The sequence below is a fragment of the Mustela nivalis genome (genome assembly GCF_964662115.1).
Source record: "Mustela nivalis genome assembly, chromosome: 2".
In the NCBI taxonomy this organism is placed as follows: Eukaryota; Metazoa; Chordata; class Mammalia; order Carnivora; family Mustelidae; genus Mustela; species Mustela nivalis.
The window spans coordinates 30,299,081-30,587,438 of NC_139021.1; the positions used below are offsets into that span (position 1 = coordinate 30,299,081).

The window sequence follows — 288,358 nt, forward strand, 5'->3', positions numbered from 1 at the left end:
GCTGTGTAACTTGGACCAGGAGCTGAGTGGAAATGTTTCTAAGTAGAGATCCAATTTTAGCTATTAACTACATTTGTAGTTCACAAAGGTTAAGAAGCCAACAACCCCCTAAGTTATGACACTTGAAATTCCAAATTCTAGCCAGTCAATATTTATGGAGCACCCACTGTGTGGAAAATCCTGTCAAGGCACTATGGAGAGCTGAAAGCAAAGTGAACGTTTTGTGACCAGGAATGAACAATTCAGTTGGGACACCACCATGTCAAACCCTCCTTATCATTCTAGTCACTCTGGTTTGAAGTTGAAGGGAACATTACCAAGTAAACTCATTCAAAAATTCATATTTTTCTACGATACTGAGGTCTTATCCATGATCCTGTCGCACCCTGAATGCTAACTGCAACTTCCTGGATAACCAGACACAGCTCGCTCATCATTTCCATCCCTGGTTGTTGGCGTTGGCAAGTTTCCCACGCTCTATTTGCATGAAGGCCCTTCATTCCCCTCCACGAAATATTAAGTGGGACTCAGAGCGCGGTTCCCGAAGACCAGACTGAAACTCTCAAACAAGGAAGGAGCGAGGAAAGCTGTTCCCGCATTTTGGGGAGGGGTCCCTCAAAAATCAAAGGAGTAACCAATGATAAGCAAAAGGATCACCCCAACCAGAGGTTAATAAGCAGCTCTGAGCAGCAGACAGGACAGACAAGCATGCCACAAGGGATGGAACATTCCATCTGAAAAGACAAGAGTGTCACAGAACAAAAGCACTAATTAAATGTAGATCCACAGGGTGCCTGGGTGGCTCAGTGGGTTAAACTTCTGCCTTTGGTTGAGGTCATGATCTCAGGGTCCTGGGATTCAGTCTCCCATCAAGCTCTCTGCTCAGCAGGAGTCTGCTTCCCCCCTCCCCTTGCCTGCCTCTCTGCGTACTTGTGCTCACTCTCTCTCTCTGTCAAATAAATACATAAATATACCTCTTAAATAAATAAATAAATAAATGTAGATCCAAAACCTGGACGCCTCACTGCACTAGTGTTGCAAGAAGGCCTTGAACAAGGTATTTCTCTGGAAAGGTGTACGGCAGCCCGCTCGTGGGAGTTTTGACCTGTGGCCTAGGGGGAGGACATAATGATAGTAACATTTTAGTGGAGTTGGTGCAAACAGCGAGCCACCCTGAATCATTTTAGGGAATCGGAACAAAAACAAGGCCCAACAGGAACAAAGCCCAGTGCAGACAGGTAAGAGATGAGGCTAGCAGAGCTCAGCAGTAAGACAGAAAATAGCTTCAGGAAATTGTCGTGGACAATAAAAAATGTGTTATTTGGGACGATGCTTCCTCTGGGCAGAGGACAGTCTCGCATCAAAAACCCTGGAGAGGAAGTCCTAATTTAGAAAGCAGTTATTCGGTTGGTAAAAGGCAAACTTTCTCTTTCTCTTAGGCCTTAACTCTAAAACTCTAACTCTGAGTAACTCTAAAACTCAGAGACAGAGACGTTGAGCCTTCCTGCACGTGTGGAAAGGTTGTTAGAAGCCTCAGCCTGCAACATTTCTTTGTTTGTTTGCTTATTAATGGATCCAGTGGGTAAGTGTTCCATAGCTGGTACAAACTGAGGCTGAGAACAAGACTGATAAGTTCTCTGCATCACTGAGTTTGTATTTGTTCTAAGGGAGACTTAATTTTTTAACATGTAAATCTCAAATAACTCAAGGATAACTAAAGATGCTATTAAGAAAGCGAAGCCGGGCTGGACAGAAGGAATGGGCAAGGAGGAGGGGCCATTTTAGGAAAAGCAGTCAGATAATAGTGAGAAGACGGCTTTAATGTTTCAGCAGTGAATTGGGCCAAAGCTCTGAGGACAGAGTGTTCTCGAGGAGGAAACCACAAATAAAAAGCCCCAGAGGCCAGCCTGTGCTTGGTGTGCTAGGGAAAGAGGGGGAGGTCAGCGTGGAGAGAATCAAGTGCTGGGAGAGGTGAAGGAGGCTGCAGAAGTGGCAGCAGCCCTGCCCTGGAGATGTGGATGGCGTTTTTAGGGACGGAGGTTTAGTTCCAGGTGCTGTGGGAAGCGGGGGAAGATTTTGAAATGTGAGCAATGTGATCTAATTTAATTCTTTAAAATTATCTCAATTTTTAATTTTTTTTTCTATTTTTATTTTTTTGCTTTGTGGTGAGCACTAGAGCTGGATCTGCGATGCTCTACTCCACTTTCCTCTCACTGATACCACCACGGCACAGACTGTATGCCCAATATTATCCTCAGTATTATTCCAGAATGTCTACCAGTCAGAGGTTTACATTCTTTCCAGGATATTACACTAAAGAGCATTTTAGAAAGGTAATGAACAAAAACAGTCCTTAAAGATGCATTCCATGGAGAGAAAAATTTCAAGGCATAAAATGTTCCTAAAAGTAGTAAAGTTCTTCCGTTGGTACAGAATCTAGCAACGATGGACTACACTTCCTTCTTAAAAAAAAAAAAAAAAAAAGAAATAAAAGAAAAACAATTGGTGCCAAAAATTCCTAAATGGTGATTAGAATAAAAATAATCCATTGGAATGGAATTCTGGCAAAAGACAGACGCTTCCTAACTCAGGAACTGCTCCCTTGATGTTCCCTCACGGACTGCTGCCTTCTTTTTGTGACACATTCTCCTATTGCACATCTCCTAGTACAGCCAGGGACATCTGTCAGTTGCCACTGGACAAGCATCGTGATTTAAAAACAAACAACTCCTATTGTACCTGCTTTTCTGTTCATACGGTTCAGTCGCTTGGCTATGTCTCTATATTGTCAAAACTTCTAGTTAATTCTCACTACCAACTGATCCTTTTTTATCCTTCCATATCTATACTGAGAACTATATTTAGGATAAATAGATGAGCTTTCAGAAGACCAATTTTCACATGCAAAGAAAGAGCTGAACCTTCCCACTTAAAGCTTTGTGACTTTGAGCAAATTACTTAATATGCCTGCATGTCAGTTTCTTCATAAGGCTATTAGAAGGGTTAAGGTGAAATAAATAAATGAATATATATGTGTGTGTGTATATATATATATATATATATATATATATATATATATATATAGCACATTCCAGCACTATATACATGGTAGATATAATAAATGATAGGTCTGTTGTAATAAGTTGTCAAGATAACAGTTACCAGTGTAGCCTACTATTTTGATGAAAAGAACACAGTGAACCTGTGTTCAAACAAAGAACACCAGTGAACAACTTCTGGTCACAGAACCATCTTAAGAAATTCAGAGAACCATATAAGAGGACTTATAAGAAAGGTCAAGAAGTTATTTGAACATGTGAATATTTTTAACTGAAATATACATAAATTCACCACGTACTAGCTCGAGTTCCACACGTGTATTTTAAAAGTTAAACAAAGAATGTAAAGAATACAATAATATGATTAAACATTTATGAGCAAGAACAATCTTTCAGGATGATTTCTCTCTGGTGATCTGTTTTACTTACATTCCTCTGTGGGCACACTTAAGTAAAACCCTACGAAATTCAGGAGATTATTTTTCCAAGGATTGGCATCTAGATTATTTTAAAATGACATTTCTTATTCTTAAAAAGAGATCACTTATTTTTTCCAAAGGAGTAAAACAGTTTCTTGGCCTTCACCTCTGAACTCTCACCTTCCCAAAAGACATCTCCAGCAATCTGCAAAGCCCACCATATGGAATGATTTAATTTGACAAAGGACAAAAATACCAATTAACTTTATTTTAATTGACTCAACTGTGTGATGTCTGGAAAAGTTGATGACTCAAAAGAAACTATGACAAGAATGTTTTCAGATCAGAAGGAAATTGCGAAACTTTTGGCTGGGCACCAAATAGGCAAACTTTGGCAACATCCTGTCATAAACACCAGGACAAAATTGCGAGGTATGCAACAATTTATTCAGGACAATTTTTAAAGGGTTTCCATTGGATAAAATGGCCTTTACTTTTTCCATTTAATCTTGAGTGCCTGTCTGTGTTTAGTATTCTTCACAATGAACTACTAATTAGAACCAGACCTAGTACAAGCATCTCTGAAATTCTCCTCAGTGACTGCTGACCTGTGACACCCTTATGATTTCCACTGTGAGCCACTATTATGTACCCACTTGCCTTGAAAAAAAATAATAATGTTTTAGATGGATTGGGATTGAATTGCAAACTTGACTTCTGCCTTAGTGTGTGGAGTTTCAAGACCAGTGGGCATCATACTCCCTTAATGTGTGAAAGGTGAGCATACTCGAAGCTTTGTGTTAAAATAGTTCTGAACTTGGATTCTTGCACTCATCTGGAGCTCCATTTGAGTAACAGATTTTTTCACATGTTAACTGGGTGCCCTGGAGCCTGTTAGTTAACCTTTTCAAGACTCAGTTTCTGATCTGCAAAATGGAGTTAACGATATTAGTTCCTCTCATTGAGGGTTACAAGAAGGATAAAATGAAATAAATCATGTAAAGTGTTTAACCATAGTGGACCCAATTATATTAAGTTTTACAACATTGTCCGTTTAGAAGGGGAAAAATGATGTTTTCGTTTAAACATATGGGTCAGATATCCAACCAGATCAATAACTCTCATTACTTTGTAACATAGTTTTGCTTAAAAAAACAAATGAACAAAAAATGAAACAAACAAACAAAAAACAATCCCTTCTGGCAAACACTGGTTAGTTTCAGTCTGTGACGTGTATGAGAATTTCTTTTCAGCACTGAAATCAGTCAAAATGGCTGCACCAATTTTGTCTATAAACATTACCTGAGGTAAACTTGACTCTGAAATCACAAATCTTGTTTGTTTCTGAAGCCTAATTCAACAGCAGTCAGGAAACATAGACCTACCAAGTATAAGAAAAATAATAACATTAATTTTTATTTAGGCCCCTCATTTCTAGCTATTAAGATTAATTCCCTAAAAAATGATAAATCAATTATAAACGGTTCTCATGTCTAAAGAAATTAATATATATTTTAAAAAGCACAAAAGAAATAAAGCCAGACTTCTAAAAAGAGGCAAACTCTCTGGACTTCCTGGTGACAGGTGACCTAAAATATTATGCTGACTGTTCTCTAAATGTCAACCAGGAGACTCCACAGGACAATATCGTCACACCAAACTTTCCAAAACAATTGAATCCAATGAGGCAAGCGAAATGATTAATCTGCATAGAGTGTGGAGGGGGAGTAAAAGTGATGCCAAAGCTAACAAGTTATAATAACACAAAGACATGTAGTTCCAAATTGATATCCTGCATAGCATCTAGGAATGAATAGAATCAAAATAATGACTGCAAAACTGCAAAAAAGCTGTCCCCTTCTGCTCTAAGAAATTTAATAGAAAAACTTAGGAGGTGTGAAGTTTCTGGATGGTTTTACAGGGACCTTCAGGAGTATCCCACAGGCTTGGAGACCTTTGGAAACGACACTACAGAGATGAAAATGTACAGTAACTAAAGCACTTTTCACTTTCTCAACACTTCCTCAGAGAAATATACTCAAATGCGGTATCATTCAAGGGGAAATCAAATTTAATTGCTACGAAAAACTTACTTCCTAGCAAGCAGTTTCACTTCTGTCTTCAGACTTGGTGTGTAGATTTTATCTTTAGTGTAGATTTTATTTTTAACCTAGGCTCTTGATGATACCTTGAGGAAATATGACATAGCAGGAAAGACTCAAACCATAGACTTTATGTGGCTTGTAGCAACAGTTTTTCTTAATTCAAGTTGGTCTCTTCTACTAACTTATATCTTGATGTCAGTAAGGCAAAAAGTAAGTCAAGGATGCTTTTGTACTGTGACATAATAAAAGAAGATGCTTAAAATATTTGGGAAATGATCAAGATATGGATTTTATAATGCAGTAATCCCAAGCAATTTTGATAAACAAGAAAGATAATGGTATTTTCTGATACACAAGGAATGGATGTGTCAATATTTTTACATTTTTAGTTTGTCTAAAAGGAGTAAATACACTTGGCAGAATGCTCGATATGTTATATACCCACAAATATATATAAATATATATTTATAGTTATGGAAAGAAGCAAGAAAAGAAGGTAGGTAGGAAGGAAGGAAGGAAGGAAAAGAGAAAGAGGAAGAAAGAAAGAAAGAAAGAAAGAAAGAAAGAAAGAAAGAAAGAAAGGAAAACATGCACACACACACACTTAATTTGTGTTAACAGTTGCATAACAAACTATTACATTAGGTAGTATCTATTCACTAATTTCCTATAGATCGAAATTCACATTATTTGCATGTAATGCTGTAATAAACATTCTTACACCCAAACCTTTATGCACTTATATGAACTTTTAAAAGGGGAGTTATCAGATCAAAGGGTTCAAATATTTGTAAACTACTAGAAAACCCCTAGGTACATCCATATTCAAACTCAAGTTAAAAAAAAAAAAAACTATCTCAGTGAAGTAAGTTCAGACCTGAATAAAATCCTCAGGATATAGCAGAACACAAATACAAAGTAGAGGCAATGAGACATAGATAATGTAATGAAATAGTCTGATGTGTCGTATTGGAGAATCAGAAATGGGAAACTCAGATAATACAGGAGAGGCAAATTTTGAAGGGAAAGTGGCTGAGGTTACAGAACTAATGATAGATATAAATATGTAAGGTTTGGAAAGTCCACAAATCTACAACCAGGGCTATCATAATAAAAGTAGAGAACACACACACACACACACACACACAAATGTAAAGCAAGTAGGGAAAAAAGACAAATAATAAAGAAGGAAGTAAAATTAGACAGCAAACATCCAAAGAGCAACATCTAAGGGAATGCTGTGAACTGAAACACAGCATAAGTTAAAAAAGCACAGGGTTTTGAGTTGAGGGTAAACTCAGTTTCAGCCAACATTAAGAAGCAACTTCCAAAATAAACTAACATGAACTTAGACCTTATCTGTAGAAATCTAGCAACTATATTACAATAAGGGGAAAGGGTTTAGAATTGCTATACTATTTACTTGGTAAAATTACCTTAGGATTATGGGGGTTAGTACCATCTTTGTTTCTAGTAAAAAACCTCACAAATTCTGTTATTCTAGGAGCAGAAAAAGAAATTAGGGATATTTAACAGAAGTAATAGGTGGAGATCATGATAGCTATTTTCAGTTAGGTCTCAATGAGAGCTAAGACAAATTAGATATGTCTTCTATGGGATAGTTTTGAATGATTGTCACCCAGAACAGGAATTGAATATGTTTGTACCTAGAACTACATGTATATTGTCAATATTTTGAAGAAAAATAACCTGATTATTAGAACTAAACAAAAATGGAATGAACTCTTTCAAAAGATAGTGAATTTCTATCATTAATGGTATTCCCAAAAAAACCCAGAAGGCGTTCGGCAAGTAGGCTATACAGAGAAGTATATGGGGAAAAAAGAAAAAGATAAAGCTTTAAGCAATGTGTTAGTTGGCCTGGAAGGAGTTGAGCCTCCACCGAGGGTATCTCTCTAAAAGAAAAAATAGAAATGAGTGGAAACTAGCTTTCACAATATCCCTTTTAACCCAGCAAAGACCTCAGCATAGCTTTACCATCAAATCAACGCAATCAAAATGGAATAGTTAAACATTGCTGCTTTTTTCCTAAATTTAAAAGAAAAAAAAAAAAAAGTTCCTCCTATGTATATGGACTTTTAGTTAAAAAAAAAAAAAAAATCTTGGGTACATTTACTCACTTGCCTGAGGCACATCAAAGAAAAAAAATAGAGCTCTAGGGACCAATGACAATATTGGGAGTGCCAATTTCCATATTTTCACCCTGATACTTTGTGAACTACTGTATATTATTTCTTTTGATGAAGTTAAATCATTCAGTGACATGGAGGAAAGGGCAATGGGACCTGCTGAGTTGAAATTCTACACAGCAGAGAGGCAGTAAACTCAGGAGAGATGTCACCTGGATTCAAGTGCTCACTCTGCTATTTGCGAGTTCACTCGCTGTGTGACTTTAAGTAAGTGACTTCATGTCCCTGAGCCTCAGTTTTCCCAACTATGAAATGAGGATCATAGTAACTACCTTGCAGGGTTACTGGGAAGCTTAAATAAGAGGGAAAAATTCTAGCTCCATCCTGGTGGAGAGTTAGTATTTGATATGTGTTAGTTCTCCCATCTTCCACTAATTGAATCTTGATTTATTTGTTTGTTTTTAAGAAATGAACAAGACCATTTCACAAGACTAAGCTGTACCAAGGAAAGAATCAAATCTTGGCTGTGTACCATTATATACCCAAGGCATGGCACAAAGTAGGCACTTAAAAATAAGTCGGTATTATAATGTATAATATTTTAATTATATCATTCATTTGAAAAAAAAAGTTAAGATCAAAATTTCCCAATCACCTTATGACTTGCTTTAGTATGCTAAAGCAATGACGCTGTCTCAAAATTTAGGAAATAGTAACTTCTTTTTGTACTTTTAAATGCTATGTCCAATAGGAGCATTTTCCAATTTAAGAGGCCACTTACTCTATAGAACAATTTCTTGGAACAGGCCAAAACCCCCAAAGCCTTAACATCTAACCAACAAAGGCTGCCTTTTAAGTGTGTATTTGTAGATGTCATTTTTAAAAAAATCAACTTCCCACTTCAGCATAAGAGTCGAGGACCACATTTCCAATAAAATCCATCTGGTTTGCATTGCATTTCAGAATTCAAAACCAGGTGTCTTTCATGTGTGTTTAATTTTAGAGGGAGAGAGTACCATAAGACATGGAACGATTTGAAGTTGTTTAATAACACAGATAAAGGATATGCTGATACTGTATTGCCAAAATACAATTACTTCTTGTTGTTGTTCTTATTGTTGTTGGTATGGACTGAATTTAAATTTTCTTTTAAATTATAAACTTGGACTCTAAGACAGTAAGCATCATTTTAGGTACACGTTGAACTTATGTACATTCATAGATGTTCGTAGACTATATGCGCTTAATGAGAATTTCAGAAACTAGACCCTTCCCCCCAAAAGAGAGAGCAAAGAGGAGGGAGGGAAAATGGGAAAGGAGAAAAAAATCCTTCTCTAACATCTTTGTCAAACAATTACTCACCCTTGGGGAACATGGTTCAGTTGTTTTTTTTTTTTTTTTTTTGATAGTGTAAAGTTTAAACAAAATAATAATTATTACACTAGTTAAAGAAATCAAGCTGTCTTGGGGGAAAACTTTTTGATAAATGAAAACCATTTCATCTCCTTGTGTACAGAATGCTATAAAGTGATTTCCCCTGGGAGAATGAGTCCACTTTTAATGAAAATAAAGCTCATGCTATGCTTCCATACACAGTGTTTTCAGACTTGCCCCCAGTCATCAGAAAATCAGTAATCATATACAACTCTCCAGTGTTAACATGATTTATGACATTTTATTTGCTAAAGCAAGTAAATGCCACCAAAGATGTGACTGTCGAAGAGAGATTCCTTATTTTGAAAAATCACTGACACTCAAAAACTTAATTTTTCTTGAAAATGTTAGTCGATAATGATTTTTCTTGAACATCCTTAAACAGAAGTTGACATGGACATAATGGTACAGGCATCTATGTGGAAATAGGATAATCCACATTAAGACTATTTAAACTAATTAATAATTACCCTAAAAGTATCATTTACTTCAAGGCAACTAGCTCTGAATCAGTATTTCCTCAACATTATATGTTCTGCCTTTAGGATGAGATTTGAACAACCCAGTCCTTAGTTGATATACACAAACTCTCTATGTTCTTAGTTGAAAAGTAACACTTCTCAGACTGCAAAGATACAAATGCTAAGTTTACCAGGTATAATGATTCAGATCATGTAGCTAAAAAAAAAATCTATTTATCATCTTGTTTTATATTATGCAAATCAGATATACAAAAACACCAGAAAATATTTTGGTTTAAGACTTTTGTGGGGGAGGGGCGCCTGGTGGCTCAGTGGGTTAAAGCTTCTGCCTTCTGCTCTGGTCATGATCCCAGTGCCCTGGGATCGAGCCCCACATCGGGCTCTCTGCTTAGCAGGGAAGCCTGTTTCCTCCTCTCTCTCCGCATGCCTCTCTGCCTATTTGTGATCTCTGTCTGTCAAATAAATAAATAAAATCTTAAAAAAAAACAAAGACATTTGTGGGGGAAATTGCTCAAGCACCTTCTTATATTGAGTGACTCATGGTTTTAAGGGTTGGGGAGGGGCGGCTGTGAGAGCTCTACTACAGACCCACCTCTTGGGTGCATTGGGCAGGTTATACCCACCATTAAGAGTGGTGCAGCACCATGTTTCTTTTTCTTTTTTTATTTTATTTATTTATTTATTTATTTTAAGATTTTATTTATTTGACAGAGAGAGATCACAAGTAGACAGAGAGGCAGTCAGAGAGAGAGAGGAGGAAGCAGGCTCCCCGCTCAGCAGAGAGCCGGATGCGGGCCTCGATCCCAGGACCCTGGGATCATGACCTGAGCCAAAGGCAGCGGCTTAACCCACTGAGCCACCCAGGTGCCCAGCACCATGTTTCTATGCATTAGTAATATATCCGACAGCCTTTCAGGGAGCCGAGCTCTGTGTTCAGTTCATTCACGCAGTGCAAGCTCCACGACTTAGTAGGTATGTGACACTGAGAAATAACGTCACCTCTTTGAACTTCAACAGTATTAAATAAGACAATGTACGACATACACAGAGCTCATTTTCTGGTCCATAGTAGTCATTCAGTATACTAGGTGGTAGTATAATATAATAATAGTAATAATAATTGCTATTATTTTTATTAAGCCCCAACCCAAGAGGAAAATTATTACTTAATGGGCCCCTATCAGAGTACACAGGGTCAATTATAAGGATTGTCAACCAACAAACTTAGACATTTGCAGTCATGTTCAAATTATAGAATAAAGAAACATTCTTACAAGCTAAGTAAGATTAAGGATCACATTTTCTTTTAAGAAAGGCAGAAATAAATTGGACTTTTCTAACTATCCCAGTTTAAAGACTAAAAGCCTTATTGAATACAATAAATAATGGCTTTCATTAATGTGATTTATTTAAATGTAAAGAAACTGGAGAGATGCACAGCCTGAACTTATTATAAATCCCAAACTTCTGAACTGTAGAAAGAATGGTATAAGCACATAGTCCATACCCCAAAAGCAGAAATCAATGTTTTAAGTGTTGAAGCAATTTTACTAACACATGGAAAGGATTTTTTTTTCCAGACACATTGCAAAGATTTGAAAATAGAGATTAATAACAGAAATATAACACAACCCTAAGGTGAACTTGGTAGGTAAACAAGGACTGAAAAGGTCAGAGAGTTCTTCCCTTATGACCTGATTCTTCACTTACCTTAGTCCCCGAGGGATCTGTGGATCTTGTAGTAGTTGACTTGTAGCAACTGAGGTGGTCATCAAGTTTTTCACTGGCTAAACACTTACTGAGTATCTACTATATAGTCAGACACTATGCCAGACTGCAGAGACACAAAGAGGACTAAGATGCTGCTGCTGTAGCTGCCTTAGAACCTGGTAACATCCAGTGGCTCTAGAAACAGGCAGATGAAGAGTTACTGTCCAGCACAGCAACAAGAGTTATCAAAGAGCTATCACAATGCATGGTGCCCTGTCCATCTGTAGGAAGGGGCAGTCCAGTCTACCCTACAGAGAAATAACTTTATATTCAAGATGTAACACTTGAACCAGTGGCTTTGGAATAGCTCTCTGGGGCAATCTGGTCACAAGTGGCAGGCTTGAAATTGTCTTTGCATAGCACTTATATAAGATTGATAAAATGACAGTTGTTCACAAGAGAAAAAAATATGGAGGAGACATAACAGATATGGGGGATGTGAGGGCAAAGTCACTCCAAATCTCCCTCCCATCTTAGTGATACCACTAATTTCAACAAAGTACTTAAGGATGAACAGAGGTTTGCAAGATTGAAATAACAAGCAAGTCCAGCACTGGCAGAAAAGCAAGAGGAAAAAAATAAAAAAGACTTGGAGTAATTACAGTTGTTTAATTTGGCGAGGACTGTGCCTCATTCTGGCAGTAAATTAGAATCTCTTGATGGTATTTTTAAAATAGAATAAAATAGAATTTTTATTTATTTTTAAAATATGATATAATAAAATAGAATCTCTTGATTGGTATTTTTAAAAAATACCAATGTCTAGATTTCACCTGAACCCAATGCTTGGGTCTTGGCATTGGTCCCTGTTAAAAGCTTAGAAGGTGATTCTGAAGTACAGCCAGACTCTAGAACTAGTGCTCTAACAATGCATATGGGGGAGGGGAAGTGGGGTGCAGAAGTAGCAAAAAGTAATGCTAGAGATGGGCACCCCCCTTTCAGATTTTGAAAATTAGATCTCATAAGCAAAGCAGAGAGCTCTTCATTCGTTTTTAAAGGGAAAGTGGTATGGTAGGATGGACATTATGTCATTTGGGAAGAAGTACAAAGATCGAATTGAGTGGGAACCAAGTAGGAGGCAAGGAGACCAGAGTTTAGTGATTCCAGTTAAGGGATGATACATGAAGTATCAGTGTGGGTGCAGAGAAGTGGCAGTGTGGGTGCAGAGAAGTGGCAGTGTGGGTGCAGAGAAGGGATGGGCTTGAGCGATTTAGAGGGTTTGAGAGATTAGAACTCATGTGCCTGAGAATGTGAGAGAAAGAAAAGTCAAGAAAAAACAAAACTAATTTCAGGTTTGAGCAATCTGATAGATGGTTTTTCCAAGCACCAAATCATCACATACAGAAGAGACTGGGAGGGACTGGTGGAGGTAACGAGACGATTGAGGCATTAGACAATTTGAGTTCAAGGCGTTTGGGAATAGCCCTGGGAAATGCTGGCACTTACCAAGCATGTGTAGATGTTTGGTGGTACTCCGATGAGAAGCCTGGGATGGAGTCTTGGAGGTAGGGAGATTTGGATAGCAATGTTGAAGTCTCAGCTGAGGATGACCTCCCCTGGAGTGAGTAAGCCATGAGGAGAGATGGCAGAGGGCAAAGCTGTGGAGAAATGTGGTTTTAAACATCTGCTTCAATGAAGGAACAGCTCAGAGCCATATAATACATCATTTGAGCAAGGAATCATACACAGTATCACAGTAAATAAAACATTACTGGTTGAAGAATGTATATTGCAACTAGGCAAATTAAAATGCAATTTTTTTTAATCACCTGTGTACTTAACTACCTTCTTCTCTCCTTTTAAATCTGAACAGCATTTTTTTTTCCTAATAGCACAACCTTTTTAAGAATTGTTAGGTTTAATAAAACAATTTTATACAGCATCTTAGAAGTAGGAATCAAGAATCTAAAGAAATAACATTGTTTTACTAATTTAAATCATTGCTGGTAATCAATCTTAAGGAATAATTATAAAAACACACAACTTTTAATAAAGGATATTTAATTCACAGTAACACTCGTTGTATTCAAGATATTATTTATAACAGTGAAAACCATCAGAAACAAAAGTACTTGTTATTTGCACGTTAATGAACTAGTTAATTAGTGATGCACAAAATGGCATATTTTTATATTATAATAATTGGAAGAACGGGTTCTGAAATAAGTTTTTACTGCCTGTTGTTGCCTATGTGACTGGGAAATTACTAACTTCCCTAATCTTTCCTTACATTAGCTATAAGAAAAGGATAGTAATAACTATTGCAGAGGCTTGCTCTGAGCATTAACTGGGGGAAAATTAAAAGGAAAACTGCTCACATCTATTGAGTGCTTACAATAATCCAGGCATTCTTCCAAGTATTAATATTTTACATATATCTTAATATTAATCTTCATAAAATCCTCATTTTAAAGATGAAGAATCTGATGTACAGAGGGTTGAGCAAGGTCACACAACTGAAGAATGTAGGAGTGTGGATGCTTACCAGACAGACTCCAAAAGCCTGGCCCATAACTGCCGGGTGTCTGACATCTGGGAGGACTCAATAAACACAGATGATTATTGCCATTATTATTCATTTAAAAGATCATAAAGAAATAACGAGAATAAAGAATGTTTGTCTTTGGGTGGTGAGCCTATAGATACTAATTTTATTCTTATTCTTCTATTTTTCTGGGTTATTTTTAATTTTCAATTTTTAACTCTCAACCTTATATTACAAGAGAATAAAAAAAAACTTAAAATAAGTTAAACACAACAAGAATCTGAGTTCTACTTCTTCTTCTACCACTGTTGAAAGTAATTTTATTGATTTGTTCACTTCAGCGTTTCTTCAGTATTCTTGAACATAAAAAAGGATGATATTTAACTCTGACTTTCACTATTCTTAACAATGGAATTCTTTAAGAAAATACATTTTATTTTTTATCTTATTTATTTTTTAAAAATATTTTATTTATGTATTTGAGAGAGAGAGAGAGAGAGAGAGCATGAGCAAGGGGTGGGACAGAGTGAGAGGGAAAAGCAGACTTCTCATTGAACAGAGAACCCAATGCAGGGTTTGATCCCAGGACCCTGAGATCATGACCTCAGTTGAAGGCAGATTGCTTAACTGACTGAGCCACCCAGGCGCCTCAAGAAAATACATTTTAGAAGCCTACTAAACAAACCAACACATAAATTGTCTGATTGTAGAAGGGAGATGTAGGAGATTTAAAGAGGAGGTAAACAGAGTGGGGAGGCCTGGACTATCATACCCCTACAAAACACACACACACACACACACACTCTCAAGGGAGGTTTAATTATACTGCAGCAAAAGCAATCTCAAATTCTCAGTTGGTTTTACCAACAAGGGTCTAAGATACGTAAGTAGGGGTGATGAGATGAGGAAAAAATGGAAGTGGCGGATTAAGCTCCATGGAGTCACTCAGGGATCCAAGTTAAAGGAGACTCTTCCATCTCATGCTGTGCCTCCAAAAGTTCATGGACTTCTTGGTTGTGAGGACAAGGTAAGAAAGAGACTAGATAATAGCCTTTATCCTCCTTTACCAGGCTGTGAGATGTCATTTCTCCTCATATTTCCATGGCTGGTACTGGTCACATTGCTCAGCCAATTGTGAGAGGTCTGTGATGTATAGTCTTGCTGGTGCCTGGCAGAGGAGGAGAAGCAGTTACTGAAGAGACCCAGCACTTTCCTCCACACACATCAAGGAGGCCCAGAAAGATCTTCAGAGCACAGTCTTACCCCATCACTCAAGAGATGTTCAATCTCGTTCCTCCTACTCAAGTAGTCTGAAAGTCTTTGAGGTCCATGAAAACTTTCAATAGCTGCCCCTCTTACAACCCTGATATGAGATGTGAGCATGATTCTAGGTTACATTGCCTCATCAACCCTTGCTGTCCTTACATTCTTAGGTATAAACAGATGTCCATTTTCATTTCTCATGTGAGCACAACCAATAATGTGGTTCTGCACTTCGTTTTTCAGTCAGTGTCACCTTCCAAATGAAAGAGGGATTTGATAAGAACAAGGAAGTCTATGTTCAAATAAATATCAGAAATATAGAAACAATTAGGTATATTAATTGCAGAATTACTTGTGTTTAATATGCATTTACAGTTATAATTTTCCATGAGGTGGTTATACTACACAGCATTTCCCAGTATCCAAACTCTTTTCTCATCAATTCTTATTGAAAAGTCTCAAATCTCATACTTCCTAGAATACACTCAAGAAAATGTCACATATTATAAAATATGTTATCTTCAGCACAACCAATATTATGATGCTCATAGATGTGCTGTGAACCATATTTTGGCTTATCCTATTGTTTCTTATTCTATTGTTTCAACAGCCATAGGAGTGAGATATAGGTAAGCAGATCCCCAAATCCCAAATTACACATGATAGTGGGTATGAGGTTGATTAGCAGTGTTGCCCCCGACCTAATTGTAATGATGTTACATAAAAATCTTTGCATGGTGCTATGCAATAGGGGAGCTAGTTTTCAACACTAACCTTGATAAGTGAAAAACCCTCCCATCTAAGGGAGGAGAGTGAACCATCCTCTGTGTCAACAGAACACATCCATCAAAGAGAAGACAAAAAGAACTGAGGATTCAGGCCCCAGAGAGCTACATGGCATTAAATGCCATGCAAATAAATGCCATGCCTGGGATAAGCCAACATTTTGTAAAACCTTTTCAAGACAGGATTCTGAATAAACAAATTGATCAAGATTGGGTGGTTTTTTGTAAGTATATAAAGGAGGCCTGAAAATAAAGGGCCTCAAAAAGAGAAGTTACAATGTCAGCCTAAATGGTGATATTTTGTAAGCTGAGAATGTCATGTGTCACAAAAAAAAAAAAAAAAAGAAAAGAAAAAGAAAAAAAAATGGGTTTAGCAGAATTCAATAGATTAGCACACTTTTGACCAGAGTTTATACCCCTAAACACATTGACCATGAGCTTCTGATGACTTACTTATGAGAGAAAGGTAACAGTTTTATTAGAACCATCTCTGAAACAAAACAGGAATTATGAACAGAGTCCAGGAGTGGCCCCCTCCTGACTAGATATCTTTTCCTACACTGGTCGCCAGAGGCATGCCCACCCACTTGACACACTAGGCAAAAATGCTCTTTGTTACTTGATACACCTTAGCCCTAAGTCCTTCTTCTTCACAAGCAAAGAAAGGCACACTTGCAGAGATAACTTAAAAGGTTTGAACTTGTTACAGAAGCTGAGCTTTCTGGAAAGATAATTCTTAATGTCAGAAGGTCACAGTACATCAGGGTTATGATTGACTCTAGTTTATAGTCCATTGTACATGTTACCAAGAATCTAGAGTGAGCACTGCCGGGGCTCTCCAAAAGGTTAAGCATCTGAAGGCTTTCTACCACTGTGGCTTATTCATGAAAACACGTGGTCGACTCCAGTACATTTTTGACCTGACTATTCGTTCATGAATTAGAAAATGGACTTAAATAATTTCCTTTCAAAGTATGTGCTTTATAATTTTCATGTCACATGATTACACTTTTAGGAGTATAAATTCTATTTTAAATATTTTGGAAACTACAGTTTTTATTATTCCTTGCTATTCCATACATTTGATCTCAATGCCTATGTTTTTCTTCAAATCCCTTCTAATATATTTATGTTTTGAATGAAATGAAATATAACTACATGCAGATATAGAGACTGAGAGATTTGACCTCAAACAGGAACATGATTCTCTTTTCACAAATGCAGGGATAGCCAAATATATATTGGCTCCCTCTGGGCAGGAACTATATTTGTCTTGCTTGCCAGAACAGACCCTACAGTAAGTACTCAATAAATATTTGCAAATTATTTAAGCAATTGCCTAGGAAAACATAGAGCTGGAAAAAATTCTTTTTCATTAAATTTCTGTAAAACTCTACCATCAAAGATAAATTATGATTAAGAGCTTGGAATGAGTCAAACTACTTTGATTGAAATTCCAACTCTACCGTTAAATATCTCTGACTTCAAGCCTTAAGTTTACACCTTTCTATGCTTTGGTTTTTCTTGCCTTTAAAATGCAGAAAACAGTAACCCTAACTCCTAGAGTTCTCAGGAAAATTAGAGTTATAACGAGGATCAGTACTGAGGGGTTCAAGTATTCACTACGTAAGCATGAGGTCCATGTTCACTACTATCACTACCACTATGATAACTGTGACTTCCAATGCCACAGTTTCTTTGCTTATGAAGCAACGTGTCTGGATAATGGGTAGCTTTCAAACACTTTCAGTATGCCTATTATGGTTCCATTAGAGAAGCAAACCTCTCTACGTGATGTGGAATAAGGGTCTTATTTTCAGTATTATACCATATACCAAGATCTGAGCTGTGAGGCAGTCTATGGAAGGCTGTTGCGTCCATGACTGGCAGTGGGCCTGAAATGGCTGTAGGTCAGCGGAATCAGCAACTGGGAAGAATCTTAAACATGAAGCAAGGAGGGCAACAGAAACCCATGAGGTCAAGCTGTAATTCACCTATGCATTTTGGCACCTCCAACTGTGATGATGCAGATGACCTATAGAAGAAACTACCCCACCTTACCACAGCAGAGTTGCATCATGGTTGGTCCAGGACATGGGAAATCTGAAGGAGTTGTGGGACTAGTTGTTGTCTTGTGTAAATAAGGTAATCTCATAGATTACCTTATTGTGTTGGCCCCTTCACTGAACCTTAGAGTATGATGATACTTCTCCATTTGCCTGCCAAGTTTACAGCCAACTTCTCTTGTGGCTAGTCCTAATTTGGAACTAGACAAAGGAGAACTACTAGAAAACATAGTTCTAGTTAGGCTATGTTGACACAGCACAAAGACACTGCCTTTAGCAGCTGACAGCTATCTTTAGTTGAGCTCTTTTTCTCTGGAAAATGAAGAACAGTGTGTAAAATATGTTGAATACATCCTATCATATCATGAAGCTAAGATGTCAGTTATGCGTGAGACTGCTAAGTAACATAAAATTGACTTTCTAGTCACAACAATACAAATTATTAAAATCAACCCTAGGGATGCCTGGGTGGCTCAGTTGGTTAAGTCACTTCCTTCAGCTCAGGTCATGATCCCAGAGTCCTGCAATTGAGTTCCACATCAGGCTCCTTGCTCAGCCGGGAGCCTACTTCTCTCTCTGCCTCTGCCTGCCACTCTGTCTGCTTGTGCTCTCATTCTTTCTCTAATAAATAAATAAATTTTAAAAATCTTTTTTAAATAAATAAAGCTGCAGCTTAAAAAATAAAATAAAATCAACTCTAGATTCAATCATTTTTTAATTTTCAATTTTAATCTGACAGACCACTCTGAATAACCATGTAGACAACAAATGTCCTAATAGTGACTATGTCAAAGTTTCAGTCCAATGGTGGGGAGTAGGAAGGAGAATATGAATGCTTCCTAAATCTGATCAACTTGTGATTACAGGATTTAAATACATTCAATCTGTGAGATTTATATTTGCACAATATGTTGTCTTCACTTTTTTTAAATCATGATCTTGATGGTAAAGATAGGTTGTTTTCCTAATAATTGTTAGACTTAAAAAGAATATTTAAAATATGAAATGATAATTCCCATGAATCAAAATGTATGGAATGAAAACATTTTCATAGGGCACACACTCAGGATGCAGTATGTGTGTGTGCCTGTGTGTGTGTGTGTGTGTGTGTGTGTGTGTGTGTCTTTGTATAGATTTTAGGAGTCATCTAGGATTTAGATACGATCTCTAGGGCCAGCAAACTTTTTCTGTAAAGAACCAGATAATGAATACCTTCAGCAATGTGGGCAATATGATCTCTGTCCCAAGTACTCAGTTCTACTACTGTAGTGTAAGAGAAGCCATATACCATACATAAGTGAATGGGGATAACTACATTCCAATAAAACTTTACTTTTAAACACCAAACTATGAATTTTAGGTAATTTTCACATGTTACGAAATATTATTCTTTAAAATTTTTTTCAACCATTTAAAAATACAAATGTCATTCATAGATCCCAGGATGTACAAAAAGATCAACAGGCTGGATCTGGCTCATAAGTCATTTTTTTTTTACCAACCCCTGACCTATCTCAATGGAAATCATTAACCAATTAAGAAAACTAAAACATTTTATCTAAAAACTGCAAATATTTAACTAAATTTTCTCATGTAAAAATAGATTTAAGAAACTTGAAATTTTTTAAATATCCAACTAACTTTCTATCATTAAAATACAATGATTGAAAACTCAAATCCACTTGGATAATCAAAATTGCAATATTTAATTTCCATGGTTGTACCAAAATAGTATATATGCTTCATACACATGTTACTGGGCTGAAAAATCTATTATTTTATTAAATAAGAAAAATAAACTTTTGTATTTGAGTTTGTTTTTAAATCAATGAAGGCCTTTCACAGAGTTAAGATTACTTCTTGGCTGCATAGGAGCCTGTCAAGAATAATTAAATAATCTCTTGTCACATCATCACAGTTAGTTGTTGAGTATCTTGCTTTTTCTATCTTATGGAAAAAATGAAAACCTAAGCATTCTGCCAATATGTTTTTTTCCCTAGTGCTCCAAAAGTTTACAAAGCCATCAGTTGCCATAGAAGCAAAAGCATATAAGTTGTAATGCATAAAATATGTCCAAACATGGTATGGATTATCAGATCAATCTAGTGTGCAAGAAAGGCCTTCACAACCCTGCCAGTTGATTATGGGTTTTGTGTCCCATGAGGGATAAGCTTGGTATTCCATGAGGAAATATCATATTACGGTGTTGATTCCATTGTGTTTATCTTCAGCAAGTGTTCTGGGCAATGTTATCAGAGACAACAATGTTTTAAAAAGGGTTTCAATCTCTTAACAAGAATCAGACTACAAATAAATCAAGATTTAAATTTCCTCTAAAATGAATCTGGAATACAATTTAATATATATTTCCAAAGAGGAATAAAATTCTCTATTAAATTCATGTTAAAAATCCTTTGTCTATTTAAAAAAAAAAATCCTTTGTCTATAGCCATGTATTCTAAAATAATGTGTTTTATGCAAATTGAATAATAATAATATACAATGTGAAGAAAACATTTCATCAGAATAATTCAGTAATTAGTGTAGAAGACTATAATCCAAAATATTAATAATTAATAATTAGTGTAGAAGACTATAATCCAAAATATCACATTATTTTATTTCTCTAAAACTCAAGTATGCCTAACTGGCTTTTATTTATTTATTTTCCAGAACTCATCTATTTTGGTCCTTTAGTATTTTTTTATTGAAATCTTTTTATATTTATGAAAGTAAATTGGTTACTAAAAATATTTACTATTATGCACCACTGGTTTTCACTGGAAGCAAGCCACATAAGTATTGGTCTGCATCAAATTATAGAGAAAGAAACAAAAGGGCCATAGGTTTTAAAGTAATGCATCAGGAAGTCAAAATATTTAGAGGGATTTAAAGTTAAGACAATGTGAATAAAGATATACTGATAAAATATGGTATTTCAACCTATTCATTAAAAGTGAAAAGTGAAGAAATGGCCAATAAAATACAGTTTTTAATTCTTTATTTATTCTTTATTGTTTTCTAATTCTTTATTGTTTATCCAATAAGGGCTTCTTATAAAGATGAATATATGATAAGTAAAAGTTTAAATATTGGGACACCTGGGTGGCTCAGTGGGTTAAAGCCTCTGTCTTCGGCTCAGGTCAGGATCCCAGGGTCCTGGGATCGAGCCCCGCATTGGGCTCTCTGCTCTGAGAAGAGCCTGCTTTCTCCTCTCTCTCTCTCTGCCTGCCTCTCTCCCTGCTTGTGATCTCTGTCAAATGCATAAATAAAATCTTAAAAAAAAAAAGTTTAAATATTTGCACTATAAAATGTGATATGTATTCATAGGAAATTCTACAGAAACAAGAAGAAAAGGAGTATGAAAATTCTTTTCAAAAAGATACCATACACCAGAGATGAGAAGTCACATAATTGCAAGTACAGTCTCAAAACAAATTTTGTTCATCACCCTTATACCTAAATATATCTATGACATCTCACCATTAATCTATAATTACCTATCTATTGTAATCTTTCTTTCCATAGGGGTTATGAGATGATTACTTCTTTCTCCTCCATAGAAAACTTGGTCAGCCACAAGAACATTTTCATTCTAACACTTTTAGAGGTCCTCTAAAAGTATCATTGTATCATTGGTCCTCTCTGAACTTCAGGCTCTTAATCTGTAAAATGAAGATAAGAACATCTATGTCAGTATGCTTAGGAAGAATGAAGTGAGACTACATACATGAAAATATTTTTCAAATTGGAAAGTACACAGGATACATCATCTATTATTTTTATGATTTCCTATAAATATACTATTTCAAGTTTCCTTCACTACTCACCCACTCCTTGTCACCACTACGATGGCATGATTAAAATAAGTGAATGATGGGGAAATTCAAACTCCCTTAATGTACTGATTGCATCATCAACAATGTTTGGCATATGTTTTTATCCATTTTGGTAAAACCAACCAAGGGATCTGGGAACTTATCTAGAGTGCAGTAGTGATAAAAAGTCAGGGCAGGTAAGAAGAATCCTCTTGAGGGGCACCTGAGTGGTTCAGTCAGTTGGGCAGTGGACTCGATTTCAGCTCAGGTTATGATCTTGGGATGGTGGGATCAGCTGTGCTGGGCTCTGTCCTCAGTGGGGAGTCTGCTTGAGATTCTCTACTTTCCCTCTACTCCTCCTCACCCCCATGCTTGCTTGCTCTCTCTAAAATAAATAAATAAATCTCTCTCTCTCTCTCTTTTTTTTTTTTAAACCCTCTTGAGTACCTAATGCACCGGGCACTTTGCTAGAAATGTTTACGTACTTTTTTCAATCTTTAAGGCAATACATATATAATAATATGCCCATTTTGAAATGGGCACAGGGAGGCTGAAGGTTCAGGGTTCGTGGTAGAAGGTACTGTGTAATGATATTGGTTCTGCCTCTGAGCATGCTGGAGAAAGATATATTTTTCAACCTCTTAGTCAAAACCTACAAAAAAAACAAGTCCTTCTGTTGATAACTTCCTGTTTAAGTGGAGGAATCAGACACAATGCCAAGTGGGATGATGAACAAAATCTGTTGAGGGTCTGTTAAATGGGACTTTTCTCACAGTAAAAGGCTGTGAAAGAATGGCTACACAGGTGACTCAGTGACTAAAACAAAGGTGACAAACCATTTTAAATAATATACACCGGCACGCAGAAGTTAATTCCTTCTCAAATCCTTCTCTTCAGGCCATTCTTGACCGACCTTCGCCTTGCTCATACACACAGAAAAAGTTCCCCTTTTTGCTCCACATCCTGCAGTCACTTATCTCTAATCTACAGTGGAATGAGTTATTTTTCCAAACAACATAGTCACTGTAATAAAATGGCCATGTGGTTAGGTTAGCACAGAGCATTTTTGTGCAGAATAGACCTACTTTGTTCCTATCTATTATATAACCAACATTCATTACTGAAGCCTTAAGTTTACATTTTAGATATCTAAGCAAAAAATGTCAGAAAGGGGTCTCTTTATCTTTCTGTCCTTATTGTCCAACTGCCCGTATTCCTTTCTAATTGAAAAATGAGCAGGCTCCGTGGTAGAAGGCGCTTTCTTTTCCTGATTCCTTTCATTACAGAAAGAGTTTGGTTCTTAAAGAGCACAGGCTTGAACTCAGATCTGCAATGGCTACTCAGTATCTTGGTATGATCTTAGGTAGGAATCTTAAACGTAAAAGCCCTAATTTCCTCATGGGCGTGTTGGTGACAACCTCAGCTGACTTGGCTGCTGGGAAAAGTGAATGGGATGCCTATGTGAGAAAGTGCTCTTTAAACAGTGAAGTCCCGACTTTTGTCATTCTTTTGGCCATGATTTGTTCTCCTTCAGCCATTTGTTCATGGAACAGGAACTATTTCCAGAAGGCCCTCGTATGTGGCAGCTATTGTGCTATCTGCAGTGAATGATAGCATCTATTTATACTTGTCCACAATTAGAAAAATATAAAGTGATTGGAGTCTTTAAATTCTAACACATTTTTTAGGAGGAGGCAACTGTGAGCTGGAAAATGAACAAAGAATTTAAAAATGGGTATTTATATTGACATGATAAAGAATGTGCATATATGTTATGGTATGAAAGGAGATGAAAGTTTCAACAGAGCAAACAGCATGAGATATGCTTCAGAAACATGGGACTCATCCTGCTATGGTTACGGGGACACCCTGTGGGTTTTAATTATAAAGGGCCTTGAAAATCAAGCTAAGGAATATAGCTTTCATTGTGATAGAAATTAGAGAATTTTTGACAATTTTGGATGAAATAATGATATGATCAGAAATAGGACTTCCAAAATGATGGTATGAAGGAGCTCAGGAACTATTTCCCCAGTGAAGTAACCATTTCAATTATAAATAATAATTTAAAAGCAACCACTTGTCTCTGGAAATTTTAAATGGGGAAATACTTATTCAAGAAAATCTACTAGCTCTTAAGAACAGTAAGAGTTTATAGTATCTTTTTTTTTTTAAATTTTTTATTTTTTATAAACATATATTTTTATCCCCAGGGGTACAGGTCTGTGAATCACCAGGTTTACACACTTCACAGCACTCACCAAAGCACATACCCTCCCCAATGTCCATAATCCCACCCCCTTCTCCCAACCCCCCTCCCCCCAGAAACCCTCAGTTTGTTTTGTGAGATTAAGAGTCACTTATGCTTTGTAGTTTATAGTATCTTAACCACGACCCAGTCCCACCCCTTTCTCTGATCAGTGCAACAGGAGACCTAGGCAGGTGAGGCCAAAAAGTTGGGTGAATCTATGCAGCAATTTATGCCTGAAGGCATCCTCAAAAAACAACAGAGCAATCAGTTAGAAATTAGAGGAAGCTAACATTTGGAGGTTCTGTTGGGGACCCTCAAAACTGCCCTCAGTTCCACAATTCACCAGGGCAACGCGACAAACACAGCATAGAGTTGTGATTTATAGTTCAGTACGAGGTGACGAAGTAAAGTCAACAAAAACAAAAGGTGAATGAGAAGAGGTGCAGAGGAAAGCAGGTGCAAGTTTCCAAGAGTCCTTTCCCAGTGGAGTCACGCAGGATCCATAATTTCTCTAGCTGGATGCTGTGATGACACATGTGGAAAGATCTTTAGCAGGGAAGCTCATCAGAGACTCAGGTTTCTACTGGAGACTGGTCACCCAGGCACTCTGCCTAGAATGGATGAACATTTCAGAATCCCAAAAGGAAAGCAGGAGTTCAGCATAAAGCCCATTCTTTGTGCAAACAGTTTAGCCACAGTGAACCATTCTTATCAGTCCTCGTAATGTGGAAACCTTCCCTTAAATCCAAGTTCCTAGAGATGAATTACATCACAATCAAGCTGTTAAAAAGAGTAATGATGTAATCAGAGCCAAACTTCAGAAAGGTTAGTGCAAACTTCACATAGGGGAACTAGAGTGGAGAAACACTGAACACAGAAGAAAGAGTGAGGGGGTTTCTGCATTTGTCCAATGGAGAAGTATCAAAGAGCTGAAGGCCGGTGGAAGAGAATCCTCCCTTGGTGAGCAGTGACTGTGCATGCATCATGCTTGGCGTGGCCCAAACCTTTATTCACCATCTTCTTTCCCATCATTCCTCTTCACATGTCCTATACCACAGCCAAACTCAATACAGTCTAAGTAAGGTGGTAGTAGTAGAAATGGTAAAGAAGATCATGATGAAAATGTGCAGTTACAGTTTTACTTTTACCATTTCTTATACAAAGACTATACTTCATTATTCAGCAAGTTAAAAAAAAAATCACCGAGTATGAGACAGGATAGGCTAAATTATGCCACAGCAGTAGTATTCAAGCTTTATCTTGCATAAGAATATCCTGGAGAGGTTTTAGTATACAGACTGCTGTCTCCCCGCTCTAAGATTTGGACAGAATATTCTGGAGTGGGACTTGAGAATTTGTATTTCTAGTAAGTTCCTTGATGAATCTAATGTTCTTGGTCCAGGGACCACACTCTGAAAGTAACTGTGCTATGTGCCAAATCCTATGACTTCTCACATCAAAAGATGATTTGTCACACATGCTACCTGTCCATCACAGGCCACCTAAGGGAGGGTCTTTGCTCCACATTGTCACTCAAGGACACAGGCTGGGCACCATACTTCTGCCCCATCTACAACCCACCATATCTTGGGTTGCCAAAGCAGAAGAGAGCCATAAAATTCCAATGCCACTCTTTTATGTTTGGCCTATAAGTGACATCCATCAGGTCTGCTCAGGCTCTACTAGCTACAGCTAGTCATATGACCCTTCAAGTCTTTAGTTTGCAAGAATAAAAAAGGAAACTGGATATTAGTGAGATAGCACTTCACACCTACTAGGATGGCTATTATTAAACAAACAAAACCCAGAAAATAACCAGTGTTGCTGAAGATATAGAGAAACTGGAACCTGTGTGTGTCACTGATAAGGATGTAAATTGAGCATCAGATATTGAAAACAGTTAGCAGTTCCTCAAAAAATTAAACGGAACCACCCTATGACTCAGCTATTCTAAAAGAATTAAAAACAGGGACTCCAGCAGAAACATGAACATCAGTGTTTACTGACAATAGTGAAAAAGTGCCCAGAACATTCTAAATGGCATCAACAGAAGAATGGATAGACAAAAACATGGTATAACCATACAATGGAATATTAGTTCAGTCATGGAATGAATAAAGTTCTCCTACCTTGTGGATGAACTTTGAAAATATGCTGACTGCAATAAACCAGGCACAAAAGGACACAAAAGGATTCCACCTCCATGAACTATCTAGAAGGGTCAATTTCACTGAGACAGAAAGTATATTGGAAGTTACAGGGATTCCTGGGTGGCTCAGTCAATTAAATGTCTGCCTTTGGCTCAGGTCATGATCCTAGGATCCTGGGGTTGAGTTCTGAATTGGGCTCCCTTCAGCAAGGAGCCTGCTTCTCCTTCTGCCTCTGCTCCCCATGCTTGTGCTCTCTCCCTCTCTGACAAATAAAATCTTAAAAGAAGAAGAAGAAGAAGAAGAAGAAGTAGTAGTTGTTGTTGTTACAGAAGGGGAAATGGGGAATTACTGCAGAACAGGTATAGAGTATCTGTTTGGCATAATGAAAAATTTTAGAGATAAAGTGATGGTTATACACATTAGAAAGGTAATTAGCGCCACTGAATTGTGCACTTGAAAATGGCAAATGTTCTGTTAGATATATTTTTATATATGAAAATCAAAAAGAAATACCGATGTTACAGTGTTTATATATTATAGCAAAAATATCAGCAATCTCATTTTCACATGAATATCAAAACTGGTATAATACATAACAGAACATGGATCATACCCTCAAATAATAGAATCTTTTTAATCTTATTGTTAATCCATTATCATTAATAAAACTATTTATCCCATTTTATGATTAATGATAATATAATGATATCATTGAATTATCATATATCTGTAGCTTAAGTTTCTTTGAGAAATCCCAGATGGAGGTAAGTGATCAGTCAGCACAGTAAAATGGCCCTGAGCACAGGTTTTGCAGCTGGGGTTGGCTGGATTCAAATCCCAACTTTGCCATTCATTACCTGAATGACCTTGGGTAAGTCACTTAGCTCCCTGTGTCTCACTTTCCTCAGTTTGAAACAGAGCTAATCAGAGTACCTATCTCTCATATTGTTTTGAAAACTAAATAAGTTAATACTTATGAAGTACCTAAAACAGTGTCTGTTTCATGCTAAATGGTATGTCTATTGATAAATAAAATAAAATTGCCCAGCACAATGGTTGGTTGATTTAATCTTTAATAGTCTCCTAGTTCCCAAAGTAATGCTGATGTAGTAACTACAGCGGTAATGTCCTATTCCTTTACCTGAAACAAATTTTACGGAGGTTATTACACTTGAAAAGTCTTTGCATGGCAGTGATATGATGTCATCACATTGGTGAGCAGAATAAAAATGACTGAATTATGCTAAACATCTCTGTATATGAGAAGGATCCAAAGAAAATACAGTTCGTTCTAGCACTTCTCACCTGGGTAGATGGAAAATGTAGGCCTCCCTGAAGGATGATAGGGAGGCAGACAGAAAGTAGGAATCTCTTGACATTGCGATTCCAGGCGTCCGCCAAAGCAAGGGCTGAGAGCGATTTCCAAGTCCAATTAGCCAAAAAGCTAGGATGGGTGGGGTATCCAGGAACAGGCATAGACTCAAGAGCTAAAAAAAAAAGAGAGAGAGAGAGAGAGAGAAAAGAAAGAGAGAGAAGTGAACCTAAGAATAATGTCAGCTGTTAACAGGAAGAGGTCTGGGTCAACTGCTTGTGATTTTACTGTTGTTTAGAACTGGCTTTTAGGACAAGCTACAGCTATGGAACCAAGAGGCAGATGCGGTCATTTGTTCATTCAACAAGCATTTCCACATGTATTGCAGCCCGCTCTGAACACCACACTCTATGCGGAATAAACTGTGGAGCCTTCGGCTACGCTGATTTATTGTTAACAGGAAAAGAACCTTTGAGACACAGGAGGGACTCCAGGGAACTCTAACATTATTGCTGTTGTTTTTAAAAGGAAGTGAAAAAGGATACTAAATACTTCTTGCATGATGTCCCAGCAAGGAAATTCTTACACCTAGCTTGAAAAAGAAAAAAAAAAAAAAGAGAGAGAGAGAGAGAGAGAAAAAGAAAGGGAGGAAGATTAAATCAACAGTGGGAATAAAGCTCTTTTGACCTGGTGACTTTTCGGAGCAGAAAGTCGCTTCCCTTGATGGTAGTTGAGATGCCTTGTTTGTACTCACTTGATCCCTGGGCTCTTTTACCCTGCCCCCCCCAGCTCCCATTCGCCTGAACATAGTTAAAAGGCAAAGCCGTAAATCAGGAAGTCTCCAAACACAGCAGGGTTCAGCTGGCGAGGAGGGCAGGGTTAGGGCTGAAGACTGGAGTCGTCTCATTTCGTTTTCAAAGCTGAACCTCTCATGGCGGATGATCGTTAATGACAGACAGCGCCGTGTCAAAGGGTTGTGTCGGGCTCCAGACCTCTCCATGCTTTACATTCCTATGTTTAATCAAAGGTTAACCAAATCATTGCTGGTAGCGAACTGCAACTTCGAGATGCTGTGGGTGGTCTGTCTCTGCCACTGAGGCAGACGCTGCTGATAAGAAAAAGAACCCGCTGAGAGTCCCTACATATGCATTCCTGGGTGTTTACCATTTTGCAAAAAGGGGAGCAGGGGACTGGCTCATGGGCTCTTGGGGCTGGAGAGGCTCTGCCATTTTAACTGGGAACGATTTTGATTATTTGAATAGATGATTATTGATTTATGAAATCAGTTTTTTAATTTGTTTAGTCAAACAAACAGAAATGTGTCCAACATATTTTTTATTAGTTTTTAATTTCTCCCTTCCTGCATAGGCCATACTTCAGCTGTTTCTCCAAGTTACTGATGACTTTAAGGAGCTTCCAGACTAGGTCTCTGCTAGGCCTCCAAAGACCGAGAGAGGAGACCTTTTGAGTTCTCAGCTGACAGCCCGGAGGATACCCTGGGCTGGCTTACTCTACAGAGTGCTGGTCCCAAAGGAATTTAGTGGCGAGAGTAAAGGAAGATTAAAATTTTCCTAAATACATAGCTGGGGGCTTTCTCATGTTTTTAGGCGGGGAGTCCATCGGCAGTCTTTCTCAAACTAGAGAGTGCATGCCAGTCCCTGGGCTGCTGGTTGGAAATGCAGATTTCTAATGTTAACTGTCCTGGGGATAATTTAATCTGCTCCTTTATTTTACAGATGCAGAAATAATCAGGGCAGGGCAGCAGAGGACTGAGCCTTGTGCCCAAGAACACCAGTTGGTCAGCAGAACTCGGAGAGGTAGATCAGCATCCTGACTCTCCTACATGGGTAAGGATTCAATGCTAAATGCAAGATTTGTCCTTAACCTAGACAGACACATAAACAGAGCCTTCAGTTCTTTGTGATGATTAGCAGGGTTAGCCAGGGCTTTGGGACTGTAGGAGAGAGTAACCCCTGGCCCCAGCCAGAGGAGGTTGAGGGTGAACTTGAGAAGTAGGGGGTTACCCCACCGAGGGACGTGATCTCCAGCATCTGTGAAAGAGTTTGGTGTGGTTAGGAGGCTGGAAATGGTGCAGGTGTCTGCAATACACTTGCACTTGGGCTGGGGGGTGGGTTGCAGGCCAGGATGGAACGTGGCTGGAGAAGTAGGTTAGGAATAGACCTTAAAGGCCCTGGGTGATACGCGTCTTGCAGAGAAGTGATGCTCTACTTTGCCATGCATAAGAATCACCTGGCTGGCTCTTTAAAACACAGGTGGCTGGGCCCCACTCACTGAATTTCTGATTAAGCGGGCCTGGGGTGGGGACAAGAAATGTACATTTCTAACAAGTTCCCAGGTGATGCCCTGCTGGGGCTCAGGGAGTCGCTCTCAGTAAACCACCTCAGCTGATCGTAGCCAGAAGCAGTTTTTAAAAAATAAAAGTATGTAACAGCATTTAAATCATGGAAAGAAAATCCGAGGTGGGGTGGAGAAATTAGGGTGTGTGGGCTTCAGGGAAAGAAGAATCCACATGGTCCATTTTTTGCCATTTACCCTGTGCAGCATTCTGTGCTAAGAACTAAATTTCTAACTCTCATGCAACACAGACCCTACAGTTGCCAAGTCTTAAGCACAGGCTTTGCTTTGAGTGTTGTAAGCACAGCCAACAGCCTTCGGAGGATAGGAGGAGGCACAGGTTGGTGGTCAGCGCTCGGGGCAGCTGTTAGCTGCTCGTGCAGGAGAACATTTCCACTGTAGTGACTGGAGTTTGGACACAGCGGGCTCGTCATCAGCTGCGGTGTGGGAAGGGGCGCCTGCCGGCTTTCATCTCTTCCAGGCTGCATGGGACCTGTAAATCAGGAACCTGAGCAGCCTCAATCTGACCTCATCCTCCCAGTACAAAGGCAAGTCACCTACATGTAGCTTAAAATCTGCATCCCTCATTCCAGCTCTCCAAGTTCTCCTTCATCTGGAAAACGTTAGTTCCCACAACTTTCAAACATACTTTGTTTATGTTTGAGAGCCTGGTTACCCTACCAAACCACAAATAGTCCATATTTGATCCCATCTTTGTGCCATTTTTCATGCCAATAATGCCTTTCTCCTTTTCCTGTCTGGTCAAACCCTACCCATCGTTCAAATCCCGGCTCAGATTCCTCTTCCTTGTACCCTCCCTGTATTTCTGTAGCCTGTGGATCCTGCCCATTGTGCAGCTCTGTAACCGCAACTGACTTGTAACTCACAGTTTAGTCCTCAACTATGTATATTTCTGACCCCCGCTCAGTGTTTCTTTATCTCAGCCAGACTACCAATCCCTCAGAGTAATCTGTGCTACCAGGAAAGCAGCAAGGTGCTCTGCACAGAGTGGAGGAATTCGATTCCCAAGTACTGATCCATGATACCAAACCATAATGTCAGCGAAAACAAGTACATCTAAAACCTGAATCAAACACACATTTTAAGTGGCACAGTAAGGCATTGTAAGCAAAATACCAAAAAAACACAAAAACAAAAACAAAAAACAGGTGAAGTCCCCTAAATGTATGTATGTCGTGGTCATTCCATTTGCCCATCCTCATTGTGTTTGCTTCATGACAATATGACAATATCACCATTATATTTGCTTGTCTCCATTTTTGCAAGCATTTTTCTTCTTTTTGCTTTTAGATTTTTTTTTTTTTTTTTTTTTACTTTGCTAGTTTTAAGCTTCTGAATTACAAACCCTCTAACTATAGAGAGAGGCAGGATTAGTACAGATAGAGAATCTTGAAACTCCAGACGCCAGTTAGGTACCCTCTACACTCCCACCTCAGCCTTCCTCTGTCTGTGTCTGGGACCCGCTCCAACTTGGCTCTGCGCCTGGGTTACGTGGCGCCCAGGCCTCCCTCTTGCTGGCAGACCCCTGTACTCTCCCAGCCACAACAGCCTCCTTTGCAGATCATTCCCAGATCTACCTGTCTAAGCCAACCTTACTACTCCTCCTGTCCAGACCTGCACTTTAAGCTTTCAGATGTTTTGCCCACATGTTTCACAGCCTGAAAACCTATCATCATATGGATAAACATAATGTTTGCTGTTTCCCCCAGGGCCACATTTCCTATCTCACTTGTCTTCATTTGTCGTCTGACCATCACACATCTGCAGTTTTCATAGGCAGCCATGGTGGGGGTCATTGTAAGTACTTCTGTTGGTTCATTTTTGTCTTCCATACTTGGTGGATAGTATTTACAACATAATCCACCTTTGTCATAAAAGGTGATATCCATGCCTTGCTAACCACATGGAGGAATTTTGGCAATACTGGCTTCCCTTCTCCTTTGTCGGTTTCATTTGGATTGGCTTTTCTGTCCACATGCAATGTGGCTGACAAAGATTCTAACATGATTAATTCACACATATGCTCACACCATTTCTCTATAGGATTTTATAAACTCTTACAAGATGAGTGGCTTCAACGTTGGCCACATGCGTATCCTTATCTGCATTCTTTGTCTTCTTCCTTTTGATTCCCGGAATCAAGATAAACATTGCCTTACTTCAGCCCCTTCATTCTCTTTATAAGCTCTGTACTTTCTTTTATGACATCCTGAGGTCTGGTACGATCTTTTTCTTGAGTTAGAAACTATTTTTAAGACCTTTACCCCCTTAAAGATCAATAATTCACTAAAGCACGCTACTTGCAACACCAATCCTAAAAGGATAGGGAGATGTATTGGTTATTTCTAACTTTCTGCTAATAATCAACGTAGATTAACCATCCATACATGTAACTGAAACTTTCTTTGGATTATGTGGGAAAACAAACAAACAAATCACAGGCCAAACACTCTATATAATCTTGGAAGGAATTCCTTGAGATAATGGGAGAATGGATAGTTGCAAAATTAGATTTCTCTTCCATTTCTTTTTGTGTTCTAGCCTCTATCATGGTCTTTGATGCGTAATAGGTACTAAATAAATATTTATAAAAGGAATGAATCCACATGAAAGTAATGCATAAAAGGTAGTAGTAGCCCATGGAAGTATGCCTAGTAGTCTCAAAGTATTCAGTGTTCTTAATTCAGAATGCTATAGTTATAATTTCTATGTTCTGAAAACAACACCAAAGATGCAGCCAAAATACATCATGTAAACTACATTTAGAAAATCTTGTTAGTTTATGTTTCATCTTAGAAGAATGGAATTTCTAATTTATTTCCCAGAGTTTTGTCAAAAGGGTGGTATTGATTACAATGTTTTATTTATACTTTGGAGTCTCTCTAAGGTTTAAACTCAGCTTGAAAGCAGGGTCATGAATCTGTTCTTGTGTAAGTATAACACAAAGTTGCTATAATCAGATAACTTTAGTATTCAAATTAAAATTAAAAATAACATTGAAGTCATTTTAGGTAGACAGTTTGCAACAGCTCCCTTGAGTCCCCTTAAATAATTTTACATTCTGAGACATCTGAAACTTTGATTGATGCCTTGATAAATGCTTTCTTCTGTTTTAGATAACGAAGAAACAATTGACTAAAACTAAAGCCAAGTTTTGCCTTTAAAATATCCTCCAGTGAATGTCAAACTTTATCAAAGCCTAATTCACACTGCAATGCATATCATGAACACTGTAGTGATCATAAATCCCTGCTCTAAGTCCAGATCTTATAATGACAACTCTCCTTTCCAACACTTATATTGTTGGTGAGATGTCTCTGAAGACTGACTGACGGGATTACAAGGTCATCCTTGGTTCCAGTGAAATCCATAAACTTGTGAATAAGAAGCCCTCATTTTTCCAGGGTCTTAAGTGTCTTGATAAGGAATATGTTAATAACCTGCTCTGTAGGTTTCCTGTCTTAGATGTCTGGATTCGATCACAACTCGGGTAATAATTTTGCCTCCTAATTATTTAAAGTGAATCATTTGGAAACATGGATAGTTGGAATGACTTTGGAAACAATATTTGAAGTTACTTAGAACTCAAGCTAATTCATTAATTGCCGTCTGTTTTAATTAATGTCAATTCCAGGAAAATGAACCAAAATTAGTATATTTTCAGAACTTCCTTGATTATTCATATTCTTACTAATAGTTGATTGTGTATCTCCAATTGCTCTTCCATAAGGGAGCTGAGACTGATACCATCAAGTGTAAACCACATTGCCTTAATGATGGACACGAAAGCTTTCTTGGCATCAGGCCTCTGATTAAGAAACTAGAGTTTTTGACTACCTGTCAGAAACTCTAGCAGGTTCCAGAGCACTTGAATGATGTCCTGCTTCTCAGCCTTAGATGTGTGCCATACAGACTTGATCCTTCTTGCTTCTGTTCCCTTGCCTTCAATGGCTTTCCTTTCACTTTCTTCAAAGTCAAAAAACCTTTCCTGACAGTTTCAGCTCCCAAATCCCATTCCCTTTATTTGTAATTTCCCGACCCATTTAGCTATTTGTACTACACTTTCTTTCATGTATCATTCTCAAAAAGGCAAAAACAATGGGTAATTCACCCAGAGCCAACTGAAATACTCCACAGACAGGAGATGCTTCACACATTGTTGATGAGTGACATCGATACTGGTAGGAAAACCTGTTAATGGAGTTGTCTTATCCCCTCACAGACTCTCTGTTAGCCCCCCAACCTATGGTTGTTATGGAAAACAAACAGTAATGTGAATTATTATTGTTAATCCTTACACTCCTTTCTGATCATCATTCAAAATAAGAAGTATCTGGAATGATATTGCATAAATGTAGGCACTTGGAGAAAAAAGAAGAAATCCAAGAAAATGGCTTGTCCTTAGACTCATGATTCACGATGGTCTTATTAATTAACAACCATAATTTATTATGTTGTTCTGATAGAAAAAGATTTTTTAGACACATAGTTGGAAAAAAGTTATTTTACTTATACAGTTGCAAACACAAAGGGTCAAGAAATTGTGCCAACTTGGATCTATGTGTTGATTTTTCTAGCTGAATTATTCCTGATATAATCTAAATACAGAAGTCGAGTCACCCTTCTAGAAGCCTGAGATTGTTTCTTAGACCTAGTAGCAAAGCAGGAACAGGCTGTTGAATTAGGCAGAGTTGAAACCAAAGGCTTCCTGCACCACACCTGTTAATCACTGAAATGAAAGGCCAATGCAGAGATGTAACACAACACTGTTGGTCGTCAAAAAACTGCTTGAATTACCACAGCTTCATTTATGACTCTCTTGGGAGCATCACTGCTGTGAAATCTATAGAATTAGAAACTGCCCCCAAATTCTGCTCGGTGAAGAATGCAAACATTTCACTCAAATGGCACTTGTTTGTCAAACGGGCAAGGGCAGGGAAATTGATGAGGGTACTAATTATTCTTGAAAGAGCCAGAAAGGAGTGGAGAACATTTAAAGACTTCATAAAAAGAAGTGAGGAGCGAGGGAGTGAATTTCCCCAAACTTTAAAAGGCTTAATCCGCAGACAGCAGGGCTGGTGATGAGGGCAGAGTTTTCTCAATTAGAAACAGGTCTCCTCATCTGATGCAATCCTGACATTTCCCTTGTGGATTACAACAGTTGGAGTTAAATTTTTGAAAATTGTGAAATTTTCTCTTTTCTTTCAAAGTCTGAATATTTATACATAATAGGGGGCAAAGACCATAACCACTTTGTTGAATCTTTGGTTCTTCCTTGTTTTATAAAAATTAATGCTTCTCTCCCAACCCCTAAATACCAAAAAGGAACACCAAGTTTGTTCAAGTGGTGACGCCTTTAGGGAAGGAACGTTTCGGCTACTCACTATTTAAGCTAGCTAAGCAAATAAGCAACCCTGGGCCTAAGTGAAATGACTCCGGACTTAGACAAGGCCAAGTAGAATTTGTTTTTTTTAAGTAACACGTATGTGCCTCTATCAAAGTTACAAGTCAAAAATTTCAAGAAGAGTTAGAATTAATTCTTTGACTTAATGGACTCAAACAAACTGGCAATGAATTTTAAGTTGATTTCAAGGGAAAATAAAATATCTATATTATCTTCTGCATCTCTTTTCCAGATAATAGATGAAGAAAGTACTAGAAAGCAAGGAGCTAAAAAAGAGAGATACCTTGAGAGAGCAGACACACATTGCCATAGGAGGAGACCTTGAGTTTACCCTGTCCAGGTGAAATTTGCATTTTTAAAGGGACATGGTTAAAGATCAAGAAGCTTCCAAACCTAAAGAAATGAAGTCCTTGTTGTTAGGAAATCAAGTGGTGTAACTGGTGTTTGGGATGGAAAATGTGTTTAAGATGGAAAATATTCAAATGTGTGCCAGAACAGGGTGAGCCATTCGATATCCATAAAATTGTAACAGTGAGATAGCAAAAATTTTTCAATGAAAGTTTGCCATTTGCAGAGAACACTGTTGCAGGCTCTGAGAACTTGTGCTTGCCCTCAAACTGGTTATAATTCAGTTGTGTTGTAAGAAACACACATGGCAATCTAATGAGAAAATGTTTAGTTTAAGACATAGCATAGGAAGAGATGTCATGTGAAAGTATGAAGATAGGAAAACCAATTCTCCATGCTGAGATGGGGTAGAATATTTGTGGGAATTAAACATGCACAGTTGCCGGATTTGCCTAATTACAGAAACATTCTTACTTGTGGAACTATGCTTTTCTGCTTCTGAATTGACCGTAAAGTCTTTCATTATTGATTTACTGGGGAGTAGAGCAATATTGAGAAATCCTCTTCTCCCATTTTTTACCTACTATGTCACCTCTTGACTATCACGACCCTCTCACAAAGGGTGTTGATGTGAGATTGTGCACAGTGACCATAATTTCTTTATTTTATCCATTATACAATATTTAAACTATCTGAGGAACTAGGAGCTGGGCATATCCAGGTAAAAGGTAAATTTGGGTTATTAAAAGAAATTACCTTGAAGAGTTATGGTTGAATGACCCCGTTTGAACTAAGGAATTATCTTGGAAACATACTCAACTAGCAAAGAAAAGACATGTTCTTCCCAGAGGCTTGCCAAAGCTTGTTCAGGGCCAGTACATTTGATCTCAGTGATCTCCCACAAGTGGGATTGTGGCTTCATAAAATGGAAACTTATTATCCCTAGTTTCTGAAAATAAATATAAGTTTGGGGCACCCATCCGGACATGTAGGTGCAACTTGGGGTCTTGTCGACCCTGTGTCCAAGGATGCCCTGATCAGTTTCAGAGATTCAACCAAAGGCAGGAAACACTTTCCCAGGCAGGATGGATTATTCAAAGTACTCGTAAATGTTTTATAGCTATTCAGTTTCACAACGCTTTGGATTACGGGAAATTATATCTAAACTAGGACAGAAAATCTATAATAGATGCAATCCAGATCAATTCCCAGATAATGAAGTGTTTTTGTTTTGTTTTGTTTTGTTTGTTTCTGAGAGATCTGCTAGATTGGCCAAGTGTAGGTCCATGGAACAGTGGGGGTGCACATACTATCTTCAGATTATCAACATTCTTTTCTTTTATACAAAAGGACTTCCCTCTGTTGACTTGCATATTTGAGAGCTAATGACATGTATTGCGCTCCTTTTTTTCTAGCCAGGTTTAAAGCAGTAATTGATAGGTTGTTGTCTGGCTATTTCCTTGCATGTCAGGAAAGAAATGTTAAGCAACTAATTGTTCAGAAATTTTCTGCCCAGTTTTGTGTGCCCAGGGGACCTCAGATGTAAGAAAGTCTCAGACTTGAGATTGAAGAGTGGGTAGGCGATCACTGTTCTTGGAAGCCTTCCTGTGAGAGTTATTGTTATATGTTGTCTCTCTTCTGCTATTTAAATCCTCCCCTCTCGTGTTTTCCTTCCCCTGCTTTGAAGTTTCGGCAATAATCAAGTCTCAAGACTACTCTGCCTCTCAGGGGTCCCCAGAGATATTGGAGAAACTGTAGATTAGACTGCCCACAAACCACCTTGCCCATCTGCTGAATTAGCCCATTCTTTTTAAAACTGCCGTGTTCTCAAGTTCTTTTTTTTTTTTTTTTTTATAGAAGGTCAATTCCTTTGGCTGGGAGATTTTTCTCACCAGAATTTTAGAGAGTCGAAAAGAATTTTCTCATACAAACCACTTCTGAAGAGCCCACGTCCTTCGCAGCTTGTACATGATTACAATGCAGTCTCCTCTCAGTAGACGGTATCTGCTCCAAACCCACACAAACAAGTTGAGTTCCACTCAGCAGTAAGAACACACACTCCGTGCTTCCTCTTTTCTGAAAATAGCTTAGCACCTTCAAAGTAATGATAGCCTCAAAGGATTCTGATGAGCCGAGGAATGAGAGCATGGGGCTGGTCTCCATCAAACCATAGACTTGCTAAGTATAGCTTTATTGGATCGCTCAAAAGGCTTGTACAATTTCTTTCCCAAATGAGATCAGAATAGACCGATGTATAATTTCTGAGTAATCTGCCATCCTTCTCCCTTTTTATCATAATGGGGTTATGTTAATCATCATCTTTGTCTTCAGGGATCTCATTTTGAGCTCAACAAAGTTGTGAAAATATCGACCGACTTCTCCAGTTTCTACTGTAACATCCTCTATCAGTCTTGGATGTATAATGTTTGGCTTAGTGCCTTGTCAATTACAGCATCTAACACTTGCAGAGTTCCAGCCAAAGCTGTTAGTGCAGTCTTACTCTCCATTTGATACCCAGAGCAACTTAATCACCACTTTAGGCAAATCTCATTCCTCCTTGTCCACCATAATTTTGGGTGGGGGAAGCATAAGTGTTCTGATATTTTCCTACTTTCTTGGGCTTCTTTTCATTTCAAAATGATGCTCTTTTTTATTCTTCTGAAAATGTTTGCTCTCACTATTTACTTGTTGTACGTAGAAGAAAGCTGATAAAGTCTAATGAAAACTATTGCATCTTTCATTAAAGCACAAGTTAGCTGAAGGTATAAAAATATTTATTGTCCTTGAAACTGCAGGTTTGAGGAAATGCAAATTAAAATAACAATAGTGTATAATTTGGGCTTATCCACTTGGCAAAATAAAAAAGGAAGATAGATTATTGACAAAAATATAATTGGTATGCCCTTTCTAAGAAAAAGCAGAAAATATGTACCAAAAGTTTTTAAATGCACATTTATTTTGAGTACCTTCACTTTAAAAAATTTTTATCCTGTGATGATTATTAAAATTATGGGAAAGAGACTAATGAACAAGGAGGGTTTGCTGAACCATTACTTGTAATCAGATTGCCCATGATAGGAGATAAACTTGTTATATTCATGATATAAAATATCATGTGGGTATTAAAAAATCATGCTTTAATGTAATAATTTTATACCTTGAAGTAAAAATTGTGTATACTGCAAAACTTTACATATGGAATGAGGCTTCATTTATTTAATCATATACTAAAATTAAAAAAATTTATGCCTTTAAGGGGAAGTTATTTTGTTTTTCAAGGGTCAAGTTTTAAAATTTTATATATTTCTCTGTTATGATAGATGAATTATAACATATAATTTCTCTATTTAAAACTATACACAGAAAAATTATACAGGCATTTGCAAACACTGATTTTAAATGTAAAGAGACAGTCGTTTGTAGGTTTTGACTTTAAAAATCAAGTCTATCATTTTAGACTTCAAAAGCAAAGCTAACTGACGTATGCCTATAATGTATTATCATAATGTGCGTTTTTGAAAGCTGATAATTGATATTGCTCTAAAAATAAAAAACTAAAGTAATTATTCAAAGAGAGCTATTCTCTAATGTTCAGTCATTAGGTATAAAATATTCCTATTCAAAAATACTGTGCTTAAGAGTTTGCAATGTCTTTCTACAACTAGTTAATGTCTTTCTACAACTAGTTAACAAAATTATCAGCCAGGTCTCTGGGTGTTAAGAAGATGGCCAAAATAGAAAAGTAAATTTGCTTTTTATTTAGCTATTTAAAGTAAAATTAATGCTATTGCTTTGTTTAAAACCTATGGAAGAAAGCATGTTGCCAGACTTTTTCCAACTAAAAAAGCATAGTAACATATAAACAGTGGACCTTCACTAAGGATCTATTAATTTCAACAGTTACTAAGTGAGCTTCTACTACATTCCTAACTCTCTTAGTCATTACATAGATAAGAAGAGATATAAGAATTGTTGCATTCTAGAGTCAAGGATTGAAGTCTTAAAGAATAAACAGCAGCGCAAATGAGAACATTAGCAATAAACATCCTTTTTCCTTGATGGAAAAATCATGGAAATCAAAGGCATGGCAAATCAGAAAAATGGTCAAAGGGGTATTAGAAAAATGTTACTGGAAAGTTTGGGTATTATTAGTTAGATTTGAGTAAATTGGAAAATGCAAACTTGATAACCACATGGCCCTGTGTGTGTGTGTATGTCTGTGTCTGTCTGTGTCTGTGTGTCTGTTTATTTTTAAAAGGCGCTCCTTATAGGGACTTGAAATTTACACAATTGCCAGAGACAGTTGCATAGTCTACTTGATGCTATTGTTTCTTGTTTCTGTGTCTCATGCTGGAACCTGAAACCCAGAAGACAAGTAGTTAAGAAGGGAGAATAGATATAAGGGAAAGCAAGGACAAATCAGAGCCTCTAAGGTTGGGCTGAACCCCACACAGAGGAAACTGTGGGCTGAGTTGCTCTGCCTCACCAGCTGAGCCAGTATGCACTAATGAGTTGCACTGCAACAGTGTCTTGGGCTCTCCTCTGACCTAAAAAGATAGTTACTTTAAGTGTAGCCCCTGCCTGGTCCTCATTCAGCTTCTCTACTCTTGGGACAAAGGTGTTGGCTTCTTGACGAAGGGTACTAGTCTTTCCTTCAAGACCCTCCCATCATGAAAGGTGGAGTCTTGAAAGACTGGAAAGAATTTGAATGAAATGTTAAGCAATTTCAGTTCTGGACTCTGCTTTTTGCCGGATTAAATGACCATAGGTTAGTCACTTCTCTGGTCTTCAATTTTCTCATCAATAAGGTAAAAGAACTTGGGTCACTTGTAAACAAGCCTAGAAAATTAACGCTTGTAAGAGGGAAAGGGATATGCAAGAATTACCCTGGGAGAGGCTGCTCACAACTTTGATACACAGTGTGTGCAAGTGCTGAATGGGGGATCTGAAAATAAAACCACAGACAGGCCAGTGGAAGGCGACCACGTGAAGCGAGGAGAGACAGAAAGATGGGATGTAGTGGTGATAACAGGATGAAGAGTTGGGAAACTGAATCTCTTTTCTTGGCTTCATCATGGACTCCTTGAGCTAAACTCAGTCGTTCAGCTTATGAGGGTCTCCATTTTCTGCAACGTGAAGGCACGAGGCAGCAGTACTCATGACTCACAATGGAACCCCCTCAGGAGTGCTAAAGAATATTCAAGGGTACATCCCATCACCAGAGATCCTGATTTAATTGATCTGAGATGTGCCTGGATATCAGGATTTTTTAAAGCTCCCCAGATTCTTAAGTTCATCTAAGCTTGTGAATTCTTAATTAGAATTTGCTTTGGAAAATGGCAGTATGACTTAAGGGTTGTGGGAAGTCTTCCCCCCACCACACACATGTGTGTCTGTCAGACTGCATGTCCGTTCACCCTTAGAGATTCATTCCTTTGTAACTGAAGTCTTTTCATTACTTAACAGAATTCGTAAACTTCTGTTAAATGTGACACCTTCAACTTACAATAAGTCTATCTTATTTAGAATCATAGAAACTAATTTGGAAAAAAAAAGTCTTAGAGGTCACTGTTCAAATTGGCAGGTACTGTGATTTTTATAGGTAAGAAACTGAAACTCAGGGAGGTCTTAAGCTTTTCTATAGCATTTATTTTAGTGTGGGAGGAGTCTTAATTAATGTCCTCCTCCTTAGCTAATATTTTTTTTTTTAAATAAGAGGTTTCAGACTGTAATTATGTGACCATGCATTTTTTTTTTAAAGCCACATGTGCTTTTATCTCAATCTATCTTAGAGTTTAAAATCCTTTTTGGTTGGAGATTCCCACAAATGACGTTTGAGCCATTAATGTGTCTCATTTATTTAAATAAGCATTTCCTGCTCTGATGTATCATCACCCTGTGATTGCTCCCTATGATCTACCTTTCACTCTTTCTACCTTTCATCTTAATCCCCGATAGATCTGCTCTGCTGGCCAAAGAGTATATATCATTGCCAAATTGCAAAGCCAAAAGATCTCCCCCTTAAGTCAGAAGACATAAACAGCTGTCATGTAACATCCATGTCTGTTCTCAAAGACATGTTGGACATTTGGCCTATCTGGGAAATATTTGGGGTTCTGCAGGGGTGAATGGATCCAACTCTATAAATTTGTAGCACATTAAATTAATTAATCCCTAAAGATAAAGTTCTAGTCTGCTTCAGCCTTGGCAATTCTAATTGGAGAACACCCTTTCTCTCACCTCTAATTGGCATGGTCCTGTCCAAATCTGAAACTGTCTGAATAAAACCCAACGTATCCCAGCACCACATGCTGGTTAAATGATGTTTGCAAAGGGATGACCTCATCAGGAGTTGCAATGGAAGGAATTCTAAGGGGCTCACACAAGCAGGAGGTTATGACCGATATATTTATTACTTTGGGACCTAACTTACAATTGGAATTACACAAATCTTACCAAAATTTTGTTGCCAGTTTGCTTCTCCATTAGGTAAAAACAATAATTTTTCTGTACAAAAATAAACAATTAAATAATTTTTTTAAAAAAATCTTCATTAGCCTGATGTTTTCTTCCTTTAAAATCTAACCTAGAGCCTAAGGGTTGTGCAGTGTTGGAGTACTGTTTCTATTAAGACATTTCATTTACAGAAGGGACACTGCTACAATGAATTGAGCTGAGAAACTGCTCATGATGTGTTATACATTCAAGTTTGAGAGAGAAGCAATCCCTTAAGATTCTTCATAAATATGACCAAGATTTTTCCATTGACTGGCCTCAAGAAATCACGTTTTATAAAGAATTGAATGAGCAATAAAAATGTTTAATGATATTATCCAGGAAGAACTAAAAAATGCATTACTTTCACTTGGAAAAGTTGTTAATGGGACCTAAGGTGCTACATTTTAAGGCTTAATATTTGAAGAACCTTAACTTTTCCTTGGGTCCTTTAGGATTTATTCATGAATTCATGACTTCTTGAATTTCAATTCTCCCTTCTTCACTTTGAATCGAGTGATGTGCAAAAAGCATTTTAAGAAAATTTGAAGCATCACACATAGTTTTAAATCACAATAATCAACAGAAAATGGTGTAATAAGCATTCCTGTCTTTATTCCGCCATATCCTACCTTTATGAAAGGTGACAAAGTTACCTTTTTACAAAGCTCTCACAGTCTCATTGGTAGAATTTGTTGTGTGAGAATTAATGTATATAAACCACCTTGACCATTGCCTGACAAAATAGCAGCTCCTTAAGAAAAAGGGCCCTTTTAAAGCAAAACACGTTTATCCATGGGAGACCTGTTACTTAATAAAATATCACATCCCTTAAGGATTCTATCAAGTTTTATCTTCCCCAGAATAGTATTTCCCCAAACATGGCAAAAACCTAGATCTCACTACTTCCTTCTCATTCTTAAGGTCTCTTCATAATTTGCTACCTGATTATATTCAATTTATCATTATAAAAATCTTTTTCTCAGTTTAATATTCTCATAGAATTATGGTATTAAACATTAGAAGAACCTTATGAAATAGTGTCTATCTACAGAGAAGATATTGTGTGTCTGTGCATTTGCGTACATTTTGTCATAGGGTTATATTTATTTAATACACTTTATGTGTTTGTTTAAATGTAACAGCTTTATTGGTATGTGATTCACATACCATACTGTCCATCCATTTAAAGGGTACAGTCCAATAGTTTTTAGTATCTCCAGAGTTGCACAACCATCACCACAATAAAATTTAGAACACCTTCATACCCCAAAGTAAACCCCATAAACATTAACAGTGACTCCTCATTTTGCTAACCATTAACCTACTTCCTGTCTCAGTAGATTTGCCTTTTGTGGACATTTCACATAAATGGAATCATATATTAACATACAGGCATGCATGCATACACACACACACACACACACACACACACACATTTTGTTCTATCATTTATTAGATGATGGACTTGGGATTGTTTCAACTTTGTGACGATTGTGAATAATGCTGCTCAGGAAAGTCACATAGAAGTTTCTGTGAGGACACAGGTTTGCATTTCTCTGAGGAGGAATTCTCTCTAAGAGTGGAATTGCTGAGTAACATGGTAACTCTGTGTTTGATCTTTTGAGGAACTGGACTATTTTCCATCATTTTCCATCCCTAATGGCAATGAATGAATGTTCTAATTTCTTCACATCCTCATCATCATTAATTATTACCTGACTTTTTAATTAAATCCATCCTAGTAGGTATGAAGTGGTATCTCATGGTTTTTCCTGTACCCTGCATTTCCCCAATGGCTAATGATGTTGAACATCTTTTGATGTGCTTATTGACTATTTGCACATTTTCTTAGGAGGAATGTCTATCCAATTCCTTTGACTATTTTTGATTGGATTATTTGTCTTATTTAGTTGTAAGAGTTATTCAGATATTCTAAATATGAGTCCATGCAATACATTTTTTTAGCACTGTGTCAGTTGTCTTTTGACATACTTGATGTACTCTCTAAGAAACAAAAGGTTTTAATCTTGATGAAGGCCAATTTGTCCATTTTTTCTTTTATTGCCTATGCTTCTGGTGGCCAAGAGAGCTTTGCCTACCCCAAGTCAAAATGATTTACTTATTTCATAATAGTATCTTCACTATTCCTTTAGTGTTTCTCAGTGGTTACATTAGGACTTACCATATATACCTAAACTATTAGAATCCACTTCATTTTTATACTAACTTCATTCAAATGAGATACAGAATATTTTACCTTGGGCAGCTCTTTTCCTTCTCCTACATTTTGTGCTATTATTACCAACCATTAATATATGGTGCAAGTAAACAACACATTTTTATACTTGTTCTTTTATGTTATTTTATGACTGCTCAAGAAGCTAAGAAGAGAAAGTAGAGCTAATATATTTGTATAATTTGTTAAAGTCTCTTGTTTCCCATTTCTTGATCTCTTCATTTGCTTCTATGGATTCATTTATCTGGTGTCATTTCTTTATTCTAACACATCTTTGTTCCTATCCATCTTCCTGCTATAATTGTAAATATGCTGTAAGCCAATAACAATTACATACATGTTTATGTGATTGCTTTTTAGCTCAATTAAAAGAAGAAAGTGGAGGAAATATGTAATTGTTACTGTCTTTTATAATTATCTACATAATTACCTTTACTAGAGTTCTGTTTTTTCATGTGGGTTGAATTACTTACTGTCTGGAGTCACTGCTTTTAGTTGAGGAACTTCCATTAGTATTTCTTGTAAGGCAGTTCTGCCAGCAGTAATTTTTCTAGGTTTTGTTTGTCTTGGAATGTCTTTATATTCGCTCTCACTTTTTAAAAATAGTTTTCCAGGTAGAAGATTCCTGTAACTTTTATTTTTCCAGAAATTTTTATCATCCTACTGCTTCCCACCTGTACTGTCTGTAATAAGAATTCTTTTCTTGATATTTTTCTGTCATATATGATGGGTTGTTTTCCTCTTAACTTTTTATATTCTCTCTTCATCCTTGGCTTTCATTATTTTCTCTATAATATGTCTAAGTGTGGATCTCTCTCTGTTTATCTTATTGGGAATTCTTTGAGCTTTTTAGGCATAGAGGCTTGTGTTTTTCATCAGATTTTAGATAGTTTCCTTTGGTTATTTTCTCTAACTTTTCTGTTTCCTTTCACTGTGGCACTCTTGCCTGTGAGTGAGCTTAGTGGTTCTCCTGAGGGTGTATTCATTTTTCTTCATTTTTTTCTCTGTTCTTCAGATTGCATAATCTCTATCAATATATCCTCAAGTTTGTTGATTCTTTTTTCTGCCAGTTCGAATCTCCTATTGAGTCCCCTATGTGAATTTTTAATTTCAGCTATCATACTCTGAATTTCCACTGGAAATTCCATTGGAATTCCCATTCCATTATTTTTAGAATGTCTGTCTCTTTATTGATATTTTTTATTTGATGAGACATTGACATATTTTTTCTTTGGCCATGATTTCCTTTAGTTCTTGAGAATGTTTATAATAGCTGCTTTGAAATTTTTGTCTGTTAAGTCTGACATCTGAGCCTTCTTATAGGCAGTTTCTTTTGCTTCGTTTTCCAGTTTCTTTGCATTTCTCAAATTTTTTTGTCAAAAATTGGACATTTTTAAAATTATATTTCACAGCTCTGGTTACAGCACCTTTCACCCGCCTGCTGCCAGGCTTACTGCTATAGTATTCTGCTCATTTATTTGTTTAGCGGCCCAGTTGAAAGAAATCTGTATCCCTCTCAGTATGAAATCTCTGCTCCTGGCTTCTCGGAGGTACAACCTTGATCATAATCCCTACTAGGGACTATGATCTAGGGACTATGATCTACTCATACTACTGAGTCTTAGCAAGATCTTTGACTGCCTTTTCCCTGACTCAGGTTAAGCTACTTGTGTCTTCTGGTAACACAGCCAGCTGTTGGCTTCCATACACTGCTCTATGATTGCCCTATTGTTTTGAACAATTCTCTGGGTCATAAACTGCTCTGCAGTCTGGTCTGGATACATTCAGATGTCTTTGAAGCAGTACATTTTGAGGCCAGGCTTTGAGGCTTGTTCTGGAACCCAGGAGAGCTCTTCTTAGTTGTCTTTTTCTTCGGCTTCTCTCTGAACTAGGTGGCTGAGGATTTAGTCTGTTGATGTCATGGACTTACCAACCCACTCTTGGATCTTATCACCAAAATCTCCATAGTTTACAAGTGGGCCATTAGGCTGAACTTCCGTGCTGTTTATTCTATAGAAAACTATTTCTTTAGGGAGAGCTTTGGGAGATCTTTATTATTATGATCTAGCTCTTGCCTCCTTGAGCAGAATCTCTGAGCTTCTACCCCAGAGCTGGAGTTACAGTCTGCTTTATGAGGAGGTCATTCAACAGGAACAGTAGCATTTTGTCTTCTCAACTTTTTAGCCCATCAGCTCTCCCAGAGTGGAACCTCTGCCCCACAGCTAAGCTTAAGTGAGGTAAATTGGGGCCCCCATACTTGGCCTTCAATACCTGGAACCTCTTGAGACAGGAGTGTGTAGAGGAAGCCCCCTCCCCCCATCCTCTTAGCCATACTCACCAGAATACAGCCTCTGCAGCACCAAGCTGATGGGGAGGAGATGTGCTATGGTCCTAGCCCCACTTGAGATACCAACACCATCAAGAGAGACATGAGGGATAAGGAGAGAGGAAGCAAGGAAAGTGTGTTCTTGGCTACACTGACCCACACTAAACCTTCTATAACATTGAGCTATGGCAGAGGAGGGAAGGAGCAAGTCATGCTCAAGCCCCACAGACTCTTCCTGTATTACTGAGATCAAATAGATTTTCCTGAATATTTTTCTCATTAGCTTGATGCCCCCAGGAATATTTGCAGAAATTTTAAATGGTTCTCTTTCTATCATTTCCATCAGTCATGGTTGTTCAGTGGGGAGCAGATCTGAGGAACTCACACTGTCATTTTAGAAATTAATCTTCTTCTATTCAATAAATGTTCATCTACATAGAGGGAAAATAACCTTCATCCCAACACAAATAACTCTTGCTAACATTTTTTTTTAAAGATTTTATTTATTTGACAGACAGAGATCACAAGTAGACAGAGAAACAAGCAAAGAGACAGAGAGAGAGAGAGGAGGAAGCAGGCTCCCTGCCAAGCAGAGAGCCTGATATGGGGCTCCATCCCAGGACCCTGAGATGATGACCCGAGCCGAAGGCAGAGACTTAACCCACTGAGCCACCCAGGCGCCCCACTAACATTTTGATATATTTCCCTCCAGGACATTTTTCTAGACTTAGTTTCCTACATTTGCTCTTCCTTCCTTCCCTCCTTCCTTTTCTTTTCATTTAAATATCACAAATCACCCTCTCTGTGCAGTTGGATATATTCTATTAACTTAACATTCTAATATAATAATACTATACATTATTTCCTATTCTTTATAAACAACAATGTTAATAGGCATGTGCTATTCCATCAATTTGATCTGTCAAATAAACTTAATAGTCATTTCCCTGCAGCTGGAGATACATTAGTGATATTGTACCACTGTCATTTATTGAGCACATGGGCACTAAGTGGTTGATATACACCATCTCAGTACTCATGAATGAGGTAGAGCTCCTTATCATGTTTTACAGATAAGGAAACTGAGGCTTACTCAGAAAGCAGTAACTCCTAAAGCCAAGGAGCTAGTAGGGATAGAGCCTGGGTGACCACAGATCTGTGAGTTTCAGGGACTATGGTTGTGCATATTTTTTTTTTTTGCTTTTATTACTATTTCTTTTCTTAGGTACGTTCCTAGAAATAAAATTAGCAGGCCAAAGGCAATTACTACATAAGTTTTCTTGACAAGAATTGACAAATTGGTTTCTAGAATATCATTTTTTATTCACCACTTTTCTCTGCTGCAATTGATGGAGCCAAAATAACTCCTTCATTTTTCACCAGAAGAAAATAGCATCGCACAATCATTTATGTCTGTTACTCCCAATGTTGACAACATTTCCATTCTCTCAATAGACATCAGTTATTATACATTTTGTGCATGTCGAAACTCTTGAGACTTTCTTAATATTTTTAGTAACCCTTTACATTATATAGTACAGTAGCCATCAGTATTTGCTACAAGTAATTTTATTCAATGTGTTCTTCACTGTTTTATTTTAGCTGAATACATTTTTAATTATCAGATAATTTATATGTAGTCAGTTTTACTAGCAGAGCATCTATTTGGTTTTTGATATGGCAAAAAAGAGGGACAAAAAACTTACTCAAGTGATCACAATACAGAAAATTAATGTCAGCCTCTTCTGGTTCACAGGGCACTTCCTGGGGAGTGACCCCCCTCACACTGGCTAGAGGAGCATTGGCCCCTCTGCAGGCATATCTCTCCTTAGGGGCCTGGCATCGTCCATTCATAAGTATCTCATCAATTCACTTTTTTTTCTGGTTAGCACGGTCTTAAGTAGTTGTACTTAAGATTCCAATTCCAGTGGGCTGGGATCTCCACACTTTTTTTTTTTTTTTCTAAGCAAAGCACTTTAAGAACTATCATATCACATATTACAGATTCAATTTTCCATCATCCGAGGCACATCTTTCAATTCACTTGTTGGGTTAGCTGGCAGAAACTAAACAAGTAATGTAAGCAAAAACACACTTCTTAATTCTAATTCTCTCATTTACCTATTTGAAGGAGAGCACCTCAGTTCATCTTGAGTAAGTTTATGTGATAAATTTCTTGAATATGCCTTAGTAGGAGGGCACCTGCATCTGCCCTCTAGAGCACATACTTCACTATTAATTTAAGATCTTAGTTCTTGAGTCTTTCTTCAACAACATCCTCACCTATTCAGGTCTTATACTTTCTTATAGTTTAAAATTCTTTCCTTCTAGAGGGAAGCTATATTTAGTTACTTTTTAGTGGTGATCTGTCTATACAGCTTAGCCTAAAATATTTTAATGGCTGTATGCTTCTAGATGAGATGCGTAGATGAGTAATTACTGTTGATTCTCCCTTCCCCCCAAATCCAAACCAACAGGCAATGAACCCACAGCACATATCCTGCAAGTTACCTACTTATTTACCTACTTACCTACCTATTTCCTTAAAATATCTGGCTAGTAATGGTTTTTGTTGAAAATATTGATCAAAATAACTCACAGTTCAGTTCATTTGGGAGAGAAATCAACTTTTACAAGAAAATAATTTTTCTCTTGGGGTATGAAATAATATATAATCATATTAATTTAGTCTAGAAATAAGTTGAAATTATGTTACCCCACATTCTCCTTAAATACACATCATGGGCTACAATAACTTGCAGTTTTCTTCTGCCATGAAAGAAAAACGTTCTAGCTGAAAACTTTAGAATCATATAACCTATATTTTATTGGTGGGGGTGGGGGTGTATTAAATATGGAAATTCCAAACTGGCGTTTTCTCTAGAATGTGAGAGGGTTCACTTTTCAGATGTGACCTTATCCTGAACTTCTCTGAAATAGCACAATCAAATGAATGTCTTTAACCCTATCATTTTACTGAAATTTGAATCTATCTATCTATCTATCTATCTGTTATTTATATACCTATAGATATCCAGTATTATCAGCAAAATGATAGTCCAAAGCTTCATTTATTTAAAACCTCTACATGAAAACATAAGTGATTATTGGTACTGACTGAAAATGTTCTACCTTTTATTATCAGCTGCTGTGTGGGACTTCCCTTCATAAGCCAAATCATTGAAAGATTAAGAAATAAAAAAAAAACTATAATAACTAATTGTAAAACCCTCAGGGTATACTATTAGCCTATATCTACTTAAAGGATGGAGAAGGAACTCAGTTACCAATTTAGTTTCAGGTAATTGCTGTGGCCACAGTTACTAGGAAAATTTTTCAAAAGCAAACTCACAGAAGGACAATGTTTTTATTTTCTGTGAATTCCACCAAATAGGAATTTGAGAAAGGTCCCACCCAGTAACACCACAACACACCATGCTATGCCAGTGGCTGTGCCTAACCACAACCATTCTCAGTGGCTCAGAGACAAAAACAATAAATATCCCTCTGGGACAGAATATGAGCCAGCAGGTCCTAACCTCATGGAGAATATTTGGCGATACCAGCCTTTAAAAGGTTCAGTGTTTTTATGAAAGTGGTTTTATAAGCTTTAATATATAGACTCATACATTTTACTAGTGATATTTTTAAATGAATATTCCACCAATTCAGTTTATGAATCCAGTTTTTGACAAGACTGAGAAAAAATGAAAACCTTCCAAAATGGAAACATGTCCATCTTTTGTTGTGAATACACCTATGCCTGAAAGCATTCTGTAGAGAATACCATTTACCACGCACACTTGGCCCAAACATCTGTGCTCTATTGTGTTTTCCGGAGCAAATCAACCCATTCAGGGACTATAAAACAAGAATTCATATAAAAATGTATGTAAGGAAGACACATTTCTCTTTTTAAAAGCTCATTCATCCATGATGAAGCTATTAAAAGAAGGCTCAAGTTAACAACAAAGAACAAGGGATAATTGTGTGAATATCTGTGGTGGGGAGGCCCAGACAAATGGTGGTAGGATTAGAATGATGGAGACCCAGCGACCAGGCAGCCCACAAGATGTCCTCTGGGGCTTATTTGAGTAGAAATGAAGAGAAAGGGGATCTACACAATGTGCCAATGACTCATGGTAAACACCTGGCAGACATTTCAGTTAGTGAGGAAAGCATGGTGCCAGGATATGCTAGTGTTACAGGAGAGTCTAGGCAGAGTATGGGGAAGGTGGTGGAAAGGAATGAAAAGCAAGCAACCCACAAAAGTTTCGGAAGAAAAGCAGGCAGAGTGTGGGATGTACAGCTCTAACACATCCCAGGGGAGTAGGGTCAGAAATAAATGTCTGATACCCAAAAGTTCATTGGTGCTAGAGACACTGGCATAATGGGGGGGGCTCAGCAAATGAGGAATAAAGCACGGTGACCCTGCTTCTGAAGTCAAAGATTTCTAAAAAGTGGGGAGGGCTTGCTTCCCCCTCGGCAGTCTGTATCAGAACCTGCTTGGAGTAAGGGCAAGCCATTTTCAAATTACACAATTTGTTCTTCCCCATTCAGCTGCCACTCTGTTTTAACAGACCACCACACAGGTGTACTGGGGAGAATAAAAAGGGCAGAATGCTAAAAACCACTGAAATACAGGCTTGGTCATTAAAAAAAAAAAAATAGCAAGGAGTTCACTATAGCTCCTGAGCATGGTATCAGAAATACAGTTTGCATTAACGTCAGCCTGGAGGCTGAGCTGTGAACACCAGGCAGCTGATACAACAGGAAGCTGGCTCATGCACCTTGGCATCAGGTTGGCCAGGGTTCAATTCCAAATCTGCTGCATATCACAGGCATATTCTTAAGATCACTGGCCCTCGTTTTTCTACTACCAGTTTTGATTCACACAACCATGTGTTTAGAGAAAAGTATACATCTGGTGATCCAACTTGGAATTCCAGAAGCACATTTTCTATAGCACTGTGATTCTTCAGTGGTTTATAATATCTTTTCCACCATTTTTCCATTATGTGTCCCTACCCAACTGACTAGAAATGCCCTCCCCTCCCCAATTTAATTCTCTGGAGATGAGTCTCAGACAGGAACCCAAAGAAATTGATGAAGAACAAATTGGTAGTTGGATGGGAGAGCAATGATCATGAATATGGGCCCCCCGAGTCATGGGAAAGAAGTGCTGACATAGACCTGGGGCCCTCTATGTAGCGTCAAAAGGCACATGCACAATGGCTGGAGGTGGACCCTCTCTTTGTGTTCTCCCCAGGTTCCTAGACACCACCTGCCATCAATGGTGAGGGTCTTTATCCCTCTCCTCCTTGGTTCTCTGAAGAATGAACTATTGTTTCAAATATTTAAAATAACAAATAACACAAGTTTATAAGTACAAATCAAGACAATTTGTAAGTGAGAAAAGAAGAATATGCAGTGAGAAAGTATAATGAAATCTGACTTTAGTATGGGTGTTAGGTTTGAGAAGTGGGGAAGTAGAATAAGTAGAAGTTAAATGAGTCAAGAACAGGACAGGAGTTTCTAGGCAGAGGGAACAGCAAGACTTCTATTTTTAGCATCACTGTGATAAGAGCTCTAAGAAGTAGTAGTGTCAGTATCTGTCTCTTATTCAGAAGCCAGATGAGCTTTAGAACTCACTGACCCAGGAGTGATTTGGTGGTTACAACATAATAATAATAATAATAATAATAATAATAATAATAATAATAAAAAAAGATCAACACTTAAATTCTTAAGGAATGAGGCTAAATCGGCAATATAAAATGAAAAATTAAAGTACTTTAAATAGTAATTATATAGATATAGTCATTTCAATTGGGATCTAACATGGGTCCATCACTTTTCCCAGGCCTCAACACAGGGGAAGAGAAGAAGAAAAAGGTAAGAAGCCTCTGTAACATTTGATGTTGTCTTCCCCCAAGTTCACCAACCTGTCACTGATGTTTAAGGACTTGGGCTCTCTCACAATCCTCCAGAACAGTGCTGGAAGTCCTGTGCAGAGTATCTCACATATGCTCCCTGGGCTGGGATTTGGCCTTTTCCGGTTTCTTTGCCATTTTCTTCTTCTGGCTAATGAAGCCTAGAGCAGCAGTTCTCTTCATATTCACCTTCAGTCCTCCTGGGATTGGCCGCAGGTTAATGGGCACATAAGGAAGACTTCGGCAGCCTGTTATCTGTTTCAGGACAATTAATATCGTGTTCATAACAGTCATGCCCTTAAGATCACTGGCTCTCATTTTTCTATTACCACTTTCAAAAAAAAGAGCTCTATCGAATGTACCTAAAGGTGGCTTCTATCATTATCGAAACTTCTGGCACTATTTCCCATCAATACAAGTAGTTATTAAAAGCTTCTGACATCACTGTTTCATGGAGATTATATTGGAAAATAAACTAGGTTTTACTCCTTTATAGAGAGCTCTTCACACGAGGATTAACTCATCAGCCCTTTGGGACTATAGTGGGGAATGGGTAAAATGAGTCCAAATGATAAGTATGACCATCACACACATTATCAATATGCTTTTCCTTTCACCTTTCTGGGTACAAGAACTCCACCCTCATTTACCCAAAATGTCCATTAACCTCAGCAGACGTTTGGATACTATAAGGAGTAAAAATAAGATGCTTCCTGCCCTTTGAGATAAAAAAACCTGTTGCTATGAGAGTAGAATGTTCAGGTTCCATAGAGCCTCTGTTCCCCTTTCAGGTTATAAAAAGTTTACTCAGGATATTCACTATGGTGTGGAGGGCATGCTCTATCTGGATTAAATGAATGTAAAGAGAAGATAAGACTTGGGGCAAATGGAAGAAAGTCCATCCCTTTACAGGCCTAGGAAATCTGTGGGAAGGAGAAGAGGAGAGAAAAATGGATGTTTGTCAGATAGGTATTTTCTGATTGTCTTCTCTGTGGTAAAAAGATGAGAACTTTCCAGAGAGGTGAAGGAAACACTGAAAGCAAAGAAGAGCTCTTCTCTGTCCACGTTAAAACTCCTAGAAAGATGTCATCTCTGAAAGATGTCACTCCTAGAAAGATGTAAACACCTCCCAGTCACCAAGATGGGCAGTGGCCATAGCAACTTGGCAATGCTAAATGGTCACGTGAAGGAAGTCCCCAAAGGTTAACTTCCTGGTGTCACCCTGGGTTTCAGAGCAACTGAGAATCTGGCTTGGGAGCTTGTCGTACTGGTTTGACCACATGACTTCTTACCAGGGGTTATTGAACAAACTGCAGGGCTCGAGGTCAGCTGAGTTAGACCCTCCAAGGTCTATACAGAAGCAGAAGCTAGCATGAGCCTCGTTTGTCAGAGAGCGTTTTCAGCCTGGTCACACTGAAAAAGACCAGCTCATGAATCTTACTTCAGCTGCAAATGACAAGAGGACAGTGTATAGAGCTAGAAGACAGACATTGTCCTTGAGGTCAAAATGATGTAACACTGAGCCTGAGGCCCTGGCCCATCCCTACTTAAGGTGATGTGTTTGGCACCTCTTTCTCCCTATTTTCAGACACAAACTTAGGGAAAGAGCATTTGTATGACTATTTTATGACACTTAATGGACTGTGTAAATTTGACTAATATTGATACCAGATGGTTCATTTATTCTTATGATTGTTTGACTTTTTTTTTTTTTTAAGATGGAGAACGGTGTAAGGGCCTTAATGTTAAGTTGTATGTTTCATTCATTTTTGTGTCTCTCCTAGTAACTGACCGATGATGTTACATGTAAAGGAAGGTCAAAAAAATGCCCTTTAAGCAAATAATTCGTGAAGAGTTATTTTTACATTTCAGTGGTTCACAAAATTCTAGAGAGCAGCTCATGGCATCTTAAAGTTTATCTCCTTATTTCCATGCTTCCCTAATGCAGTGCTCTAGGAGTAAATCACCTTGAGTCAGAAGAAGCCCCATCTATACGGCTTCTTCCAAACTTGAAGAATTTTCCTGTTTCCCAGTCATTTTTGAGTTGGAAGGAGAGAATCACATCTAGTTTGTGAAACCCTAGCTAGAAGGGATTTTTAGTCAACACACGAAGGTTCACAGAGGTTGTTCCTTCCAAGAATAATCTCCCAGGGCCCCATTCAACAATAAATATTGCCCAACTTCCCCACGCAGAAGTCAGCGTAAGGCTGCAAACACTAAGGAAATTGCCTCTGCATCCAGCCAGCTGATTTGGCAGACCAAGGGCCAATGCACAAAGAAGGTCTGTCTCTGTTTGTTTTCCTCATACTTTTCCTCCTTTCTGAGCAGTAAGCCATGGAGAGTTATGGCAACGCCTGGGAAGAATGTGTTAGAGACTCCCTCTTCCCGCAGACCCCGCTAATTACAAAGAACCAAAGTTTTTGCTCAAATTGACTGGGTAGTTATTATTCTGACCACTGGACATACTGCAAACAGGGACTTCTATAAACCTCACCCTAAAAAAGTCTTGGGAGGAAGGCTTCAGTTTTCAGTCACTTTGTTTCTTTTTCAGGCTCTTTCTCCTAGGAAAATGAAAATAAAGACAATACCATTTTATGACTCATTGGCCTTGTTACCCAGTAGAATCCACAGGGACATTTTTCTAGTGTCGTAGAAAGAGCACCAAAATAACAAGGAGTTTGTTATCTTAAAAGGACAAAAGACAAGGATTTAAGAGATGTAGCTTATAATTCTAGTATGAAAAAAGCCACTGGATCTCTCCATGACATGGGCCAAGTCCCTTTACTTGTATGGTCTGAATTTCCATTGTCAAAAAAATGAGCCCTTATACTTGTGTTTGAAATTCAGTCATACAGAATTCTTTTAAAATTATTAACTAGAGGGGCACCTGGGTGGCTCAGTCAGTTAAGTGTCTGCCTTTGACTAGGGTCATGATCTTAGGGTCCTGGGATCTGACCCCTTGTCTTTCTCCCTGCTCAGTGGAGAATATGCTGCTTCCTCTCCCTCTGCACCCAACCCCCTTGCTCTCTCAAGCATACTCTCTCTGTCTCTCTCTCAGATAAGTAAATAAAATCCTTAAATGAACTATTGACTGTATATAAATCTTGACACTTTGGTCTGAGTTATATTTTTTTTTCAAAAATATTTTTAGGTGATCGCTTCTTGGCCTTTTAGCTAAGATTACCAGTTTAATATCTGATATTGTCCTCTATCTGAGGACAATATATTAAATGGATTTTTGGAGTAGGGAGTTGAAATAGGAGCTTACTCCGTCCACTCCATGCATCGACCTGGTATTGCAGTACTTCCAGGAATGGTGCACGCTCCCCACTAAAGTAGTAAATAAAATATTTGGTTAGTAAGAAAAAAAAAGAATATTTTTAGGTGATTTTATAAATCCTTCTCTTAAGTTGATTAGTTTGTATTATTCTTAAATAAAAATTTTGCATCACTAGCTCTCTGTATACCTTAAGATAAAATTCATACAGGAAATATAGAATAATATTTGATCCTGCCCCATTACCATGCATTGTATTATCAAAGCCAAGAGAACAAAGATTTATGCATAGAGTTGTTCATTGGTGATTTTCTCTTTGGAGTTCTGAGTAGCTGTCTCTTCTGGGCCATTGCATCTATGCTAACAGAAGCAAGATGTACTTGGTTGGTGGTATTCAACTGAAATAAAGTATTTACTGGAGTTAGTCTTGGTCCATTTACTACTTTCTGAATTTTCAAAAAAGCTAATAGTTTTATTAATCAAAAGGCTGTCATGCTGCATAATCTTCATCTGGGCCATGAAAAATCTATTCAAATAAGCTAGGAAGTCTTCATAGAGAAGCAAAGTTTTTTTTTTGTTTGTTTTGTTTTTTTGTTTATTTTATTTTATTTTATTTTATTTTTAAATAAAGAAATAACATCAGGGGCATCTGGGTGGCTCAGTTGGTTAAGTATCCAACTCTTGGTTTTGGCTCATATCATGATCTCAGGGTTGTGAGATGGAGCTTTGCTGCATGGGGCTCCGTGCTCAGCATGGGTTCTTCTGGAGATTCTCTCCCTCTCCCTCTGCCCCTCTCTCTATACCTCCCTCTCTCCCTGAAAGAAAGAAAGAAAGAAAGAAAGAAAGAAAGAAAGAAAGAAAGAAAAGAATGAACATCAGTGAGATATTGAAATACCAGTTCAAAAATAGTGACTTTGTATTAAGAAATATCATGAAAAAGGGGTTTGTATATACATTCAGAAGTATATATACAAAGTGATTAAACAAAATTATTCCCACTATTTATACTGAGTAGGAAAAATGTATTTCAACTTATTTGAAAATTATGTAGATATTAGGAGGACATGTTTTTAGATATTTTAACAAAAGTATGCTATTTATGGTTTTTGAAATATTAACTTCTACCCTATTAAATATTAGCTTCCATTTTGAAATGTAACTATATACTCTAAACACACTGTCTTGCTATCAATAACCACTTGATTTTATTAAGTTTTCAAGAACATCTAGGTTAGCAACATCCTATATATATGCTTGGTTCAAGTAAGTGCAAATGTCTAACAGAAATCAATAAAGAACATGACATATGGAACCGTGGCTTTTCCAGTTACAGGTGATTATGTTCAGAAAAGAATGCAATAATTCCTTTAATGTTAACCCTACTTAAATTTCCATTTTCCACCTTTGTCTCTTGCCAGAAGCACAATAATTATTCCAAACCCGGGCTATGTAATAAATGTCTGGGAATGGTTTACTTGCTTGCACTGTTTCTCATACTAAGACACAAACATGTGGTGTTCTACCATCTGGGTCCTTTATATGTGACTTTTCTTACTTCTCCACTAGAGTTAGTCACATGCTCTGAAATACAATAATGCAAATAATAGGATATTAGTTCACCTTTGGCTCAACCTATTATTCAAAGATCCTAAGGAAGTCAATCATACTGTTCATTTGAAGCAGGGTTGAAAAAAATTCTGTGTTGGAAAACAATGCAGAAAGTGCATTTGTGTTTTATGTTTCTAAAACAGTTATCAAAGTATTAGGAGTTTATAGCTTGATAGTAATCCTCCAACAGAAAACAAATAGAAAGGGAGATTTAGGAATCAAATGATCACATTTTAACCTGTAACCTGGGAGGGTGATGAAAGCATATTAAGAATTTTTAAGAAGTCAAATACTAGCAGATGTGGAATATTGTACAAGACACAAACTCAATAGGCATTCACATAGAAAAGAACCATGAGGATAAAAAGCTAAAAGGAGTTTGCTGAGGTTGTTTTAGTCTGTATTCAAGTAGGGTGGGCTCAGCCAAATTTGCCTAGAAATTTGCATTGGTCTGTGCAACCCAAATGCCTAATAAATAGGTCTAGAATATAGAGATAAGTGGTCAGCTGAGTGGGTGAAAGTATGGCCTGGGAAATACAGAGAGGAGACATTCCAGGTGCTGGAACATACAATGCTATATATATTACATCACACAATGTACTCTTGGAAATACGAACACTGGTTCTTCTGGGTACTTCTTTGTGGACTGTGGTCCTGAGAACGGACTTTCTTGAGTGTCTTCCCTGACCCTCATCCCAGGTTCAGACTCAACACATCTTTACTTTTAATATACCAAGCACATGATTTCCTTGAAATTCTTACCTGGCTTTAGCAGGCAATCACCAGTGTTCTCACAAGGTCCTTGCAAAGAGTCTAACATTGTTCTTCAAGAGTTTGCTATGCTTACAGAACTCTTATATGATCTGGCCCCCGCCTTCCTTACCAAGTTCAACTGGGGACACACTGTGTTACCCTCCAGCTATGCTGGATTTCAGTCAGTCTCTAAAATACCACAAGCTCTTTTCTGTCCCTTTCCTTTCCCTCTGCCTGAAATATTTCTCCCAAGTTCTTTGCATGTTCAAGTTGGTCTCATTCTTGAGACCTCAGCTCAAATACAGCTCTTTAGAGAAGGCTCTCCTGAATTCTAGATAGAGTGGTTACATCAGGTGGAAAGGCATCTGTCTCCTTTAGTATCTATAACAGCAACCCATTGTTCTCTTGCTTATGGCTCTGTTCACCTGTGTACTGTTGGTTTTCCTCACTGGAATCTAAACAGTCAGGGAGAAGTTCTTTCTTGTTCATTATTGCCTCTATTACACTAGTAGTGTCTAATATAGCCTCTGAAACATGGCAAGCCTGAGCATAATGTTATTAAGTAAGCGAATGAAGAGAAGAATGAAAAGATTTTATGGTGAGATGAAAAAGAGGAGCGAAATACATGTGAACAGTGAAGGAGAGAAGAGAGAATTAGGTGATTATTTCCCGTGGGTCATTTTTAAATGCTTCATTTTCCCCCAGAACCTAAGCAGACAACATGAATTGGTATTAGCATATCCTAGGATCCTTTAGAGATATTAACCATAGAATTTGACCTTAGGAAGCAAAGGAAAATCAGAGGAGAGTGTCCAAAACACCCCAAAAATAAAAGTCTGCAGATATTCCGTAAGAACTAACCGAGCCTCTTGACTCACTCAGATGGACTGGTTACCTTAGCCAAATTGGGAAACTCAGCTAGAAGATTAAAGCTTAAACATCTTAGGCATGTTTACTCAAATTATTAATGAAAATGGAGGACAAAAATTGGAACATAATTTGTTAAAATCAAGAGAAAGACAGTAAAAAGAATTCTTATTGTATCCATACTATTAAAGCTTTGGGAATGGGATAAGAGATGTACATATGAGAGGGTGGGTAAGAGTCAGAGCCAGAATACAGCCAAGATAACCTTGTGGTCACATCCCCTCAATTATATAACACCTGCCATCCCCTCTTGGTTGGTGCAACGTACCAGTGAGAACAACTGTTTCCACGGCTACTGAGGAGGGAGCAGCTTTTCCTGATGTCCAGTAAATGGAACTTGGACTGTAAAACAACAGCAACAAAGAGAGAGCAGACAACTTAAGCATTTCCCCATAAGCCCAGGGAACTCATCTGTCCCTGCCAAGGGCTCTCAGTCAGTCTCTGTTGAGCAGCAGGCTGAAACCCGCTGAGCAGACAGCTGCTGCTGGCCTGGGGCCCACTGTGGACCTGAAGAGAATAAGCCCCACTCCATTCAGGGCTTAAAATAAAGCTGACTCACCACTTTGGAGATACACAGTGTGTCAGCCTGGGGAGGGCTGAGGCCAATGTTTGAGATCATCTTGGGTCAGACAGTACTGGGGACCTTCAGAAGATACCAAACCACAAACTCTGTTACTTCGGGCTACCAGTTTGAATTATTGTTCTGTTCTTGATGCAAAAAATGGATAGGTGAATTTTTTAAAATTATTTTTGCTTCCCACCCACCCCCCCAATTTCAGAAAAGTAAGGATGACTCTCCATACCTAAAACTATTTCTAAAAATGCCACTTTCTGAAGAGATCATAGAGCTCTCCTAGACAGTGTATTTGTGGTCCTACATATCTAGGGCAGGCAGGACTCAAGGAGGATTATGAAAAACCCCTCCCTTTCTGTTCTCTTATGCCCCAAGGTGGTGGCAGAACTTTAAGAAATAAATTTAACACATATTTTCACAAATTAAATTTATCAACCAGACAAAAGATGAGACCATAGGTTTTTGTTTTGTTTTGTTTTAGATTTTTTTTTTAATTTGACAGAGAGAGAGAGTGAGATCACAAGCAGGCAGAGAGGCAGGCAGAAGGAGAGGGGGAAGCAGGCTCCCCACTGAGCAGAGAGCCCAATGCAGCTTTCGATCCCAGGCCCCATGAGACCATGACCCGAGTGAAAGGCAGAGGCTTAACCCACTGAGCTACCCAGGTGCAACATGGCTTTTTAAAAACCCAAATAATGTAATTACAAAGTTTTCTGGGATGTAGCTCCCAGAGATTTCTCTTCCATTTTGATAAAGGATTCTCCACATATAATAATTCACCATATACAAAGACTCTGTGTCATCAGAAACAATTTATGAAGTAGTAGGAGGTTTTATATGGCAGTATATTCAACACTTCTCAAATACATAAACAGCTGGGCTTTTATTCATATGCAAGTAATTTAAGTTTTCTATTAGCCATTTCATGAAGTTTAGAGGAAATTGGGCACCATATAAATGACATGGAAACACTGGAAGACACTGAAACACCAAATGAATACATCTAAGAAACTGGATAACATTTTAATGATGTGTATTTTGTTATAGACTGGTTCTTTGAAAATTGGCAAACTACTTCTGTTTTTAACAGAGGGATCCAGATGGACCAGAATGTTCCAAGTTCTTTCTATTTTTTTATCATTTCATTTATTAAATATTTGTTGACATCAACTACTTGCCAGGCACCATGCTGAGAACTAGATGTATAAGAATTTAAAAAAAAAACATGATGCATGCCTTTGTGCAACTGGTTACCAGAGGAAGTAGACTCATTTGCTTGTTTAATTATGTAGTTTGCCCATGAAAAGTGCCCCGCAAAAGAAATAGGTGGCATTAAAAGAACATGTAACAGGATATCTTGACATTCTGGAACATCAGTTGAGGGTTCTCTGATGAAGTTGCATTAATCTAAGATCAAAAGGGTGAATGATGATTAGATAAATAAGGAGAGGAAGAACATCCCAGGCAAAGGAACAGCATTGCAAAGGACTTGGGTTGTAATGAAGCTTAGCAAATTTAGTAACCAAAAAAGTGCCAAAATGTCCAGAACATGAAAAGCCAGAGGAGAGTGATGGTAGATGATGGTAAGCAGACTCTTGCTGATTTTTGTTTTTTTTTTATGTCAAAACTTAGGGATTTTATCTTAAAAGTCATCCAGAAGATTTGGAAGTACTGGGTACACTAGAATGCTATCATTAGTTAGAAGTGTATTTCCTAAAACTTTTTCTTTTTCTTTTTTTTTTTTTTTTGTTGTTGCTATTTAAAAGAAACAAATTGACAATGGAAACAAGGGTGTATGTAGAGAGATGCACTTAGCAGCTATTGCAAAAGTCCAGAAGAGATCATTGCAGCACTGAACTTGAGTAGTAATGCCAGTGGAAATGAAAAGAAGTAGGTGACCCTGCATGAGAAGGAAGAGTATTTGATTTATGTGGCCACAGTGGGTTTCAATAAATCTTTGTTGACTAAATGACTGATTAGTTTTGTATTTAGGAAGAGGAAAGAATCAAGGATATATTAGTCTAATTGAGAACTCTTTAAACATAATGTTGTTCTCTATTCAAAGTGTTGTCCACAGGTCTAGCAACATCAGCATCGCCTGAGAACTAATGGGAAATGCAGAATCCGTAGCCCACTAGAGACCTGTTAAGAATGGGGCTGTGAATGAGATCCCCAGGTGATTTGTATATAGATTAAAGTTTGGGAAGTGCTCCAAAGTCAGGTGGCACTGGAGCTAAGAGACCCACAAATTTAAGAGAGCAGATTAGAATCAAAGCCAAAAGAAGGAAATGCTGGGGGTGACCTGGGTGCCCAGTCAGTTAAACATCTGTCTTCAGCTCAGGTCATGTTTCCGGGGTTCTGGGATCAAGTCCCACGTTGGGCTCTCTGCTCTGCAGTGAGTTGGCTTCTCCTCTACCCCTCCTCCCACTCCTCCTCTTCTCTCTCTCCTCTCTCTTGGTCTCTCAAATAAATAAATAAAATCTTAAAAAAAAAGAGAGAGAGAAATGCTGGGACATATTTAAATGGATTTAATTGATCAAGAATAAGAAACTATTCAGGATGCATAGGGTATATAACATAATTAGGTAAGACTTCTTATGGAACCTCATCGCCAAAATAAGCAAATTAAATTGTTGAATTCCAAAAAGTGATAAGACAATGCTAGTGATGACTAGCATCAAGATGACTCTTTCTCTAATCATAACAATAATAATAATAACCATGACAATAATAATACATATGAGAGTAACAATGAATTGTATTACTTGATAGTTATTCAGTGCTTGCTTTTATATACTTTTTCTGTTGGAAAAACCCTTAAAAGTATGAAAGGAAATGACATTGTATTTTATGGTGTGTGCAAGAAAATGTTGAAATTCTTCTTTACTCCCATGTATTTTGGCAGAGACTAATATGAAAAAAAAAAAAAACAACAAAAAAAACACCTGAGATCAATACTGAAGCTATACATAATAACTTCATAAAATCTGTATGCTCTGTGTATAAGAAAAATCATGTAGGGTCATTTCTATAGAGTAAGCACAAAAATATTGGAACGTAGAAAAGATGTGTATTGAGCATTGTTATATCATTTTGAATCTTGATAGGAAGAAAATGCCAGAAATAGTTCTGAGCTATGCTCTAACTCAAAGTACCATGCAACCAAGGTTCCTAGACTGCTTGCCATTATGCACTAGATCAGTTCCATATACCCAGAATGTATTGGGGGCAGGGGAGGGAAGCCACAATATTTCATGTATCCTTAATAGATTGCCAAAAATAGATATGGTTCAATTGTGCTCAATGGCTCCTGAGGTTACAGAACATCATTCTTTCTGAAGTTCCAGTTGGCAGTTGCTTTCCCTTACTCTCATCTGCTCCCTTGTGTTTATTTTATATTCATGCACATGACGGCAGTTACCGAATCAGCCTGTGCAATCTCGCAATTATTGTTTTCAGAAAAATGCACATGACAGTTATTAGATCAACAACTGAATAACTCAGAGAAGTCACTTAATATTAGTATCATATGTGCAGAACTTGAAGAGGGCTCAGAAAGGGGCAGCAAGAATGTTGTAAAGTCTAAAAACTTGACCATCAGGAAAATAAAAATGAAAAAGGTGACTTGTTTGACCTTGAAAACAAGAGACTGGGGAAGAAATTAGAAGGCTAAGAATATAGAAAAGCAGCATTGAGAGGAAGAGGTTCTAGGAGTTGGTCAGCAAGGCAACAGAGGGACACATCATTTAACGATCAAAACAGAAGCTGAGGATAATAGATGAGAGAACCCTAGTAGTGTAGTGTTTGCTAATTACCAGGCTTTGGGCTTCAGTGGTCCCGAATTTAAGTCCTGGCTCTGCCAAGTTAGAATAAAACTGACCAAAGGGGCACCTGGGTGGTTCAGTCAGTTAAGTGTGTCTGCCTTTGGCTCAGGTTGTGATTCTGGGGTCCTGAGACTGAGCCCCGCATCGGGCTCCCTGCTCAGCAAGAAGTCTGCTTCTCCCTCTCCCTCTGCTGCTCCCCCTGCTCATGCTCTCTCTCTCTCTTTGTGTCACTATCTCTCAAATAAATAAATAAATAAATAAATAAACAAACCAATAAGCTCCCCCGCAAAACCAAACCAAAACAAAAAAATCTGACCCAAAAACTGGATGGAAGAAAATGGTCTACTGCTGTTTTTGTATTATTTTGCAAAGGCTAGAGCATGAAAGGTGGGAATTAGGTTATCTGAATGTTCTTATGGTAGAAGACTGACCCAGCCTTATCCTCAGTCTTGTATTGATTCTGTCAATCACTTGGTAAATGTATTTCTCCTGACTTAGTGCCCTTTCCTGTTTTTCGGAGCACCAGCTCTGAAGTCACACCGCCTGCGTTTGAGTCCCATGTTGGAATATTTACCAGTTCTTCATTCTCTTGAGGGCTCAGGTCTCCTACTTGAAAACCAGAAACAATAAGAATACCTGTCTTGTATATGTTTTGAAGGATTAAACAAAACTTTTCACACTAAGGAAACTCCCAGTCAGTGTGTGCTCTTCGCATTGTTATTCTTGGCCTGTGTAGAGCACTCCCTCAGGTCTATGAAGAAGTGAGAGATGAATCAGATAATGAACCAAGAGAGCTTTTAGAATCTAGTAGGGGAAATGAGACAGGGACTCAGACGGTTCTAATAAAGAGGAAATCGCCTCCAGAAAGACACAGATAGTAACATGAGCACTTAAAGAAGAGAACTGATTTTGAGGTGGGGAAGAGAGCGTGGGGGCACCACTTAGGGAGAAGGTGGTGTCTGAGCTGGGTTTAGAACCACAGAAAGAGTTTGACCATCTGGAGGTGAGGCGGCATGAGTGGTAAGAGGAGAACGGAATAATACATTCCTGGCTCCAAGAATAGGGCAGGTGTTCATTTAGTAAGGTTTTCAGATTCGGATGCTGACTTGAAGATTTGTTTCAACACGTTTTTCAGCTTAAGATATTCCAACTGTTAAATTTTCAGCAGATAGTCAGCCTCCCACACGCCAGGCCCCCAAAGCAGTGACACATCCTTTCCTAAGAAGCAACAACCATTTCAATGAAATACCATGGACTAGCGTCAGTACACTCTCATGAGTTTTCATTATTAGTCCATTGTTGAATTTACTTCCCAATTTTAGCGTTTAATCATCTACATTGTGCAAGAACAGTAGTTTATTCATGATGGTTAATAGGGAAGAAAACCTCAAATATTCAAAACAACCTATTTCGATTCTAACCAAGTACAAAACTCAAACTGTATCTTTTTGGAACTAATGTTTTATTTCATACTTTGATTAAAATTAAAACATAGAAAATCATGAACATCAACAAATAAAAGATTCTAGAAAAGAAAAATTCATTTTCTGAGACACGTAGAATTCACTAAGATTAAAATACTAGAGGGAAACATTCTTGGGAAAATATGTGTTTGATTTTCTTTCAGGTAGTTAGTTTGGAAACTTTTGTATAGCTGTAAGGACTGACTTCCAGACAGTTGGTTTTTTTCTCACCTCCTGCTTAGACATATAGTTTTTAAAGAATATACATTTATATAAATTACATGTTACATGTATGCATTCCAACAAAACCCCTAATTGTGTAGCATAGGGATTTAAATTCTTAACTCTACCAAGAGAGCTTTATGTTCTGAAATATATGTTCTGTGATTATTAGCCAGTCAGAATGATTAGGTACAAGAAAGGGTGGATGGCATCACTTCACAGCATGACACAGTCATTCAGAATGGCTGAGAGGAAAACAGAAGCAGCTACAGATTAAATTAGCGCACGCTGGGCACCACTCCTACCCTCAACTGGGGTGCCCAGATGAATCAAATATGCTTCCCTGACTCACATGGAATTGGCAAACAATTGAACCCAAGTTCTCAGTGAAACTGTTAACTTTGGCCATGAGCAGTGGCATTTCCCCCTTCTTTGGAATGAAGTTTCCTCTGAATTATAGTAACAGAAATTATTCAAAATTAAACCTAATGCATGATCAGATTTCCTATGATAAAAATAAAATTTATACTTGCATCAGAACTTACATGTGGGGTGTCTGGGTGGCTCAGTGGGTTAAAGCCTCTGCCTTTGGCTCAGGTCATGGTCCCCGGGTCCTGGGATCGAGCCCCACATCGGTCTCTCTGCTCCGCAGGGAGCCTGCTTCCTCCTCTCTCTCTGCCTGCCTCTCTGCCTGCTTGTGATCTCTGTCTGTCAAATAAAAAAATAAAATCTTTAAAAAAATAAAAAAAGAACGTACATGAACTGAATCTAATGCAGAATCCCCTGATTGGTTTATATTTCTATTAATATGTAATACCCACTCTCTTTTTTACGACTGAGACACGATTTTATTTTTATTTTTTTACTAAGGGATGATGGTCAAAGAATTTCTTAAGTAGGATAATGTGCAGATTTATGAGGAATATAATCTCTTGGGAAACGCATTTTGTTGTAAACATTAAAAAAATACTTCTATGAGACTGGCCTGTGGACTGTGGGAAATGGAGGGCCTCCTCTTATCTGTACGCCATGTGAACTGAGAGTGAGCAACTGTGCTATACAGACACATTTATTCACACACTGAAAGTGATGGCTGCATCTGAACTCACGTGTTCTAAAGAAAACCACATTGAGAATCATCAGATTGCAGCAGCACACTGAGGTTTATCTATCTTGGGTGAGGATTAAACTCTTCACTGGGGATTTCATTTTATAAAAATATCAATGAATTCTAATTTCTAGGTCATGAGAAATGCCAAGTACTGAGAAAGGAATGCTCTGCCTGTATATGCCAGACAGAAGACACAACAGTCTTTTTTTTCTTTTTTCATCATAACAGGAAGCCAGTATGTACAGTCGAGAGAATGTGAACTTTAGAGTCAGAAATGGTTGGGTTTGAATCCCAGCTCTGCTACTTACAAAAATCTTGATCTTGAGTAAGTTATTTATTTCTCTGAGTTCCAGTTTCTGAAACATCTGAGAGAAATAATAATGCCTGTCTTGAAAGCTAACTGGGGATACTAGATAAGATCATCTTTGTATCCAAAGTGGTTCTCAGCTTCACAAAACTATAGGCCCTTTGGAATCTCATTAGTCATAACAATACAGATTTCAGTGTTTCTTGCCCAGTCCTTCATAATGGAGGACTTACAGGTTATCCAAGTCTCACTCGCTTTTTGATATCCCTAGAAAGAGCTCCCCCAAAATATTTAACCCTCCAGTGCTTTCCCTCATCAGAATCCTCTGAGCCTGAAGCCTTTCTGGTGTCAGTGCTGCACTCCACCAGAAGGTCAATAAACGTGCTAAGTCTTGGCTTCCACTGTGGCCCAAGTGGAACATTCCAAAAGTAACTGAGCCACTGACTTTCCATGAATCCTCACCACACTGAAGCTAAGATGAGATCCACTCAAAAGGGAGGAGAGAGTTTCTCTTCTTCTGGGCCACACCGTGTCATGTGACTCCAAAAGCTGCCTATACCACCCTGGTTTTCAGAGTCCCTTACAAAACCAGCTTCTTCACCTTTTGGGTGTGGCTTTGCTCTCCATAAGACTCAAAGTAATGCATACAGCCCAGCTGTGTGACCTTTCTGTATCTGTTTCCTGCTGTATTAATACCTACTTATAGAGTTGTTGCCTTCACCCAATGCATTAATATATGCAAAGCACACATTGTAATCACTATGTAAGTGTCAACAGTTATTGGAACTTTTATTATTCTTAGAATTGTTCTAGAGTGTAGATCCTGGGAACAAGAGGAAATTGCTGGAAGATGTTAAATGTTGGCTCAAACTATTTAATTTTATTTAGTTGAAATATGAAAAGGAGATGGGATTTGTGCTGCACCCCATGCTGGTGTGGTTATCACCAATCAGAAGATACAGTTTCAAGAAAATAATCAAAGTATTTGGGGAACATAGAGGAAAACGTATTTTGTTCTGGGCATGCTTACGGGAGAAGGGAGAAGATTCATGTTGGAGTTAGTGTTTCCAAGAGACATGGAAAAATTAGTGTGGCCTTGAAAGAAGAGAAGATGAAATGGTAAAGGAGACTGATGGCAAATTCTGACTATAGAAACAGGCACGAAAACAGCCACACTTGAGAATGGTGAGGGTGCACAGGGCTATGAAAGAGGGACAATAGTGAGAGCTCCAGCTTGAAAATGAAGCTGAAATTTTAGATGATATGGAACAGCATGCTCATGGAGTTTAGGTTTGTTTTTAAGGGAATGAAGAAACACCAAAAAAGCTTTTGTAAATAGAGCCCTTGAGCATTTTAATATATCTAAACAATGCTCACATTCAGACATGTTTGAAAAGCCTAAATTTGCTTTTGATGTTCTAAACTTATGTGCTGTACCCCATCTAATGCATCACCTTTTGATGGTAGTTCTTGCTGTATAATTTATGTCAGCATCTTAGCACAGAAATAGAAACAAAATTGTAGTTTTCTTGCCTTTTACTCATTACTATACAGATAGAAATAGTTCCCAAAAAGTGCTGACCTTAGTGATAACACACAAAGATCTCATGAACTTAATAAGCTTGAGATAAAGATGGGAATCATTAGGCTAAACACAAGGACTCATTGAACCTAAACTCATTGACTACATTAATAATTAGGAAGGAAAAGAACAAAGTAAAAGGACATGCATGACATGTTAGTTATAAGTTTTTAACAACCCCATCTAAAATATGAACTGCAATTAGCAATTTGGGAACAATATTTCGCTTCCCGGGAAGAGCTTTTCCTTATAATCCAAAATTCCATTGGTGGTTTGCATGTATTTGACTTTGGTAAAATTTCAGGAATATCATCCCATAAGAAATGAGACAAACTATCTGAAGCCAATGTTTTAGAACGTTAACTTGAATAGCTATGTGCTGAGGGCAGAAACAATTCGGGTAAGGCCAAAGTCTTTGTTATAACCCAATTTAAAGATGATGGGGACCTAAGGCACAGGGAGAGAAAATGAAAGATTTCATAGCAGCTGCTGAAGGAGATAAGAAAGAAGGAGAACCTCCTGCAGTATCTTTCTATTGCCCTGTACTGTCAAAGTTTAACTCATGCCAGCTGTCAAAGGCAAATCTCATTTTCACAGGGCAGGCAATAAAGTGTAACTTGGAGCTGAGAAGAATTAAATAAATAATAGGCACAATTAGTAATGAACATCTAGCAAGAATATACAGTAACAGTTGTAATTTATTTTAAAACATTCCCTTTAAAATCAAGAACAGGACAAAGATTCTAACTATTGCCACTTCTATGCAACCTTCAGCTGGAGGACCTAACCAGCACAATAGACAGAAAATGATACAAAGCTTACTGTAATCAAAGAAAATTCTAATATTTCTATGAGAAACATAAAAGAGAATATAGTAAATAATTAGAAAATTAGAGCTAATTTATTAGAGCTAAAATTAGAGCTAACTGAGGCTACCAGATCAAGGGCTCATATTTTTTAATTACCTTTATATGTTGTTCTTTTAAATCATTTTCAAAGGCAATTGGGACTTTAGGTATTTGTCTGTGGCACATTTCAGATTCATGCTACTAAGGTTGGAGGAAATACTCTTGAGTATTCCTCACAGACACAGAAGTTCATTAAACCTCCATTAGTACACAAGGACACACACACGAACACACACATATTTACAGTGCCCATAAACATACAAATAAACACAAAAAGGAAATAACTTGGAAAACAGATTACATTGCCCAGAGGACCATGGTCCTATTTTTATTGCATCTGGATATCTGATGCAGTGATCATCGTTATGGCTGATTCAATGTGCAACTTCAACATCCAATGAATATTCACTGAGCATTTGTCTTTTAACATGCCCCGAAAATAATTGTAAAAATAGAGTCTAAGTCCTTGCTCTCTTCAACTCTCTTCAAATTGTAGAAGCGCTGTGAAGAAAGTTTAAAGCTAAATGATATAGTAAGAGTGTTTTGGTGAACTTATTGCAAAAATCCTTCTTCTAACAAAACAACTCAATACATATTGGAGTGCAATCATCCATCTCATGAGTTTGCATTGTGGTTACAAAACTAAATTTGATAAAGCCTCCTTTGCCCAAATACACAGTCCAGTTCATCACTTTCAGGATTACAATGCCTAATGGGCTCTTAAGAAAGCATACTTGGATTGGAAGTCTTGGCCCACCGCTTATAAGCTGTTTATGAGACCCATTAAATGGCGTGATAATAACAATGACAATACATATCTCAAAACATAACAATATATAACCTCATAAGGTGGTCATCACGATTAAATGAAACCACATTTAAAGTGCTGAGTGAAGTTCCTAGAAGATTGTCTTCAATAATTACTGAAGATTACAATCATAACTATTCTTTTTTTAATTTTTTTAAAGCCATATAACTTGAAACACAAGAAACCAAACAACTTGAATCCCGTCAAGAAACATGCAGATCCAATGACATATCTATCTAGTAGTTATTGAGTTGACTGAATGAATTTGTTGGTCTATATCCAATTAAGATTTAAAGGGATCTTCTGTTAAAGAAATCATTAAAGTTAGGGAAACAGAGTTCTACATGTTCCTCACCATTGGGTGTAGGCTGCCCAGATTTATGGAAATGCATTTGTGCGCAAGTTTACATGGAACTGCAGTTTCGATCTACACAAAACTATACATTTTCAAAGTGTGCTTTGCATAGGAAGAGGAATGAAATAAATAGTCTAAAAAGTTCTTTATTAATGGAAGGCTTTGGATGCGGATTGTTTTTCTGTTTTTAATCTTTACAAACAGGCTCTAATAGTATTCTCTTATAGTATCTTAGTGATATCTCTAGCCCTAGATAATATTCTATATAAAATATAGAATCATAGAATTGTGGCAGTGGGCCAAGTCATATTTCCTGCCCAGGAGTTTTGCTCATTCCTAACCCCACCTTGATTTCCATTCTAGGAGTTTTCCTTTCCCCATTGTGTATAGTCTTGGTGGGAAAATAGGTTCTGCTTTCTATAACCGAGTTATGGGGATCAGTGAACTTTTTTCCATGCCCCTATGCATGCAGTAGGTAGAATGTGATCTAAGCCAGGCCAATGAGAAGCTCTCTCCTGTACCTGAATAAAGGTTGCAAGGATATGAGATAGGGCCAGAGGTTATTCTTTATCACTAAAGAATAAGGGTGACCAAGCTGGCTAAATTCCTAGGGGTGACCAAGCTGCCTAAATTCCTGCTTGTATGCCATTCCATCTGTTAAGCCCCAGATGTGATCCAAGTAAACCCTTTTGCTTAAAATAGCCACAGTACATTTTTGTTGATTACAGTCAAAAACTAAATTTTATATTGTTTATTGGAAGAGCTCCTGGAAACTCTGTCTTAGGAAGAGTTATAAACAAGGTAAGTGGTCACCTGGAAAACAGAGTTCAGAAACACCAACCCTGTTCATTTATATCCATCACTCTGCCAGGAAGATTGACAATGGAATTGGAGCACACAGTGTTTTATCAATAGAGAGACATTCAGACATCTGCCTGTATGGATTAGGGTCACTGCCTTGGGAAAGGGATGTCACACTCAACAGCAAAAGTCAATTCTCAAAAAACAAAACAAAATTTTTAAAAATGCTAAGTAAAAGGTACAGGATATGATAAAGGATTTTTGCATTCCAGAAGCCTGGCTTTTTTGTAATGAAATTCAAATTGGTGTATGTATATAACCAACAGAGTTCAGAAGAATGCGTATAAGCCGATTTAGGGTTTAAAGCAACCCTAAAGTTGCTTTAAAAAGTCAGAGCTGAGGCAGAAAAAGAAGAGCCTGCAAAAGAGCAGTGGAACACAGGTTGGATACTTCTCTGAAGGAGCATCTCATGCCATCTTTTCCATATTGTCTCAATTCCAAAAGGGATTTAGTAGGATCACAAGGGAGATTATATGTTCTCAGGCTCTGAGGGGAGCCTAAGGAGGCAGGAAACCTGTGATCCTCACACCAGGGGTGGTCAGCACTACAGACAGCACTACAGTGTCTAGGCAGAAGGTCTGGTTGTGCCTCCCCAAGTTTTTGTGTATTGAAGAGAAACAGAAAGTCTTTCTGGTCCTCAAGAAGGGTGCAGAAGTATCCCAGAGAAGATCAGCTTCTCTTAGGAGCCAAAAGATGTAGTCTGCATTGACCCATGCCTGCAACGATAGATGGAAACTTACCTTCTCCACAGATGCTCGTGGAGATAGATGCCAAAACATAAAGAAGTATGGAGGTGAAATACATCCAGTTGGTGTCAGTCAAATATCTGATAGAGGTCTTCTATGTGTTTACCTGCCAGAATCTGTGTTTACCTGCCTTCTGTGTTTGCCTGCCCAGAATCCATCACACTTTGGCTCTGCTTTAGAAGCACATAATTGTCCTATGGAAAAGCCCTCATCTCCATCCTCTCTCTATTGCTCCTGCGAGACTGACCCTACCCTCTGACCCTAGAGGTGGGCAAGTTACCCAGCCACAGCAGATCAGAGTCAAAGTAATTGGTTCCAACATGAGTTCCTGACACTCCAGAACAATGAGTTATTTTGAGGTATTATCACTAGTTATTGAAAACTGTGTTGGTATGGAGAAACACAAACCTTCCTGAAGTCATTATTGAAGGTCTGGATGATTCAGTTCTGCATGGATCAGATTTATCTCTTAGATATGTTTTGATTATAGGCAACATTTTTTCTATTGTTTAAGTGAAATTTCTTCACTTGTAACCAAAAGAATCATAAGAGAAATAAATTCTCTTTAAAATTAAAAATAAAACCAAAACTCCTTAGCATGACCTTCTAGGTCACATATCATTAGCTCCTTTTCTGGCGCTCCAACTTCTGACTGTGTTCTCACCCTTCTTCTCTGTCAAAACTCTGCACACACTAGGTTATTCTCCCTCATCCTTCTGGCTCTCTTCTCTGTGCTCCACATCACTCCCTCCTTCTTATCCCTCCCCTTAGTTTCTACCTCAAATATTAGAGAAAGTTTCTCCAATCAAACCTGTTCCCCATCTTTCCATCTCAAATCTACTCCTTTTATCACCCAGTTTATTTTGTGTGTGTGTGTGTGTGTGTGTGTGTGTGTGTGTGAAAATTATCAGTATCTAAAATAATCTTATCTATATAGTTGCTTACATTTTTATTGTCTCCCTTCTCCATCTAGAATGTAAATTCCATGAAGGCAGGCACCTTATCAATCTTGAGCACCCCACAGTGCCTGACCTTTGGTAAGCATGCAATAAATATTTCTGGCAGAAATTGATGAATTTCATTTTTATATTCAGCAATTACATATATGTAATTGCTGTGGGGTCTCGGGAACTGGAAGGGGAACTTCACTTATTTTAGCACCACAGCACCACTAGTTTTCATACCAACTAGTTTTCAATAACTAGTGCTACTACAATACCAGGCACTGCCCTAAGGATTTTCTACTTATTTTTTTCCCATTTTTATAACAATCCTATAAGGTTGGAATTAGTATTTCCTCCATTTGACCAACCAAGAAGTTAAGATCCATGATGGTTAAACCATATGCCTAAGTGGGAGAGCTAAGTAAGGTTCACACACAGCAGCTGGTTCTTGATTCATTTCTCTCATCCTCTGTGCTATGCTTCCTGAATGGCTTATTGAATGATTTGATAAACTGATTGGTTACTAAGAAACTAATTGTCTCTAGGTAGGCTGAGAATGCCCAGGCATGAATTTAAAAAAAAAAAAAAAAAAAAGTATGACCATGGAATCCATGACTAAGCCCAGATAGTAGCCCTGAGAGGTCTAGCCTCACTCCCTTAACTGCTTCAGCACCACGCATGTTTGAGAGAGTTGTTGATTTGCTGTGGTGGGTTATGAGTATTTATAAAATTTTTTATATCTATTTAATATTGTTATATAACTTGGGTCAGTTGAAAATATACCGATTAGTTCATTCATAGAGAAATATTGCAAAGGCTTTCAATGAGAAAAGACCTCAAAGGCATATTTTTACCATTCCTTATGAAGCAGCATGACATTTTATAAAGTTTGATCAACTATTTTATAGTTATTGCTATTGATTTTTGTATTATACTTTAAATCCTACTCCTTAACAATTTTACAGTCTTTATGATTGGACAGTACTGATCATCTGGAAATATGATTAATCTTAAAAAAAAGGATGTTTCTCATTTAATCTTTAAAGCCAGATTTATGTTAACCAACATTAAAATCTGTGAGTATGTTCATTTCTTTCCATTGAGAACATTAGTCTTCCCTTGTTACAGACAACTTTTCTTTTTTTTTTTTTTTTTGTCCTTCTTTGGGTAAAGCTTAATCCAGCTGAAATGAGTTGCAGATGTTGTACAAATTCATATTTTTATACTGATAGGAAGCAGTCAGACATTTCAACTATTCCGTTTTGTTTAAAAGAAGTTAACAGTTCAGTTCACTCTTTAGAAGACACAGATGAAGGAATTGTACAGGAATGTGTTTGTGGCCAACTGAATGTTTGTGATTAAAAGTACTTATGAAGGCAACATTGCTGGACTTGAAAAAAGTTATAAGGTCCTACAGCCTGGGAGAAATTCATTGAAGGAGAATCCACTAATGCTTGAAGTGGTAGTTTTTGACCTCTGGCACTGGTAAATACTAGCCAGTGATGCACAGGCTTCACTTCTAAATGACTAACTCTTACATAATTTCCTTTCCTTAACAATTCCATGAAGTCTCCAATTTTTAGAATTACAGAATCTGACATAACAAGATAAACTTTGATACTGGGCTTCCCTAAACACTGACCACTTTCTCCTCATATCTCCATTCCTGACTCAGAACCATATTGCTTTCCTTTTCTGGGAAATTAGAAAATTTTAGGAAAGTTAGTATTTGGTACATTTTCTCTATCTCAGATTTCCCAGTAGCAACTCGTATCTCACTTAATCTTGTGAAAGACTGGTTAAAGGCAAGAACCTGCAGTTAAACTGATTGAAGTTGAAATCCAGCTGTTTGAAAACATTCTTGCCACTTAATAGCTGTCCAACTCAGGGTGAATTAGAAAAATCTTATAAACTTCAGTTTATTCATCTTGACAAAAGGGATATTATTGCCTACTCCAAAAGGGACATTAAAGAAAATAATCTATGTTTAATACCTATTATCTAATAATTCATCAACAAAAATACCCCAATAGTCACAGAAAGTATTAAAAGCTTTAACTTACAGTCAAACATATATTTGACTCCAGCTCCCTTCAGCTGGTAAAAGTCAGAACTCATTCAAATTAATTTAAGGAAAAAAACAGTTCATTAATAGTAAGTCAAAGAAACACTGGAGTGTCTCATAGAATCCCAGGACAAGAATGCTGTGGGGTCTCGGGAACTGGAAGGGGAACTTCACAGCCAGCAGGACTCTCCTGGTCTCTCATCTTCACCTTTCTAAACCTCCACTTGATCCTTCTCTCTTCCTCTCTAGTGGATTCCCTTATCTTGGTCCTGTGGTGGAAGTTATGCCCATTAACATCTCCCAAATGTTACAGGGTTAGCCATTCAAGAGGGGAAAATTGCTTTCTCTTTACATGCCATATCCAAATCTCTGAGGAAAAACTGTGCTCGTCCACTTTGACCAATGAGTCCACAGCTGGTCCAGTAACTGAGGGCAGTTTCCTCCTTGCTACAATCTATTGATGAGAGAGGTTAGTGGTAGGAAGAAGCAATTCTAGTTTCTCCAACTCTGTCCACCTCTCTTCTCACATTGAGATATGTGTATTTGGGAGAGAGAGCTCCCGTCTCCCTGAATCATTTGTTGGCGATCCTGGTTGCGATTGTTGTTGATGCCATTTGATTCCCAGGCATAGAACCCTTCTGCTTCACTTATTTTAGCACCACAGCAACTGCCACTGACACAGCTTGTAGGTTCTCAAAATTGTTCATCTGATCTGTGTGCCTTTATCTATCTTCACCCTAATGGATTATAGAATCAGCACTTAGAAGTGAATTTAGAACACAGAAGTCACACACACACACACACACACACACACACACACACACACACATTAAAAATGAAACAAAACAAAACAAAACAAAAAACTGAAGCCCAGATAAGTGAAGACCTGAGCTAATATCACATAACAAATTAATAAATCAGGACCAGGTCTCTAGACTTAAAGACTTACCTTCTTCCCAAACTAAGCTGGATATTCTTATTCACCATCACTATTCATGATTCAGTTCTTTCTCCACAAGATACAGTTGTGTCTGGGTCTGGGCACTCTTCAATAAGAGTAGCTGCCTTTTCCGACCTTAGTTAGACCTTGCTGATGGCATCTGATTTCAGAAAAAGTAGCTGCTGCACATGACTGTGATTTTCACTTGCTTTCAGCTTAAGGACAGCACTGCTACCTGAAAGATATTTTAATTATTTATTTTATTATTTTAATTTTATTATTTTAATCATTTATCTTGTTATTCATTTTCCTTCATAAGTTCCTTATTAGTAGTACATATATTAAGAAGCTAAGTATCCCATTAAGTATACTTTTGAAAGACATTACAGGAGAACATGGCAAAAATGGAGAGGAAGAAATGAACAATGTAGATGTAGAAGAGGAAAAAAAAAATCAGCACTTAGAAATGATAATAATTATGTTTGGGTTTTTGTGTTTTTTTGGTGATAAGATAGCTCTATTTAGTGCATTTGGAGACTGGATGGGAGGTGGCAGTCATGAAAGTAAAGTTTACTATTCTACCTTTGCTGAGTTTCCTTTGATTTGGCACTAACATAGCTCCAGCTTGAGGACTCTGGGATCTGGATCATAGGAAGCTAAGTCCATTTCCATGTGTAGAGAAGGTAGGTTTACTGAAAGGAGGAGCTATCAATTACATTGTGACTGATTCAGATTAGAACCCAGGCCCAGGCTGGGATGAGAGGAGCTCACAGAAATTCTGAAGAGTACTGAATAGAGCATACCATGTAAAATCTTAAAATGCAGGGGAGATAAACTGGACAAAGATATATCTTTTCTGTCTTACCTATATATGAGCTAAATGTAATGTTCTAGCCCATGACCTGTGTTTTAGGCTACCCATATTGTTACATAAATTAAGAGAAAAAAATTGGAATTCTTGAATTCTACTTTAATGCGAATGTAGCCATTATATAAATCAGCTAGAAAGCTGATATAATCTGATATAATCCTCTCCTAGTTTGTTTGTTTTAATAAGATAATGTGGCAGTTGTGGGGCACCAGGGTGGCTCAGTGGGTTAAGTCTCTGCCTTCGGTTCAGGTCATGATCACAGGGTACCAGGATCAAGACCCACATCGGGCTCTCTGCTCAGCAGGAAGCCTGCTTCCCCCTCTCTCTCTGCCTGCTGTTCTTCCTACTTGTGATCTCCCTCTCTCTCTGTCAAATAAAATCTTAAAATAAAATCTTAAAAAAAAAAAAAAGATAATATGGCACTTGTAACAACATAGATGGATCCCGAGGGCATTGTGGTAAGGGAAAAGTCAGAGAAAGACAGAGTGAGATCACTTTTTTTTTTCCCACTGCAAATTGTTTATTAAAACACAAAGCAAGAGACAGTGAAAAACATCCTGATTTTTTTACTTTTTGGTGGGAGTGGGGTGGGGCATGTAAAGGGTAGGGACAGATGGAGAAAGCCCAGAAGGAAAGACAGCTCTATCGCCCCCTACTGCTTTCCTGGGCCAACCAGGCTCAAAGTCCTTGAGTCACATGGGGCCTCAAACATCCAGGCAGGCCCCCATGTTGCATCACCAAACAAGATGGGATTGGGAGGGAGACAAACCATAAGTGACTCTTAATCTCACAAAACAAAGTTAGGGTTGCTGGGGGGAGGGGGTTTGGGAGAAGGGGGTGGGATTATGGACATTGGGGTGGGTATGTGCTTTGGTGAGTGCTGTGAAGTGTGTAAACCTGGTGATTCACAGACCTGTACCCCTGGGGATAAAAATATATGTTTATAAAAAATAAAAAATTAATAATTAAAAAAAAATTAAAAATAGGAAAAAAAAAAAAACCATTCAGGCAGGCTTGTGAGATGGGGGCGCATAGCACCAGGAGAAGCCAAACTTCATTCTCACCTCTATTTTGAGCTTCAGTGCTTTATTTCAGTATGAAGGAAAACAACAACAAATTGAAGTGTGTGTTTTCTGTCCTTTCAAAGGAGTGAGCTCACTTTTATGTGGAATCTAGAAGCAAAGATACCACATGATGACCATAATTAACAATAACTCTATCATATACTTAAAATTTGCCAAGAAAATAGATCTTACATGTTCACACCACTGAAGAAAGGAAGAAAATTTTAAGTATATGAGATATTTGATATGCTAATTAGTTTGAGTATAGTGTTAATTTCATAATGCACACATGTATCAAAACAGCAATTTGCATATCTTAAACATATACAATGCCCATTTGTCAAGTATACCCCAATAAAACTAAAAAATATAAGCCATGTTTCTAAACAACTAGCTTCATGGTTATTAATCTAATTGGAAAATTCTTTCAAAATTTAGCATTAATGGGAGTTTAATAATATCTGATGATTTATAACATATGGCATTGACAAAGCTTTACTATGCTGGTATCTGTTTTAAAACATTTTTATGGGCACCTGGGTGGCTCAGTCAGTTAAGCCTCTGACTTTGGCTGAGGTGGTGATCTCAGTCAGGGTTCTGGGTAGAGTCCCACATCAACTTTCCCCCCCTCAACGGGGAGTCTGCTTATCCCTCTGCCCTTCCCCTGCTGATGCTTGTCCTCTCTCTCAAATAAATAAAAATCTTCTTTAAAATTTTAAAAACAAAACAAAAACATTTTTACACTAATTTTATCTTAAACACATACAAATGTTAGTATTCTTTTATATATAGAATCCTAGACTCCATCATTTGAATTTTTAATTTTTTTTAAAGAATTATTTATTTTAGAGAGTGGGGAGGGGCAGAGGAAGAGGAAGAAACACAAACAGACCCCTCCAGCCCCGCCCCGCCCGAAGCATGGAGTCTGGAACTTTTAAAATTTTAAATGATCTCTACTCCCAACATGGGGCTTGAACTCCCTGAGATCAAGAATGGCATGCTTTACCAATTAACCCAGCCAGCTCCCCAAGAATCTATCATTTGAAACAAATAATAAGCATGGCATAATACTTAATTTTTTCAAAACTCATTCAGAAAATAGACCATTATTTATATCTGTGGCTTGAATTAATATTAATCCTTTATTTTTTTTAAAGATTTTATTTATTTATTTGATAGAGAGAGAGAGATCACAAGCAGGCAGGCATGGGGAGGGGGGAAGCAGGCTCCCTGCTGAGCAGAGAGCCCGATGCGGGGCTGGAACCCAGGACCCTGGGATCATGACCTGAGCTGACGGCAGAGGCTTAACCCTCTGAGCCACCCAGGCGCTGCTAATATATATTAATTCTTAAAAGCACTGCATTATATTACCAGGACATTATGCATGGGATTTTGTATAGGTAAAGGAGTAACTGTAGCAGTTACATTAATAAAATAATTCTTATAGAATTTGCAAAGATACTTTATTTACTTCATGGAACCATGTGACAATCAGTTGTTTATCAATCCCTTTACTTACAAAGTCTAAAGATACTTTAGATTCCTAAATCTAAAATTTTTGCATAAAATTTTGGATAAACTCTTGTAAATTTGGACTTTTACAAAAGTACATGAACCAAAAAAGAAATGTCATAGGATAAATGATGAATATATTATATACAATTTTAATACTCAATAGCTTCTAAGTATGAAAGTACATTTATGTAATATTTATGCTTAAAACCCACTGGCTTTAAACTGCTTATTTAGGTGCCTAATTCAAAAGAACTAATTTTTAAAACCATACTTACTTTTCTCTTCACTTCTAAAGGCAAATCTAGTTCTGTTCTTTCTCCAGGATGAGAGGGGAATTTAGAGGGACACAAATATCCAGAAAAAGATCAGAAAATACAATTTGTCCTTGGTTGTCTAACAATCTGGAAATCCTTAAGAATTTGCAATGGGATCATTCTTGGGATTTGAGGGAAACAGGACCTATTATTGAAGTGAGAACAATTGGATTCCATTTGCCAAACACTTTTCCTTTTTTTTTTTTTTTTTTTTTTACTTTCTATTAGGATTCTCTACCTTGCACTTCCAACACCCCCTTTTAAAAATACCCCCGAAAGTCTCATTTTATCCACAAAGTCCTCTCTGACACTCTCTGCCCTGTTACAGCCCCAACTATTTTTAGACAGCAGTCATAAAATGAGGAACAAAGTATAAATGACCAGAAGTGTTAACCACCATCTGTAAGACTAAAAATATGTTGCTAGTTGATGTTGTAAGGGTCATAGCTTTTCCCTGACCTGTAGTTTTTATGCAGGCTCCACAGTTTATCTCAGTCTATTTTGATCACTTAGGCCATATTATCTTCTCAGAGAAGAGCATTTTTTCCCTTTTATACTCCTAAAATTTATTTTACATGCTCAGAAGTTGGACTGCCTCTTATAAATTCCAATAGTTATTACTATCTTAAAAGTTCTCTAGAGAACATTTTGATTAGAGAATCTAACCATAAAATCAACCTTTATAATCTCAAGATTTATATTTTTGTAAAGGTTTGTATATTATACATACACACATATATACAGAATGTGTATGTGTGTGTGTGTGTGTATATATACACACATATGCAAGAAGGTGCTTATAGTAAAGGTATAGTATTTAGAAGCACACAGGGGAAGGTGTCTGGGTGGCTCAGTGGGTTAAAGCCTCTGCCTTCAGCTCAGGTTGTGATCTCAGGGTCCTGGGATCGAGGCTTACATCAGGCTTTCTGCTGAGTGGGGAATCTACTTTCCCCCCTCTCTCTGCCTGCCTCTCGGCCTACGTGTGATCTCTGTCTGTCAAATAAATAAATAAAATCTTAGAAAAAAAAAAAGCACACAATGGAATGGCCTCAGACAATAATTTAAATGAAATATATAACATTATATAGTGATTCACTTTTCTAGGTAGAATAATTTTCATGTAAATAAATTTCATGTAAATCACCCTCCCCAAAAAAAGAAAAAGAAAGAAAATCACAAAGGTGAATTGTCAGTAGTGTAATAGCAGAAGTATCCTATTTCATTATTCCATAATTTTTCTACTTTCTATAAGCACCCAGAACCAAAAAACAGCACATTGTTTTCACAGTCTTTTAGAAACTTGATTGTATTGCCTTTTTATATTTTTAACAAGAAACATAATATGATTACTTCAAACACAAATTTATCCACATAAATTAAAACAGTAACTTAAAAAAAAGCCTGGGGGCACCTGGGTGGCTCAGTGGGTTAAGCCGCTGCCTTCGGCTCAGGTCATGATCTCAGGGTCCTGGGATCGAGTCCCGCGTCGGGCTCTCTGCTCAGCAGGGAGCCTGCTTCCCTCTCTCTCTCTCTGTCTGCCTCTCCGTCTACTTGTGATTTCTCTCTGTCAAATAAATAAACAAAATCTTAAAAAAAAAAAAAAAAAAAAAAAGCCTGTACTGGAGTTTTGCTCTTTACCTCCCCAACATCACTCCCTCCAGTAGTATACATCCTAGAGTTACATCTGGAATCTGAACAGTCAAGGCTGCAGATTACCTAGGCCTAAACTGTTCAACATATCCTATTACTACGGTTCCTTTTGTGACTGGTTCCCAGCTGGGTACCTCAGGGAGATGTAGCAAGAACCAGTGGATATCCAGAGAATGTCGTGAAAAGGGCTCCTTTTCCACTGGTTCACAATCTGGATGCATTTAAGGAGATGATTCAGCCATTTTGCCACCACAGTGGAAAATCCTACAGCTTCTGAGGTCATTTTTATGGGGCCTCAGAATGAAACCAAAAAGAGGGACAGGAAGGACTGATAGATGAAAAGGAACTGAGTCCTATTAACATTTGAGCCCCAAATCCATCCAGGTTGGTGGCTGGATGTTTCTGATACTGATGTTTCTGATACTAAATGTTTCTGATACTGATAAATATATCTGAACTGGTAAAGTCTCTTCTATTGTTTTGTGACACTTACAATCTGAGCACACAATCCTTGATTAAGAGTGGGATTTGTTCACAAAACAAACTGAGGGTTGCTGGGGGGAGGGGGTTTGGGAGAAGGGGGTGGGATTGTGGACATTGGGGAAGGTATGTGCTTTGGTGAGTGCTGTGAAGTGTGTAAACCTGGTGATTCACAGACCTGTACCCCTGGGGATAAAAATATATGTTTATAAAAAATAAAAGTTAAAAAAAAAAAAAGAGTGGGATTTGTATAAGTATTATCAGTGTGTTTTCCAAAGATACTGCTCCCAGGAAATATCTCATCAAAATGTTTCTATGGTCAAATACTGTTGGGGAAAGGTGAATGTAGTACTATATTTTTCTTCAGGAAAATACTATTTTAAAGCAGTACCTTCATCAAAATCCTTTTTACTTAAAATCATCTTTTCTATGGCCTCCAAGATTCCGTATGAATTTACCTTTTGTTATTTCTTTTGCTTTGTCTTTGACCTCTTGCTTACTCTACCCTAACCACATTGGCCATTTCTTCCTCTCAGGCAGCAAACTTTCTTTTGTCTCAAGCCTTTGGATTTGCTTGCTGTTCACTCTGCTTGAAATGCCCCTTCTTTATCTGAATAATTTTTACTTGCTTTAGCTTCAGCTTGAATCTCACTTCTTATTGGAGGTCTTTCTTAATCTGTCTTCCAATTAAATTTGTACTCATTCACTCTTATGACCTCTTATTCTTTCTCTTTGTAGCACAACATAATTTATTGCAATCTATATACTTATGTCTTTATTTGCTTAATCTCTCTCTTCCCATTACTCTAAAAAGTCTATGAGGACAGAAACTATGCCAGATTTGTTGACATCTCTTTAAGCAAAACATGGTGATATTCCTGGCACAAAGTAGGGACTGGATAAAATATTGCCTGAATGCTATCTAGAGCCATGGAACATTTTAGCATATTACAGCATTTCAATAAAGAATCATGTTTAGATATGTTTAATCCAGAATTTCCCCAAGTTATCTAAAAACTGAAATTTTTGTGAGTAATTAACATGCATGAATATTCCTAGATACTATTATTCCATAGCTCACATATCAAGAAACACTGTTTTACATGGTTTAGGTCATTTTCCAGTTAAAGACTCAAGTCTAAAAGCCTACTATTATGGACATTGGATGGACTTAAACTTCAGAAGTTCAAATAAGACATGACAAAGATGATATTTGAGGATAGTAACCCCAATAATTTTAGAGAGTATTAAATAGCATGCATATGTTAATTTTCCAATGCTGTTTTCAGAGGGTGGGTTTTAAAATATCCATCTTAAAGATCATCAGCCTGTAAATTTGTATATTAGATGATAAAGAAATAACATTAAGCCTTTGCACAGCAAAGGAAACCATCAACAAAACAGAAAGGCAACCTACTGATAGAAGATATTTGCAAATAATATATCCAATAAGGAGTTAATACCCAACATATATAAAGAACTTATACAAGTCAACACCAAAACAAAAACAAAAAAAAACAAAAAATCTGATTAAAAAGGGCACAGAGGACCTAAAAAGACATTTTTCCAAAGGCCGAAAGATGGTCAAGAGACACATGAAAAGATGCTCAATATCACTAACCATTAGAGAAATGAAAATCAAAGCTACAATGAAGTATCACCTCCCCTGTCACAATGGTTAAAATCAAGAAGACAAGAAACAGAAAGTGTTGGCAAGGATGTGGAGAAAAAGGAAATTTCATACACTATTGGTGAACATAAATTGTACAGCCACTGTGGAAAAGAGCATGAAGTTTCCTCAAAAAATTAAAAATAGAAATACCATATGATCCAGTAGTTCTACTATTGAGAATTTACCCAGGGAAAACAAAAACACTAATTTGAAAAGACATATGCACTCCTATGTTTACTGCAGCATTAAATAATAGCCAAGACATGGAAGCAACCTAAGTATCCATCAACAGCTGAACTGATAAAGAAATTGTGGGGTATATACACAATGGAATATTACATAGCCATAAAAAGAGATGAGACCAGGTCATTTGAGACAACATGGATGGACCTGAAGGCTATTATGCTAAGTGAAATAAGCAAGATTGAGAAAGACAAATACCGTATGATTCCACTCACAAATAAAATCTAAAAAATTAATAAAGAGAAGCAAAATTTCTTTTCCCAGAAAGCAGGGAGGTGGAGTGTAGGAGATATCAGCCTCCAGTTATGGGATAAGTAAGTTATGGCAATAAAAAGCAGACCATAAGGAATACAGTCAATGATATTGTAATAATGATGTAACAGGACAGATGACCTCTATTCTTGTGGTGAACATAGCATGATATTTAGAATTGTCAAATAACTAAGCTGTACAACTGAAACTAATATAATATTGTGTGTCAACTATACCTAAAAAACCAAAACATCTTGTCTACAAGTATACCCCCCAAAAAGAAAGAAATATGAGTTAAGTATAAAAATGACTTAATCATTGTGTATTGAAGGATATTGGTTTAGCTTTTATTTTTTAGGCACCCATTAAATTAGATAATTATAGTTAAGTATATTGTTATGAGGACTAGATACTACCCCAGGGCATGTTCTAAAGTTTATATTAAAAAAAAAGCTAAAATCCCAATAAAAAGTGGTTATTTTAACCATGTTCCCATTTACATTTGAAATGTGTATTTTACCAATACAGAAAATTACATATAAATGTCTTTTTTGAACATCTCCGAAGAACATTTAAAGCTGGCTCTTGCATTGCTTTTCTTTTAGAACTTAGAGCCTAGTTTTCTTGCTGAGTTCTGCCAGAAACAGATGAGACAAGTCTAGGAATATCTTAAATGGATGCACACATCAACAATCAAATCCTGAAGCCCAGGTTTCTAACCCCAGAGCACAATACAGTGAAGAAAGCACTGAAAGTCTCCATTAAGCTGAGCAGGTGTAGAGTGAACTATTATTTGCTCAACCAGCACAAATACAGATTTCTTTCAAAAGTATGAGCTCCTCACTAACACACATGCATGACTTGCTCAAGGAAGGGTTAGGAAAATGTCATCAGCTGAACCTGACACTCCTTTTCTGCTCATCTAGATCTGGTTTCCCGACTTCATTCTAAGCCAATAGATTTTGAACCAAAATTTATCAAGAAAGATTACAGTTTTCCATTGGTGGTTTACCCAACACCATCAGTGATGGTGTTTTTGATGTGTTCAAATTCATTTTCAACAGCCATAGAATATAAGAGGCTTTTGCTCCTTCTAACCCCCACACTGGAACATAAAATATACACATCACCATTCTGGAACTTGCACTTGGGAAGCCTGTACTACAAGAGAGAGACCCTTCTCACTGCTGCTGAGAGCAAAACAGGAGACAGAGGGCTTGTTCAATGAATTAATGCATAGGTGTCCTTGCCAGAGACAAAACTTGACTATGCCAAAATCTGGTTAGCCTGTAAAGATATGACATTTATATCTCAAAACTTCAGAGAAAATATAAAATGGTGGAAGAAGAAAATATTAATTTAAAAAAGGCAAGAAAAAAATAAGAGTAGAAGATAGCAGATAGAATATATGATGATAGAAGTTAATCCAAATATATCACATATGACATTCATCAGTGAAACGATTTCTTCTTGAAAATCAAAGATTGTTAGACTGAATAATAAAATCTGATTTTGTATTATTTACAGAAAACAAAAGATTAAAATATATATGCTGTGTTAATGTAAATCAAAACAAGGCTACTTTAGCTATATTAATAACACAGAAAATCAATTTCAAAACAAAACAATATTACTGATAAGGAAAGTCATCACATAATGGTAAATATTTAATTTTAAGGGTGACATAACAGATCTAAATTAATGCACTTACAAAACTTTACAAATATAAAGAGATCTAGAAAGAGAAAGTATTGGCATATCTACATAAGAAATTGACAAATCACTGTAAATATTGGACATTTAAATAATTCTCAATATTGGTATAATAGCATATACAAGTCGTTGCTAAGGCTGTAACAGATTTGAACATACTTAATAGGGCTTATTTAATAGACATATGCAGAATACTGGATCCAACCATTGCAAATACATATTCTTTGCCAACATAAATAAAGTATATATATTTTAGCAAGAATGATATATAATTACTACATTTTAGGTATCTATATAATTTACAACCCCATATAGCATTTCAAAACAAGTTTCAATGATCTTTAAATACAGACATAGTTATCCAAATCCAGCTTTAGAAATCATAAAAAAGAAAATAAACTTTTAAAATATTAATACTTATGTGTCAAAGAAGAAATAATATATAAAAATTTAAAGTGCTTCAAACTGGTCATTATTTTATAATAATAAATTAGAGGTGGCATAGTTAGAGATGAAGCAAAGACATGAAAGATATTATAAAAACTTTTAGTCAAAATATTGAAAATTTAGCTGAAATAAATAAATTCCTACATTTAAAAAATACCAAAATTGGGGGCTCCTGGGTGGTTCAGTGGGTTAAAGCCTCTGCCTTCGGCTCAGGCCATGATCCCAGGGTCCTGGGATCGAGCCCCGCATCGGGCTCTCTGCTCAGCAGGGAGCCTGCTTCCTCTCTCTCTGACTCCCTCTCTGCCTGCTTGTAATCTCTGTCAAATAAATAAATAAAAATTTTAAAAAAATACCAAAATTGTCATAAAATATAAAATATTAAAAAAGAAACATGAGTAGCCCTACAACAATTTAATAACTTTGATCCATGATTCAAATTTTTCTTCCAAATACCATTTCATAGCCTTGATATTTTGGTTCACATTACAACCAAACAAAACCAAGAAAAGATATCTTTTTATTAACAAAGAAAGATCATATGGACTACACAATAATATAAAACAAATTAAATGTATAAGGATTTGAAAGGAATAAATGATAGTATTTTCTTTCAGATTCTCAAAACCCAGAATTCTAAGTGGATAAATTATTATTAGAATTAATTGGAGATTTTAGCAGATGGATAAATAATTATTACAGGAGTCCACTGTAGTTCTTTACACCAGAAAGAAAATTTTAGACAAGAATTGTTTTAAAAAAGAAAATAAATAGGGGCGCCTGGGTGGCTCAGTGGGTTAAGCGTCTGCCTTCGGCTCAGGTCATGGTCCCAGGGTCCTGGGGTCGAGCCCCACATCGGGCCCTCTGCTCAGCAGGGAGCCTGCTTCTCTGTGAGCTCCATCTGTCAAATAAATAAATAAAATCTTAAAAAAAAAATACTTGCAATAACAACTAAAAATATAAAGCACATAGGAATAAATCTAGTAAATGATCTCAAAGACTGTTTTGGAGACATTTGTCAAACTTTTAAAAATGTTTTTTAGGAAGGCCTACATAAATGGAAAGACATAACATGGTTATGTATAAGACACAAGAGCTTATAGAATTTAATTTCAATTCTATTTAATCTATAAATTTGTGTGAATCAAATTAAAATTCAATAGGAGTTTTGTTTGATGAATATTACATTTATATGAAAAGGGCCAAGAAGACCAAAAACATTCCTGAGGAATTAGCTAGAGGGAAATGACTTATTAAATGCCAAAAAATTTTTAAAGCTATAGTGAATGAGACAACGTGATAGTAGAACATTGAACACATTTTCTTTTTTTTTCCCAAGTTTTTTATTTATTTAATTTATTTGATAGAGATTACAAGTAGGCAGAGAGGTAGGCAGAGAGAGGGGGAAGCAGGCTCCCTGCTGAGCAGATAGCTTGATGAGGGACTCAATCCCAGGATGCTGGGATCATGACCTGGGCTGAAGGCAGAGGCTTTAACCCACTGAGCCACCCAGGCGCCCCTGAACACATTTTCTAATGAAATCAAATAGAGGGCTCGAAAATGACACAAAATCCCTGGAAACGAATACAGGACAGAGATACATTGCAGACAAATGGGAAAAGGAAAGACTATTCATCGATACATTGTACTTAATCAAATATCTATATGGGAAAAATAGATATGGATCTTTACCTCCCAATGTACAAACAATTCCAAACATATTAAATCAGGATTGAAATCTGAAAGACAAAACTTTAAAACTTTTGGAAAATTTCTGTAAGAACAATTTTATAAGCTGCATTTAGTTAAAAATTTCTTAAACAAGACTCTATACAAGCTATAAATACTTCCACCAGTATATAAGGAAAAGACAGAAAGGAAACAAGGAAAGTCGTGGACAGATATTTCACTAGAAACATAGATGAGCAATAGAAATGTGAAAAAGTACTCAAATTTGCTAATAGTAAAATAACATTTCACACTAACATTGCTTGCAAAAACAATAAATGTTGGACCAAATATTGATGAGATTATAAAGCAAAAAGAATTTTCCTTCACTATTAATATGACTATTAATAAAGTCAATTATTTCATTTCTGGTCTGCACTGACCTAAAGAAAAAAAGTAAGATAAATTTGCAAAAGTAATTAAATGAGGCATAAATATTTTCCACACTGTATTATATGAATAGTACAGGTTTTCTAAGTCATTAGGTCCTTCATCATTTAAAAAAACCACATAAGACAACCAGTATTTGAAAAAAAATAAAAGTTTATGTAGATCACTTTGAATTCTGCTGTTGTACAAAGCTAAAATTTGCAATGCATTACATTGTTTCTTAAGCATAATCTGCGGTTTGGGGTGTTTTTTTTGTTGTTGTTCATGATCTGAAACTTTAACACATTCTCCAAGAAGTTAACCTTCATCCAGGAAGTTTCTTAGCTTCAGAAGAGTAAAGCCTTCCTATTTCTTCAACAATGACTACAAAATGGGTCTAGTGTTTCCTCAAGGGAATGGTCCTAATTGACTCTGAGATACTTAAAAAGAACTACGTGATTCTGTGGAATAATGGGCAAGTCATGTATTATTATATTTGGATGTTTTTTTCCCTCTAATGAACTCTTCAGATTTTTTTTTTTTTTTTGGTTGGTATCATTCCAAAAATTATAAATTCGGAAGAAATGTGTGTTCTCTCCCAAAGGGCAGTTGAACTTTGGTCAGAATGTTTAAGAAAACATCCGGTGGGATGTTTGCTGATGGAGCTATGTCAACTCATCTTAAGATTCCCCTTCTAGAACTGTACAACAGTTACAAGTCCAAATGCCATGAATATTTTTGTATCACTGACATTTCACTGCTCATGGCACAGAGCAGTTCTGACCAGCCACTGCTGGAGGCCTGGACATGTTGTTTTTTTGGGAGGAAACTGAAAGTTAAAGGACAACGTAAAATTGTCCTTTGGTTAGGCACAGGAATTAAAATTGAGAGACATTTTCAGCAAATGAGATGTGTGTGTGTGTGTACGCACATGTATGTGTGTGCTAGCACACACACACTTAATACTCTTCCATTGACAAGCGTTTAAACACTGAACAGTTAATAAATAAAAATGTCTAAAAAGATCTTTAAAGACAAGAGCTGAGCCATAGAATGTCATGAATATCACGGTATTTGCCAAATGAGATGAAGTTGCTATTTGGCTCAGAGTTTCTGTCCAAGACTCTTCCTTGTGCCTCGTCCCCCTGCGGGGTTACAGCAATAGGCATTTTTCCGATAGAGGGATTCAGAGACAGGAACAAAGGTCATGAATGTGTGACTCTACAAAGAGAGGAATTCAAAAGAAGAGTACTTGGATCATTCTACTGTGCTTTTGATCTCTTAATCAAATTATATGTAGAAAGTTACATGGCTCAGGCATTCTGAAAACAGCCTTGATCTATTTTTCATTTAATTCCTTCCAGCAAGTACTACTGAGAGCCCATGATGAGCAAGTCAACTGGAGACCAAGCACATTCTTAGACTATCACCAGATTCAAATCTAAATCTGGAAGATTAAGTACAAATCAGAAAAATTGAGATTATTCACTTATTTGTGAATAGTTATTGATAACCTACCATAGGCTTAGCATGGGACCACACACTGGAGGATACAGTCACACGTGGTACTTACAGTCTGACAGGATGAGTGATGATTACAACCTCACATGGCATCACATGAAACATCATTAGTAACTATGAGGATCATGCAAGACAACCATGGTTAAGAGTATGTAGCAGATAGATTTTGATCCAGACCGGACATCGGGGAAGACTCTCAAAGGAAGTGATAGTTGAGCTTATGCTACTTAATGATGAGTAAATGTTAACTTGACAAAGCATTGAAGATGGAGGGCTGAATGAACATAGTTCTGGGCATTTTTATATTTTTCACAATTCAAAAGCAGGGCAGCCTTTCTATTTCAGGAGAGTTTTAAAATACTCACCAGAGTCATTCGTCCTTATGAACTAAATTGAATGTGCTTTGGGCTGAGGAAGTCAGATGGCAGAATCACTCAGCAGTGACTCTCTTTCTGGTCTGACCATACTCCTGGGCAGGGCCAGCTGCCACCTACATGGAGTAATTGATGAAAATGTGTAAGACCCAGGTGCCCTCAAATATCCTGACGTGTTGTTGTCTTCCCTGAGCACATGCCTGAAGGCCAGAATTCCTACTACTAATTTTATTCCTTTGGGTTACCAACCTCAATAACTGAAGTCATGGAGCACTGGCCCTCTAAATCAGACTTTGCCATGATTTTTCAAGACCTTGCATGATGTGGCTCCTTGTCTGTCTCCACTCACCTCCCGCTTCATCTCTTGTTTCTCTCGCGCATGCTCAATGCAGTCCAGTCAGACCCAGCCTCTTAGTTGTCTAATTACCATTCCCGCCCACCTCAGGGTCTTTACCACTCTCCCTCCCCCTGGCATGATCTTCGTTCCTTTTTTTTTTTTTTTTTTTTTTCCAGTTAACTATTCTTTTTCATTTAGATGCCAATAAATATCTCAATTATACTTTCCTCAGGAGAGCTTTCTCTAACCTTGTAGGCCAAACTACTTTCCCACGATACACTGTGTGAACATCTTGTACTTCTGCTTCTTAACTTTATCACAGTTGAAATTAATAAACAAATAGTCATTTGTTGTCTACCTGCCTTGCTAGTACGGTAAGCGTCCTAGAAACTTGTGTGTTCTTTTTGTCTCTTTACAATAACTAGCACATAATAGCCACACAGTATCTACTACAGAAGGGAAAGAGAGAGGGACCTCCTAAGCAGAACTTTGTCCAAGTTAACAGATAGGTAGAGATGAAAAAATACACATGTAGTCCAGGAGGTTTGTCTACCCACCATCCTTCCTTTAAATAACCAGCCCTCACCCTTCCAAGTGACTTACATGGGAGTGGTTCCACCCCAGGGCTTGTGGCCCACGCTTCACCATACCCTTGGTCGCCATGATTCATTCAGGCATGTGCATGTGGCGCAAACTGGGTCAATTAATGTTCTTCCCAAGATTTCTTCTCCCAGAGCTTTGGAGGAGATGTTTTTGTTTCTTCTTAAATCACCAGATGAAAGGAAAATACAAATGAGGTGATTTGTAGCTATTTTCATTTGCCACACGAAGTAGTCAGCAGCAGGAAAAATCAGGGAAAAACCCGTAACATAGCAAATTGAGACATAGAGACAGAGAACATGTGGAAACAGACTGTCGGAGCAAGAGTGACAGACTTTAATGACGTCGTGTGGGGCTCTGACCCAGCCACACTGAAGGCTTGGCTCTCTGCTCAGAGAGTTTTCCGTTACACAAATTAATCCATTTGCTTCCAATTTAATTGAAGTTGGATTTTTGTTCCTTGGAGAAAAAACACACCTGACAAATACAGGAGTGGGGGACGTGTTTGAACAACTCTAACCCTTCTCACTGAAGAAATTGTTTTATTCTTGTAATATCCTTAGTGCTTGAGCCGTGCTCAACCTCTGACAGGAACCCAGTGAGTACTTTTTGGTTCACTAATGAGATAATGTAGGACCGAACAGTAACTGCTAATATTTTCATAAGCACAGACAGAGGAAAGACGGTGAGAGAATATCACTTCAACATGAGATACAGAGCTGTGGAGTGGCTGGTGGGAAGTTCGGCCTGAGAATCCACAACAGGTGGACAAGGAACCAGTTTTGAGGCAGTAAACACGTGGTGGACTCAGCCAGAGACCTGGGCTCGTAGCTCAGCTCTGCTCTCTGCCCACTGCTGGACTCTGGGAAAGCAATTTAGTTCCTAGATCTCAGCTTCCTTATATGCAGATTGCTGATAATAATTTATCACTAGGAGGACTAGAGAGTTGTTGCCAGAAAGAAAACATGAAAATGGTACGGAATGCAACAAGACAGTGAAAAGGGCACAGGAATCCAATTAAGTGTTCTCTGTGCATGCGCGCACACATACACACACACACACACACACCAGAAGATGTAGGTTATAATTTCAGAAGCAGATTACATTGTGGTTGAACACAATGTCCCATGGGCACTAGTAAAATAAATGATCCAACACTCTAACTATGGTTCTAGGTGGGTTATCTGGAAGCTTTTTCTCCCGGGCTCCATGTTCTAGGTCCTGGTTTCTAACTGAGAAGTTACTATACTGTGGTCCTGAGTGTATGGATGGATAACCTCAGTGTGTCTGACAAGGTAACTGTTCTTTGAGACTTTTAAACTCTAGGAGGGCATAGAAATTTAAAAAAAAAAAATCAAACTCAATCCTTAGTAGAAAAAGTTTGTTAAATTCCTCATAATGTGTGTTCATCATTTAAGGTATTTGTGTGCTAACGAGAATCTGACACAATCAGTTTTGTAATTTTTAAGTGCAAGTTACTAGAGAATATAAGTTAGTTGAGACTTATTGGAATGCCTGAGAGAATGTGATTTATTACACCGGTAAGTTTAATGTCTTAAATTAATTAGGGCCCTGCCACTTATCTGTGTGACTTTGAACAAGTTACTCATCACTTCAATACCTCAACATTCCTTGACCTTAAAGTAGAAATCAGAATAGCTCTTTTATGGGATTGATGTGAGGATTAAATAAGTTTCTGTATGTGGAAAGCTTAGAACAGTATCTGGCATAGAGTTAGCACTTAATATAGCTGTAAGGGTTTAGAAAGGTTTTGCAACTTGAGGTATACATAAGTGTACCCTGTCGTGTATCTGAATCACTTAAGCAAATCAAATTATTAAATTTATAAATTCAGTTAAAATACTGAAAGGAATGTGACTAAATATCATTGATGGCTTAAGGAGATTTCGCCTGTTCAGTTTGAGTTCATTGATCCCTATTTCGATGCAGGGAAAAGTGATTTTATTTTCATATTGTTAATAGTTGACATAGTGGGAAAAGGTCAAGAACCATAGGTTGAATTAAGAAGTTAAAAGAAAGCTTAGTTTTTAAAATTTGTCAAATTTACTAAGTTGAATATTAATTCAGATCCCAAAGAATTATCTTTGCTCACCAAGAGTTATTACTGTTACCAACCTCAAAAGGAAATTTACAATTGACAAATATGGTTTGTAGTTAATGTGAAGATAAAATACAGTGTTGCATTTTAGCATGTCTAGAACTACATTCCAATATCCATTAGGAAACTGCCTATAATCTGTCTTTTTTTGAAGAACCAAGTGCTTGTTAGCATGTTGGTAAGCCTGTCTAAGTTTGTGGATCCAAGATTCTCCAACATTACTTTCCCATGGAGCATTTTATTTGTGCACATCTGTCATACTTTTGGGCCAGCAGTTTGCAAACTTTAAGCCCCATAGAAAGTTTATGAATCAGCAACCTCGGGATGTCTGCGGTAAGAATTCTTTTGCCATCTAGAAGAGAAGAGGGCAGGTGTCTGGGGGCAGAAGGGAGACATAGCGGGACCCTTAGGTGAAGAGGAAAATGAAAGTGGAGGAAGAGCTCTGAGGCACATTTTGCTCATGGACCAATCTCAGGCTCTTCCGACCTGAACTGTTTTTATGTAAACATTGCCACGGATGGCAATGTGACCTAGATCTATTGCTACTCGACTGTTCATCCCAATGTCTATTGCTCCTGGGAAAATACCTACAGTATTTTTATTTTAAAATATTTTAAATACTTTTTATAGTTTTTAACAAATGACTTGAATAACATGTCATTTCAGTGGTTGATGAATGGAACTGGCCAAATCTTTTGCCTAATGCTATAAAATTCTGGTGCAGGGGGTCAGACTACCTGGTAGAATCTGGGGAAGTCTTTCTCTGATATCCCCCGTGCTTTTCTGATGTCCATGCTTCAGTTTCCAGAACATCCATCTTCTAGAGCTCATGGCTCCATCTGCATCTCGTTGAGTCCCCTAGTGTGTCTGCTGTGTATCCTAGGGAATTATCTAAAGCTCCTCAGATCCTAAACATGTCACTTCAAGTCCTCAATCCATCTCCCTTCCAAATGTCTTCCCCTTTAAGTTTTGCAACCTGGAAGTTGTCTTTTTTATCTTCCTGGGGATGCTTCCTCCTCCTTCTTTTCACCAAACTCTACTTTCTTTTGCACGCAGCCTCCATGATGCATAGTTGTGGGTATGCTATTTTCTGAAACATTACACTTTACATAACAATTCTGTCCACAGCTTGTGTTTGCCAAATAAAATTATGCCTCTTTTTTAGTTTGTGAGTGTGTGTGTGTGTTCTTTGAAACTGCTCTAACTACTTGTTGCTGTGATTTTGTATAGTTGAGGTTAGCCAGAGGAAATTTACAGCCAAAAGAAAAGGAGATCTGTCCATTTGCAGAGTTTTTGCTCTCTATTTTTAAATTATTACCCATGACACTGTGAAAGCAAAATGATATGCTGTTAGAAAATCTGAGAAATAAAAGGCAGTGATGATCTTCACCAGAGAACTACACTTCAGAAATTGAGAATGGTTTCATACCTGAACAAAATTTCTGCTTTGAATGGTTGCTTGAGATCTCATTAAAAAGTTTGATGTCAGTCAATTGCATGTTCTGCGATTTGTGTACCTGAGGCATGTAAATAGCTCCCTCTTAAAATGTTGGCTGGGATGTCTGGGTGGCTTCGTTGAGCATCTGACTCTAGGTTCGGGCTCATGTCATGATATCTCAGAGTCATGGGATCAAGCCCTGAGTCAGGTCTCTGCACTTAGCGGTGGAGTCTGCTTGAGATTCTGTCTCTCCCTCTCCTTTTGCCCCTCCCTCTCCCTCTAAAATAAACAAACAAATTTTTAAAAATAAAATAAAAATAATGTTGGTTGCCAAGCAATCTAGGAGACATAACATTTTGTGCTAACATCCTCTCCTAAAGCCCACATAAGAGGTGGGGGCATTCTGAACTCCAATGGAACAATAATCAGTTCCTGTAGCATGAAACAAACCTTAGATGTTACAGTAGTTTATGGCTGTGTGTAAAAAGATGAAGTACATCTGTGGTGTTTAAATTTCATGTGGAGGGTGCCTGGGTGGCTCATTGGGTTAAGGCTCTCTGCCTTTGGCTCCGGTTGTGATCCCAGGGTCCTGGGATCGAGCCCCACATCGGGCTCTCTGCTCAGCAGGGAACCTGCTTCCCCCTCTCTCTGTCTCTACCTGCCTCTCTGACTACTTGTGATCTCTGTCTGCCAAATAAATAAATAAAATCTTCAAAAAAATATAAAAATAAATTTCATGTGGAAAAGAAGAGGCAATTAGGAAAAAATGTCAAAAAACTTCTTGACAGGGGGCACCTGGGTGGCTCAGTGGTTAAGCCGCTGCCTTCGGCTCAGGTCATGATCTCAGGGTCCTGGGATCGAGTCCCGCATCGGGCTCTCTGCTCAGCAGGGAGCCTGCTTCCTCCTCTCTCTCTCTCTCTCTGCCTGCCTCTCTGCCTACTTGTGATCTCTGTCTGTCAAATAAATAAATAAATAAAATCTTTAAAAAAAAAAAAAACTTCTTGACAGGATAAAGAGCATGAAAATAAGATTGAGAAACATTCATCTAAACTGAGAGTTACGATGAATTGGTGGAATTATTGAAGGTTCATTTCTCCCACTTCTGTCAGTTCTTGTTCTGCTTAGACCTCACAAGCAGGTCTGCCACTTGGACGGGTCTCACTTCTTTGATAGTAAAGGTATGTCATTCCTCCCAGCTGAGACACGTTTGGTATTTCTTAGATGGCATGTCGGGGAATTCATATATTTAGAATTCAAAATAACGTTTTACAGTGGTTCATTTGAACTAAATTTGACTTTTGTGTTGGCCTAACAAAACCCTAAATGATGGGTCTCCATTGCCACTTGTTACCACTTATAATTTGTAGGTACTCATAATTTGTAAGAACTTACAATTTCCATGCCTACTCAATCTCCAAGATCCAAATCAAGCATCACCCTGGTTTTAAAGCTTAAGTAGAACTTCGAGGACCAAAGAGTAAGTATTCCTTCTTCTGAGCTGGCAGTATAAAGTACATCTGTCACTTACTGCACTAACCATATTGCATTATAATCCTTGTTCTCACCTTCTGCACTGAGAGCTCCCCTGGGTGGAAGCCACGCCCGACCCATCGCAGTCTTCTACACGGTGTGTGATGGCCAGTGGATGCATCAGTGAGAGGGCGTGGTTCTGCTGCTCAGTGATATTGGCAGTGTCGCTATCTCAAGGCACCTCCATTCCAAAGAAGTGGCAAGAAGGGTTCCTTTAATTTTTTTGAAGAATGTTCATAGGAAATATTTCTCAATTAAACTGTATCAGTGCCCTTCGGCAATAATCACAGGCCTGCACATTTATTTGCAAATGACAGTGTGATTTTGTTCATACTACAAGTGTTCAGAATCTGGAATATTTTCTTCTTTATCCATCCCTGCTCCTTTCCTTTCTCCCATTTTGGAAAATGGCACTTCAATTCCAGTTGCCTAAACCGGTTACCTGGAAGTTGAACTTGTCGGTCCCAATTCCCTGATCTGATCAATCTTTTTTCTACTATTTGATATTTTTTCCATCCTTTCTCAGCGTCTAATATGACAGAAGCAGCCTCCTAAAGCATACCCCCTCAGTGGTTAGAGTATTCCGTGTGCCCCTGGCTGCAGGGGCATTGTTTATTTCAAGCTCTGCAGCAGCGAAGGGGAGTGGACACTGTCGTAGTGCAGTCCAGTAATGTTTGGAAAAGAGTGGACAAGAACTTCAGAATCAAACTGCGGCCATATTTATCGCACACAGGAAGGGAGAAGTCGGGTAAGAGGGTACGTTAGTAATAATGGAGTTTTTTTTAACTGAAAGCCCATTCATTGCTTATATGTTCCTAAGACATAATACATCACTGCCTTTGGAAATTCTATTGGAATTCTATTATGTTCTCCATAAAACATGGCTACTTTTGGAAAGTCTATATGAGAGGGGAAAAAAAAATAGAACGATCACCTACCTGAACACAATACTATTAATATACGATCATTATTAGTTTTTGAAAAACTACTAAAACACACACACACAAGTCCAAGGTTAACAATGATAATAATGTATGATGACAGTAGTCAATAAAGTTACACATACACAAATTATATAATATGCTAATGCTCGTTAATTTGTATTTACCTCTATTTTTACAAAAAGTAGTTTAAAGTGAACAAAACTTTTTCCATTTTTAAACAATTATAAACATTTCCTGACACCTGTATTACTGTATCAAATCCTTTTTTAATGGTTCCACCCTTTATTCAATGAAATTTATATGAGCAATCTTTCATTGCACAACATAAATAACTTTCAAAATTTTAATTGTACATAACATTCTGAAGAACAACTATATTTATACATCTTAAGGTACATCACTGATTCTTTTCTCCTTCCTTCCGATAAATTCCAGGAAATTAAACTGCTGAGTCATGGAGTATAGGCATTTTTAAGTCTTTGAGTGGATACAGCTGAATTTCCCTCCAGAAGGGTTACGTCAATTCACACGCAAAATATATTAAAGATAGTGTTTCAAAACCCAGTTGTGATCCACCTTCATAACATGGCACAGATGTGGGCTTCTAGGCCATACCACAGCCCATCACGTGGCTTGGAATGTGGCAATGAGGAAGGTTCTTTGTGGAAATGTTTGAGGCAAAGTTACAGAGTAGCTAACAGCAACAACCCTGATTTAGAGTGCAAACCACAAACGAGGCTACGTTGCCTGCGGGTCACACAGTCACTTGCTTATTTCTTTATTTTTAAATTTAATTTTCCCAGCCAGCTTTGTACTATCGCTTTTACGATCAGCAGAGCAGAGAAGGAAATAAAAAATAGCCATAGAAGCCCGCCAATTAAAGATTCTGAACAAAGATTCTAAAAGGTGCAAACTCCGCTGGTCTGCATCTACATGTCAAATTAAATTTTAATCCTGCACTGTGGAAAGATCTGGGGACTAATATTAGCTCTGTCAGCCATTTTCTCCCTCAGAAATGATATATACAGCAAGTATAAACCTTGGATTTTATAGAGCCATTTCTCCCCAATGCTCAAGCATTTCACACAAATATAATCATTCATTAATGTTAAATACTGCCTTCATTTCCAGATAATAATCAGGACTACTTCATGACATAGTTTACCCTCAGATAGAAACATGTTTTTAATTCCTCTGCTGCTCTCATTATTGGCAATGAGAGATTATCCAAATGAGAGGGAAAATGTCCAAAAGCAGAGACCTGAATTACTGGAAAGTAAATGTCATCATCAATTCATGGCCCACGGGTCCTTGTGCCAGAGACGGTATTCTAGGAGAAAATAGGAGAAAATGGGTAATGTGACACCACTGGACCTCAGTCTATAGAATTTATCAGTCCGGTCATTCTGCACAACTCAATTTATAGACAAAACCCATAAAATTTTGCAGTCAGGAAAGAAACCTTCAAAGAGTTTCATGTCTTCAAAGGATCAATTTTCACAATTAAGCCCCCAATTTAAGGCAGCAGAATATATTTAGTGGGAATGCAGCCTGGTAATTATCTGTGCAAAATAAGCAGCTCTCAACACAAAAAGGAATTTGCACGTGCACGCTTCTATTTGTGTAAGCAGTCTCCTGTTTTGCACATGAGGCCATCCATGGGCAAACACAGCCCCTTAAAACGTTCTGGAGCCGCTGTGATTGAGCTGGTTGGTATTCACCTAATTCCTGTAATTAGAGTCCAACAACGGGCCTACGGGCAAATTCAAGTTCTTCATTGTCTTAGAGCTAACGTGTAAAAACCTGAGTAATTTAAAAATTGACAGGTCTACAGTTAAAGCATTTGGGGAGAAATACCCAAGAAATGCTGCCTCTGGAAAATATATTTTTTCTATAATTTGATTCTTTTCAGATTCCCAATTGACAAACATCCAATCCTCAAATAACCCACATCTAGAAACGATTTCTCTGTTACCTCTGGCTGCAGAATACCTGCTAAGATTCCTGCTGTGAACACCTACACCATTTTCACAGAAAATTCACTGCTTCAGAACTGGAAGCAGAGAATAAACCGTAAAGAGCAGAAGTCCCAAAATGGCTCATTCCGCAGACCGGCCATGGGATGAAGCGGCCTCCGGGGCTGTGCGTTCGACACACACTCCTTCGATCCGCCCAGGCCACTGGACAGGGTTTTCTCAGCTGGGCACACCACTTTGCATTTCAAAAAGTAGCCATCTCCTCTGGAAAGCATCTTCAGAGGACAAATAGCTCTGAGAGTTTTCTTCCTTTAACAACTTCCACATTTCTGTTAGGACCACATAAAATAAAGTCAACACAAATGCTTTTTTTTTTTTTTTAATCTTTTAATTTAATTTAATTTAATTTTTTTAGTTGACAGAGATCACAAGTAGGCAGAGAGGCAGGCAGAGAGAGAGAGAGAGAGAGAGATGGGGAAGCAGGCTCCCTACTGAGCAGAGAGCCTGATGCAGGGCTAGATCCCAGGACCCTGCGATCATGACCTGAGCCAAAGGCAGAGGCTCTAACCCATTGAGCCACCCAGGCACCCCAATACAAATGCTTTTTAACCCTTGAGACACTTTATAAACGCCCTAGGTCCCCTCTACTGTGGCCTAACAAACCTAAATTCCTCATTAGTTCCCTCATCATCACGTCCATAGATTACACACATGCACAGTTCTTTTAAGTTATCCAGACTTACAACAACTGTATTTACTTGCCAGAAACTTGGCAACATAGATGCCAAGTATGCATAGATAGGGCATACTCATTTTTTTAAGTTTAAATTCAATTAATTAACTTATAATGAAGGTATTATTGGTTTCAGAGATAGAAGTCAGTCAGTCTTATATAACACCCCATGCTTATTACATCATGCATAAAGGGCAAACTAAAAAAAAAAAATCTTTGGAAATAATGACTGAGTAAAAGAATCAATACCTCCACTCAAGCCTAGCTTAGCAACGTGGCAGCGATGGATTAAAGGCAGGAGATGGTACAGAGATATTGTAAACCAACTTTTTAAAACAAAATAGCTCTACAGTGACAGAGCCACTATATTTTCTTAGAAAACAGTTTTATTTAACAGTTTTTTGAGATTCTAGTGACAGATCTGACTGTTCACAAAGTAGATTAAAAAGTGATAAATGAGACAACGCAAAGATAATAGCTAACAGAACAGGGCACTAACAGTTATCATCCCCAATAAGTACAGCTCATGAATCAAGATGTTAATGCTCTATATCATATAGAAAACAAACAGTGTGACTTATCTTTAATTCTGACACTAAACAAGAGAATTTCACACATTTTCTCAAGCTATTTCTAACATACTTTTCTTCTCAGTAGCTAGGAACGAACCATATAATGAATGGTTGAAGCAACAGGGACTTTAAAATAAAAATAAAATAAAATAAACAGAGAGAAGTAAGTGTCCAGGGGGTAAGCTAAGAGTACCAAGAAGGGAAAGAACTTTGTCCTTTATTAATTCAGAAAACAGAAAAGGGTAGGAAGCACAGAAAGACTTCAGATCAATGTAATCTAAGAATATATAACAACGAGAGTTGGGGAGTAATGAAATCGACTATGAAATTGTATGTTTTTTTGTCATAGATACTATTGTGGATGACCATTTGTCAAGGAAGTTGTGTAGCAACACCTTGTATTTCATTTTCTGCATATTTATTGAGTGTCTATCATATTCCAAACATGCGAATGTGTTTGTAGTAACTATGTAGTATGTAGTAACTATGTAGTAACATGTTTCTAGTAACTATGCGTTACTAGAAATGCAAATCCATTTTTGCATCATACCCTTCACTAGTAAATACCATATCCTGCCAGTATTGGGGAGAATGGCCAAGCTCAGGCTTCACTTCCATTAACCCTCAGACTCTTGCCAAGCCTGAACATGCAGAGCTGCCCGTATGACATGGGGCAAGTCAAGACCTGCCTTTGGACCCACGATATGATAGATGTCACAGAGCTAGCAATGTGACAGGCTAACACCCCAGCTAAATAATCATCTTAAGAGCACACCTTGTGTCCCACAGTGTTGATACCACTGATGCTGTCAGTTACCTCTTCTTTCCCATTTGTCCTTGGTCTTGCCTGGTTTACAAACCTAACATCCCAGTGAGCATATTTTTGCCCTGGGCAGTCCTGAGTTATGCCTGTTGTCCCCATGGGATAATAATAATGTCTTCTTTCGCTCTCAAACACATTCCAGTTTGAAGAACAAATTCTCTTGTTCGCTACCTCTGACCCAGTATGTTCTGGAGTAACTAACAGTAGTGCTTGATGAGCATGGTATTATGTTAATGGAAACTTACGCATGCCGAACTGTTTCTTGATTTTATACAACAGAACCATGCAAAACAATGAAAAGTTCGGTAAGCAAAAATGTTACTGAACACAATGCTGAGCCGAGGGAGGCCTACCTGTACTTACTCTGCTTTCTGACGGAACACTTTCGAAGCTTTTATATTTCTGACCAGTTGGGATCGAAGCTTACTAGGGGTAGACAATCCCTATGTGTTGCCCACACATAGGACACACCAAAAAGACTTTTCCAATTAGGAAGGTGAAAACTAGATCTCCCATCACGACTGCTATTTTGAGATTGATTTAGTGTCAAAAATGAAGGAATGGAAACTCTTGGCCCAAGAGTTTTCCTCGGATGCAGTGTAGTTAATAACACAGGTCAGTTTACCTATATTAGAGAATCCTGTGCCTGCAAAAAGCTGGCCCTCTGGGGTACCTACAGACTTCTCGGGGTCTGCCTCTACGCCAGTTCAAACTTCACGAAGCCTATAAGCCACGTATAATGCTGTGTCCCATTAGTTAATGAATGGTGTACTTCATGAATTCCTGTCCTAGGAGTGTTAGAATTACTATTATATTTGGATGATATTCTAATATACTGTCCAGATCTTCTTGCAGAAATCCAAAGTCTGCATAGAGCTCAGTCATCACCATTTTTAAGCTAACCCCAGGTAGCGTTCCCATCCAAGCAGTGGAGTTCCTGGGCATGACTTGTCCCAGTCATTCGTCAACATCAGGCTGCTTGGACTGAGATTGCCAAAGTTCTGAGGTTTCAGCAAAACTCCAGATGTTACAAGTTCCCTTTCTCCACCTTTTCTGTTCTGTGAATGAACTGCTACATAAGGACCTCAAGTAGAAACAGGGAACCTCTTCTTTTAAGAAGACCCAAGTACCAATTATGTTTGTGAGAAGTTTGTCCCAGACATGGTAATGCATGTTCTTGGAGGATCATTCATTTCAACTTCATCTTGCCACACTCACAATTCAGATATCCCATGAGCCAAGTTCAGAGCTGGGATGACAAACCTGGAAATCCTTTGGCCTGTGGTGTGACATGACACTCTTGTTGGATCAGGTAGACCTCTGTTTATTTATGTCAGTCTAGTTTGCCTAAAGCCCCTTCACCTGGGGACAGTGTAAGGAGAAATGTATCTAGTGAATCAATCTCCTAAAATGCAATGCTTTTATGGATATTTCTGCATCTCCTCTGGATGTCTGAATTCCTTTTGTCATTTTTCATGCCTACTTCTCAAGATTTTTAAAAACTGATTATGTTTATCTCCACCTTTGTTCCTTTTCATAAATATTTATAGAACTTATAGAATTTTAAAAATTAGAGCACTGTTTTGACCTTTTGTAGGTATTCTTTCTTTTTTTAATGTTTGGGAACTTAATAATATACTACCCAAATAAAAGAGAGGATTTGTCCAAATATTAGTTATTTTACATTACTGACTTTTTATTGTTTTAACAAATCCTTAAACACTCACAAAGGACTTCAATGTAAAGCTAGCTAATCATTAGAAGAATAAATCAACAAATGGCTGTTAGGTGAAGAAGTGAATGTTTTATTTCTTTCTTTGGTTTTGTTATTTTTTCCCCCTTCTCTTACCTACCTACCTACCAGGGATCTAGATCAGGAGGCAGACTCCTGCTTTAAAAGCCATAGTACAGGGTGCCTGGGTGGCTCAGTGGGTTAAAGCCTCTGCCTTCTGCTCAGGGTCCTGGGATCCTGGGATCGAGCCCCGCATCGGGCTCTCTACTCTACTCTACCTGCCTCTCTGCCTACTTGTCATTTCTGTCTCTTAAATAAATAAAATCTTTTAAAAAATAAATAAAAAATAAATAAAAGTCATAGTACCAGATGGAAAGCAGAAGTTCCTTCATCCACAGAAATCCTTCCCCTGAAAATTTCCCACACACAACAGATTAGCTATATGGGATCACAGAGGAACAGAATAGGAATCCTGTAGGCAGAACTGATGCCCTTTTGGTTCATGGTAGTATGTGTATTCCAGTAATATTTTATATATTTGATGTATTTTCAAATTGAGCCAATATCTTGTCTGACTATTCGATACTTGTGTTAATATTAAACTTTACTTTCCCACTAAGAATACACCATCCTTTAAAAATCTTAGCTTCCTTGGCTACTAATTCATTCATAATTCCATACACCATCTTTGGACTCAACACTGGAAAAACAGCATGTTACAGAGGAAGAGTATAATTAAAATCAAACACACCAACAAGTAATGCCAACATAAACCCTAGAAAGGTGGGTAGGCAAGCAATATCGTGAGAGACACTGATTTTTGAAAACGTCGTGTCACAGAGCTAACAGGAAGAACTCAGTAAATATGATTTAGACACCCTTTTCATTTGTTACATGAATAGCTTTATAAATAATGTAATAATTCTATGAGGTAGATCCTGTTAGGATCCCAATTTTACTAATGAAGAAGCTGGGATTCAGAGAAGTTAAGGCATCTGCCTACAAATCTGTTCACTGATACTTTTCTGCACTTTACTCAACCCACATGACTTCTGCTAATCCCCATCAGACCACCCACTGCTTCTGTTGCCCGACACACACAACTGGAGCATCTGGCTTCTTTCTTTCCCTTCCTTTCCTCCCTCCTTCCTTCTGTCCTTCTTCCCTTCCCTTCCTTTAAAAGTACACTTTTTCTAAACAACTTTGACGTAGCACCAGTAGGGTTTGGCTTTGACCACATACTGATTCTCTCCTCTGGACACTAGGGCTAAGCTCTTACTGCATCTTCTATCATTCACTGAGCTCTAAAGAATTTCTCTTACTCTTCACTGGAGTCTTTGGCTTGTTCAGTCTTGATTTCTGGCTCTTTTGAAAGGTATAAAGATCCTGGAACAAGAAGGTTAAGTAACTAGGGACTTCTTTAATGAGATAGGCAGAATGTATTTAAATATCTTCAAGGTATAAGTAAAAACTGCCCTCCCTTTTATCTAATGAAATGTGTTGGAATATGTGCGTATAACATGGATGTGTATCTACATATAAAGATAAATATGTCTATTTTTAGGATAAGAAAATATTGTCAGAACCCCTTGCCTTCCTATGTACATCTTGGGTCTCTGGGGAAGATCTGACATCTCTTTCATTGCTCTTTTGGTTTATAAATTCCCTTAGTTAAAGGCAGTTCTTTTTTGGGAATTTATTAGTTTGTATTTATAACCAAATGCCTCAGAGAACATTATAAAGTGCTAATTTTTTAAAACACAAACAAGAAACCACAGGCAACTAAAGTAGCGTGCTGACGACGATAGACTTCAGTCTGTCGTGATTCCCAGTTAACCATCTGTCAACTTAAATAAAACTTCCTGTCCGACAGACGTCCTTTAGGCAAAGGCTTGACTAAACACAAGGCTTAACCTTTCTTCCCTATCCACTTTCCATTCACTGTGATGGAATTTAAGGTGATAGAAATGACATTGTCAATTAGGTCCTCTAAGTTGCTATTGCAGAGCAAGAAAAAAAAAAAAAAAAGCAAAAAGCAAAAAGCAAAACTCACCTACCCACAAGAGTTCTTTCTGAAGAGAAATGGTGGGATGTCCATCTCTTCCAATCCAGTAGTAAGAGTAGGGAAGGCCAGGTTCATGAGCAAGTAAAACCTCTAAATATCCCTGCCCCCAGTTTATGGACCAGTGCAAGTTGAGGCTCCTGTCTACATCTTTGTTCCTGCCTCTCCAGTGAGGTCTAGACAGCCAGCTGAAAAGAAGAATCGTTCGGTTATCCATCAGCTGTGTTTTCAACACTTCGTCGTGCTGATCTAGCTGATTCTTGCTCGGAGAATGGCCAAGCCATTTAACTGATTTGCCATGGCCTTCTGGTTCTAAAATGAAGTCTGAAAATTATTATTTAAACTTACTAGGGAAAAAAAGAAACAAATGTTCATGCGGTTTATCTTTGCTTGGGCATTAGAATGGTAAGCATGGGCTGCTCGTTGTGTACTGTTGACCCTTCTCAGGTACAGCCAGAAAGTGAGTCGTGAGTTGAAAAAAAAAAATGATAAAAACTTACCCAGAGTGGTGAACCCTAAGCATTTCACCTCATCAAAATCCTTTCTAGCTTTTTCAATCCTTCAAAAGAATTACAACTTTAAATAAATTAGGTACATTATTTACCAATAGTAATGTGATGACATCTATCCACAGTAACGATTAACACCTTTTGAGCATTTCTCAAGCATTCTAAAGAGGAGTCACTCCTGATCTATAAATATTTTGAAAACATGTTAGAAACAGTTCCATTATTTTTTTAAAAGGAAGAGAAATGACACTTGGACTAAGCACCCTGGCAAACACATCCCTTTCCTTACTTTTTCTTGTTTTTTTCTTTTTTAAGCAATGGATTATATTCTCTGACATGAAAGCTCTGTGACCAAAACAGATTTCTTAATATTATTCACACGTGTATCTACAGTCCGTGCTCACATTCTTTTAATCATTTCCTGGATAAATTAAGGATAGAGCATAAATTTATTTGCACGAAAGTTATTACTGATGAATAACTTCAATGTTCTTTGGTTACATACTCTTACACATGTGTATTCCTAAACACGATACATTTATTTTGGTATTTTCACATATGTGAGTGATTTTAAGCCTTCCAACTTTTTTTATGGATCTTTATTATTGTAATGTTCGTGCCGGTTTTGTTGTTGTTGTTGTTAACAGTCTAATGTGGTTTGGGCTCCTCCTCCTTGCTTCGTGGACTGGACAGGCCCAAAGCATTACATATGGATTCTTCTATCTTCATTGCACTTACTTTCCAAATATCTCATCTTAGTTTTTTCCTATTGTATTACTACGTTTCCCAGCCTTTGCTGCATAGCCAGCTTCCGAGAGGAATACAGGAGCTATAGTGTCGGAATTCTGCTGCCATCTGTCTTCCAGAATACTTCAACAGGGCTGGCTTCAAGGCAGCTTTGTTAGCATCCTCACGACTGGCGTGTTCCAGGATTTTGCTTTTGGTAAGCTCAACTTATTTACATGAAATTGAGTCCAGAATATAGCTGATGCTGGTAAAACGCTTCAGGAACTGCCATCCATAAACGATTTTCCATGGAGCACCATACAGCTTTCAAATCTTTTGGATTTGGATTTGGATACGTCTTTAAGTTAATAATTAAGAGAAGGGTTTCAACTGATGTGAATGTTTCTTTGGTGCACTTAGGAAATTATTACTGAGCAAGGGTATTGTGCCTAGGACAAGTGTGAAAGAACTTTGTTGAGCACTAAGTGTTCCCACGGGTGTCCCTATACTCACTACAATTCTATCCTTAGAGCTGAGCAAACTGAGGCTGAAGGAGGTTATATAATGGCCCCGGCACAGCTAGTAATGATTCAGATCCAAAATCAATGAGTTGTTCTACATACAGTATTCTAAAAGCTAAAATATTCAGTGTCTGCCCTAAAGGAGTCTGCAGACAAAAATAGTTAAATGACAGCCTTAGGACTACACTATAGTGCACTAGGAAAGCAAAAAGCTATGCCAAAAAAGCATCATTAAAGACGAGAGATTGATTTAATGCGATGAATGCCCCTGGGGAGAGGTGAGTGCCATGTGAAATTATCAGAAAGGAGGTGGGAGTGGAATAGGACTGGAAATTAAGGGAGCTGGAAACGTACCTGGCATTAAAGGTACTGCACATTGAGAAGGACGAACATTCTAATAAGGGGATAATTAAGAGAAATGTTGTAGAAGCAACAAATATGTCTCTTTCAAGAGACAGTGAACAGCCTATACCAGCTGAGGAAAAATGTGAAACAGAACAGTGTCAGATTCAATTCCAAAGGTCATGTTCTGCTTGGTTATGTAAAGCTTTTAAAAGCTAATGGTAACTTGGAAACTACCCAATAGGAAAAAAAGGAGTCATTGAAGATCTGTGAGGGAGAAATGACCTGATGAGAACAAGACTGAAATTAGTCTGGAGTAGGTGTCCAAGGCGTAATGGAAGCGAAAGAAAACCAGAAGGGAGAGCCCTGAGGAAGCTGGAAATTCCAGGTGGGGTGTGGTGGGCGTAGCGATAGTGGCATCAGCAGGGAGCAAAGAAAAAAAAAAAGTCACGGGGGAGCCACAAAATCTTTTAGAGACGCATCTTCACTTTGGCAAAGATACATGGTCCATTCTTAAGGATGTGAAGTTAACATGAGCATTTATATTAGTCTATGTCTTATTTTTTAGTTGTCTGTTTCACAAATTTCGATTGCACATTTCAGTAACACACAGTACCACAATCCATTATGCTAACCATATAGTCGTTTACAGCCTGAAACCTAGCATTAAGGCTTTCTTACAATTTTAATTATTTACAAACTTTTAACTGTCCTTGAGCAGGGTAAATTTTTCACCGATTCTTTTGAAAGGAAGAAACTAGAACTAAATGTCAGATGCTGATGTTAAATTTAGCCCAAAAAGTCCCTATCACTGGACTTTAAAAATAAAAACTCAATACACATATTATTTTTATTTTTCCATTGTCATTTAATTTTCTACAATATGATCCTATTTTTATTTTATTTTATTTTTTTTAAATTTTTTATTTTTTATAAACATATATTTTTATCCCCAGGGGTATAGGTCTGTGAATCACCAGGTTTACACACTTCACAGCACTCACCAAAGCACATACCCTCCCCAATGTCCATAATCCCACCCCCTTCTCCCAAACCCCCTCCCCCCAGCAACCCTCAGTTTGTTTTGTGAGATTAAGAGTCACTTATGGTTTGTCTCCTTCCCAATCCCATCTTGTTTCATTGATTCTTCTACCCACTTAAGCCCCCATGTTGCATCACCACTTCCTCATATCAGGGAGATCATATGATAGTTGTCTTTCACTGCTTGACTTATTTCGCTAAGCATGATACGCTCTAGTTCCATCCATGTTGTTGCAAATGGCAAGATTTCATTTCTTTTGATGGCTGCATAGTATTCCATTGTGTCTATATACCACATCTTCTTGATCCATTCATCTGTTGATGGACATCTAGGTTCTTTCCATAGTTTGGCTATTGTGGACATTGCTGCTATAAACATTCGGGTGCACGTGCCCCTTTGGATCACAACGTTTGTATCTTTAGGGTAAATACCCAATAGTGCAATTGCTGGGTCATAGGGCAGTTCTATTTTCAACATTTTGAGGAACCTCCACGCTGTTTTCCAGAGTGGCTGCACCAGCTTGCATTCCCACCAACAGTGTCGGAGGGTTCCCCTTTCTCCACATCCTCGCCAGCATCTGTCATTTCCTGACTTGTTGATTTTAGCCATTCTGACTGGTGTGAGGTGATATCTCATTGTGGTTTTGATTTGTATTTCCCTGATGCCTAGTGATATGGAGCACTTTTTCATGTGTCTGTTGGCCATCTGGATGTCTTCTTTGCAGGAATGTAGTGTCCAGAATCTATAAAGAACTTAGCAAACTCAACACCCAAAGAACAAATAATCCAATCAAGAAATGGGCAGAGGACATGAATATGATCCTATTTTAAAGCCTCTAAAATGCCAACTAAATAACGTTACGCCAGGATTTGGGGATGGAGTAGTGAATGGCTTCTTTGCGATATTAAACTGTCAGTTAGTGTTTATCTCACTACTACAAGAGAAATAATATTGATTGTTGAAGGTAGCAATAATTCTCATTATCAAGAGAAGTTTCCCATGTATAACTCACTCTGTAAAGGGAGGTTGTTCCTCAGTTCCTTCTGTGAGGCTTATAATCTTTATTTTTAAATGTGTTCCTTGCTTTCATTTATGAGCGTCTTATCATAGTGGCACTCACATTTTACATAAGACGTGTAATTTAAACATTTCCTAATCTAAATGTGACTATGCAGAGTTATGGCTACGTGATCAGAAACAGGCAAATGTCTGCTTCCTTGAAACTGCATCTAAGAGTAATAAGATGTGTGTCAGTTATGAAACTTAGCCAAATTTCTGGGTAATGTTAAGTCTCAATTTATGTGGAGCTACTTCATTAGATAAGCAGACCTCTTAGAAGCCAGACCTCCCAAACCAACATTTGTAATAAAGAAAAAAGGGCCATTAATAGTAATTCCCTTGTTGTTGTTGGTAGGATTTTCTGTTTATATTTGTTTGGGATTTTCTATTTTTTTTAAGGGTCGCCAGTCCCAGAAGATAGTTCTTGTGTTGAAATGGAGAGGAGAAGGACTTTCAAAAGTTAAGAAATGTTCAACACCATGTGGGTTATTTTCTGAGTATCTATCATCTAAGAGTATAAGCCTGGGAGTTGAAAAGACGAAATTCCTCGGGGCGCCTGGGTGGCTCAGTGGGTTAAAGCCTCTGTCTTTCACTCAGGTCATGATCCCAGGGTCCTAGGATCCATCCCCACATCGGGTTCTCTGCTCAGCAGGGAGCCTGCTTCCCCTCCTCATCTGCCTGCTGCTCTGCCTCCTTGTGATCTCTGTCTGTCAAATAAATAAATAAAATGTAAAACAAAACAAAACAAAACAAAAAAACAAACAAAAAGCACACACACACACACACACACACACACACACACACACACACAAAATTCCTCTATCATTTCTTTTCTTACCCATTATTACTCTGGATAAGAACAGCCAGTAATGGTAATGATGATGCTAGTCTAACAACTAAACATAAGGGTTTATATATAGAGAGAAATAGAGGGTGGAATTGGTTGAGTTAAAAAAGTAAGTCTTGTGGGACACCTGGGTGGCTCAGTGGGTTAAAGCCTCTGCCTTTGGCTCAGGTCATGATCCCAGGGTCCTGGGATCGAATCATGCATCAGGCTCTCTGCTCAGTGGAGAGTTTGCTTCCTCCTTGCTCTCTGCCTGCCTCTCTGCCTACTTGTGATCTCTGCCTATCAAATAAATAAACATTTTTTAAAATAAAATCTTAAAAAAAATGTAAGTCTTGTTAGGGAGGTGAGGAGATGGGGATTGGTGAAATAATGCACCAATAACAAAGAGCGCTAGGAGTGTTGCATTCTAACTGGGGAGTGGGAGGGAAATTAAACCTACGTATACAGCAAAAGAAAAACTGCTGACCTTTAAGAAAAAACAAGATATATGTAAGTGATTTTTAGTCCCTCCCTTCCAACAATGACTTCTAGAAAGCAGTTTCCTCTTATCTTTTTTTTTTTTTTTTCCTACTCTTACCAGCAATTTCTGCAATTCAGATGCTTATCTTTATGGTGCTCTGTTCTAAAATATAATCATTCCTGGCCCAGCCATTACTCTTGATAAAATGAAATTTATTATACCATATTATATGACACTCTAACATATATTGTTAGATGTGGGGGAAGTACATTCTCAAAGGTCCTAGTGGGGAAACCCCCATATATTATTCCTCCTTCTCCACAAGCTTGAGTTCATCAAATACACACATGGATGTAAGGACAGCTGCCTGAATTTTTGTTTTTAAGAGCCAGTTCTGTCTGAGTTCCTACATCTCAATAGATACCTTATTCTCAGACTAAAAAAGGGCTTGTAATACTTCCCTGAAGGTCAGATGTTCCTGAAAATATAGATTTTTGGCCAGGGGATCTTAAAATACCAAAATATTAAGACCAAAAATGCTTGGTGATCTGATAAGAAAATTATATTTGACATTGACATAATCCTTTCTCCAAAACTTGTCTTGAAGGAGCATTATGTATTCTCAAATTTTGAGTATTTTTGAATGACCCCACTGATCCATAGTATCTATGTCTTTGTAACTTGGATGATCCCTGAACTTACTGCAAGGCATGTAAGTTTGCGATGCAGGGTGATGGAGCCTAACATCTATAAACACACACCTCTTCATGAAGCTTTGAGTTTGCACATTTAACTGGGTTGTTCCTGACTCTGGACACTGGAGAAGGTGCCTCTAGAATAATAAGAGTACATTCTCCATGCTGTGATGAGTAAGGCCACATTGCGTAAGGAAATACAAAGCAGAATTTTAACAGTCCCCCTTTGAAACACTTTGTTCTTGACTCAGTATCTACTAGTACACTTCTTAAATCAAGAAGTCATTCAGAGATGCCTTAAATAAAGTATGTTACATTAGAGTATGTTGAAGATAGAAATCCAATTGATAAATTTTAAATTAGGGTCAAGATGACAGGGAAAAAAATGATCATGTCATTCAACACATTGTCTGTCTTCTTCTAAAAAACAAAGGAATTAGTCTAAACTACATCTCACATCCGTTTCAGTTTTAAATATAAGCCACGATTAAATTTTCTAAAGCTTAATCACAGTAAGGAAAGCAAACAGTCAAGTCTTTTATTTGGAGCATCCCTTACTCTCTGTCCTATAAAATGTAAATTTGCCTCTGTATAATATTGTGCTTTGAATTAAAGTCTTCATTTTTAAAATCTTATCTCACTGGCAAACATTATAATTATTCAGTGCAGGGATTATGTCTTTATTGGACAAATATGTATATTTTTGTTTTCCCCATGTGGATATAAATAATGCAGAATATACAAATGAAGCTCAGTAAATGCTGAGTAGTTAGGTTCTCCTAGAGAACACTTTACCAGGCTCAGAAAGTTTTCAAAAGTTCACAAGTGTAATCAAAGCATGGTATCTCAGGTGAAAGCGTGATTATTCATAATAATGCATGAATAAATCCAAGATAATATGTGTTTTTATTACTCTTCCATGCTATAGCTATTACTTCGACTCATCAAAAGGCAGTTGATTTTTTAAAATACATGTGTGAATTTTCTCAAAGTTAGCAAGGACCATTTCTTTCCTTCCACTTTCTTTCTAAAGTTCTCAAATCACACAGACCTTCGCACGAAGTTGCCTCTCACAGAAAGCAATCCCATGGTGCTGTCCAGGAAAGATACCAACCCTCATTTGCAAACAGCAGGGCATTCGGCCAAAAATGAATTGGCCAGAACTTGAATAATTTGAACAAATAGAACAATAAGATTGTCTTGTAAACTGAAGAATAACATATACACTCATGAGTCCATGAGTCCATACTGGAACAAGTATGAACTCATGAAACAAAAAACTGAGTAGGGGGGGACACCTGTTCCTCACAGAAGAATTCAATTAATAAATGTTGAATGAATGAGGGAAACAGGAAGAAATTACCATGAGAAGAGTGCAAGAAGCTAGATCCATGGATGAATGCTAAATGAAAGAGAAACCAGAAATCTGCATAGCCTCACAGTACCTCCTTCCATGTGATTATTAATTTCCGTTTTTTTTTTTCTTAATTTTTTTTTTTCTTATTTGAGGGAGAGAGGATGGGGTGGGGGTTAGAGGCAAAGGGAGAGAAAGAATCTTAAGCAGTCTCCATGCCCAGCACAGAATTCAACTTAGGGCTCGATCAGACAACTCTGAGATCACAACCTGCATGGAAACCAAGAGTCGGATGCTTAACTAACTAACTGAGCCACGCAGACACCCCATTAATGTGGTAGTTTTAATTACATCCACAAATTCTTTGAAGCGAAACCAATCCCTCTTTCCCTTGGGTGTAAGTTGGACTTAATGATTCGATTCCAAAGAACGGAGTTTAGAAAGTGAAAATAAGTCACTTTGCACTAGCAAAACCTGACAGGTACCACCTTAACCACGTGACTGAGGTTAATATCACTTACGACCCAACAGTGATATCTTGAAGCCTGATATCATCTCAGATGATGACAACATCACATTTCAATGTATTCCTCCCCAAAATCCATACCCACGGTCTAATAATGAAAAAAAAAAAAAAATCAGGTAAACCCAAGCTGAGGGACATACTACAAAATATATGACCAAAACTCTTCCAAAGTGTCACGGTCATGGAAGACATGAAAAGACTGAAGGGCTGTTGCCGATGGGAGGAGGCTAGGGAGACATGGCAACAATGCAGTGTGATATCCAGATGGAAATGCTGGGAGGAAAAAAAGACCCAGGGTAAAGCTGGGGAAATAAAACTAAAATCTATAGTGTGGTAAATAGGACCAATGCTAATATCTTAGTCTTGCTCTTACCATGCACGAAGATGTTGACCTTAGGGGAAGAAGAAAACTCTCCCTACCATCTCTGTAACCCTTCTAAAGACTAAAGTTACTTCATACTAAAAAGGTTTTTCTTTTTGTTTTTAAAAAAAAAGCTTGAAGGAATCTTCAGTGAAAAATTGGATCAACCCTATGTCTTCAGGCAGATAGCATTCATTCAAGTATTCAATCATTTATTCCTAGACTGCAAGCTCCATAAGAATAAGGAATTTATCTGTGTGTATGTGGTTTTTTTTTTAAAGATTTATTTATTTATTTTAGAGAGAGAGAGCGAGCAAGGGGAGGGGCAAAGATAGAGAGAGACAAGCAGACTCTGCACTGAGCACAGAGCTAGATGTGGGACTCCATCCCAGCACCCTGAGATCATGACCTGAGTGAAAATAAGAGTCATCTAACCAACTGAGCCACCCAGGCACCCCAGAATTTATCTGTTTGGTTCACCTCTATAACCCCAACATCCAGATATATTGTAGAATGAGAGGAAATTTCCTTAATGTACAAAAAATATACATATTTAATGAATTGGATTATTCTTACATCTTAAAAGTAAAATAGTGGCCACTAACAGCAATAACAACAAACCTTGGGTAGGGAGGGTGTTCTTACCCTCTGTCGTTTTATAAGCTGCCAGATTCTCGGAAGCCATTTCTCATCTTCCTCATTTGGGAGAGGTGAGATGATTTACTGACAAGAATCGCGTTGTGCCTCATTTCAAGATTCTTTAATCATGAAGTTAGATGCCGCCTTCTGAAGGTTTAATGAATAGCTACAGTGGCCTGGGGCGATAGACAACTGGTCCTGTGGAAAGTGATCTGGAACTCATTCCTGATCACCAGGAACTTGTTAAATGACGGACTCTGTGACTGACGGAGGTTTTTGAGTTAACACTCTGCAGGAAGTTGACAGGGCACAGGTTACACTCTGCTTTATCTTCAAACAGGTTTTAGGGGGCAGGGAAAAGAGGAGGGAGATTACAGACACCTCTGGTGAGAATTCTTTCAATGTGAGAGAGTTTCACCCTGCTGTCAGAAAGCTTCATTCCTGACACTTTCCTCTGTCTAAACAGAATCATCTTTGGGGCATAAAAATGACAGGATATGGCTTCTCAGTCACAGAAAGGGTAACTGTTGCTGAAGTGATTCAACCCCTGTAATCTGACACAACAAGAAAAAATGAAATATTCTGATCCGCATTCAAAATGTGCTACTTTCGAGCCAGGACACAAATAATGTTTCTGCTTAGCAACTGAATTGGCCAAAAAAAATAACAGTTTCTCTTCTGCTTCTTACCTCTCCCTGTTATATATAATTCTTGTTGAAAACCAAAGAGAACACACCATATGGAGTTTTTGTGTGTGCTAATCTCATAAAATTACAAATAAAACTTTCACAGAATCATAACATCTGCTTCAGCATTACCCTGGAGAAAAGTTGTCTTTGCAGAATCACGTGAGGACATATAGTTTAATGTCCAAGTTGCCTTCCACATTTGGCGTTCATGTTGTCTTTGAAAGGGCTTGGAGGACATCAGCAATAAATGCCAGATGAGGAAAATGAGTCTCTGGATAGAGAAAGCCCATATATATATATATATATATATATATATATATATAGAGAGAGAGAGAGAGAGAGAGAGAGAGAGAGAGAGACTATATATATATATATACACACACACACATACACACACATATGAACCTATGGCAATAATTTTTAATATACATTTTCTTAAGAAACAAAGGGTCTGGCTGTAGAATGGAATGTCCCAAGAGTTTGACCTCTGCTCTCAAGCCAGAGACACTTGAAGGATGTCAAGTTAGAAGTCCACAGACAGGTCAGAAGTGAGCTTGGTGCCTGTGCTGCCCGTCTTTCTCTATGTCTGCTTTCGCAGAGATCGGACCTAAATACTTCTAGAAGGTAACCTCGTATTTTCTTTTCTATTGCTAACGTGGTCTAGGCCATTCTGTTTCTCCTTGTCTCCACTCTTGCTTATGTTTATCCAGCGGTGTGCTGGCAGCCAAGCTTTCCAAAAACAGCCACAACAACAAACACAAAAACAAAATCTTCTTGTTTTGAAAATCGTGTTTGCCAATTTCCAGCATGTAAACTCTCCCACCCTGTCTTCTTGCAAGCTACCAACAGTTTAACAACCACTTAACAGAAGTCCTGAATATTTAGCCATTGGCTCTCTTGTGCCAACGTGAGCTAACTCAAGCCTACTGCTGTCTCCATGCATTGCTCCCTGCAGCTGGTCATCTGTAATTCCCTGGCTTAAAAAACTTCAATAACTCTAATTTCCCTAAACACTGAGTGTCAAGTCTCTCACTGAATTTACAAGACCCTCCACAGTCTTGCCCCCACTCCGGCCAATCTCATGTAATATCCGTTTTTTAATCACACCACCAGCCATATTGGTTTTTTCTTTTTTTAGTTCCTTATCATAGTATCTTGATAATTCCTACATCTCCAGGTATCAGCTTAATTATACATTGTCCAGGAAAACTAGCCAGCTAGGTGTTTCTAATATATACACTCATTACCTTCTTCATATCAGAAAACACCTCAAAATCTATCAGGATTACTCATTTAATTACCTTTCACCCTCAAAACTAAAGCTTTCTGAAGGCAGGAGCCATGACTCTGAGACTATGCCCCCCCCTTTTTTTTCCAGGGCCTAGAAAAAGTGCCTAGTACCTAGTAAGTCCTCAAACACTTTTAAATAATGACTTAATGAGGGATTTTCATCTTGCATACCCTCTCTGTAGTTACAAGAGCCTATATATAAATGAAAGAAATTCATAGTTATATTCTGAGTTGTAATGCTCACCATTTAGAGTCAAGTAAACTCCAAAAAAATGTAAGTTCTCCAAATTCCTAAAAGAAAACTATGGGTTAAGAAGTAATAGATTCTGAAAGCTGAGGTTTTATGAAATCAAAAGGCATACAGCTTATAGTTGAAAAATGCCACCTTAAAGAAGCACTCTGAGTATAAAATAAGGACACATGCTTTCCTACTCCAGGGGATACACTTTTGAATCTTGGTTCCGAGCCTGGAACTCAAAGACGAACGTTTATAAACTTGTCAGAGGTAATATACACTAGATCCTTGCATTAAGAAAGAAGTCAGAGTAGATGATCTTCAAGTTTGCTCCCAACTCAAGGATCCTGAGATACCATAAAATAAATTTGAGTGGGGGGCCCGAGATGCCTCAGTCAGTTGAGCATCTAACCCTTGATTTTGGCTCAGGTCATAATCTCAGGGATGTGAGACCAAGCCCCATGCCCCCAGCCACCCCCGTCCCCTGTGAGGCTCCATGCTTCTTGTCCCTCTCCCTCTGTTCCTCCTCTCTCTCTCTCTCTTTCAAATAAATAAATAAATATGAATGGTGGGTGTTGGTAGAACTGTATAGTCCTCTTTCTGAGTCCACTCAGTCTATTAGGAACTTAAAATTAGCTCTGTGGGTGGCACCGGGGTGTCCATCTGACGACTCTGACTCGGTCTATGCCCGCAGAGCATTCACAGTATGGTGGAAAAGGGAGATGCAGTATAAACACTTGTAATTGTCATAAAGGTGCTGTAGAAGATTGCGGATAACTTACTGAGAAGCAGGGAGTAGACGCCCGCCATGGGCTCTCTTTTAATTGGCTCTTTAAATGGCCACAGAATGTTTCCAAATAGATCTTAGGTTACACATTTCCCCCCTCAAAATTTAACTCACCAGAAACGGTCACGTTAAATGTGCACGTGGATTTTAAGTTGTATCACGTTTTCAAAATTATTTAAAAGTGGGAAAAAAATGTTTGTATAGAAGTAATAAGATAATGAGGTGAAGACAACTAACAACATCTGATAGCCAAATCCCTGTTAGGTAAGGTCTCTCTGAGTCCTTGGGTTCTGGCTGGGAGAGTCGGGGGCAGGGGGGCACGTCAAGATGGGGATAGCTCTGTAAAATTTAAGGAAAGACTGAAGAGATTCAGGACTTTCCAGGGAAAAGTGTGAGGAAAGTGAACATGGCAGTGGGAGAGAAGATAGAATATTAGGGAAAAAAAACTTTTCAATAAACACTGTGGGCCTACATGAAAATCCAGGAATTTTCACTGTGAATTTTAAAAGAAAGGGAGGCCCTTCATGAAATGTTAGAGAGAGACAGACTGGGTTTGTGAGTGTGTAATCTGTGTGGCCCCTCCATGCTTTCTTTAATGCTCCACTGTTTCTACCTTGCAATTCTATTTAAGATTTTATTTATTTATTTTAGAAAGAGAGAGCACAAGCAGAGGGAATAGGCAGGGGGAGACAGAGAAACACAAGGACCCCAGTGTGGGACTCCATCACAGGACCCTGGGATCATGACCTGAGCCAAAGACAGACACATAACTGATGGAGCCCCCAAGAGCCCACTGCCTCCAAGTTCTTAATAATCCTGCAACACATCTATTTTAGGTGACGTCCAGAGAAACTACAGAGCATGTGTGGGAGCAGAGGAGATAATGTATATATAATCACACATAAGCATCACAGCAAAACAGAGGAAGGGAAGGCTAGGAATTTTGTGTGCACATACCCAGAGACAAAGCAAGGGATGGATGGAGCTTTACTTCCCAGGTTCTCTCACGGCAATATTGAACCTTTCTTTTTCATGCTTTGGTTCATGAAGTTCTTCTATATGATAAAACACTCCTGGGGCACCTGGTTGGCTCAGTGGGTTAAGCCTCGGCTTCCAGCTCAGGTCATGATCCCAGGGTCCTGGGTCAGAGTCCTGCAACCGGCTCTCTGCTCAGCTGGGAATCTGCTTCCCCGCCCTCTCTCTCTCTGCCTGCTCCTCTGCCTACTTGTGATCTCTGTCTGTCAAATAAATAAATAAAATCTTTAAGAAAAACACTCCTTAGATGTTACATGTTTGATACTGATAAAAGCTGTAAACCCATTATACTCATTATGTATACTTTAATTTTTTTCAATAGTTATATATGTATACACACACACATATGTATATGTATATATGACCTGGACAATATTGTTACCATTAGGGTTTTTTTTTTTTTTTAAGTATTCAACTGATACCTGTTGAATCTGTCCTCAAATCTTAGCTAGACTGAACATTTCACCCAACCTCCACCTCTACCAAGATCAAGTTATCATCAGTTCTTACCTGAATTATCAGGAGTGTGTCTTAACTAGCTTCCGTGATTCTGCCCTTCCCCCCATCCCAAACACACACATAGCCTTTTAAGAAAGCAATTGGAAAGATCCCTTCAAAATTTCAGAACATGTGCCCCTCTGCTCAAAGCCTTTCAAAGGCTTCCCTTCTGTGTGGAATAAAAGCCCTTTCCTTAGGTTGGCCTGAAGGTTCTCTACCATCCAGCCCCTGTTACTTCTCTGATGTCACCTCCCATTCCTGTTCCGGTCTTCACTTCCCATTAGCCTCGTTGACTTCTTTGCTATTTCTCACAAACCTGGGGGTGGGGGGGGGGGGGTACTGGCTCTTCCCATCTCCTTGAATGCTCTTCCCCCAGATCCCTCAATGCCTTGCTCCTCCCCTCTTCTTTGTGAGCCTTTTCATTCACCCTTTTCCCAAGTACAACTCCAACTCCACCCCCCTTTCCCTGGAATCCCCTCCTCCACGCAGTATGAGACCCGCCCTCCGGAGCCCTTAGCACCACGCAGCACATTGTAGACTTCCCCGTCTTCTCATTTTAAATTGTCTGTCCCCTGGAATAGAATATCAACGAAGTCAGGGGCTTTCTGTTCTGTAAGATGCTGCATCCCTAGCATTTAGAACAGTAACTAGCACTTACTGGGAACTCCATAAACATCTGCCCAGTAAAGGAATAAGTGAACACTGGGTGATTCACTAGCATGTTGTTAGTGATGGTGAGTCTCCGAGAGGACTAGGTTTCTGGGGTTTGTGACTTCGAGGAGACAAATGTTCAGGCTTGTATAGCATTGCCATTGTCATCTGTATTTTTCTTGATTTTTTTTTTTCCATTTTACTCCTTTTAATATCTTGACCTTAAATTGTACAAAATCCCCTGTCACCAGAGAGTGGTGAGCTGTAGAGGACCACACTGCAGATGCTTCAGAGATTTTAGAGAAGCTGTCAGGGGCTTGTATCCAGCAGCTTAGTCAAGCACTTGCCCCGATTAACACCTTTGAGTATTCTCAGCATGGCTGTGGCTTTGTTTCTGGTGCTGGTGTTGACTTTTGGGGTGGGGGGGTGGATTCTTGATCCATATGGCCTCTTCTGCTTCTGAGGTCCACTCACACATGAACACTAGCCATGCAACTTCAATATTAATAACACTTCCCTTTATGCAACCAAGGCCAATCCCACAACCTCAGTCTAGGTATTCACACTAGAGACCTGAAAAATAGAAAAATATCAAATAGTTTGGTATATAGCCTTTCTAATATACAATTGTTCTTAGAAAATTATAAATGTGTTGAAAGGGCCAATTGATTTTTTTGGTCTACTTAGTCAAAATAACTTCCTCTAGAAGCCAAAACGTGTATTTTTAGAATTCCTTTCATTGCAAATAACAGAAGCCCATTTCAGTTTATGAATAAAGTGAAGAAGTCTAGGAATGAAGAAGGCTTCTGAGATATCTGTATTAAGGTATTCAACTAATACCATAATAATTCTCTCTCTCTCTCTCTCTCTCTCTCTCAATCTTCCCTTCTCAGACAGTTCATATTGTATACAAGATAGCTGACTAACTCTTGACTCATATCCTGCCAATTTACTAAGCCCAATGGAAAGAGAGAGTTTCACTAACATTTATGGTAAAAAAAAAAAAAAAAAAGAATTGTCCTGATGGAGATCATATGCCACACATTCATTACTTAACTGATCTCTTTGGCTGAAGAAAGCAATAATATGGTTAGGGTTTATGACCACTATGGCCACCCCTGTGATAGATGAATGGAATGAATTGGGGTATCGAAGCTACAGAATCATAGGAAAGAATATTTCTTATACTGGAAAGGTCTACCATACCACTCAGTGCAACCAATCAGAAAGAATTCAGTGGACTATTACTTACAACTACTATTTCTAGGCAAGTTTTATAATTCAGATCTCTAGAAAGAGAATGGTTTCTAGAAGTCAGAAGACATGATTTGGCAGTGGGATGGACACCAGGGTGTGTGGGATGCCTTCTATTTGTTACAGATATTGCTCACTTTGCTATACATAGCCACACATATCCCCTCCTTCAGCCTTCAAAATAACCCAGTGAGGTAGATTTTATTATTCTTCATTGAGAAAGCAAATTGACCTAGGCCACAAGCTTGGTGACTCAGGAATCAGAGGTTTTTTGAACCCAGATCTAATTCCGAAAACCATGTGCTTTTCAACATATGGTAATATTCTTACTTGGAAAATGTTGGTGCCCTGACAAAGTAAACAGAGATTTTCATTTTGTTTTGCTTTCCCTCTTCCTTTCCTTTAAGAAAAAAAGACACAGTGCCTGTTAGAACAGGTCAACTCTGAGAAATGAATCCATTCCTAGGACCTAGGTGCATGGGTTCTAGAAAGGCTGGGAGGTCATTAGCATTGAAAGCAGCAGGAAGGAAAAGGCCTTTAGTAGTGAGCTTAAAATGGTATATATCCTTTTCCACTATTATTATAACATGAAAAGATAGAGATTTGGTAGACTTTCTCACTTCTATATGTAATCAGTTAGGTTATTATTTGTCATGGATTTTATATTGATTAGTTGGTATGAAAAGCTCAACTATGTTATTCACTTACATAATAACAATTTATTGAATTTTTACTATGGGTTTATCAAAAAAAATTAAAAAATAAAAACCCTCAGGACATAAAATCCTAATGAAACAGTAAAATATAAGCCAGTGTTAAAAGATAATAAAGTACAAAAAGAAAGGCCCAAACTCATCTAAAATCAACAGAATCTCTCATGGGCCACCTTGGATACTTTCGTGGTCTCATCCTCCTTTATCAGAGGAAAAATATGTTATGGCCAAGTTCAGCTCTTGTTCTTCCTCCTACAAAAAAATTACAGTAGACTACGAACTTGTGGTTTCTGTCCAAGTGAAAATTTCCCACGATTATGTTCCTGACATTTTCCTATATAAAACGTAAAATCTAATTTCTCTGCAGAAAAACAGGATTTCAAAATTAAACCTGGAAGAGTGAATAGTTCAAAACATACAATCTCTCAGTTATTTGTAGTGACCTTTCATGACACTTAGTTGGAGCCACTAAAGAGCAAAATCCTTCGATTTTAGTTTTTCATCAAAAAAAAAAAAGTATCTATGTATAAATATCCAAAAGCCCCAAAGGGAGCTTGACTGAATTGTTCAATCCAGAATAGAAATCACCAGTATCCACAAATATTCATGCAAAGAAGCCTGTATAGTTACTCAATTCCTACAGGATTACAACCTAAATCTTAGACTGGTATCCTTGGGTTTCCATGTTCAGGTTCCTACTGACCTTTACATCTGACTCAAGTAACATTTTTTTCACTCAGTATCTAAAGGCCTTGCTATTTCCAGTGACATGCTGCTTTTTGTCTTTGTGCCTTTACGTACACTTATTCATTGGGGGAAAAAAAGCCTCTTTCACATTTTTAGAGTTAACATACTCTAATGCATTCTTCAGAATTTAACACAAAATTCAGAGAAAAAATTCAATTCATTGTCTCCTCTTTCAAAGTGTTTTAAATTTTTTTTGTGTACCCCTATTAGAGCTCTTTTATTACATTAATATACATTAAATTAATTATATGTAATTATGTTATATTTTACTTCATTTAGGGTCATTAGTCAAATCCTAAGAGTGTGTTTGTATCCTAGGATGTGCCCAGTTAATAGCTGGTTAATTAATTAATTACTTTCCTGAACATATACTACATAAAAAAGATTATTTTAGTTAATCAAGCTAAAAAGAGACATAAATAATGTTTCTGACCTACAGAAGTTTGCTATCTGCTTACAAATGCAAGATACAGAAAATAAATATTAATAATGACAGTAATAACAGAAAATTTTATGTAACACATAATATATGCCAGGGGCCATATGCCATGTCTTTTATGTAAGTTTGTTAGTAATTTAATCTTCATAATAGTACTGAGAAGGTATAGATGTGACTTTACTAGTGAGTAAACAGAGGCAGAGAAAAAAATAAAGAATTTATCCAAAGTAGTGAAATGGGAACAAAATGTTAGGCAGTCTAAATTTAGAATTATCTCAACCTATCTATTATTCTGTAAGGAAACTAATTTTAAAAAGTAAGTTTACTAATTAAATTGAAAAGACTAAATATTAAAAGAACTATATATTTATTTAGTAACACATACAAAGTATCTACACAAAAATATTCCACAATTTCAATTCACCTGGAACCAAGGATTTTGTTTCCAATCCTGTATCTCCTCACAGATATCATTAAACCTGATGAAATTGCTAACAGCATCTTCTTAGGAAGCCCTCAGAACGGTAAGATATTGGTCCCAACTGCCACTCCATTTCAACCATTGCTGCTAGCTTCTATTTCTTTTCTGTCCACCAACAATGTAAAAGTACCTTGAAAATCACTGTTATATCAGATATGTGTAAGTACATGGAAGACTCAGGACTAGCCCCAGATAAAAACATAAAATTAAGTAGAACAAGCCTTCTGAGATCCCACACCTCCCTTCTCTTTCAGGCCCCTGTGTCAACATCATTGCGTTCTCCAGCCACAACCAACCTTATGTGAACAGAAGCTAGCCCTTTCCTGTACCAGACAGGAGAAGTTCCCCAAAGCCTGTCTTCATTAACTGTGTCCAAGTCCTTTTCTTCCCATCCCATCTTGCTTCTTAAGTCATTCCAGGTAAAAGTCCTGCTTTAGTGAATGTCATATTGGTGCCAGCCCAGATCATCAATATTTAGCAAAAACTCAGACCTACAGAGCCTTCATAGGGCCTATGGTACATAGAGGTCCCAGCTTCTCTTTTAGAGAGATTATTGTAAAATTTTTTTTTTTAAATGGATTTCTGTTAGTAATTTAAAACCCTGTGGGAGAAGGGCACCTGGGTGGCTCAGTGGGTTAGGCGTCTGTCTGCCTTTGACTCAGGTCATGATCCCAGGGTCCTGGGATCGAGCCCCACATCAGGCTCTTTACTTGGCAGAGCCTGCTTCCCCCTCTCTCTCTGCCTGCCTCTCTGCCTACTTGTGATCTGTCAAATAAACAAATAAAATCTTAAATAAATAAATAAATAAAACCCTGCTGGAGGTTTGAGCTCCAGAGACCTATCCATCAGCACCATAGAATTGGTTTTTCTGACATGTCATATCTTCCAAATTCATGTCAAAAAAATAAATACATTGTCACCCACCTCTTCCATTTCATCATTTTTTTCCCCCCATGATGGTATCTCAATTCTAGTAACCATGAATCATGGGCTTTAAAATAGGGCCACATAAGTAAAATATAGCCAGGAATTTGAAAATCTAACCAACAAGAGCTTCAAACCCTTATATATAGGGTTAAAAAACAAAGTGTCATTGACAACAGGCCTTCTCAGTTATCAGAAGTTGCATCAAATGTAGTTTTTAATAACCTTTAACATTATGTGCTTAAGGTAGACAGGATTGCCAAGAATGCAGCTATTGCCATGTTACTGAAACCAGGCTTGGGTCTTGTGCAAACACTTTTCCAAGGGGCTCGATAACCAAGCGAGAAACGCAAGTACCACTGGATGTAGATAAGATGGGCTGAACATAAAAATGTGTAGAAAGGAAGAAAACTGGAAAAGAGGCACAAAAATAGAAGTTGAAAGAGTATGACCATCAAATGCTAAGAAGTCAAATCTAGTAGGCAGCCTATTGTATCCTAGGGATGGTGAGAATCTTTTTGAGGTAAGAATCATGTGGTTCCCTAAGGCCATGCATAGTCTGGTAAAATATAGAGATGTCTGCAAACAATCCCAACATAATAGGATAACTTAGATACGCACTCGGCAAAGGACTATCAGTCACATGTACAGTCTTTAAAAATGGTGAATTGGAGGTAATCTCAAAAGGAGTTATCTTCCTGTACTGAGGACACAACATGCCTAATACCCATTGAATTTTGGAGGAGGGTGATTTGGGAGTTTCTTAACATGGTTTAGGACTCAATTATCTCATCACATCCATCTTGTTATAGTTCTTTAAATATGACTTTGGTTTTTCTTCTCTTCCTTCCTTCATCCCCTCTTCCCCGACTCCCTCCCTTTCTACCTCCTTCCACAAATACTTATTAAATTCAAATTCTAGGTCAGGAAGTTTGCTAGAGGGTTCGTGTCTTAATGCACCGTTTCCCCCAAACTAACAATCCAGCCCATACTCCTGAAAAGCAATCTATATACCCAGTGTGTCTTGAAGTCATACAGCCTAGGATTGAATCCAGCTCTAAAGCTTTGGGCAAATTACTTAATCCTTCAACTGCAGTATCCTCATCCATAAACCTGAGAATGATAGTTAGGTTTCCGTGTCTTAGTTTTATGGTACATATCCAATGAGAGAATCCAGGTCGAGAATTTAATATCATACCAGACATATAGTAATTGTTCAATCAATTTTAACTATTATTACCATGATTATTTTTTTTTAAATTCATCATGTCCCCACTTTAAATCACCTATGAACCACCCCCCAAGGCTGAACTAAACTTCTGGGATCCCACAGCATCATCCTATATGGGGTCAACACAGACACTTCACCCAGATCCCACCCACTCCCAAGCCCCATTGTTTCCCAGCTCACAGGGAGTGTGGCCACCACACAGTCTTCAGCTGACAGCATCAGAGTCTGCCTCAGCTGCAAAGAAAGACCTCATCCAAGGTCATGCACTTCACAGGGCTGCCCACACCCACATCTGACCACTGAGCAAAGTACGATTTATAGACGCAGCCCGACATGGGACAACTCATATGGGCAAAGCCGCAGACTATCCCACTGTGTTGGCCAACACTTTGGCAGGCCTGCATTAGTTTGACTTTTCCCTCTGCCCGATCCTGTCTCCTGCCTAATCCTTTCACATGTTTATCCCTATAAACCTCTTGTACTCCAAACTCCTTAGTACATGCTTCCAGAGAACCTAAGCTGAAACTGCCCCAGAGCTGTGTGCCATTAGTCTACTCTAACTCCCTGACTCGACTGCATATTCCTTGAAGACTAGTAAAATCTTATGAACTCTGTAACTTCAGCACCTAGCAAGTGGTGACTAAATAGAAAACAATCATTCAGGTATTGTACACTGAATGAATAAAAAATAATCAAGGGATTAGCTTGAAGGGAAAAAAAATTTGAATGTGTTCAAAAAAATTAAATCATCCTAAAAATAAATATGTCTCATGTTAACTTAAAATGCAGTAGAAGCTCTTTTTCAAATTACATATGGAAAGGTGGAAGAAGTAAATTTTATCAGCAAATTCAACACTGCTCTGGATAGAATCCTCTTAACCTTTTAACAGCTGCAGAGCCTTTTTTTTTTTTTTTTTTCTTTCCAATGCTTCCGCCACAAACTTGGAGAATCAAATAATGAACAATGTATGTACGACATCTGGTGGCTTCCAGATAATGTTACATCGAACCCGTCTGGAATCTAAGCCACAGAGTTTGGAGATCACGGGATAATGCCTGGAAATTTTCTTATATTGATATTCTACCTAAATTAACACAGGTCACTCTGCCAGTGCTGGGAGGATGGGAGTTATTAAATCTACCAAAGATGCCAGCTGTGATGAACATAACAGCCCCATTCTTTAAATCCTTTGATTTATATTGTCTTTGGAATTAATAATCATTCATCCAATTAAATGTTCTTGGTCTGGGCCTCTGGCCAATTTGATGTCATAGGAGGTGATAAGACCCATTAGCTATAAGCCTTAAATTAACCAGCATCAGACCCAAGGGAGGTATGTTGCCCAAATGAGCCACCTCCCTTCTAATTCCAAACCTTCATGACTGATGCTAGAAAATATCTTCATTACATTGCTGCTGTTATGATCAGCAGAACAGATTTAAGTCTTACAATGAACAAAGCTTAAGACCTCTCGATGCTCTTTCAACCATCGGTCCATTAAGGTTACATTTTAAAAATCTGTGCAAATATTATGTAACCTAATATAAACTTACACAAACATAAAACACCTAGAATTAGGAAGTACACAATAAAAATGAAGACTTTCTTGTGCTATTGATGGTATTGTTACAAGAACTACATTCTGGTGACCAGCACATGGACTAGATTAAAAAATACCCTGAGAAAAGAAAAAGCAAACTTTTGTGATTTATTAATAGCTGGCAGGATTAAAATTCAGGTTATATTTATTTGCTTTATTTGGACAATTTATTCTACACTTGAGGTTGTTTGTGCTCTTACATCTTTGTTGAAAAATTTTAAATGGCACTTGAATATATAGATCATACATCAGGAAAACTAGGAGGAGAAAAGTAAAAATTTAGGAAATATTTGCTAAGTAGCTGCAGCTTCTTTAGGAAACAAAAGAAATCTACTAAAGCTAGTTCATGTTTAGTGCAGTTCACATGCATTTAAGCATATGCTACTTTGTAATGGGCTAAACTGTGGGCTTTTCTTTGAACTACAAATCCTCAAAAATAAGAACTGATGAAAAGGGTCAGCAAAGTTAAATCACCATGGAAATCCAGGCAGTTTTACACTCTTCACTTTCAAAGTTGACAAGTGTCATTGGGTTGAGGTCAACACTGGTATTCAAATAAGAATGTGATCTACATTCCTTATAACTAAAGTCTAACAAACATTTTTATTTTATGGAAATTTCAACATGCTCTCTGTCTTTGAATTCTACTATTAATAAACACGGGGACTTTTTCTCCAACAGTAATACTAGAAACAATATCTTTATCAGTTTTCATCTGTGCACATGAATTATCTAAATTAAAATTACCAGAATTTATGGAGCATGGTTCAGAGAAAAGTCAGGAGATCTTCTGGATCAAATTACCTCATAACCTATTTTATTCCACTTGATTTATAATGACTTGTGTATAATCTCATGACTAGAGAGTTTACTAGAAGAGTTTGATTCATCAAGAGGAGACGACTTTTGTGCTTATTGCTGCTAGAACACATGCTGTATGTTCAGTAAACAAGTCCAGATCTAAGCATACAATTGGTTTTCATTTCCCTTTCAGTTTCTCATGCTTATTTCTCCTGCTCATCATTATTGTTATTGAACTTTGAATTTAAAAATCTTTCTCAAAAGTTACCCCTCATTGCCTTCTATAGTAGATAAACATCTGGAGAACTGAAGGAGGCCAAATTCATATGTGTTTTTAAGTGCCAACACTTGACCTTATTAAGAGCAGAATTGTAAATATAGCTGATTGACAACCCCATGAAAATCAAACCTTAACGCTAATTTTACCTAAGGAATTCTGCAAATTTAGAAGTGGAAAAGAAAATAGATGGACCCAATTATTTTTTAATTCATACCAAAATCCCCACCTCATTTGATTTTAAATAAATTATCATTTTATAAAATAGTGAAAAAGATCCATGGCAGGAAATTATGTAGGGACAGGAATCATGGCTGTAACAAGGAGGAATGAATGGTGGCCTACACAGAGCAATCCACAAGTGAGAGAGTTGATGATCACATAAAAACACACCGTCGACAGGAGAACTGAGGAAACTCACAGCACCTAGAATCCACCAGTGGGTTCTATCTCTGCATCAGGGGTCTTGCTTTTTCACCTGTGAAACCACGTGATCTTAGATAAGTTCTTAAATATTTCTAGGCTTTATTTCCTGTTCTGTAAAATGAAAGTAAAAAGTACCAATGTCTTAAAGTATTAAATATGGCACTTAACACTTTGGCTTATAATTGGCACGTGATACATGTTAACTGTGGTTTTAAAAAAGGGTTCTTGGTAGAATCAAATATTGAAAGAAGTAAAGAAAAATAATCAAAAAAGACATTCAGATAATAATTATGAGGTTGAACAAAATAAAAGTTAACACATTCAGGGAAGAGAAAACTTTTTCTTTGAAATTAAGGGGGAAATATTCTTTGTGGATTAAAAGAACATACATAAATCTTTACTCTGGTGCTTGGTGAAGACGTCAACAAACACTATCTTTAATAATGTAATTAATAATAGTAATGGTAGTATTAAATTCTATATGGCTAAAGCCTTGAATAAAGTACTGAGGACTCAGGCTTGAAAAAAAATCAAAGCAGAGTTTTTGTTAAGGAAAATGCCAACTCCCCCTTCTGGCCTTTTGTTATGAACCATGGGAAATGTTTCAGAGTTCACAGGCTCACAGACAAATGTCCCTACTACAGTCTTTTCATCAAAATAGAGAGAAAATTATTTGAAGGGATTAATGAGTGTGGGGATAGGAGGAATTATTCGCAATGGACTGTAGATTCCAAAGGATGTTGCCAAAATATTACCAGAGTCAGGAGAGGAGTGAAAAAAAAAAAAAAAATCAGCAGTAAGAAAGAACAGAGCACTAATAAAGATAAATGGAAAGTAAGATAAAGTCAAAGTTTGAGAAGACAAAATAAGTACAGAATTAAATCATCACACATGTCCTAAATTTGGTGCCAATTCTATTGGTTCTGGAAATGACTGAGTTTACCAGGCACTATGTGGATTGGTCAAAGGGAGGTACTGAAAGCCCAAGAAGAATGTAACCATGTGCATCAAGTGTCCATGATTGGTTATGCAGCAGACACAACGCCATATGTTCCCTAAGGCCCATTCTCCTGTCCTCCTGACCACATAGCTAGATCCATTTTTTCATTGTGGCTAGCAGCTGGGTGGAGCAGTGAGTTGGAATTATACCAAAAGGGGTGTGGAAGGTGTATGGTACATCATTTCCAGCACTAGCTTCTCTGAAAAAAAACTTTGCACACTTTTCTTCTCTCTTCTCTTTCCTCATCTATCAGCTGTATTCAGAGATCAGGAAGGCTCTGGGGATGATGGAAGCTTTATCTGGAACAGGTTTGGGTCATACAATGACTGTGGATCTTAGTTGTCGCCAGTCCAACCTTCATTTGATTGTGCCATGAGCAAGAAATAAACTTTCACTCTGCCAAGACACTGAGCTTTCATGAATATCTGTAACCGTCCCCTCATGAGAACCACGAGTTAACCTGGGATTTGGCAGAATGTAGGTAACTGACAACCCAAGTTGAGTTTCTAGTGGAATGGTGAGAATGAAAGCATGATAGTAATATGTTCAAGAGACAATGTCAAGGGCTCAGTTGTTTGAGGAGTTTTGCAGTAGGTGCAGAAAATATGTGTGTGTGTCTGTGTGTATAAAATATTTGCATTTACACACATATAAACATATATATACAAAAATCAGCAGCCAGGTAATATGTATCATGAGGGGTACAATAGGCATAATAATAGTCCCCCAAAGAGGCCCACACCCTAACCCCCACAATTTTTGAATATGTTAAGTTACGTAGCAAGAGAGAATTAAGGTTGCAAGGAAAATAAAGCTGTTAACCAGCCGGTCTTAAGGAGATTATCCAAGTGGGCCCAACGGAAGCACAAAAATACTCAAACCAGGAAGAAAGTGGCGAGCATCAGCAGCAGAGAGATGCGTGTGGGAAGGACCCAGCCGCCTGTTGCTGGCATGAACGTGGAATGAGGGGGTCAGCCCGGAGGAGCTGGAAAGGCAAGAAAATGGACTTTCCCCTTGAGTCTCTGGAAGGACCACAGCCCTGATGACATCTTGGTCATAGTTCAGTGAGGCACTTTTTGGACTTCTGACCTCCAAAACGGTAAGGTAATAAATTTGCATTGTTTTAAACCACTATGTTTGTTGTAATTAGCTACAGCAGCAATAGCTATCGAATATGGGCGAAAGTTCATTTTAACAAAAGGAACCCAAAATGATAGGTCTAAGAATACACTTCATAAGGAGTATGTTGCTCCTATTTGAAGAAAATTGAAAAACTTTACTGCAAATTATTAAAAAAAAAAGAAAATAATTAGAGAAATATAACGTGCTTCCAAATAAGGCTGAATACTATATAGGAACTCAATGTTCTCAGACTTACATGTAGAATACTTAGAGATATTAATTTGTTTTAGGTATTAGATTAATATATATACATTATCAATTAATTATATATAGATATATAGAGATAAATGCAGTCATAGTCATAGCTTTCAAGACTCTATGTAGCTCAAACTGGGATGTTGTTGTTTAGCAATTTTTGCTTTGGAAGAATAAGCTAGAAAATATTGAAAATTTGGATGATCTCTACCTCTAATCTCTGCTTCTCTCTTCAGATTAATTTCATTACTTCCTACACCTGTTTGGTTTTGTCATTCTCTCGGGAAGGGGATGGGCATAGCTTCCCTGCAATATAGTCATTAAGGTGATGGCCCCAGCCTGAGTCAAATAACTGTCCCTAATTACACTAATCTGTGTAGTCCAAGGAAGGGGCATCAAAACTGTCCAGTCTAGGACACTCACCAGTCCTGTAGCCAGAAAAGATGCGTCTCCTACCAAGAGACAAAGATAAACAGATAAATACTCAATGCAAGTCTAATTCTCAGAATCTATTATAGGGAATAAAGATGAAGAAAAATATTTACATAAAATGTTTTTCATACTGTGTAACTTATAAAAGTTATTGAAACAATCTAAATATCCAGCAATAATAAATAGTAAATTAAATTATGGTCTAACCACATGATGAAATACTTGGCAGTCATTAAAAACATTTTCCATGAGTTTTTAGGACTGATTGATAGAATTGAAAATCCATGGGAAAATACCCATAAAGAATTAACAAAACCGGAATACAAAAGAATGTACATTATTGCCCAATATTGCTATATATATATATATATATATATAATCACCAAATATTAACAGCATGTATATCTACATAATAAGATTACATTCTCTTTAAATTTTCTGTATTTTCTAATAACCTAAAGTGGTAGTTTATACTGTTTATAGATCTACATATAAAACTGCTTTAAGAAACTGTATAAATATTCAACTACTATAGACCTATTTCTAGATACTAGCACCCAAGACTCTAGTCCAGTGGTTCTCAAGTTTGACTAGGCATCACAGTCCCCTTAGATGGTTGTTGGAACACTGATCATTGGGTCCTATCCCCAGAGTCTCTGATTCAGTAGATCTGTGGTGTGAACTTAGAATTTGCATCCTTAACAAATTCCTGTGTGATGTTGATGACAATAGTCTAGGGACCACAGTTTGAGAACCAGTGCTCTATTTCCATCTGACTACGTGAAACTGCTTGAACACCCGGCTCAGGTTCACCCCTGTAAAACTTCATCTAGCTTCTCCTTCCTCATACATGTTGCAGACCGTGCCTTCTTATCTGCCTAAATCCTCCCTGTTCAGAAATCTGAGACCTCACCTCTCCTGAGGGAATATTACTTTAATTTCTTAAGCTGGATCAGGTGATTTACCCATTGGCTTTCAAAGCATCTAGACCTCTATCTGCCTCCCCAAGGGTCTGCAAGCCTCTATCACAACCCCTACCATAGCTTTGAATAAAAGAATGAACCAGTTGTCTCTTTTGATCTACAATTTTCTCAGGTCACTGTTGTTATTCAGTTAAATTGTACAAATCTGTTAAACTGAGGCTCACAGATTAGCTTACTCTTTCAAGGTCAACCAGATAGTTAACAGCTGGGTCTGATCTCAACTCTAGGCTTCCTGATTATGAGTCCTGCATTTTTTGTATTATTCCAGTCACAGAGGATATAAGCTATGCATCTAGAATGGTTATTTTTCCACTATTCAGTACTATGAGATCAAACTAATTCAGAAATAATGAATCTGAAGCCTGCATATTCACAAAAAGCAAGCAGAAGCAGGAAAGTAGGAGACAAGAGGAAAGGAAAAAAAAAAATTCTTGTTTAAAAAAAAAGAAAAAAGAAAAAATCTTGGATGTCTAAGTTAGCTAGGTGGCTGGGTGGGGGGTGGGGTTGGTAACCGTTTCATTGAGAATTCACATGACATCATTCTATATATACAATTTTTTAAAAATTTTTTAATTTTTTATTTTTTTAAGATTTTATTTATTTTTTGACAGACAGAGATCACAAGGAGACAGAGAAGCAGGCAGATAGAGAGAAGGAAGCAGGCTCCCCACTGAGCAGAGAGCTCGATGCGGGGCTCCATCCCAGGACCCTGGGATCATGACCTGAGCTGAAGGCAGAGGCTTTAACCCACTGAGCTACCCAGGCGCCCCTATATGTACAATTTTTAATGTGTACAATTTCAGTGGTTTTCTAGTAATTCAAGGGTGCAACTATTTGCACAGTTAATTTTAGAACATTTTTGTTACCTCCCAAAGAAACCATAATACCCTTTAGCTGTCACCCTCCAACTCTCTATCTCCCTGGCTCTAAGCAACCACTAATCTCTCACTATAGATTTGCCTGTTCTGGATACTTGGTTAAATGGAATCATGAAATAATGTGGTCCTCTGTGACCTGCTTCTTTCACTCAGCATCATGTATTCTAGGTTCAATCTTGGTGTAGCATGTATGGATAATTCGGTCCTTTTTATTTCATTGTACGCTATACTATATTTTATCCGTTCAGCATGTGATGGACATTTGGATTGTTTCTACATTTTTTTTCTACTGTGAATAATGCTGCTATAAATGTCTGTGTACGAATTTTTGTGTGGGCATATATTTTCATTTTGGGGGAGGGGTATATACCAAAGGATACACTGACTGGATCATAAGGTAACACTGTTTAACTTTTCTGAAGGAATGGCAAAACTGTTTTCAAGGTGGTTGCATCATACAACTTTTTCTTAAAGTGAATTTGTGCAAATATTTAGTAAGTTTTATTTGGACTATGCAAAAACACATTTAACCAAAACTCACTTTTTGGTCACTTATTCACGGTCAAATCAATACAACAAAGTCTCCTGGGTCTCTCTGGGGGTGAGGGGAGGTGGAGAAACTTCTGAATTATTCCCAGCCTCCTCCATCCTATTTCCTCTGGCCCATCTGTCACCCATAGCCATTTCCGAGAACCTGGAATAAGGCCTAATTGAGGACGTGTAGTAGTACTCCTATATAAGTAGTTTCATATAAGAAATTGAAAAAGTCTTGAAAAAAACGTGTGAGTGTACTCAACCAGCAAACAATATTGGACCCTGAGTTTTCACTGGTAATTATTTGCACTTTTTGATATATTTCCATCAAATTTATGGAAAGTATCATACCATTAAAATGTTAATCAACATATCTGTTTCTCATTTCAAAAATATTTATTTACAATTCCAGATGGATTATTTTATTCCTGTTTTCATCAGGCTTTACCATAATCACAAGTAGGTGCCTTTAAGAACAGAACTCTGGGATCTTGTACCCTACAGGATAACTCCTCATTTCTTATCAAAATTGTTGCCCCTGGGCATCATCTGCTGGGTTTTTGATTGGATATGGCCAAGAATCTTGCCAAGGTTTTAATCTAGGCCTCCTGTTGCATATGAATTCTCAGGAATACTCAAATTCAGTGGAAGGCATGAACTCTCAAGTGATGTTTTTAGACCTGGTATGCTTCCTTCAGAAGGATTTCCCATTTTAAAAGATGTGTTTCTTTAAAAGAACTCTTGAAAATAAGAGTTGGTGTGAGGGAGGGGACCAGCTGGAGGTTGAATAGATTATTCTTTGTGTTCTAAGGGAAGGAAAGGAAAAACCAAGTTTTCCACCAGTCGTTAGATTTCCCCTATGTTCTCCTGTTCCCATGACTTTGCAACAGTGTGCCTTATCAGTTGGGAGTGGGCAGGCAAAGCAATTTCCCAAATAAATGGATATGAATGACTGAACAAAAAAATCTAATTTGCAAAATTAGATCTTCAATCTTCAAGCTAGAAAAGGAGGGGAAGGCAGCTCAAAAACCTATTACCCTGAGATTTAAGTTTATAATAGCTTTAAAATAAGCCCTTGAAATTGCAATACCCAACTGAGGACTTGGTAATATCCTTTAGAGTTGTAATAGTTCTCAAGTGAAATAAACATCTTATATTTGAGAACACAGGCTTTAAAGTCAGAAAGCTTTGGCTTGAGTCCTGGCTCTGTAACCTCCAAGCTGGGACCTAAGACATGTACTTAAGCCATCCTTGTCTAGTTCCCTTATAACACTGGTAACATCGGAATATCAATAAATCTATATTTATAAATAGGATTGTTGGAATTAAACCAGGCTATCCAGTGAAAGCTCTTTGCCCAGTACCAAGAAAACCGTTAAGTACTCAAAAGTAATTATTATTATAATTACCACTAAGAAGTTGAGTTTTCCCTAAAAGAAATGGCTTCTCTGGAAGAGCTGTATCAAATCTTAACTAACGAACTCTAAAATCTTAAATAGTTGAAATTAAAAATTAATAAGGAAGAATGTCAAAGGATTTCTGCTTTCAACAAACCCATCAAAACCAAGCATTTGGAGAACTCCTTTTTGTACAGTCTTGCTTCAAAATATTCATCTGCTTTTAAACACTAGTTGAATTCTTGTCTGGGCTTTGTTGTTAAAATTTTTATCTGGTCTCCTTTTAAAGTATCCCTTTCTTAAATAAGTGATATCTGTCTTCATCTAGTTTCCCAACAAACGTCCTCTCCTCTTTAAACTTCTCCTTTGAGCGTCAAATATCCTTCCAAAAGCAACAACAGCGGTTCTCCTTCACTAACACTTGAATCAGGTGCATCTCTGTCTGGCTTTTTACTCCAGTATTTCTCTTTAACCAGTTCATTATTTTCTATATCCTTTTTATTTTGAAAATTGTTAAGCCTTTAGAAAGTCATAGGAATAATAAATACTCACATACCTTTCTAGATTCATCAATTGGTAATAACTTGCCCCTTTTCCTTATTCTCTCCATGGCCCCCACACTTTTCTTTCTTCCCAAAAGTATTTGAGAGTAAAATGCAAATATCTTTATTTCACCCTAAATATTTTAGCATATATCCCCTGAGAACAATTATTACATTTGGAAAATTTAACATTATGCAATTATATCTAATATACAATCCATATTTAAATTTCCCCACTACATCCCTTGTAGCGACAGCAACCCCCACTTTTTTTTTGAGAGAGAGGGAAACAAGCCATAAGAGACTTTTTTTTTTTTTAAAGATTTTATTTATTAGAGAGTGAGTAAGAGAGTACAGGAGTAGGTTGAGGGGGAGAGGAAGAAGCAGACTCCCTGTGGAGCAGGAAGCCGAATCTTGGGACCAAATCCTGGGACTCAAGGATCAAGATCTGAGCACAGGGCAGATGCTTAACCAACTGAGCTATCCAGGCACCCCAGTAGCCCCCACTTTTCAACATAGGATCCATCAAGGATCATACATTGCATTTAGCTATCCTATCTATCCATCCCTCAATTCACAAGGATTCTTTCTTTTTATTCTATACCCCTCCCATAACCCACTAAATTAACATACTCAGTCCTAATCTCCAAGAGTGGGCTACTGAAGTTGTCTGTTGAATGCCTCTTTTAGTCCCAGTCTGAGTGAGTAGAATTTCTGTCTATGCATAGATTAGAAAGATAGGGGTAAATTTCATTCATTTACACTCCCTTCATCTCTACATCCAAGTAGACACAAATTCTTAAACCTAGAAGCTATATACTCCAGTGACTGAATAGCAACAGTTTGCAAGCATTGCAAAAGTTTTCTTTAATTTTTTTTGCTCCAAGAGCCCCATGTTTTGAAACCTTGATTCCCCAAATGCCTTACTTAATAACCAGTGCCTTTTAAATAAAGTCACAACACAAGGCTAAATTGTGGGTGGGGGAAGGGAGTGGGGATCAAGTCGCCACCTTTATAGGCATTTTGAAATACTCGACAATAGTGTTTAGTCTCCTTTCCAAGGTGCTAAAAAAGATGCACCCCCGCCCCAAATGGTAACCACTGTCTTACTAAATAAATGTGAAATTACTTACCCTGCCATGTGAATCCATTTAAACTGTGTCTCTTTTTACCTCTGGCCTAATTACCACTGCACCACTCTGTTACTCAAGCAGTTTGGGCTCTCAAACTCCTTTGAGGGCTGTGTGAAAGCTTAGAACCTGCTTCCCCAAAAGATGCTTACCTGCATGGCCACATAAAATCCCATGCAATGTTAAGTCACTGGACTGGGTCTCAAATAACTTCTGCTGTGGCCTATGATCTTAAGGTCAATAAAACAGCCAATCAGAGTTTCTACCTATGGAAATGGCAAAGAAATCACCCATCTATTTTGCAGAATCCATTTGGCGAGAAATAACTTTCAACCTGGCAAAGCAGTATTATGTTCATAACAAAAAAGGAGCAAGTAATAAAATGGAATCTATAGTATTTTAGCATTAAAACACCACCAGAGTGAATTAAATCTAGTTCCTCCCTAATCTGAATACTCTAAGTAGAATAATTATTCCTTTTGTGTGTTGGCAGTCCAATTTTTAAGGCTATTATGCCTGCTTCGTGGTCCTCAGAAAAAATTTAAATTTAGGAAAGTAAGACTTTACAACATGGAGAAAATTAGCCACTGCTAAATCAGTTTCTCTATATTATATTACTCTATAGCTAGAATTTGATTAAGCAAAGTATGTTCCAAGAGTGTATCCTAAATATGTAGTCAAGAATATTGTATTAGAGTATTGTATTAAGTCAGTGGTGCGGTGCCTGGGTGGCTCAGTCGTTAAATGTCTGCCTTCCGCTCAGGTCATAAACCCAGGGTCCTGGGATCGAGCCCCACATCAGGCTCCCTGCTTGGCGGGAAGCTTGCTTCTCCCTCTCTCATTCCCCCTGCTTATGTTCCTCTCACTGTGTCTCTGTCAAACAAATAAATAAAATCTTAAAAAAAAAAAAGTCAGTGATATTCTATTTCATAACTTTCCTGGAGTAAAAAGATAATGAGAAAATAGATTGTTTATATTTATAGACTTTCCAGACCTCTATGATACAGAGAGTTTTAAAATAGGAATTTTTTTTAATCTTTAATATTTAAAATTCATATATCCAATTGGTACTTAAAGAGAAAATATGCTGAGGAGCAGTTTGATTGTAACTGTATAGAATATACATCTTCTATTCCATTGAAACAATTCCCTAGACAAGGAGAAGAGTTCTTGCACTCCAGGCTTGGGTATAAATATGATGACAGGTGCCGGTCATTTTGTTCTGTTTTGAACATTAATTATATATGTTCTTTTCTTGACCTTGGAACTACAGTATCCATAGATCCTGGAATTACAACATTGAAAATGAAATTTTAGAAATCATTAAGTCACTTTATCAAATGAGGACAGTTAAGCCCATGAGATACCCATTTTTTTTGAACAAGTAGAAATGGATGTCTTTATTCTTTTAATGTCAAAAATTTTTCTTATTTTTAATATCTTGGTAAGCTTTAAAATCTATTACTTTTTTTTAATATTTTATTTTTTATAAACATATATTTTTATCCCCAGGGGTACAGGTCTGTGAGTCACCAGGTTTACACACTTCATAGCACTCACCAAAGCACATACCCTCCCCAATGTCCATAATCCCACCCCCTTCTCCCAAACCCCCTCCCCCCAGCAACCCTCAGTTTGTTTTGTGAGATTAAGAGTCACTTACGGTTTGTCTCCCTCCCAATCACATCTTGTTTCATTGATTCTTCTCCTACCCACTTAAGCCCCCATGTTGCATCACCACTTCCTCATATCAGGGAGATCATATGATAGTTGTCTTTCTCTGCTTGACTTATTTCGTTAAGCATGATATGCTCTAGTTTCATCCATGTTGTCGCAAATGGCAAGATTTCATTTCTTTTGATGGCTGCATAGTATTCCATTGTGTCTATATACCACATCTTCTTGATCCATTCATCTGTTGATGGACATCTAGGTTCTTTCCATAGTTTGGCTATTGTGGACATTGCTGCTATAAACATTCGGGTGCACGTGCCCCTTTGGATCACTACGTTTGTATCTTTAGGGTAAATACCCACTAGTGCAATTGCTGGGTCATAGGGCAGTTCTATTTTCAACATTTTGAGGAACCTCCATGCTGTTTTCCAGAGTGGCTGCACCAGCTTGCATTCCCACCAACAGTGGAGGAGGGTTCCCCTTTCTCCGCATCCTCGCCAGCATCTGTCATTTCCTGACATGTTGATTTTAGCCATTCTGACTGGTGTGAGGTGATATCTCATTGTGGTTTTGATTTGTATTTCCCTGATGCCGAGTGATAGGGGGCACTTTTTCATGTGTCTGTTGGCCATCTGGATGTCTTCTTTGCAGAAATGTCTGTTCATGTCCTCTGCCCATTTCTTGATTGGATTATTTGTTCTTTGGGTGTTGAGTTTGCTAAGTTCTTTATAGATTCTGGACACTAGTCCTTTATCTGATATGTCGTTTGCAAATATCTTCTCCCATTCTGTCAGTTGTCTTTTGATTTTGTTAACTGTTTCCTTTGCTGTGCAAAAGCTTTTGATCTTGATGAAATCCCAATAGTTCATTTTTGCCCTTGCTTCCCTTGCCTTTGGCGTTGTTCCTAGGAAGATGTTGCTGCGGCAGAGGTCGAAGCAATCAGACAACAAAAGGAAATTAAAGGCATCCAAATCGGCAAAGAAGAAGTCAAATTATCACTCTTCGCAGATGATATGATACTATATGTGGAAAACCCAAAAGACTCCACTCCAAAACTGCTAGAACTTACACAGGAATTCAGTAAAGTGTCAGGATATAAAATCAATGCACAGAAATCAGTTGCATTTCTCTACACCAACAGCAAGACAGAAGAAAGAGAAATTAAGGAGTCAATCCCATTTACAATTGCACCCAAAACCATAAGATACCTAGGAATAAACCTAACCAAAGAGACACAGAATCTATACTCAGAAAACTATAAAGTACTCATGAAAGAAATTGAGGAAGACACAAAGAAATGGAAAAATGTTCCATGCTCCTGGATTGGAAGAATAAATATTGTGAAAATGTCTATGCTACCTAAAGCAAGCTACACATTTAATGCAATTCCTATCAAAGTACCATCCATCTTTTTCAAAGAAATGGAACAAATAGTTCTAAAATTTATATGGAACCAGAAAAGACCTCGAATAGCCAAAGGGATATTGAAAAAGAAAGCCAACGTTGGTGGCATCACAATTCCGGACTTCAAGCTCTATTACAAAGCTGTCATCATCAAGACAGCATGGTACTGGCACAAAAACAGACACATAGATCAATGGAACAGAATAGAGAGCCCAGAAATAGACCCTCAACTCTATGGTCAACTAATCTTCGACAAAGCAGGAAAGAATGTCCAATGGAAAAAAGACAGCCTCTTCAATAAATGGTGCTGGGAAAATTGGACAGCCACATGCAGAAAAATGAAATTGGACCATTTCCTTACACCACACACAAAAATAGACTCAAAATGGATGAAGGACCTCAGTGTGCGAAAGGAATCCATCAAAATCCTTGAGGAGAGCACAGGCAGCAACCTCTTCAACTTCTGCCGCAGTAAAATAGGAATTTAAAGCAGAAGAGCACAACCCCATTTTACATGTAGCAAACATATGTCTTAAATATTAATAAAAAATTCTCCACTGAATTTTATCCTGAATGATTTTTCAAAATTAGAACTAAACTTGCCACATAAAAACACTCATCCATTTGAAATGTTAGCAATTAAACAATTGAGTATTTATCTGACTAAAATATGTGGCTATTTAAAAACTTATAGCCGTGCAGTTATGTTCCTTTAAGAATTTAAAGTGTAAGACAGTTTTGTAGCATTTTAACTCCTAATTTACCTACAAATTAAGTAAGCAATGGTGTTGTCGTTTACATTTTGGGGGGAAAGGATAAGGAAATAGAAAATGAACATTTGGACTAATATTTGTGGTTGAATCCCACTAAAATTAATATTTAATGTCAAATAAAAATTATAACATAAATGTGTTAAGTACTCTATAGAATGAAAGAGTTGGTGGGGAGGGAGAGATCATGCCTCCACTACTATATCTATTGTGTCGATTTTCTATTACTATTTATTCAAAGAGAAAAAGACTTAGGATGAGTTCTAGCTTTCCTTCCATTGGCATGAATTTCCAATGGACCTGTTTTAAGATGACACTAAATCTGAACCATGTCTTTAACAGCTAGAAACACACTATGTATTGCAACAAGGGAAGGTGATATTCTAGTTGGTTGGACTTCAAATGAGATGAATTATATGAAAGAAAATAAAATACTGGAGGGATTTCTAACTAGATCAGATTGTATCTGGCAAAATAAGTGGATGATGAAAGAAACATGATTGATCATAGCAGTGTTTGAGTATACTAGCAGAAATAATTCTTAGCATTTTTTGAGTTGCTTACATGGAATTATGGACACTGCCAATTCAGAGCTAAACTAATCACTGAAATCCTTTTTTTAAAAAACATTAGAAACTTCCTATTGGATTCAGTTTGGTGCTTGTAGTACATTCCTATTATACATTTACTGTACTGATAAAATCACTTGCTATAACAGCCGCCTGCATATAATTGAAGTGTATGAAGATGTGATCAAAGAAATGAAATTTTCTTGCCTAATTTGTAATTTTATAACTTCTTCTACTTGTGAAATGCCTCTCCATACAACTTTTCTGAAATGGCTTTAAATTGTATATTAACTCTCACAAAAGCAAAATAGATTTTTTAATTTTAATTAACATATAATATATTATGGACTTCAGAGGTATAGGTCTGTGATTCATCAATCTTCCACAATACCCAGGGCTCGTGACATCATATGCCCTCCTTAATGTGTGTCAACCAGTTACCGCATCCCTCCACCTCCTCCCCTCCAGCAACCCTCAGTTTGTTTCCTATGATTCAGAGTCTCTTACGGTTTGTCTCCCTCTCTGGTTTCATCTTGTTTTATTTTTTTTCCCTCTCTTCCCCTTGTTTCTTAAATTCCACATTATCTGTGAGACCATATGATAATTTTTCTTTCTATGATTGACTTACTTCGCTTAGCACAAACCCTCTAATTCCACCAATGTCCTTGCAAATGGCAAGATTTCATTTTTTTGATGGCTGCATAAATATTCACGTGTGCCCATGTGTGTATACCATGTCTTCTTTATCCCTTCATCTGTCAATGGACATCTGGGCTCTTTCCATAGTTTGGCTACTGTGGACATTGCTGCTATAAACATTTGGGTGCGCGTGCCGCATCGGATCACTACATTTGTATGTTTGGGATAAATACGCAGTAGTGCAATTGCTGGGTTGTAAAGTAGCTCTATTTTCAACTGTTTGAGGAACCTCCATACTGTTTTCCAGAGAGGTGCACCAGCTTGCATTCCCACCTACAGTGTAGGAGGGTTCCCCTTTCTCTGCATCCTCGCCAACATATGTCATTTCCTGACTTGTCTAAAGGCACACTATTTTCTACTAATTAACATACTATGCCATTTTACACTATTCTGTCTCCATTTTACAAAAAGAAAAATATTTGAATAAAAATACACTAAAAGCCCATACCTGCCTGAATATAGTACTTTCTTCATTTATTATTTATAGGGGAAAATGCTGGAAATGTGGGAAAACCTAAATTAAATGTAGAAGACACATATATGGATAGGGAGAATTTATGCCTTCAGCTACCACTATTAATGGTAAAAAATGTGTAATTATCCAAGATGAGATACTTTGGAGAAGGAATCTAAAAGAGGGAAATGTTATTCATAATTATGTTGGGACAATAGTAAATGAGGCTTTTCCCAAGCAAGATGGGACATATGCTTATCCTAATAATTGAGCATCTGTTAACATGACAGGCATGGGAATATTTTTAAAATAAAACAATAATCAGTTGTTGCCTTCAAGGATCTCAGAGTCTAGCACCTGAAAGGAATAAATCAGTCATACAAAACTGATGCCTGGACAGTAAAAAGGTCCTGCCTTGCCAGCCACTTGCCTTCTGTGATAACTTTCTCAACACTTATTCACTCCGGGATTAACATGGGTCTAGACTTCTATTATGTGTTGGGACATTTTCATGGCTTGACTCTGGCCACAGTTATGGCCCAGCTTTGCTCTTTTAATGGCTTTTGTTGGTGCCCGATTTTCACTTGTGGTGGCCCAAGTCCCAAAATTTAAGTGGGAGTGCATGAATGCTCTTGTTAACAGAATTGGACATGCCCCAGAAATGCTTGATCTGGTTTGAATGTATGTTTACTCCCTGAGAACTTATGATATAAACAGCATTCATCTTGAATCTCTACATTGGCACTAAATAGATAATTATTTTTAACTTGTCTGTAGTATGCTGTGCACCATTCCCTATATTGGCTCCTTTATATATGGGGAACCATGCAATCTTCAAAACAACCCAATAACATTGATCCTATCATTATTCTTAATTTATAGTTGAGGAAACAGCTTCAGAGAGGTTAATTCACATCTTCCAGGTACCCAGCTAATAAGCATGGAACTAAGATTCAAATCCAGACATCTGGCTCTAAATCTCAAAACACTACACTTTACTGGATTTGGCAGTTAATACTCAGAACCCTACACTTTACTGGATTTGGCAGAACAACAGGCTCAACTTGGAATTGGCATCCATGGATTAATCTTTACCATCAGCTCAACTGAAATGTGAGGAGGTTAAGTATTGCTAATCCCTTATATAGTTAAATTTGCTTTCTTTATCTTCTTAAAAAGTGTGTGTGCTTAAAAATGAAGGAATCTGAAACTGCTTAGAGGGTATTCTGTCCTTTTACAAAGTAAATATGTACTAATGTTATTAGAGGAAGGCGGGAGTCCACATTTTAAGGGTCGGAGAAAAGATAGCTATTTAAGCTCCAAAACCCACAGGAAATCCATGATCTTTTATCCAACAGTACAGTCAGTTGAGTGATCCAAATATCCATCATCCCAGAATGCCTCCCCAAAGAGCAAGTGCAAATGATCGGTTCAATCAAAATCTTCAGTCAGCAATGTTCTTTAACATGCTGGTCACATAAAGATGCTTGGCTTGTTTCTATATTTTGAATAAGTTAGTTTAAACCATGCTTCGATTCCTCAACTCTAAATAGATGTAATTACAAGAATGGCATTAGATACCACAGAGACTTGAAGAGGTTTCTTATAGTCTACGTATAGAAGGGAGAATTGTATTGCATCAGAACATACCAGGTGCTCTGTGTAACTGGGGTGGTTGTGTTTGCTAGCAGTATTAATCGGAGTCTTCTTGCTTTCAACCTGACTTGTTGGGAAGCATTCTCTATTGTCCTTGTTTACTCCTGTTGTCATAAATACAGACACAAGACCTTAAGGTGTCTCTACCATATAATGCAATAAATGTACAATCAACTCTGAATTCAATAGCTGTGTGCTCCTGTAACTTAATAGCTACTATTGAGCAAAACATTTCGTCATTGACATCCTGGTTTTCTCAACTGTAAAATGGGTGATTTCTGACCTATTTATTTTAAAATATCAGTTCAGAGGCACCTGGCTCGCTCAGTCAGTAAGGCATGCGACTCTTGATCTCGGGGTCTTAAGTTCAAGCTCCATGGTGGGTGTAGAGATTACTTAATGATAAAGTCTCTAAAATAAATAAATAGGGGTGCCTGGGTGGCGCAGTGGGTTAAGCCTCTGCCTTCAGCTCAGGTCATGATCTCAGGGTTCTGGGATGGAGCCTTGCATGGGTCTCTCTGCTCAGCAGGGAGCCTGCTTCCCCCTCTCTCTCTGCCTGCCCCTCTGCTTACTTGTGATCTCTCTCTCTCTCTGTCAAATAAATAAATAAAATCTTTAAAAAATAAAAAATAAATAAGTTAAATAACAACATATCAGTTCAAAATTTAAATGGCCCCATGTATATAAAAATACTTTGCAACTTAGAAGCTCTATATTAAGTATATGCCCATTTAATATGAAATATGTTTAGCTGGGCAGACTTCCAGATATAATCTGGAAGTTGTTGAGAATTTTCCATTTTAGGTATTAGCATCTTTTTGTTGTTGTTCTTACTGTGTTTGACTACTTATTACTGAAACTACTTGAATTCTGAGGTACTATACACATTCTATTTGTACTAACCAGTAGTTCATTAGGCTTTCTGAGAAGATGGCTGTAGTCCATATTTATATGCACTGTTAAATAATAAAAATCATTAGACTCCTTAGTTTGGGCTTTCTTTCTGCGCACATTCTTGGATACTAGAAATCCTGCATTATAAAGAGTTATGCTAGTAATTTGGTTTTATCCCCAGTCAATGCTGGTTTTTTTTTCTGATTATATAAAAATTATTAGAATTGCAGAAGAATTATGTGCAATTACATGCATTTTACTGGAACTGTGTAGGGAATTGGATTTTTGTCATGGACAAGTTACCTATGAGAAAACAAATATTACTTGCAGTTGTTACAAGCAAAATACAGCTTAAGCATAGATGACCTGGAAAGAGAAATACTGTTTATTTATTTATTTTTTGCTAAGTTTTTATTTAAATTCTAGTTAGTTAACATACAGTAAAATATTAGTTTCAGGTATAGAATTCAGTGAATCATTGCTTATGAATAACACCCATTGTTCATCACAAGTGCCTCCTTTATCCCTGTCACCTACCTAATCCATCCTCCATCGACCTCCCTTCTGGTAACCATCAACTTGTTTTTCATTGTTAAAAGTCAAAGTCTGGGGGTGTTGCCTTCAGCTCAGGTCATGATCTCAGGGTCCTGGGATCGAGTCCCTCATCGGGCTCTCTGCTCAGCAGGGAGCCTGCTTCCTTCTCTCTCTCTCTCTCTCTCTCTCTCTCTCTGCCTGCCTCTCCATCTTCTTGTGATCTCTCTCAGTCAAATAAATAAATAAAATCTTAAAAAAAAAAAAGTCAAAGTCTGTTTCTTGGTTGGCCTCTCTTTCTGCTCCCCTCCTCATTCATCTGTTTCGTTTTTTAAATTCCACATCTGAGTGAAATCCTATGGTGTCTTTCTGACTTATAATGCTAAGTGACTGACTTCACTTAGCATTATTCTCTCTAGCTCCATCCACGTTCTTGGAAATGGCAAGATTTCATTCTTTTTTATGGCTCAGTAATATGGATAAGAGACACATGAAAGGATACTCATCACTCATCATCAGGAAAACATAAATCAAAACTACAGTGAGCTATCACTGCACACTACTTAGAATGCCTAAAATTAATCACACAAGAAACACCACATATTGGCAAGGATACAAAGAAAGGAGAACCCTCCTCCACTGTTGGTGGGAATGCAAGCTGGTGCAGCCACTCTGGAGAACGGTATGGAGCTTCCTCAGACAGTTAAAAAGATACAAAAATATTAATTCAGAGGGATACATGCACCCTCAATGTTTATAGCAGCATTATCAAAAATAGCCAAATTAAGAAAAGAGCTTAAGTGTCCACCCATGGATTGATGAATGGATAAAGATGTAGTATGTATATATATACACAGGAGAAATACTGTTCAAAAAATCTAAAAGAATAAAAGTGTAAAACTTTTTATTGAATGAAACATTATTCCTTTTATAACTTATTTTGAAATAATTTCAAAATTGAAGAAAATTTGAAATAGTGAAAAAAAACCCTAAACCCAGATTTACCAAGGCTAAACATTTCTGTTACATTTCTTGATTATTCTTTCTCCCTGTCTGTATCTATCTTTTACACACACACACACACACACACACACACGTTCTTGATATTTTCTGAAACCTTTGAGAACATGCTGCATATATCAAGTTATGTTAACACTAATGCTTCAATGTGAACTTCCTAAAAACAAGGATATTCTTATATAATCATCATCATCAAATTCAGAAAACTTACTGATACAGTACTTTCATTTTCAATTTCTTTTTTATTGAAGTACAATTGGCACACAATATTACAGTTAGTTTCAGGTGTACAACATAGTGATTTGGTAAGTTTATACATTATGCCAAGCTTACAAATGTAGCTGCCATCTATCAACTTATAACACCATTACAGTACTATTGACTATTACCTACGCTGAATCTCTTATCTCCACGACTTAGTAATTCCATAAATGGAATCCTCCAGCTCCCCCTCCCCTTCACCTATTTTGCCCAAGCTCCTTCCTCTCTGGCTACTATTAGTTCTCTGTATTTATGGATCTGTTTTTTTTGTTTGTTTGTTTGTTTGTGTTTTTTTGTTTTGCTTTATGGATTACACATAAGAGTGCAATCATATGATAATTGTCTTTGTCTGACTTATTGCACTTAGTATAATAGCCTCAAGGTACATCCACATTATCACAAATGACCAAATCTCATTGTTTATGATGACTAAGTTCCCTTTTAAATGTATACACCCTTTTTTAATTCATTCATCTGTCAATGAACATTTAGGTTGCTTTTATATCTTGACTATGGTAAATAATATTGGGATAAACACAAGAGTGCATTTATCTTTTTGAATTAGCATTTTTGTTTTCTTTGGGTAAATACCCAGTGGTAGCATTGCTGAACTACGTGATATTCTATTCTGAATTTTGGGGGAAACTTCCATACTGTCTTCCACAGTGACTACCAATTCACATGCCCAACGACAGTGTAGAAGATTTCCTTAAATCCTTATTTATTGTCTTTTTGATTCTAGCCATCGTGACAAATGTAAGGTGCATCTCATTACGGTTGTTCAGTATGTGTTCATGTGTCTGTTAGCCATCTATATGCCTTCTTTGCAAAAATGCCTATTCATGTCCTCTGCCCATTTTTAATAGGATATTATGGGTTAATGTATAAATTATTATATATTTTGGATATTAACCCCTTATCATATATATAATTTGTGATTACCTTTTTCATTTAGAAGGTTGCCTTTTTATTTTGTTGATGGTTTCCTTTTCTGTGAAAAGCCTTTTTTTTTTTATTTTGGTTGGTATTATTTGTTTTTTTTTTATAATATCATATAGGGTACTTTTTTTTTAATTTTTTATTTTTTATAAACATATATTTTTATCCCCAGGGGTACAGGTCTGTGAATCACCAGGTTTACACACTTCACAGCACTCACCAAAGCACATACCCTCCCCAATGTCCATAATCCCACCCCCTTCTCCCAAACCCCTCCCCACAGCAACCCTCAGTTTGTTTTGTGAGATTAAGAGTCACTTATGGTTTGTCTCCTTCCCAATCCCATCTTGTTTCATTGATTCTTCTCCTACCCACTTAAGCCCCCATGTTGCATCACCACTTCCTCATATCAGGGGGATCATGTGATAGTTGTCTTTCTCCGCTTGACTTATTTCGCTAAGCATGATACGCTCTAGTTCCATCCATGTTGTCGCAAATGACAAGATTTCATTTCTTTTGATGGCTGCATAGTATTCCATGGTGTATATATACCACATCTTCTTGATCCATTCATCTGTTGATGGACATCTAGGTTCTTTCCATAGTTTGGCTATTGTGGACATTGCTGCTATAAACATTCAGGTGCACGTGCCCCTTTGGATCACTACGTTTGTATCTTTAGGGTAAATACCCAGTAGTGCAATTGCTGGGTCATAGGGCAGTTCTATTTTCAACATTTTGAGGAACCTCCATGCTGTTTTCCAGAGTGGCTGCACCAGCTTGCATTCCCACCAACAGTGGAGGAGGGTTCCCCTTTCTCCGCATCCTCGCCAGCATCTGTCATTTCCTGACTTGTTGATTTTAGCCATTCTGACTGGTGTGAGGTGATATCTCATTGTGGTTTTGATTTGTATTTCCCTGATGCCGAGTGGTATGGAGGATTTTTTCATGTGTCTGTTGGCCATCTGGATGTCTTCTTTGCAGAAATGTCTGTTCATGTCCTCTGCCCATTTCTTGATTGGATTATTTGTTCTTTGGGTGTTGAGTTTGCTAAGTTCTTTATAGATTCTGGACACTAGTCCTTTATCTGATATGTCGTTTGCAAATATCTTCTCCCATTCTGTCAGTTGTCTTTTGATTTTGTTAACTGTTTCCTTTGCTGTGCAAAAGCTTTTGATCTTGATGAAATCCCAATAGTTCATTTTTGCCCTTGCTTCCCTTGCAATCCCATTTACAATTGCACCCAAAACCATAAGATACCTAGGAATAAACCTAACCAAAGAGGCACAGAATCTATACTCAGAAAACTATAAAGTACTCATGAAAGAAATTGAGGAAGACACAAAGAAATGGAAAAATGTTCCATGCTCCTGGATTGGAAGAATAAATATTGTGAAAATGTCTATGCTACCTAAAGCAATCTACACATGTAATGCAATTCCTATCAAAGTACCATCCATCTTTTTCAAAGAAATGGAACAAATAGTTCTAAAATTTATATGGAACCAGAAAAGACCTCGAATAGCCAAAGGGATAGTGAAAAAGAAAGCCAAAGTTGGTGGCATCACAATTCCGGACTTCAAGCTCTATTACAAAGCTGTCATCATCAAGACAGCATGGTACTGGCACAAAAACAGACACATAGATCAATGGAACAGAATAGAGAGCCCAGAAATAGACCCTCAACTCTATGGTCAACTAATCTTCGACAAAGCAGGAAAGAATGTCCAATGGAAAAAAGACAGCCTCTTCAATAAATGGTGCTGGGAAAATTGGACAGCCACATGCAGAAAAATGAAATTGGACCATTTCCTTATACCACACACAAAAATAGACTCAAAATGGATGAAGGACCTCAATGTGCGAAAGGAATCCATCGAAATCCTTGAGGAGAACACAGGCAACAACCTCTTCGACCTCAGCCACAGCAACATCTTCCTAGGAACATCGCCAAAGGCAAGGGAAGCAAGGGCAAAAATGAACTATTTGGTTTTTTTTTTTTTTATGGTCCCATACAAATTTTAGTATTTGTTCTGGTTCTGGGAAAAAAGGTCTTGGTATTTTGATAAGAATTGCAATACATCTGTGGATTACTTTGGATAGCACAAGGATTTTAACATTAAGTCGCTGAATCCACAGGTGTTGAATATCTTTCCATTTGTTTGTGTTACCTTCAATTTCTTTCATCAATAGTCTATAATTTTCGGAGGATAGTCTTTCACCTCTGATTAAGCTTTTTCCTCAGTCTCATTATTTTTGGTGTAAAATATAAATAAGATTTTTTTCTTAATCTCTCTGCTTCATATTTTTAAAAAATTTTATTTATTTGAGAGTGAGAGCACATGGAGGGGAAGGGGCAGAGGGACAAGAAGACTCTCTGCTGAGTGGGGAGCCCAATGTGTGGCTTGATCGCAAGACCCTGAATCATGATCTGAGCCTAAATCAAGAGTCAGATGCTTAACTGACTGAGCCACCCAGGCACCCCCTCTTTCTGCTATATTATTAGTATATAGGAACACAGTTCATTTCTGTATATTTTGTATTCTGCAACTTTACTGAATTTATTATTTCTAATATTTTTTGTCAAGTCCTTACATTTTTTTAAATGTATAGAATAATATCATTTGCAAATAGTGATAGTTGAACTTTACCAATTTGGATGCCTTTTATTTCTTCTCTGATTGATGTGGCTAGTACTTCTGGTACTATGCTGAATAAAAATAGTGAAGGTGGTCATCCTTGTCTTTTTCCTGACCTTAGGGGAAAAGCTGTCAGCTTTTCCTCATTTAGGATGATAGCAGCTGTGAGTTTTTCCATATATGGCCTTTGTTATGTTGATACATGTTGCCTCTAAACCCATTGTGTTGGGTTTTTATAACTGATACTGAATTTTGGCAAATGATTTTTTTGCACCTATTAAGACAATCGTATGATTTTTTTTTTTAAAGATTTTATTTATTTATTTGTCATAGAGAGAGAAGCGAGAGCGAGCACAGGCAGAGAGAGTGGCAGGCAGAGGCAGAGGGAGAAGCAGGCTCCCTACCAAGCAAGGAACCCGATGTGGGACTCAATCCCTCGACGCTGGGATCATGACCTGAGCCGAAGGCAGCTGCTTAACCAACTGAGCCACCCAAGCGTCCCCAATCATATGAGTTTTTAATTCGTTTTGTTGATGCAGTGTGTCACATAGAATTTTGCAAATATTGACTATGCTTGCATCCCAGAATAAATCCCACTTGATTGTAGTGAGTGATTTTTTTTTTTTTTTTACTGTATTGAATGTGGTTGAATATGGTTTACTAATATTTTATTGAGGATTTTTTGCATCTATACTAAAAAAAAATTGACCTAATTTTTTACTCTCTCTTTTTCTCTCCTCTCTTCTCTTTTTTCCCTTTTCTTTTCTTTCCCTAGTAATTGGTCTATTTAGATTTTCTATTCCTGATTCAGTTTTTCATAAAATTGTTTGTTCCTAGGAATTAATCTATTTCTTCTACGTTGTCCAATTTGTTGACATATAATTATTTGTAGTGTTCTTATAATCCTTTCTATTTCTGTAGTGTTTGTTGTACTTTCATTTCTCATTTTGTGTATGCACTATTTTTTCCTTGATGAACCTGGCTAAAAGCTAATTTTATCTTTTCAAAGAACCATCTTGGTGTCATTGATCTTTTCTATTTCCTTTATATCTGATCTGATCTTTTTTATATTCTTCCTTTTACTAACCTTGCACTTTGTCCCTTTTTTAGTTAAGTGTAGGAGTAGATTGTTAATTTGAGGTTTTTCTTGTTTCTTGAGGTAGCTCTGTATTACTATAAATTTCCCTCTTAGGACTCCTTTTGCTGCATTCTCTAAGGTTTTGTTGAGTTTCACTTTCATTTGTCTGCATGTATTTTTTATTTCCTTGATTTCTTTATTGACCAATTTAGTAGACTATTATTTAATCTCTGCATATTTGTGTGTTATTCTGCTTTGCTTTTTGTTTGTTTTTGTTTTTGTGATGGTTTCTAGTTTCCTACTGTTGCAGTCAGAAATGATATATGATACAATTTCATTTTTCTTAAATGTATTGAGACTAGGTTTTTAGCCTCATATATAATCTGTTCTGGAGAATGTTCCATATGCTCTTGAAAACAATGTGTAGCCTCCTGGTTTTAGATGGAATGTTCTCTATGTAAAGTCCATCTGGTCCAATGTGTCTCTTAAAGCCACTATTTCCTTGTTGATTTTTTTGCTTGGATGATCTATCCATTGATGTAAGTTGAGTGTTAGAGCCCTTTTTATAATTATAATACAAAATACAATTATTGTATTACTGTTATTTTCTCCCTTTACATCTGTTAATATTTGCTTTATGTATTTAGGTGTTCCAATATTGGGTGCATAGATATTTATAATTTTTATATCCTCTTGTTGAATTGACTCTTTAATCATTATATAATCTGTTTGTCTCTCATGCAAGACTTTGTTTTAAAGTCTATTCTGATACAAATATTGCTACCCTGTTTTTTTTCCCACTTCCATTTGCATGAGATATCTTTTTCTATATCTTTACTTTCAGTCTGTATATGTCTGCACTGAATCTCTTACAGGCAGTATATAAATCAGCCTTCTTAAAAACCTATTCTCCCACCCTATGTCTCTTGATTGGAGCATTTAGACCATTTACATTTAGCGTAATTATTGATAGGTATGTAGTAGACAGCCATCATGTTTTCCAGTTCTTATAGTTCTCTGTTCCTTTTTTCCTCTTGCTCTCTTTCCTTGAGATTGACTTTCTGCAGTATTATGCTTTAATTTATTTCTCTTTATTTTTTGTAGACCTATTATAGGTGTTGGAATTGTGGTTACCAACCATGAGGTTCATATATTACATTCTAAGTATATAGCAGTCTATATTAAGTGACAGTCACTTAAGTACAGATACATTCTAAAATGACTTTTCCCCAGCCACATTTTATGTATATGTTGTCATATTTTATATATTTTTTTATTCATAATTTTCTTCTAATTTTGGCCTTTTCCCTCCCTCACTTACAAAAGTCCCTTTAATATTTTTTAGAAGACATATTTAGTTGTTCTGTGCTCCTTTAATGTTTATTTGGCTCTTCAAATATCTCTCCTTCAAATATGAATAATAATCTTGATAGGTAGATTATTCCTGATTACAGGTTTTTCCTTTCAGCTCTTTGAATATATCATGTCACCCCCTTCTGACCTATAAAGTTTCTGCTGAAAAATCAGATGATAGCTTTATGGGGTTTCCCTTGTACATAATTTTTTCCTTCTCTTGCTGTTTTTAAAATTGTATTCTTATCTTTAGACTTTGACATTTTAGTTCTTATGTGTCATGGTTTGGACCTCTTGAGTTTATCTTGTTTGGAACTCTGTGCTTTTGGAACCTAAATGTCTCATTCCTTCCCTAACTTAGGGAAGTTTTCAACTGTTATTTCTTCAGATAAGTTCTCTGCCTCTTTATCTCTCTTCTCCTTCTGGACCCCATAATAATGTAAATGTGAATATTTGCTCGATGTTGTCCAAGAAATCTAGCTTACCTTATTCTTATTTTTTTTTCTTTCTGCTGTTCAGCTTGGGTGCTTTCTGTTATTTTGTCTTCCACATCACTGATCCATATATTTTTTTGAAGGCTGACATTGCTTTATTTACAAAAAAGATTGCTGAGCAGATGAGTACATCACTGATCTATATTTTACACTCACTAATCTTCTGTTGATTGCCTCTAACGTGTTTTCCTTTTAGTTATTGTATTTTTTAACTCCAACTGGTTCTTTCTTGTATATTCTCTTTGTTGAAATTTTCACTAAATTCTCCCACCCTCATTTCCAGCATGGTGAGCATTTTTATGAACATTACTTTACATCATTTATCAGGTACATTGTTTACCTCTATTTCATTTCATTGTTTCTCTGAGATTTTGTCTTATTCTTCATTTGGAGCATATTCCTCTATCTCCTGACTTTGCTTACTTTTCTGTGTGTGTCTGTATGAATTAAATGGAGCAGCTACTTTTCCTAAACTTGAAGGAATAGTCTTGTGTATGGTTGTCCCATATGTATATTGTATGTGTCTTGTGACTTTGGCTGGTTGGTGTCTGGCATGGCTGGGGTCTTGGGGCTGTCCATGGCTGGGCTTCCCTGGTGGCATGGCTTGAGCAAAAGTACATGTGGACTGGGGTGTTTCCAGGGCTCTCCTCATGGAAGATGTCCTGGCAGGGTAGCTGAAGCTAAAGTTGGTATAATCCAAATGGGCCCAGAGCTCTCCATACAAAAGGGTGCCCTTGTAGGACATCCTAAAGCTGAATTGGGCAAAAGCTGGGTGGGGGTGGGAGTGTCCCAGGGCTCTCTGCATAGGGGGCACACCAGCAGAACAGCTGTAGCTGACATGGGTGTGGGAAGTCCTGGAGCTCTCCATTCAGACAGCACCGGGGAGGACAGCTGAAGCTGTAGTGCGTGTAAGCTGGGATATCCCAATTTGCTTAGTGCAGTCTGTACCCAGATGGGGTGAAGGAGGTGAGACTGGCACAGGCTGGGATGTTCCAATGTGCTTTGTGCAGGGAGTACCCTGGCAGGGAGGCTGAAGCTGAGGTGGAGTATAGGCCAAGGAATCCCAGGGCACATAGAGAGTGCCTTGGCAGGGTAGCTGAAATCAAGGCAAGTAGGGGTCAGTGTTCCTAAGTTTACTTCATTAAAGGGGCACCTTAGTAGAGTAGCTGGAGCCAAAGTAGACATGAGCAAGGAGGTCCCAGAGTGCTCTGCACTGAGAGTGTCTTAGCAAGTGATTATGGTGTGGGCCTGAGGTCTTCTGGGGTGCTTTGCACATGTATCACCTTGGCAGGATAGCTGTAACTGTAGTGAGTGCTGACTAAGGTTATCCTGGTATGCATGAAGGTAGGGTCACCTTGATAGAATATCTTTTGCTGGTGTGAGCTAAGAGCCCAGGGCTCAATGTGGTGGTAGGTTGGACAGGGCTCCTGTCCATGCTGTCAAGGTGGACAGGAAGTGTAAACCGTGGTTACTCACTAGACACTCACAGCCTGACAGAGTTCCAGCAGCTCCCTTGCTATGTGGCTAGTGTCTTTATATTCTAATTGTTCTTGTAAAATATTAAACTGAAGCTTTTGTGTGTGTATGTGTGTGCATGCACACATGTGTGTGCACATGCATGCACACGTGCCCCAGAGCAGACAAATGTGCTCACAGTCCCTCAGTACTATCCCTCTTGACTGCAGTTCACAGTGTATGGGATGGGGGTTCCCTTTGTTAACATGTGTTCCTCTCTTGCTATTCTCCATTTGGTCTTTCTATCTTTTCCTGTATGGAAGCTGTTCAGTCAGCCCTCAGTTCTTCTTCAGGAGGGATTGATCTATAATCAAGTATAGATTTGTCTTGCCTATGGGGTAGAGGTGAGTTCTGTCTTCCATGTTGTCATCTTGGACCAGATATAGGATACAATACTCTCTAATCTGCAATTCCCATTCGAGTTTTGTGAATGGTCTTAATAATGTCTCTTATGTTTTCTTTTTTTTCAATACAGGTTCGAGAAAAACATGTTGTATATACTTGCTATATCTCTTTAAAACTCCTTTTATCTAAAAAAAATTCCTTAGATTTCTTTTCTTATGACACATTTTTAAAATACAAACCAGTCATTTCATATAAATGATACTCAATTTAAATTTGTCTGACAGTCCCTTGTGATTATGTCAGATTATGCCTCTCCAGCCTGAATAATACACATATGACATTGCTATTATCTTTTGGTATTATATCTAGAGAACATATGTTCAATTGTCCTTAATTTCTAAAATTAAGTTTGAATTAATAATTGCTCTTTTCCTTCATATAAGTATTCTTCCCCCGACCTTGTGCCTAATCTTATTCTTGTCTTGTGAGTGACTTTAAGGACAATGTAAATATCCTGCCTCTCATCAACCACCCACTACCCACTTCCCCTAAGATTTATCACCTATTCATAATTATTATTTTATGTAGGCTCCATGCCCAGCATGTAACCCAATGCGTGGCTTAAATTCATGACCCTGAGTTCAAAACCTGAACTGAGATCAAGAGTTAAATGCTTAACTAAACAGGTGAGGGGGTGCCAAATGTCGTTTAGTGGCGCCCCCTCACCTATTCATAATTACTGATAGTTATTGTCTGAACCAAATTGCTATGACATTTGAAAATATGTATTAATATATGTGCTTACATATGTATATATATTTTGGATTTTCAAATACTTATATTTGAAAGGATTTTTAATAGAAAAATTCAATTTACATCTTTTGATTATACTGCTATATATTTGCTCTCAAATCTTCATAATTTATATAATACTGTCTTATACTTAATTTGCTCTGTTTCTCTATAAGACACATCTTACTCACTTTTCTAAAATTTTTTCCTGGAATTTCGAAAGGTTTGCAGGTTTTTGTTTTTGTTTTGTTTTTTTATATTACTGGTTATCTTCATATTTATAGTTTTTGTATAGCTTGTAATCCTTCTTTCTTATTTACCTTCTTAGGTAGCCTTTTAATAATAGCCTCCTTTGACTCCCACTTATTGCCTATTTAACAACCATAGTCTCATTCCACTTCTATCTCTTCTTTTTGGTTGCAGTTGTTTTAGTCTACAAGAATGTGTAACACATATATTCTTCTTCTCATCTTCCCACATGTGTTTTGTTTTGGCTTTATAACTTAATCCACCACATATAAATATGTTTTAGTCTTGCCATCAGTTATTTTGCTAAAGTTTCCTCAGTTATCACAAGGTCAGATAACATTTAATTGTGAATTTCTCAATAGCGACACTTCTGAATAGTATTCCCTGGTTACATTTGACACACCTATAAATTGTGCCTGGTTACATGTCCAAAACTGTTTTTCTAAAGTTCTGATAATTGAAGAACATTTTGGCTATATACAACATTCTTGGTTCATAAATTGTTTCTTTGAATTTCTTAAAAATACTGGTCTACTATATATAACCTTTGTGTTGTCATTTCCTCCAGAAGTCTCATACCAACCCAACTTTTTTAACCTAATTAATAAACAGATCACTTTGCATGGAGGACCTGAGGATATTTTCCACTTTTAAAAAAATCTAATGTTATAAATAGGTATATAGTAGACACTTTTGTTTTGTCAATTGATCTATTATTTCCAAAAGGTTTCCTGGATTATAAATTTATTATTTATTTGAGAGAGAGAGAGAGTGAGAAAGAAATGGAGGGTGGAAGAATGTACATGTGCAAACAGGGAGAAGAGGAGAGGGAAAGAATCTCAAGGAGATTGTGCTGAGCCTGATGGCAGGGCTCAATTTTATGATCCTGAGATCATGACCTGAGCCGAAACCAAGGGTCAGACACCTAACCTACCGAGTCACCCAAGCTTCCCTGGATTATATGTTTTAAATATTCTGTTCCATAATTTTTGTTTTAGAGATCTCAATTACAAGTATTGAACCTTCTTTTATTTCCTTTGAACCACTTTCTCCTTTACTGCTCTTATTTATTCCTTTATCTCTGTTTTTTTAGATGTTATTGTGCCTTTCTTGAGTATTCCTTATTAATGTTTTACTGGAATTTCTTCTTTTAGATTTTCTTTATTCTTTATATCTGAGATGATTCTTCTATTTTATCCTGAATTTGATCAACTCTGATTGCATTTATTTCCTTTTTGGTAGCTTTCTCTTTTTAAGCTTTATTAATGTATAATTAACAAATAAAATTGTAAGATATTTAAAGTGTATTTGTGATGATTTGATACACATATAGATTGCAAAAGGATTCTTACAATCTAACCAGTTAACACATACATAACTTCATATATTTACCCTTTTCTCTCTACTTTTTATCAAATTTCGATTATATAATACAGTGTTAGAACCACCATGAAATATGTTAGATTCTTAGGCCTTATTCATTTTACAGCTAAAAAAATTTGTATCATTTTACCATCTCTCCCTACTTCCACTATCATTCAAATTACTCTAGTAACCACTTTTCAACTCAGTTCCTATGAGTTCAATTTTTCTTTTTTTTAATTTTACATGTAAGAGATACCATGTACTATTTGTCTTTCCCTCTCTGGTTTATTTTACTTAACATAATGTCCCCCCAAGGTCCATGTATGTTGTCACAAATGGCAGGATTTCCTTTTTCTGCCATGGCTGAATATTATTTATGTATACCACACCTCCAAGTGCATTTATCTGTTGAAGGACACTTAGGTTTTGTTTTTGGTTTTTTTTTTTTTTTTAAGTCATGGCAATTGTGAATAATTATGCAATAAATATGAGAGTGAAGATAATTCTTCAATAATTGTTTGCATTTCCTTTGGATTTATTCCCAGAAGTGGGGCTGCTGGATCATATAGTAATTCTGTTTTTAATTTCATGAGGAACCTCAGTCTCCATTCTGGTTTCCATACAGGTTAAACCAATTTACATTCCCACCCCTAGTACACAGGTTCCCTTTTCTCCATATCCTTGCCAGTACTTGATATCTCTTGTCTTTTTAATGACTGCCATTCTAACAAGTGGTGAGGTGATATCTCATTGTGGTTTTTGATTTGCATTTTCCTGGTGATTAGTGAGGTTGAACATATTTCCATGTAAATTTTACCCATCTGGTTGTCTTTTCTGGAAAAATATTTAAGTCCTCTGCCCATTTTTAATCATATTTTTTGTTATTAAGTTATATGAGTTCTTTATATATTTTATATATATATCTTAGACACATGGTTTGCAAATACCATCTCTCATTCCATAAATTGCCTTTTTTTCTTTTCTTTTCTTTTTTTTTTTTTTTTTTCCTGTACAGAAGTTTTTCTAGTTTGAGAGTCTCACCTGTTTTTTGCTTTACTTGGTAGTGCCTTTGGTGTCATACTAAAACATTGTTTCTAAGACCAATAACAAAGAGGTTTTTCCCTATGCTTTTTCTATGAGTTTCATAGTTCCATCACTTATATTTTAGTCCTTAGTCCATTTAAAGTTAATTTTTGTGAGTGATGTGAGATAGGGTTCTAATCTCGTTTCTCTACATGCCGTTATCCAGTTTTCCCAGCACAATTTATTAAAAAGTCTTTCTCCTCATCCAGTATTCTTGGCTCTCTTGTCACATATTAGTTGGCTGTACATGTATGGGGGGATTATTTCTGGGTTTTATATTTTGTTCTATTGGTCTGTATCTATTTTTATGGCAATACCATACTCTTGATTACTATAGTTTTATAATATAGTTGGAAATCAAAAAATGTGATGACCTAAAAAAAAAAAAAAAAAAAAATGTGATGACCTTAGCTTTGTTCTTTCTCAGGATATCTTTGGGTATTTGAAGTCTTTGTGGTTTCATATAAATCTTAAAATTGTTTTTTTTTCTATTTCTCTGGAAAATGCCATTGGAATTTTGATAGGGAATTCATTAAATCTGTAAATTGCTTTTAGTATGGGTATTTTAACAATATTTTCTGATCTATAAAAACAGTGACTCTTAATCTCACAAAACAAACTGAGGGTTGCTGGGGGGAGGGGGTTTGGGAGAAGGGGGTGGGATTATGGACATTGGGGAGGGTATGTGCTTTGGTGAGTGCTGTGAAGTGTGTAAACCTGGTGATTCACAGACCTGTACCCCTGGGGATAAAAATATATGTTTATAAAAAATAAAAAATTAAAAACAAACAAACAAACAAACAAAAAAAAAAAAACAGGGTATCTTTCCATACATCTGTTGTCTTCAATTTCTTTCATCAATATCTTATATTTTTTATAGTATTAATTTTACTTCCTTGGTTATAATATCCATTTCACTTCCTATTAATTTATCCCTGAATATTTTGTTGATTCTGATGTTTCTGTGAATAGAATTATTTTCCTTATTTTTCAGCTATTCCATCATTAGTATACAGAAACACAACTGATTTCTGTATGTTGTTGTTGTTGTTGTTTTAATCTGGCAACTTTAATGAATTCATTACTTTCTACAGTTTTTTGGTCGAGTCTTTAGGATTTTCTGTATATAAGATCATATTATCTGTAGATAATAATTTTATTTCCTTCTTGATTTAGATGCCTTTTCTCTCTCTTTGCCTAATTGCTCTAGCTAGGACTTCAAGTACTATGTTGATCAACAGTGTTGAGCATGGATACCCTTGTGGTGGTCTTGATCACAGAGGAAAAGGTTTCGGTCTTTCGCATTGACTATTATGTTAGCTATGACTAAAATTATAATGTTAGCTTGTTGTATATGGCCTTTATTACATTGAGATTTTCCTTTTATACACAATATGTTGACAGTAAGTCTAAATCAATCATGGTACATGATCCTTTTAATGTGTTGTTGAATTCATCTTGCTAATATGTTGAGAATTTCTGCATCCATATTCATCAGGGATATTGGCCAAAAATTTTCTTATAATGTCATTATCTGGCTTGGTATTGGGGTAATGCTGTTCTTTTAAAATTTTTATATAATTTATACAAACATAAACTTTTTAAGTGACCTAAGTTATGGGGATAAAAAAGTACTGTTTAAGCAATATAATCAATAATTTTGTAGTAACTTTGTATGGTTGTAAAGATGACAACACTTATTCTGGGGAGCATAACATATATCTGAAACTAATAAAACAATGTAGGTCAACTGAAATTTTAAAAAGTAGTAGCAATGAGGATTTAAAGGAGTTCAGGGATGTATGCATACTAGGAGTGTTAACAGGAAATTTAAATTAATCAAACCAGGCTTCCACTCATGGCAATAACATTTGCCTACATTAAAATGCAAGTTAAACGGGATCCCCTCTGCCTTCCGAAGATTGTTGACTTGAAGTTAGGTGGATTATTTACTATAAGGCATTTATTTTCTCAAGATCTAAGAGTTTTAATTCAAATGCAAGCTTTCTATCAGTGTTTTTTCCTGGTCATAACCAAATCAGGGACATTTAGAGACAAAACTTGTTTACCTATGATACATGAGACTGCACTGAGAAATAATAAACTAAGACTAGCTTATGTCTAAAGGCCCTCACAGCTTTTAGATTCTAGTCTTGCAATTATTAGAATGAAAGACAAAATTGAATAACTACAGGTATATTACAATGTGCTTATATCTAATAAGAATATTATCTTTAATCTTAAGTTTATTTTTTTCAGAAAAAGAAGCATTTTCTCAAAACATTTGCTTACAACTGTTCCCTCTTCAATTATTTTTGGAGGAATTTTAAAAAGATTGGTGTCAGTATTTTAAATGTTTGTAGAAATCATCCATAAAACCATCTATTATTGACTGGGCTTTTCCTTGCTGGGAACTTTTATATTACTGGTTCAATGTGCTTACTCATTATTGTGCTGCTCATATTTTCTCTATTTCTTCATAATTCAATCTTGGTAACTTGTATGTTTCTAGGTATTTATCAATTTCTTTTAAGTTTCCTGAGTTATTGACATACAGTTGTTCCTAGTAACCTTTTATGATCCTTTTATATTTGTTGTGATGTCCTCTCATTTCTGATTTTATTTACTGGAGTCTTCTCTTTTTTTCTTAGTCTAGTTAAAGTTTAGTCAATCCTGTTACCTTCTTTAAAAAACCTTTTAATTTCATTGATTTTTTTTCTTGTTTTTTGGTCTTCTTTATTTCCAGTGTGATCTTTGTTACTTCCTTCCTTTTGCCAACTTTGGGCTTAGTTTCTTTTTCTGCTTCCTTGAGGTATAAAGTTAGGTTGCTTGAGACATTTTTCTTAATATATGAATTCATCACTATAAACGACCCTCGAAGACCTGTTTTTACTGCAGTCCATAGATTTTGGTGAATTGTATTTCTATGTTCATTTGTTTTGAGATTTTTTTTCATCTTTTAAACTATTGGTTGTTCAAGAGGGTTTTGTTTAGTTTTCACTTATTTGTAAATTATCTGGCTTTCCTCATATTGATTTTTAGTTTTATTCTATTGTATTTAAGAAAAATAGTTGGTCAGATTTCAATCTTCTTAAATTTGCTAAGGCTTCTTCTGTGGCCTGTCAAATGATCTATCCTGGAGAGTGTTCCATGTGTACTTAAGAAGAATGTGTATTGGGGTGCCTGGGTGGCTCAATTGGCTAAGCAACAGCCTTCAGCTCAGGTCATGGTCCTGGAGTTCCAGGATCTAGTCATGCATCAGGCTCCCTACTCAGCAGGGAGTCTGCTTCTCCCTCTGACCCTCCTTTTTCTAATGCTCTCTCTCTCTCTCTCTCTCTCAAATAAATAAAATCTTAAAAAAAAAGAAGAATGTGTATTATGCTGGATGGAATGTTCTGTATAGATCCTTTTGAACTGAAGTAGGATTCAAGTCTAATGATTCCTGGTTGATTTTCTATCTGGATATTCTATCCATTGCTGAAAGTGCAGTACTGAAGTCACCTACTATTACTGTATTTTTTATTTCTCCCTTAGATCAGCTTATATTTAATATATTTAAGATCTCTGAAGTTGGATGTATATATATTAATGATTATTCTATTTTCAAGATGAATTCACCATTTGCTATGACATAATAATACTCTTTGATTCTTGTTACCATTTTTTGGCATAAAATCTATTTTTATTTATATAAGTATAGCTATCCCAGCTCTTTTCAGGTTTATGCTTTCTTGGAGTAATTTTCATCCCTTCACTTGGATCTTAAGTATGTCATTAGAGCTGAAGGTAGTCTCTTATAGGCAGTATATGAGACTTACTTTTAATCCCTCCACCTAGTGAATGGATACACTCTGTGCCGTTTGGTGAATTTAATCCATTTACATTTAGAATAATTATTGATATGTAATAAGATAGACTTATTAATCTATTTTGCAGTTTCATTGTTCCTTTTTTCCTCTGTTTTTGCCTACTTTCATGAATTGGTGATCCCCCTCCCTTGGTGATATGCTCTGATATCTTTTCCTCTCTTGTTTGTAAATCTATATGAGGCTTAAAAAAAAGTCTTATATGTAACAGTCCATTATAAACTGACGACTAATTAACTTCAATTGCATACAAAAACTCTATCCTCTTACTCCTCTTTTTTTTTAACCTCACAATTTTTTATATTTACTATTTACTAACAACTTAGAGTAGCTATAGTCATTTTTATTATTCCTCTCCATTAACCTTTATATTACAGTTAACTGGTTAATACATCATCATATTACAGAATGAGTTTTCTAACCTGAGAGTATATTTACATTTACCAGTGTTTTTGTATAAGTTTGTATGTTCTCATGTTACTAATTAGTGTCTTTTATATCAGCTTGAAGAGATCCTTTCAGCATTTCATGTAAGGCAGATCTAGTGATTAACTGCCTCAGCTTTTGTGTGTCTGGGAAAGTTTTTATTTTTCCTTCATTTCTGAAAGATAACTGGATAGAGTACTCTTGGCTGGCTTTTTTTTTTTTTTTCCTTTTCACATTTAAAATAAATCAGTCTACTGTCTGCTGGTCTGTAAGGTTTTTGCTAAGAAATCTGCTAACCTAATGGGGGTTTCTTTGGGGTTACAGTCTTGCTGCTCTTCAGATTCTCTTTTGATTTTAAACAGTTTAATCTGTCTTGGAATGTTGTTTTGGCTATTGTAAATAATGCTGTAGTGAACTTGGGTGCATTTTTTTTTTTTTGAATTATTGTTTTCTTTGGGTAAATACCCAGAAGTGTAATTACTAGACCATGTGGCAGTTCTATTTTTAATTTTTGAGGGACATAACTACTGTTTACCACAATGACTGCATCAAATTATTCATTGTCCTTTGTCTATTAAGTTTCTGTGCCCATTTTTTAATTAGACTGTTCTTTTACTATTGAGTTCTAGAAGTTCTTTATATATTTGGATGTCAACCCTTTATTAGATATGATATTCAAATATTTTCTCCCATTCAGTAGGCCTTTTCATCTTGATAATTTTTTTTCCTTTGCTGTGCAGAGATTTTCAGTTTAATGGAGTCCCACTTTATTTTTGCTTTTGTTGCCTTTGCTTTGGAGTAAGATATACAAAATCACTGCCATACAAACATTAAAGATCTTACCACCTATGTTTTCTCCTAGGAGTTTAATAATTCCAGGTCCTCTATTCAAGTCTTTAATCCATTTTGAGATAATTTTTGTGTATTGTATAAGATAGTGTTTCAGTTTTATTCTTTTACATGTGGCTATCAATTTTCCCAAGAACATTGATTGAAGAGACTGTCCTTTCCCATTGTATATTCTTGTCTCCTTTGACATAAATTGATCATATCTGTGTAGGTTTATTTGGGGGATCTGTAGTCTGTTCCATCAACCTATGTCTCTGTTTTTATGCCAATATCATACTATTTTTCATGAATATAGGTTTGTAAACAGTTTGAAATTCAAGACTGTGGCACCTCCAGCCTTGTTCTTAAGATTGCTTGGGCTATTTTAATATGTTTAATATGCACTGAGATTTTGATAAGGATTGCATTGAAATCTAGATTGCTTGGGTAGTATGGGTATTTAAACACTGTTTATTTTTCCAATCCATGAACATGGGAGTATTTTTCCATTTATTTGTGTGTTCCATTTCTTTCATGAATGTTTTATAGTTTTCAGTGTACAGGTTTTTCACTTCCTTAGTTAAATCTCAACCTAGGTATTTTATTCTTTTTTTTTTTTTTTAATTTATTTCACAGAGAGAGAGAGAGATCACAAGCAGGCAGAGAGGCAGAAAGAGAGAGAAGGGGAAGCAGGCTCACTGCTGAGCAGAGAGCCCGATGCAGGGCTCGATCCCAGGACCCTGAGATCATGACCCAAGCCGAAGGCAGAGGCTTAACCCATTGAGCCACCCAGGCACCCCGGTATTTTATTCTTTTTGATACAATTGTAAGTGTGATGGTTTTCTTAATATTTCTTTGTTAATATATGGAAATGCAGTGGATGTTTATATATTGATTATCCTGCAACCTTACTAAACAGTTTTTGGGTGGAGTCTTTATGGTTTTCTCTATATAATACAATGTAATCCACAAAAGTAACAGTTTTCCTCTCTAATTTGTTTGATTTTTACTTCTTTTTCTTTCTTAATTTCTTCGGTAGAACTTCTTTTACTATGTTGAATAGAGCAGTGAGAATGGGCATTCTTGCCTTGTTACTGATCTTAAAGGAAAAGCTTTCAGTTTTTCACTGTTGAGTATAGTGTTACCTATGGGTTTATCCTATGTGGCCTTTATTATTTTGAGAAACATTCTCTACCCCTTTTTCAAGAGTTTTTTTTCACAATTGGATGCTGATTATGGCAGAATCTTTAAGCTTGTATATCTTTTCTTGATCTTAAAACTAACCGTGCTGGTTGAAACCTCTTTTGTATTCTCAAAGTTGGTGCTATAGTTCAAATTCATTTCTTTCTGCTCATAGGTTTTGGCCTGCATTCTGGGCTTATTCCATGTTCTCCAGAGCTAACTCTTGCTGCTGCCCTTGAAGTCTCACAAGGAGTCAGAGCTCAATAAGGAGCCAGACTCAGAGTGGGGAAAGATACGGCTTTAGCACTTGGGTAGTGGGATACCTGCAGGCCAAAAGGGGGTATTCTGAGACTTTCCCAGTGGCTCTTGTTCAGGCTTCCTGCTGGAGTCCATAGGAACCACATCCCTTTAATGCCCTCTGATCTTCTTATCTGCCTCTTTCCTATCTCCTCCCTCAGTCATGTGGGTCCCACCTCAATACTCTGGGTTTTGTGGGAGAGAAATGGGTTCCTCCATTATTATCTCTATGACTGAAGAAGACAGGGACTTTATTCCTCCACACTGTCTAGATATTATCCAAAACCAGTCTTCAACTTTTGCTTCCTCTGTCCTTGAAAATTCATATTCAATCTAAAAAGATAGCTCTTGGGACACCTGAGTGGCTCAGTCAGTTAAGTGTCTGTCTTCAGCTCAGGTCAGGATCCTGGAGTGTCACATCAGGCTCCCTGCTCAGTGGGGAATCTGCTTCTTTCTCTGCCCTTCACCTTCCTTGTGTTCTCTCTCTCACTCTGTCTCTCAAATAAATAAAATATTAAAAATAAAATATGACTCTTAAATATATATGTCCAACCTCACTTGATTACTAAACTCCAATATTTAATATTCAAATACTTTCTAGATTTCTTTGCCTCTTTGGTCTGAAGGTATCTCAAATTCATGTCCAAAATTTAAACCTCTTCTGCCTTTGTTCTCTAACACTCTTCTTTGATTTCTATTCTCTTAATTATCTAGGCTTTAAATTTAAAGACATCTATCTTCTTTGATCCTCATACCTCATTAAATATAATGAGTGGTTAATTGAGTTTCCCTAATTCTCTCAAACTCAGGTTGCCCCTCCTCTGCCTATATTCAACATCTCCTTCTTTAGTGTAATTTATACTTGGCCAATTAATCATCTTGAAGCATAACTCTAAGCACTTATATCTTATTCAAAAATCTAAAATGGCTCCTACACCACATAGAATAATGTTTGGATGCCAAGCCTGTTATTCTTTAATGGTTTGGCCTAAAAAAAATTTTGTCATGCTATTTTCTGTTTTGGTTTTTTTTCTGTATTACAGAACATTTCATTCCATGTACATATCCTGCACTTCCAATCTGTGTATTGCAAAATGTTATTCACTTTGCCTAGATTTCCTGCCTAGATGCCTGCTAACTTCCACCCAAACAGGTCTAGATTCTACTCATTCTTCAAGGGATTAGCTTACATTCCATCTTTATTGTGAAATATTTCTTAGTCTTCCAGATGGAAGTAATCTCCCTTTTATGAAATCTTAGATTTTTTTAATCTTTATTTAATCTATGGCATTGGTTCCTTTTGGCTTTGAACTATGAAATGATTTTAATTCAGTTGTAATAAATATCTATGAAACACTTGCATGTACTAGGCACATGGGTAGATACTATGAATGCAAAATTATATTAAAGTTCAGATCCTCAAGCTCCCTCTGTCCTACTATGTTTATGAACATTTATCTTCTCTACCAAATGAATACAAAGTATTTGGAGAAGAGAGTTTTCAAAAGTTGTTAAAAAGAAAAAATCATTTATAGAAAAACCAATAGTAACATAAATATTATGATCAGGAGAAACAAAGAAAATATTTTTACCTTCAAGACCTCACTAACCCCCCCCCCCCATAAAACTCCCCAGAACATTCTATTTCTTTATATGTCTCAAGTTATACTAAATTTCACATAATTTCAACTAAAGTTCAACTTTATTCTCATTTCTTTTTTTCCCTCCTCTTCCTCAGTCACTAAAACATTTTTTTTTTTAATGAAGTGGAAAGGAATATTTTGTTATAAGGTGTGACTTTGAAAGTTTCCATGTGAATTTAAATTGGGTTATACTCTAAGTATAGACTTAGTAATAAAGAAGTGATTTATAAAAGACTGGACATAAATGACTTATCTAGTAAGACATATAATATTGATATCAATATGCAGCAGTGGTTCTCAAATATTAGCATTTCAGAAACACCTGAAAACTTCATTACAACACAAATTGATGGGGCTCCACTCCCGAAGTTTCTGAGGATGGGACCTTAAAACTTGCATTTTGGTCAACTTCTCAGATGATACTGATGTGTTCCAGTGACCACACTTTGAGAACCACTGCTTTACAGAATTACTTTGCTCCATGAATATCCTGTAAATATTTTTGAGAGCATGTGGTTCCTTTTTTCATTTCTTACAAATTTTTAGAGAAGAGAAAATGGCCCTATAATGATCATCTTGCTACTTTAATTTGTAGTCTTTGGTCTCTACATCTTTCTACACCATTCATGACTTCTAGTAATGATCAAACAATATTTTTGAAGGCTTATGTTATTAAACCACTATGTAGTAGATAATCTCATAATAAAATCTGTCAATATGTAATATTGTTACCACTTTACATATATTAAAACAAAGTCACTCTACAGTAAGAAGTAGAGCCAAGACTGCCTGACCAGACCAAAGGTCTGACACTAGATTGAGGTTTTACTCTCTCCCTACTATTTCCTTTGAGATAATAAATTTGTAGAGATCAGGGATGCATTATTCTAGTGTTTGTTATACAACTTAGTTGAACAGAGATAATCAGTATATTTCCTGAATATAGTATTTGATGAAGTTTCTCAGACAAAATTATTCCACTGTGTCGTCTCTAACAAATGGCTTACTTCCTTTTTGGTTAATGCTCTATTTTATCATTAGTGAGCTCTTGGTGAAGACATACATTAGGCATTTTCATGTCCTCATCAGTAAGCACATTTTCTGCCACATAGTAGACATATAAGAGTCATTGATTGAACTGAACTAGGATTGTCTCACATTTTATGTTCTAAATGCCAAAGCTTACCACATAATATCAGCAGTGATTAGGTTTAAACACTCTTAGGAGAATGCAAACAATTTTCTGAAAAAGACTAACCAAATTCACAATTTTATATAGGATGTATGTTTTTAATCACTTCTTGGATCCCAATCAATCAATAACACCATTTCCTGGAATAATATAGCAAAATAAAAAACAGATACTAAAAAGTAATATAATAGGACTCTAATTCTATTTCAACAGTGCTTGTTTTATGCCCCGATTCTGAGGAAAATTTATTCTTAAGCATTAAATAAGGAAAAACCCTTTTTTTCTTTTATACAAAATTCATTCTCCCCACTCTTATCTGAAGAGTAATCACCATTCTTTTCTTTTTAAGTTACAAAGTTATATTACTCATATATTATGCTGATAATATTTCTAGCAATGAAAAATAGAAAATTCTCTTCATATCCCCCTTTCCAAAGTGCCTGCCTGCCTGAGAAAGTAGTAAATTGGAAGTCACTAGAACAAAATTAAAATCTTCATTAAAACCCAGACGTTGAAATGTATGGCCAAATTCCAGGGCAAAAAATACATATATAAATATACTTGTGTGTGTGTGTGTGTGTGTGTGTGTGTGTGTAGGGCCATTGCTGCAAAAGGAAATCAACTTAAAAACTGGTGTTGACAGGGGACCAGCTGTGCGAGATCATAGCAAGCCAGAAGGCACATGATTAAGATACTTGATCTATGACATATGAAAGTTAAGTCAAGATGATATGAACTAAGTCATGGCACAGTCTGAAAAACCATGAAACCAAGGGTAAAAACAAAAGGATCACACAGCCAAAGGGCCCAAAGCAGCAGATAAGCCATGACATGCTCTTGAAGCAAAATGACATCTACCACTGGTGAGGGTCTAAGGGGTCATCTTGTCAAGAACTATCACATTTAAATATAAATAACCTTTGCCAATATATAAACGTTCTATAATGTTCTATGTATATATACATATGTAAGTAAAGATGGTGTTCCTTTTTTTGTTGTTTAACCTCTGACTTTAACACACGCACATGCCTGAAAAATTGTACACCAAAAAAAAAAAAACAAAAAACCCTACTCTGTGCTTGGAACTTGAAGATTTCTGCAGTCATTTGGCTAAAACACAATAAAGATCAAACTCCAGACTCAAAGGAAAATGACAAAAATTAATAACCTGAGCAAATACTAATCAAAGTACAGAAAAAATTTTGTCTCTAAAAGACGCAGAGCTTGGGGCTTAGCTGAATTACAAACCCAAGTTTGAAGCCAATATTTCCAGAATCTTTGCCCCCCCAAGCACAATATTACAAGATGAATCTAAAAAAATATGATAAGAGCAATCAGTTTTCAATGTGCGGTAAGGTGAATATATTCACTTACCTGAGTGTTAATAGTGCTACTGAGATTTTTAAAATACTATGCCTACCCTTTTACCCAGGATCTACTGTAAAACATAATTGTTTCCAGAATCCAGAAACAAATCTAATGTTTGTCAAAATATTGGCTGTGGTTAAGATTTAACTTGCATGTAAATTAAATAGAAAGGATGGGTGAAGAAAGGACATATTTTTGTCTCTATGTTTAGGTGCAATTGATATTACATAATGTAACATCTTAAATTGTGTTAATCCAACTTTAAACAAGTATTATAAAAAATAAAGGACTTAGAATTAATCAGACTTGAATGTATTAAAATTTTTGTTATCCATTATTAGCTGTGTGACCTTTGGCAAGTTTCTCACCCTCTCTGGACTTTGACTTCCTAACCTTTAAATAGGATGACTATAAAACATAACAGATGAAATAACAAATATAAAGTGTTCAGTTCAATGTTTATTACTTAAGAGATTCCCAATAAACTGTGCCCAGGGTGATGTTATCATGCAGCCAATAAAATGTGTTTCTGGGCACTTTGTTTGTTTGGGACCCCTTTCTGAGATCCAGGGAGAAACCCTGGAATTATGTGATTTTGTGGTGTATGTGAAATTAATTTTTAACATTTTGATATGTTAACCTCATGTTAAATATAATTTTAATGCCTGGCTTTAACTTCATAATATTGTACATATAGATGACCCTTGAACAACACAGGAGTTAGAGGCACCAACACTCCATGTAGTAGGAAATCTGCATTTAACTTCCAACTTCTCCAAAACTTAACTGCTAATAGCCTACTGGTGAACAGAAATCTTACCAATAACATAAACGGTTATTAGCACATATTTTGTATGTTGTATGTATTATATACTGTATTCTTACAATAAAGTGAGCTAGGGAAAAAATGTTAAGAAAATTGTAAGGAGGGGTGCCTGGGTGCCTCTGCCTTCGGCTCAGGTCATGATGCTAGGGTCCTGGGATCAAGTTCTGCATCGGGCTCTCTGCTCAGTGGGGAACCTGCTTCCTCCTCTCTCCTTTGCCTGCCTCTCTGTCTACTTGTGATCTCTGTCTGTCAAATAACTAAATAAAATCTTTAAAAAAAAAAAGAAAACTATAAGGAAGAGAAGATATATTTATAGTCTTGTATTTATAAAAGCAATGTGTATTAGTGGACCCTAACAATTCAACCTATGTTGTTCAAGAGTGAACCTTATTCTTAGCATCCTAAATTGATATTTAATTTCCACAAAACCTTTATCTACCTTCAATCCTTGCCTAAAATTATTAGTTATTACTAATAAGAATCAGTAACACTAAAATTCAGTATAATTTGTTTTTCCTAGCTTAAAATAGTGAAAGTTTAATTTTAAAGAACAAAATTATAGAATCTGAGCTTGCAATTAGGAATGTATAACTAGTTTTGCTATTTAAAAACTGATTTACCTAAATAAATAAATAAATAAATAAATAAATACAAACCAATTTGCCATCAACAATGGGTCATTTTGAAGATAAAAATTCATTGCTTACAGGAAGTTAGAAGTTTCTTTCAAGTTTTCTGTTTCAAATAGGCAGTTGTTTAATTCATTTGAGCCAGATGCAGTTTTCAAATGTTAGTGTACTATGAAAACCTCTGTGTATTGGGTGAAGATAGAAGCCCAAATTGTTTTAACCCTATGAGATGGAGAACAGACCATTGGGAGGAAAGAGACAAGAGGAAAGGAAAATGACATTGGATCTAACCCAAAGTTGTCAAGCCAGGTAGGATGTTTACAGTGGCCATCTGCCCAGAGCCATTTTTCCAGATGAAAAATTCAAGAATGAACACAAGAGTCCAAATGTTCATATACAGTTCTTTTGAATATACAAGAGTAAGTTTAGAGAGTGAGTGCCAGCATGTTTGTAGAAGAGAGAAATAAACAATGTGGGAAGAGCTCTTTCTGCTGTGCCTCAGAGTGGCAGGTGGAAGGAATGAATCTTGAGCCTCTGATTTGGGGAGTTTCTTGAAACCTAAGTATCTCAAGACACAAAACAAACAGCCTAATCTGGTGTCACCAAAACAAACAGCTATTCTCCAGTCCTGGAGGGAAAACTGCCTTGGTGGGATTTATTGCATAAATATACTGTACTGTATTGCATGCTTGGTTTAAGGAATTTCTTGAATTACTTTTCATTGTAAATGATTTTGCTTTATAGCCTGGTTTAAAACATGAATCTTAAATTAAAAAGTAATTCTATACCCTAAGATAGGATCATTCCCATCAAGATTCTATAATAGAAATAGGAAGAAATCAAGTATATGTTAGCTAATCTAAATTACCAGGTCCCAATATTCAGATATATAAAAATAACATGCCTCCATAGTTTTCTATAAATCAACTCAAACCCCTGTCCTACCTGATTTTAGTCGATTCTAAAATTAGCCATTTCAAATTTAAGCTAGTCATCTAAGAGTTTCCTTTCTGTCTTGCCGAGGTTTCTGAGTGATTTTTTTTTTAAGATTTTATTCATTTATTTGACAGAGAGAGAGAGAGATCACAAGTAGGCAGAGAGGCAGGCAGAGAGAGAGGGGGAAGCAGGCTCCCTGCCAAGCAGAGAGACTGATGTGGGGCAGGATCCCAGGATGCTGAGATCATGACCTGAATCAAAGGCATAGGTTTAACCCACTGAGTCACCCAGGTGCCCCAGGTCTCTGGGTTTTTACCCAAGTTTGTGGGGATTAGCATGACTCACTTATATCTTAGACACTTAAACCCAGCATTCACTCTGATGTACTTTTTTTTTTTTCTATTTTCTCCCTAAGCCCAACTTGAAGGGTTTTTGTCAAGACTAAGAAAAATGAGTGCTTGCTTTGGCAGCACATGTACTAAAATTAGAATGATACAGAGATTAGCATGGACCCTGTGCAAGGTGACACATAAATTCATGAAGCATTCCGTATTTAAAGAAAAAAAAAGATTGAAAAAAATGTAACCATTTTTTTTTGGCATGACTTTATGCTTTGAACTTTTCTGCTTCTGAAAAATATTAAAACCCAGCTCTAGTAGTTCAAAATTCTAAGCTTAATATTAACAGCCTTGTCTTGAACTTCAGAAATCTATTTCAAAATGCAAAAGCTAAGCATTCATTTATTTCATTCTACATTTCTGCAATAACATCACTACCATGATGTTATTAATAAGCCCAAGATGATTTAATTGCTAGGGCAAGGAGAAACAGTGCCATTCTGAATGGGGAAACGTACCAACTATGTGACAAAATATCTCAACATTTCATCAAGAAAAAAACTACTTGAGGAAGAATATTATCTCCTAAGTGCTGAGAGAGAACTTTGCTAACTGAAGAAATTGCCTACAAATTTCTTAATTGGACTTCTCCAGAAAGCCCTTGGAGGGTATAGAGTAGGACTCGAAACTATGGTTGTAGCAGAATTGTCTGATGTGGCAATGAAAACTGCAGGTGAATCTTACTGGATAGTTTTAGTTAATCTTGTTCAGATGTCAAAATAACAAATTCAGAGTTCTTTACAAAGTGATGTAACTTTTTCTTTCATGGAATCCATCTATTAGAACTATCCTGTTTTGAACGTATCTATATAAAGTAGAATCCTGTTTAATAACAGGATCTCTTTCTCTCTTCCCCTACTCTACCTCTCTTTTTCCCCCGTAAGTGTATAAAATACAAATAATTATGGATACACAAGTCCATAAGGAAAGCAAATGATTAACTTTGCAATTTCTTCATTGTGGGTCTCATTTGCAGTATTATACCCTAATGGTATCAGCAAAGATTAAAAAGTTGAAATAACTTAAAATTGGGAAAATCATGTCTGTGGATTCTTTCTTTTCTTAGCATCTGGAAAAGACTACTATTAATTGTTTTATTTTCTTCTCTACTGGAATCTATTCAGCTCAAGAAACAACAGTGTTCCATGGACTTAGAATTTGAGAATTACCATGGACCCATCTAATATTTCTATACTAACTTATTCTTGTTTCATTTTTCAAGATTTGGAATCACCTCTTTCTTATGACCAGTTTTTTTTTTCTGCATGGTCTGCAAACAACCTAAAATAAAGAGTGCTTTCACATGTTCTTGTAAGCAAAACTCTAAGCTATGACCTTTTGCAAAACAGGACAGGCAACAGGTTAGTTTGTTTTGTTTAGGTGGGGGTGGGGTTATTTTTCACATTTATTTTTGTTTTTATTGGTTTTAAGTAGGACAGTCAACAACTATGAAGGAAATAGATTTAGAAAGAATTTCCATCATGAGAGAATGTCTCTCAGCAGCTCTTAATACAGGCAATATTATACTTCTTGCCAAAACTCATTCAAAAAGTATTTGGGCCATTCTTGTTACTTGAGAGCATTTGGAAGGAGTCACACAAGAGAACTGTAGTTCCTACAACTCCCCTTTTGTATCTATTTGAGCAATAGTAAATAGAGGAGCAGTAGAATTATAACTGATAGTATACATGAAGTTCAGTCCCTTACAAAAAGAGCTCTGAACAATGGCAGGCAAACATTCACTGCTCTCAATGAGCCCCAGATGCAGAAGATAGAAGTAAACCATATGGGTCAGGGGCCGAAACAAAACTAAGGAAAAATGAGTACTTCAAATAGACCAAGACTCTAATAGATATATCATTCTAAGCACACCCATCTAGGGACTTCACCAGTAGCAGGAAATGGTTGATAGTTTTCAACCAAAGAGCCAATTCAGACAATGGGATAATAGTTCTACAGTTCTATTTTTGTATGCCATTCTATATGAGCTCCATATTTTAGGTAGAAGAGCCGTAAGGAGTGGTACTTAGGCCATGAATTTGCTTTCTGAAGCTTAGAAAAATGCTGCAGGCAACCTGAAAGAAATAATGGTCTTTAAGCTTTTATTAAGTATAAATTGAATATTTTTAAGAAGTGGATTTTAAGTTTCAAATAATTATTTTGTTCATCTTTTAAAGTTTTGAGTAAACCTGTTCAGACATGTTAAGGAAGGGCATGTAAATGAAAGCCCACATGAAACTCTAGTTACTATCCTGAGTCACCAACAGATTTAGAGGATTCACACCTTAATAGGAAGTGTTCTTGCTGGAATAAGTCAATAAGTGATCTTTTTAAATTGTGCCTGAGCAGAAACTAAATGTAATCAAGCCAATGAATACCTGCAAAAAGAGTACATGTAATTATATCTTTGAATCTAATATATTCATTTTACTATTTCTAAAGTAGGTAATGATGTAATAGTTGTGTAATGGTGTTTGCTTGTTTTTTTTTTTTTCTGAACTACTATAATTCTTTTTTTTTTTTTTAAGTTTTACTTATTTGACAGAGATCACAAGTAGGCAGAGAGGCAGGTAGAGAGAGAGGAGGAAGCAGGCTCCCTGCCAAGCAGAGAGCCTGATGCCGGACTCCATCCCAGGACCCTGGGATCATGACCTGAGCCGAAGGCAGAGGCTTTAACCCACTGGGCCACCCAGGTGCCCCTAATTAGATCATTCTTATTAAAGAAATTATGGTGGAGCACCTGGGTAGCTCAATGGGTTAAGCCTGTGTCTTCGGCTCAGATCATGATCTCAGGGTCCTGGGATGGAGCCTCGCATTGGGCTCTCTGCTAGACAAGGAGCCTGCTTCTCCCCCCACTCCGCTTGTCTCTCTGCCCGCTTGTGATCTCTCTGTCCATTCTCACTACTTTTTATTAAAATTTTATTTTTATTATTTAATAATAATAAATTATTAACTATGACTATATAATTAAATATTATGTACCATAATTAATAATTAACTATTATTTATAAATACATAAAATCTTTAAAAAAAGAAATTATGGCATCTTAAAACTAGAAGACTAGGACAGTAGTTGATAATATCATCAAAGCAATAGCCTTAAATTTTCCTTGGCATCTTTTCTTCCCAGTCTTGAGATATATTCAACATATAGCACTGTATAAATTTAAGGTGTAGAGTATAATGACTTGACTTATGTATATTGTGAAATGATTACAATGTTTAGTTAACATCCATCATCTCATTTAGGTATAGGAGGGGAATGGGAGAAAAAAGAGATTTTTCTTTTGATGATATTTTCCTTGTGATGAGAAGTCTTAAGATTTACTCTCTTAACTTTCAAGTGTACTATACAGCAGCGTTAACTGGAGTAGTCATTATGTTAAACATTACCTCTCTAGTAATTATTTATCTTACAACTGGAAGTTTGTACCTTTTGACCACATTCATCCCATTACTCCTCCCCCACCCCCATCTCTGGAAACCATAAATATTTGTTATTAGCTTACATATATAAATGAGATCATATGCTCTTTGTTGTTCTATGACTTATCTTACTTAGCATAATACTAAGTCCGTGTTGTTGCAAATGGCAAGATTTCCTTCTGTTTTATGGCTGAATAGTATTCTAGTGTATGTATAGTTTGTGTGTATAATCATATCTTTCTCCATTTAACCATTCATGAAAACTTAGGTTACTTCCATGTCTTGACTGTTGTAAATAATGACGCTATGAAAAGGGGGTGCAAATACATCTTTGACATAATGTTTTGATTTCTTTTTGATAAATACCCAGAAACAGAATTGCTGGATCATATGGTAGTTCTATTTTTAGTTTTTTGAAGTAACTTTATTCTATTTTTGACAGTAGCTGGATCAAATTACAATCCCACCAGCAGTGCAGAAGTGTTCCTTTTCTCTACAACCTCTCTAGCATGAGTTGTCCTTTGTCTTTTTGATGATAATCATACTAGCAAGTGTAAGGGGCTATCTCATTGTAGTCTTGGTTTGCATTTCCTTGATGACCAGTAATGTCGAGCTTTTCATGTATCTGTTGACCATTCATATATTTTTCTTGGAAGAATATTCCAGATATTCTATTCTTTTTATTCTATTCAGGTCCTAGGTGCCTCGTTAGCGCAGTAGGTAGCGCGTCAGTCTCATATTCTATTCAGGTCCTTTGCCCATTTTTAATTGGATTATTTGTCTTTTTGCTATCAAGTTGTATGAATTTTTTATGTATTTTAAATATTAACTCCTTATCAGATACATGATTTGCAAATATCTTTTCCCATCTGATATGTTGTTTTTTCATTTTGTTGAGCAGAACTTTTTGATGTAGTCCCACTTAGTTATTTTTTTATTTTGTTAAATATGTTTACACCATACACAAAGATAAACTTGAAATGGATAAAAGACCTCAATGTGAGACAGGAATCCATCAGAATCCTAGAGGAGACATAGGCAATAACCTCTTTGATATTAGCCACAACAACTTCTTTCCAAAAAATGGGCAGAAGACATGAACAGACACTTCTCCAATGAAGACATACAAATGGCTATCAGACACATAAAAAAATGTTCATCATCACTAGCCATCAGGGAAATTCAAATTAAAACCACATTGAGATATCACCTTATACTTTAATGGCCAAAATTAGCAAGACAGGAGACAACGTGTGTTGGAGAGGATGTGGAGAAAGAGGAACCAGGAACCCTCTTACACTGTTGGTGGGAATGTAAGTTGGTGCAGCCACTCTGGAGAACGTGTGGAGATTCCTTAAGAAATTAAAAATAGAGCTTCCCTATGACCCTGCAATTGCACTACTGGGTATTTACCCCAAAGATACAGATGTAGTGAAAAGAAGGGCCATCTGTATCCCAATGTTTATAGCAGCAATGGCCACGGTCACAAAACTGTGGAAAGAACCAAGATGCTGTTCAACAGACGAATGGATAAGGAAGATGTGGTCCATATACACTATGGAGTATTATGCCTCCATCAGAAAGGATGAATACCCAACTTTTGTAGCAACATGGACAGGACTGGAGGAGATTATGCTGAGTGAAATAAGTCAAGCAGAAAGAGTCAATTATCATGTGGTTTCACTTATTTGTGGAGCATAACAAATAACATGGAGGAAATGGGGAGATGGAGAGGAGAAGGGAGCTGAGGGAAATTGGAAGGGGAGATGAACCACGAGAGACTATGGACTCTGAAAAACAACCCCAGGGTTTTGAAGGGGTAGGGGGTGGGAGGTTGGGGGAGCCAGGTGGTGGGTATTACAGAGGGCATGTATTGCATGGAGCACTGGGTGAGGTGCATAAACAATTAATTCTGTTACGCTAAAAAGAAATTTAAAAAAAAGAAGAAGAATAGGGGTCTAGTTTTATTCTTTTGCATGTGAATATCCAATTTGCCCAGTATCATTTATAATATCCAATTTGCCCAGTATCATTTATTGAAGAGACTGTTTTTTCTCCATTGAGTATTCTAAAATCGATTATCAAGTTTGTTGGCTGTATGTAAATAGGTCTATTTCTGGGCTCTCAATTCTGTTCTATTGGAGAGTATATCTGGTTTTTATGCCAGTACCATACTGTTTTGACTACTATAGCATTATATTATAGTGTGAAATCAGGTAATGTGTTACCTCCTATTTTATTCTACTTTCTCAAGATTGTTTTGGCTATTTGGGTCTTTTGTGGTTCCATATAAATTTTAGGATTCTCTTTCTACCTTTTTTTTTTTTTAAGATTTTATTTATTTATTTGACAGACGGATATCACAAGCAGGCAGAGAAGTAGGCAGAGAGAGAGGAGGAAGCAGGATCCCCACTGAGCAGAGAGCCCAGTGGGGGCTCCATCCCAGGACTCTGGGATCATGACCTGAGCTGAAGGCAGAGGCTTTAACCCACTAAGCCACCCAGGTGCCCCTCTTTTTCTACTTTTGAAAAAAATTGCCATTGGAATCTTGATAGGGATTGTATTCAATCTATAGATGGCTTTGGGTAGTATGGACATTTTAACAATACTCTTTTTTTTAAAGATTTATTTATTTGAGGGAGCGGGGGTGGGGTGGGGAGAGAAAGCCAGGGTGAGCCTGAGCAGGGGAGGATAAAGAGGGAAAGGAAAATGGAAAGAATCTCAAGTAGAATCTCCATTGAGCACAGAGCCCCATGTGGGGCTTGATCCCATGACCCTGAGATCATGACATGAACCTATATCAAGAGCCAGTCACTCAAGTGACTGAGCCACCCAGGCACGCCTTAAAAATCTTCTTCCAACCCATGAGCACAAGTACCTTTTCATTTACTTTTGTCTTCTTTAGTTTCTTTCATCAATGTTTTATAGTTTTCAATGTAGAGGTCTTTCACTTCCTTTGTTAAATTTATTCCTAAGTATTTTATTTTTTTTTTTTTTTTAGTTTTGTACATAGAATAATTTTCTTAAAAAAAAATGTTTCTACTGTGTAGAAATGTTACTGATGTTTATATGTTAATTTTATATTCTGCAACTTCTTTGAATTTGTCTTTTAGGTTAACTTTTTGGTGGAGTCCTTAGGGTTTTCTATGTATGAAATTATGTCATCTGCAAGTATAAACTGTTTAACTTCCTCATAGTGAGAGTGGACATGCTTATTTTGTTTCTGGTCAAAGAGGGAAAGTTTCCAACCTTTTACAATTAAGTGTGATGTTAACTGTAGGCTTGCCATACATGGCCTTTATCATGTTGCACTTGTTCATTCTATACCCAATTTGTCTGGAGGTTTTATTGTGAACAGATATTGAATTTTGTCAAAAGCTTTTTCTATGTATATTGAGACAATAATATAATTTTTTTTAATTCTATGAATGTGAGGTATCACATTGATTTATGTATGTTAAATCATTTATGTAGGTGTAAAGACCACTTGATCATGGTGAATTATCCTTTATGTGCTGCTGGATTCATTTTGCTAGTAATTTTATTGAATTTTTATATCTACATTCATCATGGATTTTGACCCATAGTAGTTTTTTTATTTGTTCATTTGTTTGTTTTTTTTTATAGTATCCTTTTCTGGTTTGCTATCAGGGTAATATTAATTTTATAAAATTACCCTTTGAATTATTGGAAGAATTTTAGAAGGATTGGCATTAATTCTCTTTTAAGTGTTTGGTTAAATTCACCAGTAAAGTTGTCTGTTCCTGGATTTTTCTTCATTAAAAGATTTTTTTTAAATTATTATGCCTGTAATCTCCTTACTAGTAATTGGTCAGATTTCTATTTCCTTCTGATTCAGTCTTGGTAGGTTGTATGCTTCGAAGAATTTTTCTTTTTATTCCAGGTTATCCAATTTGTTGGCATATAGCTGTTCATAATACCTTCTTATGATTCTTTGTATTTCTGTGCTATCTATTGTAATATCTGCTATTTCCTCTATGATTTTATTGATTTGGTCCTCTTTTTTTAATTTTAGACTTAGATTCATCACTTTTGTTAATTTTTTCAAATAATCAACTCTTGGTTAATTTTTTTGTTTGTTTTACTGTTCCGTATTTCATTTATTTTTGCTCTAATATTTATTATTTCCTTCCTTTTGCTAACTTTCAGCTCAGGTTTTTCATTTCCTTGAGGTATAAAGTTAGATTGTTTGAGAACTTTGTTTCTTACTGTAGGGGTTCATTGCTATGAAGTTTTCTCTTAAGACTGATTTTTGGTGTATGACAGAAGTTTTTCATGTTGTGTTTTCACTTTTGTCTCACACACCCTTTTTATTTTCCATTTAATTTCTTCTTTGATCCATTGATTATTCATGAAACTTATTTAATTTCCATGTATTTGTGAATTCCCCAGTTTTTGTCCTCTTATTGATTTCTAGTTTCAAACAATTGTGGTCGGGGAGGAAACTTAGTATGATTTCAGTTTTCTTTACTTTTCTAAAAACTGTTTTGTGGTCTAAATATGATCTATCCTAGGAAATGCTCTGTGCACACTGATGAAGAATGTATATTCTTCTGTTGTCAGATCAAATGTTCTATATATGTCTGTTACATCCATTTGGTCTATAGTGTTGTTAAAATCTGATGTCTCCTTATTGATTTTCTATATAGATGATCTACCCATTTTCAAAGTGGGGTATTAAAGTCCCTAACTATTACTATATTGTTGTTTATTTCTCCTTTTAGCTCTGTTAGTTTTTGCTTTATATATTTATGTACACAACTGTTATACATACATATTTACAATTGTTATATCTTCTTGATGAGTTGATCTCTATCTATCCATCTATATATCCACACACACACACACACACACACACACACACACGTATATATGTATATATTTTGTTTAAGTATATTTTGTCTAAGTATAGCTATCTCTGTTTTTTGTTGCTATGCTTTGCTTTGCTTGGCTTTGTTACTGTTAGCTTGAATTATCTATTTCCATCCCTTTACTCTCAGTCTATCTGCATCTAAAGCTAAAGTGAATCTCTTGTAGGCAACATTTCATTGGATCTCATTTTGCTGTTTTGTATTTTATCCATTTAGCCATTCTGTGTTTTTTGATTGGAGAATTTAATCCATTTATGTTTAAAGTAATTATTGATAGACAAGAACTTACTATTGCCAGTTCATAAATTATTTTATGGCTATTTTCTAGATACATTGTTTCTTGCTTCTAATCTTGCTGTGGTTTTTGTGCATGTGTTGATATCTTTTTGTGTCCTTTCACTTTGACTTCTTTATTGTGTTATTTTGTATAATGACCACAGGTCTTCCCATTATGGATATCATGAAACTTATTTAAGATATCTTAAAATTATAATATCCTATTTTATTTTATATTCTATTTTATTTTATTTTTTAGTGAACAAGTGACAGAGAGGAAGGGCAGAGAGAGAATCTTAGGCAGGCTCTATTTCTAGCATGGAGCCCAATGGGGAACTCAATTTTACAACCTTGAGATCCTGACCTGAGCCAAGATCAAGAGTTGGACACTTAACCAACTGTGCTACCCAGACACACCTTAAAACACCCTATTTTGAACTGTTAACAAATTAATCTTGAGAGCATTCCTAAACTTTTAAACTCTTACTTCTCTTACCCCTCACATTTTAAGTTATTAACATTACAGTTTATATAGTTACATTGTAAAACCAATAACAGGTTATTTTAAGTATTGTTATTTTTACTATGTTTTTCTATATATAGATCCTACATATTTAGGATCATCAGTGAGTTTTATGCTACCTTATGTTTTTATGATGTCAATTAACATCCATTATTTCCATTCAAATAATTCCCTTTACTTTTTTTTTTGTAAGATGGGTGTAGTGGTGATAAGCTACCTCAGGTTTGTTTATTTGGGACAATCTTCATCTCTCCTCACTGCTGACAGACAGCTTCATTGGATACAGAATTCTTGGTTAACACTTATTTTCTTTTGGTTTTTTGAATATCTCATCACATTCTTTCCTGGCCTGAAGAGTTAGTGTTGAGAAATATGCTCATAGTTTTATGGGGGTTCCTTTTTATGTAACTTGTCTCTTCTCTCTCATTGCTTTCAACATTCTTTTTAACTTTTAACAATCTAATTATGTGTCCTGGTATATCCCTATTTGGTTCTTTAAGCTTCAGAGATCTGAATGTCCATTTCTCTCCACATGCTTGGGAAGTTTTTAGCTATAATTACTTTAAATATACTTTCTGCCCCTTTCTCTTTTCTCCTGGATTTCCCACAATGTGGATATTGTTTCTTTTGGTTGTGTCCTATAAGCCCCATAGGCTTTCTTCACTCTTTTTTATTTTTCTTTTCCTTTTTGTTCCTGTGACTGGACAATTTCAAATATCCTATCTCCTAGGTCACTGATTCTTCATAACTGGATCTGCTTTTGAAGCTCTGTATTGAGCTTCTCAGTTCAGTCACTGTATTTTTCAGCTGTAAGATTTGTTTGTTGATGGTTTCTATTTCGTGGTTAAGCTTCTTTTTTGTTCATGCACAGTTTTCTTAATTTCATTTAATTGTGTATTGTGTGTTCTTCTAGTTCATTAAACTTTAAGATGATTATTCTGAATGCCTTGTCTTAACAGCTCATAGATTTCCATATCTTTCAGGTCAGTTATTAAAGCTTTATTAATGTTCCTTGATGGTCCATGCTACTTGTTTTTTGCTTTGTTTGGGGTATTTTTGTTTGTTTTGGTGTGTGTGTGCACACATGTGTGTGTGTGATCCTTGATTCCTTACATTGATATCTGTATATTTGACTAAGGATTCTCCTTTTCCAGTCTTTACAAATTCACTATGGCAGAGATAGTATTTTATCAATGAGTTCAGTTTGAGTTTCAGTGGGGTTTCAGTCTAACTCCTGTGTTCTAAGATTTTCTCAGTAGTGTCTTTCTATGAATAGATATTGTCCTTTTGAAAGAGAGTGAAGTCAAGAATGATCCATGTCACCATCTTGGTAATGTCGTTTCTCTCTTGGGATCTTTGGACAAGAAGTTGATTGAGCTAACATTAAGTCTTATTTATAAACCTATGCCTCATAAGGAGGAATGATATAGGAAAAAATAGATGAATTAGAGGTCAGACAACCTGGAATCTATTTCTAAGTATGTTCATACTTACTAGTCGTCTAATAATTTTATCCTAAAATTTGGAGACTCTTTCAATTCTAATATTCTTCGGTTCTTTGGATTGTTTTTGTTTGTTTTGTTTGTTTTCTGTTGTTTGGGTTTTTTTTTTTTTTTCAGTGAATTTCAAAACACCCACACTACAAGAGCAATTGATTTTTATAATTTAAATCTTTTATAATTCAAGAAATGTACAAATCATCAAAGATTAAATTCTACTCAGAATTATCTTATTGTTATGTATATATTTTTTTCACAATCTTTTTTTTAAATTTGTCATCTACTTATACAGTTTTAAAAATATAATTTGCTATTAACTGCATATCCCTTTGTTTAATCAGGTTAAATAGGTAAAATTTGTATTTTGGATATTATAAATTTGACCCTAAGCATGGGCTACCACACGTAATTTCATGAAAATAGTTGAGATTTAGATTTATATATTTCTAGATAAAAATAAAGTAGGCACATACTATCATCATAGGTTAATCACTAAGTTATTGCAGTTGTTTTACACTCAAAGCAAGAAACTATCCAGGTAGAAATAGAGATGAATATTAGAATATATTCTTTAAGAATAAGAAAACACTGAGGATATTTCCAAAGCATTTAGCAAATTTAATCCCCAAAACTTGAAATTTTACCAATATATCCCCATGTACTCATCACAGAATTCATAAATAGCTAGTTTTTAATACCTAAAAAACATTAAACACTTAAGCACCACTTAGTGAAGAAGAATCATTAAAATAAAATAGAAGTTCACAATGTTACTTGGAGAAGCTTGCATTTATTGTTTCCTATAAAAGTTCTAAGAAAACTAATAAAATTACAAATATTGGCATGGAGCACATCACCTCTTTGCCTGGTTTTAAGAGTTGTCTGTGACAAAGTTTCTTCATGTGGAAAAAAGGCATTAACAAATCAAATTTTCAAAGACCATGGAACATAGATCTCTGGTCCAAAGTGACTTTATCAGTTCAAGCTTTTTTCTCTCACCAATGACTCTTTTAGAGGGAACAACATAACTGGAACATCAGACTGCACAAACTCCAAAATATGTTTTCATTCTAAACACAAGCTGTTGTATTTGGAAAATATTAACAATATTAGTAAAAATATTTTTTAAAAAACACTACAAAATTATAGGTCAGTTCAACAACAAGGGATGCTTCAAAGAATTATGAATGGATATTACATTCACAAAGAATTTAATAACCTGGGGAAACTGTCATATTATGTCAGTGAAAAAGCATAATACAAAGCTATATATATTGCATAATATCTGTTATAGATGGTATCTATAAATATGTACTAAAAAAACCCCAAAGGGATTATGAAAAGGAAATGTATTGAAATACCATTCATGGTTACTTCTTAGTGTGACTTTGAGTATGCAAATACTTTGCTATACTTTTCAAATTGTCTTTAATATTCATAAAAAGGGAACATGGCTGAGTTTATAATACAAAATTTAGAAGTCTTTTATCATGATGAAAATTAACAGCCAGGAAGATTAAAAATAAAAGTGAAACCACTTATTCAGGGGAAAAAGGAGTATCACCATGTTCATTTTACACAACTGACACAATATCAATTCCATAATAGAAAAATTGGGATTTTCAAAAAAATTCAACAATTAGCTAACCAGAGAAAAGTCTCTTTAATCAAAATGTTTTCCTTCCTCAGTAAAAATCAGTGAGAGAGAGGAGTCTTTGTTTATGCTTACAGTATAAAATAGTTTTGGTCTTTTCCTGTTCCTGTACCTTCAGTCTCCTCCTCAGATTCCCGTAACTCAGTGGTGGTTTGTGTTACTGAGCCTGTACCATCTGCTCTCTGCTGAGGAACATGGGCTATGTTGTGACCAGGTCTGTTAAATGACATCATAACACAATTATTGGGAGGACAAGTCCAGGTCAGGTACCTGTGTTCAGAACTTGCCTTTGCTTTGAATGCTGCCCGGTTTCCTAACTTCTATTTCAGTTTCATCTTCTGTAGCATGGAGATTATAACCTCAAAGCATTTTAAGATGATTAAAAGGATAATTTTTAGAAAGCTGCTGATATCCCTCCTACCTACCCACAGCTTCATAGTCCTCAGGTTGATTCAGTCCTTCCTTGGGCTCAGGCCTAACTCCATGATGTCATCCTAATCCCTCCTTTCTATCATACCCCACATCCGATCTGCCAGCAAATTCTGTTGTCTCTACCCTCAAAATAAATTCAGGTTCTGGCCACGTCTCTTCTTCTCTGCTGTGACTAGCATGAGGCCAGATACCATCCTCTCTCTCCTGGATTATCTCAACAGCCTCCTTAACTGTCTCCCTTATTCCCAAAACCCTTCTCTGTAAATCACACAGTAAACCACATCATGTTGATCCCTGCCAAAACCCTTCAGTCACTGACTGTCTTGCTCAGGGGAAAAAGCAAGTTCTCAAACCAAGACTTGAAAGGCTCTACAAAAGCTGGTCCCTTATTACCTCTCAGACCTCAATTCCTTTTACCTTCCCCTATGCTACTTGCCTCCAGCCCCAGAGGTCTCCTTGCTCTTCAGAACAAAAGGCAAGTTTTGTTTTAGGGCCTTTGCACTTACTGTTCCCTCTCCATGGATCATTCTTTCGATGGTTTTCTTCCTCACCCCTTTCCAGGCTTTACTCAAATATAACAGTCTTCTTAGCAAGGTCTTCCCCATTTAAAATTACAAATCCTCCCTTAGGACTCCCCCATCCTATATCCTGGTTCTATTTTTAACTTGAACATGTATCATTTTTCCACTTACCATATATATTTTTTTAATTATGCTATTTGGAATATCACTCTAGGAAGGCCAAAACTAGGGCCATTAACAATGCCTAATACCTGTAGTTAGTTGTTAGTTAATATTTTCTGAGTAAAAGAATGAATGAGTGCATACCCTCAGGACAATGATTAAAGATGGCAAGTACTTTAATTAATTAATTAATTAATTAATTAATTAATATCGTGCTCTGTGAGACTATCTAGAATTATGAAATAGCGTTGAACTGAGAGATCTGAACTAAAACCATCTTTCTATATTTTGAAAGGTTATCATCTGAGCTTTAAGTATGCTCTTTCTTAACAGGCCATTTGCGACCAAAGAGAGAAGCCAGTTTTCGTTTTTAGATCATTCTATTTGTTAGCTAGTGTACAGGCTGAAATGTGACTCCTGGTAAGTTCTGTTAATTGATGCTATGGTTATGCCCTGCAACTATTCTACATGAGGGAGTACTCCAAATATTTGAAGACAGCTAGAAAGTTCCACTTAAGTTAGTTAAGTTTTCTCTTCCTCACATAAGCATTGTGTATTCTTACATATGATATACCCCAAAGTGAGTTCAGAGATGATCATACCAGAATGCACTATTGCAGACCAAGACTACATGAATATTTTATCCAGTGACATCGTAACATTAGCTTATTTAGAATTTCTGGTGGTATAAGATAACTAGATTATGTTTATGATTTATGGAGTTTTTTCACATTAGCTTCTTTTAAGGTAGTTCTTTTCCATTCCATCCTATGCATTTCTCACAGATACAAGATAATCTTCATTAAGACCCTGTCCTTTTTAAGTTTTAAAATAAACTAGTGAAGTATGCAGTGGTAATGCTTTAAATTTTCAGTCGAGGAAAGAATAATAATCAATTTACCACCTTTAATCAGAAATACTTGTTATATATTTAAAGCACTACCCAGGTAATTTCCATAAATCCTCTTCTTCCACCATTGTATCCTCTGCTATAATTTTCAGAATCCTCAGCTAAGGAGGCTCTCATCCTCCATGAAACACCCACGCAGTCTTCTCAGGCTCTCTATAACTCTAAACATGCCTCAGAGATCTTACTGTAGAAAACCTCTGTTTCTCCTTCTGCCACCAAACCAGAATCTTGAAAACACATAAAACTTACAAAATGACTCCTTCTCCAAAGATTGTGCCATTAAATTAATTTCATGAGGTGAACTGAAAATGTTGAGTAGAAACCTTGATTTGGTAAATTGCTTTCTTGCTCTGATTTTTGGAACCTCATTGTTCAACCCATTTGTTTATCATTAAAAACAGGGTCATACCATGATGTCTAATAATATCAACAGTGGAATCAGATAGCCTTAATAGGATGCTTTTGTAATACACTTTGAACTCCTTACAAGACACATTATAAATAACAAGCATTTATGAGTTGAAAAATAGTTAACTTCTACAAGTGTTTAATAGCAGAACAAACAGCTTATTCCTTGTACTACAATTTTTTTCATCATATTATAATCCTCCCTAAACTAGGCCTCAACATGGCTAAGAGAAAATAATCTTTACCCGCGAGATTCATTAAACATGTGTAGGTACAAGACGAATTAGTCATCAGGAAGATGGCAAATTTTACACCACCAGAAACAGAGCCATATTGTCATTAGGACACATTTGCTGAACAGTTATTTTAGGTCTCCAGAACAGGTTATACATAATTATCCAAATTGGACATGCAAGACATAAATACATATATACATACAGCCCTATAGATAATAAAATGTTAATTAAAATGTATTTCAGTAGCTTTAAAAGGCTTTGACTAAGAGAAGGTTGCCAGACTTAGCAAATAAAATTCAGGATGCCCATAAATTTGAATTTCAGATAAACAAGCAGTTTACTTATCTCCAATAGTGCATTGACATACATGTAGTAAAATATATATATATATATATATTGTTTATCTGAAATTTAAATTTAAATAGGTGTTCTCCATCTTTTCTGGCAATCTTAGGCCAAGATCTAACTAACAGGACTGCTGTTGGAGTTGACATCGGTGTAACAGTGTGTTAACCAGGGTTTTGGTCCAGGCAACAAAATATAAAATGTGATGCATGCTAATGCTAGGAGCCAGAGAAGATGCAAAATTCACAAACAGAATGTACAAAAACTGGTTCCACACCTCTAGGGCTATTCAGTCAGATCAAGAATATAAAAGGGGGGGGGAATATTCAGAGAATGAAAAAGATATTTTGCAGAATGTTTCCATGGAAAGAGCTGAGCTTGAGCCCCACATCCTCTCCCCAAGGGGAAAAGAGGAGTTTGTCGTTCCTTATCTCAATGAGAGTAAGGGCTGCAGCCAGAGCCCATGGAGGGACCTGATACTCACCATGGGCTGAGAAAGTTACAGTAGTTTATTTCAGGAAAATAGAGATGACATGGCTATGTTTGCAAAGAGCTATAGTTCCATTATTAGTAAAAGCAAAGAAATGTTTGATTCCCATGGACCAAATGTGGGCTCTGGGGGAAAGAACTGGCTGGGAGCACAAAGGCTTGGATGCAGCACCAAGAGGAGGCCATCTCTACACCAGGGCTGAGGGCAGAAGGAGAGTTGTTATTTCATGCTATGAGAGCTGCCACTGAGGGGTCTTCAGGGCACCCATAGAAGAAAGTATCAGCCAGAAAACCACCAGGACCAGAGTGAGAGGCTAGCTTACGAAGATACCAGCCACCAACAGCAAAGATCTTTCCTTCCTTATTTCCCTTTCTTCCCTTCCTTCTTTCCTTTAATGTTGGCATGGTCCAAAACGACAGCTCACCACGTCCAAGTCCAGGAAGGTTACTGCTAAGCTTCTCTTTCTCCTCCCCAAATGCCCCCAGCTTACTATCTACAGGCCTGAGCCTCTTACTCTGGATTAGAAACCAAAATTCTAGCGAATATCTTACACTGGTTTATTGTTAAATTTTGCATGGAGGTTGTCTTATCTCAAAGTAACTGCTACTATTATACAGTGAACATAAACGTTTTGGGATCTGCCAAGTTTGAATCTGATAGGAAAAAAATCTTTGCTCAACTAAAAGTTTGAAGAAACAATAGGAGTTATAAATAAAACTGGTTTAGGTTATATTGGGACAAGGATTAAAATAGAGCCCATGCTATGAAAACCAGTTTGGCTGGAAAAACTTTCAAGATAAACCCATGTATGTTCGTTCGCCTGCCCATCTTACTGATTAACCAAGAAAAATGTTGCCTGCTACGCTTCTGCACTATCCATTTTTGCCATGCTATTATTTTGCTGGCCAAATACGGAGCTAGTTTCAGTTGAGAAGCCTATGTAATATTTTATTCATTCAAGAATGTATCATTGAATAGTGATTTTATGGTTATTGTTTTATTTACATTTCTTTTGTTTGTTTTACTCAGCAAGAATGTAAAGACACTATAGATAAAAAATACTTTTAAAATTTGTCTGAGATTTTTCAGACCTAAGAAAGGTTTTGAGTGAATTTATAGTTTTTCTTCCAAGGATTTCATTCAGGTTTTTTTTCCCTTTTTTTTTTTTTTTTTTGGTGCTAGTTCTATCCAACTCTCAGGGATTCCCAGATTCCTTTCTGCAAGAAAAGGAACAATGCTAGACAGATTAACCTCCAGAAACTGAGAACAAGAAAGACACATAAACATATCTGGAATCAATAACAAAATCTATTGCAATAATGTATAACACAAGAAACTCCTGACACAGCCACAGCCAAAACCTAATGCTAGCCAAACATTGCACAATGCTGAAGGCAGCAGTCAAGTTTGAAAATAAAAATAGTAGATAATGTCACTATAGACAGAATGTACAAATTCCCATAACATAATTCTCACTGGGAATGCAGAAAATGAAGGGTAAAATATGGAGACCTGATCTATTACACGTGTCTATCTTCTAATATTTGAAAATGTCCAAAATTCTTTGAAGGTATCTAGCTATATTTTATAGTAAAGAATAGAGGATGGAAAAGAAGTGTGTAAGAGACACTTTTTAACAAAAGTAATATTATACAGAGTATATTGTGAGTCTATCAGTGTAAGTCAGATTTCTTTATCCAAAAGTATTATTACTTTGGCTTTTCTAATTCCTTACCTCAGAATCTTGAGATAAAACTGGCATATAACACTGTAGTAGCTTCAAGTGTACAACATAATGATTTGATATAAGAACATATTGCAAAATGATCACTACAATAAGTTTAGTTAACATCCATCACCACAAATAGCTGTATTTTTTCCCATTTGAGAACTTTTAAGATCTACTATCTTTTTTTATTTTTATCTATTTTATTTTTTTAAGTTTATTGATTTTTTAAATTATAAAGTATACTAATACAAAGACTAAAAATAGGATAACAATTTTTTTTTAAAAAAAGATCTACTCTTAGTAGCTTTCAAATATAAAATACAGTGTTGTTAGCTCTAGTTCTCATTCTATACATTACATCTCCAGGAATTATTTATTTCATAACTGAAAGCTTATAACTTTGACCACTTATATCCATTTTGTGCCCAGCCCTCACACACACCTCTAGAAACCATCAGTTTTCTATATCTATGGGTTCATTTGTTTGTTTGTTTTTTTAAATAGATTCCACATATAAGTGATATCATATAGCATTTGTCTCTGACTTCTTTTACGCAGTATAATTCCCTCATGGTTGATCCATGTTGTTGCAAATGGCAGGATTTTTTTTTTTTTTTTTGGTCTGAAGTATACAAAACCATAGTTTTAGGACAATAACCCCCCAATACTATTTATTGTGCTTTTAAACATGTCTGAAAAAAACTATGCACTAGTAGCAACCAGTCCTTCAGAAGAAATTTAAAAAATAATCCTATGAGGTGGATCACATACTAGAAGACCTGACTGCTATATCCTACCTCAAATCCTAGTTCATGTGACAACACAACAAAGCAAGAGAAGCTGAGAAAACCTGGCATACACACACACCTTTGCTTCTGCACCAGAAATAGTTTTACAAAGGCACATTTGTGTCAATGACTAATTCCACTTCGAAGCTGTAGTCTAGTGGTGCCTCTAATCTAAAACACATTTGACAAAAATTTCTCCTGACTTTTCCCACCCTTACCCTTTCCCAATACAATATTAGTTAAGTTTGTTTCCAGGAGAAAATGAGAGATGGCTGCAATATAACCAAATTTAAATTCCATCTTGCCCATGCAGGTTAATCAGAACAGTTTCTGAGCCAACTTATTCCAAATAAACCAAGCTCTGTTACATATCCAGAACATTTCTTTCTTTTGGGTTCTATTATGAGCTTCCCTTTGAAAGTTATTCCTAGAACAGCTCCAATAGAACATTAAATCACATTTTTCAAGGGTTGGAACTTCTCTTTAGCCTTAATGAGAATGGGCTTAAGGAGTTCAGGCTTGTTTATTACAGTACCCTTTTCTTATGATTAAAATGACACTGTTATTTATGTTATTGTTACTGCATTTGACTTATCTTTTTACATTCAAAACACATTCATGAACAGACTTGAAAATTCAGACAAGTAAAAACAAAGGGGCAGAAATAATCAATTTTCCTACCAGCTACCTTCAACTATTTTTTCTCACAGTTTTGGTCTTGTTCTTCTAAGCCTTTGGCAAAAATATGTACACTTACAAATACACAAATACATAATTATATAGTTTCATATCCTACTCTCCTCACTTATAATTTCATCAGCATTTTTCATGTTCTTATATAATCTTCATAAATATTTAGTCTTATATATTTTAATAAGTGAATATGCTATGTCCAATCATAAGAATTAAATAAACCATTCTGTTTTAGTTTTTCACAATTTTAATTTTATGAATATCTTTGAGTGTAAAGCCCTCTGCAACATTTGGGATTACTTTATTATGGTAGATTCTCAGGGATGGAATTACTGTTTAGAAGACACCAGGTTTCTTAAGACTGTTAGTACATATTTGATAAACTGCCATCCAGAAGGATCACACCCATTAACTCTGCCACCAGCAATAATTGGAACGTTTCATCATACACTTACTAGTGTTTTCACTTCAGATTCATTAGCATTTTTGCTAATTTGATAGGTAGAGAATTGGATCTCATTGTGGTTTTTAGTGCATCCTTTTTTTTTTTTTTTAAGATTTTATTTATTTATTTGACAGACAGAGATCACAAGTAGGCAAGGGAGCCAGGTAGCAGAGATAGAGGAGGAAGCAGGCTCCCCACTGAGCAGGGAGCCTGATGCTGGGCTCGATCCCAGGACTCTGGGATCATGACCTGGGCCGAAGGCAGAGGCTTAACCCACTGAGCCACCCAGGCACCACTTTAGTGCATCTTTTAAAAAGTCAGAGACCATTATGAACATAAAGATAAAAACCTTGTGAGGCCTTTTATGAAAATTAGTAATCCTCCAAATCCTTTCCTCCTACCCATACATACAGCAACCATTTCCTGTTCCCCAGTGACAGAGCATGTTCTAGCCAATGTTGCTACCATGTCTTTTGACCATGAAAATGGAGCTGGAGCAATATGACTTCTCTCCCTCTCTTTCTAAATACCCATCTGTCAGCTGAGGGTTGACAACTGGCTTGACAATGAGCTGAAGGAGTGTTCTTAAGTTGGTGTGCCTCAAAATGCCCCACTTATAAAGTCCAGATATTAAACAACTTGGTTCTTGATTCTTGGTCCATGCATGTTTCACTCAATAGTCTCTCCCGGGGCTACTATGTCAGCTTTATTTCAACAGCCCAGCAACCCACAAGAATAATGACTTTCAATTGTCCTTACTTAGCTCTATTAATGGAGATGATTTTTTCCATCTTAAATGGCCCAGATGCATTCAGTTAGCTACAAGATAAATTTTTTCTCCCAGGAAACCTTGTAGACATTGATCTACTCCATTGCCTGCCTTTCTTTTCCAGGGTAAAGTTCTTAAAGAGCAGACCTTACATCTCAGTGAGAAAAAGCAAAAGACTGAGATGGGATAGGAGTTCTGACTTCTATTAATCTCTGCTGTGAGTTTACTCTTACTTTCTGGTGTTACCCTGTTCAAGGTCCTTAATCTCTCTGTGCTTCAATTTTCTTGCCTGAAAAATAGGAATATGTATCTCATAAAGCTGTTGTCATGATTAAAGGAGCTGGGGAAGGGGGCAGCATGTAGGTATGTACATGTAGCACTTAGAAAATGAATGTCCCACACATAAAGCACCATATATGTACAAGCTGTAACTATAATTTTATTCTACTTAATTCCTGCCATGTGAAGTGAAAAATCTTGGTTCATAGTTTGATATCTTGCTATAGACATTTTATACAACTTACCTGTATAATGTATCCAGGCATAGTACAGAACCTAGCTGCTCTTTGTGCTCTGTCACATACTTACCGTTAAAGGATTCTTACTGATGTTTACAGTTATAACACCTATCTATCCAGCTGGATTTTTATCAGGACTATTAATCTAATAAATGAATTTAGATAATCAATACCTATGCAATAATCTTCCTAGTTTACAAATATGTTCCTCCAATTGTTTAATACTTCCTTCTTATCTATAAGAATTTCATCAAATTCATCATATATGATAAATTTCATCATATATGATAATGCACTTGTTACCAGGATTGAATCTTCTACAACTATGAGAGCTGGCTAAGCAGTGTCTATAAGGCTGCTATCTTTTGTCTTATGCTAGAACTTGGAAGTTTTCAGGATAAAAGTGGGAAGAGAAAATCGATATAGCATAGGAAAGAATGAGGACAAGTTGGAACTCACAAGAAGGAGCTGGAACCCATGAAGAAAAAATAAAACCCATGCCAATTCTTACCACCTGTGATCTTGATGATGTGATCCCACACGGAAAGGGTGACCTTCTTCATAAAGCTAAACACACCTGCCAGGATTTGCAGAGTTAAAGAAGGATCCAGGGAAAGGTGGTGAAATCGCAGACCCAGCTAGTGTCCCACACCAACCTTTGAGATAGCGTCACCATTTCTGTATTGAGAAACACTAATGTTTTTGTTTAACTTCCTTCCCCCAAACACCCTATAAAAATGTCTTTAGTGACCCACTCTAACTGGAAATATACAGGAAAGGAATTCTGAGCAACATAATTTAGCCTAGTCAAAGTGACCTGTTACAAATCCACCACATCTCTCAATGGAATTTACTTAATGAATTATATGTTTCACACTCCTAATTATTTTTAATTTAATTTAATTTAAAATTAAATTTTTAATTTAATTTTAATAGCTAATAATTTTTAATTGCTACAGTCAATGTGATCTCTACTCAATATGTTTACTGTATGGTTGTGAACACCATGCCTTTATCTTCTTTCTCTCCATCATACATCACAGTAACTCAAATGGCCTAGTTATCCAACACTACTCTATCTACACTGAAGTAGTTGATTATAACTAGAATAAAACTCAGTAACATGCTAAACAGACCAAATTTGAATTTGAGTAAAAATCCTACCTTAGCCCTCACTTCTGCCTTCCAAACTATTAAACTTTCCCTATCAATTTTCTCTACTGTTCCCCTGTATTAATTATATTTACTTTTTAAAAGATTTTATTTATTTGTTTGACAGAGAACACAAGTAGTTAGAGTGGCAGGCAGAGGGAGAAGGGAGTAGCAGGCTCTCTGCTGAGCAGGGAGCTCAAAGCCTGGCTCAATCCCAGAACCCTAGAATCATGACCTGAGAGGTTGGCAGCTGCTTAACTGACTAAGCCACCCAGGCAACCCCCCCCCACCAAAAATTACTTTTATATAACTTCTCAAATCTTCATCATCTTTACCCCCAAATTAGTGTACTTAGCCTACCATTACAAACACAGCAGCTGATGGCTTAAGCAGAAACTCATTTTCTCATAGTTCTAGAGGCTGGTAAGTCCAAGGTAAGGTGCTAGCCAGGTTGATTCCTTGATAACGGCTCTATTCCTGGCTTGCAGATGGCTTCCTTCTCACTGTATACCTGTATGATGGAGAAAGAGAGAAAGAAGAAGCAAGCTATCTGCCATCTTTTTTTATAAGGGCACTAACTTCATCATGAGGGCCATATACCATGACCTCATCTAAATCTAATTTCCACTAAAAGGTCCCATCTCCAAATACCATCATACTGGGAGCTGGATTCATCTTATGACTTTGGCACTAGGGGATCAAAAGCCACAGCATCTCCATTCATCATCCTCAGTAAATGGTTCTGCTTATTTCATGTAGAAATGGAAACAAACAAAAGAGAAAATCTATATCATCCCACCTTCGTATCTATCAACCCTCTACATTTCAATTCCTATACTCTGTACCTTTTCTGTTACAGTGACTGAGATATATGTATCCTTATGGGACAAAATACTCCATTAGTTCACTAGATTTCATGCTTTCTCGTCCACTGAAGAACATCATTCTGGCAATTGGCTTTCTTTCTCCTACATTACCAATTTTTTCCTTTCTACTGATTCTTCTCTTAAACATGCAAACATGTTACAATATCTCCAATATTGATAAAACCTCTCCCTTCATCTCACATGATCCCACAAACTACTGCCTTTATAGTAAAATTCACTATACTTACTCTCTCCTCTCTTCTTTTCCAGTCCCTCCTGGACCCATTTCAAATGGGCTTACATTGCCACTGCTGGACCAAAACCATTCGCCCATGACTTCCTCATCAATAAATCCAACCATCAGTCTTCTTCCTATCTACTGGTCGCATTTAACAATATTGATGATTACCTCTACTAAAAACTTTCTTCTTGACTTTTGGAACGAAAGGCACTTAAGTCTTTTCCCATTTCATTAGCCATTTTTTCCTAAGATTCTTTATAGGATTTTCCTCATTGACCAACTTTTTAATGTAAGAATGCCTTATAACCCAGTTCTGAGACCTCTTCTGAATCTATACTCCTCCTTAAGTGATTTCATTCAGGCCCCTCAGTCTTAAAATCATTCATGACTTGATGATTCCTAAATGTGTATCTCTAGCCCCAGTCTTCAGACTCCTATGCAACTATCTACTCGACATCTTAACTTGGATGTTTAACTAGCATTTAAAATTTAAAATGTTCAAAACGAACTTACTTATTCTTACCCCCAATATAGTTTCTCCCAATATTACCCTTCTTATTAAACAGCAACTATTCACCCAATTACACATGATAAAAACTGTGCAATCATCCTGCCTCTTCATTCTCACATGCTGAAAGAGCCAATCTGTTAGTAAATCTCATTGGATCTTCTGTCAAAATACATTAAAAAATCTACCCACTTCCTACCACCTGGTCCAAGAACTATTATCCTCAACAACTGTAAAATCTTCCTAAATAATCTTTTTTGTCTCCAATCCCGTAAATTCAGTCTAATCTTTACAAAGTTTCAAAAATTTTTTTAGATTATAGTATATATATATATGCTCAGAATCTTCTAATGGTTTCCTATCTCTAACAGAATAATCTAAAGTCCATTCACGGTCTAAAAATCACATAGTATGGCAGATAGATAACTATATGACGTCATTTTCATTCTCTCTCTTACTTATTTTGCTCTAGTTACACTGAATTCCTTGCGATACTTAGAATTTATCAAGCATCCTGCAACCACAGGATCTCTGCATCTATTGTTACTTTTTGGAATTCTTCTTTTCCCCCAAGATAACCTCATGGCTGAATTTTTTTTTTGTTTTAAAGATTTTATTTGAGAAAGAGAGAGAGAGGACACACTTGAGAGAGCACAAGCAAGGGGAGGAGCAGAGAGAGAAACAGACTCCCTGCTGAGCAGGGATCTGATGTGGGACTCTATCCCAGGACCCTGGGATCATGACCTGAGCTGAAGGCAGACGCTTAACCAACTGAGCCACCCAGGAATTCCCGATATTATGGCTAAATTATTTTTTTAAATTTATTTTTTATTTATTTTCAGCATAACAGTATTCATTATTTTTGCACCACACCCAGTGCTCCATGCAATCCCTGCCTTCTATAAGATCCACCATCTGGTACCCCGACCTCCCACCTCCCACCCCTTCAAAACCCTCAGATTGTTTTTCAGAGTCCATAGTCTCTCATAGTTCACCTCCCCTTCCAATTTCCCCCAACTTCCTTCTCCTCTCTATCTCCCCATGTCCTTTTTTATGTTTTATTTTTATGTTTGTTATGCTCCACAAATAAGTGAAACCATATGATAATTGACTCTCTCTGCTTGACCTGTTTCACTCAGCATACTCTGTTCCAGTCCTGTCCATGTTGCTACAAAAGTTGGGTATTCATCCTTTCTGATGGAGGCATAATACTCCATAGTGTATATATGGACCACATCTTCCTTTTCCATTTATCTGTTGAAGGGCATCTTGGTTCTTTCCACAGTTTGGCGACCATGGCCATTGCTGCTATAAACATTGGGGTACAGATGGCCCTTCTTCTCACGACATCTGTATCTTTGGGGTAAATACCCAATAGTGCAATTGCAGGGTCATAGGGAAGTTCTATTTTTTCTTGAGGAATCTCCACACTGTTCTCCAAAGAGGCTGCACCAACTTGCATTCCCACCAACAGTGGAAGAGGGCTCCCCTTTCTCCACATCCCCTCCAACACATGTTTCTTGTCTTGCTAATTTTGGCCATTCTAACTGGTATAAGGTGATATCTCAATGTGGTTTTAATTTGAATCTCCCTGAGGGCTAGTGATGATGAACATTTTTTCATGTGTCTGATAGCCATTTGTATGTCTTCACTGGAGAAGTGTCTGTTCATATCTTCTGCCCATTTTTTGATATGATTGTCTGTTTTGTGTGTGTTAGTTTGAGGAGTTCATTATAGATCCTGGATATCAACCTTTTGTCTGTACTATCATTTGCAAATATCTTCTCCCATTCCGTGGGTTGCCTCTTTGTTTTCTTGACTGTTTCCTTTGCTGTGCCAAAGCTTTTGATTTTGATGAAGTCCCAAAAGCTTCTTTTCACTTATTTCATTTGTCTTTAGAGACATATCTTGAAAGAAGTTGCTGTGGCTGATATCGAAGAGATTATTGCCTATGTTCTCCTCTAGGATTCTGATGGATTCCTCTCTCACATTGAGGTCTTTTATCCATTTTGAGTTTATCTTTGTGTACAGTATAAGAGAATGGTCCAGTTTCATTCTTCTACATATAGCTGCCCAGTTTTCTCAGCACCATTTATTGAAGAGATTGTCTTTTTTCCACTGTATATTTTTTCCTGTTTTGTCAAAGATTATTTGACCATAGAGTTGAGGGTCCATATCTGGGCTCTCTACTCTGTTCCACATGGCTAAATTATTATTTCAATCAGGTCTCTTCTAAATGCCATCTCATCCCAAAGCTTTTGTTCAACACCTGAAATAAAACAGCATCCTTGCCACTCTCTACCCCTTTATTCTATTTCAGTTTTTCTTCATATCACTAATCAAACCTGAAATAGCATGAACTGCCTAGATTTGAAAATTGTCTCACTCGTCTCACTGAAACCACTCACTGTTATGACTCTGGGCAATTTCCTTACCTTTCTACGGTCAATTTTCCACGTCTTAAAAAATGAGAAAAAAATAGAGTAAACAGGGCTGTTAAGTCATGGAATTTAAACCTGTTTGTGTGTGCATGAGAGAGAGAGAGAAGACAGTGAGAAAGAGAGAAAAACACACTTAGAAAAATGAGTATCTGACATATAAGCACTACATATACATACATGCTAGAATAAATATTGCCGCTTCCAGTCAGCGATGAGAGAAGAATTAGGCACAAACAAGAACATCTGCAAAAGACTGGGAGCAGGGGACAACAGTCGAAAAGGACTGCTGCCATAAGTAACTCCACAGTCTCACTTTTATTAGATAGAAAACAATAGCCAACAGAAGGATTGATGAAGGTCAAGCGTTAGTCACATCTTGCAGGCAAGCAAGGAGGAGGGTAAGGTTTATAGTTAACCAAGCACATTCAAAGGACTCATCTAACTAACAATGAGCACTTCTGTGAAGAGAAAGGAGCGACAACAACGAAAAAGGGAAGCAGGCGGTTTTCGTTCCACCCTGAGCTGACCGGGTATTCCCGGGTGCCCAGCTTCTGTGAAGGGGCGTTCCACCCTGAGCGAGCCAGGCATCCCCAGCTGCCCAGCTTCTGTGAAGGGGCAACATTCCACCCTGAGCAAGCCAGGCATCCCCAGCTGCCCAGCTTCACGGTCGTACATCGTCCTTCTCCCCAAACACCTGTTGTCAGTATCAGTATTTTTTAAGGCCATGTCTAAATGTGCTTGGCAACTAGTAAAATCCTCCAGGGGTTACAGTTTAAGTAACAAATTGTTCCGAGAGGCAGCAGCAAAATATCATTATTTATCTCCTTCCTTAAGATTGTAAGTTCAGTGAAAGCAGTATTTTTCTCTCTCTCTTGTCCTCCCCCATTGTATCCCTAGTATTTAGAATACTCACTTCACATAATATTTATTGAATGAATTTTTTGAATAGTCATTGTTATGTATGACATGCGTCTGGCTACTTATATTAATTCACTTAAATTTTAATAATTTAAATAACATAAATAAATAAAATTAAAAGTATTAATTCACTTAAATTTTAATAATTTTTGTTGAGTTTTTTGATTCTTCTTAAATATCCATATCAACTACAAAAAATATTTTCTCACCTTCCTATAGTTGCTATTAATGTATATATTTTGTATTCTTTTTAATTAACTAGAACTTCTAAAATAATGGTAACCCTTGCTGCTTTCCATATCCCAGTTTTAGAGACAACACATGATAGTGACTACTGCATTAAAAGAAATGCTCTTGGGGCACCTAAGTGGCTCATTAGGTTAAGCATCATCTGCCTTCAGCTCAGATCATGATCTCGGGGTCCTGGAATCGAGTTTCACCTTGGGCTTCCTGCTCATTGGAGAGCCAGCTTCTCCCTCTCCCTCTGTCTGCTGAACTCCCTGCTTGTGTGCACTCGCTTACTCTCTCCCTCTCTGACAAATAAATACATAAAATCTTTAAAAAAGAAACACTCTTAATAGATCTGGTTTTGAAGCTTATTAAATTTCTTCTCAATGTAATACAGAGATTTTTTTCCTCGTGTAACCTGGTTAGAGTGGTAAGAATTTCTGTAGGGTGGGCAGCTTTTGCCATCTAAATATGTGGACTCTGAGATCATAAGATCTCAAACATGAGCTCAACTTCCAGTTCTAACTTACTAACCCACTGACTCTGAACAGGTGACTAGATATCCCTGGTGTTACTTATCTTTACTTTACCTCAAAGGTTTACTCTAATAGTTTAATAAAGCAAAAAAGATAATGTAAGTGAAGTGATTCACAAAACATCTAACATATATTACATACTAAGTAAATCTTAGGTGTCTCTTTCCCACTCCTCTTCTTTTTTAAATCATTCTTGAATCCTTACATTCAATTATTTGACAAGTATGTCTGTAAAACATACTAAATGTTACTCATTAATCCAGCCACTGAGATAGAAGTTCTCCTACTCTGAGAGTTTTAAACAACTAGTTTTAAACAATTAGTTTAGAATTACTAGTGTAATAGAAAATGTGTCTGAAAGCAGGGGTTCAATTAATGCTTAGTGAATAAATGAACAAATAGTTAAGTGAAAAGCATAAACTATAGTACATATCTCTTTCTGGAGGGTTAAATTTTAAGTTATTGTTTATTGTATATTGGCAAAGACTAAAAATTTCAGTTCTTGCATATATTAACACACTATACTTCCTGTATGTCTGTGACTAGAGTAGGGAAGAGGAAGATCCGGAAGATAGAAAATGGAGTATGTAGACCCTCAAATAGAAAATGACATCATAGTTTTGATGCCTCAAAGAATAAAAAAGTTTCAAAACAGAAAAAAAAAATCAGTAATTTGTTTTTATAGACAGCTAGTTCCATCATTGGCAGGATATTCAAACAGTTTCATAAGAAAACGCCATTAGCACAAAATAAAATATCTCCTAAAACTTCTAAATACTTTGACTGTTTCCTTTTCTAGAGTTTCCAATAAGAACTTAATTGTGAGATAAGGTGCAAGTACAAAATACCATCCTGGTATTTTTCCAATTTCAGAAAAATTGACATCATTAAAGTTAAACCAAAAAAATATATTCACTTATCATTATCCCTCTTTACTTAGAAAGCAACAGTTGCCTATCCAAACAGAGTTTGATTGATCCTAGGTTTTCCAAACACACATGAATGGTTTTGGACAGATGTTTCATCAATGACAAATTAGCCTTGAGGGAAACATGACCACTGTGGACAAAAGCCACATATCCACATATTAGTTTCAGCAGCCCTCATTTCAAGCTGTTTTCTCATCTTAAATTTCAAGTTAACTTCTGTTAAAATAAATATTAAAAAACTTTAAAATTAGATTTAAATAAATCCTCTAAAGACTAAGATTACGGTTTTAAGTAACCCACTAATCAACTTTCCGATTTTTATAGCAATAATGTTATTGGCAAGATTTTGCCAAGTGGTTGATGGCATCGACCACAAAGCCCTGTTTACAAGTACATATTATCACATTAGGGAAACTGTTTTGATTTTTAGAGCATTCCACTTAAATTCTAACCTTAACCTGATCTGATTAATACTTCTTTTTTTTGTAGTGGTTGTATTTCCTTTTTTTTTTAATGAAACTTTTAAGATTTTTATTTAAATTCCAGTTAGTTAACATAGAGTGTAATATTAATTTCAAGTTTACAAGATAGTGATTCAAAACTTCCCTACAGCACAGCAAGTGCTCTCCTTAATCGCCATCATCTGTTTAACCCATCCTTCCACCCACCCCCATTTTGTCTTTGATGACACACAGTGAGAACTATGGGGAAATACTCCATTTAAAGTTAAAGACTCTGACTAGCTAAGATTAGCATTGTTAGCGCCAAAAGTTCTGAAATTATCTCTTAGATACCCTCCAGAAAACAGGGTGGAGAAAAGATATATATTAGCTTTAGAAAATGTTTCTAAGACAAAGCAAGAGGAACCCACGAAATTCATAGCTATGTAAACCACTGATTATTGAGATGTTTCTGAATTCATGTTAAATGTTCTCTACCTTTGAAATTGACACACATAGTGCTATATGCCTGATGATTCACAGACCTGTACCCCTGAAGCAAATAATACATTATATGTTATTAAAAAATTAAAAATTAAAAAAATTGACACACATACCAACACACATACTGAGGGCTCATTATGCTATGAACTTGTTCTCAATCTACTCACCCCACTTTTTTGTTGTTATATACACATTTAATTGTATATTTTGTAGCTTCCTTATTATTAATATCTGTTTTAATGACATATTTGGGAAATCAGTTGACCAAATCTTTTTTTTTTTTTTTAAAGATTTTTATTTATTTATTTTACAGAGAGCAATCACAAGTAGGCAGAGAGGCAGGCAGAGAGAGAGAGAGGGGAGGAAGCAGGCTCCCTGCTGAGCAGAGAGCCCAATGTGGGACTCGATCCCAGGACTCTGAGATCATGACCTGAGCCGAAGGCAGCGGCTTAACCCACTGAGCCACCCAGGCGCCCAGTTGACCAAATCTTAAATACAAAGGGCAAATGCAGAAATAACAAAGTATGTCTAAGATTCTCTTGACCTTATAAAAGTGGATCTATGAATGTACCACACACACACACACACACACACACACACACACAAATTGTTTTCTTGGTCAAATAGTTCACAGTATAAATGTTAAAGATGACCTAGCAACTCTTGGAAAGTTTGCCATTCTGTTTGACTTTAAAATTTGTATGTTTACTACCTCTTAGAGAATATTCTCGTGAGGGAGAGGGGGGAATGAGGGGTGATAACCTAATCAAGTTCTAGCCTCTCTACGTTATCACTGTTTCAGAAACCTCAAAGCATTATAGAAAGGACTCCCCTTATTAAATTCTGGCCCAGGCCAGCCAAGTTTCTCTCCCACTTGCTGAGAGAGCTCAGAATACCCAAGATCTTACATTCAAGAAACTATAAAGAGTCTGACTCAAAACTAGCAAGCCTCGTAGACATAATCAAATCCAACACTTCTCATTGTTATCAAAAACAAAGACCTAGCTCCCCTCCTCTTCACCACACCAACTCCTGCTCATCCTCTCGGCCTCTCTCTGGCTTCTTCTCTGGACATTCTTTCCTGACTGACAAGTGTTTTTCCTGGGAGTTCACCTGGAATTTTTGCACATCTCTGTCCCTTTCTCAGGGCATTTACCAAATAATATTGGGTAGTCTAGATGTCCACTATTCCCTCATCCTCAGAGTTGAATCACACTTCATTCCCCCAAAAAACCCACTGTATAAATTATTTTACATTGCACACTCTGCCATTAACAACCTCAAAATCCTGCTTTGCTATCTATCTGCCTCAAAGTCACCTTCTTTACCATTCTCCTCCTGGTGGTACCCTGGCCTTTAGAGTTCTCTAGTTTGTCTTCTGCAGAGAAGTTCCAGTTTCAAGCATAGCAGGTGCTTTTCAGTGTTTGACCAAAAGAAAAATCATCATCATCATCATCATCATCATCATCATCATCATGCAAATAAAGAACATTTATGCTCTCTAGAAGGCAATTTGTCTAGTCTAATGTTTCCTGATCATGCTCTTGAAAATTTTTCCTATCTGATGAAAGAAAAATAACATCAGGACACTGTTGTTCTTTGTTCTGAAGCTCTACCAAAGTGATTACGCTTTATGTTACTACTTTGTTTCTCATCCTACATTTCTCCAGCAAATGGTTTCTTCACCCTATGCTGTCTATATGCCTATTTCTACCTTATGGTCATAGTCACGGTCATAGTTCCTAATTTCCTCATAACGTCAGTCTATAAATTACATCATTATCAGTTCTTTGACTTCTCAACTCCTCCCAATACTACTTCAAATATTCAAACTAAGAAAGCTGAACACCTAGCTTAGCTTTTAAATCTGGTCTTACCACAGCTTTTTGGCCACTATATGGATCAACTATCCTTTGTTCCAGGTCTGGCCCTGGTTCTCCATTCATCTATAGTTTTGATTATCCCATGGTACAGAGACGATCATCCAGACTCACTTGTTCTGTAGCTGTTGCCAACAGCTTAGATCTCCTTAGACTGGGCCAGAGAGAAGCAACTATTACAATTGTACATTATACCAATTGCAGTTTCTCCTTCACTATAGTAATAGATGTGTGGTCCTCAACCCCCATCTCTAAGAGCAAGTGCATTCACACTCCAGCTCCTGTGAGTGTGGTTATTAAACTCTTGTAGCTTTCCCCCTTCTCAAGGGAACATTGTTCAGCTGACAGGAGCTGCTTCACCCCCCACCCCCCACCCTGGGTTGCTGCCTTTTCCCTCTTGTTCACCTTCCTTATCTTGCTTTACATCCTGTCTTACAGATTTTTTTTTCTGAAGAGCTTTCCCTAAAAAAATCTGCATTTGAATTCTTGTGTCATGCTCTGCATTTAAGGAACATAGCCTTAAAAAGCTGTTAAATAAACTAAGGTTTATTTACAAAGTTAGTTACAAAGTTACAAAGTTACCTTTGTAACTCTATTGGAAATAAGTAATCCTGCTAGCAAATTCTGACAGTAATAACTTTGTATTTATGTTTTCAAATCCAGAATTCAGATTTTATTTTGATTTTAGACATGCCATCATTCTAATTGAGAGGTAAAACTACATAATTCATCTACAAAATGATGTATATAAGTTTGTGGTAAAATTGAATGAAATGAACTGTAACAGGCGAAGCAATTGTGTTTATATAGATATTTTTAATCAAATTCCAATACTCAATTCTTTTACATTATTCAGATATAATTGACATAAAACATGCTTCAGTTGTACAACATGATTCAATGTTTGTACATATTGCAAAATAATCAAACTAGTAAGTCTTGTCAACATCCATTACCATACATGACTCCAATTATTTTTTCTTAAATAAAAACACTTAAAGTTTGTTCTTTAGTGATTTTCATTTATACAATACAGTATTAACTATAGTCACCATGTTGTACATTACATCCATGACTTACTTATTATATAAACTGTATTGTATAAATTCTTTTTACCCTCTTCACCCATTTGCCTCTGGTAACAACCAATCTGTTTTCTTTATCTGTGAGCTTGGCTTTTTATTTTATTTCATAAATAAGTGTTCTCATACAGTATTTTCACTCTCTGACTGACTTCACTTAGCATAATGTCCTCAAGGGCCATCCATATTGTTGTGAGTGGCAAGATTTCTTTCTTTAATGACATACTAATTATCCAGTGAATATATATGTCAGATTTTTTTTAATCCATTCATCTGCCATAGACATTTACATTGCTCCCATTTTGTTGCTATTATAAATATGTTTCAACAAATAGGAGTATAGATACCTTTTTGAGATAGTGTTTTTTATTCCTTTGGATAAATAAACAGAAGTAAAATTGCTGGATCATATGGCAGTTCTATTTTTAAATTTTTGAGGAACCTCCATACCACTTTCTATAGTGACTGCACCAATTTACTTTCCTACCAATAGTTCACAATGATTCGCTTTTCTCCACATCATTGCCAACACTGGTTATTTCTTGTATTTTTCATAATAACCATTCTAGCAGTTGTGAGGTGATACTGAATTGTGGTTTTGATTTGCATTTCCCTGACTGGCGATGTTGAACACTTATTAACTTATTGTTAGCCATTCGTGTGTCTTCTTTAGAAAAATACCTATTCAGATCTTGTGTTCATTTTTAATTTATTTTTGTTATTTACTTGTATGAGTTTTTTAGACATTTTGGATAATCATTATAGATTATGCTACTTACCTTCCTCTGACTTACTTCCCTTAATATTACACTCTCTGGCTCCAACCATGTCATTGCAAATGGCAAGATTTCATTCTTTTTTTGACTGAATAATATTCCATTGTATACATACACCACCTCTTTTTTTTTTAATTTTTATTTTTTTCAGTCTTCCAAGATTCACTATTTATGCACCACATCCAGTCCTCCATGCAATACGTGCTCTTCTTAATACCCACCACCAGGCTCACCTATCCCCCTACTCCCTCCCCTCCCAAACCCTCAGTTTGTTTCTCAGAGTCCACAGTCTCGCATGCTTCATACCCCCCTCCGGTTTCCCCCAATTTACTTTTCCTATCCTTCTCCTAATGTCCTCCATGTTATTCCTTATGCTCCACAAGTAAGTGAAACCATAGGATAATTGACTCACTCTGCTTGACTTATTTCACTTAGCATAATCTCCTCCAGTTCCGTCCATGTTGATACAAAAATTGGGTATTCATCCTTTCTGATGGAGGCATAATACTCCATTGTATATATGGACCATATCTTCTTTATCCATTCGTCTATTGAAGGGCATCTTGGCTCTTTTCACAGTTTGGTGATTGTGGCCATTGCTGCTATGAACACTGGGGTACACAAGGCCCTTCTTTTCCCTACATCTGTATCTTTGGGGTAAATACCTAGTAGTGCAATTTCAGGGTCATAGGGTAGTTCTATTTTTTATTTCTTAAGGAATCTCCACATTGCATATGCCAACTCTCCTTTGAATTAATCTTCTTATATTCTTTGGATAAACTCCCATTGGTATAATTAGAGGATCTTAGGGTAGTTATATCTTTAACTTCTTAAATCTCCAGACTGTTTTCCAAAGTGCCTGCTCCAGTTTGCATTCCCATTAACAATGCACAAGTGTCTTTTTTTCTCCATATCCTCACCAACAGCTGTTGTTTCTTGTGGTTTTAGCCATTGTCAGAATTTTAGCCATTCTGACAATGGCAAGGTGCTATCTCATTGTAGTTTTCACTTGTATTTCCCTGATAAGTGATGATGAACATTATTTTATGGTCTGTTGGCCATCTATATGCCATTTTTGGAGAAACATCTGTTCGTGTGTTCTGCCCATTTTTTAATTAGCTTATTTGGTGGTAAGTGGGTATTGAGTTTTATAAGTTCTTTATATATTTTGGATACTCATCCTTTATCAGATATGCCTTTGCAAATATCTCCTCTCACTCTGTAGGTTTTTTTTAGTTTTCTTAATTGTTTCCTTCACTGTGTAGAAGCTTTTTATTTTGATGCAGTCCCAATAGTTTATTTTTGCTTTTTTTTCCCCCTACCCAGCAGGCATATCTAGAAGAGACTTGCTTCAGCTGATGTCAGAGAAGTTACCACATGTGTTCTCTTCTAGGATATTTAAGGTTTCAGGTCTAACAGTTAGGTCTTTAGGCTATTTTGAATTTATTTTTGTATGATATAAGAAAATGGTCCAGTTTCTTTTGCACATTGCTAGTTCATATTCCCAACATTTGCTGAAGATATTGTCTTTCTCCCATTGGATATTCTGCCCTACTTTGTCAAAGATTAATTGACCATATAGTTGCAGGCTTGTTTCTGGATTTTCTGTTCTGTTCTATTGATCTATGTGTCTCTTTTTATATTCAGTACCATGCTATTTTGATTATTACAGCTTTATAATATAATATGAGATTCAGAATAGTGATGCCTCCACCTTTACTTTTTCAAGATTTCTTTCGCTATTTGGGTTTATTTTTTCCTTTTTTCCTGTTTCCATACAAATTTTAGGATTGTTTGTTCCAGTTCTGTGAAAAGTGCTGTTGGTATTTTGATAGGAATTGCATTAAATGTTTAGGTTGCTTTGGGTAGAATAGACATTTTAACAGTATTTGTTCTTTGAATCCATGAGCATGGAATGTCTTCCCTTATCCTTGTGTCATCTTCAGTTTCTTTCATCAGTGTTTTACAGTTCTCAAAGTATATGTCTTTCACCAATTTGGTAAGATTTATCCTGAGGTATCTTATTATATTTGGCACAATTATAAACGGGATTATTTTCCTCATTTCTCTTTCTGTTGCTTCAATGGTGTATAGAAATGCAACAGATTTCCTCCATTGATTTTTTTTTAATCTTGCAACATTACTGAATTTATCAGTTTGAGTAGTTTTTGGTGGTCTTTCAGGTTTTCTGGATGTAGTATCATGTCATCTACAAATAGTGAAAGATTTACTTCTCCCTTACCAGTTGGGATGCCTTTTAATTTTTTTTTTTTTTGTTGTTGTTGTTGTTGTCTGTCTTTTGTGGCTAGGACTTCCAGTACTACGCTGAATAAAAGTGGTGAGAGTGGAAATCCTTGTCTTTTTCCTGACCTCTGGGGAAAGCTCCGTTTTTTCCCATTCAGTATGAAACTAGCTGTGGGTTTCTCACATATGGCCTTAACTGTGCTGAGGTATGTACCTAATTTGTTGAAAGTGTTTTTCATTAATGGATGTTGTACTTTGTCAAATGCATTTTTTGGCATCTATCAAAAAGATCATATAGTTCTTGTCCTTTCTTCTATTAATGTAATGTATCATATCGATTTGCAAATATCAAACTATCCTTGACAACCCAGGAATAAATCCCACTTGATCACCATAAATGATTATTTTTAAAAGATTTTTATTTATTTTTTTGACAGAGAGAGATCACAAGTAGGCAGAGAGGCAGGTGGGGTGGGGGGAAGCAGGCTCCCTGCCGAGCAGAGAGCCCAATGTGGGGCTTGATCCCAGGACCCTGAGATCATGACCTGAGCAGAAGGCAGAGGCCCAACCCACTGAGCCACCCAGGTGCCCCAATTTGTAGTAGTTTTGAGAATATATATTAATTCTTTTTAAATATTTGGTAGAATTCAACTGTGAAGCCACCTGGTCCTGGACTCTTTTTTTGGGAGTTTTTTTTTATTACTAACTCAAATTCTTGCTGGTTATCATTCTGTTTAAATTTTGTGTTTCTTGCTGTTTGAATTTTGGTAGTTCATGTGTTTCTAGGAATTTATACATTTCTTCTATGTTATCCACTTTGCTAGCATGTAGTTATTCATAATATTTTCTTGTAATTTTATTTCTGTGGTCTTGGTTATTATTTCTCCTCTTATTTGTGATTTTCTTTATTTGGATTCTTTCTCTCTTTGTCTTGGTAGTCTAACTAGAGGTTTATCAATTTTATTTACTTTATATATTTTATATATTATTTTATTTTATTAGGTCATTTCTGCTCTAACCTTTATTATTTACTTCCTTCTGCTCATTTTACAATTCACTTGTTCTTTTTCTAGCTCCATTAAGTGTAAGGTTAGGTTGCTTGAGATTTTTCTTGCTTCTTGAAGTAGGCCTGTATTGCTATAAACTTCCCTCTTAGAACTATTTTTGCTGTATTCCAAAGATGTTGGACTGTTGTGTTTTCATTTTCATTTGTTTCCATGTACTTTTTAAATTTTTTCTTTTATTTCCTAGTTGACCTACTTATTGTTTAGCAGTAGGTTATTTGACCTCCATGTATCTGTTTTTTCCAGATTTTTTTCTTGTGGTTGACTTCTAGTTTCATAGCAATGTGCTCAGAGAAGATGCATGGTATGACTCTCGCCATCTTGAATTTGCTGAGACTTGTTTTGTGGCCTAATATATGATCTATTCTGGAGAATGTTCTATGTGTACTTGAAAATAATGTGTATTCTGCCATTATAGGATGGAATATTCTTAATATATCTGTTAAATCCATGTGTTCCAGTGTGTCATTCAAAGCCATTGTTTCCTTGTTGATTTTCTGTTTAGATGCATCTGTCCATTGATGTAAATGGAGTTTTGAAGTCCCTTATTATTACTATAATATTATTGAAGTTCCCTTATGTTTGTTATTAACTGTTTGATATATTTGGATACTCCTATGAATACTTATAGTTGTTATATCTTCTTGTTGGATTGTCCCTTTTATGATTCTATAGGGTCCTTATTTGTCTATTGTTACAGTCTTTATTTTGAAGTTTATTTTGTCCAATATAAGTATTGCTACTCTAGCTTTCTTTTGGCATCATTTTGCATGATAGATGTTTCTCCTTTCTCTCTCAGTTAGCAGGTGTCTTTCAGTCTGAAATGAGTCTCTTGTAGGTAGCATATAGATTTTTTTTAATCCATTCTGTCACCCTATATCTTTTGATTGGAGTACTAGTCCATTTACACTCAGTAATTATTGATAGATATGTAGTTGTCATTTTATTTGCTTTGTAGTTGTTTCTGAAGATTTTCTGATCCTTTCTTTCTTTCATGGTTTCCTGATTTTTAATGATATACATGGATTTCTCTTTATTCTGTATTAGTGGGTTTTGATATATGGTTACCATTAGGTTTGTATATAACCTCCTTTGCATATTACTGTCTAGATTAAGTTGATGGTCATTTAAGTTTGAACCCATTCTTTATTCCTCCCCACAGTTTAGGTATATGTTGTCATAGTTTATGTTCTTTTATTTTGTGGTTCCTTGACTGATTTTTTTTTATGGAAATATTCACTTTGGCTCCTTCTGTTTCTTATGTTTATACTGTCACTTTTGGTCTCTCTTTTCCAGTCAAAGAGTCCTCTTTAATATATATTATAGGGTTAGTTTAGTGGTCATAAAATCCTTTTGTTTTTATTTGTCTGAGAAACTCTTCATCTCTCCTTCTGTTATGAATGATAGCCTTGCTGGATAGAGTATTCTTGGCTATTTTTCCCATTCAACACTTTGAATATATCCTGCCACCTTCTTCTGGCTTAGAAAGTTTGTGGTATAAATTCTCCTGCTCACTTTATGGGGGTTCCCTTATATGTTTCTTTCTTTCTTTCTTTCTTTCTTTTTTTTTGTCTTGTTACTTTAAAAGTTTTTCTTCATCACTATATTTTTCCAATTTAATTACAATATGTCTTGGTGTGGATTTGCTTTTGTTAATTTTTGATGGGGGTTCTCTGGTCTCCTGGATCTGGATATATATTTCCTTATATTAGAGAACTTTTCAGCTATTATTTCATCAAATGAATTTTCTGTCCCCCTTTTCTCTTCTTTTTCTGGGACTTTTATAATATAAATGTTACTACATTTGATGGAGTCATTGAGTTTTCCAAGTCTATACTCATTTTGCATAATTCCTTTCTGTCTCTTCTGTTCTGAGACAAGTGACACTGGGAAGGGTAGTTCCACAAGTAAATGGGGGTGGGGTGGACCCTTGTGTAAGCAAGTTATATAAGTAAGTGTGGGTTCTGCACTGGTTCCCACAGGTGGCCTTATACTGATGCTGAGGGGCAGAGAGGGAAATGGTGCTTACCATTTCCTTTGTACCCAGAGGGGTCTCCCAATGACTGTTGTCACTCTGCAATACATACTAAGATAAGCAAATAGCTTCCCCACTGTGTGCCCCAGGTGTCCCTTAGATCATTGTTTTCATGCTATATGTCTGCAGTTTGTTTACCTCCCTTCACTCCAATAGTAGCCTCAATGCTCTCCCTGCTCTATCCCAGCCACTTCCTCTGACCTTAAAGGGCTGTTGCACTGTTGGTTTCAAGAAGTCATGAAATTCATCCCTTCTCACTTTCCAAGCCAATTGTTATGAGGATTCATTTTCTCTGTGTGCTCCCTTCCTGCTGGTCTCTCTCTCACTCTTCTTTGTGACCATGGCTCCCTCCCCACTGCAGCAGCTATGATCCATTTCTCTCCCAAAAATCTCCCAGAAAGATTTCTCTGCATCTCCACATTTCCTACCTTCTTCTATGTGGCCTCTTCTCTACCTTTAGTTGTGACATTTTCTCTGTCAGTCTTCAGGTAAATTTCTGGGATATTTAGGATGATTTGGGATGAGGCGAGCCTAGGGTCCTCCTACTCTGCTACCATCTTCCAAACAACTCTTTACTCATTCTTGTAAATTAATTGCCCATATATGTGTGGATTCATTTTTAGGTTCCCTATTCTGTTCTATTGAAAAAAAAAAAATTATATATATATATATATATATATATATATATATATATATATATATATATATCATACTGTTCTGATTACTACAGCTTTGTATCATAATTTGAAATCAAGGAGTGTCTTGATTTCAAAACAAAGTCTCCACCTTTATTTTTTTTTCCCTCAAGATTATTTTGTCTCTCATGGTTTCATCCAAGTTTTAAGATTGGTTGTTCTATTTTTTTTTTTAAATACCATTGAAAATTTGATAAACATTGAATGGTAGATTGCTTTGGGTAGTATGGATATTCTTCCAAAGCATGGGGTATCTTTCTATTTATTTATTAAGTTCTTTCATCAGTATATTAGCTTTCAGTGTATAGGATTTTTCACCTCTTAAATTTCTTTCTTTCTTTTTTTTTTTTTTAAAGATTTTATTTATTTATTTGACAGAGAGAAATCACAAGTAGATGGAGAGGCAGGCAGAGAGAGAGAGGGAAGCAGGCTTCCTCCTGAGCAGAGAGCCCGATGCGGGACTCGATCCCAGGACCCTGAGATCATGACCTGAGCCGAAGGCAGCGGCTTAACCCACTGAGCCACCCAGGCGCCCCTTAAATTTCTTTCTTAATATTTTATTCCTTTGGATGTATTTGTAATAGGATTTTCTTAACTTCTATTTCTGATACTTTATCATTGATACATAGAAATCCAACAGGTTTTGGTGTATCAATTTTGTAAACTACAACTTTGTTGAACACATTTATTAGTTCTAACAATTCCTGACAGAATCTTCCTGTTTTGCTATATATATGGTATTATGTCATCTACAAAGAGTAACAGTTTTACTTCTTTCTTTCCAATTTGGATGCCTTTTATTTCTTTTTCTTGCCTAATTGTTCTGGCCAGTGTTTCCAATACTATGTTGAATAAAAGTGATGAGAATGGGCATTCTTGTCTTGGTTCTGATCTTACAGAAAAAGTATTCAGGTTTCCACCACTGTATATGATGATGATGATCTATGAGCTTGTTGTATATTTCCTTTCTCATGTTGAGGAATTCCCCTATACCCACTTCAAGAGTTTTTATCAAAATGGATGTTGAATTTCATCAAATGCTTTTTCTACATCTATTCAGATACTCATATAAATTTTAACATTCATTTTGTTTATGTGATATATCAAATTGATTGTTTTTCAGATGTTAAATCATGTTTGCATTCCTGGATAAATCCCACTAGATCATAGTTTATGATCTTTTTAATTGCTGGGTTCGGTTTGCTAATATTTGGTGAAGATTTTTGCATCTGTTCTTCAGAGATTTTGGTCTGCAATTTCTTCTTGTAATGTCCTTTTCTGGTCTCATAACAGAGTAATTCCAGCTTCATAAAATGATTCTGAAAGTATTCCCTTATCATCATCATCATCTTTTTTTAAAAAAAATACTTGAGAAGGATTGGGATTTATTCTTCTTCAAATCTTTGGTAGAATTGACCAGTGAAGCCAGCCATCTGGTCTTGAACTTCTTTTTTTTTTTAAGATTTTATTTATTTCTTTGACAGAGACAGATCAGAAGAAGGCAGAGAGAGGAAGAAGCAGGCTCCTTGCTGAGCAGAGAGCCCAATGCGGGACTTGATCCCAGGACCCTGAGATCATGACCTGAGATGAAGGCAGAGGCTTTAACCCACTGAGCCACCCAGGCGCCCCTGGTCTTGAATTTTTGTTGGGGAAGTGTTTGATTGCTGTTTCAATTTAGATTTTCTATTTCTTCATCATTCAGTCTTGGTGAGTTTTATGTTTCTAGGAATTTATACATTTATTTCAGGTTAGCAATTTGTTGACATGTAATTATTCATAGTGTCTCTTACCTTTGTATTTCTGTGGTATCAGTTGTAACATCTCTTTTGTTTCTGATTTTATTTCTGATTTTTGAAACCCCCTTCTTTTTCTCCATAAGTCTAGCTGAAGTTCTGTTAATTTTATGTTTTCAAAAACAGCTGACAATTTTATTAATCTTTCTTAATTTAATTTTTTCAGTGATCCATAATTCATTGTTTATTCACCACTTTTTAAACTTTTTGATTTCTGCTCTGATGTTCATTATTTCCTTCCTTCTACTAACTTTGAGATTCATTCTTTTTTTTTCCCCTAGATCTTAGAGTGTAAAGCAGCTTGTGTGTGTGTGTGTGTGTGTGTGTGTGTGTGTGTTTCCCTTTTTTTTTTTTTTTGTTTGGTATAGACACTTATTCACTGTGAATTTCCTTCTTACAACTGCTTTTGCTCTGTCCCATAAGTTTTGATGGGTTTAGTTCTATTTTCATTTGTCTCAAGATGTTTTTTAATTTTTCTTTGGATTTCTCCAGTTATCCTTTGGCTATATAGTGGCATGTTGCTTAATCTTCACATATTTGTGAATTTGACAAGTTACTTTATGTAATTGATTTCTTACCTCATGATCCAAATGATTCTTTTTATTTAAAATTATTTATATTGTTCTGTGGCCTAACATATGATATATCTTAGATAATGTTCTGTGTGCTCTTGAGAAGAATGTGTATTCTATGGCTCTTAAATGGAATGTTCTGTATGTGTGTGTTAAATCTATGTGGTCTAACACATTGTATAAGGCCGGTGTTTCCTTACTCTTTTTCTGTCTGGATGATTTAGCTCTCCCTTTATGTCTGCTCTATATATTTAGGTGCTCTTATGTTGGATGTATAAATATTTATAAATGCTAAAGCCTCTGATTGGATTGATCCCTTTATCATTATATAGTGACCTTCTTTGTTTACTGTAGCTTTTGTCTTAAAGTCTTTTTTGTCTGATATAAATACAGCTACTCCTGCTTTCTTTTGGTTTCAATTTACATGGAATATCTTTTTCCATCCTTTTATTTTTAGTATGTATGTTTTTGTTTCTGTTAGCTGAATGAGTTTCTCATAAGAAGCATATATAGCCACTGTTTTATGGAGAATTTAATCCATTTACTTTAAAAGTAACTACTATTAGGTGAATACTTAATGCTGTTTTAAAAATTGACGTGTAGCTGTTTTATAATTTGTTTTTGCTCTGTTCATTTGGGATTTGATAATTTTCTGTAGTGATAAACTTAGATTCCTTTTTCTATCTATTGTGTGTCTCCTTTAGGTTTTTGCATTATGGTTATATAAAACAACTGAGGTTTACATAAAAAAAACTTACATCTATAGCAATCTATTTTAAGATAACTTTAGTTTGAATGTGTTCTAAAGTTCTATATATTTAGTCCCCCTCCCCATGTTTCTGCTGTCACAATGTGCATCATTTTATCTTGTGTGTACATTAACAAATTATTGTGATTATACATTTTTTTTACTTTTGTCTCTCAACCTTCATCCTAGCTTTATAAATTAACCCAATTTTTTACATTAGATGATTCTGAAATTGCTGTATATTTATCTTTACCTCCTGCACTTATGTTTTCATATTCTTTTGTTACTAATTACTGCCTTTTGTTTCAACCTAAAAAATTTCCTTCAACATTTCTTGCAAGGCCAATCTAGTGGTGATGAACTCCTTGAGCTTTTCATTTGTTTGGAAAATTCTGTTGTTCCTTCAATTCTGAAGGAAACTTTGTGGTTGGCAGTTTTTTTCTTTCTTTCTTTCTTTCTTTCTTTTTTGTATATATTGTGCTATTCCCTTCTGGCCTATGTTTCTGCTTTAAAATCTTCCAGTAGTTTTATGAGGGTTTCCTTGTATGTAATAAGTTTTTGTTTTTGCTTTTGTTTTGTTTTTGTTTTTTCTCTTGATGCTTTTAAGCTTCTCTTTTGGTCTTTAATTATAGTGTCTCTTGGTGTAGGTATCCCTGCATTTCTTGGATCTAGAAATCTGTTTCCTTCCCCAGATTAGAGAAGTTTTACCACTTTTTCTTCAGATAAGTTTTCTGACCCTTTCTCTCTTCTCCATTTGATCCCTTATAATGCAAATTTGGTCCACTTATGCTGTCCCATAATAAGCAAATCTTCACTTGTTTTCACTTTTTAAATTTTTGTTTCTCTAAGTGTGTCACCTCCCTGTCTTCAAGTTCACTGATCCTTGCTTCTGCATCATCTAGTCCATTTTATTATATCTTTCAGTAATTGTTATTCAGTTTTGTGGCTTCTGTTTGGTACTTTCCTATGTTTTTCTTTGTTGAAATTCTTACTTTGTTCAATCAGTCTTCTCATGAGGTCAGTGAGCATCTGTATGACAATTGAAATCTTTTCAGGAAAATAACTTACATCTGTTTTACTAAGGACTTTTACTGGGGTTTTCTCTCGCTTTTTTCCATTTGGAACATAGTCCTCTGTTCTTCATTTTCCTTAATTCTCTGTGTTGGTCTATGCATTAGATAAAACAGCTTACTCTCGAAGTCTTGAAGGAATGGTCTCCCATAGGAGATGAAACTTATTTTTCAATTCTTCCTTAGCTCTTGGCTGTCTCTCAAATCTTTTTGACTGAGCAGCATCTTTTATTTTTTGTGGTTTCCGGTATTTGAGCATGTACCAAGAGCTGTCAGTATCCGAAGGGAAGGATCACAGTCACCACCTAGATTCAGGCTGATTGGAAGCCAGACCATCATGCAGGAGCATTTAAAATACAAAATATACATTTTCAGGAGAAGGCTGGGATATTAGCATTTCTGTCTATTCCCTTTCTTCTGAACTTTGGGGTGATAGCCAGTGAAGAACTGTTTTTTACTTTGCTACTGGAAGGTCCCCCAATAATGGGTCCATGATTAAAGGAATGAGACTGATACAAAGCGAAGGTCAAGCAAAGCTTTATTTCGCACCAAGCATCGAGAATCAAACCGACCATTCCCAGCCGTCTCTTGCAAAGAGGCAACCCCTCTCTGCCTTACAGACTAGCTTTTAAGGGCAAAGGCCATGTGGTTGGGCCTGGCCACGCACAGGTGGCTAATGAGATTGCAAAACACACAGTGAAAGCTGCCTAGTCATGCTAGGTCACACACAAGTGACCAATTGAATTACAATTTACCCTATAGTAGATATTTGAACTAGCCTATCACCTTGGTCAGAATTGGTGCTCAAAAGGCACCCAAAAGGTGGGGCCCATACTCCTTGGTAGCTAGGGAGACAGTATGCGCCCCCACTGATTGGATATCTCCACCTGTCCTGACCTACCCTTGTATTTGGGCTTTGTTACCTGGGACTGTTTTCCAGGACTTGCTTTTAAGTAAGTTCCCTGAGTAGGGGCAGGGTCTGTTTAAGTTTTACTACATAAACAACAAAATCACTGTTTAATCAGATGACATCGCTCTGGCTAAATAGGCCCTTACACTACTGTTTTGTTAAACCTGTAAACATAAGCCCTTCTGGCCACCAGACCCATGATTTCAAGGTATGTGTCTTTGGGGCAGCAGATACAAATGCTGGGGTGCCAAGTTTATATGTAAGCTCCTTCCTCAGAGACACCAATGACCTGGAGGGGAGAGTAAAAATAATGTGCCTGTCCTCTTTCCCAGTCTCTGGAGAGGACTACAGTCATCCCTAGATGTATGTTTAATTAAAAACCTGCTCTTCAAGCCATAGCTATGAGAATAAGCTATATATACTTCTTTCATAGAAATACTGGGCCTCTCAATCTGTTGCCTCTATGCTTTGCCCTACAGGTGGTATGTAGTTAAGAACTGATTTTTCCATTGGTTACAGTCCTATGAGACCTATGAGTGTAAGCCCCATTGGTCACCAAAGCCAGGTGATATAGAGGTATCCCCTGGATGGTAGATGCCAAAATTGAGGTGTCAGACAGATGTACAAACTGGTTTCCAGTAAATACCAGTGAACTGAGGTGAGGCAGGGGTAGAATGCAAAGATGGTACCAATGGGCCTCTATCTGTGGAGAGTATTTCAGTAAGCCCCTAGATGGGTATTAAATTAGATGCTTAAGACTCAGGCTGATGGTTTAAGATAGGCAAATAAGCCTCTTTTACAGAATATCTGGGTCCTTTTCAATCAACTCCTGTGCTGGACCTTAGATTCAGATTCAGGTCTGTGTGTGAGAGCCCTTTAAGAACTGTTTCTTAGTTCACTATAGTCTGTGGGCCTCTTGGATCTAAGCCCTATTAGCTTTCAAAGCCAGAGGTTTTGGGGGCTCATATCTACAAACTAGAAATTGTACTAAAATCCCTTGTAGCAAGGGTTTTAGAATCAGTTTACCAATGAGATCCATTTAGGCAAGGTCCATAATAAGATGGAAGTGGGGTAAGACCCAATGATCTACCATACTACTATTTTCTGTGGACAGTTATAGATGTTGGATCTTTCTGAAATGGTGCTCCAATGCCCACTCACTAACACGTAGATGCCCAGGAGTAGTTACATAGGTGCTATAGTGGCCTTGTGATTGCTACCCCTTGATTGTGGCACAAGAAGCAGAGTTCCTGATTTGTGGGTTCCTTATTACTGCTCTGAGGGTCATTCCTAGAGCCATATCTTAAGCTACTTCTTTGTTTTGAATCCTTCTCTGCTTCAAATAGCTAGATTTTTGTTTCTTATAACTATTCTGATTGGTACTGCCTTAGGAGAAACAGCTTAGAAAAGAACAGTTGAGGTGTATCTAAAGTAAATCAGAAAGTTTCAATTACGGGATTGAAAGCATTTCAAAAAAAACTTGGCCACTGAAATTCAAATATTACTCTGGCTTCTAACGGTTGGTCAATGGGTGATAACTGATCAATCATGCTGATAGGAAGTATGGAAAGATGCAAGGAGCAGAACCTTTGAAGTCCAACAGTGCACAGTCTAGGGGGTTCATAGGTAGAGCTATAGTTTCCGGTCATGCTGGCAAAAAGAAGGTAGGAAAACTACAGAAGAAACTTAACCCATACCTAAGGACAAAAGTCCCTTAGTCATTACTAGAAGTTTAGTGTCTCATGCCTGGGAAGTTAACCCATGCTAAGGTAGACCAGGTGGATAGACTCCTAGCCTAGTAAAGAGAAAGTGAAGCCCTTAGAAGGCAACCATCATGAGGTCTTCCATCAACTTTGCTGCATACTGACTGCTTGCTTGACCTTTAGCCTTTCTTTAGTTTCTAAGCTTCAGTTTCCACAACTGCAAAATGAGGATAGCAACGCTTTGCTCACAGGGTTGTTTCATTAGAAGTATAAATAAAGGATGCAAAGCACCTATACTGTCTGGCACATAACAGGTATTCAGAAGAGGCTATGAACTATTATTCCTTCAGCTTTTAATTTAAAAGTGAAGCCAGTCTTGTTCACACAGAAGCAGAAATTTAAAAATAAGAGAACTGAAACAGAAGAAAGAGAAAAGATAAATAACAAGATATAGAGCCAGAAGGGCTAATGTTGTCTCACAGGCCCTGAGACGCAGGGAAAAAGGAAACATTCTCCTATGGTGAGAAGAAAGGAAATAAAGTAGTCTGGAGCCACAAAGAATCTAGGGCAGGGCCCTCCTGCTGCATTAGCACTGGGTGACTGTGAAAACATGAGGTCTGTTCTCAGCAGTAGAGGTATGCTTAGTGGTTTCTATTATAATTCTGTTTTTACTCAAAACTTGCCAAAAATTTTCTTTTGAGGTGAAACTCTCCAGTATTTTCTACAGCTCAAATTGATTATTTGAAGTAGAACTGGAAGAAAGTAAAGGCCTACTTATTAAAATGCAAGGAGGTGGGTGAAAAGACACAATTTTCAGTTGTTCCCTGGTATAAAGGGTAACACCATGTTGGATTGTCCGTCCGAATCATGAAAAAGAACTTGCATTTTTCTATTGAAATTCAGTGTGTTAAAGAGCTTTACAGTGAGAAGTTTTGCACTCCTTTTGAAGTTATGAATACAGACGCTGACTAAATGCTGACTAAAATATCTAATAAACTCCATGAGGAGTAGTCACCATGTTCTGCCCATTTGTGCCAGTAACTCATTGAGTTAAATCAATTAAACTATTGGTCCGTGAAACAAAAGCATGCAAGTCAAGCTTGTTTGTGTATAGACAGATCTAGTTAAATTTACATCACTTTGGGGCACCTGGGTGGCTCAGTCATTAAACATCTGCCTTCAGCTCAGGTCAAGATCCCAGGGTCCTGGGGTGGAGCCCTCTCATCGGGCCCTGCCCTAAGCCCACATCAGGCTCCCTGCTCAGCGGGAAGCCTGCTTCTCCCTCTCCCAATTCCCCTCTCTCACTGTCTCTCTCTGTGTCAAATAAGTTAAATAAAATCTTTTGAAAAAACAACATCACTTTAAAAACTGTTAAAATAGCATAATGTATGCATAATTATGATAAACTCTTTATATGTGGAATTAACTATACTTGTAGGAATGACTATGTTTCATAAACTTCAGTCTTTATCTGGTGTCACTTGTAAGAGTTTCCTTGGTCAGGCAGGGGTACATATGAAAAGTACAACTTGGCTCAGAGTATGATGCTATCTAGGGAAACCATGAGCTCTAAACATAGAGGACGTACAGGTGATGTGGATTCCAATTTGAGGTCCAGCTCAATTAAAAATGTTTCATGCAGACTTTTTTTTTTTTTAACAGATTAAGAATTTGGGAAAGAGGCACAGAAATTAAACCATGATGATAGTAAGTATCTGGTTCCTGGCACTCTTCAGATCAGCAATTTCACTGAGACAACAAAGCAGTACTGTAAAATCTTCTCCACTCACCTCACAATGACCACCACAACCAGCCACTGGACTTCTATAATCCAGTCTGTCTTCTCGCCTTTCCCTCTACTCCTACTCAAGATTAGGCTCTCATTAATTCCTTTCCTGGAAAATTTCAGGTTTCCAACAATGCTCACAAACCCATCATTTCTACACACATACCACAGCCCTACTTAAAATTATTTTTCCTGACCAAATTAGAGTCTCCATAGTTTGTTAATCAAGGATGTCTATAACTTGCCAGTTCTCTTCCCCAGTCATGTCCCATGCTTTTTCCCAGCTCTGCCTTTGCCTGGAGACTCTAAATCTCCAGAACCTCTAATCTATGGAGAAAGGAAACAACCTGAATCTGCATAACAAGCCTGACCCTTATTACTGCACTTTTCCTGGTAATGTCCTGAAACTGGCCTCCCCTTCAGGACATCATTCTTTTGTCTTTAACTGGAGATGGCATTTAAGTTGGTGGTGGTGACCATTTCAGGTAGTTTTACTTGGTTTTCCTGGGTATCTTCCAAATATACAGAAAGTACACATGTTATCAAACTTATTTTTTCTCCTGTTAATCTTTTATTACAAAACCAGTAGAGGGACCTCCGCCAAGAAGCTAGAAGGGTAGAAAGAAAATTATTTTCCCTTCTCCCTGTCCCTATGGCCTGGGAAATAACTGCCAGTGAGGTGAAAGAAGGTTTTAAAGAAGCATTATCCCTTAGCACCTGGCAGGGATTTTAACAGAGAACCCAGCTTAGCCCCTGCCTCACAAGTCCCTGGTGAAGCTGTCTAGAAGCTTTAGGAGAGGATAGGCTTTAGCATCCCTGAAGACCTCAGGCTCTGCACGTCAGAATTGCCAGTCTGAGACATTCGTTACCAGGGCAGCATTGGGACTCTGACCCTGAGTGTTTAGCCCTAGGGGATCTCTGGAAAGGGGATTATTTTGGATTTGCTGCTATTGCTAATAGATAAAGAGAGAGGCTCAACTCTGGGTTTGAAGCCGATGCCCAAGAAAGAATACTTGGGATGTCTTTGGTGCAAAAAGGTGATTTTATTAAAGCAGTGGGACAGGACTCGTGGATAGAAGGAGTTGCAATGGGGACATGAGGAGTGGCCTATTATAACTTTCAAGTTGGGAGGGGGCTAGGGATAGCATAAATCTCTAAGGAATTTTGGAAGCAACATTTCTAGGACCTTGAGGGGCTAGCTGTTGTTGGGAAAAAGTCATTTATTACCCTCTAATAAAACCTTAGTCATGAGACCCTTCAGATGTATATTGGTGGGTAATATGCTTGAGGGGTTTAAAGATAAAGGAAGTTTCCAAAGGAATTTTTATACTCTAAAGTAGACTTATAGGATCCTGAGGGGAGGGATGCTCAGACTAGGATTGTTTTTTGGTCTTAGCAAAGTATTAATTGAGGCAGTTGAGTCACTAGAGGAATGTCACTCTGCCTGTTTCAAGGACTTGTCAATGGGTTATAGGTAGTAAGGAAATTTAATAATTATTTTTTGATTCCCAAGTCAAATGTCAACATGGGATAAAATGACTAATGCAATAGTAGCACCCCTGAAACACTGAGGCTGGGGCTACCCCAGTTATAGTAATAAGACTGCTTGAGTAGATGGTCTCTGTCTTGTTCAGAAAAGGCAATGGCACCTGGTACATTATTAATTTTTACTAAATAGAAGTTATATAGTTGTGTTGCAATTGGCATTTTACTGTTTTACACATGCAATTCATCTTCCTTGGACATTTTTCTAAACAGTGTAAATGATAGACTAAGACAATGCAAAGTTTCTTTTTGATGATTCTAAAACACTTTTACAGTCGTCTAATAAAAAAGAATTAAGACATATAAAGTAGCATTCTAGGTGCTAGAATAACACTGAAGAAATGCCACAGCCCTTGTGGCTAAGAAACATGCAATATATTTAAAGAAATGTTCGCCATTCACACATGTAACTTTTATTCATTTAGTGAAGAAAAAAAAAATTAGCCCCTGCCAATCTATCCAACACCCAGCTAGGCATGGGGTGACACAACCCTGCCCTCAAGTTAGCAGTTGAATAAGTTTTTTAAAAACTCAATATATAATTATAAATTGTGATGACTACCATGAAGAAAAAAAAAAAAGAAAATAACTCTCTCCTTTAGACTGGTGAGGGACATTTTCCATGAAGATGTAAAGTTGCAACTAGACCTGAAGGTGAAAAAGTAATCATCTTTGAGAAGTTGGCCCAGATAAAGAGAACAGTGTGTCAAAGGCACCAAGGTCTAAGATATTCCTTCTAGATAAATCAGTCAAGATATATAAGGGCATAAGCTATTACAGTGATAAAGATATTGAATGTATTCTTTTCAATGAGTATCTCCTATGTGAATATAATGAGCTAGAAATAAAATGATTAATACAGATATAAAAGTTCCTGTTCTCCTGAAACTTACAGCCAGGTGAGAAGGTCACTAAGCAGGCATTTACAGGTGTGATGAGGACCATGTGATAATACGGACATACCTAACAAGTGATTTTACCAAACCTAGAACACTGAGGGAATCTTTTCTAAGCAACTGACATTTAAACAAAGTTTTGAAAAATTAGTATCAACTTGAAAATAAAAATCCACAGTGAGAAGCAATTGTGTGTTTATTTTTATATTAAAGGGGAGCCCGGGTTCAGAGAGAAACCCAAATACTATCCAGCTTATTGGGTGAAAGCCATGAATTTTTGTGAGGGAAAGGAAAGGTGCAATTACATTAGTTGGGGAAAAGAAAGATTGGTCTATGGGGTTAAGAAGCTAAGCTACACTGCGTTGAGTACTGGTTTTATCTTTAGAAGGTCTGTAAGTATCAGTCTTATGGTCAGAATGTCCTTTCTCCTGCTGACTCTCTAACATTTGCCATTGTGCCTAGTCCAAAAGTTTCGGCCCTCTTTAAAAAAAAAAAAAAGACGTGTAAACCACTCTGGCTCTATTTTAGAAATGGCTCCAGTCGGGTCAATATTTTCTGGGGAAAGAATTAAAGCCTCAAGAGACTACCCAAGATGAGGGAAAAGCCTAGTACTGTTAGGTAAGGCTCTCTGGAAGTAGAGATAGGTTGATTTGTTACCTCAGAGGAAACAATTTCAAGCCGGATGGGCAGTTTTCATCTGATGGGTGATAAAGAAGGAGGTATTGAGGTATTGCTAGTCTTGACTAGCAAAAGGAAGGAGTTGAAGCTCATTTGAGCCTGTGACACTAGTTTTCCCTGAAAACTTCTGCATAAGAATTAGTAACTTGATGACAAGAATAGAAAAACTATTTTATATTTAATCCCTCTCTTCTACCTCTGAAACTGTGCTATTAAGGCATTTTAGGTTTTTGTTTTTCAGTAATGCTGTCACTAATGCCTTTGGGTTCTCTCCATTGTTTCTTTTCACTCAGAATTGATATTTCCTGGGGTGGGGTGGGGTGGAATGGAGATTTTATGAAAACTAAAGTATGTCACAAAACAGGACACAGCTTTCCCCCCTAAGGCTTCTAAAGTAAATTTGGACTCTGAACACTTATGATTTTACTTTCCTGTCCACAATATTGGTCAAGCATGAGAGCAAGAAAAAAGCTGCAAAAGGAAAAGGAATTCCTTCACTTAAAAGCACAATTTGTAGGAAAGACTAAAATATATGTTTTTCGAGAACCTTTACCAAATAATGTGAAGTCCATATGAATGCTAATCTTGTTTTTACCATTATATTCATGGACTGCATTGTCAAAGTACTTTGGTTTTATGATTCAAAAATTGTTGCTTTAAATATATTTTTATGACATGACAAAGACTCCATGATCCAATGGACATATAATTATATAGAAGTTACATTAGCAAAGCCAAATGCAGCTTATAGAAATAATGTAGAAATCCTGAGCCCCACATCTCATTCTTTTTGAAACCATCCTACCTTCCCTGGCTGTCTTGGTTACTTTCTGTACTCAGCCCTTAAATATGGCAGTTATAATTACTGTTCACATACCCATTTCCCTCACTAAACTGAGTGACTCAAAGGCAGAGAATGTTTACTCTTTATCTTTCTGACCTTAGAACTTTAGCTATAGTAGATACACAAAAATATACTTGTACAGGAACAAATATGAATAAAGTTATTAAGACATACTACTGAGGTTATCAAAGATTGGGCTTTCAAAAAAAATGTATAGAACTTTAAAGGGGGAAGTTCATTTAGAACCCCTTCCCCTTTAGCCCACAACTAAGCCAACACCCAAATACCCCCTTGGCTACTTTGACACCTCGTTCTTGTAAATGTTTCCCTTCCTTCCATGTATTCACTCTCATAATCCAGTGAGTCTAAGAAACACAGCCATGTTTAAACATCTGGGATTCATCAGGCTGATTCTGTTAATCAAAGTTCTGAAGATCAGTTCCAGATGTTGCCTAACTAAAGTTACATAAACATTGTTCACATTTTTAACTACAATCAGACCTAACTTCCCATATCTTGAAAGTAACTTAATTTGTATAGGTAGGAGTTATACTCTGCACTATTTTTTTTAAATTAACTCTCAACTTAATACAGAGATAAGGCTGATAGATCTTCCCTAGAAATGAAGGAATATCAATAAAAATTCAAGATATATTTTTGGAAATCATACATTTAATCACATTAGCTCAAAGATTCCATAAGACAGGAAGACAAATTAATACTGTCTGACTGTCCACTATGTAGGGAGGAAAAATAATTTTCCCTCTCCCTTCTAGGTTCTTGATGAGACTCAACCTCTGTAATAAAGTACAGACTAATAAGAGAAAAGTAGAGTTTAATAACATATATACCCCTCCTGTATATATGGGAAATAGCTGGGAAACAAGTTACTCCTTGGAATGACTCAAACCACCACCTAAATATCATGTACAGCTAAAGACAAGATATTAGGGGAGGTTATCAGGCAAAACTGAGTCAACAAGGGTATGGCAGATAGGAGTTTCTCAAGATGTAGTCAGCCTTCCCTTCCTGGTTCAGAAAGGGAGATACCCTTATATGTGGAGATTTCCCTTATAAATGTCCATGTCTCTCACAAAATGGTAACTTCTACTGGTTTTCTCCCGTGTCTTAAAAATAGTTAGCTCAAAATAATCTTTCTGCCAAAGAGGCTTATTTGGGGGCAGTACACTCTGTTCTGCTTAGGTCCTACCTTTGAAATTTCCCTAATAACTTTGAAAGTCCAGAAGCTGAATTGATAGAGTGTTCCATATCTCATTGAACCAATCTTTTAATCTTGAGAAAAGGTAAGTTCAGTTAAACAGTTGCTTTTCATTTCAAGAGGTGGTGTGGCAAGTGGGCTTCCAAAGTTAGGTCTGTAAGGTACAAGAAATCATGTACTTAATAAGATATATTTCTATGTGGGGGGGAATATTAATGGTTAGAGCCAACTATAACCCCAGTCTGAGTCAGGAAAGCAGATAGTTTAGATTTTGTTGGTAAGAAAGAATTCTATCTGCTGTTCAATGTCCTTCTGGCTGGACTAAGAACCAAATTTACAAGAGAAAATCAAATTTAATTTCAATCATGGAAATTCCAAAGACAGGCACCATCATGCTTATATGGTATCCTGAGCTAAGGAGGGGGTGGGAGTCTGAGAATAATACAAAAGGGAGGATGGCCATTAATAAGAAGGCAAGAGGAGATGTTTAGAAAACAAAGGTTGCCTGCATAAGAGGGTACATTTCTTAGATAAAGAGGAATCTCTAATAATAGCTCTCTTCCTGATATAAGCATGCAGTTGAGGAGGAGGTAAAGAGCTTTTCCTGAATCTGCTAGGTTTTGATTACTTTTAACTCGAAATACCATTCCTGCCAAAGTGGCCCATCTTGGGACAACCTGACCTGGTCCCCTAAATTCCCTCCTCTGAAATTTAGCTTAAGTTTCACTCCTTAAAAGTGAATTGGTAGACTGTTTCATCTTGTTGAACCAGTCTTAGTCCTGATAATAAGTCAGTTCAATTAAATTCATTTGAGGAGGTGGTGATGCAGTTATGTTCTCAAATTGGCCTATGGTGCAAGTAATCAGGTATTAAATAAGAGGCATTTATATGGCAACAAAAGAAAAACAGTAGCTAATGATTGGATCAAATTTCTCAGAAAACAATTTCTGAGTTCTGAGAAGGGCCAGACCAGAAGATCTCTAGATGTCAAGCAGGCAGTTTGTCAATCTGACACATTCTCCTGGTTTGTAGTTCAAACGTCTCTGGTGATCATTTGTGTGGTCCACAGAGCAACAGGCATGAAGACTGCCTCTATGTGATCACCTCAATGCGGTGATTTCTCTGAAGGTTACATCAAGCTATTCATATTTAGCTTGCAGAGTTTCAGGAAAAAAGGAAGTATTGGTTCTCAAATATACCTAACTCAGAAAGGTGGGGAAAATTTGAAAATATTCATTTGGAGAGTTGTACCTAGGCACTGGAGCAAACAAAGAAATCAGGATCTAGTCTAGTTTATTATGAACATTTACTCAGTTATGTTATTGAAACATTTTCTATCTATAATCACACTCATTTCTACTAAAGACAGTCAAATTCATATCAATTTGTGTGCAAAATATATCTAGTTTCAAAAAACTGGGTCTCATCATACGTAAGTGCTACAAGAAGAACAGGTGATCCGGGCTACTGAGTGGCTCAGTCATTTAAGAGTCTGACTTTGGGGGCAACTGGGTGGCTCAGTGGGTTAAAGCCTCTGCCTTTGGCTCAGGTTCTGGGATCAAGCTCTGCATCGAGCCCTGCATCGGGCTCTCTGCTCTGCAGGGAGCCTGCTTCCCTTCTTCTCTCTCTGCCTGCCTCTCTGCCTACTTGTAATCTCTCTCTCTGTCAAGTAAATAAATTAATAAATCATTAAAGAAAAAAAAGAGTCTGACTTTGGCTCATGTCATGATCTTGAGGTCCTGGGATGGAACCCTGCATTAGGTGGGCTCCCCGCTCAGCAGGGATTCTGCTTTTCTCTCTCTCTCTGCCCCCACCCACCCCCATTTATGTTCTCTCTGTCTCAAATAAGTAAATAAAATCTTAGGGGGAAAAAAATAGCAGTTGACCATATAGGCTTTTTAAAACCTGCTTTCCTGGAACTTATTATAAGAAATCTCTACACAACTTTTAACAACCTCTAAAGGTCAGAAGCCAAGCCAAACACTTGTCCTCAGACTTTACCAGCACTACCTATAAATTTCTCTTTTGAATTTATGAATTCCTTTTTTTTTGAGTTCCCTAAAATATCCCTGTGTTTTTATACCTTCTTTACTCACCTGATAAGACTGCTGGGGATTCTATAAGCTAGTATCAGGCTGCTATTTATAGCTCCATAAAGTCCACCTGAGTTCTTCAAAGCTGTCTGGTCATACACGAGTCTATGCATCTTTCTCCCAAATATTCCATTCCATTCAAAGCCTTGGTAATATAACCGCTATTTCCAATAGTTTCCTACTAGAAAAAGAATGGATTCTTACTGAACATATGCAAATTTACTGCCATAATAATATAAGAATACTGATAGTTTCAAAATTCTGAGTTCTGAAATCAGGGATAAAAGATAAATGTTTAAATTAGAATATACCTATGTAAACAATCAAATTGTTGTAAGTCAGTTAGCTTACAAGAAAGTTTTTTTTTTAAGGTTATGTTTTTCCAAATTAAAATATTGCTGACTTTTTTAAAAACAAAAAGTCATAAAAACTGGAATTATTCTCTTCAGTTTATTTAGTCCCATGTTATTAATTCTTGTTCTGTTTGAACCCAATATTTCCACTAGTTCTGGAAATTCTTACCCAGTTGGGTTTATTGAACTTAAGGTTATCAGAAACCTATTCTCAGAGTTCACCTAATACATTTTCATTAGCATCAGTAAAACAGTAACTTTAAATGACAAGAATTAAAGATGGCCCTGGTTAAAGATCTGATTAGAGATCATTGTAATGCAACTGACAAGGAAAGTTGGTTACTTCTGTAATAGACAACCCTTCGAGCTAATAACATTCTAGGACATCAGATTTCTAGGAGTTTCGTATTATTTTTAGGACACTTATTTTAGTAATATAGCTACATAAAAATGATCTAAGAGGATTTAGTATCATTTGACAATGCTTTCCATATAACTTAAGCTAATTAGGCTTATTTGGTATGTTAATTTCTTACAAAATTTTCTGACTTTTTGAAATGTTACAGGAGCTCTCAAGAACACTTCAGAATGTGGCCAAACATCAAAAGATTTGGACATTTGATTAAGTAGGATGATGTCATTATGAAACCAAATTTACATATCCATTTAACCCAAGTGACAATAAAAGATATCAAAGGCAAATACAGGTTATAGTTTCAAGCAAAATTTAGCCCCCAGACATAGGAAAATATGTTGCCTAAACATGGAATACTTGTTTTCTAATCAAGTATCTTTAAAAGCAAAGAAAAACATGTTTACACTTTCTTAAGAACAGATCAGTAGTTCAAGAAAACTTTTTTTTTTTTACAAAAACGTTCTAATTTTGCATTAGTGTACTTTTTTTTTTTAAAGAATTTATTTATTTGTAAAGAGCACAAGGTGGTGGGGAGAGGAAGAAGCAGGTTTTCCACTGAGCAGGAAGCACAATGTGGGGCTCCATCCCAGGACTGTGGGATCATGACCTGAGCTGAAGGCAGAGGCTTAACTAACTGAGCCACCCAGGTGCCCCTACATCAGTGTATTTTTTAATATTAAAGTTCATTTACTTAAATTTATCTTAATCTTAGCCAGTACTGACTACATATAAAATTCTTTTCTGAAGATTCTTTTCCATAAATCTGCAACTTTCTATCTTACAGATCTTGTACTTTTTCTTCAACAAAAGCATATTCCCACTGCTCCCACCCTTTTTTTTCCTATAAAGACATCGTACTTCCGTTGCACACAGAGTTGTTTCTCTTATTAACTGTAGGGGCCAAGGGAAGACTACCCCAAGATGGGTCAGTTTGGCGTGAACATTATTTTGAGCTGAAAGCAAAACCCAGCAGATGCACGAAAAGCTCTCTCGGAGGTCCTCAACTGTCTACATTTACATTGGAAAGGAGGGCTCAGACCATGAAGAGCCCATTAGAAGAGATTCCCCTTTACCTAACAAACTTATCTGAATAATATGGCAAACTTTCTTTTTCAAAACCTCTCCTTTCGAGATCACAACTAACACCAAAGAAATACAAACTATTGTAAGAACATACTATGAGCAACTCTACACCAACAAATTTGAAAATCTGGAAGAAATGGATGCATTCCTAGAAACATATAAACTACCACAACTGAACCAGGAAGAAATAGAAAGCCTGAACAGACCCATAACCAGTAAGGAGATTGAAACAATCATTAAAAATCTCCAAACAAACAAAAGCCCAGGGCCAGACGGCTTCCCAGGGGAATTCTACCAAACATTTAAAGAAGAACTAATTCCTATTCTCCTGAAACTGTTCCAAAAAATAGAAATGGAAGGAAAACTTCCAAACTCATTTTATGAGGCCAGCATCACCTAGATCCCAAAACCAGACAAGGATCCCATCAAAAAAGAGAGCTATAGACCAATATCCTTGATGAACACAGATGCAAAAATTCTCACCAAAATACTAGCCAATAGGATTCAACAGTACTTTAAAAGGATTATTCACCACGACCAAGTGGAATTTATTCCAGGGCTGCAAGGTTGGTTCAACAACCACAAATCAGTCAATGTGATACAACACATCAATAAAAGAAAGAACAAGAACCATATGATACTCTCAATAGATGCTGAAAAAGCATTTGACAAAGCACAGCATCCCTTCCTGATCAAAACTCTTCAAAGTGTAGGGATAGAGGGCACATACCTCAATATCATCAAAGCCATCTATGAAAAACCCACCGCAAATATCATTCTCAATGGAGAAAAACTGAAAGCTTTTCCACTAAGGTCAGGAACACGGCAGGGATGTCCATTATCACCACTGCTATTCAACAGTGTACTAGAGGTCCTAGCCTCAGCAATCAGACAACAAAAGGAAATTAAAGGCATCCAAATCAGCAAAGAAGAAGTCAAATTATCACTCTTTGCAGATGATATGATACTATATGTGGAAAACCCAAACGACTCCACTCCAAAACTGCTAGAACTTGTACAGGAGTTCAGTAAAGTGTCAGGATATAAAATCAATGCACAGAAATCAGTTGCATTTCTCTACACCAACAGCAAGACAGAAGAAAGAGAAATTAAGGAGTCAATCCCATTTACAATTGCACCCAAAACCATAAGATACCTAGGAATAAACCTAACCAAAGAGGCTAAGAATCTATACTCAGAAAACTATAAAGTACTCAGGAAAGAAATTAAGGAAGACACAAAGAAATGGAAAAATGTTCGATGCTCCTGGATTGGAAGAATAAATATTGTGAAAATGTCTATGCTACCTAAAGCAATCTACACATTTAATGCAATTCCTATAAAAGTACCATCCATCTTTTTCAAAGAAATGGAACAAATAATTCTAAAATTTATATGGAACCAGAAAAGACCTCGAATAGCCAAAGGGATAGTGAAAAAGAAAGCCAAAGTTGGTGGCATCACAATTCCAGACTTCAAGCTCTATTACAAAGCTGTCATCATTAAGACAGCATGGAAGTGGCACAAAAACAGACACATAGATCAATGGAACAGAATAGAGAGCCCAGAAATAGACCCTCAACTCTATGGTCAATTAATCTTCGACAAAGCAGGAAAGAATGTCCAATGGAAAAAAGACAGCCTCTTCAATAAATGGTGCTGGGAAAATTGGACAGCCACATGCAGAAAAATGAAATTGGACCATTTCCTTACACCACACACAAAAATAGACTCAAAATGGATGAAGGACCTCAATGTGCGAAAGGAATCCATCAAAATCCTTGAGGAGAACACAGGCAGCAACGTCTTCGACCTCAGCCGCAGCAACATCTTCCTAGGAACAAAGCCAAAGGCAAGGGAAGCAAGGGCAAAAATGAACTATTGGGATTTCATCAAGATCAAAAGCTTTTGCACAGCAAAGGAAACAGTTAACAAAATCAAAAGACAACTGACAGAATGGGAGAAGATATTTGCAAACGACATATCAGATAAAGGACTAGTGTCCAGAATCTATAAAGAACTTAGCAAACTCAACACCCAAAGAACAAATAATCCAACCAAGAAATGGGCAGAGGACATGAACAGACATTTCTGCAAAGAAGACATCCAGATGGCCAACAGACACATGAAAAAGTGCTCCATATCACTCGGCATCAGGGAAATACAAATCAAAACCACAATGCGATATCACCTCACACCAGTCAGAATGGCTAAAATAAACAAGTCAGGAAATGACAGATGCTGGCGAGGATACGGAGAAAGGGGAACCCTCCTCCACTGTTGGTGGGAATGCAAGCTGGTGCAGCCACTCTGGAAAACAGCATGGAGGTTCCTCAAAATGTTGAAAATAGAACTGCCCTATGACCCAGCAATTGCACTATTGGGTATTTACCCTAAGGATACAAACGTTGTGATCCAAAGGGGCACGTGCACCCAAATGTTTATAGCAGCAATGTCCACAATAGCCAAACTATGGAAAGAACCTAGATGTCCATCAACAGATGAATGGATCAAGAAGATGTGGTATATAGACACAAAGGAATACTATGCAGCCATCAAAAGAAATGAAATCTTGCCATTTGTGACAACATGGATGGAACTAGAGCGTATAATGTTTAGCGAAATAAGTCAAGCAGAGAAAGACAACTATCATATGATCTCCCTGATATGAGGAAGTGGTAATGCAACATGGGGGCTTAAGTGGGTAGAAGAAGAATAAATGAAACAAGATGGAATTGGGAGGGAGACAAACTATAAGTGACTCTTAATCTCACAAAACAAACTGAGGTTCCTGGGGGGAGGGGCGTTGGGAGAAGGGGGGGATTATGGACATTGGGGAGGGTATGTGCTTTGGTGAGTGCTGTGAAGTGTGTAAACCTGGTGATTCACAGACCTGTACCCCTGGGGATAAAAATATATGTTTATAAAAAATAAAAAACCAAAAACAAAAAAACAAACCTCTCCTTTCACCTTCCTTATAATGGTCTTCCCTTTGTATTCTCATACCCTACCCCTCTTCTTACTCATGCTGCCTCATTGTCTTTGGAATTTCATATTTGTGTGGATTTTCTAAACATACAACTATTAAATTTGATTTCCTCTTATTAACCTGTCTAATGTCAATTTGATTCTAAGTCCACTTAGAAGGACCTTCAAGGGCTGAGGAAGATCTTCCTCTCTGACGTAAATAACTGTTTATTATACTAGTATTCTTTAGATTAGCAATTTTTAAATACATTTCCTAGGGGCACCTGGATGGAGCTGTTGGTTAAGTGTCCAACTCTTGGTTTCGAATCCGATCATGATCTCATGGGTGCTCAATGGGGAGTCAGCTTGAAAAATGCTCTCCCTTTGCTCCCTCTCTCAAGTAAATCTTTTTTAAAAAGTACCAGACAATTTTGTTCCAAAATCCTAGTTTCTCTCTCTTTTTTTTTAAATAATATCTACAAATATTTTAAGATGAATAGGCAAAATTTAGAGATTAATATTGGGGGGGCGCCCGGGTGGATCAGTTGGTTAAGCGGCTGCCTTCAGCTTGGGTCATGATTCCAGGGTCCTGGGATCAAGCCCCACATCAGGCTCCCTGCTCAGCAGAGAGCCTGCTTCTCTCTCTGCCCCTCTCCCTGATGTTCTGCTTACTTGTGCTCTCCCTCTGTCAAATAAACAAATAAAATATTATATATTTATATATATAAATATATAATAAATATATATTATATATATTATATATATTATATATATATATAAATATGTGGGCTTTGACTTGGTTCTAGAGTTTCATTTCTGATTTCAGATTATCAGAGGTTTACAAATCTTTGATAGAGATTTGTAAGACAAAGATGGTAGTTTTTAATTCTCCAAAGAATTAGATTATAGCCTTAATGTCAAGGCACTGGCCCATTTTTAACGAAATTTGCTTATTTATATCAAGGAGGTTTTTAGCTAAAATAGGGATCAAAAAGATTTATATCTTTAAATCTTTATAAAGCATTTTAACAAATGCCTTCTTTCTGGGTATATAATTCAACTTGGCTTTTATTAGCCCCTGAATATTAGCCTTTCACAGATCATTTGTAGGAGGGCCTAAGAGAAATTTTGGTCCTTTTTCCTCTGTGAAGGGGGGTTGTGCATAGTCATTAATCTTTTTAATCTCTTTAAATTTGGTAGAATCTTTTAAAAATAGAGGCAAAAGAGCTTTATAATTTAAAAGACCGACTGGTATTTGGGGGACATGAACTCTTTTGCAGTGCAGGGGTCTGAGAAACACCTGCAAAGGACATCACATAGGAAAGTCTAAAGCAGGCAGAACCTGATTATTGAGCTCTGGAAGGTAGGAGCAAAGCAATCCTTAGTGTTAATCTTGGATGCTTTTATTAAACTCATTTCCTGGCTTTAAGCTTTACATGAGCCAACTATATACTTGAACCTAGAGATGAGGCTGACATGTTTCCTGTAAATCTTGTGAGGAAAGGAAATATAAAACAGTCAGATGAGGCTGAATTTAAATGGAAATTTATGTTGGAAGTGGACACATAAGTCTAATTTCTGTTCTTTAATCTTGTCATGGGTGTCCTTACGGCTAGTCGTTATACTAATAAGACAATTGACAAATTTTATTGACAATACAATAAGACAATATAAACTATTTTTTTTAATATAACCAGTTTAAAGGGTCCAGCATGTGTCCATTGGCAAGTAGGATCTATTATTAGCAACTTAAACCAATAAGCCTTTAAATGGCTTAACCAAAGTCGTTATAGATATCTAACAGGGCATCACTGAAGGAGTCTCTATGATCCAAAAGTTTACTCCTCAAATTATTCTTAGGAGGCAAAGGCCTTTGTTGCACAGGTGGTAGGAATGGTGTAATGAAAATGTTGTATCTGGTCTCCCATAAATCATGTGATGCCTCCAGTCATATACCCACTAATATGGGACACTGGGCAGATGCTAGTAGATTGGGACCTTCCAGAACTAACAAGCAACACAGGCTCCTAAAGGCTGGAACTTTTCATGACATACACACAGAGCTAGCACAAATGGACAGAAAGAGAGAGAGAGAGAGATTCAGATCCCCAGTCTATTTGACCACCAAGGAACACCCTAGTAAAATGCACCTTCCAGATGGTGGAGACAGATATTCTTAGTGGTCAAAAAGCCAAGTTCTTAGAACACAGAACAGGTGAAAGGAAAAAACCTCATCTGGTTTTTCTCTTGGCTAAGCCTTAAGTCTCTTGGAGCCCCATGAATACCTAGAAGGGATGTGCTATAAGGCTGGGAACTCTGTGTTGTTTTACAGTAAACCTTATTGCATGGAAGTTTTCTTGAGGTTGGTGGGTGACCTAGTGTCCAGCTGTTCTATGACTGACTTATCCTAACACACTAGTAGTAGTAGGTGGGTAAACAATCTACTAGTTTGTAAGTCTTGACCAGTTCCCACCAATTTTGCAGGTTTGGCTTCCAAGATGTCCCTTTGCTGTGGGTTAAAGGCTGCTGCTAAGGTTGTCTAAACAGATGCTGGTCTGGAGAGAACTCTGAACACTGACCTTTTTATGACAAAAAAACAAAGACCATCCCTGGGAGGAAATAATAGGTAACCAAGGAGTTCATACTATACAGAATTTAACCAAAGTTTAACTAAGTCCAAAAAACTAGTTCCAAAAAGTATTTTCTCCTGCTAACTTAAATTTAGGAAAGAAAAAGGACTCTCACCACCCTTGCTCCATTAGACTCCAGAGATAAAATTTCTCACCATGTCAGTCCCCTGATATCTCTGCCTTTTGCCAGCTATAGCAGTGTGTGGGGTGAGCAGTGTCCAGCAAGCTGAGGTATCCTGCTGACTTTGCCAACTGTTGGAGAGGAAGAATTTTCTCTGCTGTTGAAGGCAACTGACAGGAGACAGATTAACGGGAGAAAATCAAATTGAGTGTCCTCTGGACAAGGAATCCATGCCGACATGAAATTCCAAAAACAGGCAAGACGAGGTTTATATGATATCCACTAAGGAGAGGTATAAGGGTCTGATGATGTAAAGGAGAGAATGATCACTAACAGGAAAGTGAGAGAAGATGTTTGGAAAACTAAGGGTGCTTTATTACACATAAAAGTTTCTAAAGAGGAATTTCTGTTAATAGCTCTTTTTCTGATATAAGCTTGTAGCTGAGGAGGAGAGGTAAAGAATTTTCCAGAATCTGCTAAGTGTTAATCGGTTTTAAGTCAAAATAACGTTCATGCCAAAGTGGCCCATCTTGGAGTAGCCTACTCTTGACCCCTACAATTTCTGTCAGGCTTGAAGCATCTTCAGATGGAATGAGGACAGGCAGTGGCAATCTGACAAACTATTCTGGCTTGCAGCTCGAATGTCTCTGGTGATGAGCATACAGCACCAGGTATAACGACTGTCCATAAATGAAATATTGTGGTTTCTCTAAAGTTTATAATAAGTCTTTCAGTTTCAGTGTACAGTGTTTTGGGAAAAGGGCAAGTGTTGTTTTTAGAAATTCCAGGTCAAAAAGGTGAGAGAAAATTGAAAACATTAGTTTGAAAGTTGTGGCCAAATATTTGAGGATACTAGAAAAATTCAGATCCAGTTCAGTCTACATGTAGAAAACAAACCCTCGAAGATAGTTAATAGCATTAGAATCTAATATCTACAAAGGGATATTGTAGTTTCTACTGAAACATAAGTTTTCATTCTACAATATCCTCATTTCTATTAAAGATAACCACAGATACTAATTTATTTGCAAAATAAGTCTACTCTCCTTAAACCTGGAATGATTATTTGCATTAGTGCAACAAGAACAGTGACTGATCGTTTAAATTCTTTTTGTCTGCTTTGCTGGAACTTTTCATAACGAGTCTTAGATTGGGCAAATAAAAGCCGCTTCAGGGTGGGACTTTGCAGGACTTTGCCTGCAATACCCATAGATTTCAGTAAACTCCTCTCCTCTCAAGGTTTCCAAGATACTCTGAGATTCCTGCAACTTTCTTTACTCACCTGGTAGGAACACTATAAGCAAGGTAAAAAAGGTTTTCAGGGGGCTTTATTGCTTTCATAAAGTCCACCTGGATCCTTAAAAATCTCTGATCATATCTGATTTATGCATATCACTCTCAAATAGGATATTTTCATCAATTGTTTCTGTGACCTATTACAAAGAGAACATACTCTTTTTTTTTTAAAGATTTTATTTATTTGTCAGAGAGAGAGAGCAAGCACAGGCAGACAGACAGAGAGAGAAGCAGGCTCCCTACTGAGCAAGGAGCCTGATGTGGGACTTGGTCCCAGGATACTAGGATCATGACCTGAGCCAAAGGCAGCTGCTTAACCAACTGAGCCACCCAGGTGTCCCAAAGAGAACATACTCTTATTGAACTTTAGGAGTTTCTAAATTCTAAATTGATCCAGTAGGGAGAAAATGAAATTGTTTCCTTTCTGGTGGCAAAGGTAAAATTTACCAAATTTTTAAAGTCATAAATGAGAGAAAAATCTCACTAAATTTGGAAATACAAAACATTAGTGAACCAGCAATGTTTCAATTCATTGAACGGAATTCATTCCGTCCCATGTGATTAATCTTTGTTGCTTTTGATCTTTGTTAGCAGTTTTATGAATCTCCACTAGAGTTCTCTGAATTTGGACCCACTTCAGTTATGATATGAAAGTTGTCAGAAAACTGTACATGTCAAAGTCCTTTCCATGGACTTTCTCCCTGAAGAGAGAACACTTTTGCAGGAGCATCAAAGTAAAACAATAATGGTCTGTAAGTGATAAAAATACTTAAACTATCATTAGTAGTTAACCATGGACATTTTATTATAATGCAATTGAAAAGGAAATTTGGTTGTTTCTGACATATGTTTTATGATATTAGAATTATGACTAATAATATAAAATAATAATATAATAATATAATATTATAATAATATAATATAATATAATAATATAATAATATAAAACCAGGACATATAAGATTTCTAGAAATCATAGAATTAATTTAAGAATACTTAAATTAACATATACCCCTCCAAATATATGTCAAAAAGGTTTAGAATTGTTTCTTATTTGACAATGCTTTCTACGTAATTTAACATATCAAATAAACCCAATTGTTGTAGCATCTTTCTATTCAAAAGTAGAATAAATGTTTTGAGATGTTCCAAAGTTAGTCAAAAAGACTTCATTTAGAATTTGATTTTGGGATTTTTCCCAAAAATATCAAAGGGTTTTGGACATTTGAGTAAATTGGATCACAGATAATTATGAAATACTATTTAATTATCTATTTAATCAAAGTGAGAAAAGATTTTAAAGGTAAAGACAGAATGTTATGTATATTACTTGTAACTAAAGCCTACCTCCTTTAATATGGAGAAGATTCAGTTTCCTTAAGTAATCGAAGACCTGATAAAGCAGCATGAAAAGGAAATTATTTTGATAAAATATTAAACCTTAGCTTTTGAGGCATATTACTTAGGAGACTGTGAAAGACTTTTCTTTACCTTTTATCAACAGCAGACCAATAATCCAAGTTTCTTTCAGCTGTTAAAAGGACAAAGTTAAATTTTAGTTTCACATAAGTACACTACTGATTTTAAAGCTTATTTAAGGGGTGCCTGGGTGGCTCAGTGGTTTAAGCCTCTGCCTCCTGCTCAGGTCATGATCCCAGGGTCCTGAGATGGAGTCCCACATTGGGCTCTCTGCTCAGCAGGGAGTCTGCTTCCCCCTCTATTTCTGCCTACCTCTCTACTTGTGATCTCTCTCTGTCAAATAAATAAAATAAATAAAATCTTTGGAAAAAAAAAAAGCTTATTTAAAAAATTATAATGACAATTCAATTTTAGCCAGCTTGGCCATGCAAGGTGAGATTCTTTTCTTTCCCATCCTGAAACAGCTAGTTGTTCTTTAGGACAAAATTACTTTAATTTCTCTTAACAAAATTGTATCTCCATAGCTTATACCTTTTCTTACCCAAGGACATATCCTGTATACCAACATAAAATAGTTTCTCTTACCATCACTAGTAGTTCTAATTACATATATTTATTAAAATTCCTAACCCTTAGAAAGCTTAATTTCTAGTGAAAACTTAGAAATAAGCAATCATGAACTGTTACACTGGAGTTCTTTAATAAGCAAATTTATCAATTCATGTCATAATTTTGAAAAGCATATGCCTCTTTTTTCAAGGTGGCACAAGACATGTTAACTAACAGACCCAAATACCTCTATTTTTTTGTAAAATGAAACCGAAATTAGATAGATGAGTATTCTGTATTGTCTATCACTTAGCAAAATGTTAAGACTTGAAGTACAAAAATATTTTGGAGGCTATTTCAAAATAGACATAGGCCAATAAAACCTCATCACTGTTGAAAAGTTCATTTATATTTTATTTCACCTAGATCTATTTCATTCACTATTTAATAATCATATTAACATTGCTCATGAGAATGCTGAGACATTAGGTAAAGTGAAGCCATCTTATTTTTCTCTTGCTGACAAATTTCGTAACAGAAACAGTAGGCTCTCATTTGACTAGTAATCCCAGGTGGAATAAAAGTTGCCTATCTGCATAATAGTTAATGCTAATAACTCAAGATGTGTCGTTTTAATTAAACCAACAAACTACAACCAGTTTTTGCTTACAGAGGAATATTCCAGATCATATCAACCTAAAAACCATTAGGGTTAGTTTTTATTATTTCTGAGATTTTGGGGATACCCAATCCATTCAAATATTTTCCTTCAGGTCAACACAATATGGCTTTTACAAATTAATTTTGGTAATGCCATGTAGAGGTAGAAAAATACCACATCTATAGCTTCTGTTTTAAAATTTTAGCCATGTCAGTTACAATATAAAACTCACTATTTTATAGAACAATTGGATCCAGAATGTGTTTCTGGCAGATGAAATAAGTTTATCTGTTTAGATGGCTAAAGCTATTTTACCAATATTTGTGAAAACAAAACAAAACACTTAAGGTTTTTTATCTGCCAAATTTCTATATAGCTCCCTTTTCCCCTCCTGAGGAGAAACATTTCCCTAAAGTTTGCATTACAAAGAAAGGACTGTCTGCATACAGAGAAGACAGGGTAAACAGGTGTATTCAAAGGCACAGAAAAAAGGATATCCAAGTTTTCTCCAGGATGGAGTTTGTGGTAAATCTGACTGTTACCAGAGGTCTAATATAATTACTATTTAAATTTTTTCTTCTTTTTCTTAAGTGCAGGATCATTCTTGTTTCCAATGTTCTGATTTATTTTTTCAATATCTGCAAGCATTTTGAGATAAATAGTGGAGGTTTGGCAATTGGTAATGATAGGTGGAGTTTCAATTGCCTCTAGAGGTGCATTTCTGGTTTTGTAAGCATTTTTAAGACAGAGAGTTTGTAATTCCTCAAAGATCTGGACTGTAGCCTAAAATGGATGGGTGGGTTAGGCCCTTGATATCAAATACGTTATCTTTATATCAGAGAGATTTCCAACTAAGATGGAAATCAAAAAAATTCCTATATTCCAGGGGTTCAGGATTTAATACCATATGCCATTGTAAAGTCTATATAAGTGCTTACCTTTTTTGAGTGTACAAGTCAACCTTAGACCAATTCACCTTAGGAGGAAAATACTCTTCTATCAGCCCATACAAACGGACTCCAATTGAGACATTTCCTGATCTTCTGAAAGAGGACCTAGGAGAAATTCATGTTTTCTCTGTGAAGGCATTTTCCCCAGAGGACGATCTGGCTTGTCTGTTAAATATATTAAAAGAGGTGAGAAGAACACCCCCTTATCAGCCAATCAAGTTTCCTGTGAGTAGAGTTGTGAATGTCCACTGATCTAACTCTTCTCTAATTTTGGTAGCATCTTCTGAAATTGGAGGTTTTAAAAAAAAAAGCTTTGTATAATGTCATCTTTCCATAGGCATAAATGAAACAGTTGTTTAGGATGAAAGATCTCTCAATTTTTTTTTGTAGTTCAGAAGATGTATTGTCTGGCCACTGACAAGGATTTTCAATGATATATTTGTTGGGCTGGCAGAAAGGGCTACTTAAGATGGCGAAAGTTCCCACCACAAGACCTGAACTCAGGAGAACAAAGACCCAAGATGGTGAAAGTTCCCACCACCAGACCAGAACTCGGACAGGTGAACAAAGACCCAAGATGGCGAAAGTTCCCGCCATAAGACCTGAGCTCAGACAGGAGAACAAAGGCCCAAGCAGGAATCCGAGACCCCCCGCCCCGGGCTCCTGTGGACCAATGGGACCCCGACGAGCAGGCTAGATATCCGAATAAGGGAAACTTGCCAAAAGACCCCTGAATCCCCCCCCCCTTAAAAGCCCCCTCCTCCCTGCCTTGGGCGCGACTTCTGCCACTCTGCTTTCCAGAGTTGCGGAACCTCGCCCGAGGGTGCCCACCTCCTCCCCGCACAACTTTCCTGGTTCCCCTTCTCCTGAGCCCTGAAACTTCACCGGGGAGTGTTTTTAATAAATCTTGCCTTGCACCCACTTTGCCTGGTGTTGTGTTTATCTCACCAGAAAAACTTTACAATATTCATTTCAATAGTAACTCAAACCAATAAGCCTTTTCATGGCCTCACTATGGATGCACAAGGCATCCCAAAAGAGGGCACAGAAGATGTAGCCCCCTTGATACAAAAAGTTTACCTCCACAGCTAGCCTAAGAAAGAAATTTATTGTTACAGTCCACAAGAATGGTTTTAGCAAAAACATCATCTTTGGTCTCCCACAAAATCAGGAGATGCCTGCAATCATAGACCCGCTAATCTGCAACACTGGGTTAATCTGCTACTGGAATGGAACCTTTTCAGCATGAAGAACAAAGTTTCAGATGACAAAGGCTTCTTATGGACCAGAACCCCATAAGATAAACCCTGAGAGCCAGCTTGGTCAGAAAAGGAGAATGCTTCTTGTAACTTTGAGTCTTGGATCCCCTGCCTATTTCGGCTGCCTGAGACAATAGAAAATGTCCTCACCGATCATAAAGCCCTGCTCTTAAGACAGAATAAGACAAAAGGAAACCTCATCTTGTCTATGACTTTCCTCCTTATAACAAAGAGGCAAAATTATACAATGACCACTTCTGGGAGGAAAGGGAATGATAGAAAAAAAGAGTACTCATTAAAAAATTCTTTAGCAGCCACTAAGTCACTATACCCAAGAAAATAACTCACACAATTTTTTCTTCTGCTATTCTAGATTTGAAAATGAAGGACTATAGTTCGGGGTGTGTGTGTGTGTGTGTGTGTGTGTGTGTGTGTGTTTAACCTCCTCCTCTAAACTAGGCATATAGCAATAGATCCAGGAGAGCTGACTTTAGTAAGAAGTCTTACCTTATGTCAGTCTTCCAGGATCCTATCTGCAGGCAAGTATAGTATCTCAATGGGTCCCATCATGGGTTGTCAAACTGTAGGGGAAGAAAAATAATTTGCCCTCTACCCTTCTAGGTTCCTTAGACACCTCTGTAATAAAAGCTGTTATTCTCCTGTTAATCTGTATATTTAATTAAACATTTCTATCTCCTGTATATAAGAGAGATACCCAGGAAAACTGAGTAACTCCCCTGAAACAGTCCAGCTAAAGACAAAAAATGTTGCGGGGTGGGGGGGGGGATGTTTATAGCAGAAATGTCCACAATAGCCAAGCTATGGAAAGAACCTAGATATCCATTAATAGATGAATGGATAAAGAAGATGTGATATATAGATAGATAGATAGATAGATAGATAGATACACACACACACACTGGAATACTATGCAGCCATCAAAAGAAATGAAATCTTGCCATTTGTGACAACATGGATAGAACTAGAGGGTATTATGCTGAGCGAAATAAGTCAATCAGAGGAAGACAGTTATATGATTTCCTTGTTGAAGTTGAGAGGCAACAGGGTGGGTTTGGGGAGTAGGAAATGAAACAAGATGGGATGGGGAGGGAGAGAAACCATAAGAGAATCAATCTCACAAAACAAACTGAGGGTTGTGGGGGAGCAAGTAGGGAGAGGGTGGTTGGATTATGGACATTGGGGAAGGTATGTGCTATGGTGAGTGCTGTGAAGTGTGTAAACCTGGCAATTCACAGACCTGTACCCCGGGGCTAATAATATATTATATGTTAATAATAAAAAAAAATTATTAAAAAAAAAGTTGGATGGGAAAGGAAGACCATTATGGGAGGTTATCAGGCAAAATAAACAAGGCTATAATGCGGATTTAAGTTGTTGCCTTTTCTATTGCTAAAAATTTCTAGAGATTTCATCATCTTTCTTTTCCTGATACAGAGAGGGAGACACCCATATAAAAAATTTCCCTTACAAAAAGGATAACTTCTACTTGATTTTCAGACCTTCTCCAATGTCTGCTGTTTCTTTCTTTCTTTCTTTTTTTAAAGGTTGTATTTATTTATTTGACAGACAGAAATCACAAGTAGGCAGAGAGGCAGGCACAGAGAGAGGGGGAGGCAGGCTCCCTGCCAAGCAGAGAGCCTGATACAGGGCTTGATCCCAGGACTCTGGGATCATGCCTGAACCAAAGACAGAGGCTTTAACCCACTGAGCCACCCAGGCACCCCCATGTCTGCTGTTTCTTAAGAATAAGCAGCTCAAGATAATCTTTATGCCAAAAAGGTATATTTTGGGGGGGGGGCATATTCTGCTCTCCATTACTGAACATTGTCATGGGTAATTCCACATATACTATTTTCTTTAATTCTTATAATAACTGTGTGAAATATAAATTACCTCCATTATACAAATGAGGAAATAGAGGTTCATAGAAGTTAATTACATTGTTGAAAATCATATGCTTAGTGTCTAAACCGAGATTATAGTAATTTCCCTGACCCTAGATTCAGTATTCTTTCCACATGCTGCCTTCTATATAATCTTAGACAATATAGGCCAGAAGGATGAATTTTGGAAAAATAAAAACATGTATCTACAACCATTTAGGAAACTGTTTTCCTAAGGAAGACCATAAATGTAAACCTTATGTCTCCTTTTCAGATGTAATTTTTTAAAATTAAGTTATAACCCTAATGTGGGGCTTGAACTTATGATCCTGAGATCAAGAGTTGCATGCTCTGCTCACTAAGCCAACCAGGTGCCCCTCCTTTTCAGAGATAATTTAGTATTTTGTCCATATTTCATTGAAATAATTAATTACCTGAATAGATGTTCATGAAGCTCAAAGTCTGACATTCGAGGAAACAAGTGAATCAATCCAATTCTAGTGCTAAAGGCTCTGTAGTAAGCACTTTAAAATCCAGAAATGCCTCAAGGCTCTAGAAGCTACTGAATAAAAGTCATTGGCTAACTTCTGATGTTAATGGAATCAGGGGATATAGGTTCCAAATGGTGTTCTTACAGCAATGCAAGTGCATCCTGCATGGCTACAACATGCTTGTTCTTTTAAAGAAGAGTTGGGCTTAAGAAAGAAAGGGAGAAAAAAAGAGAACACAGGAAATCTCCCAAGATGAGGAAAAGAGAAGAAAAAGAGGGAGAAGAAGCAAAAAGACAGTAAGTTAAACCCTGACTAGTGCCAGTAAACAAATGTGAAAGTCAATTCTCCTCATTTCTAATAACAGTTCTGGGCTTACAAGACAGGTAAGCCATTCTGCAAGGTGAGGGTGGGGACCAGAATGCTGTGCCACAGGAGCTAAGGTAGTTGCAGTTATATGTGCCTTTGGCTCCAGTGAAGAAAATACAAATCATGTGACAGAAAGCCACCATACATTAAACCTTCAGAATTCTCAAATTACTTAATTAAAATAAACTCACAATTTTTATTTTATTTTATTTTTAAAGAGATTTTTAATTATTTATCTGACACAGAATGAGAGAGAGGGAGAGAACAAGCAGGGGGAGCAGCAGAAGCAGGCTCCCAGTGAGCAAGGAGCCCAACATGGGGCTTGATCCCAGAACCCAGAGACCATGACCTCAGCCAAAGGCAGACACTTAACCAATTGAGCCACCCAAGTACCCCTAACCTCACAATCTTTTTAAAACCACCTGACAATGAATGAAATAGGCCACCATGAGTGAGAGTAAGCACATGGAACACAAAACAAATCTAAACTGCCAAAACCTGGAGGTATTATGACCAAGCAGATTGTAAAAAGACCAAGTAGAAATTTTATAAATAAAAACAGATTTACTGAAATTAGACAACTAAAGAAACAATGAACTAGAAGCAAGAACTAAAGAATTTGCAATACTGAGAGATAAGAACATGAAAATGAAAGAGAAAAATTAAGCACTGTTGAAGATAGAATAAACACAAGAAGGTAAAATAGACCTGCAATAGTAGTTTTTGAAAAATAATACAGAAAGAATGCAAAAGGCATAATGGAAGGGTTTAGAAGTAGGCTGAGAATGGCTGAGTAAATAATGATAGACTGAAACTACAGCTATAAGATACACAATATTTATTAAACAGAATAAGCAATAAAGTCTACATGCAAAATACAGCAAAACTTCAGAACACAAAAGATTAAGTAAGCATCTGAAAGGCAACCAGAGAAAAAACCAGAATACCTACAAGAAAGAAAACTTAAGACTATCCGAAGATTTCTCAATAGCTTTAGTCAAAGCCAAAAGTCCTTAGAGCAGTCTATAAAATGCAGAGAGAAATAACCATCAACTTAGAATTGTGTTGTAAAAAAATTCTTTTTCAATGTCATTATCAAAATAATATGTAAAAAAAGAAAAAGCCAGAGTTTACCAGTGAGAGACATGTACTAATGTACATTCTAAATAATACACTAAAGGAGGAAAGATTCTACAAAAGAGTTATAAAACGTAAGAAATGTTTACCAATTTCCTTGATTAACATGTGTGAATTAATCTAAAAAGAAATAATGTAAATAATAAAATGATGACTAACTTCTGTGTTAAAGATAAAACAGAACAAAACTAATCTTTACTGTCTAAAACAGTATCCATTAGCCACAAATTGCTACTTAAACTTAAAAATATTATTGGGACACCTGAGTGGCTCAGTCAGTAAAGTGTCTGCCTTTGATGCCTTGGTCCTGGGATCAAGTCCCACATCAGTCTCCCTACTCATCAGCCTGCTTCTCCCTCTGTGTGCTACTCTCCCTGCTTCTGCTGACAAGTAAATAAAAATAAATTGTTAAAAACTCAGTGTCCATTATCACCACTGCTATTCAACATAGTACTAGAGGTCCTAGCCTCAGCAATCAGACAAAAAAAGGAAATTAAAGGCATCCAAATCGGCAAAGAAGAAGTCAAATTATCACTCTTCGCAGATGATATGATACTATATGTGGAAAACCCAAAAGACTCCACTCCAAAACTGCTAGAACTTATACAGGAATTCAGTAAAGTGTCAGGATATAAAATCAATGCACAGAAATCAGTTGCATTTCTCTACACCAACAGCAAGACAGAAGAAAGAGAAATTAAGGAGTCAATCCCATTTACAATTGCACCCCAAACCATAAGATACCTAGGAATAAACCTAACCAAAGAGACACAGAATCTATACTCAAAAAACTATAAAGTACTCATGAAAGAAATTGAGGAAGACACAAAGAAATGGAAAAATGTTCGATGCTCCTGGATTGGAAGAATAAATATTGTGAAAATGTCTATGCTACCTAAAGCAATCTACACATTTAATGCAATTCCTATCAAAGTACCATCCATCTTTTTCAAAGAAATGGAACAAATAATGCTAAAATTTATATGGAACCAGAAAAGACCTCGAATAGCCAAAGGGATATTGAAAAAGAAAGCCAACGTTGGTGGCATCACAATTCTGGACTTCAAGCTCTATTACAAAGCTGTCATCATCAAGACAGCATGGTACTGGCACAAAAACAGACACATAGATCAATGGAACAGAATAGAGAGCCCAGAAATAGACCCTCAACTCTACAGTCAACTAATCTTCGACAAAGCAGGAAAGAATGTCCAGTGGAAAAAAGACAGCCTCTTCAATAAATGGTGCTGGGAAAATTGGACAGCCACATGCAGAAAAATGAAATTGGACCATTTCCTTACACCACACACGAAAATAGACTCAAAATGGATGAAGGACCTCAATGTGCGAAAGGAATCCATCAAAATCCTTGAGGAGAACACAGGCAGCAACGTCTTCGACCTCAGCCGCAGCAACATCTTCCTAGGAACATCGCCAAAGGCAAGGGAAGCAAGGGCAAAAATGAACTATTGGGATTTCATCAAGATCAAAAGCTTTTGCACAGCAAAGGAAACAGTTAACAAAATCAAAAGACAACTGACAGAATGGGAGAAGATATTTGCAAACGACATATCAGATAAAGGACTAGTGTCCAGAATCTATAAAGAACTTAGCAAACTCAACACCCAAAGAACAAATAATCCAATCAAGAAATGGGCAGAGGACATGAACAGACATTTCTGCAAAGAAGACATCCAGATGGCCAACAGACACATGAAAAAGTGCTCCATATCACTCGGCATCAGGGAAATACAAATCAAAACCACAATGCGATATCACCTCACACCAGTCAGAATGGGTAAAATCAACAAGTCAGGAAATGACAGATGCTGGCGAGGATGCGGAGAAAGGGGAACCCTCCTCCACTGTTGGTGGGAATGCAAGCTGGTGCAGCCACTCTGGAAAACAGCATGGAGGTTCCTCAAAATGTTGAAAATAGAACTGCCCTATGACCCAGCAATTGCACTATTGGGTATTTACCCTAAAGATACAAACGTAGTGATCCAAAGGGGCACGTGCAACCAAATGTTTATAGCAGCAATGTCCACAATAGCCAATCTATGGAAAGAACCTAGATGTCCATCAACAGATGAATGGATCAAGAAGATGTGGTATATATACACAATGGAATACTATGCAGCCATCAAAAGAAATGAAATCTTGCCATTTGCGACAACATGGATGGAACTAGAGCATATCATGCTTAGCGAAATAAGTCAAGCAGTGAAAGACAACTATCATATGATCTCCCTGATATGAGGAAGTGGTGATGCAACATGGGGGCTTAAGTGGGTAGGAGAAGAATAAAAGAAACAAGATGGGATTGGGAGGGAGACAAACCATAAGTGACTCTTAATCTCACAAAACAAACTGAGGGTTGCTGGGGGGAGGGGGTTTGGGAGAAGAGGGTGGGATTATAGACATTGGGGAGGGTATGTGCTTTGGTGAGTGCTGTGAAGTGTGTAAACCTGGTGATTCACAGACCTGTACCCCTGGGGATAAAAATATATGTTTATAAAAAATAAAAAATTAAAAAAAAAAAAAAGAAATGAAATCTTGCCATTTGCGACAACATGGATGGAACTAGAGCATATCATGCTTAGCGAAATAAGTCAAGCAGTGAAAGACAACTATCATAAGATCTCCCTGATATGAGGAAGTGGTGATGCAACATGGGGGCTTAAGTGGGTACAAGAAGAATAAATGAAACAAGATGGGATTGGGAGGGAGACAAACCATAAGTGACTCTTAATCTCACAAAACAAACTGAGGGTTGCTGGGGGGAGGGGGTTTGGGAGAAGGGGGTGGGATTATGGACATTGGGGAGGGTATGTGCTTTGGTGAGTGCTGTGAAGTGTGTAAACCTGGTGATTCACAGACCTGTACCCCTGGGGATAAAAATATATGTTTATAAAAAATAAAAAATTAAAAGTCAAAAAAAAAATCTTTAAAAAAGAAAAAGCCAAAAAAAACAAAACTCAGTTGCTCAAAGTAGCTACATTTCTGGTGCTCAGTAGCATCATGCAGTGGGAACCAATCTATTTTGTAAGAAAATAATTATTGTAAATATGGAAAGACACTAAATATGGAAAGACACTATTGTAAATATGGAAAGACACTAAAATGTTACTACTCACAGATTATATAATTGTTTACATAGAAACTCAAATCATCTACCAACAATATATGAATTAGTGTTTATCAAGTGCCTAAATATTATAATACTCAAACATCAATGTGTTAATATACATCTGCTACAAATTTAGAAAGCATACTTTAAAATACATATTTATAATACTAAAAATACAATGAAATAGAGATTCTGAAAGATGTACAAGAAGTTAAAGGTTTAAAATTTTATTGAAAGCTAAATCACAAATATAAAAAGAGAAACATACCTTGTTATGGATGGAGTAACTATCATAAAAATGTCAGTTCTCCTGAAATTTCAGTACAGTCTTAATCAAAATTTAATAGGATTTTTAAAAAATTTGACAATTTAATTCTAAAACTTACTTGAAAAAGCAAAGACCACAAAATGGGTAAAGTGTAACTGAAGGATAAAGTAGGAAATTTGTATTACCAGATACAAATTCATTGACAATGAATATAGTGTAACATTAACTCAAGGAGAAACCAGCTGACCAGTGGTATAGAATATTCAATAAAACAGATAGTGCAGAAGCAGAACTATGCATAACATAACTTCATAAACAGAAACAGGATATTATTGATCACTAGAGAAAGCACATAAGCTAATTATATGAAAAAATGATAAAATCTATAGTTTATAACATGTATTATAAAATTCTAGGTAAATTAAAAATTTAATTCCAAAGAGAAAGTTTTAGAAGAAAATATAGAAGATAACTTTATGATTGCAGAATATGAGAAATAATAACTAAGTGAAAAGAAATTGCTAAATTCAACTACATTAATAGAAAGAACTTCTGTTTATCAAAAGATACTATAAAGAAGATGGAAATAAACCAGAAACTATTTGCAACATACATAAATTCATTAAAGGATTAGTATCCATTAAGTAAATTCTTAAGAACTCTTATGAATCAACAGGAAAAAGACAAATACCTCACCCCACAAAAAAACAAAAATAATAAATGACCAAAATAAGCATTTCAAATCAGAGAAAATATTAATGGCCCAGTCTCATTGGTAATCAGAGAAGGGTAAATTAAAATCACAAAGTATCATTTTATTTATATTACATTAAATAAAAAATTTTGATTGTATCCATTGTTGGCAAGGAAATAATGAAAAATATATATAGCTCTAGGGGTGTATTTGGAAAAGAATAATTCTGTAAATTGGAACATAAACTTACCTCTAACCCAGTAATTTTAGTCCTAGTAACAAAACCTAGAGAAAATTGCATATGAGTCCTAGACAATATGTACAAGAATTGTATAATTGACAATGATTTAAATGGTAGAAAAAAATCAGGTAACAAAAATCTCCTAACAAAAGTGGATGAATTGATTATGACAATCACAGAATATTATATAGCTTTGAAAATGAATTATAGCTACTGGCAACAAGATACACAAATGAAAATGTTGAATGAAAAGAGCAAATTGGAGAAAATTAAATATTATGTAACTGCCTAATATAAAATATGTACACATATATAATATTACATGCTGTAAATTTTATAAGCAGCTTTTTATATAAAGATTACTACATATGTGAAAATTTTCTTTTAGAATATAGGGAAATATGTCTGTTACTTCTGGAAGAGAAGTAGAGGAATGGAACTTTGGCGGAATACACCTGTAACTCAGAGATGTTGATAATGTTGAGGAGGAAGAATTGCCTTTACCCTTCAAGGTCCTTCTAGCTTCTAACTGAACTTAAATTGACCTGAGACAGATTAATAGGAGAAAAATAAAATTTAATAGTGTATTTACAGGGAATCCAGACAGACATGGAAATTCCAAAGACAGTCAGGCAACATGAAGCTTGTATGAGCTAAGGAGAGGAGTAGGGGTCTGAAGATACAAAGAGGAGAAAAGCTTTAAGCAAGAAGGTGAAAGATGTTTGGGAAATAGTTTACTCCATTATGTAGATAAGTGTCTCAGGTAAAGAGGAATCTCTCTTCCTGGTACAAGGAATTTGAGAGGGAGGTAAAAAATTCAGATATTTTCTGAATTTGCTGGGTTTAGATTGCTTTTAACTCAAAATAATGTTCATGCCGAAGTGTCCCATCTTGGGGTGGCCTGCACTTGACCTGTACAATAGCATTCTAGTTTTTAAACAGTGGATTCATTAGTGTTGGTGCTGTTATACTTCATAAAGTCACATCAGTTATTTATACTGATAACAGAAAAACTCTCTAAAGGCCTGGTATACCAGGGAAATCATTATGGATTTATTCCTAAATCAACATGACTGTTTATAAACTTTGTTCAAACCAAAATCCTGATTTATGGCCCACCAAACACATATTGTATATCTGCTTTGTGAATGAGTAGACACCTTCCTCCCTGCTTCCCTTTATGACAAAATTCACAATTCCTGCCTATATGCTAATCTATAATATTTTGGGTTTTTACAAGGCATTAAAAAGTAATAGAATGCTATAAAAACTGTTTATTCTCCAGAACACCATCTTCCTCGTGAAGAGCATGTTTTCCAGGCAGCTATCCTAATTTGGACTCAAATAAAACTCTTGTTCAATTTGTGCTGATTTTTCTTGGTGAAATTGGCAGGATATTAAAGCAAATCACCTGAGAATATCTACAGGTCATCTGGAACTTGGCACTCAGTACACCACAGGCCCTTTGTGCCCCTCTGACTTCTCAGCACCTCACAGGTGTATCTGGTGAGTTCTTCTGATATCTGGATCTTCTCAACTTGAGTTGAAGATCCTTTTATTCAAGCTGTTCTCTAGGTGGGAATAACCTTGAGAGATTTAAGTCTCAGGTGACACAAATGGGATTCTTTTGCCATGTCTAAATTATTTCTCTTATGCCCAAAATTATAGGCCAGCTACAGGCTAAGCAACCAGAAACTAGGAAGAAATCCATGATACTATCAAAACATATACTGATATTGATGACCGAATGTTTGGGGAGATAGAATTACAACAGACACAACACATATCTATGGAAACTAACTGACTGAGAGAAATTCTTACATTTAATAACAGAAAATATACCATTTTAAACCAACCAGCTCAAATGTATCACAAGGTACAAATAACTGTAGATAAAGAAAGTAAATGGATACTCTAATTTAAGATTATCAAAATACTTGTGAAAGATTTTCTTTGTAATGTTGTGCCCATTTCCCATTGGTTCAAATGTTAGTAACTGGATTTTTTTTTAATTTAATTTATGTTAGATAAGAGAACACAAGTGGGGGGAGGGACAGGAAAAGAGGGAATTACTAATTGGATTTTTATTACTAATTCTGCATGTCTACTATAAAGTTACAAAAAATGTAAAGGCAAACATCACAAAGCATATGTACAATGTTTCTACAATTTGATCTCAAATTGATCTAAAAAAATAGACTATTAAAAGCCATACTCTTGATCTCCCCATATAGATGCCTAGCATGGAGGGACAAAATAATGATCATGAATGCTTTCTGTCAAAAGAGTATTGATCCAAAGGGAAATGACGAGAGAAAAACTCTGTTAAAATCTGATTTATAAGGGAAGCCTTTGTAGATTTCTTCCCAAGTCAACCTGACTGTATATAAACTTTGAACTTTGTTCAAACCAAAAGCCTGATTTGTCGCCCACCAAGCATGTACTACACATCTGCTTTGTGAAACAGTAACCTAAAGGAAAACCATCTTGATCCTGAGATACCAAACAATGCTCCTATTCCCTGCATTCCTGTATGATAAAACTCATGATTCCTGCCTATTTGCTAATCTATAACCTTTAGAGCTTTTGAAAGATGTAAAAAGTCTAAACCCCATAAAAATTGATCATTCACCAGAACATGTTGTGTTCTTCCTTGTGAAGAACATGTTTCCTTAACTTGGGCTCCAATGAAACTCTTTCTTACTTTTAGAAATTCTAAAAGGTTTGTTCAATTTGCATCAACAATAGGCATTAAAATTACATAACATTCAAATCTGATTTTTGTGTATTGTGTATTGAACCCTGAATTTGTTAAAAATGGTAAGAAGTGTGCATTAAATAAATCATATGATGCATGAATGAACATAAGAAAACATAAATTGGAGCCAGATCGACCTGGATTCAAATTTTTGCCTTGATGCTTGTGAGCTTGAAATATATAATTGAGAACTAGGTACTTAAGGTCTCTGAATATCAGTTTCCTTTAATAATACTTAGTGTAGGTCTACCATGTGCTAAGTACTATTAAGGGTGTTAGAGATATAGTGGTGAACAAAATGCATACCATGTCTGGGTGCTGCAGAAGTATACATAGAAAAGGTTAGATATACTACAGGAGCTGGGAATGGCTAGCCAGCAATGAGCCATATTCTTGAGGCCTGACCTATGTCAGTGTCCTCTTAGATGAATTTCTGTGGACATTATTTCATAGATCTCTTTAATCATAAACTGTTTTTCAACACTCCTGGGAATATATGAAACAGAGTCAAGGACATTTTACATCAAACTAATATCAATGTTGTATATAATAATAAAATTGGTAATATACCCTTTCAACCAGTCTGAGATTGGGTTGACTACTATACAAGGGGCTGACTATGTAGAGGAGTCTTTATTGTAACTTTATCAGTTTTGTAACAACATACTTATTTGTGCCTCTCCCTATTTATGCTCACTCTCTTGAACCTCCCCTACTGTCACTGGAAGGAGAATTTCTCTTTGCAGACATCAGGATCATAGTTCTTCCCTTTCCTATCTAACTCGTCTCATCTTCTGGGTCTCATTCTTTCTTATTGCCATGTGCCCACTGAGCTCTTGGACATTAAGCAGTCCTGAGGCTATGGTCATTAATGCTGGGTGCATAATCATTAATCTTGAGGAAACATTTGCTCCAAAGGAGCATGAGAGAAGAAAAAATTTCTATCCTCATATAACAAACACCTAAGAGAAAAATACAATTAAAATCTGATAATAGTATTGTTAGTATAAAAATGAAATTTGTGTATGTGATATTTATAGGAATGTAATAAAAATCCCTCACATTGAGCAAAAAGCCAGTGTCACACAAAGAACCTTACTGAAACCAGGAGTAAATTCCTGTAGAAGAACATGTATCTGAAATACAGATATAAAAGAAGCATAAAGAAACTTATCATTAAATTCTCAGCATTTGAAAAGAAGAAAAAGATGAATAAAAACAAAGTCAAAGACATTTGCACAAGTCATAATTGAGAAATTTCCAACTGTGAGCAAAGCAACAAAATGAGACCTGGATATGTATTCAGGTAGTTACTGATGGAAAAGTGTGAGCAAAAACCAAGAGAGAAGATCATAACCATTTAACTTCCTAGGGGAAGGAGGTAAGAGAATGCCTGGTAGTACTCTGTCCACCCAAAACTCAGGTGCTGACATTGACCTTCCTAAAAGGGCATTCCTCATTTTTAAACACCCCAAAGCTTAAATGAACTGAATAATAAGACTATAGGGAAGATTTTAAATATTAAAGATATTTTTCAGTTGTTTTTGTTTTTACCTCTGGCAGTATCTATATCTGAAACTAGAAGTCTTGACCCATTTACACATATTTTTTTTTAATGCTACTCTGGGATGAATGGGTGGCTCAGTGGGTTAAGCCTCTGCCTTCAGTTCAGGTCATGATCTCAGGGTCCTGGGATCGAGTCCCGCATTGGGCTCTCTGCTCAGCAAGGAGCCTGCTTCTTCCTCTCTCTCTGCCTGCCTCTCTGCCTGCTTGTGAACTCTCTCTGTCAAATAAATAAATAAATCTTTAAAAAAAAGACTAGCCTATTATATCATTTTTTTCTAAACAGTTAATGATTTCCAATCCATGGGATTCAGAAATCCTAGAATGATTGGCCTACTAGCTATTCCTTTTTTGAGCTAGTTTTTTACAGACCAGTGTATGTTCATCTACCATAATTAGTGATGGGGATTTCTTTGTCCTACTAGAATAAATGGGATTCCAAGCATAAGCAAGAGTCAAAATCCTGGAAAACATAGGATCCAGACACTGTATACAGCTCCATTAAGAAACTGAGATGGATGTTAGCCTGTATGAAATTTATTTATGTGATCTACTTATTAATAATAAGTATCTTCATGTAAATCATGCTTTATTCCAAGCTTGGCTTTTTACTCTTTATCTTACACTGATTAAATCAATCCCCAAATAGTCATTTAATTGGTATAACACTTCATTCCTTTTGCTTGCTTTGCAAGTCCCAGTGGTGTCTTGCAGACGTAGTTTTAGTCCCTCTTACAAAGTATGATTTTCCATTATAGCTACTTACATCTGGGTGGTTGCAGATTTCTACAAAACAGCACTGGAAAACAAAAGTCAGGTCACAAATCCTTTTCTCAAAGGCAAATACAGTTCCTACTTTTGATCTAGGCAGAAAGCCAAACCTAGAATAAGAGAAGCCATATGTATGTGTTTGAGAAAGTTGCCTACATAAGTAGGGATTTTCCCCAAATAATGAAGTTAACTTTTTGATGACTTTAGGAGAATGATGGAAATGTAATGGTCACACTACAAACTTTAAAAATGTTTTACAAATACTTTGAGGTAATTTTTTAAAAAGAAGAAACAGGATGATAAAAGAACCACAGCCTTCATCAAGACTGATTAATCCAAAGAGGGCAAGTATGGCATTTAAAGGTTCACCAGTTTCCCTACACTCAAGTACAGCTGAAACTTGTTCCCAGATATTTTTATCCATGTCCAAAAGCAAAAAGATATCTGACTCAATCAGGGAGAGCCTGTAAACTTGCCCACCCTCAACCCCTTTCTAATCTTCATTTGTGCTTAATAAGACATGAAAAAAAAAACCAAATGAATGATTCTAGGGTGACCATTAGAAAACCTCTTTTATACACATTAGCACAGTTCAAGAAGATTGATCCTAAGGTCTCCAGGCTTGGAAGTGTCTACATATCTTCTACATAAGTGGTCCTCCACTGGGAGCAATTTGCTGCTAGGGAACACTTGGCATGCCCAGAAGTATTTTTATTCTTACAACTGGAGAGTAGGAGATTTTACTGGAATCTAATGAGTAAAGGCCAGGAATCCTGAAAAATATCCACAACGCACAGGACAGCCCCTGACAAGAAAGCGTGTATCACCAAACATCAAATGCAGAGGTTGAGAAACACTGTGGTAGATCAGTGTTCCCCGGATCAGCCCAGTCTATGGTCTTCTTACTGATATTTGACCTCTGGGTCCATATTGAAAATGGGCATTTAGAGTCACAATTCTCCTGCTATGTATGTATCAACTGGGGGTGAAAAGTATGGTTTCTTTCCTTATTTCCAAATTGGGAAGCCCTCCTTGCAAGCAATTATTTGGAGTCCATAGCTCTTTTCCTCTCTTCTAACAGACCTGGCTCTCAGATCCTGACCTGCTCTGGCCTAAAAAGAAAGACACAAAGGGGAGCCTGGAGCCAAATAAAATGTAATTTTTGGTTTTTATCAGCGCACCTAGAATATTCTAAGTGAAGCAGAATGACATTAGGCGTTTACTTCCACCTCTAGGCTGAACAGTATGTTTGAAAAGGACTATAAACAAAAGTAAATTTGGGGGCACCTGAGTGACTCAGTTTGTACTCAGGTCATGATCTCAGGGTCAAGAGATCAAGCCCTATGTCAAGCTCTATGTTGGGCTCCATACTCAGTGCAGAATTTGCTTAAGAGTCTTTCTCTTCCTCTCCTGTTACCCTTTCTCCTGCCTGTACTCTCTCTCTAAAATAAATAAAAATCTTTAAAAAAAAATTTCCAGAATAGTTTGAATATTTGAATTCCATTTCATGGTATATAATTATATTTATGAATTCTCATCCTGATATATTTAATCAAAAAAAAACACCCAAATTTTAAAATTTTCTTCTATTTGAAGACATTTAAATATATAATTTAAAAATATCAGTACAAAGTGGCAAATGTTGTTTTCTTGAGAAGAAAAAAAGTATTCTGGAATGATGTACTTTATTGATTTTGGTGTTAAAGTAATGGTGCAAATAGACGAAAAATACTCACAGATGCTGTAACAATTTTCCTTAGCAAAACAGTCGGTTGGAAACTTTGTTGGTTCTCCATTTACTCATTTGAAATTATACAGATCCATGAAACCCAAAATCACTGTTCTAGTCTGCTCAACAACTAAATAGTGATGGTCTTTACTTAAAAAATTCTACTGGTGAGGACTTTTCTGCTTTCTGAGGAAGACCATGTTATTTATTTGGCCAGTCTTATTGGAAAGTTCTTTATGTTGCAGTAAAAACATTTGTAATCATCTCCCCACAATTTCTTGGTTCTTGGCTCTTGTTCTACCCTGCAGGTCATAGCAAATGAGCCAAATTCCACTTCTATAGGATAGCACTAAGTAATGATGGTTACCATACCCATCTTGAACTTCATCCTCTCTAAGCCAAGCATTTGCTAGTGCTGCACTAACACAACTCAATAGTTCCTCTTTATGTTGTGGTCATTGTCCTCCAAATAGCTTCCGGTTTCTATAAAATTGAACAACATAAGTTTTAGCTGAAACAGTCTATTAGTTCTATCATTTTTCTATTTTAGACATTTCAATCATATTGTTTGGCTTTAAGGACAAACTAGATTTGTTGGCAAGCCTTAGTAATATTGATACATGAAATTATAGTTAAATCAAACCATACATATTTAAACAAGTTCTCCCTCTAACTCCTATTTCCTCTACTATGCATGCAGTCAACTGGTAGGGTTTCTAGTTGATTCAAGGTTATGATTTTTTTTTATTTCATATCCTAAATTTCATCTTGTTATTGCCAGCACATTGTTCCATACTGCTGAGATTTTAGAAAATATTTTTCTTGTAAAATATTTCAAACATTTGGAAAAAGAAATGAATATAATGAAAACTCATGTGGCCAAACCCAAATACAATACATATTAACATTATACCATATTTTCTTTAGGTTATTGTGTTTTTAAGCAAACCAAACTTTAAATAGAGTTGCAGCCCAGCTGAGAACTCTGAAATTCTATCCCCACCCTCTTTTCCCTAGTTAAATCATCATCCTGAAGGTGTTATGTATACTTCTCATCCCAGATTTATATACCTAATTCTATATATGCAGATAGCTATAGACTGTACATACTTTTAAATATGCCATAGAATATGAATCACTCTATAGTTTTTCTTTTTCTTACCTTTTGTTTCTGACCAATATACCTGTTAAAATATGAGGTACCAGTTCTTTCATTTCCAATTGCCGATTTGTCCAGTCCATTCTCTCCATTTCAAACAATGCTATTATGTGCATCTTTAAACACATCATCTTATGTCATTGTGTAGTAGTGGCCATAGGACAGACACCTAGAGGTGAAATGTCTGGGTTGTGGTTACATATTTTTACTTTTAGTAGATATTGTCAAATTGCTTTTTAAATCAATAGTACTAATTTATGTTTCCATTAATAGTGATTGAGAATTTGCATTATTCCATATCCTTGGCAATACTTGGTGTGTTATGGGTTACATTGTATCTTCCTCCAGAATTCATAAAGTCATGTTGAAAATTCCATATTGAAATCCTTATCATCAATATCTCAAATGTGACCTTATTTGGAAATAGGGTCACTGCAGATAAAATTAATAAAATTAGGTCATATTCAATAAGGGTGGGGTCCTTAATCCCATGACGGGTGTCCTTAACAAAAGGGGAAATTTGGACACAGGGATAATGCCATGTGAAGATAAAAGCAGACAGATATTGGTGTGATATAACAGAAGTCAAGGAACACCAAAGATTGCCAACAAACCGAGCACAAAGAGATTATCCATTGCAGCTTCTAGAGGGAGCCAACATTTTGATCTTACTCTTCTAGGCTGCAGACCCGTGAAACAATAAATAAACAATAAATAATTTGTTGTGCAAATCACAACAAATTATTAATGGTACTTTGTCATATTTTGTCATACCAGCTCTAACAAACTAATATATTTAACATTACTTGGCATTTCAAATGTTTGCCAATATGATAGATATAAGACAGAATCTTATTTTTAAGTTCTATTTTTTCCACGAATGATATTGAACATACACATTGCTAATTTGGGTTCCCTCTTCAAAGAATTACCTTTTTAATTTCTGTCTACCTTTAACTGATTTACCTCCAACTTTGACGATTATTTTTTTACATAGATATTTTAATTATTCAACAATACTTTTCTTTATGAAATAGGTTCTTAGTATCATGATTAAAGGTATTCCTTCCCTGAGGTCTTGATATCCTCTACATTTTCTAATAATTAAAAGTTTTGCTTTTCGCAATTTTTTCTTTAAACTGACTGGATTTGAATTTTGTGTATAAAATGAGGCAAGAATTTATCATTTTTTACATTTGGATAATCAGTTTTCCAAGAACCATTTATTTATTTATTTATGTAACCAAAAAGGAATAGTAGCGTTGTTTTTAATGAATTTTAGTCCAGATTACAAAGCAAGGCACTAGCTGTTGCCCCGACTTGTTAGTATACATATGAACAACTTTTTGTTCCCCCATAAAAGCAAGTAACAAAAGTATATCAGATGGACAGGGTAAGATATTTGAATCTAGTTTTTAAAAATCATCATGGAAGCTAGTATTACTATTGCAGTGTAAAAGACTTTCTGTACTTTTTGCCCCACGCCCACCCCATTTATCAATTCAAATTCTAGGACTTTCCTAATCAAGAGATTTTGTGGGAGAATATCTTTTGAGACTTTTAGTGTACAAGGGTAATTTTTCTTGGTTTTACTCTTGATGTCCTTTACCTCTGTCACTGGGTGAGTGAAGGGGCTGGCACAGGTCTTCAGGAATTCTTCTGAGGCACTTTGACCATGATGGTTTTCACTTAAGTATATGTTTGCAGCCCATACTCTCCCAGCTTCTGACCACTCTGGACATTTTCTAGCCACTGAGTGGTGATCAGTCCCCAAACACATCATAGCAGTTGACACACACTGTGCCAGCATGGAAGGTCTGGCACAGATAATTGGCCTTGTCCAAGTCCTTGGTGAAGACAGCTGCAGCCACACATGGAATTGTTGGCTTTCCCAGTGACTTCCTCTATGGTCTTGAACCTCAGGATCTGCACTGTTGGCCCAAAGAGCTCCTCCTTGGCAGTAGTCGTGCTGTCTTATATATCTCCAAATGGTGATGGTAGGCTAGGCAAAGTAGTCACAATCAGAAGTCACCCCTCCATCAAACAGCAGCTCTGTTCCTCCTCCTTCCCAGATCTGTATAACCAAGGACATTCTTAAGCTGAGTTTCATCTACCTGAGATCCCTAGTTGTCAAAGGGTTCCCAACTATACAAGACCTGACTAGGGTCATATTCTGCTTCATAAATTCAGTGTAAATATCTTCTTGTACAAACATCTGGAAACCTGTACAGTAGCACTGACACTGGTTGAGGAAAGGACAAAGGGGGTCTGCTCCATGGCCCAGTTCACGTCTGCATCTGACATGATGATACTGGTGCCCAGCCCCTGCCCCGCCTCCAGGGTCACTCTCTTGAGGTTACTATTTCCTGCAGTAACAGGGACTAGGTGGTCAATCTCAGTGGAGCCTGTGAAGGCCGCTTTGTCCACATCCTCATGGGAGATGATGGTAGCCCCATCTGTGGGGCCAAAATCTAGGAATAATACTGACCATGCCAGGAGGAAAGCCAGCCTCCTTAATAAGGTTGGTCACATAGAGGGTGGTGAGTGGAGTCTGCTCAGCTTCCTTCATCACAACCTTTCCCATTGCCAGGCTGGGCCCAGTTTCCAGGCTTGCATCAGGAACTGGAAGTTCCACACAATGATCTGCCTGCACACTCTGATAGATTCATGGTGGATGTAGCTGAAAAAGTTCCCATCCACGGAAATGGTTTTTCTCATGGTAGTTATCAGCACAACCAGGATAATAATGGAGGATTTTTGAGGACCATGTCCAGATCCACCAGGTAGATGACATAGAGCTTGCTGTTATCCAGGGTCTCCAAGGCTGCCAGGTAGGTCCAGTCTTGCTCAATCAGATCATCCAAGCTATTCACCAGGTAGGCCCTCTCAGATATGTCCATGTGGTGCCAGGGTGAACCCAGCTGAAAGGCAGCCAGGGATGCCTCTACTATCCTGTCCACATTTTTCCTGTCTCCTTCAACTACTTGACAGATGACTTCTCCCATGGATGGATTGATGGTGAGGAATATTCTTGCTAACAGCATTTTGCCACTCATTGTTTATGAAGATCTGGTTGTAGAAGACTTTAAGGTTGCTGGTTGGGTGGCAGCAGCAGACACAAGGTGATGGCCCAGGCTGGGCCTGAGGCTGGCAGTATACAATATGTGGTAGGAGCAGGCATGCAGGACCTCCAAGAACCATTTATAATATTCAGTTTTTTGCTATTTACTTTGTACTAACACTTCTGTCACAGTTCATGTTCCCATATATGGGCTCTTTATTCTCTTCTATATATCTTTTTCTATAGCTATGAAATTTTCATTGACATGAAACAAAAACTTTTTAGTATCATTTTTCCTCAATTTCTAATTATGGTGCTTGTCATTAGAGAACATAATTGGTATCATATTGAGTCTATAATAGAGTAATTATTAAAATGAGTCTTTTTCTATCTGTTTTGGAGTAGCTGCTAAGTAGTTTGCAACACTCAGCCCAAGAACTACATTCAGAGAAAATATGTGTGGGAGGTGAGGAGAGAGAACTTTTTTCCCCTCCTCCACAGGTAAAAGAAAGAGATATCTTTTATACTTATTAAGGAGCTTTAAGAAACAAATAAAGAGATTAATTCCAGTCTCCTGGAGCTTGAATAGTGATTCTATTAGTAGAAAGAGGGGAACATTTATCAATAGAGGCAGTAGTTCAGTGTAGAGTGAATAAATAACTAACCAAAGAGGCACAGCATGCATCAGGGAGCAATAGCCAAGTGTTTTCAGCTGGGGAATCTTTGAGGAACCCTTTGGGACTACCCTCAAGAGAAACATTCAACTTTGAACATCCACTGGGCATCAGCATAGATGTGCATAATAGCTGGCAAATAAAAGTTTTCTCTCTCCTCTTCCTCTCCCACTTTTGTCTACCATCAAATTCAAGGTCAGAGGATATAGAGAAAGAAATATGAGAATGGATGGAGGAAACAAACAAGGAAATAGTACAACTAAGCATGCCTCTTTCCCCTATGTTAAGCTTTCAGTGAGAAAGAGGAAAATATTTCACTTAAATGAAATTGAGAATTTTTATTATTCCCTGTAATATACATTCTTTTTAGTACATATGAAACATTTACAAAAATACAAAAAAAAAAAACCACCACAATATATTTTAAAGAATCAGTATGATAAAAAAAATCTCTCCTCTGATGATTACAAATTATAAATTGATATGAAAATTAATGCCTTAGAATCTTGTGTTTTGGGAACACAAGACATATTTTCAAGCATTTGTGTTAAAGATTATGATTCCTAGAAGGGCATGATATTAGTAGTACTTCCTTCAAAAATATACAACCTGAATCTAATCATAAATAAACATTAGACCAAATAAAACTGAGAAACAGTCTACAAAATAACTGACCCAAATTCTTCAAAATGCCAATATCGTGAATAATAAAGAAATTGCTAAAGAATTATTCCATATTGAAGAAGGCTAAAGAAACATAAAAGCTAAATATAATGAGTGATTCTGGCTTAGACTGTGGACTAGGAGGGGAAAAAGCTATGAAGGTCATGACTGAGGCAAAAAAGCAAAAACAAAAGAGCATTATAAACAACTTTATATTAATTATCTTCTAATTTCTTTAAAAGTATAAAGTGTCAAAAGTTAATTGAAAGTGAATAGAAATATCAAATAAGAAACATTAAATAAACATAGTACAGTCAACATCTGTCCCCCACCTTGCCCCCCAGTAGTCCTAGGCTTTACAGATGAGTTCTACCAATCTTTCAGACACAGGTAACAGTGACAGAAGCTGCCCAAGGAAATAACAAATGCTGTGTGGACTAATGGGCAGAGATACTATTCAATTAATTCTTACTTACACAGTTGTATTAGTTGCTTACATTCTGATTGGCTGTGTTCCATAATGATTAAACAGTGAATATTGTCATTTTTAATGATAGCTTGATTATTTCTCAGGAAAAGGTAATGAGAATTCCAAAATGAGAAGACAAAACAACAAATACAATTTCACTTGTGCATTTTGATGCAAAAATACCAAATAAAATTTAGCTTTAAAAAATTCAACAGTCTTTTACTTTTTTAAATCATGCATTGTAATCACTTAATATTATCCATGGAGAATTCTGTATAAAAAAATCATTCAATGAATGAGTGATGTCAATGGAGCTTGTGAACCAAAGGTCACTTAAAATCTTCTGCATAAAAGCAACAAGAACACTAGCAAAAATTGTCCAATTAACTTTTTCAGAACCTAAAAGGTAACTAAAGGCTAAAACAATGTGGGGAGCATTTATTCAAGAACAATTGAATTGGGGCACCTGGGTGGTTCAGTGGGTTAAGTGTCTGCCTTCTGCTCAGGTCATGACCCCACAGTCCTGAGATTGAGTCCTGCATTGGGCTCCCTACTCAGTGGGGAGATTTCTTCTCCCTCTCTTTCTATCTGCTATTCTGCCTGCTTGTGTTTTTTCTCTCTGTCAAATAAATAAATAAACCTCAAAAAAAAAAAAAAAGTTGAATCTCAGTAACGACATTACCTTTCTGGCATATGAACTTGGCCTGCTTTCATACCTCACTCGCCAGCTCCATGGTAACTTTAAAAACCAATTCCACAGTCACAAGGAAACCAAGAGCATCAGTCACTGGAGAGAGGAAAGTGTTGGAGTTTCTCCAAAGCTCAGATAAGTGTCATTATTTGACTTGTCTGGCAGTTCACGTGAAATCATCACTAAAATGGCTTGTCTTTATTTGAACTGACTTAAATTTGCCTAATGCAAAGTTTGTTTTTTTTGTTTGTTTGTTTCCCATTAAGTGACTTGCCAAAGACATTAAGCAGCAATCGTTTAATCTCTTAGCTTCCTGAGACACCAATAAAGTCTGGGGCAAACAACAAACTGGTCAAACAACTTAAAAGGGAAGGAAAAAAAAGGGTGGATGGAATTATGGAATAAAAAGTATAATATCTGCAATGAAAAATTTATCAGAGAGACTCAAAAGCAAATTTGAGCTGGAGGAAGAAAGAATCTATGAACTCGAAGGTAGTTCAAGGAACAGATCTGAGGAACAGAAAAATGAATAGTGAATACAGGCTCAGAGACCTAGGGCATACCATCAAATATTCCAACATATACATAACAGAAGGAAAGAGAAAGGGAAAATAATATTTGAAAAAATAATGGCTGAATACTCCCTGATTTTTTGAGAAATATTAATTTACACATCCCAAAAAAGTCAACAAACTTCTAGTAGGATAAGCTCAAAGACATTTCCACTTATACACATCAAAATCAGGGCTGTTGAAAAAAGAGATAAAGGATTCTTAAAATAGAACAGCTATTGAAAAAAGTAACATTTTTACTTTATGTTTTTACTAAACGTCTTAAAACATTGAAAGTTCAAATATTCTACAAAAGACAGTATATTCAAATGTCAAAGTATTATGTATTTCTTAATAGGAAATATTCCGTGTCTCACTCAGTCTGGCTTTGGATATCCTACAAATACTGATTGAATTTGCCCCATTTCACCTAGATAATAAACAATCCGCTGGAATAAAGATGTTGATTGCAAAATATTTTCATTCTCTGTGATAAATGATTCCTCCCCAGACCAGTCTTAGACATTGTGCCAGTGCTCAGTCATATATGTCTTTAGAGAATGCATGGCCTAGAGAGCAAACAAATCTCAATCTTCTAAATAACCTCCCATCCATTACTGACAGTGATGCAATGAACTTCAAGGGTCCCACTGGAAAAACGATACTGAGAAAACACCAGATAGAGGGGGAAGAAACCCCAGATAATTTTATGGTTGGTTCTACCCACTTGAAATGGCTACTATAAAAATGATCAATTATAAAAATGAGGAACTCAGCCCATCTACAAGCCAAAAAAATCCCCCCAAAAACCTTATGTCATATATTTAGTCAAAGAATGAACAATATGATTTTTTAAAAGATTTTATTTATTTGGTGCAGAGAGAGAGAGAGAGAGAGAGAGAGAGAGGTGAGCACACAAGCAGAGGGAGAGGCAGAGGGAGAAGGAGAAACAAACTCCCTGCTGAGCAGGGAGCCCAACATCATGACCTGAGCCAAAGGCAGACACTTAACTGACTGAGCCACGCAGGCAGCCCTGAACGAAATGATTCTCAGTGTAATACTTCCTTGAACAAACATCACAAACCTTTTATAGGTCTTCACTGTCATACATCCCTTTATTTTTCTAAATGAATACTATGATTCCCTTTATTCTCAAATATATATATTTACCTCCTTTTCAAATGTATTTTCTCAGTACCCTCTTTTGAAATAGCCTCTTTACATTTTGCTAGCTTCAGGTAAGGACGACCTTCTTCACCCCTAATGAGCATCAGAACATTTTATCCTCCCTGAGTTTCAAAAGACCCTCCACTCTTGCTCACAAGGCAGATCTTAAAAGGAGTTTTGGATATACTCAGATAAAGAAGCAAAACTATAATTTTTGTATTTTAAGAAGTGGGGTTTAGTGATTATTATCTGTAATGATTCTATGGATTATTTAGGTCAGCTGGGTGGATTATTTTATTCTACTTGGCATTGTCTGGATTTCTTGTTTGGGGCTGGAAGACTAACAAATCATTCTATGAGGCCCTGATTCCCAAATCATTACACAGACATTAAGAGAAATTAAACTACAGACCAATATGCCTTGTGAATATAGACACAAAAAATTCATAATAAATTCTAGGAAACCAAATCCAACAACATATGAAATGTATTATACACCATGACCAAGTGGGATTCAGTCCAGGAATACAAGGTTGGTTCAATATATGAAAATCAGTCAATGCAATAGACCATTTTATCAAGAATAAAAAACACATGAGCATCTCAATGGATGCAGAAAAGGCATTTGACAAAATATAACACCCTTAATATAAAAACACTAAACAAACTAGGAATAAAAAAAAAAATTCTCAACCAGATAAAGGCATCTGGGAAAAATTCACAACTGTTATATTATGGATGAAAGACTGAATGCTTTCCTCCTAAAATTAGGAACAAGTCAAGGATGTCTGTTCTTGTCATTCTTATTCAACATTGTACTGGAGACTATAGCCAGAGCAATTAGGGAAGAAGAAAAAAAGAAAAAAAGATTGGCAAGAATTTAAGAATTTGTACAATTTTATAACAAAAATATAACCTGATTAAAATATGTGGAAAGAAATTGACTAGATATTTCTCCAAAGATATACAAATGGTTAATAATTACTAGGGGAAAGCAAGGCAAAAACTACAATGAGGTCACACTTTACACCTAATAGAATGACTATAATAAAAAGTCCCTATTAAAAAAATATATAGGTGAAGATGTGGAAAACACTAATGTATTGTTGAGGGAATGGAGAAGATGCAGCTGCTTTCAAAAATGGTTTGAAAAAGAAAAGGTTTGACAACTCTTCAAAAAGCTCGATATAGAATTACCTTATAATTCTGAAATTCCATTTTTAGGTACATACCTAAGATAAATGAAAGTGTGTGTGTGTGTGTATGTGTGTGTGTGTATCCATATTAAAACTTGTATAAAATGTTTACAGCAACATATTCATTATAGACAAAATGCAGAAATATCCCAAATACTGAAGTGATAAATAAATAAAATATGGTATATCTATATAATGGAATACTAGTGAGCTTTAAAAATAATGAAGTATTGATATATGCTACACTATAAATGAACTTTGGAGACATTATGCTAAGTGAAAAAAGTCAGACATGAGAGAAAACATATTGTATGATTCCATTTATATGAACTGCACAGAACAGGCAAATGCATGGAATAGAAATCAGTGTGATGGTTTACAGGGAATAGGAACATGGAGCAATGAGGAATAACTGCTTAATAGGTATAGGATTTCCTTTGGGGGGGTGATTAAAATGTTTTGGAATAGATACCTTTATGGATATACTAAAAATCACCCAACTGTATACTTTAATAGTGCTAATTTAATGGTCTGTGAATCATATCATGAAAAATTGACAATATAATTTTCCACATAAAGACAGGGGAAATAATGTGATTGCCTCAAGAAAGACAAAAGAAAAATCTTTGAAAAATTTCTAGATTCATTTATTAGGGGAAAAAACAATCACATAGCAGGATGGAAGGAAATCTCCTTAACTTGTTAAAGTTTGTATCTACACACACACACACACACACACACACACAAACACACACAAATAATATAATAAATACTACACTTAATAGAAAACTTAAGAGTTACTTCATTTTAAAGAACAAGATTCCAACCAACAATAGTGTCCTTTAACATTGTATCAGACCTCTTTGCCAATACTATAAAGTATAATAACAATAATAATGATACTGATGGTGAAGTTAAGGTATTAGACTTCTAAAGGAAAATGCAAAAATGTTGCTTAGAATTATTCCCATATACCTAGACAAACCAGCTTCATTAATAAATAATAACAGTTCAGCAAGGTTACCAGAGAAAATGAATATACAAAAATCAATGACATTCTCTAGCAAAAATCAACTAGAAGGGGCACCTGGGTGGCTCATTGGGTTAATTCCTCTGCCTTCGGCTCAGGTCATGATCCCAGGGTCCCGGGATCGAGCCCCACATCAGGTTCTCTGCTCAGCAGGGAGCCTGCTTCCCTTCTTCTCTCTCTCTCTGCCTACCTTTCTGCCTGCTTGTGATCTTTCTCTGTCAAATAAATAAATAAAATCTTTTTAAAAAATCAACTAGAAAATAAAATAAAAAGAGGTATCCCTTTCAATACAATAAAAATTTAAGGTACCTGAAAATTATCTTTATGAGAAATACATAAAACTCAAATTTTTAAATATTGCATTTTACTAATGTATGTAGATAATTATATGAATAAATGGAATATAGTCTGTGCTGTGGATAAGTATATTTAATATTATAAAGATATCAGAACTTCCAGAAAAGATGGCAAGGAGGACCCTAACCTCATCTCATCCTCAGTACAACAAAGTAGCACCCACCTCAGTATAAATAATTCTGAAAATGAAATGAAGACTGACAGAACAGAATCTCCATGGCTAAGTGAGAGAAAGAGACCAAAACTGGAGAGTATAGGAAGGAAGGATACGTTGATCAACCGAACAAATACAGAGCCCAGAAATAAACCTACAACTATATGGTCAATTAATCTTCAACAAAGGAGTCAATAATATGCAATGGGAAAAAGCCTTTTTAACAAATGACATTGGGAAAATTGTACAACTACATGTAAAAGAATAGAACTGGACCATTTTCTTTCAACATACACAAAAATAAACTCAAAATGGATTAAAGACCTAAATGTGAAACCTGAGATCATAGAAATCCTAGAAGAAAGCACAGGCAGTAATTTCTCTGACATTGGCCATAGCAATGTTTTTCTAGATATGTCTCCTGAGGCAAGGGAAACAAGAACAAAAAAACCTACTAGGACTACATCAAAATAAAGTTTCTGCAAAGTGAAGAAAACCATTAACCAAACTAAAAGACAGCCTTAGTAGTGAGAGAAGATATTTGCAAATGATATATCTGATAAAGGGATAGTATCCAAAATATAAAAAGTATTTATACCACTCAACACCAAAAAACAACAACAACAACAACAACAAAACCCCAAGCAATCCAATTAAAAATGGGTAGAAGACATGAACAGACATTTCTCCAAAGAAGATATACAGATGGCCAAGAGGCACAGGAAAAGATTCTCAATATCACTAATCATCAGAGAAATCAGAATTGAAATCTCAATGAGATATCATCTCACATGGTCAAAATGGCTAAAATCAAATACAGAAGAAACAGGTGTTGGTGAGGCTATGGAGAAAAAGGAATCCCTGTGCACTGTTGGTGGGAATGCAAACTGGTAGATCCATTGGAGAAAACAGTATGGAAGTTCCGGAACAAATTAAAAATAGAATACCATATAAACCACTACTCCCACTATGGGTATAGCTCCAAGAATAAGAAAACACTAATTGGAAAATATTTATGCACCCCTATTTTTATTGCAGCCTTACTGACAATAGCTGAATTATGGAAGCAGGCAAAGTGTCCATCAATAGATGAATAGATAAAGAAGATGTAATACACACACACACACACACACACACACACACACACAAACACATGCACACAATAGAATATTACCCATTAAAAAAATAATAAAATTTTGACATTAGTGACAACCTGAATAGATCTAGAATATAATGTTAAGTGAAATAAGTCAGTGAAAGACAAATACCTTTCACTTATTTGAGGAATTTAAGAAACAAAATAATCAAACAAGTTAAAAAAGAGACAAGCAAAAAAAATAAACTCTTAACTATAAGGAACAAAGTAATGATTACTGTAGTGAAGGTAAGTATGGAGGTGGAAGACAGGTGAAATCGGTGAAGAGGATTCAAGAGCACACTTACCATGATGAGCACTGAGTAATGTACAGAATTACAGAATTACTATATTGCACACCTGAAACTAATATAACGATGATAACTAAACTGGAATTTGAAAAAAATTTAAAAAAGATATCAGCTTTTCCCAATTACTCAACTGAATAAAAAAATCCATCAGAAATATAAAAAAAAACCTATTTGATATTTACATGAACAAAATAGAAGTGTGCAAATAACTAAATTGACATATAACAGAAAAGCAAAGAACAACATTTGCTCTTTCAATTATTACAGTAACTAATAAAAAAATAAATGGACTCCAAAACCAAAGTTTGGAGATAGACCGTGAACATATAAAAACCTAATATATAAGAAAGATGGCACTACGTATTTATGTACTAAATGCAAAGAACAGGTTGTTTATTAGATGGTTTTGGGAAAATGATTCACTATAGAGAAAAATTAAAATTTAGCTCATTAGTTAGCAAAGATTGAATCATATTTTATAAAACAAATATTATAAAAGTAAAACAGAAATATAGATAATGTAAGAAACTATCTGTGAATAGAAGAGGAAATGAACTTTTTAAACATAACCTTAAAAGCACAGAATAGCAGACAGAAATTATTTTTAAAACCAATTTGATATATCAAAATAGTGGTTATTGATTGGAGAGCATAAAGTCTAAATTAATGAGTACAGATTGAAAGATTGAATTTACAGTGTCTGAAATCAATCAGAAACTTTTTCAGACTAGAGGCCAGAAAATTTTTTCTGCAAAGGAACACCTAGTAAATATTCTAGGCTTTGGGTGTCATACGTTGTTTGAACTACTCAACTCTGCCATTATAGCATAAAGCCAGCAATATATAACAAATAAATAAATGAGGTATGTTCAATACAACTTTATTAATGAACACTAAAATTCGATTTCATAGCATATTCATGTGTCACTCCCTGAATATTATTCTCTTTCGTTTCCCCCCATCATTTAAAAAATAAACCATATTTAGCCTTTTGGCTATATGAGAACAGGCAGCAAGCATATCAGATTTGGCCTGCATACCAAAGTTTGCTGACCTCTGGCCCAGACTGTAAAGGAAAGTTTTCAAACAAACAAGACAATGGAAGAATAGCTATACCGAAGAGGCAAAAACTAAAAGCAAACAAAATATAGAAAATGTAATTTAATAGGCCTCAACACTTGAATACATGCTCAAACCAATAATCAGAACTGCAAATTTAAATGAGGTATCATTTCATACCTTTCAGACTGTAAACAATTTGAAAGCTGAATAATGCCAAGTGCTGGCTGGATAAGAAGGATAGAGATCTTCATGCCTTGTGGGTGGAAATGCAGATTGCAACCCTTGTGAGAAATCTGATACTATCTAATTGAATTACCATCTGATTACCATCTAGACTGATACTTTTCCTTCTGAAAATCTTTCTCTTGTCTTTATATACCAAAGAAGTGCATTAGAAAATATGTTCAGATTTGCTGTATGGAGTTGAATGCGATCTGGGTGCCCATTATTGAGAGAATAAATGGATAAATGTGATGAATACATACATACTAGTTTGGAATACCAAGCAAATTTGAAAAGCAAGATGCACAGCAAAATTGATAGGCATATCAGCATAAGTACTTTGTGAAAAAGTGAAAAACAGGGGCACCTGGGTGGCTCAGTGGGTTAAGCCTCTGCCTTTGGCTCGGGTCATGGTCGCAGGGTCCTGGGATCGAGCCCTGTGTCGGGCTTTCTGCTCAGCCAGGAGCCTGCCTCTCTGCCTACTTGTGATCTCTCTCTGTCTGTTAAATAAATAAATAATTTTTTTAAAAAAGGTGAAAAACAGTTAAGATACACTATATAATACCACTTAGGAATGTTAAATAATGTATGCACATTATGCGATGTATATTTCATATGCATAATGACAAAGAGAAAGACATCTGTCAAACCAGTTAAAAAGGTTTCTTCCCTGAATGTGTGTTGGGGTGTAGGAGGTAGGTGGAATAGAGAATGAGGGTGAAAAGGAATAAATGGAAATCAAAAGAAAAGAGGGGCATTGCAGGACCATCGATAATACTGTACTGGGTATTGAGATATGTGATTCACTCGAACTTTTTTCTCTGAGGTTCAGATAGACATACACATACAGAAACACTAATGAGAAAGATAAATAGAAAATGCTGAAAACATGATAGTGGAAGATTTTATCAGATACTTTCCATTTTGACAGATCAAGTACATAAACATAAGAGGGGAAGAAATAAGAGGTTTTTACTTAAATAAAATTAACTGAAGACATATGAGTAGATTCCCATACTGCAAATGAAAGAAACATTTTCATATTTTGTCCAGCGACATTTAACTGAAATTTATCACCTCCTTAACCTTATTTATTAATTTTTTTTCTAGCTGGGAAAATACTATTTAATCACCTAAGATAATCATGAAGATTGAATCAGAACTTTGGTCAGATTCATAAATCAAAGTGACTGTCATTTCAAAATTCTCATGTCCTCATGACTTAGAGTGGTAAATCTACTCAGTAATTCCTACACAGTTGTTGGACTAAAATCAGAGTCCTGTAGTTACATATTAGAGGATGCCATCTCCTTAACTTTAAACAATAAATTTAAAATCTATAATTTTCCATAATTCAAAAAGCTTTAACTTTAAACACACAATCTAAAACCAAACATATCCAACCACAAATCTAAAAATCAATTCTCTACCCATAATAACAAAGAGAACATCTAAAACAGCTGTGGACAATTTATAGAGTAATAAAAATATTATACATCAAAACATATAGAGTGATAAACATATAGTACTAGGTAATTTTCTATTCCGAATTTTATTAACTATTTAAAAGAAATGGAGCTAAAAGACTTACATCCTTATAAAAAGAAAGAATAAGACTTGTCATTAAAAATAGGAGGAGAGATACTTTTCCAGAAAAGCAAAAGCTGAAAGAGTTTATCATCCTTAAACAGACACGAAAAAATTTTAAAGGGATAGCTTTAAGCTAAAGTTAAAGAGCACTTATTAGTAACTAGAAAACTTATGAAAGCATAACGCTCAATGGTAAAGGTAAAATATACAGTAAAATTCAGAATACATGACAGTTGTAAAAGGTGATCAGTTAATCATTTATAAATCTAAATGAGGTTAAAAGAAAAAAGTAGTAAAAATAACTATACTATACAACTATAACTATAATAATTTATTAATGGATACACCAAATAAAAGCTTGTAAATTGTGACATCAGAAACATAATATGTGGAGGGGAGAATTATGTAAAGCTTAGAATACAAACTTAATTTGCTAGAATACATTGCTAACTTCTTAAAATTGACTGTTATAAATATAAGGTGTTTTATGTAACCCTGATGATAAGCACAAGGCAAAAATTTACTACAGATACACAAAAGACACAGAGGGAAGAACCTAAGCATACCACTACAGTACATTATCAAATCATATGGAAGAGACCAAGAGAAGAAATAGGAACTACAAAATGGCCAGAAGTCAATTAACAAAATGGCAATAAGTACATACATATCAATAATTACTAAATATAAATGAGCTAAATTCTACAATCAAAGTGATATAGGAAATGTTGGGGTTCAGAGCCAGATGGCTACGTAAGAATTCTTGAGATGTCTTCAGTGCAAAATGGTGGTTTTATTAAAGCATGGGGACAGTACCTGGGGGCAGAAAGAGCTGCATTAGGGTTGTGAGAAGTTGGGATTATATATTTTCAAGTTGTGAGAGCATTAGGGACAGCACAAGCTTTCAAGATGTTTTGGAAACAAGGTTTCCAAGATTTTGAAGGGGCAAACTATTTATAGGAAAAGGTCATTTATTGCTGTCTAATAAAACCTTAGTCATGAGACCCTTCAGATGTATATCAGTCAGCCATATTCTTGGGGGATAATTGCCAACATATATCTTGGGGGATTGAGATAAAGGAAGTTTCTAAAGGAATTTTTATATGTCAAAGTAGACTTACAAGTCCCTGAGTGGTATAAAGTTAAACTTAGATTGCCTTTTGTCCTTAGCAAAGTATTAACATCCAGGGAATTCAGTTCCTAAAAGAATGTCACTCTGCCTGTTTCAAGGACTTGTCTGTCAATGGGCTGTATTCAGTAAAGAAATTTAATATTTTCCTTTGCCTTTGTTTCCCATATCAAAAGGACCTTGAGTGGCTGAATGGATAAAAACAAGAACCATCTATTTGCTGGCTAAGAGACACACTTCAGATATAGGATAACCACAGACTGAAAGTGAAGAGATGGGAAATGATATTCCATGTAAAAGGAAAACCAAAAGAAAGCTGATAAATATAAATGCAAAGATCCTCTACAGAATACTAGCAAGCCAAATCCAACAATATGTTAAGATCATCCTATACTATTATGATGAAAGGGGATTTGTTCCAGGGATTCTAGGATGATTCAACATCCATAAATCCATCAGCATGATGTACCACATTAACAAAATGAAGGATAAAAATCATACAATCATCTTAATGGATACAGAAAAGCATTTGACAAAATACATCTATTCATGATTAAAAAAAAAAAAAAAAACTCCCAACAAAGGGCGCCTGGGTGGGTTAAAGCCCATGCCTTCAGCTTGGGTCATGATCTCGGGTCCTGGGATGGAGCCCCACATTAGGCTCTCTGCTCAGCAGGGAGCCTGCTCCCCACCCCACCCCCATCTGCCTCTCTGCCTACTTGTGATCTCTGTGTGTCAAATAAATAAATAAAATCTTAAAAAAAAACTCCCAAAAAATGGGAATAAAGGGAATACGACTCAACATAATAAAGGCCATATATGAGAAGCCCACAGCTAATATTATACTCAATGATGAAATTTTTCCTCTACGATCAGTGACAAGACAAAGACTCTGATTCCTGCCATTTTTACTCAACATAATATTGGAAGTCTTAGCTGGGACAATTAGGCAAGAAAAATAAATAAAAGGCATCCAAGTTGGGAAGGAAGAATTAAAACTGTCACTTTTTGCAGATGACATGACATCATATATAGAAAAACCAAAACTCCACCAAAAACACTGTTAGGACTAAAAAATAAATATATTCAGTAAAGTTTCAGGATATAAAATCAATATACAAAAATGTATTGCATTTCTATACACTGATAGCCATGATAAACAGAAATTAAGAACACAATCTCTTTATAATTGCATCAAATAGAAGAAAATACCTAGGAAGAAACTGAGTCAGGATGGTGAAAAACCTGTACAAAGAAATCTCTAAGATCTTAATGAAAAAACTAGAGAAGACACAAATAAATAGAAATATATTTTGTGCTCATGGATTGGAAGAATTAATATGGTTTAAACTTCCGTACTACCCAAACCAATTTACAGATTCAATGCAATCAAAATCTAATGGTATGTTTCACAGAAATAAAACAAACAATCCTAAAATCTGTGTGGAACCACAAAAGAATAAGTCCAAAGGGGAAAATCACCTAGAAAAAGAAGAACAAATTTAGAGCCATTGCACTTCCTGATATCAAATATATTACAAAGCTAAAATAATTAAAACAGTTTGGTTTGGCATAAAAACAGATACACAGATCAATGGAATAGAATATAGAACCCAGAAATAAACTCGTGAATATATGGCCAATTAATTTAGGACAAAGGAGCCAAGAATATACAGTGTGGAATGGGCAGTGTCTTTAATAAATGGTGTTTGGAAAACTGAACAATCATATGCTAAAGAATGAAACTGGGCCACTACCTTATGCCATACACAAAAATTAACTCAAAATGAGCTAAAGACTTAACATAACACTTGAAACCATAAAACTCCCAGAAGAAAACATGGGCAGTAAGCTCCTCAAAACTGATACTGGTAATATATTTTTGAACTTGATACCAAAAGCAAGGGCAACAAAAGCAAAATTCAGAATTGGGGCTATATCAAATTAAAAAGCTTCTGTACTGCAGAGGAAATGATCAAAAAAGAAAAGGCAGCCTACTAAGTGGGAGAAAATATTTGCAAATCTTTTATCTGATAAAGGGTTAATATCCAAATTATATAAAAACTCATTCAACTCAATATAAAAAATTTTTTTGATTAAAATATAGGCAGAGGACCAAAATAGACTTTTTGCAAAGTAGACATACAGATGGCTGACAGGTACATGAAAATCTGCTCAACATCACTAATCATCAAAGAAATAAAAATCAAAATCACAATGAAGTCACCTCGTTCCTATTATAATGGCTATTATCAAAAGAAAGAAAGAAAGAAAGAAAGAAAGAAAGAAAGAAAGAAAGAAAGAAAGAAAGAAAGAAGGAACGAACAAGTGTTGGCAAGGAAATGGAGAAAAGGGTAGTTTTGCCCACTACAAATGGAAATGTAAACTGTTGCAGCCACTATCAAAAAAAAAGCTAATAATAGAATCACCATTATATCCAGCAATTTCACTTTTGGGTATTCATCCAAAGGAAATGAATACACTCACTTGAAAAGATATCTGCAACCCCATGTTCATTGCAGTATTATTTTTTTTAAAAAGATTTTATTTATTTATTTGAGATAGCCAGAGAGGGAGCACAAGTGGGCAGAGCAGAGGCAGTTGGAGAGTGAGAAGCAGGTTCAATGATGAGCAGGGAGCCCAATGCAGGCCTCAATCCCAGGACCCTGGGATCATGACCTGAGCCAAAGGCAGCCAATTAAATGAATGAGCCACCCAGGTGCTGCCATTACAGTTTTATGTACAATCACCAAAACATGGAAACAGTGTGTTTGTCCACAGAGGAATAGATAAAAAAAAGTTTTTGTATGTATACACAATGGAATATTACTCAGTTATAATAGAAAGGAAACCTTGCCACTTGTAACTACATGGATGGACTTTCACATTATAGGTTAGTGAGATAAGTTAGATGGAAAAGATAAATGTCATATGATCTCATACGTGAAATATAAAGAAAGAACAAGTAGAATTATAATGAGAGAGAGCAAGCAAGCAAGCTTATAGAAACAGAAAACAGATTGGTGGTGGTTAGAGGCAGGACATGGGAGTGGATGATATAGGAAAAGGGGGTGAAAAGATAAAAACTTCTAGCTGTAAAATATTTAAGTCCTGGAGATGTCATGTACAGTATGGTTACTACAATTAATAATACTGTGCTGTATATTTGAAAGTTGCTAAGAGAATAAATCTTAAAAGTTTTCATCATCAAAAAAAGTTTTTGTAACAATGTGTGGTGATGGATGTTAACTAATAAACCTGTTGTGATCTTTTTGCAATATGTGCAAATATTGACATCACTGTACTGCACACTTCAAACTAATATATTTTTATGTCACTGTATCACAATGAAAAAAATTAAAAGAATAATAATAAAATGCAAAGAATTCAGAAGGAAAAAAGTATAGTGATAAAAATATAAATCAATATTAACAGAAGCAGCAAATACATATATCTGTACACATTTAGATATGTAAACATATTTAGTAACAAATTTCTATTCAATTAAGAAAAGAAAAATAAAACATGATTAAGATTAGAAATTAGAGTGAGAATAGAAAGGCAAATTTGCTAATATAAGATATCAAGATTGACCTAAATGTCAAAGCCCAAAACACTAAAAAAGAAAATTTTTAATATTAAAAACTTGGTTCATATAAAGACTTTAATATAACATATTCTTATCAGTTAATTCCTTCAAAGCTTTATGGAAGACATTTTCTTCAATATTTTATTTGTGAATTTTATAAAATGCTGCTAGATTTCATCTGAAATGCAAGAAGAATTTAAAGTTTATTAAATGTTTTAAGACATGAAAACAATAAATTGCATAAGAAAAACTGTATAATCATCTCAGAAAACACTGAAAAGACAATCGATGAAAATCTCACACCCATTCATGTTTGATGTGATAGGTAAAAAAAATTTCCATTCAAACAGAAATCATCAAGGATGCTGCCTCTAGTCATTATTATTCCTTGTTTTTAGAAGTTCTAACTAATAACAATAAGAAATCAGAAAACATTGATGTAACAAGATAATTAAAAAGAAGAGACATTCTTATTTCGACAATTTTGTACTTCTAAAATTTTCAAAAATGGAAAAGCTTACTAGAATTGAAACATTACTTCAGTAAAGAATCTGAATAAAAGTGGACTATTCCCACCCAAGTGAATAATCATTTATAATCCTAACTTAATGGAGGAAAAATAATAAAGACAATTATAAATGACCTCAAAAAGAAATATTTTAAGTGTGAATAAAATCAGAAAATTTTGCGAAAGAGTGAAAATTCACATTTAATAATGATATTGTGAAATACTCTAAAGGTATCATTTTTCCATAATAAAATTTTATGTTAAACTCAAAGATAAAGATGTACTTCAGTTTAACCAGAGTACTAAACATCTTGTTAACATGTGTTTTACAAACAAAAAGGTAATCAAAGGGATATGCCTTGCATAATAATATTCAAATTTATTATGGAGTTGAAATAATTAAGATAATATAAAATTAGCCCCCAAAATCAATCAATAGAAGGATATGCTTCTGGCATATGTAAGATTTTAATATATGGTAAAATAAAAAGTTGACTTGTAGAAGAAAATTAGGTCACACTGCACCCCAAATCAATTTCATATTAAATGCTAAGTACTAAATGAAAATGAACCAGAATAAAATAGAGAAGAACATTTTTGCAGCAGTTATGCTGCCTGGGAAGAACTAGAATAAGTGGAACGAAGAAAAAATTTTCCCAGGGCCATTGGAGGAATGTGCAGAAACTGAGCTTAGGTTAGATAGGGAGAATTTTCCTACGTACTACTCATCTTCCCCGTAAGTATGGACTTCTTAGCACCTGTCCCAGAGCACTGCACCTCTTTTTAGCAGTTTTCATGTGTATAACTCACGTCTCCTTCCAATAACTCATTAAACAAACCTTTCCAGAATGCATGGCCCTAGATATCTACTCTGGTTACGGTCATGTAATTTTCATGAACAATCTGGCATTTGTGCAACAGGACCTTAAATGAAAGGTAAATTTTGAGCATATGAGTGTGAAAGAAGGGCAGCCCATTACAAAGAAATAGCAATGAAAAAAAGCCAAAGAATTGGGAAACTTTGGGAACACGAAGAAGTAGAGCGAGCAAGGAGATTAGTGAGTAAGTGTATTAGTTTGCTAGGGCTTCTGTAGCAAATTATCACATACTGAGCAACTTAAAAGAAATGTATTGTCTCACCCTTCTGGGGACTAGAAATCTGGGACCAAGGTGTCAGTAGTCATGCTCCCTCTGAGGGTGCTAAAGAAAAATCTGTGCAGGCCTTTCTTTTAGTTTCTTTTAGTACCTTGACTTATATTAACATAATATCAATCTTCACATGGTATTCTCCCAGGTATGTGTCTATTTCCCAATTTTCTGTCTTTATAAAGACACTAGTCATATTGGATTAGCACTCATTCTAGTGACCTCACTTTAACTTGATTACCTCTAAGAAGACCCTAGATCCAAAGGGAACATTCTGAGATACTGAGGGTTGAGACTCAGTATTTTTTTTCCTGTGAAGAAACTGGGAGAAATAAGGAGACAAAATCAACCATCCAAAAAAGCAATAAATCAGGGAGAGCTTTATTTAATGGGATAGTGGAATGAAGTACTGCTTAACCATACCTTAGGTAACAAGGTAAGTTAAATGATTTTAGTTCAGGGAACAAATGAAAATAAGAAAGAAAACATATCTAGTTATAGAAAGCAAAAAAAAAAAAAAAAAAAGTTAAATGTAGTTAACAGGGTCAGAATAAATTAAACTATTATAATTTACATTTGCTTTCTTATTTCTTTTGGACAAGTAGGAATTTGTCGTTCAGGTCATGGAAGAACTACACCAAAACACAGATTTTAGTAAAGGAATACTGGAGCTACCAAGAAAAATTGAACTAACAGCCTACAAAAATGGACCATAACAAAGAAATCTGCTGGAGGATATATAATCCGAGGAATTTTGCATGCCCTAACAATAAACAGCAGATGGTACTAAGTCCAAAGAACATTGGTAAATAAAATAGCCAATGGTTTCAATCAGTTGAAAAACTGGAATGTTAACTCCAAATCCTATGTAAACCAGTTTCCAGAGAGAACTTTTTTCTTTTTTAAGTGAAAACATATTAACATTTTGATGGCACATTTCTTTCAATGTTTTCAAAGCATTACTATGGGTCTATTTATCCCCCTTATGAATCATCTAGGGCAATTCACTTTCAAGGTGGTATTGTGTTGTTTTCATTATAAATGTATAAATATTTCAGGTATATTGTAGTTTCTGGAGTTGGGGGGAGCAGTAATTTATAATGTTTGTATATGCACCTGAATGTAATATATGAATAAACTACAAACTACATAAATATGAACTAGTAAATATAGAAATTATAAGCATATCACCATAAAAAATATTCAGTTCTGGACTAGCTAAATTTTTTTGCAGAATATAAGATGTTGTCTACGGCCATACCACCCTGAACGCGCCCTATCTCGTCAGAATATAAGATGTTGGCACAAATCTATGAATTATCATAGGTTATGCAAAAATTAACCTAACTCATAGAAAACCGTTTACATTAGCATCACAATAAAACCACCTCTAACATGGGTTATGCTTTCAAATAAGTGCATGAGGAGAAATCTCCGTATTGTCAACATTACCCTCAATAACCCATTAAATCACCATATATTACATTATGTAATTTTGTGTACTCTCTCTCCAACATAGGTCTGAATTGTTTTGTTTTTGTTTTAGTGTGCACCAAATAAAGATAAAGTCATTAATATATAAGGCCCATACTGTAATAGATAAATGTTGATTTTTGTATACTGAAAACATATTGTCAAGTTTTGGTAAATGAAATGTAAATATTATAGCTCCACTTTCAGGATTAGGATTCACTCCACTTTTATTCAAATCTGAAATATTTTAGACACCAAAAGCAATGGCAACAAAAGCAAAAATAAACAAATGGAACTATATAAAACTAAAAAGGTTCTGCATAGCAAAAGAAACCCACAAAATGAAAAGGAGTGTACTGAATGGAAAACAATATTTACAAATAGCATATCTGACAAGGGGTTACTATCCAAAATATATAAAGAAGTCATACAATTCAATAGCAGGAAAACAGCCCAATTTGAAAAACAAACAGAGGATCTGAATAGACTGTTCTAAAGACACACAGATGGCTAACAGGTATGTGACAAGATCCTCAACATCACTAATCATCAGTGAAATGTACATGAAAAACATAATGAGACACCAACTCACACTAGTCAGAATGGCTCGTATCAAAAACAAAATAAAACAAAACAAAATAAAAAACCAATAAATAACAACAATTGCCAAAGAGATGTGGAGAAAAAAGGACGCTTGTGCACTATTGGTAGAAATGAGAATGGGTATAGCCACTATGGAAAAGAGTATGGAGATTTCTCAAAAAATTAAAAACAGAACAACCCTTTGATCTAGTGATTCTACTTCTGAATCTTTGTCCAAGGGAACCAAAAACACTATCTCAAAAACATATCTGCCTTCCTATGTTCACTGAAGCATTATTTACAGTAGCAAGACGTGGCAGCAACCTAAGTGTTCACTGATGAATGAGTAAAGAAGTTATGGAATGTGTATATTATATATGCATATATAATATATATACAATGGAGTATTATTCAGTCATTAAAAAAGGACATCCTGTCATTTGCAATACCATAGATGGATCCTGAAGGCATTAAGTTAAGTGAAACAAGACAGAGAGGCAAAGCATATGATTTCACTTATATGTGGAATCTAAAACAAAAACAGTAACACAGACCTCAAAGATACAGAAAACAGACTGTTGGTTGCCAGAGGGGAGGGAAGGGAAAAGGTGAGCAAACAGGTGAAGTGGGTCAAAAGGTATAAACTTCCACATTATTAAAAAAATAAAATCTTGGGAATATAATGTATAGTGTGGTAACTATAATTGATAAAACTGTATTGTATATTTGAAAGTTCCTAAGAGAGTAGATCTTAAAAGTTCTCATCACAAGAAAACATTTCATAAATTAGTGTGGTTCTGGATGTTAACTAGATTTATTGTGATGATCATTTTATAGTATGTACAAATACTGAATCATTGTGTTGTACACCTGAATGTTATATGTCAGTTATATCTCAGTGAAAAAATGTAAATATTTATCTTTAGACATTGACCTATCACTTCTCTCATTTGCTCTCCTTTTTACTGTTACTGTACCTTCACCTCTCATGATTTCCAACTCTTTATTTCTCTACCTCTTGAATGCCACAGGTCTTATAAAGAAGGTGTTTATTTCCATGGGGCATAATATAAAGACTATAGTATTAGAAGCTGTGTCAGGCTTAACCAAAATCTGCCACTTATCAGTTATGAGGTCTTAGGTCACTAAACCTCTTTGATCAATACCACAGTCAGGGTTAGTGTTTATCACTAACTGAAGACACCATATATAACTTTATATCTCAGTGATAGGAAAATAGCTGCATTGGTCTTGCTTAAGACATTAATTCTCATACTTCATGTAAGGATTATTAGAACAATCCCTTTTTGTTATGTTTGAATTAAATTTGCTCTAAGGGAAAACTACAATTTAAGAAGAAGAAGAATTTATAACTTTATTTATAACTTTATTTATAAGTTTAAGAAGAATATATAACTTCTACCCCAATGTGTGTGTGTGTGTGTGTGTGTGTGTGTGTGTGTAAAATAGCACCCATTTTACAGACGAGAAAACTAAGGCTTAAGAAAATTAAGCCCACAATTATAATAACATGAAATTGTGATTGGCTTTTATGGTTTTAGAGTGAGTTGTTCATTGTTCTAGGTCCATAATACAAAAGCCACAAATAGAAGAGAATCTTCCTTAAGCTTTTACTACTGCACCTAGACCTAAACATATCTATCTAACTTAGAAATCCAAGCTGGTTTTTTTGTTTTGTTTTGTTTTTGTTTTTTCCTGCTTCCTGCCACCTATTTACGAAGAGCCTATAACTAAAATACCACACTCTACAAATTCCTCCAGCTAATTAAATGGGATGTGGATCGTGGAAAATATATATGGAAGAGCTAGAATATACCATATAGTACATGGAGAAAGCTCAACTTTAATGCATCAACTAGAACTATTTTTTCCACGTATTATCATATTAAACTGTTAAGACAATTTTTATAAATCACCTCAGTATCCCTTCTAAGGGGGCTTCATATTAATTATGTTATCTTAAGCATTCTCTTGTTTTAATTAAATTTAGTAAATCATAAAAATGAGCAAAATTTAATCAATGTTCTTAGTAATCTCAAGCACAGATAAAAATGCCAAAAATCAATTTTGATAGAAAAACAACAAAAGTAAAAAGAAATCATCATAGTTCAGGGCACCTGGATGGTTCAGTTGGTTAAGCATTTGCCTTCTGCTCAGGTCATGATCCCAAGATCCTGGGATCAAGCCCATGTCTGGCTCTCTGCTGAGGGGGAAGCCTGCTTCTCCTTCTCCCTCTGCCTGCTGCTCCCCCTGTTTGTACCCCCCCATTCTCTGTCAAATAAATAAATAATCAATCTTTTTAAAAAAAGTTCAAATGTGCCATATCCTTTTCATTCCTACCAGCTTACTTTTACTTATAATAAGCTTTTAGGATATACAGAATTCTCCTAGGGTGTACATGCTTTCTGAATTTAGCAAGTTAGTTCTCTGCCTTGGTAAATACATAGGAAAGAAATATATGAGAAATAATTAAGATTCTAGATGACTCTGAATTAGTAACTATTGATACCCTCATTTGTTACAAACACTGAAAATACACATTAAAATACATATTTATGGATTTTGTTTTAAGATCAAAAATGAATATTCATACTCTTCTGAAGAAAGTTGACATTTTATAACAAGGAGAGTAATATCTTTCATAATTCCTCTTGAGAAAACCTCCATTTCATCTTGAACAACGTAAAGTAAGCAAATAGCTGATTGAATTTGTTTTCAAATAATTTATAACTCAAATTTTGGAGAAACCTATTTTACATTTGTTTAGATTATCAATTAAAATGGAGGCACACATGGCAAGAATATACAATGAGGAAAAAACAATCTTGTCAATAAATGGTGCTGGGAAAAATAGACAGCTACATGTAAAAGAATGCAAGTAGACCACTCTCCCACACTATACCCCAAAATAGACTCAAAATGGATTAAAGACCTAAATGTGAGAACTGAAGCCATAAAACTCTCACAAGAAAACATAGGCAGTAATCTCTTGGCGATCAGCCTTAGCAACTTTTTCTGGGTATGTCTCCTCAAAATAAAACAAAGCAAAAATAAACTATAGGGACAATATCTTTAGCCCAGCAAAAGGAACCATCAACAAAACAAAAAAGCAACCTACTAAATGGAAAAAGACATTTGTAAATCATTTATCTAATAAGAGGTTACTATCCAAAATATATAAAGAACTCCTAACTCTACCCCCAAATCCCCAAATAATCCTATTAGAAATGGGCAGAGTCCCCGTATAGACATCTTTCCAAAGAAGATATACAGCCAGCCAACAAACACATGAAAATATGCTCAGTATCACTAGTCATCAAAGAAATGCAAATCAAAACCATAATGAGAGATCATACACTGTCAGAATGGCTATTATCAAAAGAAAAGAAATAACAAGTGTTGGCAAGGATGTGGAGAAACGGGAACCTTCATGCACCAGTTGTGGTGGGAATGTAAATTAGTACAGCCACTATGGAAAGCAGTATGGAATTCCCTCCCTCAAAAAGTTAAAAAGAGAAATACCACTATCCAATAATTTCCCTGCTGGGTATTTACCCAAAGAAAATGAAAATATTAATTCAGAAAGACATCTCCACCCCTACATTTATTTCAGCATTATTTACAATGGTCAAATTATGGAAGAAACTCAAGTGTCCATCGATAGATGAATGGATAAAGAAGATACGGTAGATACAGAGAATGAATATTACTCAGCCATAAAAACGAATGAGATCTTGCTATTTACAACAACATGGATGGGCCCAGAGGGTATTATATGCTAAATTTAATAAGTCAGAGAAAGACAAATAGATGGTTTTACCTATATGTAGACTCTAAAAAGTAAAACAAAAGAACAAACAAACAGAAAGAGCCTTGTAAATACAGAGAACAAACTGGTAGTTGCTAGAAGAAGGTGAGTGGGAAGATGGGAAAAATATGTGAAAGGAATTAAGTAGAAATTTCTAGTTGCAGAAGAAATAAGTCATGGCGATGAAAGATACAGCATAGTTAGTATAATCAAGACTATTATAATAATTCTGTATGGTGACAGATGATAACTATACTTATCATGGTAAGAATTATATAATGAATGAAATTGTCAAATCACCATATTGCACATCTAAACCTGATATAATGTTGTATGTCAACTATACTTCAATAAATAAATAGGTAAAAGCACACATTTTGTATCCATTCAACACATACTGATTCTTCATTCATGAACTATCCACTCAAAATATACTGAGGCACTGTCCTAGCTATTAGGAATGAGCCAAACAAATGTAAATTTCTGCCCTCATAGAAACTACATTCTAGTTAAGGTAACAGTGAGGGCAAATATTTTTAGACTAAATATCTAAAAAACAAATATTCTAAAAATATGGTGTTTTAAAAGGTGATACATGCTTTGAAGAAAAATAAAGCAGAGAAACGAAAAAAAGACTATCAAGGGGTAAGTAGTGTAATTTTAAATAGGGTGTTCAGAGAAGGCTTCACTAATAAGATGAAAGTGGGGCAGACCTGAAGGAGATGAAGAAATGTGTCCAGCCTATGTCTAGGAAATAGGGTTTTAGGCATTTCTCAACCATTCCATCAAAGAAAAAAAGCAAAGGACATTATAGCAGTAATAGCTGGTTTTCTCTGTGGCAACTTAAAACTAAAAGTGCTGCTTTACTGTGTTTTATAAATGACTATCTCATAGCCCTTTAAAAATGTATACAGTAAAGGTTAACTCTGGCTGATCATTCTATCCCAATATTCAGTTAATTCTTTGCCAATCACTTTATGCCTCATGGAAATACCACAGAAGCAATAATAGAGAATGCAACCTAATTCTAATTACAGGTAAAATTTTGATTTTCATATTGGTAGAATTTCAGAGTATATGTGATGATATAAGGCAATTGACACTCAATGTTATGTTGAAGGGACAATAAGAAATAGTGGGGAATATAATGAACTTGAAATGACATGTTCCATCAGTTGTCCAGCCACTAGTTACTCCAGTCAACTGAAGATTTAAACACACACATATAACATGGATATAAAGTAGAGTGAGATTGTTCTCTAGGCTTCCTATCACCTTCTAGTTCCTGGCTCAAATCCCTTCTCAGCTCAGGCTGCATTCTTGCCTTTCGCATCCATGAAAGAACTGTCATCATGAACAGTTGCCTAAGCAAAGTATGGGTAGTTTCTTTAGTAGAATACAAAGTGTCCTCAATAATGCAGACAAAGGAAAATAAGAGGTGAATTAGGGCTTCTATGTGAAAGCTACAAGTTAGTGAATTATCAACTCATCATGTAAAGGAAGTATTCATGATCTGGATGAAAAAGTACATGACAAGGCATTATAAGTAACCTATTTAAAATATATATTTTTTTAAGATTTTATTTATTTATTTGACAGAAAGAGACCACAAGTAGGCAGAGAGGCAGGCAGAGAGAGAGGAGGAAGCAGGCTCCCGGCTAAGCAGAGAGTCCGATGTGGGGCCTGATCCCAAGATCCTGAGACCATGACCTGTGCCGAAGGCAGAGGCTTTAACCCACTGAGCCACCCAGGCGACCCCTATTTAAAAATTTTAAAAGATAAAAAAATAAATTTACAGAGGTGAAATGCCAGATGAAACTTACAAAATAGCATCCAAAACCTGGTCCGTGATTCTTTGGACAACATGGCCAGATAAAAAACATAAAAAGAGAGTGGAAGAGGATATGACCTAGAAGAGACTATTAATGAAAAGGAATTTTGGAGAGGGCCTCATAATGCTGGAAGACGTAGTCCCTAAGAGGGAAGACTGTGGAACCTAGCCCCTCACCTCAAACTCTGGTGGGGAGAGATTCTAATTAGACTCTGAAGAGAGATCATTCTGGGACCTGTGAGGGTGAGGGCATAGGGAACTAGGGTGCTTGTGGAGAGAAGAGATGGAGGAATGTTTGGCAATGGGTCGGAGTGTTCTATGTGGAGAGAAAACTAGAAGATGTAAGACCAGTTCACTTAGTGCTTTGGTGGCAGAGCCAGGATAGCTGCCTTGTCACTGAGGTTGTGTGTGTCCCCAGAGTTTGCTGGAACAAGGAATGCCTAAGTGTTTCCTATGTGCTATAAGTGAGACAGGGCTAGCAAGGAGTCACCTTGTGTCCTATTCTTGAAGAGCAGAAGTCCTGAAGCAAGAAGCTAGAAATGGAAGCAATCCCTAGAGGCTGTAGGAGGACGCTCTAGTCACTAGTCAGATTAGACATGCAATCTCTTGAATCAAGGGAACAGCAAGTAAGAAATCTCCCATTTAGAATTCTCAAAGGAGCCAATGGAAGGGACCACAAGAGAAAGAGTGGGCTTTAACCATGCCAAGCCCAGAGAACACAAAACCATCCAGCCAACATTTGTATTCCATTACCTCTCTTCTCTCCCATGCTTTATCACTGATGGAGTAGAGAACACCCACAGGAGAAAAAGAATAAGAAAGAGTGTAAATGATCATTTCATCCCAGGCTTTAGTTGAGAGAAGGTGAGAGATATCTTTGAATAAAGACTAAAGTGCTAATTAACAGTTGGAACTAGATGCTTTTATTTTTTGAATCGTGACTGTTTTGGGGACAGAAACTTACTCCAACACAGTCTGTGAATTCAGTAACTCCTGCGTAGCTGAGGAAAGTCCTCCCCTCACTGAATAAAGTTGAAAGGGGCATTGGGAGATAAAGAGTTGATCACATCCCATGAATCATGTATTTAATTTATCAGTTACACATACCTATTATATATATGTAATCTTCATTATAAATGTTGTGGTTTTCACATTTTAAGACATCTGCAAATAATTGGGCATGCTTAATTTAAATGCTATAGTAAATTTAATCATACCCATACATTTAGTATAGAATGAGCTCTCAATAAGAAATGAATTGTTGTAAGTCTGCATAGAGACAGTATAGCAGATGCAACTGGTACATCACCCATAGCCCCCAGACTCCCCCTAAGTTCACCTCCAGGTGAAGCAGAGGAGTTCCCTGCAGCAGAGCAGCTTCCCTCCTCCAATGATACTGTATATCTAGTGATATAATTATCCAAAAAATGTAAACAGAAATTGTATAAAAGGATAAATGTGGTCCCCTTTGAGGAACATGAGATAGAGTGAGAAAGAGAAAGGCAGAGAACTATGGCTTTACTCATGAACTCTTTTAATTTTTTATTCTCCAAAGTATTTAGGTATGTGTACATCCCCAAAAGAAGTGTATGCAAGATATGTTTTTATGTTCTAATATAAGGTGCAGAAAATTATAATTAATAATTTTAATTAATTATCATATATAATTAATATATATCATATATATTACTACATGTTATTATAATTATTAACAATATTATTGTTATATAACAATATAACAATATAATTATTAACAATATTATTGTTATATAACAATATAACAATATAATTAATTATATAACAATATAATTATTGTTAATAATTATAATTATTATTATTATATCCAATTTCAATAGAACTAAATGCATGCATACCAGCAGCATAAACTTTGTAGAACTTCTCTTAAAATAAATCACTTTCTTTGGTTGCAATTTGACCAATGTTAATGGTTCAGAGAAGGTAATAAGACAGGTGTCATCTTGAGAAGAAGAAAGAAGTCTCCTCCAAGCCTGGAAGAGTAAGAGGTTTAGTGGAGAGGACCAATCAAGACCTCCTTCCCACTTTCAGCTAAAATCTCAGGTTGCAACAGGAGGCATATTTGACAGGTTCAGGAAAAACTGAAAATGAGAGGGTTTTGGTCTGGCTTCTCATTTGGTCTTTTGGGAGGACCACACTGTAAACAATTAAATGGTGCTATGGAGGAGAAGCAGGGCCAGAGTTGATCTTTTGAGAACATCTGACAGCTGCATTTATGTGGTATGAATGATGCAAGAAGGTTTTTATGGGTCCATTGGAGAGAAGACAGGTGTAGTCCTTCTGGGAAGCAGGACTAGGAGGGCAAGACAGGAGATGGGGAGCACAACAAGGACCCAGAAAACAACTCCTGGATTTTCATGCAGATGTGAAACTTCCTCTATTATCCTCCAGCCACCACAAACACACCTTGGATTACCCAGAAACCAAGTAGTCATTTTGGTAAGAAAAAGAGCTAAGGATGAAAGCTGAAAAGCTTAGCATTTATTCAAGAAGAACTCCGGTGCACAAAAAAGGACCTTATAAACAATGACCAGAACTTCACAAAATACACCTTTAGAAGGTTTAAACACACACACACACACACACACACACACTGTAACTGTCACTGTTGAGTTTGAACATGAAATATGATACATCATGAAATCACAATGTGAGTGGTAAAATGCTAATTTTTCCTCTGAGACTATAAAATATACTCAGGTTTTTGTCAGATACAATTGAGAATAAACAGGATGGAGTGCCATCTTATGGAAAGACCTCCTACCACTGTCTCGTGGGACCCAGTAGGCCTCCCCCCACAACCAGCCCATTGTCCCATTTCTGTCTCAGCATCAGATCATGCATGCATATCAGAGTCCACCAGTGTGAAACCAATTAATCAAAAGCACATAAGGTTTACATTGAGATAATTAACTTCAAAACAAACATAAATCTTAAGAGCATTTTCTACATAACAGCAGGAGTATGCGGATTGAGCCATGTTTCCCTCAAACTCAGTGCCAACTCTAACATTTCAAACAGCCTTGCTCTCTCTAATACAAGGTGACCAG

The 288,358-nt window shown here is 36.5% G+C and overlaps 1 long non-coding RNA gene and 1 pseudogene across 3 annotated transcripts; one reads left to right on the forward strand and one right to left on the reverse strand.

Moving 5' to 3' along the window:
* Positions 1-29,260: 29,260 nt before the first annotated feature.
* LOC309859394 lies at positions 29,261-226,421 on the forward strand. Of its 2 annotated transcripts, XR_014308660.1 has the most exons (4): positions 29,261-29,396; positions 35,562-35,669; positions 219,540-219,584; positions 226,395-226,421. It is a non-coding gene; the product is annotated as an uncharacterized lncRNA (long non-coding RNA). The 2 variants fall into 2 exon arrangements; XR_014308661.1 differs by lacking the exons at positions 219,540-219,584; positions 226,395-226,421 and adding an exon at positions 48,494-48,610.
* A 32,541-nt stretch (positions 226,422-258,962) lies between these two features.
* LOC309859276 (aldehyde dehydrogenase, mitochondrial pseudogene) lies at positions 258,963-260,033 on the reverse strand (annotated as a pseudogene). Its single transcript has one exon. The product of its transcript is annotated as an aldehyde dehydrogenase, mitochondrial pseudogene (transcript).
* Between the last annotated feature and the right edge of the window lie 28,325 nt (positions 260,034-288,358).